We start from the raw sequence: 288,358 nt of genomic DNA on the forward strand, positions 1-288,358 counted from the left end.
CCAACATCAGCGATTTAAAATTGTGTAGTACCTATGAGCATGAATCATTTTCATAAAGAAAAACTGAACTTTGAGCTTTGCGTAAATGTAATTCAGTATACAACATAATCACATACTGTATGCAGCATAGACATTAGTGTTTAATTACTGTTCGGCTTCAAATTAAATTACAAGTTATATATATAGATATATATATCTATATATTATCTATAATATATATATATATATATATATATATATATATATTATAAATTTCACGGGTGTAATGTCCACATGATAGATGCTTTAAAAATCACAGTTCTTGTGTTGTGTATTGTATTTTATTTCATATGGCTTCAGTTCATTTTAATCAAACAGCGCTTGTTGTTTAATTTTCCAATAAGCTTACACATCATTTAGCTCACTATCAGAAGTAATTACCAAGGCCAATCTAAAGAACTTTGTATAAGGCTTTTGTACATAGTGCTTAACAAGCCACCTTGACATAATATATTTATGATATAGGGAAGACCGGGGATGCCTGTAACACTGAATTTCTCCAATCAGAAGCAAGCTAGAGTGCCATCACTCGGCACATGCCCAGTTCTGCCTGTGGAAGAGGAGCTGTCTGTGCCAAAGCCCTGAGATTTTATCTACAAAAATTGATTTTTGACCTAGCAGAGTAAATCTTTTCCCCAATTTTCTTTTTGTGATATATACCTGTGTTATCCAGTTTATGGATCCAGGCTTTCAGCATTCACATCCCTGATCTCTGTACTTATAATTGACGCAATTGATTGCTCTTAGTTTTGTTGTTTCTTGGTGGAACACAAGGTTTAGTAACGGCTCCCTGGGTTGGCCAGCTACTATATTTAGGCACATGAATCTTACAATGAAGGAACCAAAATGTTCATATATCACAATTGTGACTCAGAGTGACATATTCTTGCTTGATAAGGCCTATAATTTTAGGGATATTACAAAAATGTAAAAGTAGGACAACAACAAAAATTGCCTTATGTAAACATTTTTATTTTTGGATAAAAATATTCATTCTTTGGGTTAAATAAAAACAAACATATTTGCTTCATGTGAAAATTGTTCTTATTCAATAAAACTTTCAGCTCTTGAGCTAAATGAAACACGTTGTTATGTATTTAATTATTCTTCACAGAATGTTACATTTGACCCCCCCCATTACAACTGACCCTGGCCATGGACACCTTACATCAGACAACTTACATTTCAAGCGCTCTTGCTGTATATCAGCTCTTAAAACAGGATAACTATGCATTGGTAGAGGATAGGTGTAAGTTGTTTCTATCAAAGTCTGGTCAAACTAGCTCAAATCATCTGTGCATAATGGAGAGCAAGGTAAAAAATGTTACAGCTGTCCCCGGTCTCCCCTAATCTAAGTGTGTTCTTCCTTTCAGTAACTGTTATGCCAAGGCCACGCCATTTTAATTAAAAGACAGACCATCCATTTCATTAAGTATGTGTAATTTAATTAAGCATTTCAATATCCTCAAACAGCTCTAATGAGTATACATAGATGTATGTTTGTCCTAAGAATCTGGTTTATTTAGCAAACAATACTGCACTAATATTTCTATTGTAATAATCTGCAGTATTTGGATCAACAAACCTACACTAACGTGTATATGAAGTGTTTTTTTTTTTCAGATTGAGATTTTTTTCAGTAGAACTTTAATAGTTGAGTATTACATTGAAATACCTGGGTAATAATTACACATGATTTGTAGTATGTCATTATTTTATTCATGGCTATACCTTTACATTGTGTTGTGAACCAGGGCCTGCATAGGCCTATGGTATAGAAATACTAAAATAAACTTTTCTATAAGTCTTTCTCATGTCTTCCGTGTTAATTATTTCAGTATTTCTAAATTTACCACAATTGAGTGTCTTATAGTTTAGCTGCTTGAAGTAACCTAACCAAGTTTTTCACTGTCCACAAAAAAATAATTCTCCCCACTGTGTCAGCACATTGTAAGCAAAGCCCTGTTACAGAGAGATATGTTACCGAAGCTTCAGGGATTTTTTTTTTTTATAGAATTGGAGGAATTTAGATTTAAGGTAAAAGCTAATTTTAAGGTCATCTCTGTAAGCGTTGTCTAAATGATACAAATAAATCCAGCACCGCAATTGATTTTCATTATAAGTGTTTATAGTTAAAATGACTATTTGTTTTTGCGGGGCTACGCAAGAACACATTATTTAGTAGATCTGTTTTGAGGTCTGATAGGAATGGAATCATTGGTTTCAATTCACTTTTGAAGGTTGTGAATTCTGTTATGAGTAAACTGTCAACAAGGATGTGTACTGCTAATGTAGTTACATTCCTCTCACCTGAGATGCAGTTATCTAGCATTCCTGCGTGTTTCCAAGCATGTCAGGCATGACTGTAATGTGGGATATGACTTGTTTGATTTGGGCCTCAGCCTGCACATCGCCAAAGGCACACCTGAAACTTAGACGATAGTAAAATGATTGCATATTTCTAGACGCTGGCGTGTTTACTTTTAAGACTGGTACAATGGTCATTATACTTCTGTACCGATCAATCTCACCAGAACTAATAATGTTCATCTAAACGTTTCTAATGTTCTAATAAAAGTAACTTGTAATTAAAATTGTATATAGTATATTCGTTGTTTTAATGTTTGTAATATAATATTTTGTCATTGTTGTTTTCAGCTAGCCCCTTGCAAAACGCTTCGTTGAACTTGCTGTACCGGTATCTTAAGAATTCATACTGCGTGTCCCTAAAAAATAAAATAAAAACAATAATCTGATACGGTTGTTTTACATTGCTGAAAAAAGTATGCCCGTTTCAACAAGTTGCTTGAAAAGGTGCCAGTTAATTCTTGCCTTCTATCTCATGGACTCAACTCTCATAATTGGAGGTCTTTTAACATCTTTACAGTAATGCAGATCAGGGTAACCTGCCTTTCAAACTGGCGGTCTTCTCAATAGGTGCACACGTTTATGATCTGCTTTGGAAATATCTCAATATTCAGATCCAGTTACTTTGCAGTATGGTACTATAGTAGTTCAAATTGTACAGTTTAAATGATCCCAATGTATATCAATAATGAAACATGCATTATTATTATTATTATTATTATTATTATTATTATTATTATTATTATTATTATTGATATGTTCTGAGATTTATAAGCTAAATTTGCGGAAATTATCTTTGAGATAATAAACAGGTAATCTATGTAGGGTAGTAAAATGTCAGTGAAGACAGTTGCAAGACCGCAGGGAATTTTTCTCTCGGTCTAAAAGAAAACCAAAACTACTTTATCGCATTTACCAGCTATTCTTCGTCTTATGGTCAGCGGTATCTGTGACGACACGAGTGACGGTGCAACAGTTTTAAGGCGCAGCCGCAGTAGTTGGAGAGAGGATGGTGATTTCGCTGAGTTGCAGTTCCAGTGACGCTTCTAGGGAACAGCGCTAAGGAAATATACACACATTAACACGGAAGGTATAGACTACTGTACTTCTCTCCATTGATTTTAAATATACACAACACGTTATAACAAACGGAGCTCTGCTGGCTTTCAAGGAACTGGTTTCACGTTGTTGTAGGGGGTTCAGTGTTCGAGATGCTGGGATTAGGGGTAAGTTATCTGACCGCTATTTTGTGTTTGTCTACTATGCATTTGCATTTACATTTAAATTGCACGGCTCGTCTTCAGCCTTTTGTCAGACTGCTTGGTGTGTTGCTAACCGAGACCAGCTCCTCGCTGCTCACAGCTGAGACGGTAAAGTCAAACCCTGGGCCTCGGATTGTCATTTCCCATGCTAATGGACCTGATCGCAACCTAAAAACCTCGCTCTTTACATCAAGACTGACGGGATACCGGTGAGAGAAATAAATAAATAAATAATAACACAAAACATGTTGTATTTGACTTAGAAGGTATTGTAGGGTCTTAGTCTCACAGACACAAAGTTCTCAAGGCCAGTGAGCCAACGGGGGGATTAGACTGGTACAGAAACACAGGGTTGTTCGGAATATATTTATAACTGCTGTATTTTTCAAATAATGTTTTCAGCGTGGTTAAACTAGAGCCCCTTATCATCACAGGTACTCAATAAAGTACTGTTTCTTGAGCTGCAGTTGTTTTACTTGGTACTCGATCTTGCTCATTTTAATCGTCCTTCTTTTATTTTGTTGAAGCAACACAGATTGGTACGGAAACCCAGGGTTGTTCGGAATACATTTATGAACTGCTAATATATTTTCAACCAATGTTTTTTATATGGTAAGGTTAGAGATTCTAAATATTTCAGAATATGTAATTATACGAGTAGTATTATGATATACCGGTATACCACGTTGGACTGTTTAAATTGCCAGGACATGTGTATCAACATTTAGTTACAAATTATAGTTGGTTTATATTTATTTTTAGTTAATACTTGGAATACCAAGCAGCGGTTTGAATACGTACCCTTTTTCATAATGAAGCATGTTCTCTTGTATGTTCTGTTAGAGAGAGCCCTAACTAACCTGTAATGACATGTGTACAGCAGCAGTATATACAGTAGTATCTAAGGATCCGATACAGTGGATGAATTATTCTTTAAAGTTAGTGTTGACGGTTATCGGTAGGGTAGATTATCTGATCTGATGTCGTGGGCATGCATGCATTGACTGCTCGCCTATATTATGGTAAGTAATAATAAAGAGACATGGCAAACACTCTGCAACAGTTTCGCATGTCCGAAAGGTAGCGCACTTCTCGGAAGCCTACATTAATCGATAGGACAAGATAAAGGGTGATACTGAAATATCTGTAAACGTAACACTATCGATTTGTTAACGTACCTCTTGAATTACATCAATGAGTTATTACCGGCGTTATTGCTCGCTGTGATGTCTTTAGTTAACTGATTTGTACAACCCACCACATCTATTTGATAAGCTTTTTTTTTTTTTTTTTTTTTTAACCAGACATTAGATTTATTTTCAGCACAATATACTAAGGCTGATCACTGACATCAGGATTACAAGTGAATTAAGCACAACCTAATTATAGCCGATCATTTTATATAAACGTTTGCTGTAAAAATAAATAAAATAGTGTAGTGTCCCATATATATTGGTCAAGGATAGTTCCTTTTTTTCTCATCAAAATAACGCGATGTTTTATGCAATACATGCTATTGTGCTGTTTATGGTTTTTATGTAACAAAGGTGCAATTTTTTGTGCAGCTGTGAAAATTACTGTTCGAAAATCTAGGATTCAAGGCTTAGGGATTTTGGTGGTACTTGTTGAGGTCCCAACGAATGCATGTTTTATTTAGAGATATAGAGGAAACAGCGTTCAGTGTAGTTGGTGGGCTGCTGCCCCTCCAGCAGAAACTATGATTGGCAATGAAAGCAAACTGGGAATTGCCTTTTTCGTAAATCAACAATAAAACAGACAATGCAAAATATGTAAGTGCAATTGGACACGGCTGTTGGGCACTGTAGAGTTGATTACAGAAGATTTGACTTCTTTTATGGCTGAAATTGCCAAGATGTATGTATTTTTTCTGTACTTCCTGAAAGTATCATGAATTGCCTAAACCTAAAGAAGGCATCTTACTGTATGTTAATTGCTTTATCGGTTAGCAGTGTGTGTGTGTGTGTATATATATATATATATATATATATATATATATATATATATATATATATATATATATATATATATATATATAATATATATATATATATATAAATAATAAATAAATAAGTCTGTTCCAACAGAACTTCCTAATAAATTTGATCAAACTGGGCAAGGTCCACAGTCTGCAATAGTGTTGTAAAGGCTACGGAAAAATGTTACTGAATGACAACTTACAATTCAAGTCATTCATCTGTGTGTTGTCCTGTTTGTGCAATTGTTTAAGAGCGTTCCTTTCTTCTTACTGATAGATAGACGGATATGCCATCAGTGTTATGAATGCCATTTGAGTGGCTAGGTCAGTGGATGTCTTATTGAAGGAAATGGACTTGGAGCGGAGGTATTTTTTTACAAGATTGCTGAAGATTTTAGAACACAATGAGCCCTTGCTGTTGGATTGAAGGGGAACATGATTGATCAGGGATAAACTGTATGTGGAGATGATTTATTTACTGATATTGTTTTTGCATCATTTCAAGTAGTACATTATTACATTTGAGTTGCCATACAGTGTCAGTAATCTACCACTGAATGTTCTTCAGTAAGCCAGGTATGTTTCTTGCTGTTGTTTTTTTTTTGTTGTTTGTTTGTTTTGTTACACTTTGTTGGTTAAAGAAACTTCTCAGGTGTTGGACCCACTCGGCCTGCAGCCTCATGCCCAACCACCTGAGGCGTGATGTTATCCCAGCACAAAACACGCCCTGTCATGCATTACTCCATTAATATACAATACACAACAAATGACGAACAAGAAAAATACAATTATAAATAAAACCTGATCTGTTTGTTGCCACAACATTTTTTTTTTTTTTGGGGGGGGGTGGGGGGAAGAGAATCTGAAGGCTTTGCACTCTGCAATCAAGTTGTGAACATCAAAAAAGGGCTGGTTGTTGAATATATTTAAATTTTAGTTTTTGAAGTTTTGTGGGCTTGTGTTTTTTAAGATTAATTCTCGCAGTGGAATGTCCCAAAGGCAACATTAAGCTAAATTCCAATAATCGGGCCTATTCAGCGGCAGAAACAATGCAGTTGTTTTAACTGTAGTAGCGTTGTTAAAGAACAGTGTGGTATTGAGCTTCAGCAGCTGGTCGAGAGAATTAACGCCACAGACTAGGTGAACTCCAACAATACCTTTGCCCCAGCCCATGTCTGGGTCTTCAAAATGCTTCAGCAGTCAGGCATAAAGAATACTTGCTGTATTCGGAGGGGAGTTAGGATTTGATCAGGCTTACTGGTTGTACTGAATGTCTCTAGTGGGGTTGTTTCTTTACCTTCACATTTTATATCACTATATATAAATTGGTACAAATTTAAAAAGGGGAAAAAAACCCCGCTATCTTGCATTGTCAATCCTGAAATGGTATCTTGAATGATGAACTGTAATTGGAAAGCCCAATTGTAGTTAGTTTGATGGAACATCATTTGGACAAAGACATTTTGAACCACTCTCTCAGTATATGATATTGAATACATTTGTGCTAACATGAACAACTGATATCCATCTCGGAATGATGTCCTAGTTTATGACCCCAGGCAACACAGAGATTTGTTTCTACTGTACATTAATAAGGATAATGATTAAGGATATGATTATATCACAGTGGTCATGACTTTCACGGAACCCATGAATTTTGCCATTTATTTCCACTTGGCATGAAAATAGGAAATAAGCATTACCTGTCTTTTGAATTGCGACAGTGCAAACTTAAAGTGGTTAGCAAACGTCAAAAAGGTGAGTACTTGCATAGAACTACAAGTGTCAAAATGAAGTTCTAAGCAACTAGCAGAGCAATATCTCAAACCGTGTGTTAAAAGAAAACATTAAATACATTGAATAGATGTTTGTTTAGCATGCATTTTAAACATTACAATATATTACATTAATAAATATCTTTAAGTTGAAATTGTCTATTTTAGCCATGACTATGTCGTGATTTTTTACATATTTTTTTACTATGACAAAAGCATAACCTTAATAATGATCCAACAATGCAGACCACTCATGTCCTGCATTATCTATGTGTTATGACAACATTTAAAAACTTTAAAGATTGAATGGAAAGGGAATGTACATCACTTCATATTAGGGCTGTGTTTAGTCGTTTGAAGGTTTGTTTGCTAGCCAGGAATTCGAAGGTAGTTCTAAACCTTTGAGTTTGTCAGGCGGCATTCACACACTGTGTTTTGTTTTTTTTTTCTTTGAAAACTACAAAGTATATGCTAATATTAATAATTTTAATTTAAAAAACTGAGCATCGTCTGCCCCTCCACCTTTTAGTTTCTTCATTTGTCATCTCGACAGCAAAGCGTTGTACAGCGTAAACTGCATTGAAAGAAATGTCTCAGCCCCTCTGCTGTTTGGGATTTTTTTGTTAAATGCCCAAATGACCGAAAAAAAAAGTTGAATGCAAACTGTATCATGGTGGCACTAAAACAGTCTCTAGGATCATTTGACAAGCGTAAGTTCATATTATTGTTTTTAGTAGTAGTAAAATGTGACTGTGACCGGTAACCTGCTTGGAACGGTGACTTAAAGTTTTGTTTTGCCTAAGTCAGCTGCAGTTCTTTTAACTGGCTGCAATAAGGTGCTGCTGCAATGCAAGCTTACTGTATATATTGAAAGCAGCATCAATTACATGTACATAAACAATGTGTGTTTTTATTTTTATTTAAATTATAAAAAACATTGTTTACTGTTTTATATTTTATTTTTAAACTACATGTGAATATTCCATTTATATGGATTACCTGTAATATAATATAAACTAGTAGCTATGGTGACATCACCAATAAATTATGCAAATTAGCACCATCAATGGTTCAAACCTTCCTTCCGTAATGTGTTATGAACCATCAAAGATCAAAATGCTTTCTGATAAGTGAACTGGGCTACAATATTAGAAGACATTTTGCACTAAACATTGCAGTTCTGGATGCCATGGTGAAATCTGGCTTCACTTCTATTTAGCACAGCAGCCATTTCCTTTTAATTTCAAAGCTTGTTTGCCATCATTGCTTCTGTTAGCTGTCATATTTGCATAGCAATTTTTCACCTTTCATGGGACATTTCTGTGATGCTACTGAAGAAAAACTCAAGAGTAGGTCAGCTATCAGGTACTGACAGCCAGCTTCAAATGGCTACCAGGAAATGGATATGTTACTGCATAATTACAGCAAAAAATGTCTATCACAGTGTGCCTGTCTGTGTGACAATAAATATAAATGTATTTTCTATTGTACAAACCTATAATTGATCCCATAGCTACTGTAGGTATTTACAGCTGAAACGAATGTAAACTGAAAGACTAGAATGTAGTAAACAATTAAGCTGCTTTCACACTGGCATGCTGTACCTGGTCGGAACCTAGCCGGGTCAAGACCTGGTGTCTTGTGGGTCGGCTACACGATTTCACACTGCTTTTACTAAAGCAGGGTTGACCAGGGTGACAGACGCAAGTAAACAATACGCATATCAATGCCCTGGAAGCAGCTTGTTACTGATGCTTCCATCTATGCTTCTCTGGATTGAACTGTCGGCCCAAGTGTTGATTAGGGCACATGTTTCTTCATCCCTGCTGCAATCTGGCTCATTATGTGTCTCAAGCAACAACAAGATGGCTGAACAGAATAAACAAAAATGTTCCTTGCGGAAGAGAAACCTTCACGCAGGTGTAGCAGTTAGTTATTTCGTCAGCTCTTATGCACATCCTGAGGTAGGTCACTGGGACCTGGGTTAACCCGGATATGACCCAGGTACGTGGTTTCACACTACGTAGGACTGAACCTTGGTCTGGAACCCGGGTCTGGATCTGGGTAGAAGTACCAGTGTGAAAGGGGCTTTAGTCATCTTAATTGTCTTTTAGGATGCGATTGAAATGTAGTTGAGGGGCGCATCAGCTTTAAATTAGAATAATTCAATCCCAACAAATATGACCGCAAACGCATACATTTCTACAACAAATGTTAAGATATTTAGCATCAAATACTGTAATTTTTTTTCATAGTCGGTGGTCCTCTTGTGTTCATTCAAATCAATAACTGGGTGATTTTGGCTTGTTGTAAATTATGTTGATGTAAGGAAAATAATTCTTTATCGGTTACATGGGTGTGCAATTTGCATCACCCGACGCCCAGGACAACAAGATTTCTGCGAGGGACAACAATTTTTTCTGTTATACTTTGCCCGTCAGACAAGTAGTTTTTATTTATTTTTCCTTATGTTCGTTCTGTTGCTAGAAAAACACTCAGGGTATATTTATAGAGAGCCACTAAAGTTTCTGAAAACTGAATTGCTGAAGTGTTTACGTCCCTCTCCTATCACTTCTGATTGGCTAGCTGTTGAAGAAGCTGATCTTCTATTGGTTACAGAGAAACCCAGAAATGACAGCCTGAGTAATATTTAAATTTAAGGTATTCCTGGAATTTTACGTTTTTTTGTAAATTATCAAATAAGTGATACTGCTTTTAATATATGAATCTGACATTTAAATGCAGCTATCTAGTTACAAAAAAAAATTAAAACACCAGTCACCAAGGTATAAACAGATTAGAAAATAAACAGTTGTGTAATTTTATAACACTTCGTGGTCAGGCGTGTACTTCATCGTTGGGATTTTTATTTATTTATTTTTTTAACAAAATGTAAGTTTAGTGGTTAGAAGCATTTCAAGACAAACTTTCCCTGACAAAAAATGTAATGATTCTTTTTTTTTTTTTTGATTTGTGTTGCTACTCTAGTTTGCCATTTACCATATTTGCAATGTATTTGTTTTAAAATAAAATACAGACTGTAAATCTCATAGCAATGTGTTTATGTATTCATTTATGTATTTATTTTTCAGTGCGTGTAGTGCATTGAAAGAATGTTGGCCTCAGGGTATGAAATCAGGATCACCCTGCTGCCAGAGTATTCTAGGCAGCTATCATGGGACAAGATGTTAGATGTGGAAAAATAGCTGTAAAATATAAATTAAAATGCAGAGAAATCTGACACGGTTATACACGTCTTTTAAAATCTGGGGTTCAGCAGTTACAAAAATGAAAGAACAGCAAGAAAAATCAGAATTCCACAAAGCAGCAGTAATAGTTGGCAATTATTTTGTATCTGTGATGCAGCAAACCCTATACATCAGGAGTTGGATTCAGCTTGTAGAGAAAGAATGAAAAAAAAACAAACAGAAGCTATTTTTATATTTTAGTAACTCCCAAATATTGCTTATTATAATTGTACTTTTAGTATGGTACTTAAATTTACTAGCAAATGTGTCTGAAACTGCACTGAAAGGAACATTTCCTTAAAGTATGTTATACACTTGTTGAGGTGAGGTGGGGTCACAGGGAACCTTGAAGAATTTAGAGAACCAGTCAAGCTACAAGGCTCGATCTGCCTCTGTTAATCACCAATTGACTGATTGCATTCACTGTTAAATAAAACCAAAATCCTACAAGTTATATTCTACTTTTTTGTGTGTGTTTTGTGTGACGGGAGGGGGGAGGGGGAGGGGGACCCCCGTTGATAACAACTATTTAAGCATTTTTGTATCATTTTTCCATTGCACACTCCATGCAGCTACTAAATATACTGTAGGTTTAAACATACTTTATTTCCAAACATTGTAACTGTTAAAAAAAAAAAAAAAAAAAAAGTCCTTTGGTACATCACTCATGAGTATAGCTGTAAACAACCTGCTTTTGACCTCTTTGGGGCCCATGGGTTATTCAGCTTCATTTATCCAATAACTACAGTACTCTTAAGAACATTCATGGTGTATCCTCTGAATTCTCAAGCTTTCATAGAAAAATCGCAGTATATAAAACACAACTTCTGTGCTCTTGCAATGCTGCGTGTCTTGTGAACAGGGAGTGGTTCTCAAGACAGCCACAGGGGGTACAGTAGTACTAGAAATTCTTATTCCACTGTCAAGTAACAGTTTTTTTCATTACCACCACACCACTTGATTTGACAAAATAAAACAATTTTTTTTTTCCTGCAGTGTTTTGCTGAAATGGTGTTTTAAAAAAACAAACAAAACAAAAAAAACAACTTTTTTGTATTTGTGACTAGACTTTATAAAACTGTCACATATTTAGCCTACCGTATTTCTTTGAATTTAAGATGCCCTCATTTAAAATAAATATGGATTTCCAAGGATACAAGCTCAATTAAGTGTATGGAGGCAGTTTGCGGCCGTCTGCTATCACAAAGAGCATTAGTTATGTGCTGCTTCTCATTTCCAGTCATGGTTACTCGCACCTGTTTTTCTCCCTTTTTTGTGAACTGTGGTATTGCTTGGCATATCGAGAAACACTGCGGTCTGATGTTCTGTCCAAGCTGGTACTGTTTGTTAGAATTCCTCAGGAAGCTAATGACACATTTTTTGAAAATGGCTGCCTGTATGTCATGGATGATTCGAGATCGGGCAGGTTTTGGTTTGACTTTTCTTGGCAGTCAGTCACTTGCTGTTTGTGTATTTGGGCAGATGTCTTTGTCTTTTCTCGGCAATCAGTCATGTTGCTATTTGTCATGTCTTTTGTTGCCGATTTTAATACACACATCGCTATATTGTACTCTAATTAAAGATGCAGGCTATTTGAGAATCAAAAAATGATTACATTCGAAGGAGTACGATATTTAAAAGAAGGGACAACAAGACAAATGTTTAATGACTTCAGGCAAATGTCACTTAAATCTGTACACTTTAATCCCAGTAACACATACAGAACACTTTAATGTAATAATTACATTTGTAGAAGTACTACCGGTTACAGTAAAACAAACTTGCATACTGAACCTCGGTCAGTAACTAACAATCGATGATAAAGCAAATAGGAAACAACAACGTTAATGTTATACACCAGCATTTAAAAGAAATGTGCAGTATTTCAATATTTATATACCCTCAATTTGCAGTTATAGCAAGCCATTGACAATGCAAGATTATTAGGAAACTAATAACAAACCTCTAACTGTATTTTCACATGCCAGAACAATAAGTTCCTCAGATCTATCCTGTGAACTGTTCCTATAGAAAGCAGCCTATTCTCAGTTCACTTTGTAGCTTCCTGCCATGAGAGAGTACGCTAACAGTAATTGTGAAGCAGTTAGAATTGGAGACAGGCTGGTTGGGCTTAGTTTTCATGAATTTAAACTATGGTACACATTGTTTCTGATAATCTGCAGTACTACTGTATGTACCCAAGATCCAACTGAACATATTTCAAAAACAGTAAAAATGCATTAAGTGTTTTTTAAAACAAATAAATATAATTTGATGTGGCAGGCCAGAAGCTGAGGCCGGCATGATGTTTAAAAAATAAAACCTGATTGTGGCAGTTTCCTTTCATTGAGAAACTTTATAATATGTAAGCTGGATACTATAACATTAAAACAGCAAATCTAGTCTTGATTTACTGCCACAGCATAGGGATTCATGTTGGTTTAAACAACTGATGCAATTTAACATACTCTACCGTACAACCACACCTTTTCCAGTTCAGGGCACTCATTCGGTTGTGTAAGGATGCAAGGTGTGTTTCAAATAACCTTGTAGCCAAGATTATTGTACTTTATCACAGGGTGTGTAATTACGTTCAGTGTACTGGACAGAGAATTCTGTCAAAGTAATTTATTCCCTAGTAAATTGACAAGGACACCTCAAGCACTGTGAGTTTGCTATGTACAAAATAAACAAGCCTGCACTTGTGTGATTCGTTGTGTGTGAAGAGACTCTGAGGTGGAGAAACATTTTCCCCTGGCATAGAACTTTGACTGGTATTGATCTAAAGCTTGATTTGCCCGGGACTATAAATCCCCACATAAACAGGTGGTTTGGGAATTTTTACTGACATCAGTGAAATATAATCTTGTCCAAACCGTCCATTTGTTTTTATCCCAGGTAATTATCAGAGGTCCTTCTGACATTTATATATATTGAATTTTTATATATATATATTATATATATATATATATATATATATATATATATATATATATATATATATATATATATATATATATATACACACACACACACACACACACACACACACACACACAAACAGTACCAGTCAAAAGTGTGAGTACACTTGCTGGAAATTAGGTTTTCTTGATAATTGACAATGTTTTACGTCGTATACATTTCTGTAAATAGTTGAAAACAAAACATTAGGAGTATCAAAGCAATGTTCAAGAAAACTGAAAATTTTCTCTAAATCTAAATTCCTCATAACAGCCTCACAAACACAAGGCATTCGGTAACAATTTCAGCATGAAATCACCTGACATGTCTTCCCAGCTCTTCTGCAGCAATTCCCAGAGGTGTAGGGCACTTGTGGGTAGCTTTGCTTTGACTCTCCTGTCCACTTCATCCCATACAAGTTCTGTGGGATTGAGGTCTGGAGACTGGGCAGGCCAGGTCATTAGACTGAGTTGTCCTTTGCTTTCCTTCTTCGCCAGATAGTTCTTGCACAACTTTGAGGTGTGTTTTGGGTCATTATCTTGCTGAAGAATGAAGTACTACCCAACTAGCCATAATCCTGGTGGAATGGCATGCCTCTGAAGTATGCTATGATGGCCATGCTGGTTGAGCTTGCCATGGACTTGGCAAAGATCACCAACTCTGTCACCAGCAAAGCAACCCCAGACCATGGACCATGACACTGCCTCCTCCACACTTGACAGTGGGAACCACACATGCAGAACTCATGCGCTCACCCTTTCTGCATCTTACAAATACTCAGTGGTTGGACCCAAATATTTCAAATTTTGACTCGTCGGTCCATAAGACAGACTTCCACTCCTCAAATGTCCAGTTTCTGTGTTTTTTGGCCCAGGCAAGTCTTTTCCTCTTATTCTGCACTCTTAACAATGGTTTCTTTGCAGCAATTCTTCCAGTTAGGCCAGCTTCCCGCAATCTCCTCTGAACAGTTGATGTTGAAACATCTGTACTTCTAGTAGCATTTAGCTGAGCTTGTATTTGAGGGGCAGTTAATCACCGGTTTCGCAGACTTGTGACTCGAATGCACATGTTCTCCAATTCTGAGGTCACCCTTGGCCTGCATGACCTTGGCTGGTCCTCATGAGTGCCAGTTTCTTCAAATCGTTTGGTCTTGGCCACAGCAGTTACAGACACTTGCAAAGTTCTTGCGATTTGTCTTAAAGATTGACCTTCATTTCTTAAAGTAATTACAGACTGTCTTTTTTCTTTGCTTAACTGAGCGTATTTTGCCATTTTCTGCTCCCTTACATTTAGCAATGACAAACTTGTGCCTATGCTACCTATATTTATAGTAATCATGGACCCTCACCTGTTAACAATAATTGGTGACAAAAGGTTAATTAGGTAACATGCTAGTTAAGTCAGAGAACATCTAACAAAGACACTTTTATACTTAGGCCAATGTACTAACACCGTGTTATACACATTTCAGACTTTTAACTGACTTGGGCTTCAGACTGAAATCCCCTTGCTTTGGGTGACCATTTCATTGAAATTGACAAGATTTACATTTTCATTTAAAAAATAATTTTTTTAATGCAATTCACTTATCAGCTTATATAAGTACACATCTCATATAATGAAATATTTAGTGTTTATAGACAAGTTTATACAGTTAAAGGCGTAGATAATCATGAAAAACCTGGTTTCAAGCAGGTGTACTCCCCAAACTTTTGACTGGTACTGTGTGTATCTATGTCTGTAGACAGTTTTAGGCAGGTGTGAAAAAATGCTGTAAAGTAAGAATGCTTTCAAAAATAGACATGTTAATAGTTTTATATTTATCAATTAACAAAATGCAAAGTGAGTGAACAGAAAAATCTACATCAAATCAATATTTGGTGTGACCACCCTTTGCCTTCAAAACAGCATCAATTCTTCTAGGTACACTTGCACACAGTTTTTGAAGGAACTCGGCAGGTAGGTTGGCCCAAACATCTTGTAGAACTAACCACAGTTCTTCTGTGGATTTAGGCAGCCTCAGTTGCTTGTCTCTCTTCATGTAATCCCAGACAGACTCGATGTTGAGATCAGGGCTCTGTGGGGGCCATACCATCACTTCCAGGACTCCTTGTTCTTCTTTACGCTGAAGATAGTTCTTAATGACTTTCACTGTATGTTTGGGGTCGTTGTCATGCTGCAGAATAAATTTAAGCCCAATCAGATGCCTCCCTGATGGTATTACATGATGGATAAGTATCTGCCTGTACTTCTCAGCATTGAGGAGACCATTAATTCTGACCAAATTCCCAACTCCATTTGCAGAAATGCAGCCCCAAACTTGCAAGGAACCTCCACAATGCTTCACTGTTGCCTGCAGACACTCATTTGTGTACCGCAGTTCAGCCCTTCGGCAAACAAACTGCCTTCTGCTACAGCCAAATATTTCAAATTTTGACTCATCAGTCCAGAGCACCTGCTGCCATTTTTCTGCACCCCAGTTCCTGTGTTTTCGTGCATAGTTGAGTCGCTTGACCTTGCTTCCACATCGGAGGTATGGCTTTTTGGCCTCAAGTCTTCCATGAAGGCCACTTCTGACCAGACTTCTCCTAACAGTAGATGGGTATTCCAGGGTCCCACTGTTTTCTGCCAATTCTGAGCTGATGGCATTGCTGGACATCTTCTGATTGCGAAGGGAAGTAAGCATGATGTGTCTTACATCTGCTGCAGTAATTTTCCTTGGCCACTGTGTCTACGGTCCTCAGTGTTGCCTGTTTCTTTGTGCTTCTTCAAAAGAGCTTGGACAGCATATCTGGAAACCCCTGTCTGCCTTGAGATTTCTGCCTGGGAGAGACCTTATGTCTTGTTGCTGTGCTCAGTCTTGCCATGGTGTATGACTTTTGACAGTAAACTGTCTTCAGCAACCTCACCTTATTAGCTGAGTTTGGCTGTTCCTCACCCAGTTTTATTCCTCCTACACAGCTGTTTCTGTTTCAGTTAATGATTGTGTTTGAACCTACATATTGAATTGATGATCATTAGCACCTGTTTGGTATAATTGTTTAATCATACACCTGACTATATGCCTACAAAATCCCTGACTTTGTGAAAGTGTACCTAGAAGAATTGATGCTGTTTTGAAGGCAAAGGGTGGTCACACCAAATATGGATTTGATTTAGATTTTTCTTCTGTTCACTCACTTTGCTTTTTGTTAATTGATAAATATAATCTATTAAAAATATTATCTATTTTTGAAAGTATTCTTACTTTACAGCATTTTTGCACACCTGCCTAAAACTTTTTCACAGTACTATATATATATATATATATATATATATATATATATATATATATATATATATATATTAGATACTCCAGTTGACTGCACCTGTTAAGCAATTGATACCCATGCGTTCTCCATTTTTATCTGGTCTTTATAATTCAGCTCTATTGACTGCATATAATCAGGGATAAACACCGAGCACCTTCTCGACAAACAACTGGTCATCCATTTTGGCGTTGTAATAACCATAGCAACGAGGTCAGTGTTCAGACGATTTGAACTGTCAGCGACTGCAGTTTGACGACAGCGATGATCGTGCAGTCGAGCGATGTTAAGTGTATAAAAACGTACTCGCCACTGTGGCGTATAACTATGTGAAATTTACCGACGCTTGGTGGGTTGGCTGGTGTTAATTTCGAACCCTGAAAGTCCCTTTGCAAGTTCGCAGACCTCAACGTAGCATTTCATTTTTAATTTACCGACTTGTAGTACCGTAATGTCTGATGTGTGCACAGCAGGAGGAGTCAGACCCTCTGGTTTGGATAAGTCTTTATTTGAATGCAGGCTTGTTTCACTGTAGCCTGTAGTGGTTATTAGCAAACACTCTGTCATCTTTAATAATGGACTATTTTCTCATAAAATAAAGCTACATGATTAAATTAAGTACATGTGGTGTTAAAAGGTATGACTAAGAGTTTTAATTTACATTCATCATCAAACTATCATTTAGAATATCATTTTGGTTAATGTAAAATACAGATGATGAGGAAAACACTGCTAAAGTATATACGTGCCATGGAATTTGCAGAAGTCACGTCTTCCTGGAATCTTTGTGCATTCTTTTTTTTTTTTTTTCCTGAACTAAGGTACATTTCTAAGCATCTTTTGAGTGATGTGATGACAATTGGCACTAGCTTTGAAACACTTTGCCTGTTTTGGACTGGGGATGGTTTGAAATCATTGCCTATGTCATGCTGACAGAATTACAGGCTTGTTATCAATAAAACTTTTTTTATCATTTCCTGTTGCAGGTCTGTTTGAAACCTAGCAACATGGTCTCCTCACTTGCAGATGTGTTGAAGTAAGTCGGTGACTCCCAACACTAGAAAAGCTTCCTCGGACCCTTCGCCTGACACTTCATCGCGGGGAACCGGCATGGCAGGATTCAAACGGGGGTACGATGGGAAGATCGCCGGACTGTATGACCTGGATAAAACCTTGGGCCGGGGCCACTTTGCAGTTGTCAAGCTGGCCCGGCATGTGTTCACAGGGGAGAAGGTGGCAGTGAAGGTCATCGATAAGACCAAACTGGACTCTGTGGCGACCGGTCACCTGTTCCAGGAGGTGCGCTGCATGAAGCTGGTACAGCATCCCAACATCGTGAGGCTGTACGAGGTCATTGACACTCAGACCAAGCTCTATCTAATCCTGGAGCTGGGTGATGGTGGAGACATGTTCGACTACATCATGAAGCATGAGGAGGGACTCAGCGAGCAACTGGCCAAGAAATACTTTGCGCAGATTGTCCACGCCATCTCCTACTGTCACCGGCTCCATGTGGTACACAGAGATCTCAAGCCTGAGAACGTGGTCTTCTTTGAGAAACAGGGGCTGGTCAAGCTCACAGACTTTGGCTTCAGTAACAAGTTCCAGCCTGGCAAGAAGCTGACCACAAGCTGCGGCTCACTGGCTTATTCAGCACCTGAAATCCTGCTGGGGGACGAGTATGATGCTCCTGCAGTTGGTAAGTGTCACCCATGAGGTTTATTTTAAAGAAAACTGGATAGCCGCTTTACAATTTGAACCAACCGTCATTGTCATTTATTCCTTAACAACTGTTGATTTAACAGTTGTTCCCATTTATTATGCTATTATGTATTAAATAGGCTTACTTGGATATAAAACCACAAAGCTTGAAATCAGCTGCTGTAAACCCTGAAGTGAGCAATTAGTTAATAAGTGCAGTATAGCCCCAGCTTGTAAAATGCATTCCTTGGTTGGCTGAACAATGTAAATTGCAAATATAATTTCTCAAATAATTGATTGCAGCAGCAGATTACTGGTGTTGGCAACAGTAAGCAAAGAATATGAGCTGTTTACAAGATCTGTAGGACAGCCTCTTAGGGTTATAAAAGTATTGCCATGTGCATTCTGTCACAACCTGTGCAAGACCAATAGTAGGCTATTAAGACAATAACAGCATATATAAAGATCAGTCACAATATTTGAATACTTCGTATTTGAAAAAAAAGTGTTTGATCTTGTATTTATTGCATTTTTATACATAAACATCCCTTCGAAAGATTGCGTGGTTACTACAATATAATTATTCTTCTAGAATGAATGTGAAGGACTACTGTGCAATGTGAGTCTCCTGATTTCAATGTATTGTGGCTAATAATACAGTTGTCCATTCTTGAATGTTAATATGTGCCTGCTTGCATTTTGTCAGTACCTTGACACTCCTACACTCCTGTTTCTCTTAAGAATTAATATGTGGCAAAATTACAACCCTTTCACTTTTAAAACTGCTGAGTGTTACACACTGTATCACAAACTGTCTTTGCCAGCTGATCTGCAGAAGCTTGGTTCGTTGTTAAAAGGGCTGACTTATGACGAGGGTCACTTAAAGGACAAAAATCATTAAAACAGTGAAAATTGAAAGGGGAATATTCATGGCTTGCCCAGTGTGCCCTACAATATAGCAAACACACTTTTCCTATAATTGCAAAAATAATTTAGCCTAACAGAATTGTTTGGAATGGTAACCACATTTGCAGTAGTGTAGTGCTTCCTTTTATTTGAAGTGTAGAAGCTCCTGTTGTGTGACTGTGTATTGCAGACTGGGTTTGTTTTTGCACAGATGGAAAATTTGCCTTCCTATACTCAGTAGTCATGGTAACCATCCATGGCATCACCAAGGTTTCTTTAGTGTAGAAATTGTCTTGGAAAGTAAGGAAAATATCTGCAAGACTCCAGACTGCTACTAAAAGGATTTTCAATACGACTAAACATTTTGGCAGCTGTTTTTTTTTGTATTTATGAATGCACTATGACGTGGATATGTAAAGGGGAAAAAGCAATCCTGATAGAATACAAATGCCTGGAAGTACAGAGGTGCTGTATTGACACCAGCAGAATATGTTAACCCGAGTTTCATGCAGTAGTTGTGATGGTGATCAAATGTGTGTGAGTACTGTTGTCTAAAAGTGTAGCTTAAAATGAACACTTGCATTCAAGAAATTTTGATAAAATACCCTTGAGGATTGCGTGTTACAGGATCCCTAAATAACACGCATTTGTATAGTTTTTTGCATCTTCTTAAGCAGCCACATCTATCCCAGATGTAATCGATTTAGTTACATTGTTTACCGTCAGGAGTTTGAGGTTGATTTAATTGCGTAATGTCTTCTAGTTGGGGAATTTTCAAATAACTTGGACTGATAAAAATCTGATATCAAATTATTGATGTTCTATGTTTGTTTTTGTTTTTTGTTTTTTTAAACCTATACTCAATCAGTAGCATTTGGAAGTTTTGTTTCCTACTATTGGCACGGTTTAATATTTCAAATTGTTCTTAATTTTCTGTCATTAACTTTTAATTACAATGTTTGTTATGAGTGTGGGGTGTCGGTTATGAAAGCTGTGTGTTTTGTTATGAGTTTTCTTTCTCAGCACTTCATCTTGTAACTAAATCCTTTGGTGCAATTCATTAAAACATCAGAAAATCAGGTTACAGACTACAGACCATCCTATGTCATATTCTAGTTGACATGATACCGTTTGAGCCCTTTATTAAAATACATTTTAAAAATGTATACACGCACACACTCACTCGCTGCAGAAATAAAATAGCTCAATCAGACAATCCCCTCCCTCTCTGGAATTGTGGCCTTGAGAGTTAAGTTAGATCCCAAACATCACCTACTTTACATTAATTCTGGGCCAGGCAATAGGTTTTATGTATATAAACTTTACATACTGAGCTTAACTAGCTGCCATGTAATGGGTGTAGAATACAATGTTATCTATTTACACATTCAAACAATATACATTGGAATTGTAGAATAGGTTTTGTATACATCCTTCCTTCAAAATTGGAACATTTCTGCAGTTAAAAAAAATAAATAAAAAAGGCGCAAAACCGACTATAGAAAGTCAGCTAACCACAGTGAAAATACAGTTTTGCCATTATGCTCGTATTGCAAACATGGGGAACAAAACTTCTATTAATACTTTTTATGATTTTTCTACATTATCTGAATGTAAAAGAGGTGAAACTGATCAGAGTGGAAGGGAACTTTGTTTTGCAAGCTAATATCCTAACTTTAAATGCTCTGTCTGAGAAGCTTGACTGTCAAAGTGGTGAACAGTTTAAAAACTGTTGAAGTGAGTCTAATTTTCCCCAACGTTTGTTCGATCGTGTTTTAGTTTTTCATCATGTTTTGAATGACAGGAACGGTTTTGCGTAGGTACCACGAAATGCGGTTTGATGAATCCAAGAACATCTTCAAGGACATAACTCTTATACTGGCCAGTAATATCGGTCTTGACCTATTTTATTCATGCATTTAACTCTTTCAGTGGTTGCCATGTCTGTGATGGTTCCTGGATAAACATCTTTGTCATAATGCACAATACACCAGTGATTTAATAAGGTAATATGCTAAGTCTTGTATTGATGTAATAATTTTGCCTTGATCTTCATCATCCATCTGGCACTGTTGAGTCATTAACACTCTCACATGAATAACATGAGCAGAACAGAAAGGCCTACAGTAGCAGGATAAAACCCTATGGTTTATAAATCCTGCATCACTTGGGATATTTGGTGAATTTTCATTGTACCCTTTGCAGGTGTCAGAGGATACTTGAGCATCTATTCTTCTGTTTTGCTGATGTCAGATGCATGGTGATATTAATGCATTGCTGGACCTTCAGGTAAAGCTGCTCAGCGTCCTCAATATCATCTGATTCTGCTACAATTCAGTCAGCTGTGGATTTGATTGTTCCTCCGACACCATCATGAGGCTACTTTTACATAGGCGGCCTCCATGAAATTCCAGTACGCTAAGAAAGCCATGGATGAAAGGCAAGGTAGAAAGCAAGTCAAAATGCCATTTTTCTTTACTGGGTAGTGGGTCCATCACTCCAGAAATGTAAAGTTTTCACCGTCTGGAATTATTTTTATAGCCATTTCAGGATTGGTGTCATGTGTGCCCATATGGTTACTTCACAGTGACGAAGATCTGCCGACACTAAACAAAAACATTTTTTAGTCGGCTTCTCATCTCCTACATAGACCACCATAATGATACCCGATTGTGAACTGCAAGAACAACTTCTGCAGCGGAGCAATAAGGAGCCTCTTCCTTTGTTAGATTTTGGACAGTGTGATGGTATCTGTCGTGCCAGGCTTCACTCGACTTGTGTTGTCATGAGAAATAAACTTCTTGCCAATCTTCTGTTTCTCCCAAGCAGATTTTCTTCTCTTTTTGTTTAGTTTTAAAGCTGGTAATAGTCATGTGGTCTTTCTACGGTTGATGGGCTGTGTATTTCCCTAATTTGTATTTCTTGAGAGTACTATGCTTAAATTTCAGGTATTTGTTAGGCATGTTCTTAACCTGAACTTTCATCACATTATGAAAAAGAAACGTCACCTTTACATTTTTACTCACTTGGCATTCTTTCAGTTTGTCTTTCCAGCTTTATCTTTTTTCCCTCAATGCACTTTGCTTTTTCAGTGACCTTTATGGTCTTTCTTCTTTGGAAGTTTTCTCTTCTATCTGTCTTTCAAAGACTTTTTCGAGAGGTGGTGATTCATGCGTTTGGACCTGACCTGCTCCAGATACAGAGGAGGTTCCAGCACACTTATTAGCTTGATTTACAGGATGTGGTTGTGTAGATGGTGGAGTGACAGTGATTAGTTCTTTTAGTTGTTGGTCTGTTTTGTATAAAAAGCCTTTTTCCAGTTCTTTCTTCTACCTCTCTGTATCCTATCTGACACTTCACGTACTGGTATGTATTTCTTTTTACTTCTTTCCCCTTCCTTTGCTAAGAACTTTGTCACACGATCATTTTTTCTCCTTTCCCTGTATCTTTTACACTTCTCTGCATTGCTCATCTTAGCTTTCCCTTTACCTTGCATCATGTCTGTTAAAATTATTATGACAGCTTTTATATACACACAGCTCAGCCTTGCTATATACAAAGACATTGCAGTGATATCTTAACTATCAGCTCTGAGAGAAAATCTGAATCCGGAAGAGAATGTAAAACTGATTGTAACCATATGTGTGTCAATATAATGGGCTGTTAGTGTTATTAATTATTCAAAGTATACAAGTAATAAATAAATAAAAATCATTACCAACACTTGTTTTTGAAGTGTTGGTTATGAGATATTTCACTTTTGTCCATTTTCAACCAACAGGGCAGCCATTGTTTTTCAGAGGACAATGTAATAACGAGGAAAAAGTAAATTTACATTAAATACGTGTATATTTTATAAATATTTTTATTTCCATGTTTTGCTGGAGATGTTATTTATGAGCTACACAACTGTGCACGGCTGCACTAGTAAGTTAAACAGTAATATTTAAAAAATAATGAAGAGCATATTTACCTCTTGTCTACACTTCCCTCCAGAAACTCTTGACATTTCACCTTGTTTGAAAAACTTTATTGATATGTTTCTACACAAAGTCAGTGGGTGTCGGTTTTGAGATTATGTGTAGAACACTCTGGGACATACATAAACTGGTGTATAAATACAAAATGACATAGCTTTTCCATTATTTAACGTATGTTTTAGAAACAACTTGTATTCTTTCAGATTTGTATATAAAAACATAAAATTATAATTAAATGTAACATAAAAATCTAACTCTGGGACAAGTTATTGCGCAGAGTAAATTCAAATGTTACCTTTCTAAAAAGAAAATGTTTCAATAAGAAATTAAGTGTAACAGGACACCAAGTTACATAGTTAATTGACAATTCCCCAGTTACAAGATCATGAGCTGACATTTCTTAAGCCATAGTTTTTTGTTTTTTTTGTTTTTTTTTTGTTTTTTTAATTATACGCCTTCTATCTGGAGTATTCCTTTTTTAAATTTTTATTCTGCTGAATTACTATTGTAGTAAAAGGCATAAGAATATGATTAACAAATTCTTTGAAACTGCTGGTTTAGGACAAAATACCAAACAGTAGGCTTACTTCTTAAACATTTAAAGTACACGTCTTTTGATGCACATGATCAAGATAAAGTATTTGGTAATCTCTTTGAAAACACACACATTGTCTTTTCTATTCAGCAAATTTATAAATAATCCATTATAGCCTGCACTGTAAATGTTTATTGCATTACCATTTACCATCTCAGCATAATCGTGTGCCATTTAAAATGTTTATAACCTCTAAAACACAAAAGATAAAACTATAAAAATATTATCGGAGAATTTATACTTACTGTAGCAGGGAGAGATCTGTGCTGACTCTGCTGGTGTGTTCACAGTACTGCAGGAAGAGGGCAGCAGTCTTCCAACAACCGCCTGTGAGTCATGGCAGTGACACGGGGAGGTGGGAAGGTAGGTTTGTGGACTTTCCTCCTCTCTGAATGGCTGAGAGGCGCGTCTTGGCAGATTGCTAGCCCTATAAAAAAATGCTCTGCTGTTTCCTCAGCTCTGCCCACTTAGACGCGCCGAGAGTGCGGAAGCTCTGATCCAGGACCGGGAATCAGCCGAAACAAAGAGAGTTTCACAGCGAGACAGAGAGAGCGGGGAACCCTTGGGCAGACCCCGGCGTATTGTAAAAGAGCAGGCTAGTTAGCCTACAGAGTAGGACGGTGATCCGGGTCGTGCGGGTAGCGGCGACCGGGATAACGCTGCCGAGTGTAGCACCTTTTATTTGTAGTTTTATTACCGTTTTATTTTCCCTTGTTCTTTTCGCCTTCTGTTTTCATTATTATTTCTTTGAGCACCTGCGAGTGCACTTGCTGTTCGCATACCAGCTGTGGTATTTCCGTGGTGCTGTCTATCATCGTTGATAGGCAGCCCACGGTCAACAGTGCCCTCTGCCGGAAAAAGCAAGAACTGTTCTCAAATAAAACTGGGCACCTGGGTGGTGTTTTCAATTACACCTGTCTGTCTCCTAGTCAGTGAATTACCCACACCCCTTCCACACTTACCTTGAAAACTAAAGTTTATGAGCAGCACAGAGAGCTCTACATAGGCAGAATCAAGACGTCATTTAGAAACTATACTAACCTTTGAGCTGCTAAACAGAAAGGAAATATTTATGCATAGTGGTCTAGCTGTAATATATAATACCGTAAAAATCTATTCAAGACCATTGTATTCTTTTACTTTCATTTTTATTTTTGCGTTTCTGAGTCGTCCTGCGTACCCCCTATGATCCATAGAGTACCCCCAGGGGTTCACGTACCCCCGGTTGAAAAGCCCCATCTTAAGACAAAGAAGCAGGCACATCAATTTAAGGCATTACCGTAATGAAAAACAGTAAATGATTGTTTAAGAACAGTAAATGCTGAAAAAAAAACAAACACACATTTAGGGCATTAAAAATGAAATGTACTGTAGCGGGCTTGATGCGGTGTATTTCATATCATAAATAACGGCATGAACTCGCTGAACTTTAAGCTTGTTTTTAATGAAAAAATAAACGGCAACATGTAAACGTACAATAAGGCCTGTCTGTGTTACAGTACATGCTCTCAGATCAGGACTTCACTGACTAACACGGAGCATAAGAACTGCAGCATGCTATTTCCCATATTGCAACTCTACACAGTTAAAGATATGGGCCTAGACACCAAAATATCTAATGCATTAAATACATTCATCCAAAATATCTTAAATGCATTCATCAGCAGGCATTGATTAACCATTCAGCAGAATGATGCAACAAACAGGTGAGCACAAATATTAATCTTCTGTTTTTGTATCACTTTAGTGTTTTAGCAAGTTGTTGTGTTTTTAAGCAGTTTAAATATTGTACAACCACCTTGCTCCTAAAGTGGGACCAAACAATTGGCTTTGGCTCCTAAAGGAAAATGTTTGTCTCGAGCCCTGTATCTGGGTGATTTTTTATGTGTTTAGTAGTGTTGTCTGCAAAAATAATTGTGAAGTAGCCTAGTTAAATACATACAAATACAATAAATACATACAAAAGTGAGTGTCTCTGCCCTACTAATTAGAGTTTTTGTACATTCATAAAGCTAATGCAGTGCTCCCCCTTTGTAATGCCGTAGTTGGGAGCCATAGTTAAGAGACCGTGCTATTTGTGTTCCGCCTTATAACAAGTCTGCTAGTGTTAGTGTAATGGCATTATGGGGCAAATGGGAGCCATGACCGTACCGTCCTATAACCTGTTCCGCAGTATAAAGGGCTGCCTTATAAAGGGGGAGCACTGTGACAGTACTGTTGCAGTTGGCAATATGTGTGCATGTTTGGCCACCTTTTTTATTTAATTTTTTTTTTTTTTTTTTTTAGTGAAATGTCACTAAAATTCCCCATGCACTTGCAGAGCTTGTACTAGGCAGGGAAAGAGGTGAGTTGAGCAATAGAAAATTAAGGCAGGTCGATGTTAAAACGCAGGAAATATATTGCACAAAAAGTGGCATCGTAAATTTTGAAGAAAAAAATGCGGACGTACGTCTTTATTTCACCCGCTGCACCCAATTCTTTCAGCATATAGCCTTCACATTTTATATTTTTACAACCACAACTGGTACAATTGCAATAGATAGGGGCCACCCCAAATACAGAACTTACTGTATTATAGAACACTGTTTAAAAATGTGTAGTTTTTAAAACAATACATCTCTACAATTGACTGCGTGTTCATCCACTGCATCAACCTTTGTAGAGTACATCATGCACATTGGGAAAAATATATTTGTGCAACTTCATAGTAATTAGAAACTACTTACTGCTGTCACTGTGCTCTAGGTCTGCTAAACAGCTGCCTTTTTCAATTACTCAGGGCTGAGTTCTGCAAGGGCATATCTAGTCTAATGTGGATCTGTTCTGTTAACCAAGTTGCCACTTGCAATCGGCTTGGCTGCTGCTGATTCATTCATTCAGTATTGGGTTTTACACACCTACTAAAATTACATTTAATCTGTTCAAGAATATTACTTTTGGTCCAAGTCTTTCTGTATATGATCAATAGTAGAAGGCAGGGGGGTATGGGGGTCCTCGCGGCCCCCACCGAAAACAAATTGTGTTGCAGGGGTCTAAATCCTGCATATCCTGGGCCTAAATATGTACCTTAATATGATCCTATAATTCAAAGTAAGTGTATAACTTTGTTCATTTTTTATGATTTTAGGCATTGAGATTTAAAGAACAAGTAAGTACAAAATAATGTATTTATACTTGTATTTTAAAACCACAAACTTGTCGTGGCACACAGTACATTTCAAAGTAAGTAAAGTTCACATATTTAAGTAATGTTTGGTTTTGAAAAAAATTATTACACACACACACACAAAAAAAAGTGTTGATAGACAGAACCAGACACCAATGAAACAGAAATGATATTTCAGTGACAAAAACAAACAATGTTATAGTTACCTGGTTCGGTTTTGTCTCCCATAATACCAAGTGAGCCAGAAGAGAAGAATGTGAAGACATTTTTAAATTAAATACATAAGATAAGAAGCAGTATTGATTCGAAGTAAATTTGAATAGAGAAAAGGTAAGCCATCAGCTGTGTTTTTTTTTCCCCCTATTTTTTCTGTATTCCGTTTTTTCTTTAGCTTTTTATACAACCCCCCCCAACTCCCCCCCCCCCCCCCCCCCCCCTCCCCCCCCCAAAAAAATAAATAAATAAATAAATAAATAAATAAAAAATAACATCAATTTTAAGTTTCTAAAAATATTCATGGAACCATCAGTCCTTACATTTATTTTTAGTCTTCCAAGATTCTGAGTATACATACTTTCCAATGACACCGTTTCTCATTAACTACCGATTCCGAGAATACGCTATTTCGATCACTGTTGATTTTATAGTTTTCAAAAGTTTGTTTCTGTTGCATTTTCTGTACACATTAATGAGATTTCTACAGTAATTTGTATTACTAGTGGGGTTTTGGGGGTTTTTTTTGTGTCTTTTCAATTCTGTTAACTCTTGCTTGGTTAAAATAAATACAAATAACAATAAATAATGTTTTTCAACATTTACTTGAACAACGTAGCTTGGAAGTAAAATATACATAATACAGTACATAAATATCAAACTGTAGGTATATGAAATGAAAAAACATGGAAATGACTTCTCAAATGATAGAGTAATGTTGAAACGGAAAATCACTTCTGGTCTACAAATTCCATTTCTATACATAATTGGTTTTGGATGTTATTCTGGGTCAAACTCGTTCATAACTAACGTGTGATGGCTGGTTTACTGTACTTTGGATCCCCACCCCATAGTATGTGTAGAGCAAGCCACATTCTTGTGCAGCAAGTCATTTTGTAAATAACACCTGGATTACCACAGTAATTACAGGAATGACTGTTACTGAGCTAAGCTGTCAGTGTGCAGAAGGTTAGTCTAATTGTAAACTACTACATTATTTGCTAAAGGACATTCCTTTCAATTCATAAAGGTGTGTTGGCGTCAACACTTTGCATGTGTGTTCCTGATTCAGTGGGTGGGATCTGTTGGAAGGGCCTGCCACAAACATGCTTTTGTGGAATGCAAGTGTGTGGGTTGTTGCCGCCTTGTCCTGGAAGTTGCCTTCCATTGAAATACTGGTTATGGAATTTTAATAAGCACGCACAAATAATGCCTGAGGGGAAAAATCGTGGCTCTCGTGAATAGAAAGAAACTGCCTAGAAGTAGTTGCCCTGTGCATTAGTGATTCAGACAATTGATTGCATCAACGATGATGAAGGTTCAGATGACGAAGACGTGGAGTTTGGCAGTTTCAGATCAGATGATACAGACGCCACTGTCTGATTCATTATGCGTTCCTGTTGTCATGCTATAATCCATATTTTTTATTTTATTTATTTTTTATACCCTGCAGAGCTTGTAACACGGGCACCATTTCTTTATATTGAATATTTTAATGCTGTAGTGCTACTTGGGATGCTACGTTAATTTATTATTTCATGTTGTTTTCACACTGGACACTCCAATTTCTTACTTGGAGATTACGTAAAGCCCTTTATTTTGATGAGCTGAAAATCTCACGTTTTCTATATATTTTTTACATTTAGCAACATTATTCTAGCGTTTGGTGTGGTTTTTCATGATGTGCTTTTGTACCAGAGAGACTGCAGCTTTAAAGTTTTAATGTTTGCTTTGTAAAAAAGTTTGACAAAAACAGTGGACCTACTGCAGCAACTTTGAATTGTATTTCACCAGTAAATAAATATGTTAACTGCACTTCTTGATTCTGTAGCGTGACTGTGCTTTGCTTTACACCTTTTGAACTTTTAAGTATGCCTAATTTTAAACATAATTTATCTACAGTACCTAATGTTAATGATGCCTGTAATTTCCCCCTTGCCAGAGTTAAACACCCCCCCCAATTACACACACACACTTTTTGGTCAAATAATGCAACTGCAGCAGTACACTACTTTTATGACAGCAACTGTCAACTGTAAAGATATTTCATTATGCTGGGCTTTTTTTTTTTTTTTTTTTTTGTGGATAAACAATATTCTGCTGGTGTACTGCACAGTAAATGCCTACTGTATACGTTCAACTGTATTGGAGGAATATGTTGCTATGTAAGGTGGTGTGGCAATGTTCCCCCACCCCTGTGTGTATTTCTGTGTTGTATGTTGCATGTAGTGTGTTAATGTTGGTGTATAGTCATTGGTACACGGGATGTAATATGGGTTACGAGCACGATGTATATTTGTATTTAGGCATGCGGAATGCACAGCACTTCACGTGCAGGTAAAATGTAATATGTGAGCACAGGGAATTGCACTTTTATTAATTCACGTGCAGTTATATCGAGATTCAAATTGAATGATTGATTAGCAATCGAGTCTCGGTACAGCTGCATAAAAACAGCATGTTTTCACTCACTCAGGGTTGTGTGTTCGGTGAGTGGATAACGGGTGTGGAGAGGAGAGAATTAAAAACAAAGAGAAGGAAAATTAAACAATTGATTTCACTTACCGGGTTTATCTGTTAGTCCGCTGTTTCTGAGCGCAACCAAGCACTCAGCTTCACAAAACTCCATGCCTGTCTGTCCTGTGTTATTGTTCTGGGGCTGACATCACCACTCAGCCCCATTTGTAACAGGTGATTTTGATGTTTCAATGCATGTTTCTTTTGAAAATGTTTTTCCTTTCAGAATTGTGCAATGTATTTAATTAAAATTAAGTTCCTCAAATGATAATGTTTTATTCAAGCTGATGCCTCTCAGACCAGTTTCTTTATCCTGCTGGATGATTCTGGCTTCGTTTATCTTTCTTGATTTTCATGGTGTGTGTACTGTGGTTACAATATCGATACCAGTATAGAGTACGATTGTGGTATAATGCCTACAGATTTTATAACAATGTAGTCATCAATATGACTTTGAAGGGATCCAGCAGCAGTAGTCAAATATTGTTTTGAAGGCTAGTCATTTACATTTTGCAAACCTATTTTAATTTTTAAAGATTGAAACTATTTCAGTGTATTTTATTTATTTATCTTATTTACAGGTAAGTTCTCATTTCCCAAAATACCCGCGCAACACCTGAAGTATAAACTTTGTGGTTTAGTCTACTGTAGATCTTCAATTCTGACCAATTTGCTTTTTGTTGCCCAAGTGCCTCCTTGTAGCCTGTGTTGATATGGTGCATGCTATTAACCATTAGCTATTTACAGTACGCCGACTGTAAATTAAGTGTTTTGAAATGAAGGGGAAGCAGAGCCTGGAGAAAAGAATCGGGGGTAGAAAGAGACATACAGTATAATGCAGCAAATTGTGTTACCTTGGCGTGCCGGACTGCAAGAAAATGTCAAAACAGTCAGCCCTATGGTACATTACTATTTTACAGTATGTACTATACTGTATCTTATTTATTACGAGTTACAGTTACATATAAGCATACAACAAACACATAGCTTCACAATCCATATATTCACTTCACATAGCATCACAAGGCTGGTTCAAATGAGATAGTGACCTTGTGGATCTGAGTTCTATCAGTAATTTATTCCAGTCTGAGGGAGCAGCATTCCTTCCTGTCGTACTTCTCCATGTTGGTATTTTGAAATATTTAGTTATGCCAACATTTCTTAAGGAATAAACAAATTAATATAAATAAACTCCTGCAACAGACTAGTTAAATAGACCGGCAATTTATTATTCACCCCTTTTAATCTGGTTCCAGTAAAAATTCTCTATTCTCTGGTATACAAAGCGCAGTGATGTTCTAATTGAGCACACTGAAGTGTACATCTACAAATCCTGTTAAAAATGGTATCTGTTTTTGTAAGATCCCTTTACTTGCGGTCATAAGTCCCCATAATCCAGTGTTGCACTGTTCCAGGCTGTTCCCCAATGTAAAGTTCAAAAGGGCTTTGTATTAATAAACCAGTAATGCAAGGCTCATGGGATACAGTGGTTGAATGGTACAGTATGAAATCAAAATACTGTAACAATACCCCGTTGCCTTCAAGACAGTGTGACTTGTTGCTTCCTGTAAGATACAGTATTATGGAACCCCCAGAATGATGATAAAACATAACTACAGTACAAGGCCTTCTTTACAGAATGATTGCGGTATAGTATTATTAGTGCTGGGACAAATATTAGCATATTCAAATGAATATTTTTTGACATGTATTCGGTTACAAAAATCAGATGTTTGTATTCGCTATAAATGACAAAAATGCCTTGCACTTATTTACCGTCTCGCCAGAATTTGTGCGACAGTTTAAAAAAAATGGCAAGTGAAAGAGCTCTGATGTATATATATCTATATATGTATATATATATATATATATATATATATATATATATATATATTATATATTATAATATATATATATATATATATATTATATAACCAGATTATTTGTGTCATTGGGTTGGTCTATTTGTGAGTCGTGTCGTCGAGCAAATCTCATCTCGAGCAAATTTGTGTCTGTCAACACAGCAGCCTCTATTTAAAACTTTCAGAAAGCAAAAAGTAAACAAACCAGATTATGCATGTGCACCCATAGTGATCTCTATGGAAAGCCATCTGGGAAATGTGTTGTGCTGCTTTAGAGCGAGTCAGAATCTCAATGGACAGAAATGCCTCGCTTAAACAATACCCAACTTCCTGAAAATGTTGTGTAGTGATTTTTATATAGACTGTGGGTGTGTATATATATATATATATATATATAATGTTAGTTAGTTGTGACTTTATGTGGAATGTAATAAACAAGAGCCAAAAATGTGTTTTTCCCCCTTCACTTTACAATGCCATTTCCATGTTAGTTTTATATGAAGTGTTTTAAGTTAAATTTCGGTTTTTGTTTGCTTGTTCAGCTACAAACGCACAAGTAAACCTCATGTTATTACTTTATGAAAAACGTGTCCATGGCCACTGTTTACTGTGAAGAAACAGCAATGGCAAAGAATTAAAATTAAAGTGAGGTGTCAACTATGTACCATTTATTTCGGGAATAAACAAAACTGCGTTTAACTTGAACTGCTATTTGGCATCCTTTTTGTTTTGTACTTAATTCACTGGGGTAAAGTAAGTCCTACGCAACTTTACTGCTGGGATATTTTTTCTATTTTAATGTGTTACATATTGTGAGGTCTTGCTGTAAAATAAACGCGTGCACACACAGGGCCCACAGCCATGCCCCCTGCCCCTGCTGCTATGCTGTCTCTGCCTGTGTTTAATGGCTTTTATTACTTTTTGACAAACAAACGAATATCCGAACGAATATTTAAATTATGAGCGAATATCCGTACATGAAAAACATAACCATCAGTTAAGTAATTGAAATGAATTGAGCTATATACTGGAGTATCTTGTTTCTTGGGCTTGCTTGCCTGCCTCTTTATTTATGGAATCCAGTTTTATGAGTGACAAAATAACAGCTGTTTCTGTTTCCTCTAAAAACTGCATGAGAAATGTTCCATTCAATGTGCAAAATGAATCATTCTTGCAAATACTGAGTGCTGTAAATATTCCATAATTTCATCGAAAATGGGCTGCTGATAGCAAGTGACAATTTTTTTATGGCGAGTGACATAGTTTAGTTGCTACAGCAACTAAAACTATATGTAAGAAAGTTGTATGCACTGGTTAACCGGCCTTTGTGGTTAAGCGAGGGATTTGCTATGTACTGAATTTTTATCTTGCATGGTGCTCTTGTCTGGAATGGAAAATACGGATTTGTTAAACTATGCCAGTTGCAATGCAAATAGTATGCATCAACCATGATGTTTGTCAGACATTCACTGCAGATCAATGTTGTGTGTGTGTTTTTTGTGCTTCTAAAGCTAGAACTACCTTTGGGCATGACATGCAGTCAAACAGAACTGTCAATGTTTTAGTGCACAAATAATTAAACTAAGGTAGAAGATAGTAAACCGACACCAGTGTATTACTGTAGATTTTGTTGTAAAAAAAAAAAAAAAAAAAAAAAAAAAAAAAAAAAAAAAAAACAATAAACATGATTGTGGGGCATTGTAAAGCCAATTATAATCTGGTACTGTACATCTACAGTACTATAAGTTGCATTACCGTGTGTTTACCAAGAGCAGTGGGGTACTTTAGCCACTCTGCAGAATGGATTGCTTCTGTACACACAGTACAGCAGTTATAGGTGGAAAGTGGCATCTATGTTATTTGCAAGGATACATTATTCTTGTATAGTTATTGCTGCTTGCATTTCTGGCCTAGTTGTTGTTTTAGAATGGTGCTTTGCAAATGTATAAATAAACCAAGACAGGCTGATCATTACCAGATAACAGATATGAGGTGCACTACATACAGTAACCATGGTAGCTGCTCAACCACAAAGACGAAACATTTGAAAGGAGCTACAGTAGTTGCAAGTGAGCAGTAACATAGAAGTAAGCAACCCTGTGCCCAGGTAGGTTGTAAGGCACAAGGCAAAGGAAAGTATTTTCTGCCATGTCAGAAATAAGCTGTGTTTGAACAGTACAGCCACATGTCTGAGACCCAGATCGTTGGAATCCGTTTGACATTGGAGTGTTTTGTCCTATTTTTTTCACACTAGTAGTTTGGAGGTATAATCTGACTGTTCTGTGTAAGCCATGACATGATGCCCTCTCCAGCACTTGATTATGTTGACAGTTAAATCCACTGTAATAATACATTATAAACATTGGACATTTCGGAATGCACCATCCCTTTTTTTGTTCTTCTAGTTTGTTGTATCCTTCTCCTAAACAGGACCACAGTGCTGCAGAAGGAGGAATTGTAATTTTAATTCAGAAAAATATCCAATATATGTCACTGGCTGTGGCTGTCCTGCTGCTGTACAGTACCAATGGGTTGAAGTTTACCCTTGTTCTTTTACTCCTATTTGAATTACAGGCCTGCACAGTACGTGGTCCAATATTGACGTGGGCTTTAATGATTCCTGAACAGATTACGATTATAATTTGTTCTGGAGAGTTATGTACACTTGAGCAAATAATAATAATTAGCTCTTCACCTATGTGCTTTTATATAGAATTAACTGATCCAGGTCCTGTGGACTGTACTGTCGCAATATTAAGGGAGCTCTAGCATTGTGTGCAATGATGGAAGGGCTGTGTCTACTGTTGCTAAGCTACAGTAGAGCTATTAATAGTAGCTGTCCAAATGCTTGAGTCTGGTTAGAGTCAAATAATCAAAAAAGGAAGATGTTGAAAAGGCCAGGACACCAATATTATTATCTCTATTTAGATGCTACTGAAGGAAAGGTTGGTAATCATGCAGACTTGAACAGCAGTAAGTGGATCAGAACTGATCCTGTATGTATGTTACGTTACACAACTCTAAAATGAAAGAGCCATTCATTCAGGCTACAGTGAAGCATTTCTAATATTGCTAATATAAAAACAGTAAGTCCAATCTAACCTTTAGAGAATGTGAATTTAAACTCATCTATCAACAGGCTTAGTTAAAACTTCCACTTTTGCGTTGTTTTGTGTTTTAAGGCACAGTGAAAGACGGTTCTGTAAATGCGTTTGTGTCTGTGATCGCTTTTTGTATAAACCATTTAATGCCTTAGCCAGTACAGCATTCTATGTTGATTGAGTCATTCCACAGCATTTTTCTAGCTGGAATTTGCACTGTTGTATCATCTAAAATGTTGTGGATTAAACATTTTGAATTGCCTTTTAATCTTTTAATCCCAAGATTACATGTACTTGCAGTACATTTTAAATTGGAGCAACCCACTGTTTACATAATTCAGTGAAATGACCCAATTACAACATTAGGGTTTATTTTGTGCTGTACATCAGCATCTTATCTTTAGATTTGAGTCAACACAGATAACTGGGTCTGGTTGAAATATTTGTTGTTACTTTCCCTAGAAAATGCAATAAAGTCAACTAATACTGTGTCTTCCATTGTTTTTTGGTTTGCAAGACACCTTTTTTTTCTTTTCTGCATTTGCTTCTGTGTGCCATTGTATTGTTGAACCATTTAGAAACAAACGGGACTAATTAATTATTGTGGGCAAGCCATGAAATGACCCATCTGGACTCCCCCCACAAACAAATTATCCAGGCAGTAAAATGTGACACATTGGGGACGAATGGGCCATGGGAAATGCTGTTTGATCAAGGCAAATATCTTGATCATGGGTCTGTAATGATAGTAGATCAAACAAACGTTAAACTACATGTACAGTAGCTTGTGCAGCTTGAGTCGTACGATCTGGAAACTGCTGGTTCCAGCGCTAGGGACCCACAGGGAGCGCTGGATTGGCTTTTGCACCCCCGTGGAGTGGTCAGGTGCCATGTACATTTCAAATCGGTTAGAAAAACTTAGGGGTAAATTGATAAATAAATACAAATAGCATGTCTCAAGTCCTCTTTAGTCTAATTTTTTAGGATGAGGAAGGGGAGTTTGATAATGTGTTGTACAAGTAACTTTGTTCATAAATCCTTTCTTGCCTTTGTGCTGTAAAATATGCAGACGGCAGGAGAGCCGGCAAGGCTAACTGAGGACAGATGGTTCGCCAAGTGGAAAATGCATTAGGCCTGAGGTGCTGTCAGATTTCATACCTCTGTGATTATTGTTCATATGTTTTCAAATGAATATCCATGGGTTTGGTAAATTTTTTAGATTTTGTTATTTTTTTTGATTTATGGAGGAATTTTTATATAAAATTTGGTCCTTGGAATTCCAGGAATCCCAAAGAGACCAAATGATTCTGCGCAAATATCATACCAAGTAAAATTAGTAAACAAAATCTAAAAAACAGTGAATGCAATTATTGAATGTGTTAAATGCTATAGAGTGGATTTTATTATTTTTTATAACCAGATCTCATTTTGAAATCCTAGTGTCTTGCATTTAAGTCCAGTGACAGATTGACTAGGAGAATGAGTCGCACTGTTCCAAATTGCATTGCATTACTAAGGAGGTACAGGGCTTTATGTAAGGATTAAACAACACTGTGTGTTGAATCAGTAAAAATAATTAACTATTTCGAGTACCGATTTTTTAACACTAAGTTATTTGGCACTTAAAACATTTCTTCCAAATTTTGATGCTTGTTCGATTTAATCCTATTCAATTGATTGATTGTTAATTTGGTAACTGGATTTGGTTTTTACTGTTGCGCTTTGCTCAGACAGTTAAAATGTTTGTCTCTCGTGATGGGAATGTTGTGTGTTCCTCAGAGTTTGAGTTTGAAATCCCACTAATGCAGACAAAACTGTTTTGTTGCAAGTGAAGATAATGGTGAAATACTATGTTTTAGTCGGGAACGGAGAGGAAAGTTATTGATCATTTTGCTAATGACCTAGATATCGAGAAGTACTTCTGCAAAGTTTTAGTGGGCCGTAAGCTTCTTTGAATAATGGTTAGACAAAAGAAATGCAAAATCGTTTACATCTAACATCCTTTTGATGGAGTTGTACGAAGTGATGATGAAAGTGCTGTTGTTCCTGAGCCTGTCCAGAAGAAATGTGAAATACAAATTAGAAGGGAATGAATTTGTAATTATTATTTTTTTTTTTTTTTACATTTTTAATGCATATTTGTATTGCAGTCTGCACTGCCTAATTGGGATTCTGATAATCGGGATTACTGCTTAAATGGGACAGAACTCTGGGAGACGGTTCTTCCCAATACTGTTTGTCATTTAATTGGAACGTTACTTTGTTTTAATTGGGTTACAGTATTTTCAAATGAATGGAAATCACTTTTCAAAGCGAGACAGGTTCACGTAACACAGTGCCATGAGTAAGTGATTTAGCTGTGACTTGCCTAAATTGCATAAACCACATTGAACTCTTGAAGGATTTGTAGTCTCCTGCGGTTTCACAGATTGCTGTTGCAAAGAAAGTTGGCATGTCAATGCTACATTATCAATATCATAAGTGTGACTATGGTCCTTTCAAATGCCTCTCGTTTAATTTATCTCTCCCTAGGTGTCCCGATAAAGCGGAGCCGACTGTACCTTTCTAAGCATTACGTTTTAAATGTGTAATACTATAGTGAACTAATTGTTGAAATGATAGTTGCGTAATTAAATGGCATTTGCTTTTCTGTGGCATTGTTCTGACTGGTTTTGTTGATGAATCAACAGTTTTGTGTGGATTTGTAGCGCAAACTGTGAATTCCTTAATCAACAATATATCTGCCCGCACGCCCCTTCTCTTCAAAGCTACACAGCCACTTTATTTAGAAGATTAGTAGAATTAATTAATCTCAAGATAAAAGGGTGACATCACAGAAATCTTTTAAAGGAATTATCCGAATTCAGCTGTTGTATGTTTTAAAAGCAAATTAATGTATTGTTCATGGAGTATTGAGTTTCTTACATGTAAGTTTGATCATACTCACTACCTTGGAAGGTGGGGTGGGGGGGCTTTATTCAGCCATCCTCAGTCATGTATTAAATACAGTACCCCTTAAAATTTAATGGGTTATCCTCTCTTACTGTTGCAGTAATGTGGGCTGGGTTGGTTTGTATTGTAACTTTTACATAAGAATGATATGATGTATCACAGCACAGATAGCTTGCCATGTCTGTGCCTTTACTTTCAAAACGTCTGGTAATTAAGTTTCTGGAATTACGGTTGCTTTTAATACCTTCCATGTAAGAATAGAATACTGTCATTGTAAAACCATATATTCATCTGAGACCAATGTACTACACTTTTTTGTGCATTTCCTACATTGTATAATGGCATTCCTGAAAGTGCTTGGCTATTTAGCAAGGTTGTTTTAAATTACCTTTATACTTAGTTATCACTGTTTTTCCAGGCAGCTAATTCCAGGGTCTGGTGTTGTGGAAATATGCAGGCTTACTCATTATCTCCAGAAATTAAGCTGATTTATGGATTAGAATATGATTCTTCGACATTGGCCCATTTTTTGCATGAAATCTGAAATGGTAAGAAGAATTAGAGTGACAGTACAGTACATTTGTCTTGGATGCTGGAGCTTATTATTTCAAATATTTAGACAGATGCAAAGCTTTTTCCTTTTGGCTATTCATCAGATGGATGACTAGAAGTGCATGATGATTAACTACAGTTCTAAGATGAGCCTTTTTTTTTTTTTTCAGGAAGGCAGAGTTACTGCTTCAGGCTAGCTGACTTAATTCCCTTCAACTATTGGGAGTAGTGACAGGATTATCATTACATTTAGTATTGTGTTTTACCGTTGAGCTTTTGTGGAGATTCAAAATGCAAAAACAAGAATAATAATTCATTCTTTGTCAAATAGTGTTTTATTTTTCTGCTTTAAGATATGGTACCAGGAGAAATGGGGAAAGTGGCTTATGTACTCTCAGACATCCCCAGCACATTCCCAGACACACTTGCCTAACAACAATATCCACTAAAATGGCAGCTCTCTGTCTCGCTCTGCACAATCAGCACCTTCATGCCAGCTTCTCATTTACTGCAAGTCTGTTAAGGGTGTCCCAGGTTGGTTCACATGTGCTATTATAAGCAGTCAAGGAGAAAAGCAACATCATGTTCTAGACTGCATTAGAAGTGTCAAAGCTGCTCAGTGTTCTGCTTTGCTAACTAAAATTAAATTCTGTGGCATGCTGCATATTATTCTGTCAAATAAACATACATAACAACATCCATGAATATGATGTTTTTTAAATCTTAACATTTTTTTCCTGTCAAAATAAAGCGTGAAACAAAGTAAGAAGCATTGAGTATCTTAAACCTGAACCAGCCTATAAACGTTTTATATTCTTACTTAAATTAAGTACCAAAATGGGGTGGGGTCTTCAGCCCAAGTGACAATTTATTATCGATGCATTATGCTCCGTTTCATACAGTATGCAGTGTTACACATTATCTTGACTTGGTTATAGGGCTTGAAGTTATCGATTTTAAACGTGGGTTTGGTAACATTTTAAACTAATGTCAATAATGTCTCTTACATTTAAGAAAAGGGCTTTCAGAAGGCTGGCAGTGTGCAAAAATATTACAACTGACCAAACAGTTTTGTGCACCATGTAATATTATATATTATTATTCTAGACATAAATATCCAACATTAATCTGAGTACCGTGATGAATGTTTAATCGTAGGAAAATGTGTAAATAGCTTCTTTATGCTGAGATGAATTACTACAGTATGCTATAGTTATGTGATGGGCTGGGGAGAAAGAAAAAAAACATGAACTATGTCTGTACTGTGATAGATACGCAGACTGTAATGGGAATTACCGGAATCTTAATGTGGACATCCTCACTTCAACACAGTAAGTTAACATTTATGTATTCGTGAAACATACATTAAATGTATTATATAGACTGAAAATTGATCAGCTTAAGTGGTGTTCATTTTTAATAAGCGAAAGTAACCGGTTTTGCTAAATTTAATAAACGATACCCCCCCACACATAAACTGAGCCAAAAATAAAACCAGAAAAATCTGAATTTTCTGAAAATACTCTTGTTGCTTTTTTTTTTTAATAATGTTATGACATTTTTTTACTGTGCGTGGTTCACATAGCTAACAAAAATGTGGTGCTATGGGAAAAGGAAACTTGTATTAAACTACCAAGCCATCTACTGTACTTTTAAATGACTTCTCTGCAAAAATGGGTGTAGTGTTAGCTAGCGTTTCCTTGTTCTCTTGTCATTCATATGCTATAATCAGCTTTGAATCTGCCCGTATATGTCCAGAGGTGTTAGATGATTAATCAGACGTCTCTCCTTGTAAGGGTCATGGGAATGTCGTTACAAATCCCCTGGCATGAATCATTTTGGATTTGCATGCATTTTGGATCCCAGCTTCAAGGGGCAGGTGGCGATTCTTTACACACTTCACACGCAGAAGCTGTGGGAAACCTTGTGGAGGTCCGTGTCACCTACTGCAGATTCAGAGTGTCTAATGCACCAACATGTTTTATATGGAAAACAATGTTAGAAGAAAATTATTGTTTTTATTTGTTTATGTATTTATTTTTTTAGTGTAGGAAGAAACTAATATTTTAGATTACTTTTTTGGTGTAAAAAATTGACCCGTAATGTCCTTTTATTGTGTATGGATTGCTAAGAATGATATTATGGGACAAAATTGAAAAAAACAGTTCCCTTTTGACTCTGATTGTACAGCATGTTAATTTTTTGTTGGCTGTTAATAATAAATGTACAGTAATAATATTGGCTAGGTTTTAACCCACATAAAGAAAAAATAAAATGTACATTTATACCAGTTCAGGCCCTTCCTCACCACATGGGACACCTGGGTTGCACAGCCCTTCTTTTGCATGTACAGGACAGGTCTCTGTGGTGTCATCAACCACAAACTGAGGAAGCACGTCCCTAGAATTGTGTCCACTTGAGCTGAATGACTCTGCAAGAATGACTTGTTTCTACAACTTCCCTCAGAATCTAGAAAGCTACAAACTTGTTTTAAAATGAGCATTCAGTTGATATCAATATATAGCAAGAGAGGAAAGTCATTTAAACAGACAAGCATTATTGGTGCTTGCCCATTCGGAACGGTGTGGGGCAAATGGAGGTTAATGGTAGGCTGTGTAATGTTTAAATGTGCTGGCAATCCTTTTGGGACCATTTTATTTAAAGTTAAGATTTATACAATAAAATAGGTCCTTTTTAAGAATTTTCTCAACTTTTACATTTAGTTAATTTTTTTTTTTCTGGATTAGTTTGTTTGCACAATTACAACGATGGACAATATTCTGGTAAAACTGGTATGAAATTGGTATCTTAGAATTGGTGAAATGTCCACTTGGGCAGGGTTTGGCAGTACAGTATAACACTGCTGTTGGGTACTTTGTTTAACATTTTGGTGTAGGATTCATGGATTGGTGGGTGGACTGCAAATTGTATACAACATACATACATACTTTTTCTGCGACTCTGTATTTAGGCAGTTAAAAAAAAAAAAAAGAGAAACCACAAAATGATTTCTGTAATTTCTAATGGTTCTATTAAGATATAAATAAAAATAGAGATTTGGCTTAATAAAATAACAAATTATTACATAACATGCATAAAATGAAAAATAACATGCAAAAACAAATGTCTTACTTTGACAGAAGTATTTGGGCGCCCTTACATTAGTATTTTGTGTGTCCACCCTTTACTTCCTTTACAGCTTGCAGTCATTTTTTTTTTTTGTATTTTGAAACCAGTTCCTGGCATCTTTCCATTTATATTTTCGCCCATTCTTCAACACATACAGCTTTGAGTTCTGCAATCGATGTTTTTATTTCCTTTTTGCAACAGCAGCCTTCAAGTCAATCCACAACATCTCTATTGGATTCATGTCTGGGGACTGCGATGGCCAATCTATAACTGTTATCTTCCTTTTTTCAGAAATTGCTTTGTAGACTTCGCAGAATGCTTAAGGTCATTATCCTGCTGGAATACAGAAGTCCATCCAGTAAGCCTTCTAGCACTGGGTAACAAATGAGAGTACAAACTGTCTTGATATTTTGGAGCATTCATTGATCCTTCTACAAACAAAGGTTGCCAGTGCCTGTGGAAGAACAACAAACCCATACCGCCACACAGTGCGTTTCGGTAAACCTTTTTCTGGTAGTTTCTCCTTTTTCGTTTAGTTTTGCTGCTGCCATTTTGAGGTTGTTGCTGTACTCTTTAGTTTTAACCATTTTTGTTGCTTTTTTTAATCTCAGATTTCCAATTTATTTTTCAGCACTTGATGATTATGTATTTTTTTATTCTTTAATTATCATCAGGTGTTGGTTTTCAATCATGATAATTGTCAATAATGAGCAACGAATGGGTTTCATATGAAATTTGGCAGCAATTACAGCCATGAGTCTGTTTGGATTGCATAAGTATTCACCCCCTTTGCTATGACACACCTAAATAAGCTCTGGTGCAACCAATTGCCTTTAGAAGGCACATAATTAGTTGAATGGAGTCCACCTGTGTGTAATTAAGGTGTTTCAGATTATTTCAGGTTGAATACACCTGTCTCTGGGAGGTCCCAGAGTTGGTTAGTACATTTCCTAACAAAAACTACATCATGAAGATGAAGGAACATTCAAAGCAAATCCAGAATAAGGTTCTTCAAAAGCACCAATCAGGGGTAGGATAAAAGAACATTGTCAAGGCATTGAATATCCCCCGGAGCACAGTAAAGTCCATTATTAAGAAATGGAGAGAATATGGCACAACTGTGAATCTGTCTAGAACAGGCTGTCCTCAAAAACTGAGTGAGAAGGGCACTAGTTTGGGAGGCCACCAAGAGGCCTATGACAACTCTAAAGGGGAGATGGTGTGCATACGGCAACAATAGCCTGGGTGCTTCACAAAACTGGCTTTTATGGGAGAGTGGCAAAAAGAAAGCCATTGTTGAAAAAACTTGCATCAGATCTTGGCTAGAGTTTGCCATGTGGGAGGTTCTGAGACCAAGTGGAAGAAGATTCTATGGTCTGATGAGACCAAAATAGAGCTTTTTGGCCTCAATGCTAATAGCTATGTTTGGCGCAAGCCTAACACTGCACATCATCCTGAGAACACCATCCCTACCATGAAGCATGGTGGTGGCAGCATCATGCTATGGGGATGCTTCTCTGCGTCAGGGCTTGTGAAGATAGAGGGCAAAATGGATGCAGCAAAGTACAGAGAAATCCTGGAGGAAAACCTGCTGAAGTCTGCAAGAGACCTGGGACTTGGGAGAAGATTCATCTTCCAGCAGGGCAATGACCCCAAACATACAGCCAAAGCCACACTGGAGTGAGTGGCTTAAAAACAAAAAGGTCAATGTCCTGGAGTGGCCCAGTCAAAGCCTGGACCTCAATCCAATTGAGAATATGTGGAAAGAGTTGAAAATTGCTGTTCACCAAAGGTCCCCATCCAACTTGACAGAGATTGAGCAATTTTGCAAAGAAGAGTGGGCAAAAATTGCAGTGTCCAGATGTGCAAAGCTGGTAGAGACTTATCCAAATAGACTCATGGCTGTAATTGCTTCCAAAGGTGCCTCTACCAAATATTGACTCAAGGGGTTGAATACGTATGCAATCAATTATTTTCTGTAATTAATTTAGAACAATTTGTAGATTTTATTTTTCACTTTGACATTATGGACTTTTTTGTGTTGATCAGTGGCAAAAACTCCTAATTAAATCCATTTTGATTCCATGTTGTAACACAATAAAATGTGGAAAAGTCCAAGGGGGGTGAATACTTTTGAGAGCCACCATACAGAGACAGACACAGTATTTTACAAATATTTTTTTAAACAACACATCAGAATTGTTCTGTCTGACCCGCTGCACTGAGAGTGCCAAAAAAATAACAAAACCACAGGGATGGTACTAATCAGGTTTCTAACAGTAAATTGGTTTCGGGACTCAAACAGCACAGTGGGAGTATCTGTTTGGCACCAAGCCCATCTTAACATGGAAATGTTGTTTGTTATGCTAGGAATAATTGGGAAGAAGCTGCAGGTTCATCTTCTGCAAGCCTTGGAGGTGCTACAGGACACTCTGCTGCAGTATCTCTGTAGGTGGAGAGGGGAGCAGGGAGGCATTTTCAGTTATGGCAGCCCAGTCATTTTTAGGGCAACAACACAAGTAACTGGCTCATTTGTGAGAAGTCATGCATCCTGTGATGCTGTAAATTGTGACTTGTAACCTAGGTGTTGTATCATTTAGATGAAGAGGCCCGTTTTATTTGGACCTAATACTTTGTACAGTGTGTCCAACATGTTGGTGTGCAATGTAGCACATAACTTTTTTTTAGGTAGATCATTTGGCTTTCATGTACTATATCATTGGTGGTGTTTTTTATATTTAAAAAAAAAAAAAAAAGTAAATAAATAAAAGGGGAAAATTTAAAATAAAAATGCATGACAAGCTGCAGGTTCCTGCTGTATGCTCTTCTATCGATTGTTCAAGCAAACTGATGATACATTCACTCAAATTTTAATTTGTCCCATTTGCACCACTTGCCTGTTGCAGTTCTACTGTAAATTGATACTAGGAAGTTACAAAGCTGTCTGTGCTCTAATCTTCTTTTTTTTCAGATTTTAAAAGGAAAATGTCTTTTGGGTTTGATTTGTTGAAGTAATTAGTTTGCTGATTAATTGTCACAAGTGTAGCAGGGTGTAGTCCAGGGGAAACAAAGACAAATTTGCCTCCAGCAAGATTTGCATTTGCAGGTGCCATGGTTGAAGAGAGCAAACTATCTGCCGCTGTCTCTCCTGCTGTCCAGCTTTGATTTCTCAGAGTTCACAGAACCCCACCATCTCCTCTCAGTAGATGCTCCAGCTGTTCCCAGCAGGCTGTCTGATGCACTGCTGCTGCAGAGCTGAGATTGAAACTGTCCTTCTGACAGGTTCCGCGTCCTGGCGGTGTGAGATAGCAGCAAGGAATTAACTGCAGCCTGCATGAGCATTCACCAATCAGCGTGTGTGGGTGGTGGTGGTGGGTGGTGGGGGGGGTGGGGGACTGTACCTCTCCCATTCCTGTTGATCTGCAATGAAAACAGTTTCAAATAGAATTGTCTAGTAAGTAATTGTTTAACAAAAACAAATTTACTGCCTTTATCAGAACACATTGCTTAGTGTTTAACACTTGCTTGCATGTTTAGAATGGCTTCATTGTCTGTTAGTATGTTTGTAGCTGCAATTCTATTGTACAGTGAAACTGATATAACATACTGCCTTGGGACTGTAAAAACAGTATGTTATAACTCAGGTATGTAATAACCAGATACATGCACATACCCGCCAAATCAGCACAAAAATCAAAACCTAGTACAGTACTAATTGATTACCTATACAATGTTTAGTATAAAGATTTATTACAGAAGAAACAATATAAAACAATGTAACATGTAACTAGTACTGTACATTACTACACAGTAGGTAACATTCTGTATTTTAATTATTTAATACAGTAATTCTGTGTTGCCTTGGATAAAGATTGTCAGCTAAATGATTTATAAAAAAATAACAAACATGTAATTAATGTACTGAATAATACTGTAATAACAAACAAATTAAATACAGTACAGTAATAATACATTGTAGAAATAACTGATAATAAATATACAAGTCAAACTTTAACATACAATTCAGTTACAGTACAGTAATCATTGCCTGTACGCTATTTTAAGAAGTCTTTTAGGCCTGTCCACATTAGCGTTTTAGAACCGAGTTAAGGGTTCATACCCTGTTCAAAAGTGCTTAAATCGATTTGCATTGACACTAAACACGGTTCATAACCGAGTTCAACAACAGAGTTTGAAACCTACTCAGGAGGTAGTTTCAAACTCGTTTGTCGGCATAACTGGGTTAGATAAACTGGTTTAACTGTAATCTGGACGTACTGTAGTACACAAAACTTAATGTGTCCAAAACACTTTTTAAATTATCTTAGATCACCACATATTAGCAAGTTAAAGGTCCTTATTTCGACTTTTAATTAAATTAAAGAACGTCTTACCCGCCCCAGATTTTCCCTTTGTCCAAATGCCTATCTAATTTGTTTACTGTGGCGTGGGCATTTATTTTCCTCCATACGAATTATTCCTCTTTTGATAACTTAGGCACTTTCTCGTATCTACTCCGTTCTGCTCCCGTGTTCAATGAAAGTAAACAACATTTACCGGGGGGGGGGGGGGGTTGATTTGAGCTCTTTGACAACATAATTCTGACTGCTTTCGTCCCTTTAAGATTTATCCAATAATGTACAGTTTGTCCTTAAGTGAAATTGACGACCATTTAGTCCTGGCTGTGATAATCCTTTTTAGATTCAGTTTACTGGTCAGTTGTATTGGGTGGAATTGCAGTGTCATTTCTGTTGTGCAGTGTGGAGTGGAGTTGTCCTTCCTAGACCTACAGTATACAAGTCTGCAGTCACAGAATATGTCCCACAAGGGTTACAGTATCTGATTCTGCTTTATTCAAGCTGTTAGACAGAACACATTTAATATTCAATTGTAAACAGGGGCATTGGGGTACTCCAAAAAATCTACAATTACACTGCAAAATCTTCTTTTTTTTTTTTTCAAAAGACATTTCAAAGGCTACTGAGGCTAAAGGTAAAATGCATTTAAAAGCTATTCCAGTTAGTGTGGAGCACTATGAAGTACATTACTGTACTCCATGTTTAATCTCCAGCATCAATCCTTGGAAACAGATGAGCTGAGGTGTACAGCAGGAGTTAACATAATGTAGAATGGAGTAGACTTTGCCGCAGTACCGAAGGCAGAGCGAAATGTCTGAAGAAAACAGCAGTCGGAAGTAATTGGTAGGTTTATTTTTGCTCTTAGACTGAAACCCAGCATGAGCTATTTTATGTGCTGAAATAGCTGTTTGATTTAAACTTCTGTACACAGGCGGATGTGGGGACAGCTTGTAAACCTGCTGTTAACATCAGCAGGAGGGGCAATGACATGACGACAGTCGATGATATGAACCTTGATGTCAAACAGAGTTTACAAAAGTGTTCATAAGCTTTGTGAAGACACCACTGTGTTTTTTTGTGTAAAGACCTACGATTGGGACATGTCAGGCTGATACAGTAGTATAACATTGCTCCTCCTGTTGTCTCTAAAACAATTTCACAGTACATTAGCCCAAAAGCCAGACCCTTTGCAAAGTTTTTTTTGTTTGTTTGTTTATTTAAACTGAGCTCTCTAACAGAAGCTAAATTAATTTGGTGAGCTGTACATTCCCTTAAAGTTTACCACAGTAAAAGTATAGCGTAATAAAGCGTAAAGTGTAATAAAGCATACTGTATTGTAGGTGAGCATTGTAAAACCCCAAAATATGATAATAGCAACATGTATAGCGATGGCAAAAGAATAGGAAAATTGTAACATTACGGTGCAAATTTACTGGTCAAGGGTTGTTACTTTGTTTTTGTACATTATGTATTGCAGTGCAATTTCAGAATGTTAGTTGATTTTTTTTCATTGCATGATTTGGGCTCTTGATTATGTGTTTGTTTGTGTGTGTGTTCTGTAAATGTAAACTTTAGTTTACTACAGTTAATATTCATGTGTACAAGTATTTGCAACTGTGGAAGTATGTGTGTGTATGTACAGTATCCAGAGCAAGAAGAGGGGTAATTTAAATAAACTGACTGGAAATTCTCTGGGGGAAGTGTAGCTAAATACTACAAAGTAATTCTTCCCAGAAGCTATTGTGCTACAGCAGATCACCTTTCAGTAGACATTTAACATTTTTGTACATAAATGGAAGCAAAATTTATGTAACAGATTGCTTGGTGTCAAAACTGATCTGTACAATTTTCTGCACTGTTCCAGTGTAGACAAACAAGGCTGACATCTCCTTTTGGCATAAGGATGAGTTAGCTTCTTTAGTGCGTCTCTCCAAGCTATTTGCCTGTAGCTTGACAATTCTTATCCAATTTCTGTTGGAGTATGTGTCTGGATATAATTGCAATTTTAAGTGCAAAATTTGTTTTGGTATTACAGTAATTAACCTTACCATAGTTCTATCTACAGTAAGCCTGATCTGATCACTCTTTCTAACATGCTGTAGAGTATCTTTGTTTTCACTTTTTTTGACATAAATGCATGTAAACTTGGGGGAAGAGTGACTTGTTCAGAGTTTTATTTACATTTAGTATGCAGCCCTTTAAAGAAGGTCTTGTGAACCTTGTTGCATGCTTGCTCTTGCACTGCTTGAGGCAGCCATTATGAGAAAGACTTGTCTGTGTTGAACTTCAGAGCTTTGCGTCATTAACTTCCAGTTGTATAGGTAAACTACAAAGACAGTGTTGTAGAAAGTACAGTTTTTTCTTCTATATTTTGTAGTTAGTTAAATGGGAATGGTTAGGTTGGTTCTACACAAAGGTGGTACAGTACAGGTGCTTATGTTTGTACTTTTTCTTTTTTGCAGATATTTGGAGCTTGGGAGTAATTCTTTTCATGTTGGTTTGCGGACAGCCACCTTTTCAGGAAGCCAACGACAGCGAGACTCTCACCATGATTATGGACTGCAAATACACCGTGCCAACGCACGTCTCACAAGACTGCAAAGAGTAAGTGCCATGGATCTCTCTTTTGGACAGATATTGATTAAAATTAGAGAAAAAAATAACATTTCTTTTTCATAACCATTCCAGCTGCTCAAGAAGTAAATATAACACTAGACAAGATGCATAGTATGATTCATATTAAAGCAACCAAAACAAAATTTTAGCGCAAAGACTACTTTTAATACAGACTACATACAATACTAATATGCTTCCCCCATCTCACTTTCTCCAAATCAGAGTTTATATGGTGCAATGAAGCAGCTTTTTCTGTAAACTTGTTTCATGAGTGCAAACTTCAACGAAGCTCAACAAAAATACTATACACACAGGAAGATATTGTAATACAGTTAAAATGTAAACATGTATGGTGTAATTGCCACATTTGTAATCCTAGAAATGCTGAATTTTTGTAATTTTTCAGCCTACGATTAATATTGTGCAATTTTATAGTACCTTCTACAAATGTCTGTCTTTGCTTCCAGATGGAAAATTGTGCATCCAACAATCAATACTGAGGAAATTAAGTCATACAATCCATAGCTGCCACTGCTGTAAATCCTAATCATTCATCAGGATATTTATTTGCAGTTGGTTGTCATATTTTATACTGAGCAGACACAGCTTTTAAAAAGGAGCCAACGCTAATAGTCAACCAAGAAGTGCATCACAAATATTCACCACAAAGGATCTCCTTCCATATAATAGGAACTGCCTCTAAGCCCAAGGAGTCACCCAGATGGGTTAAATAACAGAACATTAGAGACTTGGAGATAAGAACAGACCCAAGAGGAGGAAAGGAAACATTCTTTCACTGTGTAGAAGTCTATTTTTAGATCAACAGAGAAGAGCTGGAAGTCATCAGTCAAAAATATAAATATTTATATCCAGTTAGTCTGTGTTACCCTTTGAAATTGGAAAAGCTTGGATGTAGTGTCACATTTACATTTTATTATTTTTTTTTTTTTTTTAGAATATTACATTTAACAAAATACAAATAAAATAAAGGAGTACACCAGACTTTTAACACATGAATGAATGACAGATGCACAGCAAGCATACGCCTTGAGCTATTTGTATTGATTCAGCATAAAAAAAAGAATTCAAGCTTTTAGCATGAGATCTGATGGCATGCTTCTACAGGCTGTCACTATGCAGGTACGGGGCTTAGTATCCTCATTATGCAGGATCTCTTAAGTAAACTGCGTATACCCTGCCAAAGTCCTGTTATTTAAATGTCCAGAATTACATTTTCAGGTTTTATTAAACGGTCATTGACTAGCCAGGTTTTCTTGTGAATGTTCCCCTTCCCACTAACAAAATGTAAAGTAAGAGTTAATATGTATTTTTTTTGGGGGGGGGGGGGCTCTAAATGGGAAGCTGGATGACAAAACCTTTTCTTGACAAGCGTTCTCTGCACTATGTGAGCTCATACAGGGTACAACATAAGTAGTACATGTTGACAGCAAGATGAACACATTTTAGCCCCCTGTTGTGGTAAACATTTTGTTTCACAAAGACTGACTCATAAATATCAACGTGGTTCAGTTAAATTTCAAATCTTTAAGTCTGCATCCAAACAGAGGTGTGTAATGTGCAGTATGTGATAATGGGAATGCTGTGTAGCATCTACCCTTTGATTTTGGGGTTCTCTTAAATGGCTTCTTTTGTAGACAATGCAAAGCAGTGTAATGTGACATTCTGTTGGCAAGATTGAAATGTGTCCAATTTCACTTAAAATAGTTTCATTGTTTTGATATTTTCCTTTTATAAAATGCTAAAAAAATATTTTTTTAAAATATATATTTTTGTGTGTGTGTGTGTATATATATATATATATATATATATATATATATATATATATATATATATATATATATATATATATATATTATATATATATATTTTTTTTTAATTAAAATTGATTTAGCCATCAGAATATGCTTTTTATGAGAATTAAGTGAATATTTTAATTTCATGCTGTGGAAATTTAGGGCCTATCAGATCCTATAGTTTTCCCATTATATTACGGTTATTACTAAATTACCATTCCAGCTTAACAGTTTATCATATGTTATGAATGGTACTAGAAGAAACAGTAGAACCTTTCAAATGATTTGGCATTTTGGTAGATAAAAACAAAACTGTGACGACTTCTTTATTTGATTTATTTTTCACTTTAGTTTTGAGTGGTGTCTTATGCTAGTGTTTAATTACTGTACATGCAAATTAAATTGACCTTAACCTGCACATTACGTTTAGGGATTTGGTGGAATCATTCATTATGCATGTACATGTTTGAGAGGACTTTGAATGTAAAGCCTGTCCAGTGAGATGAACTGTTACTAAAAGGAATATATTTTACAGATCTGTGTTTTCTTTTTTACTGAATGCTACTGTAAATACCCCACTGATCAAAGGTCACAACTGAGTCCGGCAACCTACTGCACACATTATGATTGCACTTGAGGATGGCGTCTTGCAGCCTTTTCATATAGCAAAGGAACAAACGCAATTTGTATGCCCATGCAACTAGAGACCACTTTAATTAAAACAAGCTGTTAAAACTATGCTGATGGCTGCCTTGCTTGCTGTCCTGACTGTAGTGAGGTATGGATACAAAACCCTTTTGAGGCTAACATGTACAGTATGCAGTAGTTGTCACAAGCTTGAGAATGCAGTGTTTTAGAGAAATTCAGAATTTCAAATGTGACTAGAACTGTAATTGCCAGGAGCAAAGCTGTCGTATTCATTCAAATTTAAGACGCAGCCCAGATTTACCACCCTCAATTTGAGGAAAAAATAAATCTTCAAATAAATATGCATTTACAACGATACAACCTCAGTTACACTGTTATATTGTACAAAACTTACACGAAACAGTGTTGTAGATTAACCACTGAGTTAGTTTATTGTGCTGTGTACTGTATAATACTTCAGATGGTGACTCTGTTGTATGCATACCACTTACAGCATCATGCATCCCGGCAACAGCAAGCACGATATCACGCAACGTATAACCCAGCAACGACAACAGCATTGACAGCTTTGCATACACAAGAGTCAGAACCTTGGCATGTCGAAAAATACAGGGGTCTGATCAGCATTTCCGATCTGTCCAAGCTGGTGCTGTTTGTTAGAAATGATGACATTTGTAAAAGTTTCTCTTGGTATTCCTCAGGAAGCTAATACGCTGCTTTGAAAATGGCTGACTGTATAACATGGATGATTTGAGATCAGGTAGTAATGTTTTGGTTAGCCTGTCTCAGCAGTAAGTCACGTTGCTGCTTGTGTATTCGGGCAGGCATCCGTTGTCTATTCTCGGCAGTCAGTCATGTTGCTATTTGTGTGCTTATGTAGTCCCGTCTTTTGTTGGGGATTTTTAGTACATGCATCACTATACTGTACTCGAATTTAAGTGAGTCTTAAATTCAAAGGAATATGGTAGTTGCACTGTGGACCATTTTCCTGGAAAAGGACTGGCCTACTAATGTAAAAGCATGAAGTTGGAAAAATAATTAACTAATGGAAAATCCTTTTGGTGATATTTTTCTTGAAAATCTAGGCACTTTGTAAGAGGTACAAGCTTAGTCAGATCCTTTTTTATATATTAAAAAAGAAAAAATGGTGAAAGTACCATAAACGAGTTATTTTTTTTACTTTGTGATGAAAGTTAGCATACAATACACCAATATTGTGTTTAATACAAGTAAACTGATTTACAGAATATTTGGTTGTTTTGTGTTTTTAGGTTTTTTGTTTTTTTTTAATTCAAAAAAAAAAAAGTGACCAATTATAATTTCTTTATTTTCCCCCCAACTTGGAATGTCCAATTATGTTTTTTCTCCTCACTGCAGCAAGTCCCCACACAGCATAGACGTTATGAGGGCGTGTGAGCATCCTCCGATCTCACAAGCCTAAAGCCAGAATAGCTTTTATGCCAAACAATTCAGAGCAGAGGTGGACGGGGCTACTCATCCCAGAGAATAGAGGCAAGCACTGCCTCTTATCTGCTCTGAATGTGTCTGTGTGTCTGGCCAGTCGGGTTCGCTGTTGCGTGATGAGGAGAACCATTTCTGGCAGGTTTCCCTTCCCCCACCCTGGGAGCGTCGGAGCCAACGTTACGCCACTCTCAGGGTCCCCAGCAAAGTTCGGTCTCTTTGCGTAGCCTGTATACGAGCTGGCACCGTCTAAGCTGTGTGACTGCATGAGCCACTCAGGGCCCCAGTTGTGTTGTGTTTTGTCAAACAAAGAAGTGTTGACAGTATAAATTGGATATAAACATTGAATGAATACCTGTATCTATTGTAAACAGCATGTGTTTGTTGTAAAAATGCATCAAATTCTCATCTGACTTTGCTATGCAACTCCATTATGGTAATGCAATTTCCAGCTGTGGAACGCTCGCAGGAGGTTTAAAATGGGTTTACTGTCATCACTGTGCTTCATAATAAAACTAAACAGACAGGTTTAATCTTGCACTTTTGTTCTTGGATTCAGTTCAGGCTAACTTGCCTTTTTAAGATGCTCCTAAGAAGCTCATAATATTATGGTAGGCAGAAAATTTGATGTAGTAAAAACAAACAGTGGTCCCCAAGAGAGTTGGGTTGGGGGAGGTATTGTACTCCTTCCGAAACAGAAATCTGGGAAGGAATTTAATCTTTAAATAGTTTAGCTTGCAGCATCATAATCTGTCGCAGGATTTATGTGGGAATTCTGAAGTTTAAATGTTTGACTGGGCAGTGAAGGACTTGGGTTTTAGTAAATTACTGGGGATGTTGTCAAAGAACAGAGGTTATTTAAAGTGTTACCGTATTAACACCTTATTCTCTCCTGGCACTGATTTTAATGAGGTAGGATGTAGTCATAAAAGCTACTCCAGCAGTGCATGCTTCAATGCTGCAGGAACACACTCTGGCCTGGCTGATGCAAGAAACTTGGTTAGCTTTATTCTTTTCAGTGAAAGTGCAGGGTACTCAAACTTGTATCGATGCCATCTGACTTTATCAGCAATCATGCGAGAGATACAGCTGCTGAAAGTATAGGTCATGGTTTTTTATTTATTTTGTTTTTGTTAGGTACCTATTATGACATCACCGACTTCATAGACAGGTCTGAGAGCTCCCGCTCTGTTGAGTAGATTTCGTTGGTTACCTATATGTTTCGGAGGATAAAACAGATGAGTCAACAGGAGTGGGAAGAACTCTTAAAGCCTGTAGTTTATAAGAATTGATGTTGAGTCAGGTGGAGTTGTTAGGGTGGATAAAGCTGGCAGTACTTTGTGAATTTGAACAAGGAGGAAGACGATACTAAAAAGCAGACTCAAGCTAAAAATGGCTTACTGAAGTTATAGTACATATCTTTAACAGAATATATCCTACATATTTATGTCAATGGGGGACTTGAACCGCTAACCTGTGAAACACTTGAAGTCCATTTCCTTTATTTCTGATAATATGGGTAATTTCCAGCTCTACAAAATTTCATTGTGCAACACAGTATTGGGTTAAATTGGAGTTTGGTCTTCTTAGTTGTAAGTATTTTTGAAGGTTCTGTTTAAACACTGAAGGGATTGAAACAAAATAAAATACAAAAGTATTGACTGGCATTTTTCAACGTGTTGTTCACTGGGATTTGTTACAGTAATAATAGAGATCTAGCAAATTGCATACATTTTAAATGCAACAAGTTTGTTCATTTATAAGCTGTGTTCCTCACAGTACATCTACAGCTTGTTCACAGAAGCTAAGGGTTTTGTTAATTTTAGTCTTTGTATTGCTGACAGTGGCTAGTAAGCATGACAAGATTCAGCTTTGTTTATAATAATTCACTTGGTAAATCAGCACCTACATCATTAAACAAAGCAAGTCACATTCTGTTAATGTGAGGCTTTTTTTAATGATGCACGCTGGCACTTGGATTGATGGAGCTACTCAGCCAAATATATAAAGGAGGTATGTCCCAGTGTACACTAACTGCTCGTACCAGCAGGGAAACGTGTTGGTTCATTAACTTTACCCAGCAGTGTTTGAATCCAATATGACTGTGGGGTAGGGGATCTTTGCTAATTTTCATAGTGTTCTTTTCATCTCTTGGCAGTTTAATTAACCGGATGTTGCAGAGAGACCCAAAAAGGAGAGCCTCCTTAGAAGAAATAGAGAACCATGCTTGGCTCCAGGGAGTGGACCCCTCTCCAGCAACCAAATACAACATCCCCCTTGTCTCCTACAAGAACCTCTCTGAGGAGGAGCACAATGGGATTATCCAGCGCATGGTGCTGGGAGACATCGCTGATCGTGACACCATTGTTGAGTAAGTCATGGTTTGGGAGAAATATTTATTAACGGAAGTTATTCGGAAATTGTGCTATTTCACTATATTAACCTGTCAGTCACACTTAGTATGGCAATGTTGGAAATACACTTGGAATGCAAAACTGTAAAATTAAACATAGGAAATTACAATCATAACACCTCTTTGCATGCCCCCTTCATTTAGATAATAGAAAATAAACACCCAGGCCCTGTTGCATAGTTGTATACATACAAAATGTTTACATTATTTTTGTTAAAGGCAAATGCATAACCCCCATTTACAGCTAATTCCTGTTTGGCATATGCTGCCACTGTTAAAACTTCTCATATTGGCAGGCACAAGCACAGAACCTACATATTAAGGTTGTGATAAGTCATGTATCCCCTGTCATCACCTAAGAGGTATAATTGAGTGGAAAATGATGTCTGCATGGAAAATACATTGCCCTTCTTTCTTATAGCCACAAGCCATTTGTCAGGAGCACGTTTCAGATAATGTGGAGGGGTGGAGAACGTGCAGAAACCTTGTTGTTCCGACGTCAATTTTGCCTAGAAAAGTCTGATTGGTTTCACTTGTTTTCTTCCTTAGGGCTTTGGAAACTAACAAGTACAATCACATCACCGCCACTTACTTTCTACTTGCCGAGAGGATTCTGAGAGAGAAGCAAGAGAAAGAAATCCAAACCCGCTCTGCCAGCCCCAGTAGTATCAAAGCGCAGTTCAGGTAAAAGTCAGTATTATTTTTGAACATTCTGCATCTGAAATGCAGGAGCGTCCCGATTTCTGTGGTTGGAATAAAATATTGGTAAATATTAAAGGCATCACTGGGTTAATGTATTTATTTAATTTGAAAACAAAACAAAAAAATACATGTTGTTTACTTGGAAATTCCACATTCTGTTGTGGGCAGTCGACTCGAAAAACGACAAAGCATCAGGCGGCCTAATGTAACACAAACTTAACAAAATAAAGGGGGGCAATCACCACAACGGATGGTTCAAGCTAAGAGGTGTCCCATAGATAAATTCCCCGTAGTCTTTTTAAAAAATAAAAATTCAAAAGGGAAGCTTGGTGTGAACAGCAGGGTGAAAACTGTAGTTTTTCAGCATTCCATTCCACATTGTAGTGGTTTCATAGCTGCCTCGGCAGGAGAGAATTCTAGAAAAGTTCACAGCAGGTTTTGTACAGAAGAGCCTGGAGGGTCAATTGCTGATTTTTAGTCTTGTCTGTCTCTTGTTTCTGAAATTCACAGACATGCAGTCCCTCTGAAATAAGTTTTGTTATTCTTGAAACATATGATTTTAATAGTAAGTGATGTGCAGTGTTACAGTATTTCACTTTGTACAGACATGTTTAACCCTTCCCTGCTGAAATGAATGCAGACTCTTCAACTCTTCAAAATGAAATTCACCCAATCCAGCATTGCATTGGTTTAATTCTTACTCTATTAGGACCCATTCTCAATTAAGACCATTGTACTCTGTCCCATTGGTCATTTTAATAGAGGAATTCCTTTGTACCTGTAAAAACAGATTTAAATGAGGCCAGACTGTATGATGGCAACTGTAGCTGCTTTATTTGAATTTATCGTGGTTTAATTGGTGTTAAAAATTATTTAATCGTTGACCAGGACATCATCAGGATGGTAGTTTTAGTACTGTCCTTACAACTAAATAAATACATGTTGATTTCTCGTATTTAAAAATGATTTAAAATGGAGAATATTTGCTAGGAGCTTTGCATTGCTCCCCATAGTTAATGTACAAATGGGGCATAGCGTTTCAGCCCATCTTTTAAAACAATCTTTATCCTCCCCTTTCTCATTTTACTGCGTTACATAATTGGTAGCACATAATTATTCTTTTTCTCTACTTCAGCAAGATTCTAACATGGATGGTGTCGTTTGTTGTAAATAGTAATCTCTATATAGTACATACCCTTCCATCATTTTAGTTGACACATTTAATCTTAAGAACTCATATAGTACTTTTATGGGAGACTTCCTTGTGTAACACCAAACTCAAGTAAATGGTGGTCTTTCAGTTGCAGTTTTTGTTTTCCTTTTTTCAACTTAAATATTTGAATTAAAAATTTAATTATTAGGGATGCACGGAATCCAAGTTTTGGGGATTTGGCCGAATACAGAATCCATCTCAAAAGATTCGGCCAAATACCGAATCTACATAAACTATCAAGAAAACTGAAGGAAACTGTTGAATGAAAATCAGACTGACAGCTACTAACAAGGGATGCGCACAATCTATAGTTTTGAGCCTTTTAGTTTATAGTATTTTTATTACCGAATGGAAGTGTAGTCCCTGAATAAGATTTCAGTTTGAAACTTACACAATTTACCGCTAGCCCTCTGCTTCCCCCACAATAAAAATGTCAAAATACAAAACTGTTTACTTTACCGTTACAAGAGAGGAGAGCACCATCGTTGCCATAGTCAGTGGTGTACTCGAGCCTGAACGCTCCGGAAAAACGTTCCTGTACTTTTTTTTTCCTATAGGCAGAATGTTGACTTAAGAATTAACTAAGAACATTTACCATTTTTTTTTATGAAAATGCTTATATAGAGCCAGTCTGCTGTAATTTCTTTGGCTAGGCATCAATGAAGCGATATATACTTTGTCTTTCCATTGAATAAGCACTAGGAACAAATAAATTGGTGTCCGGTTTCCTACATACCAGTTTTGATGGTACGTTCAGTCTCCTGAAAAGCGTGTATTTTAAATCTCCCGCACAGTTATGATTCAGTCGTCCTTGTGATGCACTGAAGGGAACACTAGTACTTCTACTACAAACTACAGTACTATAAGAAGGGTAACACTTTTTTTTTTTTTTTTTAACGCTGACGACGACAGCTGACAGCAGAAATGCATGCTATGATTGTGGCCATAAACACGAGTTTAAAGCTGTTTTGTACATCTGTCATAGACCCGGGGATTGGCGTGAACGACTGCCCTTGCCCTTGGTATATATTACAAAACCATTTATAATTGCTACACATTTATTTAAAATAAAAAACACTGGTAGGTAAAGTTAATCACAACTTGTAATAGAACCGATGTTTATTTTAAATTTTTCAGCTAATATTCAGCATGTAGTGTACAATTAAATTGTTCAAAACTGTCGGCAAATAGTCTTTAAAAATACATTTAAAAAAAAAAATGTACTGATACAGTTCTTAAATTGGTAACGAATAAAAATACGGAGCATCAGTATGATTCGTAATTGTATTGGATGCAGGGCTCCAGAAAAAAAAGGGGGGGAGACGTGATGTACTACAGCCTGATTGAAGTTATGCACGGAGATGACATAATAGAAAAGAATAGAAAACAAAACATACGTGATAAAAATAGCTAAAACAAATTTAACCAAACCAGCAAAGACAACATTAACCCACTAGATGCTTTCAAAACAAGCCAAATTTGGCTGGAATAACGGCACACTCAGCGCTGGGGGAGTAATCTCAATATACAAATAAAATTGAATTCCAATCATTTCTGTTAGAAAAATCTATATTTTAATTGGCATGCCAGTACTTTAAGATTTAGGACTAAACCACTGACCATAACCCACTATTTTCTTTAATGACGTTTCAGCCTGTGTCACCTGATCTGAAACTGAGAGCTATGAGGAAAACATTACCGTGATGAGTGACCGGAATAAAACCCACGTTGATTTAAGTGCACAGTGTGTGTAACACATATCAAATAAGCTATGTAATAGTTTAAAAAATATTTTAATAAAATACAGAAGTTTCCATACGGTTCAACTTGGAGTTGAGAGCTGCAACAGAGTTCATCAAACGTGTTCTTGTTGTTAAATTCTGTAAAACAGTTACGTTCAATACCGGATTCGGATGTCTTTTATTTATTTCGAGAACTGCACACATTGGAGGGACATATTAAAATGGATGTACGGATGTAGTATTCGGCCAAATCCGAACCCTGCTCAAAAAGTAGGTATTCGGGCCGAATCCGAAACAGAATCCTGGATTTGGTGCTTCGCTAATATTATTTATAGGTTCTAGAAATAGATCATATTGGGATTCAAAAGGGTGTGTAAATAAAAGGTATTCTTTCAAGCTTTCTTTTGTTTTTTGGCTCAAATACACAAGCAATTAAGCTGTAGAGTCTGACTAAATTGATTTGGATAAAAGCAGCACAAACAGACTAAAGAGACGGCTATTGTACCAGAAAATGTTCCGCTCTAATGGAAGCTGAAGGTGAATTCAGTCAGAAGTGCCATTAGGATTGTCTGTTTGTACAGAGCTGATGGAATGGGACTCAGCTGTTGACTTCTCAACAGAGAAGCCCAGTCTGAAATTATTTAGAAGGATAGCATTATTGCCTCAATTTAAACAAACAAAGAAAATCATTTTTTCTGTTGGTGAGCTGACAGATGACAGATTTTCACAGCTGCTTTTAATTGGGCCTACCTGCAGTAACTAACTGTAAACTAATCCAATATGTCATTAATCTGTACTAAACAGCAACATTTTACTATTGTAGCTTCTGTTCTGTAAAAGCAAATATGTAACAAAAACATTAAATGATTGAGTTGATCATCTTCTATTTTTTTTTTTTTTTTAATTCTCGCACACAGGCAATCCTGGCCAACAAAGATCGATATCCACCAAGATCTTGAGGACAGCCTGGCAGCTTCTTCCATCTCTCACTCAAGTATCCCACAGTCGCCAGCCCGTAGTGCTGAGAATCTGCTCAACGGACACCGTAGCAAAACACTGCTGGAACTGGGGAGACGGGAAGAGGTGGCACAGTCCTCGCTGTTGTCCTTGGTCTCCGCAGGCACCTCCTCCGTGCTGTCCTCCCTAACCACCACCACCTCCTTGAAACCCGCTGCGGCCGCTGCAGCCACCAACAAGGGTCGCACATGTCTTTTCCGGGTGGAGGAGGATGAGGAAGAGGAGGAGGAAGAGCAGCAACTGGCCCAGCTCCCCACCCAGGTGGTCCTACGGCGCAAGCCCTCCATCACCAACCGGCTGACATCCCGCAAGAGCGCTCCAGTCCTCAACCAGATCTTCGAGGAGGAGGGCGAGTCTGATGACGACTTCGAAATGGACGAAAGCCTGCCGCCCAAGTTGAGCCGCCTCAAGATGAACGTTGCCTCACCTGGCACCGTCCACAAGCGCTACCATCGCCGGAAAAGCCAGGGCCGCGGTTCGAGCTGCAGCAGCTCCGAGACCAGTGATGATGACTCGGAGAACCACCGCCGCCGACTGGACAAAGAAACCGGCTTTGCTTATTCTTGGAACCGGCGGGATAGCAGCGAGGGACCGCCTGGCAACCCGGGAGGGAACGGTGGTGGGGGAGGAGGAGGAAGTGGACAGAGCAAACCCCCTGGGGAGGGCAACCCAGGGCCAGATAGGGGCAGCCCACCTGGAGGAGGTGGTGGAGGTGGGGGCAGCAAAGGTGGGGATGGCAGCCCTTCTAGCAGCCCCAGTGGCGGCAGTACAAACAACACTTCAGGTTCCACCCGCAGCTGCTCACATTCCTCCCCTTCGCACAAGACTGCTGGTGAGCTAGTGGAGAGCCTGAAGCTCATGAGTCTCTGTCTGAGCTCCCAGTTTCATGTTGGTGGTAATAGTGGCCTTGCGGGCAGCAAGTACATCATAGACCCTCAGAACAACCTGACCTTCCCCAGCGTAAAGGTGCAGGAGAAGTCCACCTGGAAGATGTGCATCGGCTCCAACGGCAGCCTGGACAAGACCTTGTCACCTACTAGCACAGCCATACGTGTCGGCCTGGGTGGCCCTAAGTCTTATCCCGGCCAAACGACTGCCATCATCAATGAACTGGAACTGGCTAAGAAGAACAACATGAACTTGAAGAACAATGTCCTGCAGCTACCTCTCTGTGAAAAGACCATCTCTGTGAACATTCAGCGGAACCCTAAGGACGGCCTGCTTTGTACCTCAAGTCAAACCAGCTGCTGTCAAGTGATATGATGATGGATGTCTTACCACCTACAACCATCTCTGTAGCATACTCTTACTTGACAGTACCACTCTTTCAGTTCAGAACTGTGAATAACCTCTCTGTAAACATCCCTTTTTATTTTTGTCTTAAGCTTTTATACAGGCTTCAAGAGTTATTTATTGTGTATCGAGTAGATCGACAATGCATGAAGAGGTGCATGCTGCTAGTGTTTTTTTTTTTGTTTTGTTTTCTCACCTCTAAGGACCTCCCCGCCCCTCCCCATTTTTTTTTTAAGCTTATAGTTTAGTTGTAGGGTTCCCCAAACAAAGGGATAGAATTAAAACATTTTATTAAAAATTAAAGTTTTGTAGTTGAAATAAAAAGGAAAAAAAAAAAAATTGGCACTTGACAGCTTTATGAACAAGCTTAGCACGTGTTAATTGGGAACTGATCAGCCCCTGCTTTGTGGAATGTATGTGATAAGCGCTATTAGGATGGAGAACCAAAGCAATAAAGTGAGACCTTGACAAGCCTTTGAGAGGGCTTCTGATATTCCAAGGCTTTCGCAAGTCAGAGATGCAATGAAAGTTAATATAGTAATCTTAATATTGATTTGATCTCCACACAGTCTTAAATTTGCCATTTGTGCAATTCACCAATAGAATTAAAGGAAAAAAAATAATGCCTATGTGGTAAGAGCTGAAATATTGCATTTTACCATGACAGACGAGACTAATCGTGCTGTTACTTGAAATTGCACACAGACAATCTTTGTAAAAAACATGATCTAAATTAGTTAGATTTTTAGTTGCTGATGAAATAAGGATATATTAATTACATTTTCTTACTAGTAGTCCTTGTTCTTGTACCGAATTCCTCTATAACCCAATTCGCACATACTTGACAGTTTCAGTAAGCGCATTTTTCGTCCATATCAGTGGTTAAAATTATTTTTTTTTTTATCTGCAGTGGATCTTTGCTACATAACTAGAGCTCTATGTGTGGTGAAATAATAATATATTATAACAACATTTAAACAAACTGGCTAGGCTATAGCTTGACCTGTAATGTAAATCATTACACAATAAGATATTGCATACAGTGATCAATCTGTACACCAAAAAATGAGAAAATAAAAAGCATAGCTCAGTACTGTAATTGTTTTTAATGGTGATGCAATATTGTAGAAGCACTTCTACTGTGGTTGTGCAGACATGCTAAGCAATCCCCTTATATATTAATCATGTCTATTTTTATTTATTTTTTCAATTCTATTTTAATTTAATTTTAATTCTGTGGGAAACCAGTTGCAGTATTAGAGAATTGTCTCAGATGCACTGTTTTGAATGAGAGGGCAGTAGCAGGAGTCAGTGTTACAGATTTAAAGTGAAGTAAAGGTGAGAAAGACAGCAGAGGTTACCAACAGCCACTGCCAATCACTGACTACTCCTGTTTGGATATCTAAAGTTTTAGTTTCCTTGATATCAGCCCAAGCCAGTGCTGTAAAAATATATAGGCTCAGTACACTGTCACAGTCCTCTTTGTCAAATGAGTATTGAGTCGATAAGCTGCAATGAACAGACTTGGTAGAAAGACACTGATGACAGAACCATCCTTCCGATAAAATGTTTGCATTTCAGTGCCTACATCGGAAACCTACACTACAGGAAGGGTTGATAAGCTATGAGTAGGAGGGTGTTCCCACTTGTTCTGTTTTTCCATTTTCACACTCTCCAGCTGTAAAACTCCATCTTCTGTCAGTCGAGGCCTGCATACGTTTATTTTAACTGGATCTGTATAATCTGTATAATGTATCTTGCAGCACTTTGTGTAGGAAAAAGATTCAAATGTGGATTTGTGAGGTATAGTTTCAGCAACAGCTGAATATTGCCTTCTGCAACTGTCTACTAGTGTGTACTGTGCCAGAATGTTACTTTGAAAGTGTGCCAATGGGACATGGACATGGTTTCAGGGAGCCTTCAGCTACTGTAAACCTACTTCACCCAGCTGGAGTGCTTCCAATGTGAGAAATGGTTTGGTTTCAACAAATCCAAGACAATTTGGGAAGGACACAGCAAAAATATTTTTAAATGTTATTCTCAGTATGCAGTTCTTGAGACTTGGTATAATCAATGATAACTCAAGATCCCATTTAGTACGAAATGCTGTGATTTAAACCCATTACCTGGGGTTTTCATTTTTCAAAATTAATTTTTGTCTCTTTCCAGTATTGGTTTCTAAAGTAAATTGCACCTCAGTTATTTTTTTAACACACTATTTCTTAGACTCGTTTTAAAATAAGAGTTTTAATATGTAGATTATAGTCTTTTTATTTTAATAACAAAGTTAATTAATTTGTTTTCAGAGGTCTGCTGAAATAATGGTTTTATCGTGGATTGGAGGGAGTGAGTTTGTTTGTTTGTTTAAGAGCCAAAAAGTAGCATGTTTCTCAAGGCAACAATATGGCTATAGTGGTGCTATCATTTTGATTTAATCCAGAGCTCAGTTCAGTGCACAAGTTCAAGCTTCGAGTTAACTTGAATAGCGTGCTGTGGACGGTGCAGACCATTCTGTGATGGCTAGTGTTTGGCAGTGTTCAATAGCCGTATAAAAGATAATTAAAATAATGGGCTGCTCGCAATTCTTGACCGTTACTTAATATTAATACTTAAGAAAAATAAGGATATTGTTATATTAAAAGGGCATTGGCAATAATCTATATGTTGCAGCTATCTGTAAATATATATTTTTGTTGGTTTATATTTTTAAAATGTACAGCCTTGGAATGGCACCTTTTTGGGGAGGGGAGGGATCATCCTTTTTGTGTGTGTGTGTGTGTGTTATATATATATATATATATATATATATATATATATATATATATATATATATATATATATATATATATTATATATATATATACCAAGGTCTGTATGTACATATATATATATGGTTAATTATCTTGTGTCGTCACAACTGGTATACCATATGGTCGCATTAGCTCGTAATAAGCCTTATTCACTTAAGTGAGTGTTACAACAATGTTGGACTGACACAGAATGGGTGTCTTATCCATTTGTACACAAAATACACATGTTTTATGTTAATATTTTATTATTTAGGTACAAGAAAGGGAGAGGATAACCACTATAATATATATATAATATATATATATATATATATAGATATATATATATATATATATATATATATAATTAATTATTGGACCAAATAATGTACTGGCTTAAATACAATGCCAATGTGTTATTCTGTACCTAAAATCTGTCTTCAAAGTTACATATAGCTATGGTCGAAATTAAATGTTGTGGAAAAATGTTTTTAAAACTGCGCTTATTTTGTCCATATTATGTTGCCATCAGAGTGACTGTCTCAGTATTTACATCTTTGCTGTTGTGGATTGCTCAGAAGTCAAGGCAATGTCAAGCTGCATTTTAAGGATGCAAGTTGGCTTTTGCCTGCAGCATTCTATATTAACTGAGAGACCATTGTATTTCTGCAGGTGACACATTTATTTTCAACAGTATGAGAAAATGTGTATGACATCGAAATGGATTGGAATCTGTGGTGGCTCATTGAGGCCATAAAGGGGAAAAAAAAAAACATTTAGTTGTTGGGGGTTTTTTGGGGGGGGTTTCTGTCCTCAACGAGCTGTAGTAGGAATCGGCATATATCTTAACTGTAAAAAAAATCATGCATGTTGCATAAATAGATGATGCTCCGTACTGTATTTTTTCCACGAAATGAGGATGGCCAAATAACCAACCTCTAATGAAGTGTTTATAGTTTAAAAGTTTGCATGATGACTTGCTGATCAAAAAATCTTGATCAGCATACCTTTTATTTTTATTTTTTTACAGTTCTTTTCACATACCGCATAAGCACTAGTCTTTGACCATCTAATGTTAGTTCAGGTAAGAAAGTCAAGGCTATTGCTAATCAGGGACTGTGAAAGCAGCTACTCTATTTTCAATGTGGCATTTTAACTAAGTAATAACGACTTTCAAATGGTTACTTCTATTGTTTTTTTTTTTATATGCTACAAATACATGTTTTAATTAGGAAGAATGTGTTTCATTTTATTTTAGGAAATTCTATCCTGCTTCCATCAGGTTTTTTAGATTTTCCTTTATCATTATTCAGGAAATAACAGTAATTGCACTTGCTTGCCTAGCATCATTTACACCTGTGAGTTTTATGAAAATCTTCTGGCTGTTGCTACTGTAGACGTGTTCATCTCTGCTCTGCTCTCCACATCAAGTGTTGAAAGCATCGTCCACCCTCACATTGTGGATATCTTCAAAAAACATTGCCTGGTTGCACACAAATACTGTATGCATACCCAATGACATGGCTGTGAGTTATGGAGTATAGCTGTGGCCCAAGGTACGATCAGACATGGAAAGATGCAGCATTCTAGTCCAAGCGGATGGGGTTTGCATAGCTGCCAGACGCAGCTGATAAAACATCATCTCATCCTGGACAACACTTAGCTTTTCTATGCAAGTAGAGATGGTATTAAACGCAGAAGTGTGTGGTCTGGAAATATAAAATTTCAAAAGGTTACACTGTTGGTCACAGCATATAAGTGTTAACAATAAATAATGATAATGTCAATGTAATAAAATGCTATAAATTTCAAGCATGTTGTCCAGTCCAAACACCATGTTTCCCCTTGGCTAGGTTCCTTTGGTTTGAGCTACGCTCGTGGTGATTAAACACATTGTAGCTTTTGAAGTAATAGTCAATTCATACTGTGGGATATCTGGTAGATATTTGTGCTGTAAATCTTTTTTTTTTTTTTTCTTCAGTTGATTGCTTTAGAGTTTTGCAGGGATGTTGACAAAAACGAAACTACGTCCAACTTGATTTACACTGCTTATCATCCTAATTTTAGCTTTGAATTTAAGATGAGTATTCTTTCCAAACACCAAATGAGCATGGTGACACTGGTCATGCACCCCCATACAGGGTTGTCCCTCCAGGGCGGGTTTGAGACTTGCTTATGGTGCTGCATATGAGAAAAAAGCTTCCTCAGTCTTGAAACACTCTTACTTTAAATTACCAGCCATCTATAGTAAGGAAAACTAATAGATTTTGTAAATTTAAGTAAATTATTTCCCTCTCTGTACTTTGTTTGTATGTGCAGACAAATCCATTTTGGGGGTTAATTTAAAAAATAAAAAATTAATATATTTTTTAAAATCTTAATTACATTCAGCAAAGTACACTTAATACCAAAAAATGCAGCACTTTAAAGTTTTTACAATATAAATGCATTTACAGAAACAAATGTCTTTGTCCTGGTCTTTTTAAAACAGTTTTTGCCTACTGTCACAGACGGCTGGAGTGAGCGACGCCAGACCAGAAACAGGAACCGGGAAATAAACAGAGAGGTGGAGTTGGTACCGATTGGTACCGCTAAGCATTTAATAATTTAAACAAGCAGAAAATAAAAGGTTGCAAAGACAAATAAAACACAGGACATGGCACTCGTAGCCAAAACAAAAAGACAAACAAAACGGACTACACAGACAAAACACGGTGAACTGATATTTTAACTATTACTTTGATTATTACCTCCATCTCCAATCCCGTTCTCCACTCACCGAACACACAACCCCGGGTGAGTGAAAACATGCAGCTTTTATGCAGCTGTACCGAGTCTCGATTGCTAATCAATCATTCAATTGGAGTCTCGATACAACTGCACGTGAATTTATAAAAGTACATTTCCCCATGCCTACATATTTTACTTGCACGTGAAGTGCTGTGCAATCCTCGTGCCTAAATACAAAACATACATTTTAAACACTTGTGCTCGCAACCCATATTTATATCGTGTGGATTTTATACATAAACGCCGACATTTGACACACTTATAAACATAAAGGGGCGGGACACTCTGCCACAGTACATACTGTATGCAGTCTGTCATTTACAGATTTCAGAATCTGAACAGACTTTTCCACAAGAAGCATTCCTGCTTCTTGCAGTGCCCTGGGGCATGACCACTAAAAGCCCTATCCATGGCAATGTAAAGCCTTATAGCAAAATCTGAAAATCAATTTGACAACCAATGCAGATTTTTTGAATGCAGCAGTTGCCAGAACATTGTGAAGATTGTGGAGTTAAAAAGGACGAGGGAAGACCTACAAAGAGATTTGAACTGACAGCTTTTGTCTTGGGGGGGGGGGGGGGGGAAACTTGACAAATGTTGGATATTTCTACATATCTGACAGTTTTGTGGTTATAGATTGGGTGGATCACATTTTTTGTTGATTTTTAATCCTTAAATGCATTCTTCACACTTCATTTTCAGTCCCTTTTGGCCTGCACAGGGCAAGCATCTCTTTTTTAGAGGGAAAACGTCATTATACTTATCAGTAGGAAACATTGCATACTACACAGTCGATGAAAATAAAGAGCAATCCATGTGAGCATGTTCCATCCAGCTGTCTCTTTCTGTAGCCAGGGTATGAATTGAAGGCTCCAGCTGCATGGAAACCCACTAATCTAGTTCAAGTTTAATAAGGATTCTCTATGACAGGGGAAGAAAGAACTAAATGGCTAGTGCCAGTGAATTTGTTGGAAGAGCAACCCTCTACGAGAATATATTGTTTACCACACAGTTGCAGAAGACGCAGCTGTCACAGATGGGTCAGCTAATCGGGGATTGTTTTAAGTGTTTTAAAATCTGCTTTGTCTGGTGTCATTAGCTAACGGAAGGGGGTGTATTTGCTGTGACATTCAGTTGAAAGTGAGACTAATTGGGAAGCTATCTTTGGTGTCCAAATGTGCTGAAGGATCATCTGGTCTTTTTTGGGTGATTTTTACTTTTATTTAAAAAAAAAACAAAAAAACAGGAGTTAAGTTTGTAGCTGAATAAATGGACAAACTCTGTTATGGTAATTGCATAATTTACCTGCTTTCATAACATCTTTAAACTATGTTATCACACAGATTAAGTGTAGGTTATTCTTTATACCTGTACGCTATAAGTTATTGAAAATAAAGGATACTCTTTGAGGATAGACTTAGCTACAATGGATTGGTGACAATAAGCTCTGAATGTTGCCTTTGTTCTGCCTCTCCACTCAAAATGTTTGATCCTCTCGGTGGGATCTCGGCATCTATTCAGCAACCTCAGGTATGTGAATCTGAATGAGTGGAGCTGGTGGCTATATGCAAGTAATGGAGCTCTGGGAGAACTAGCCCTGCGTCCAATTTATACAGGTCTTTGAAGATAAATACCATGTGCTCTTTAAATCCAACCTGCATGCGCTAAATGGCATCAGGATGCTTTCCCGCAAATTTAATAAGGAGTTGTCTAGAGAGACTTCAAGGAGTTCCTTCTAGGTCTCGGTACAGACTGAACCTGTAGTAAATCCTTGATATACTTAAAATCTTTACCAGACATATGGTCTCTTTAGTTGCATATATTCCGTGTGCAATGTCTCCCTACCCCATATCCAGTATATTCTTACACTTTTAGCAATACAATAATACAATGCTATAGTACACATCTGTTTTCCCACTTCAGTAATGGGCCTAGTAAGTTAACGCTATAATTCTTCTAGTTACGTGGCACATACTACTGAACATATTATTATTATTAATTTTATTTATTTTTTTTTTTTTTGTCAACAGCATTGAAATTGATGTATCATACTAGGTTAGTTATTTTAGCACTGCTTGGTTGGTATTTGGAAGTGCAGACACCCATGCATTGTCATGTATCCTTAGGAATAACATTGTTGCTATATGCAGAAGAAATAGGACTGGTTTCTACTTTTGAGATTGTTGCACGGCAGCTTTGGTCATTGGTCAGTACTCATCAGTCGCCACTATTGTGAAAGGTACTGTCGTAGTGAAATTATCATTTTATCACAGGACAAATTGCATCACACCCGGTTTAAATCGGCCTTTAATTGTTAAAAGTTTTTAAAAAGTCTTTGGAATCTCTTCAGAAACACATGTATTTGCGATCTATTAATCTGCACTGTAAATGCTTACCATACTATTTACTAACCATCTCTGCATAATTGTCCAGCACCCGCGTAATAAAAAAAAGGATTGCGCTCACAGATCTGTGTCATTTTTTCTTCAAGCCTGCTGCAATCATGGATGCAGTGACCTTGAAGGTTAACCTTTTGTGGTCTTATGTGGGACCAGGTCCACAAAAGCCTAAGCAAAAGGCTGCCCTGTGCGTTACCATTCGGAACCCAGTAACGATTAGCTAGTGTGAAAAAAATGGAAGGAAATGTTCACTTCTATGCCTGTGTTGTAAGGGTCAATGAGAAGCCACCCTTAGCACTAGTTCCAAAACCAGGGTTTTGGGGATCCACAGCCTAAGTATGTAGAACATAGTGAAGATGTGGGGAGTAGCCCACACCACTGCATGGCATATGTCCTTGACAGATGCGCCCTGGAATAAAGCCCACAAAGTTGACATGCCCTCTGTGGAATGGGCAGTGAGCTTTTGAAGTTGCTCATAGGCAGCCCTGACTGTCTGCTGTCCACTTGGACAGCCACTGCTTAGACAGGACTTGACCGGGGGACTTCATCCCATAGCAGACAAAAAATTGTTGAGACTGCCTCCAAATTTTCACCCTGCCAACATAGTACGCCAGGGCCCAAACTGGGCAGAGCATATTGAGCTGTCGCTCTCTGTCAGCCTGTAAAGGTGGATAGAAAGCCTCCAGTTCCACAGACTGGTTGACATGGAACGCCAAGATAGTCTTTGGCAAAAAGGCAGGATTGGTACAGAGTGTTACCTTTGTCCTGGCCTCTGTAAAAAAAAAAAAAAAAAAAAAAAAAAATGAAGCAGGCTGTCGCTATAGAGAATGCCTACATCTCAGTCACCCGCTGTGCAGAGGTAATAGCAAGCAAGAAAGACGCATTTAAATGATACACATTTTAGCTCGGCTGAATGCAGGGGCTCAAATGGTGGCTTCATGAGTGCATTAAGCACAACATTTAGCCTCCAGTGAGGAACAAAGTCCTTCATAAGCAGTCAAAGCCATCAAGGCCCTTTCAAAAACTGCCCTGCAAGTGTACTGCTGGGGAGACACAGTTAATCTTAACTTAGAAAGCTGAAATAGCTGCCAGATAGATCTTTTAATGTAGAGGTTGATTTCCCCTCGTCAAACAGGTCCTGCAAAAATTGCAGTATTACTTCCATGGGACAAGTTGTGGGGTTGAACCCATGAGGCAGACACCACGTCTGAAAGACCCACCACTTGTACCCGTACTGGGAACTTGTAGACGCTGCTCTAGCATGTAGGTTGTGTGACATTAATACGATAATTCTTGGTTGTAAATCTCCCTCCTGACCTTTTGAGGGTGCTAAGCCGTGAGAACAGAGTTCCTTGGACAGGCTGGCCTGACAGTTCTTTCCCAGGGTTCAAGGGAAGTCGGCCAGCTAGGAAGAGGGTGAGACTCTTGCAATAACGAATTCACCCAGAAGGGAAACGACGTGGCAGCCGCAGAATGGAGAGGCTGTTGCACTCGTTAGTAAAGGGGTAAAGAATCGTAATCTGTTCCTTCGCTTTGGTTTGTGTAAATAAACTGAGAAGGACTGTGTGAGACCTTGCTCCATAGTAAAAAAAAAAAAAAAAAAAAAAAAAAAAAAAAAAAGTACCATGAGTGTTTTGTCTTGTAATGGTCTTGTCTTGCACATTACCAGACAGCTAACACAGTTCCGGAGCTGATGCCAAGGACCAGCACTAAGCCGGAATGGCACTTCACCAATAGTCACTAAATAAACTGTATCGCCCACCACGGGCACTACTGGACACACCCAGGACTGGTGACCGTGTATGTATTATTGCGGGTCAGATACGTGTTTATTAGTTGGGACTGCAATCCTGTTATTGTTTATCCCGTGCAATACACATTGTTGTGTATTGCCGGGGGATTATTGTTTAGGTCACCAGACCTGGAATATAAAATAAAGATTCATTGTTCCAAACTGGATTACAAGGCTCTGTCTGTTTAAGGCTCTGTCTGCATCACTCCTGCATTTGTTTCCAATCAGCTGCTTTGCCACAGGTGTCAATAACCCTACCCTATTGGACAGACACAGGAGGCTTAAATGTAGCCATTCAGGGGCCAGCTCCAGAGGTGCCGTAAGTCCCCCATGCCTGACTGAGCAAGTCGCAGCGTGTACACTGTCTCCATGGCTGGCCAATCAAGCTCTGCATCAGGATTGAAAACCAGTCTACTGGGCCAATATAGGGCTACTAGGAGCACCTTGGCCCGGTCCTGCCTGATTTTCGCAACACAGCGGGAGCAAGGCAAGCAGTGGGAAGGTGTAGAACAGATGTCTCTGCCACTGGTGTACTAAGGCATCTATTCCCAGCGTTTCCCCGTCTCCTATTATGTACAACCAAAGGGGATGTTGGTTTTATTCCTGGTAGGCAAAGAGGTGTCTGGTTTCCTGAAACTCTCTCAGATGAGGCTGACCACCTTGAGGTGAAGCCTCCACTGAGCTGCTCCCCAGTTCGTCACCCCGGACAGATGCACTGCCCGCAGTGAAAGGAGGTTCTCGTGTGCCCAGAACAAAAGCTTGCGTGCCACACGATGGAGATCGGGTGACCTGAGGCTGCCCTGGTGGTTGATGTAAGCCACCAAGCCACCACTCCCTTGAATCTCCTGCAAAAAATTTTCCAAGGCTAGACTGAGGAGACCTTGCCATGGGAGGTTCCCAGACACCTTGTGCACCCCTGCCATTTGACACCACGCCCCAGCTCAGGCTGGACGCGTCTGTGATGATGACCTCCCTTCTGGTGACACTTCCCAGCGCTATGGCTAGGCATAGGTGGGCCAGCTGTTTCCACCAAGAGTGCCTTCAGACAGTGGTGGGCAATTGTCAATAGGCGGTTGTGGTTCAATATGGACTGAAAAACCCTGCTGTAGAACCAGGCCGGCAGAAGGGTCTGGGAAGCTGTTGCCATCATGTCCAGAAGTTTTTGGGACATTATTACTGTGAGCACTCTGTTGTGCTGAAAAAGCTTCAAACAGTCGGGTATTCTGTACACATGGAGCTAGGGAGATCTGTGAGCGCAGACCTTTTTATTCCTTGGGAGTGGGGACACGACTCCGTCACAGGCTCAAAGGGCAGCTTTGGTATACAATATTCAGGATTTGGGTCTTTAGGAGGTAAATACCCATTCGGCAATGGCTACGTTTCGTTCTTGAAAGGGAACATTAATATCAAGATTATGATAACTAACATGATTGATCATTTTTATGTTGACTTTAATAAAAAGTTAAAGGGACTCATAACTCTGTGTTTTTGTCCTTTTTGTTTTTCTTTTGCAAGTAAGAAATGTATCAATTTTTGACTTGAATATACTGGTTATCTGGATGTACGCTTAGCAAAGATTGTAAACAAATTCAACCAGTTGCTATTGCTGTTACTAAAATGCAACCGTGCCTAAATAAAACAAACTTCAAAGTAGCACAATTACTAAACTGCAAAGCAACAGAGTGCTCTCCATCGGCAGATTCACCAGACACCTGCTTCACCAACTCTAATATCTGAGTGGAAATCTGCTCAATTAAAATCACTCAGATGGATGTTAATTTTGAAAATATACTATACTAACCTTGGGAGCTGCTAAACTTTTTTTTAATATTTATGAAGTGGTTTAGAGATTAATATATAATAGTTAATAATATAATAGTTTAGTGATTTAATATATAATAGTTGACAACCTTAGATAATATATTTTAAAAAAAAGCAATTCAAGATCACAAAATAAAAATTCTTGCAGTGTAAACATTTTTAACCAGCGCGCAATTTTATGTCTTATTTTGCGTTCATGGAAACAGCTTCCGATTTAAAAAAAAAATTAAATTGCATAGTCTCCTGTGCTGTGTATATTTCTGCAATCTCTTTTTCAACAGAGTAATCTTTATATTTTTATTTTAGTCATTAATCAACTACTAGGGCATGCATCCAAATAAAAGATCCTCTTATGACCAACCTGTCCTGGTTTTTCTGATTTTCCTTTCTAGATGTTCAAAGTAGTAGTGATGCTGTGTCCTGGGAATTCATTGTGTCGATGCTGTGTTAAAATATTCACTACCTCCAGTAGATCAGGTAAACCACAGTACAGTTCAGTAGTTTATACAATAAACTGGGGAAGTGCCTTGGCCTGTGTTACAGCAGGCTTAGTGAACGGTAACAAATGCAATTGATAATGATAGGTTTCAAGGGGGTGGGGGGTGCTTTTTAAATATACTGCTGCAGGAGTCTAGGCTTAAGGTACAAGTGTTAAAAAAAAAAAAATATATATATATATATATATATATATATATATATATATATATATATATATATATATATATATATATATATATATATATATACTGATTCATGCGTCCTTCACAAAGACAAATCTGCCCGATTCCAGCCTTGCTGAAGCACCCCCAGATGAGTCCAATTTTCAGCTTTGCCCAACACCTGGTCGTCTAATGGTTAGACAGAGACCTGGAGAGGCCTACAAGCCACAGTGTCTCACACCCACTGTGAAATGTGGTGGAGGATCGTGATGATCTGGGGGTGCTTCAGCAAGGCTGGAATCGGGCAGCTTTGGCATGAATCAAGCCAAATACAAGGTTGTCCTGGAAGAAAACTTGCTTCCTTCTGCTCTGACAATGTTCCCCAACTCTGAGGATTGGTTTTTCCAGCAGGACAATGCTCCATGCCACACAGCCAGGTCAATCAAGGTGTGGATGGAGGACCACCAGATCAAGACCCTGTCATGGCCAGCCCAATCTCCAGACCTGAACCCCATTGAAAACCTCTGGAATGTGATCAAGAGGAAGATGGATGGTCACTAGCCATCAAACAAAGCCGAGCTGCTTGAATTTTTGCGCCAGGAGTGGCATAAAGTCACCCAACATCAATGTGAAAGACTGGTGGAGAGCATGCCAAGACGCATGAAAGCTGTGCTTGAAAATCAGGGTTATTCCACCAAATATTGATTTCTGAACTCTTCCTAAGTTAAAACATTAGTATTGTGTTGTTTAAAAATGAATCTGAACTTATTTTCTTTGCATTATTTGAGGTCTGACAACACTACATCTTTTTTGTTATTTTGACCAGTTGTCATTTTCTGCAAATAAATGCTCTAAATGACAATATTTTTATTTGGAATTTGGGAGAAATGTTGTCAGTAGTTTATAGAATAAAACAAAAATGTTCATTTTACCCAAACACATACCTATAAATAGTAAAACCAGAGAAACTGATAATTTTGCAGTGGTCTCAAATTTTTCCAGAGAGTGTGTGTGTGTGTGTGTATGTGTATATATATATATATATATATATATATATATATATATATATATATATATATATATATATTATATATATATATATATTAATATATATATATGTAACTGTAACTGACAGGATATAGTTTAGGGATATAGATAGTCACCTATAAATCCTAGAAACCCAATAACATCTACATCAAGTACAATGAAAGAAGTTAGAGGGCACTAAAGGATTTCGAATTATGCAGGCCTCCCACTGACTAACTGATTTTGTAAACAAAGTGCCATTCCTCCTGACTGTCGCCACTATATCTAGGGATGTGTGTCTGAGTTACAGACACGTTGTTCTTCCAACTAAACTTCGGGCAATGGGGAATTTAAAATGACAAACAGATGTGAGGGTAAAGTTTGGGGTAATGTTAGGGTTTAGGGTTAAGGTACTATTTTACTGTCTTCAAGTCTGCCACTTTGCCTGGCTGCTGGCCACACAGCTACAGTTTTTATAAATGTCAAGAATAACAATATTTAATAACAGATGTAAAGATGAAATATTATATTTGAATCAACATTACTGTTATACATTGTGGACTTTTTAAATGTGTTATCCAAAACCACAATAGAATAAGCCATTACAAACTGCAGAGAACAGGCCTGCTACATCTGACCATTGTTAACAATGATCAGATTTCTCATTATTAATGCATCATAATACATTACATTATGAAAAAGAGTGTATCAATTTACATATCCTTGACAGAATTCTTTACAGCGACATGGAAGCGTCACAAAGCACTGAAACACATGTCACATGATCTGCACATTGTTCCAACTGCAATTCAATACAGGGCACTGTTTTTAATTCATACACGGTTCATTATGATTTTCATTTCCTTACAACATCAATTCTTGTTAGAATGTAGTAAACAGCTGACAGGGCCATCAGCCCAGCAAGGGCACAGTGGGATTCCATGAAGACCATGTTAATAATTATTGTTCCTTTGGTGTATTGTTACACCTTTTAACAAGGACCATAGTAGAGAAACTGCAGAGATTCCATCACTTCTGTGTCTTGTGTCATCCCCCCCCCCCAGGAGTTTTGTGGTGTGATAATGAAAGTCATTGTGTAAAGTGCAATTGACATTTTGCTGAAGTAAAACAAATGATCTAGGGTACTGCTCTAACAAAGCTATACAAACATAAACCACCATTCTCAAAGGCTAATTGGCACAAAAACGAAGCAGTTTCCTTGGCCATGACAGTCTAGTTTAACTAATTGCCTTAATAAAAATACAGGACACTCATCCATCATGCACAGAGGAGGCTGCCCTGCATTAAAACACTACCAAGACCTAACAGCCATTTCCACCATTAGCAGAAAGGCTGCTCTAAAAACAAGCACAAGCGCATTTGTTACAGGGCCATTTTTTGTCAGGTAAATGGTAAGCATGATTTTATTTTTGCCGCATAATTAACTACTATTTTCTGCTGCCTGTGCTAGGCCTTGACTAATTCCGCTGTAGATATTGTTGAAAAATTTGGAAAGCATTTACCCCAGGGTTAAGTTTGCACTATTGCTAACCAAATAAATTGCTAATATTACAGAAAGGTGCATGACAGTACAAGCTCCTAAATTAACACCACACCCAGGCTTATTTATTTGAAGCTTCTTAACATGAATGTAGCTTTTATTTTTTTTTATTATTATTTTTTTTTAAACTAAATTTAAAATTGGGGTAAATGCATTTGTGTATATGGCCCTTCATCTTTGACCTCACAACAGTTGTGAAAGTGATTCTCTCCAATTGACTTGCTTTCTAATATCCTGTCATTCACTGATAACAGGTTAATATCGAGTTATTATTAACACAATAAGATTGCATAGGGGTATCCAGTATCGTGAATAACAGATGGGTTGAAGTATATGCCACATTTTTTTAAAAAGTTATCCAATTGCTCCTTATTTAAGAAATATAACTCTAATTAGAGGTTAGGCAAGATCCCTAGCCATAGGCAAGCACAGGCGCTGCTGCAGGTCAACTGCCAAGGTAATGCCTGATTAATCAGGGTTTTATTACAATTCAGAACTGGTAAATAAAGTCTTTTTAATATTATTTTAAACATTTAAGAGTTCTAGTTTACATTTTTTTGTACCTTTTTTCATTGTTAGGCTTTTCTTCTGTTTCTAGTTGAATGTTCCGCAGTCAACGTGCAGCAGTGTCCTACATCGGAGCTTCCTGACTGGTCATTGAAAGTTCTGAGATTTTGAATCAGGTTCAGCATATACACATTCAACTCCAGAATCCCTTTTGACTTATGGAGGTTTGGCGACATGTCTTGGTCTTGTTGTAGGTCTTACCCTGACTCTGTTCTTAACAGGAGACATTGTATGTTACAGTATGTCACAAATGGCAGACTTCATAACAACACAATAATTCAGAGTGGGAAACCATGTATCTTGAGAACCACTTATTTCATTGTGATGGAACTTGTCGAAGACATTATCACTATCTGGGAAGGTGTCTGTAGGTCGTCTTTATTTACATACATATTTATGTCACCAGGTACTGTATTTCTTGGATTGTGTGAGATTCAATATGCAGTCTAACATACCAGCAAGTGATTTTTCAAAGGTATATTGCTATATTATCTGAGCAGTCAGTTACCGTTATGTACATTCTTACGTTTAACAAATTACAAATTAATAAAATTAAAAGATGTGGGGAAAAACTCTGAAAGAAACAGTGGGAATGGAAATACACTGTATTCCTTCAGCAACTCTTAGACTTCAGAAATAGCTTTTTTGAAATGATCAAGTAAACACATTCTCACAATAACATTTTATGAAATCAGCCTGCCAAGGTGGGTTTCTGGAAAACCACTTTTAAAAACATGTTGTCCGAGCATGCAGTTATTCTGAAACCAAAAACATTCCCAGCTGCAGCCAATAGCTGCAATGTCTCTTTACAATCAATGAACTGGCATGAAAGCAATACTGATACTCATTTCAGCTGTGAACAGGTGACTCCAAAGCACAACACCGTTAACCCGTTGAGAACACAAGGTCAGCAGTGTTTACGGATACTTTTAGCCGGTTACATTTTAATTGCAAACAAGGCTTCCTGTGATCAGGCTTACATAGGCCTGGCACGTCGACAGGCCAAACCGCAATATGTCCTGATCCATTTCCTGTTAATTTACTTTATAATGGTGAACTTTATAATTATTTACTTTATAGTGGTGAATGAGACCAGTATTTACAAAACGATTACAAAAAAACCCCAAACACATCTATTGTAGTACTAGCAAGAAACAGCTAGGTAGGAGAAGTTCAAATATTGCTTAAATGGGGGTCACTGTTGCCTATACAGTAAGTGCTATTGCCTTAACTACTCAAAATTAAAACCATTAGACTTGTGGCGCTTTCATCCTTGGGATAAAAAAAAAAAGCAGAACTTTTCCACTTTTTTTCTCCCACAGCATGTGTAACTGTGCAGGAATGCTAAAGAAAAAAAGACAAACAAAATTATTGTTAACATAATTTAGCATTAAAACAAAAACTTTGTAGAATTATCTTTCCACCCCCCCGTCCCTATCACCACTGTTTAAACCTTTGCTTTCTCACAGGACGGTTATACAGTATGAGACTATGTTAGCTATTGTGACCTACAGTCAGGCGCTGTGACTATGATTATAGTAGAGAGACACCATGACCATATTTTTGGGAATCGTTTAGGGCAGATAAAATCAGCAACTAAGACTATGATAATGGCTATGCGACCAATAGTTGGCAACCATGCAAGACATTGTTTTATTCCACTTGTCTTTATCATGATTCGTAACTTATGATAAGTAAGATTTTGTATATATGACTATATATATAATATATGATATAATAATATATAGATATATATATATAGATATATATATATAGATATAATATAATATATATATATATTTAATTTTAATCTATCTGGTGTGTGGCTTCTTGTTTAATACGTTCATTTGTTGTGTGTCTCTTATTGTTATAAGAGATGCCAGTTTAGACAAGAGGACAGTGAAGCTGTACAAAATGACTTCTGTTCTAGAAAAAAGACTCTAAACAAAGTGTTGCTGTGTTAACTTTAGAACTACACAGTATGTTATATGCCCAGGATGACATCAATACACAGGACTAAGACATACTGACATTTTGACAAATCCTTAACAGTAATTCTCATAGGTAAATTAAAGTAGGTTTAAAGGGAAGCTCTAAATCCATCCACAGGAGTTACATGATACCTACATAACATAAACCAGCATGTAACATTTCAGTTAAGCCAGGTTAACCTCTCTTTGTATATTTTTTGTATTCCAAACCAAACTCATCCAGCCTGGGACAATATCCAAAACATCAGGCATTCTCCTCCAGTATTTTCGCTAGGGAGAGATTTTATGCCTAATCTAACACTGACAATTGTTTTTAATTCTCCCTTGGTATATGCAATTCCCCTACAATTTACAAAGTACTGCTGCATTTTTAGGCTTAACATTGAAAGGCTTTCATACATTGTTTTTACATTCCATTGAAAGATTGAACATTTGGAATGAAGGCAAAAATTTAATATTCAGCCGCCATGGGCACTCTTAAAAATCATTTCTAATTAAGACAATTTTTGCTCTGTCCTTAGTAAAATGTTTGTCATTTACTGTTATTTACATTAGGCTCTTGAATGTCATATCTGAATCCTGGGTTTAACTCAACTCTTAAGGGTATATGGAAGGAATGGTCACAAGTTAAGCTATGCAACGTCTGAGTGGGTACAGTTCTAATTGTCTCAGTCCAGTAGACCTAGTATAGATCTTGAAAAAACGATGAACCTAATTCATCAGTTGAACCATAAGCAATGCAAGAATGGCATGTGCAGTGTACCTCTCCTCGAGTGATCTAAAGCTCTTCTGTCCTGGAATCCAGGTGCGATTTTATATATATATATATATATATATATATATATATATATATATATATATATATATATATATATATATATATACACACACACACACACACACATACAGTGCCTATAGAAATTCTACACCCCCTTTCAAAATTGTCTGCTTGTGTTGCTTTAGAGCCTGGAATTAAAATGCATTAAATTTTTTTTTTTTTTTTTTTTTCATTTATCAAACATCCTACCCCACAACATCCAAGTGAAAAAAAATATATTCTAGAAATTTGTAGAAAATTAATTAAAAATAAAAACTGAAATAGTTTGGTTGGATAAGAGTTCACCCCCCTTGTAATAGCAATCCTAAATTAGCTCAAGTGTAAACAAATCGCCTGCAAAATCACACACTAAGTTAAGTGGCATCCACCTGTGTTAAATTGTAGTGATTCAAATGATTTCAGGATAAATTCAGCAGTTACTGTAGGTTCCCTCTGCTGGGTAGTGCATTTCAAAGCAAAGACTCAACCATGAGCATCAAGAATCTTTCAAAAGAACTCCAGGACAAAGTTGTTGAAAATCACAGATCAGGGGATGGGTATAAAAAAAAAATATCAGTCCTTGAATATCCCTTGGAGCAGGGTCAAGACGATTATTAAGAAGTGGAAGGTGTGTGGCACCACCAAGACCCTACCTAAATCAGGGCGTCCCTCTAAACTGGATGACCGAGCAATGAGGCTGATCAGAGATGCTACCAAGAGCCCAATGGCAACTTTGTAAGAGCTATAAGCTTTCATGACCAAGACTGATCAAAGTGTGCATGTGACAAGAATATCCCAAGCACTCCACAAATCTGGTCTGTATGGTAGGGTTGCAAGAAGGAAACCATTATTCAAGAAAGCCAACCTTGAATCTTTTTTTGAAGTATGCAAAAAAAACACTGGGGAGATTCTATAGCCATGTGACAAAAAGTTTTGTGGTCTGATGAAACTGAAATTGAACTTTTTGGCCTAAATGCAAAGCATTATGTTTGGCTCAAACCCAACACAGCGCATCGCCCAAAGAACACCATCCCTAGTGTGAAACAAGGTGGTGGCAGCATCATGTTATGGGGATGTTTCTCATCAGCAGGGACTGGGACACTTGTCAGGATATAAGGGAAAATGAATGGAGCAAAGTACGGAGAAGTCCTTGAGGAAGACCTGCTGCCCTCTACAAGAAAGCTGAAACTTGGCCGGAAGTTCACCTTTCAGCATGACAACAACCTAAAGCACACAGCCAAAGCTAAACTGGAGTGGCTAAGGAACAAAAAAGGTAAATGTCCTAGTTTGGCCCAGTCAGAGCCATGACCTAAATTCAATTGAAAATTTGTGGCATGACTTGAAGATTGCTGTCCATCAACGCTCCCAAAGAAAAGAGCTTGAACAGTTTTGTAAAAAGAATGGTCAAATATTGCCAAATCTAGGTGTGCAAAGTTGGTAGAGACCTATCCCAACAGACTCACAGCTGTAATTGCTGCCAAAGGTGCTTCCACCAAATATTAACTCAGGGGGTGGAGACTTATCCAATCATGATCTTTCAGTTTTGTATTTTTAATCTGTAATTTTTCTCAATAAAAACTTTTGTGGTGTGATGATAACAAAAAAAACCCAATTAACACTATGTAACACAATTTTTGTTCCTGGGCAGTAAGTGTTATTTCCTAATTGCTTATGCCTCAAAAGTATAGAAAATGGCTATTATTCCCCACAAACTTTGCTTTTGTGACCAGGACAGTGATATTTCAAAATATCACTATTTCCAATGGGAAAACGGGCAAATGTGTGTCTTTTCGTTCACATGAAGTCAGAAAAAAACGACATATAAATCCAAATTAACATGTATTTATACTAAAGTAATACAAAAATGACTACAAAAGATTTAGAAGTGAGCAGTTTTTCGAGATTTACGATTATACTGTATTTACAGTATAATCGTAAATCTCGGAAAACTACTCAACGCAAGACGTTACAATCAGAGCTGTCAAGTCCGCTTATAATAAGCGGAATTGAGCTTGTTTTTGAGTCGAGGTCGTAATTTGAGAGTCATGGGTTGGAATTTGCATAATACTCTAACATGGGTTATGCTTGTTTGGGCTTGTTTTGAAGAAGAGATTGCTATTTTTCTGTCAATTCTGGCAACCCTGGTTACAAAATGTAACACGTTAAAGTAGGAAAATATCCTAGGGGTAAAGAATAAGTTGTGTAGGCCTTACTTTACCACAGTGAATTAACTACAAAGGATGTCGAACAGCAGTTCAAGTTAAACATTGTTTTGTTTATTCCCGAAATAAAAGGTACATACAATTGACACCGCATTTAATTTATTTTGTGCTTTTTTTTTCATTCCTTGCCATTGCTGTTTCTTCACAGTAAACAGTGGCTATAGACACGTTTTCATAAAGTAATAACATGAGGTTTACTTGTGTCTTTTTGTAGCTGAACAAGCAAACAAAAATTGAAATGTAACTTTAAACACTTCAAATAAAACAAACATGGAAATAGCATGGTAAATAAAAAAAAAAAAAGCATTGTGAACTCAACATTTTGGTTGTCGTTTATTATATTTCACATAACAGAAAGTCGCAACAAAAAATATGTAAAATATAAAATCTATATTGAAATCACTACACAACATTCCCAGCAAGTTTGGGCACTGTTTAAGCTAGGCATTTCAGAATTAATTGCTTGCCTTTTTTCTGTCCCATGAAATTCTGATTCAACACATTTTTGACCCAGGTGGCCTTCCATAGAGATCACTATGCGTGCACATGCTTAATCTGGTTTGTTTACTTTTTGCTGTTTAAAACTTTTTTTCAAATAGTGGCTCAAGAGCTGCTGTGTTTGTTTTATATCTATTAATCTCACATATCACATGGAGCTCTTTTTCATTTGCCATTTTTTAAACTGTTGCTCAGCTTTTGGTGAGGTGGTAAATAAGTGCAAGGTATTTTTGTCATTTCTAGCAACTACGAACATTGATTTTTGTATCCAAATACATGTCAAGAAATATTCGTTTGGATGTTTGTCCCTGAACTAATATTAGTTGCTAACCTTTTCATGGTGAACTGAATACAGTAGCAATAAAAAAATAAACAAATCAGAAGTGCATGTCACAGTATATCACAAAGAACATGACCTTTTGTAACAGTCAGAATTAATTTTCTGGTTTAAGGCGACAGAATTAATGTTTACATCCTTCTAACGGAAAATGACCTTTCTCCACAACAACCACTTTTTACATTCGAAGAACTGGTGTGAGAAGATATATAAGTGCACTCCCTTTAAATATGTGATTAGCATCCCGCTGTGCCATTGGCATAAAAATCAGATGAGCAGCTGCACCTGCTGCACTGAGTTACAGCATATGGTCCCAGTGAAGCAATTCAACACCCACAGCGTCACTGTGTAGTCATGTACAACAAACACTTAGTTAAGTAAAGAGATCTGTAACACACCCTTTCCATCTACTTTCTTAACTGAACAGGCGATACCTAAAGGTATTGTGTCATGTCTTGAAGAAGATCTCGGTTTAAAAATAAAGAAAAACAATTTTGAAAACATACAAAACAAAGAAAACTGCAATACAGGGCTGGAGTGCAAGAGATCTATTTAATTTAAACAGCCTTAAGGATGAGCGAGAGGGTTCAACAGCTCATCAATATAACAAATGCAGTGAGATTAGCCTGCCAATTGCAGATATGATTGATAAAATAGCAAGCTTACCTTAGCTTGCAAATTGATGAACCAGGAGGATTTTTGTAGCTCTCGCGAAGCTTAGGGGAACGGCTACTGTGATACCTGCCTTCGTAACCAGCCAGCACTACTTCCTCCCAGCTTGTGAATTAGAATTTCCAATGAGTCCCGTTTGATACACAGTTCCACAGAAACAAGGCTCATGAGACCCATTATTGTCTTTCACAAATTGCTTCCATTGTGAAGCAGGACATGTAAAGCAGAATGCACACTATGTTTATTCAGCCGGTTTTCCCTGAGAATTCTATATGGAACTAATTTAAACATCATGGTGCATTACCCGAGTTTTTTTCCAGTGTTTAATTTATTAAATGCTATCATGCATAGGCTTGTTTAATAATTATTTGTGTAATATTCAGTGCCTAAATGTCTTGTGAGATGCAAATGCACCAGTTTTCTGTGCTAAAGAGCAAAAACGCTCCAGAGGTGTTCCTAATTAAACAGGTATTATATGCAGCTATTCTCTCCGGTTAACATTTGCCTAACAAGGCCCAAACATGATTCATTTTTTTGAAGACTGCAAAACTTTTTATTAGTCAGTCTTTACAGTAAAATGTGTCCAGAGCAACTGAATGTATCCTGGGAGAAAAAACTACAATACCATTTCACAACTATAGGCAAACTTCAATAATGAAATTGCTGTCTGTGGATCATTTTGTTGTGTGTGGGTTCACTGCATAAACAGTTGCTGTCTACGCCTATATCCTATTCTGTATTGGTCAGGGATCTCATACTTCCCCCTCCATTTAAATAATGAGTTTTTTAAAAAAGCTTTATATTTAAGACATTTCTCTCCAACAAAGGCACCCTGACTCATAATAATGTCATTATACAGTACTTATAAGTCTTACTAATTATTGGGGAGCACATATAAGACCACTGCTTGCTAGTACATGTAATGGTCAAATATAGAGATGGTCTTGAATTCTGTGTTCTTCATTGAACTGGCTCCCTACTGTGCTCTCAACAGGAACTTCCAATGGTAGTGACAGGGTGACATTATTTACCATATGGCAGGTTGGCGTGAACCTGCCACTTTACACTGCAGTGTCACAGAGAAGCTTTTCCCTGCTGACCCATACTAACAGTCTTGTATGCAAAAACTCTGTAGCATTTAACAGCTTGACATTAGTCTCAAACATTGTCACTTAAATATCAGCCAGAGGTGATGGCGGGGGATTCAGGAAACCTACTGTAGCTAGATAGTTTTACTTAGGAGAACCTTTTCTTTTTTTATTTTGGTGAGTGTTGAACACATGGGAAAAAAAATACATTCTTGAACTTGCCAGTCCCAGTGATTGACAGGGTCAGATGCTGATGTTGCAGAATGGCAAAAGTTGGCCACAAGTCCTTTTTGAAACACTGATGAAATGATGAAAAACACTGTGCTGATGTAATATTCAGCTCTAATATTTCAACTGGTGAGATGCAACACATTATTTGTATTTATTTTTTTTCCAAAGCTACACCTCATTGGACAGTATTAGATTAAAACAAGGTTTTAAATGTGAAAAATCAAAAGGTAACATTACTGTGGTATAATGTGGTAAAAAGCATAGCAAGCTCTAACCATTGTTTAAACATTGCCATTCAGTTTCGTTCAGGTGGTTTACAATTTAAAAAATAAAAATACAAACCTGGCCAACATGGCAAATCTCTTCCCTTTTCCTCTCTCTCCTCTCTCCTCTCTCATAGATCTATGATATATATATATAATATATATATTATTAATATTTATAATATTTGACATCAGGTATACTGCACTGTGTTTACTTTTCTTTCTACACAGCTGAAGAAGGCTTTTGTCCTGATATAATAAATGTATATATATATAGATATATAGGATATATAATATATATAATATAGATATATATATATATATATATTATGTTACTGGTCAATGGATATAATAATATATTAATTTGGACCTTTGGTGTACAGTTGGATATATAGTGTATCATATATATATATATATATATATATATATATATATATATATATATATATATATATATATATATATATATATATATATATATATATATGTATATAGTGTGTGTGTGTGGCTCACATTTTATTTTCAAATGAGAAAAGTGAATAGGGGCATGTCATGTCAACAAATGAAGATGTTTTGATGATTTTTTGAAAATGATTTATTTATTTATTTATTTATTTATTTTAATGGATTACAATTGTAGAATAAAAAAGTAGCACAAAAAAATTAAGTGATTTTAGTTCCAGTGATTGAGATAGAGGGCCCTATTCACAACAACGTGTTTGTTGGTATGTTTTTTCATGTGAGTGTTTATAAATATTTACAGGTTATTTCCTAGATTAAACAGTACTTTAACAAACAGTTACTAAAGACTTCAAATGTGGTTCAGTTAGTCAAAATGCAAAACAATTCTTAAAACACTCCTTAAAATTGAGTTTATGGCCCATAGTGACCTATTCACAGGGCTTTATCTAATGTACCATTTAAATTGTATTTTCTTCCTGTCTGTCTTAATTGGTTAAATTAAATTTTGTAGGACAAACTGTTAGCCAGACATTAAAGAAACTGGCAACAGTGTAGAACACTTTCATAAGGCATGCGTTTGAAGCCTTGTGCAGACTTAAAGCTGCCACGTGCACCTCCATTTTTCAACGTAAAGCCCCTGTACAGTTTGCCTTGTTGTCAATGTTATGTTTAAGTCATTGTAACTAACACAATTATTAGCAAACATGTATTATTGTACTTTAAAACATGACACCTGACATGACACAAAGTTAAAGGAAAAGCCATGCTTTAAACTGGAGGATAGAATTGTCCCCACCCCTTCACAGATCAGTTTATCTGCTTCCCCTATTGACTGACATACTTTCAGCCAGTAACAAAGAAAAAACCACTAACAGACTTTCTGGAAGGCAAGGCAAGCAAACTGAAAATTTTGTGTAGTGCCAGATGCTTGTTTTAAAGACAAAGTACACTCTTGCTAGAACATGCGCTTCTTTAAAAACTGCAGTAGCGAATGGAAGTGCAAAATGAGTACAGTACAGTATATGGAAATATTTTGTTAGTTACAATAACTTTAACTGTTATAAAAGTGATTCTTAACATGTTTGCGCTTTTTCCTTTGCAAAATGCATCCAATCAAGACAAATAAGTAGCCTTTTCAGTTTATTTGGTCTGTAGAAATATAAAAAGCTCAGAAAGTTTAATGATTTAAATGACAGCAGTATTTAGACCCACATCTGTTTTGGGGTGTACAATCACTGGCCATTCCACTCCAGGTTTAACTGGTAAAATGAAATAATGTACTACTACAGGGTCTGAACACAGGATTCATTAAATTAATTACATAATTTAATTAAATTAATTAAATAACTGGTTTAGATTAATTGATTTGGCCTCTTAGTGTTTAAATTTATAGCTACATTGGAATGCATCTTTGCAAGCTTTAATAGCAGCACAGGGAAAACCTGTCAACATTCATTCTGCAAAGCAGTGAAGTAAAGTCTGTTCCTGCTGTCCGCGTAATCCTTTGGATTGAAATGCATCTACCATCTTTTACACAAAGATTTGACATTTTCTTATTCTTTTTTTTTTTTTTTTTTTGGGGGGGGGGGGGGGGGGGGGGGAACAGTAATTTTTGCAAGCCTTTTTTGCAAGACTTTGCAAGCCAGCCATTCTCTCAACGAACCCACTTTTGGTTTTGTAGAATCTATAATGACACCCCTCTTTGGTAGTAACAATAATTGTCAATCTGAGCTACTTCTACTTCACCTAAAGAGAGACTGAATTCAAGACACATATAATTGCCTGATTACAATTACAGGCTTCATCACTACAGCTCTGAGATCTCACACAGTGAATCTGAAAGAAGACTGTAATGCGTAATGTTCACTGATCAGATTTTTTTATTGACATTTTAATCTCCCAAAAAGCTAAAACAACCTAAGACAATGATGTATGTCAGTCACAATGGAAAATAAAAAAAAAACATAATAATAATAATAATAAATAATAATAATAATAATAATAATAATAATAATAATAATAATAATAATATAATAATAATAATACAATTATTTTGTGTTCTAGTTTTTTTGTATTTGTAATCTTGATATTATTCATGGTACCATGGTTGAAAGTGTAGGTTTGGCAGATGCTACAGTATAGTAGGCCACTGACAGTTATAAGATGCACTCAGTTAATGGACACAAGTTCCCCTATCTGTTGTTTAAAAGCCTCCAAGGATTCAACTCCAGTTGAGTGTGGATATCCTTCAGCACATTGGGAATAATAAACACCAAGATGAATTTGAAAGCCAGAATATGCTGCCAAAGACAAAAAGCAGAAATGCAAATCAAAATTCAGCTTGCTGCTTTATATAGATGATGAGTTATTACAGTAACACAAAGGACAACAGTACTGGTCAGATAAAAAAAAGCATAATATAATCAGATATTAAGACTTTTCAGATTGAAGATCTTGTATGGTTGGTTTGAATTAGAAACATAGGGTCATTATCCACATTTCATTTATACACAGTTTGCTTTATGTAATTAAAGTCACAAAACTATTTTTAAACTTTCTGCTAGTTCCATCTATTCCATGCTTTCCTTTTACTCCTCAATTGCATTAATTTGCACATTACATGACCTTTGGACTAGGATATGTAACTTAAATCAAGGGGCATTTTCAACTGAACTCAAAGAAAACTGAGAAATCCAGGATAAGTTCACAGTACTCTTACCACTGCAGCTGAAGTTTTCATTTCAACTCATTATTACCTTGCCCAACTTTCCAGTAATAAAAAAATCTGTTCCTCATGGGTTTCATGAGTGAAGCCACAAATAAGGGTGCCACAAATTAGATTCCCTACCCTAATTTGTGGCCATTCTGCCCCATCCAGTATAATTCAGATCTGGCTCCAAGCCAAGGCAAACTCATCAAGGACTGGACCATTGTTATCATTTTTTGAAGGCAACCTCACTTTTTTTGTTGGTTGTTGGAATTTGTAATTCGCACAAACAGGCATGCACATATTACAGTTATCAGCTATTAGACCTGACCTAAATTATAAGCACCTATTACAATTCTGTTAACACACAAACAAAGGAAGTCCAGTGGATGCAAGGGAAATTATATCCTAAGGGGAGTTTTCACTGCACTTTTAACGAGAGAGAAAAAAAAATGTCTACTTAGAAAAACTTGCAGCCGATATTTCTATAAAGCACAAATTCAGCTCATAGAAACATTTAATTATTGTAGCAAATACAGCTTTAAAGGGCAAGTAGTTTCAAATGTCCTGGATTTAAAAGTACATAGTCATCAAAATAGTATTTAACAAAAGTCAAGACAATTGGGTCTAGAGGCATTTGGCAGTATGTCAGGTAGCAACAAACTGGATATCTTCCAAGCCAAGTATATTATTCAAAGCAAAAGAAAAGGTCAATTGTTTGTGCGTAGATTAAATGTGAAGTAAAATCTAATTCAGACTAGACAAACTTGGCTCTTTCTCAATCAATTCCATTTCAGGACTTTGTTCCAATCAGTTCCATGGTTATTTAATTGAACCTGTTTGGAAATCAATTAAAATATCTTGCAATGTGTCAAGGTTGCCTACCCTGATCTAGTATATAGTCCTTAACCACTATAATAATCTAGGCAAGTCATTGGTCTCTCCTACTGGGGGAATTTGGTAAAGATGCTAGACCATATTGTAAGACTTATCAACTGCAGGTGTTGGTGGCATTTAGATCCTAAAACAGTTAACCTCTTTTAAACTTCATATGTTATGAGTATTCTCTTTCCACTGTGATCTGCCGAGTAGTAAGGAGAGATATGCCATTAGCTCTTTCCTCAATTGACTGAAACACTTCCCACAGTCAGAGCAGCAATACGGTTTCTTTCCTGTGTGAATTTTCTGCCATGTTTATGATGGTATTTGCAAAATGATTTCCTTTTATTTGTTCCACATCAGGGTCAGTGAGAGTGCTTTGTATACAGTATGTCAGTAAAACAGCTGCATCCCTATTTAGAATACAACAAAAAACTATAAAAGCAGCAACTGAGGAATGTAACCCAGTTTACTCCGGCCATAATTACTGTCTTGCTCCTGATGAGATAGTTATTTATTAGAGTCTTTGAAGGAAAGCCAGGTTCAGAATTAACTAATGCTTTGGCTAATGAAGAGTCAAGCTGCTGCTGTGTTGAGAAACAGACTCTGAATTAAAGGCTGGAGAGGGGGAACATTGGCCATGGAGTTGAGATTGACACTGTGATTAATATCAGGCATTACAAAGTGCCTCTTAGCTGATTACTAACAGGATTCAGTATCCAAGCACATACAGCTATGGGCAAAAGTTTTGCATCGTCTATAGTTTTAAGATTGAGACATCATAATAATTTAAAAAAAGCGTGATCATAATTTTGATCTTTTATTTAACATCATGCAATCAAAGACACTACAACATGATATCGCAAAAGTCTACCGGAAGCCATAGTAGTAGCACAGTATTTCATGCTCATTTTCAAAATGTCACATTTTTCAATTTGTTAGTTTTTTGTTAAGTATATGGAAAAATACAAAGCAGTGTGTAATTCAATGTGTTAGCATAACATTATTCAGACCATTTAAACTACATATTTAAATAACAGTAAACACATAATACAAAAGCAGCAATTTTGAAAAGTTACGTTAAAACCCACTAAGATAAGAGAGCCATTTTATAAAAATGCATTTTTTGTCTTGATTTAAAAACTGTAATGGTCCCAGCTTCCCAGACAAATGAAGGCAGAGCATTCCATAATTTAGGAGCTCTACATGAAAAAGTCTGACCTTCCATGTTGCTTTTGTTGACCTTAGGAATAACCAGCAGCCCCACATCCTGTGATCTCAGAGTGCGGTTTGGAAAATAGGGGGTCAGTAACTCCTGCAAATAATTAGGAGCTAATCCATTCAGGGCCTTGTAAGTTAACAAAAATCTTAAAATCAATTCTATACTATACAGGGATCCAGTGTAAAGAGTCCAAAACAGAGGTACTTTTCCTGGTTCCTGGTTTTAGTCAGAATTCTAGCAGTGGTATTCTGAACAAGCTGCAAGCAGGATACCACACATTTTGAGACACCAGAAAAAAGTGCACTACAATAATCAATTCCAGATGAACAAAGTCTCTCGATATCAGATACGGAAATAAGTTTAGCTATATTTCTCAAATGGTAAAAAGATACTTTTAAATATCAATGCAATTTCAATATATAACAATGTATGATATTTAAAATGTTTAATCTGTAGCATGAAGTAAGTGGTTGTCTGTGGAATGTTTACAATTTGTATCATATTTATGTGCTTTTCTGTTAAGAACCACTAGTTCAATTTCTAAAACAAAATAAATACTAGAAATAGTTACATTATTGATCGCTTTTTATAATCAAAGGTGCAATGTTGCATGGCAAGGATCTTAACACAATACAGTAGATTAGAACAATTATTCTTGAAAAAGAAAACGTGTATGTGTGTATTATATATAATATCACAGCTTGTACACAAAGTTTAAGTGGTCCCTCCAACACAGTCCCAATTCAGCCCCTGTAATAAATAGAACGCTTCATTATCTTGATTGTACTAACTGCAGATGGTGTACAAACCTGCCTTAATATGAAACAAGAATAACTCTGGCAGCCCAAGGGTCAGAGCCTTCTCTTTAACCAATTTCATTCTCTTCTAGGAATGAATAAAATAAATCAATGCATTATTACCAAAGCGTTAACAATAAATATGTATGTGCTTCACAGCCAATGTTTCTTTTCCCTTGTTTTTCTCCCAGTTTGGAATGCCCAGTTGTTATTCGTATCAGGGTTCACCGCTGCAACCCCCTGTGGGCTTGGGAAAAGGAGACTGGAACACATGTCCTTCCAATCTGTCTATTTTCACATTGCAGCTCCAAAGCGAGGCCACCAGACCTATAGTGCCGGAGAACAACACAGATCTGTTGGCTCCGCTGCAGAACCCCAGGCGCCCTATCGGCCTCAGGGGTCGCTGGTGCACAGTGAACCATGGATTCCCCTGCTGACCTAAACCCTCCCTACCCGGGCGACACTTTTTCAGCCAATTGTGCACTGCCCCCTAAGAACCCCCAGTCATGGTCGGCAGTGACATAGCCTGGATTCAAACATGCGACCTCCAGGCTATAGGGCGCATGCGGAGTGCCTTTACTGGATGCAGCACTCATTGTGTTATTTTTTTTTTTTGAAGTAGTAGTAGACTACATTATTTATTTATTTATTTTATTTCAGTAAGCACCTCTTTTATTTTAGTTTCTAAAAGCTTTTGATGAAATGCTTCTAAAAGAACTAATTATTTAAAATATTTACAAATTACCCCTATGCCAATATTCATTTCTTATCACCAAGGCTGGAATGTATATGCAAATTACGCTACAGCGTAGGACCCCCAGCAGAATTGAGAGACTCGGAGACAAGGTATGCTGTATTCAAAAAAGAGATGCCTAGCCGTGAAAAAGGAACAAAATTAATCGAAGCAAGCTTCTGTGCACCTCTCTTCCTCTGTATGGGCCTGTCTACCCGCATGCAGTTTTTGTTAAATGTCCCAAACAAACGTCGATTAGTGGGAGCCCCAGAACTGGGGCTCATACGCTATAGTGTAATTTGCATATAGGTTAATCCAGCCCTGTTCCTGCTATACCAAATTCCGCACGCCCTCTACCTCTGGGAGAGATCCGTCCCTAGTCCTACTATGGCAGAGGCATCAGTCTGCAGGATAAAATGTATGAACCAGGCTCAATTTACATATTAATTTATTTCAGTTTCAGGGCCAATTTAAAAACCTGTCCTGTCTCAAATGTGCACAGAAACTTTCCTTTTTCATTTGGGGGTTGGAAGTTTAGAAAAAAAGGCTGGTAAAGGTAAACATGTACAATGTGGGAGGCTGAGGAAATTCAAATGCAGATGTCTGAAGCCGGCAAGAATGGTTTAAGTCCATAATGTTTGTTTCTCTCGCTACAAAAAAAAAGTAGTAGTAAAGGACAGAACAGTTATTCCCTTTTTTTTGTGAAACAACATTGTTTTTTCTATCGAATGCAACGCTACTACTGGTCCGTTCCGTAGAAGGAATCTATGGTACAAACAGGTTTGGAAAGAAAACATTGTTTTTGTTGATTTTATATATATGTTGATTATATATATATATATGTTGGTTTTGTATATATTAAATGCTAGACTTTCTGGTAAACTAACAAAACCACTGACCCATTAACCTCAGTGGGTGCTATATTATGCACTTCCTAATGATTCTGTATTTTACTCCCTGAGACTGAAGGTTTTTTTTTTTTATGTCTGTGATCCATATTGCATAATTTTGTCTTCTCTATTCCCACGGATATTTGAATGTTAATTTAAATGATCATTAACAACAATGAGATTCATTGCCTCATACAATATAACACGTGAGATCTGTGTCATACTGTATGAGGCAATAAAGGCATACAGAGTTTGACAAGTCTCATGCTCAGCTATGATCAGCAAAGCAAAAAGCCTACATAAAGTGCTCAGATAAGTTATCTAATTTAATTTGAAGATGCTTTCTCATTATTATTGATTGGTACTGAAATATCATCTTGCAATGAACAGATTTTTAACAGATTCCAACAATGTTGTGTACAGTGCCCTCACATATTTCAAACTTTGCATATGATTCATATCAAATTAGCTTTATATTGGGCTTGTTTGTATCCGAATATCTCACGGGGAGCTCAAAGCAACCCACAAACACATATTAGTGGGTCTCAACAGGGCTTACGGACCACCCTGCAGTGTATGAACTATCCTTAAGAGTGCAGAAAATATAAACCTTGTTCACAGCACTGTATTGGGTCATAACTGTATAAGAACAATATAGGCTATATAATAACCGTAGACAGATGGACACACTGATGATCTTCTCACATTTTTATGTGGAAGCTCCACAATCGGGAAAATATATATTTTTCCATCCATATTTAATTATAAAGTGCAAAGCCAATTGAATAGAAACATTTTTTTTTATATGTAATTCTCAAGTCTGCAAAAAAATCAAGTGCCTACCTTTGGTTTGAAACTGGAAAATTAATGCTTACCATGCAAAGGCATGATGGAAAATACTTTACACTGACTTATGTCGCCTTCTTTTCTAAAATTTTCTGTGCAAACTCCATGGCTGAACATGTATTTAAGAAAAATAAAACCATGCTCAGTTCTTCTCAATGATGTGAAAGAGTGGGCTGCAAATGTCCGCTCCACGCTCTGCTCCAGCAAATACCTTGCTCCCCTCGCCCACTCCATATACAATTGGCTCACTCCGCTCACACTCTCTGTCTCCAACGCAGGGCCGGAGTAACCAATATGCCAATAACACCATTTGCCATAGTATGCATAGGACCCCCAAAATATGGGTTAGTGTAGGGCCCCCACATCTTTTAATCCAGCCCTGCTTGTCACCTGTTCCATGCTTATTATGGTTCATAGTGTAGAGAACAGAGTCCACAATAAACAGGTTCCCATCTTCTTTCTGTGTATGAATTTTTTCAGGAAAATAATTGGGGGCTTAAACGCTTGTTGCAAGAGTAACATGTAAAATGTTTTTAGGTGGTTAAAGCATCCGTTCCCCAAATTGTTTCACTCATTTTATAGCTCCAATATCACCCCCCAAAAATACCAACATTCAAAGGCATCTTGAAATTTAGATTGTATTTAATTGCTGCGATACAGACTACAAGGGATGCAGCAAAGGTAAACCATACTTTAAATATCTGAAAAACATTTTGGGGCACTACACCTTTAAGTTCTGGAAATTTAATATTTCATTGATGTGAGCAGAACATTGCACTGTATTTTGTCTGGTTGTAACCATGACGAGCAACAGTTCATGTTCAATATTAGCCCCAGCGCTTGTGGCTTTCTCTTTTAAGTAATGATTAAAAGAAAAGGACAAAGGATCACAATAGTTTCATTTTTTCAGTCAGGTTTCTTCATTCTCATTAACTCAGGTAGAAAAACGAACACTTTCATCTTTATTCATTACAGAGGAATGCTTAAAACCAGAAGCTTGGCCCGTCTGGTATCTATGAGCTCTCTTTTCATGTATTATTATTATTTTTAAATTTATAACAAACCATCAGGCTGTAGATCAGTGATCGGAGAGTAGGCCAACAAATGCCTAAAAACAAAGTCACTGTAAATGTAATCATCAGTAAATACCTGTTAGATGATATTTTACATATGTCTTCTAATGATAAATCAATACCACATTAAACTACAATGAGTGGCCCCACACCCAATTCTGTATTTTAATGCTATAAACTGCAGGTATGTAGTAACAGTTGTTTCCTCAGCCCAGTAATCTCCACAATCTGGACTGTGTGTAGGACAAAACACAAAAATGTTGCTTGAAAATACTTTTCCTAGCAAAGCAAAGAACTACCATATTGTAGTTACAGCTGGACAGCCATTTAAAGTCCACATGAGACAACCTGACATTATTAAAAATGTTTAATGGCTCAGTTCTATCAAAATGTTTATAGCTGGGGTCTATCCTGCACTTCTGAGCTCCATGCCTCAAAGACAATCACAGGGATGCTCTTCAATCATAAACTATTTTAACAGTAGCCCTAAAATTATTAAACCTACACTATTATTGAAACAGACCTTTTTCAACTGTATTTAGGGTCAATAGATTAGCTCCAGGGGGTAAAAACTCCAACACAGAATTAATTATAGGGTTTTAAAATGTTTAGACTTTTAAAATAACTGCAGTGTGTTTAGTTGCAGGTAAAATAAAAAATAATAATACAAAAAAAACTTTAGTGAGATCTTTTGTTATTACAATCCAGGGTCTGTGATATGAGGGGATAACCTCTGCCTTACACTAAAAACCAAAAGTGAAGGAGGTATATCTGGCAGAGGTGAAAGTAAGCCAGTACGGTCCGATACTACGTACCGGTAAAACATACCAACAAAACATTTTGTCAAGGTCATTTTGTATTTCGACTTATCAAAACAATTGTTTAGACAACACATTTTTTTTCTTTATATTTGAAGTCCTTTCCCGCCTCCCAGCTTCTTCTTGGTTGTCCGGTTACTAATTGTTATTAATGTTTAAGCAAGCAAACTTTCAGTCACTCAGGTCACATTCACTTGACTCAGGATGACAGAGTGGGTGATCACCATGGTAACCATCACAGGGTAGATCGTGACATTCAGCTACATTCGGTGCAGGAAGAAGCATTCCTGAAAAACTAAAAAAACAATAAGACAGTACCGCTAAGAAATGAAAGATAACTGGCTAACAGATAAGTGTAAACAGGAATAACTAAATGCAACCCGAATGCTGCATAAGGTCACAAGCGAATCAATATCCTCTATATAATTTCTTACCAGCACATATCCACATGCAGGATAGCTCTTACCAGTACATAACCACATGCAGAAAAGCTCTTATTTATGTGGGGGTGGGGGGTAGGGAAAGATTTGTACTCATCTGAAAAAAAATGAACTTGACTGAAAACCACAACAGTCAAGTCTACAGTTAGCCTTAGAGAAGTCTTCAGTAGTACTATATCCTGATTAAAGATATCAGGGGAGTGATGGATCTGAAAATGTGCATCAATACCATTGTAAAAAAGAAAGCCTTGAAACATTAAGTTTCCTGTTTAAAATGTAGTGCTGGGACTGATGTGTGTGTTTCATGTTTGAACATTCCATCAATGTTTAAATGGATAATTGACTATTGTTTAATTGCAAATTAACTGGAAAACAAAGGTACAACAATTGAAACTACTGAATACTGTCATTCATTTTTCAAAGGTATAAGTATTTCCCTAATGTCTGCAGAAGGCATTATTAAACGTATGTATAGTAAAAAAAAAAAAAAAAAAGATACTATGTAAATAAAAAAACAAAAAAACAGGGGGGTTAATATACTGTTGAAGATAATAATAATATCACAATAAATAACAAGTGGAAATATATATTATGCTCCTTTAAAAAAAATTTGTCAAAAACTGTATGCTGAAGCAAAATGATCCTTTTTTTTAACATAGCTTGTCACTCTAATCCTGTCTTGCAGGATTAATTATGCATATATAGTTGAAAAGCTGTGCCCGCCAATCAGTAGATTACCATTTCCATGACAACCATGACTGCAAATTACTGAAACTACCAGAGGAATTTTATAAAAATATATTAAACTAAACTGAAAACGAAGGCAGACAAATGTAAAACTGACTACATGGAAAATGGGTTAATGTGGTCATTTTAAAAGTAAAAGGCACATTGTTTAAGACTAATACACATATAATGAATGAAATATATGTACCAATAGATTTGAACTCACTTTTAGTTTTTGAGTTGTTACAGTGATGGATTTGAATTGTGGGACCTTTTCACAAATATTTAACGTAATTAGTTATTTAACCTTATTGGTGATATTGCTATCTTTTCTAATGTGCCAATGATGAGAGGTCTTAACATCAAAATATTATTAAACATAAAGGTTATAATAGTATGCAATCTACAAATAATACATTTTATCTCTTTACAAAACACACTGCCTCTATTTCTGGCTGACAGATTCTGTCGTGGGCGTACATGTGGAGTGGTAAAAACTCTAAGAATTGGTAACATGCTGGCTCATTAGTTTCGAGGTAGCACAGGTGTAAAGGTTTTAGAAAATCCTGTATCCATTAACGAAGATATCAAGACCCAGTAAACTCCTGTTAAAGGCTAATTGATAGTAAGCACAGGGGTTCCCTATTTAAGAGGTAAATGCTGGGAGCTCGGAGCTGATCAGGAGGCGTGTCATTTCAAGACTAATCAGGGTGTAGTTACTTGAACACTCTAAAAGGAAGGTATCATAGTGCAGTACTTTGCATGGTAGCAGATAGTGCATAAGGTCAGAGTTTGGCTGACTTTTGTCTGAATTTTATTGAATTGTATTTTCTTTTTCTGCATCATTATCCAGTACTGTTGGACTGTAAATCCCTGCTGGAATGAGAGTGCTACAACTTTAAATGATTAAAACCTGTGCTGATTATAAGTGGAGCCCCTCCCTCATTAAAAAGACAGTAAGTGTGCTAAAAGCATTTCATTGCATATCATTGTCCATTGTTATGTTGCTTCCCACACCCCACAAAGGTTATTCCTATTACATTGACGAAAACACATCATGAATTGTAACCCTGACAAATGTACAAAACACATTTAAATAATGTTTTACAATTTAATTTGCAATGTACGTATTTGTAAGAAATCGAGATTCGGAACAGATTTATGATTTCCCGTCCGAATCTGTATGTTTTTACACTGTGCTTTCTCTTAGATGATATTAATAGTTTAATGTTTTAACAAACATGTTATTACAACAATGTAATTTATTTGTTTAGTTTTTACTGTGGTACAGCAGGAACACACTTGGGTTGCAGTCAAAAGTAAAACACATAAAAAGTCTGTTTTTATTAATAGAAAAGGCTGTTGCTGGCTTATTTATGCCCAGAAAAGATTGGGTTTATGCTTTGAATTGTTACAGCCTTTCTGCTCCTCCTCAAAGCACAAAAATAAGTCCACAAACATTGACACCTGCGATGCTGTTACCTAATGAGGGCTCCCAGGCTAGTTTATGTGCTTTCCACTTCACTGGATAATAAAACATGATTTTTTTAAAGGTTACATTGTCAGGACAGATGAAAAGAAATTCACTGACTATGATATCAGAAAGACAGTCAAAATTCTGCTCTGAGAACATCTTTATGAACTCAGATTATGGAAACATGCACGGGCAAAGTAACGCACGGGCCACATTTACTTCTGAAACCTGACCTTCTTTTATGGAGAAGTTAATGAAACCTATCAATGGTGTTATCTTTGCTGCAACAAACAGATTCACTAATTAAACATAACAAGTCTTATTCATAATGTGGACTACTGCAATGCTGATTTACTGGTAAGGGAACTCAAATCATTACAATCTACTACTATTATGTGGTAAACCTGTGCTTTTGTGCCATCTGTATTTTAATTGAGTTCACATTTTGCAATAAGCAGTTAGTTAAATGTCGAAAGAGAGAAATGTTACCATGCACTCGAGCTTATGACAAAAACTTTGATGACCACAGTTCTACACACTGTATTACTTGTTTGCCCAACCTTGTAACAGGCAGGCTCATTCCCAGGCACAAGACCCGCTATGTACTCACATCAGCCCTGCTGAAGACATGCAGCTTACTCAAAGTTACTGAACCAGGGAAACAGGGTCGATACTCCTCTCTACTTTTCTTCAATAACTACCAAGAAATGTTGAATTGTATTTCTTACCCTAAACAATGGGACCACTGGCAGTACATTTCCACTGCTTACCGCCACACTGGTGTGTGCATGTGTCTGGTATAAATCAGACAGAAAGTGACATGTCAGCCCCTAACTCCCCATTTGAATTATGAACATACTGCCTTTGTGCAAGGGGAGTTTTTACTAGGTCTGTCTGTAGGCTCCTTTTTCCTGTCACTGTTCAGAATAACACTGCGAAATGTACAAACAGCAGACATGATCATCTTGACAGAACATGTTTCTACTACCACATTACAGTATATTTTTGTACAACTGAATCAGTTTTTGTGGTAGAGAACAACTATGTTCCTAACACAACACACATAATATTGCGTTTTTATCTGTTTTGTATTAAACCATACTATGTCAAGTACTGCATATAACTAGTAAGGTCCATAAGACCCGAAACCCATAGTGTTAAACCAAACAACTTGATCCTGTTTGAATTTTACAACAGATGTTGCAGGGTTAAGCTGAATTAGAGCTGCTACAATGTGCTGTAAACACTGCTCTTCTGTGCCTCGTGAAAGTGTTTTTTTTTTTAAGGCTAAGAAAGGTACATTTCAAAACCACCCAGTCCTCTCAATTTTAATACACTACAGGAGGTGCTTATCTGCTTCCCTTTGTGCCATTTTAAGTGGGCACTTTGAACATTATTAGTATACTGCCGTGTTGCAAGTGAGAGCATATGAGTCAGGAAAATAACTCGCAAACAATTGTCTCTGCATTCATTATGGATATAAAAAAAAAAGCAATGGCGTCTGAGGCATTTGGAGGTGAAGACTTGTAGGTTGCACAAAATTATCGAATGGACTCTAATGCAGAATCAACTGATCTCTCAGCTTTGTGCACTATGGCAAATTCCTGTACATCTACAAGAACATGTGGGCACTGCGGTTAATAAACCACAATAAATGGGGCCTGAATAACAGTGACCAAACTAATTCACAGGGGTGATAGATGTTAAATGAGATTAGAAGGGTACTTAATATCAATATGTATTTAACCTAAGGCAACTTTGATGTTTACATACCATGCGTGTTTGCAAACAAAAGCAAAACATGCTCTTGGGTAGTAGGTACATTAAGGCCAATGGCGTCTCTGAGCAAATAGTTTGTAAATATGAAGTAAAATGGATACGTGGAAATGCTGATCATCATAGAATACAGATCTGTATATTAAAGTAACTCAGTGTACTGTATTTATACCCTAGAAAGTTAAAGTCAAATGACCTCAAAAAAGAAGCCATATTAGGTTTGAGGTCAAAGCCAATAACATATTTAGTAAGAACCTACACTTCTTGATCAGAAGGAGCTTTGTTTAGCCTCAGTATGTCGTTCTCTGTGTGCTAGTGCAAAGCTTTGGGAGTTTTTTTTAAACAGTAGTACATTCAAATCCTATTTATCAGAGTTGCACTGTAAGCCTACACTATTGCACCACGCGTACACCACATAGTGTTTTTAAAGGTAGAATGAACAGCCATTATCCTACACCAGTGCTTTCTCCAAAGCAAATGCATTTTCTACATTAAATCGATGATATGATGGCATTGCAAATAAAAACACTACATCAAGAAATAATCAAGTTTCTTAGGTGTATCCCCCACATTTACACAGAAAGGATCTGTTTTAAAATGAGTTTGTGAATTTTGTATTCGTGATTAATGTCTACTATCAATTACATTTGACATAGAGAAGATGTATAACTTTAATTACTTTGTTACTGATTCAATGTGGAATAAAGCGTTACCAAATTTTCCCACATATATTCTTCTACAAGGCTAGTGCACTATACTGAAAAAATCAACCTAAGCAGCCAGGCTCGCAAAATTTTTAACCACTAAGCTCAGGAGGCATTGAAAACACTTGCACCTGACTATGACCTTCAGGGCTAATTCAGGACATAAGCCAAATATGTCAATCGGTATCTCTTCATATGGATTGATTTATAAAGCAAACATATAATAGCTATGGTATTAGAGTAGCTACACAGTGCTACAAACATCATCCATTAGCTTCCTACCTTATCAGTACTACAGCATAATGCATTTACAAAGACCCTGCTCTATACTGTGGAGGAGAGGCATATCTGCTTCCATATGTCATTTGTGGCGGACACTTTGAACATTATTCGAACATGTATTAAAGTCAAAACATGTAGCGTAAAACAAAATATTGTACATAGGATTATCTGATGATTGTTAAAAAAAACAAGCATTCTGCAGCTACAATAACAAATTAATCGCCCAAAAAAACATTTTTGAAAAGCTGTCACTTGGATTCCTTAACATCACTTTTCACCGTTGATATTCCCTAGCACAGGATGTTTCTTCCTTCTAGGGCGAATGGTTCAAATATCTTTTTCAGATAAATTACCTGCCCGATATACAATACACTAGAAGGCACACGCAAAATTCAGGTTCAACATGCACTGCCTCTGACCTCTTACACACAAACAAGTAAGTTCTCTCCCAATGCCGTGGCAATGTGAAAGAGGAGACTGCTTTCTGACTGTTGGATCAAATTGACTACCACAATATGTAAGATCAGTTGAAGTGTCTATGTGTAAGTAAGAGCCTTCACCGTGTAGTGATCAGATATTTGGAATTTCTATTGTTTTGTAGGCAATGCACAGTTGAACACTAGATGATCCTTGCACTTGCTTACGGAGCACCTGAAATAAAAATCAACCCAAAATTAGAATAATTGGAAAAAGAACAGCTCACAATGCATTCTCACAGCCCATTGTGGTCACATCGACAGTATTTTGGCAGAAAATTTTAAATCCAGCAATCTGTTTTCATTTCCGTGCCATGTGACTGCAGCGGAATCCCTAAAGAGGAAACCTGGGCAACATGAAGAGTAATTGTTAAATGTTTCTACCACATCAAATCCTGTCATTCTTTATGGGTAAAATAAATGATTAAACCTGGACTCCCAGGAGGACATTTTAAATCAACAATACAGTCCTTGTTGCCTGACCTCAATTTCACAGAACATTTACATGACTGTAGACAAGCTACAAAAGAGATGTCTTTAATCCACAAGACAGGAGGATTTAGCAGCCGTTTAACAATGAACTCAAATACACAAGTAGGTTACTGCACCAATTATTAAAATCAAACAGATTTTTATTACACTATAAAATTCAATAAAGCTCTTTGTTTTTCCTTTTGCCATTCTTATATTACAGGTAAAATGACCAGGGTGTGCAAGTAAAAGCTCACCTAGTATCCAGCTAACTGTAACACTCAGAAAGTAATTTTACGGTTTTGTGGCAGAAACAAATGTAAAAACTTGAAAGTCAAGGTTATTACAAGTTCAAGTCTCTAGAAACAAAAACCAACCAACTCCGTTACTGTTAATAAAAGTACCTCCCCTTATTTTACAGCAATACATCTTTATTTATTCTTGAACACTGATTAAATTTAGATTTAGAACAGGCTCATAGTCCAAATACAATGTAACTTTAATTGGATTATGTTACAAACTAGAGAAACTATTATTAAATGATAATGGTATTTAAACTTGACATTTAAGAGAAAACTTAAATAGGTATCAGCTGAAGAATGGAATGTATTCATTACTTGTTATGCCCTCTTGTGGTAACAGCCAGGTAATGTAAGACATTCTTTGCTGAATATAGTAATAATCATTATTTATTATTCATTACTAAATTCATAATATGTATTTTTCCAAACAGAACAAGGTTGCAAGTTATCTAAATATGACAGATTTTAATTCAGTCCCTATAAATAAGCAGTATACACAATAATCAGAAATCCCCATAATAGTAGTATCTGTCTTATTTATCTAGCTAAACTCCAAACTACCCTCTGGCACTAATGATTTCACAAGCCACATGTGCCAGCCAGTATCTCTTCATATGGTTTGATTCATGTATCAAACATATGAACATATCCCCTGCAAGGATATACATGTATGTAACATGGAATGACAAGTGTCATAAATTTAGTGACTATGACATACATCCATGTCATGTAAAAAATTCTGAATGCAAGGCGAGACAAAGAATTTCATACATCCTTGTCTCAAATGCAAAGTTTAATTAAATGATTCTTGTGCTAAGGAATTCCCATACCTAGTTACAATACAGTTGGTTAAGTGGGTCTCACAATATAATGTAGGTTAGATTGTGACATACATACAGGGCACTCTTTATATCCTTAACACTTCACTTATGTTGCCAGGAATCAGAAAAAAAAATTAATAAACATAATAAGAGGCAAACTGGTGCAGTATATGAATAAAAACATCTGGATTAATAGCAGCCTCTCAACATTCAGAATGCACTTATCAGTAAGAAAATGTAATCCTTTGCCCTCAGCCACAGTAAAAGAAGACCCAAGGTGAAGCAAGCCTATGAAGCCATCTTGAATGGAGGATTATTGACGCACTATGCTGACAGAGCAACAACTGAAAACACTGAAAAGAACCGGTTTCAGGGCAGCAGATACAGGAAGTAACTTCTCAATGTGTAAAGAAACTACCACAGTACCTTTCTAAAGACGCCTGTATACGACATGCAGAAATAATAGTGATTTAAGATGGTGAATGTCTTCTGTAAAAGGGAATATTGGCATTGGCAGATAATACTCGACCAAGACTGCTTTAGATTAACCCTGTGCATATGTGGCTAATTGTTGCCAATCATCAACAGAAAGTGTGCCTGAAAGTCCAGGATACATTTGTTCATGTTGTGTAAAAAAAACATATCTAAAAATAAATAAATAAATACATACATACATAAAAATGAGGCTAGCAGTCCAAGGCTGAACGCCATCAAGTGGCAATATAACCTAGAAACTTTCTTCAGTCTTAGTTACTGCCTTGTTGCTTGGAAACCAATCTCTGCAGCTCTGCGTAATGCAATTTCCAATCTAATCATGTCATGATGTATCACATAATCCAATGAGAAAAGATAACAACTCAGTCAAGCATGATCTAAAATACGTTTACCCACATTAATTAAAACAAAAATGAAAGCTCTTCAGTGGTGCTGGCCAAAGCTCTTGGCCTCCTGTTTCATCCATATGTACAGACTAAAGTAGATGCCTGTTACAAATGGAGAGCAGGCAGTTTTCATTATGCCGAGTCATCCATAACACCATCAATAAGCACTGAGAGACAGTCCCCAGTGGGAGCTGCAAGTAAAGGCACAGCCAATTATGAAATTAAATACAAAAGAGAAACATTGCTTAAAGCATGCTCATAAAAGATTGACTATCGATTTATTTTATTTATTATTATGAACGATATCTATTAAAAAAAAAAAAAAATGCCAGTATCAATTTACCTCCCATAGGCACTAATTACATTTCTTCAAGATATTAATTTAAGCTACTCTAATTCACGTACTACAAACTTTGGCAGTCTCCAGTTTAATTATTCTCCTCTCAAACGATTAAGGTGCCCTATTGGGAGTCCTGTATCTGGTGCAAAACATTATCTGACAGAGGTAGCAAAGTCTGTGGATTTAAACTAAATTAACCCACAGAAAAAAAAAAGGTGCACCTTAGTTGTTGTTTTTGAAAATAGCACATGCCCAAGAATTGCTTACGAAACATAAAGATAACATGGTGTCCTTAAATTAAAGTGAGTTAGCTAGCCATAACTGTCACTTGTCACTAGATGTGGTAATTAATATGTTACACTGGTCAGGTAGTAGGGGAAGACTTGCATTACTGCAGTCTACACTAGTTCAGTAGTACCCTATGCGTGTGGATAAATAGAAGGGCCATGTAATAGTGTAGAAGTGCTATTAGAAACTTAATAAAGCCAATGACAAACATTTCTGAAAAAAATACTTTTAACCTAAATGTTTATCATTTAATTAATTAAAAAAAAAAATCGTACATTTAGTAGAGCTGTCATGTATTACCCTCCTAAATGAAATTGTCCATTGCACAGCTTAGAATTGGCTTGAAGCATGCACTCTTGTGATGACTTCATTTAAAAAAGGGTACAGACTAGTTTAGTAACATGTTCTCACGTTGGTTTGAGGTAAAGAGACATCCACAAAGCATTAATTAGATAGTTATTATAATCACTTTCACACAGATAAGGACTTTCAGCGACTGTCTTGTGACAGCAATTAAACCAAATGGCAGGTTTTATTTATAGTGTATTTGGACAGTTGCATCAAACTACAAAGCCAGTTACAATGTATCTGTTTATCAATTGATTAGATCACAAGCGTAATATACAAGGAAATTGTATGATTATGTTTAATAATTGTGTCAGCTGGCATTGACAACATAGGATGCTGTGTGGTCCAGTGGTAAAAGAAACACCTCTTGTAACAAGAGGTCCCTGGGTTCAAATCCCAGCTCAGCCACTGACTCATTGTGTGACCCTGAGCAAATCACATAACCTCCTTGTGCTCTGTCTTTTGGGTAAGATGTTGTTGTAAATCACTCTGCAACAGATGCATAATTCACACACCCCAGTCTCGTATCTTGTAAAGCACTTTGTGATGGTGGTCCACTATAAAAGGTGCTATATAAAGATTATTATTATTATTATAGCTCATTTGAGAAGTAACTCCCTCTACAGCAAGAGGTGATCTCCACCTTTTGTTGAACATGACTGGGGTTCTGCGTAGGTTGTAGACAATTTAAGTTGTGGCAGTAATAAGAGTCCCTACTTGAAGATTTTCCATAGAGCTGTGGAGCTTACACTAGAGATTCTTTTAATAGACACATTTTGCATAAATGTGATTGTAGCTAATAACATATGTAAATAATTTTCCCTGCCATGCACATCTGTTCACTATATACATAGTGAATGAAAGTGCATGACAAATAAGACTTAGGAAATTATTTTGTTACCTGCAACCACTTTAAGGTGTCTTATGCCCATTTTCCACTTGTGCAATGGTTTTCTACTAGCTATTTGTCGAGCCGAGTGAGGACCAAACCGTAAAACTCTGGCCTCACATCTGAATCTGGCTTGGAGCCAGGCAGGGCCAAGGGCAGGGTTAATGATTTTTGACACTGCGTCAAATCAGTCCGAGAAGCATTCTCCTCTTTGCGTAATCCACCCGTTTTTGCATTTCAATTGTATTCAATAATATATGAAGAATGAAAATGAAGAAAAACACAACCATATTCTCTGGATCCGTTTTTCTCAGCTCAAATGCAGAGACTTTTAATACCTTGACAGGTTAATTGTGCGTGAAGTCAGTTGTACAGCTGGGGCTCTGCAATGGAGAAACAACCAGGCTCCACCTATGCTGCTCTGGGCTGGCCCACCGTGGCCCTGGCACAGCCCGGTTGTACAATGCAAAAGAGGTATTAGGGAAGTTGGTCAAGGGAGGGAGTGATTGACGTGCTGGGCTGTTTATACATAACTTCTTGTCCTCACATGAACACCTGTATAACCTTTAAAGGACAATCTAGTATTATCCTTGTCAAGTGGATAAATATTCCAGTACTATATGGCCAATTCAGCATCGTTCATTTTCATCAAAACTAAATTTACTAAGTGACTGGGCATCGTTTTGGTTGGATTTCCCAATGCACTATAGCTCTCAAATAAAAGCAAAACTAATTATTGTGGTGATAGTTTAGGGTCAATATGGCTCATGTCTACAGTGGAAGTCTTCTCATTTTGAAATGCAGGGACTTATGCATAGCAACCTACAGATTAACTGAGGAAACACTTAGGCCTACAAAAAAGAGTACCCTTGACTCCATAATGAGCTGGGGAATAAAAGATGAACACATGCCATCATATTATGTGCTTTCTCAGAAAAAAATATTCATGTGTGGAGGAGTATTCATTACAGTTAATGTATTACAGCTTATGGAGAAAAAAAAGAAAAACAAAACTACAGACCCACAGCAAACACACAAATAGATGCAGCAGCCTGGTTCTGGTGGTGCAGTATGACATTTTGACACATCTGTTCCACCTTTTTCCCACAGCAATAATATATAACAAGGGCCTCAGCTACCAGACCTCATTCTGTCTCCATTCTGTAGTGTAACACAGTGATAATGAACAATAGGAGCTTGCAGCAGGGGACTGTCATGTAAAGAAACCAAATGATATATTTATGTATCTCTGTGTGAAGGCGCGCACACAACACAGATTTAAGCACAATTTAACAAGTTTCCTTTTATTGATCCCAATAATCAAAAGTTACACTTTTACAGCATAATCACTATCATTAGACACAATAATGAGGCTACTAGTTATTAACAGAAATTAAGCAATGATATCAGTTACCAATCTCTGGAAGAGGCAACGGACACGGAGCTGGTGTGTGTTCATGGAGGATATTGCTGCTTCTCTACTGTACCTCTGAGTGCCTTCTGTCTTATTCAGTTTTTACACCCCTTTGTGTGCAAATCTTAGTTGCTGGCTTATCTCTGTGTGTGTCAGCAACATTTTGACCAGACAACTCCTGCTTGCACTAGGTCAGGTGAGGTCAATTTTATTGACACTTTCTCAGGCAATGCAACATAATTTCATTGATAGCAGCCAGATAACATCATGCTTAGCACAGCTGCATTCAGAATCGTAGTTTTGTACTCATAATCTTTTCATTAACTCTTTACAGTCAGGGCATGTCTCCAGAGTTGCTGGACCTGAATGTACATTGGTGTAGAATAACACATGTAAAAGATGTTTTCCACATGTTTTCATTTTTTCTTGACACTGTGCCTTGTTCTTTTTTAAAGCCTGTTATGCGACCAGCAAATGTATACTGTTTCTCAACTATCTTCTTTGAGGTCTTGCGATTTAAAAAAAAAAAAAAAAAAAAAAAAAAAAAAACAGCTGGCATAAGCATATATCACAGCATTATTAACTGCTGAGTTTTGGCACTCAGCCTCACCAAATTTTCATTGACATCTCTCAATACTGAGAGATAGACAGTGAGACAGTTTGATTATTAGAAAATTAGAAATTTCTGTCAATCAAATAATCGTTTTTGCAGGTATTTCCTGTATGCAACTTTGCATAGATGTATATTCTCTAAGAGAAAAGGTATAATTGTCCTTGTTTCTGGACCAAAGATAAGTAATGGAGATGAAATTTATTAGGCAGTTTTTCTTCATAGAAGAAAAAAACAGTGCAGAAAATTGTGCTGTAGAGTTACATATTTGTCTGTGTCACTGTGTTCCTATGATATCTTGGAGATTAATCATCAATCATTGTTGGTGTTTTTCTTTTCTTTTCCACTTAACAAGACAACCCATTAAAGCTAAGATTAGTGTTAGTCATTATGAAGTACAGCTTATTTCTGGGAACATCAATGTTATTCCTTTATCATCCTTCTGCGTGGCAAGTCAAAGTGTTTCCTTTTATCTACATCAGTGGCCAATATTCATGCATCTTTAGCTACTGCAATAGTGAAATGATGATCCCTATGAACTTGTATAGTATCTACACAGTATTCATAACCCTAGTGACATTTTATTCATTAATGTGTGTAAACTTAAAAAGTAACTGAACACCCTGTAGTGTGCACAATAAAAACCTTACTTTTGCTGTGTCCTGTGTTGTGCAGTATGTATTTTTTAAACATAATCACTGTTTTGGCATTTTTCTTCAACAAATACTGGTAAGTAAATAAAAAAAGGGTTGCAGAATCTGGAACACACTTATATTCAGTGTGTTCTGGTTTTCTGCAGCTTTAAAACTTCTAAATTAATTCTAAAACATTTCCGGATTGAAACAGAAAAATTATATTTAAAGTAACTACAATAAGAAGAATACTTTAGTTAAGAGATCTCTGATATTACAGAACTTCACCAAGTAGCTCTTTAATGGGCTACTTAATAGCATCAACATTTTTGGAATATTGTATTTTCTGCCTGTGTGATATAATTTTATCTGTTTTGTGCATATTTCTCTATTGTCATTTAGATTCTTTTTTTATATGCTTACTAACTATTTCAGCAAACCTGTCCATTTTCAATCACTTTTAAAAGCTGAATTCTGAGGTGAGGTGGTTTGATAAATAACCACTAGGGAAATTCAACTCTAATTGCTGCTCCCAGCTTTGTAATCAAAACTGACATTCCACCAAGGTGAAACTCCAGTTTCAAGCTATGGCTGGCAGTATTTATATGACTGCTTGGTATTTACGATTCAACCTCCAAATCTATGTTGCACGGCAAACCAACAGAGAAGTCTTTTGTACTTTACCAGAATATTTACATGAGCATCAGCATTGCTGATGCAAAAAACAACCAAGGATACGATCTCGGTGTCCTCATAGCTCGTTACGACCATGGTGGCAAACTAAGTTGGTAAATGGAAAATCTCAATACAAAATCAGGGGACCAAAATAACAAACACAAATCTCTAGTGGCAATTTTTCAAAACACATCCATTCAGAAATTCAGTTTCAGAAGTGAAGTTGAAAAACACCTTAAACTAACACCGTCTTCAATTCAACAAATATAGGTTTCCCTTGCCTGTCCTCTTTTTAGTTTTCTATCCAGAAAAGGTATTTAAAACATCAGGTACAGAACTGTGCAAATCCTCTTATGGTAAATATTTAGGACAGTATCACTGGCAGGCTAGAGCTCTTTTTCCAGCAGAAGAGTGGATTACCACCAGTTTTCAAAAACAAGTCATTTGATCTGGGTAAGTCACAGCACTCTCAACAATCCAAGGGTGCCATCTCCTGGGGAAAAATAAATTTTGACCATCGCAGAAGTAGCAGGGGGATTGGTTATATTAGAGAAACAAGCTTCCCCAAAACAAAATGTCTCAATAAAACTATGCAATTGATGCTACAGAAATACAAAGATGTTTCTTGTCTATAAGCTAATGATTAAGATAAATATAATAACTTGGGCTTATAAAGGTAACAAGCTTCTGACAGAACTATTTAAGGATATTTTTGTCCTTTAGGATGTGCCTCCAAGATGTGAGGTCTCTTGAAGGATGTTATTGTCCATATCCCAGGTGGGTGTCCACCAATTCGGAACTATTTTGGTGGTATGTTTAGTGGCACGTTGAATTTGAAATATTTTATAAACCAAATATATTTAACCACTTGTATGCCAAAAAAAGGGTTGTCTGCTATGAATAACGCACTGATTTATAAAATATTCTAAGTAATATTGATAATAATTGGCTCAAATCAATATTAAGTTCTTAGATTCAATCAAATTATATAATGAGTATCAGCAAATTGAAGAAATGGATTTAACGTAGTAATTAATTTGTTAACTAGGATCTAAAATTAACTCATACTAATATTCAATGGTTTAACATGCATAGATATTTACGTCTAAAATCTAGTTATGTTCAATATAACACAATTTTGACACATCTTAAGACAACAATGTCTTTTGAGGGTCAAGCTCAGTATAGTGGCATTAACAGAATACTATTGCAACTTTGTCTTACTGTTCTTAATATTCGGCAGAGTTCTGAGGTTCCAATTTGCTTGTTGAAGAGAAGTCTTTTGGTTGCAGCATATACAGTAGCTGCTGTTGTTACATGGTTATCCTGGTCTTGCTTTGTCCTAAGGAAAGTCAAAATGAAGCAAATGCAGGACTAAAGGCTGGCGCTGATCCACAGGGCCTCACAAAGGTGAAGACTAAGAAGAGAAAGAGACCTTTGCAGAGATGTGTCGTTGTTGGAATCATCCAATTCAAATGTATCCGCTCAGATTCTGTGTCTCATGGTCTGACGTCTTTTTAAATTGAATTGATCAAATTTTCCAGTCTTTTATATGTTTTTAGTTCACTTTATCATGTTCACCCCCATTAAGAAAATACAATATCATATGCAATACATTGGGTTTTGTACATTTTCTATTATTATTTATTGTTTTTATTTTTGTATTTATTTGTGCAACTTGCAGTGGACTTCTCATTTAGTCTTGTTCATTTTTTTTTCTTTTTAAATAATTTGATTATCTGTTTCCAGTTCATTACCCACATAATACTAATTTTAAAACCCATACCCTCTGGTTACACTGTATTATTGAAGAGTTTACTTCTCCATGTACCGTACTTGTATCATGCACATACCCAGCTGCATAATAACAGCGTTCTACACGGGCAGGCACCCAAGATGGCGTTCTCCATCTCGTAGAGATGTAGACATTGCGCAATTCCAGTGCTACGTACCAGTACATTGTAAGTGATATTTTAACAATCCCCTCTACATAAACATCAGCATCATTTGCAATAACAATGCAACTGTCGTGATGTAACATTTAAGTACATCTTTAGTTTCTTTTTTTTTCCACTTTCAGGTTTTTCCTCCGTTTCTCACCAACCCATCGGTAAGTACAGAATTATTTATTTGTCTTTTCTCTGTGCACAGTAGTTTACACTGCTAATATTTACTTAATGCTTTATTTGTACAGTTAACACACATTTATAAAACCAGCTCAACCAGCACAAAGAAAAGCATTGGTCCAAAGTGTCAATTTTGTTTATTTTACCCGGTGTGGGGACGGTTTTATTCTGTGATGCAGTCTTTGCTTTGCACTTTTTATTTTAGACCAGCTGAAAACAAGTAAAAAGATCTAATTATGCAAATTGTTAGTTCAATTAAGGGTCTAGTTAACCTGTTAAACCCCCAGCCTCCCACAGGCAATTTCCGCCTGGAGGGCTATGGCCTTAAATAAGTCACATTATCTTCCAAAGTATAGACAGCACAGGCATGGTTCAGGGCTTGAATTCAAGGTAACCCCCTGGCCATTAGGACTAAAACTGAGTAAGACTTTGATAAGTCTTACTCAGTACCACACAGGAAGGAGATATCCAGAAAAAAGACATAAAAAACAAGAAACACTTTTCATTTGTTTATATTCTATCGTCATTTTTTCATCTTGTAGCACATGGAGAGACAGATTTTTTTTCCAGTGCTTCCCCAACACGTCTACTACACTGGATAACAATTAAACTGATTGAATAAAGGGATAAAATTCTACATGAAGTTTTTACAAAGCAAGGCCCAAGGGTCCCCAAACCTCTCCAAAAATAAATAGTGTACATTTTTATGGCCAGTCATGCACTAGTTTCTTGAGCAAGTTCTAAAAGGGAGGTTACCTTCTGGCACCTCACATGTTATACATTGCCACATGAATTAGATTTTGTAATCCTCTTTACTTATTTGTCCAATATTTCATTCAAAAGGTGGCCTTTTTGGAGAGCTTTGGGGTGCCCTAAATGTATCCATGACGAGTATGCATGACAAATACTCAGTTCATATGCCACAACTGTCAGGCACATTGCTGTCACATAACTGTGTGTTTGTGCAGGAGAATGTTGCTACTGAGATTTTTTTGTAGCTCTGAATTTTCAGTACCTGACTATTTTTGTTACTCACTTGCTTGAAAGTATGTAAATGTCAAGAAGCAAAATAATGAGGAGATTTTTTTTTTTTTTCAAAATAAAGTGGTTACACTCATTCAAGCACTGCTGATAGGTGAACATATGTTAATTATTGGATAAAGGTGTCTGCTAAATGTCTAGAAGAAGAAGAAGATTGCAGACACCTTTGCTGCTCTAAATCAGGCTGCCAGACTGAAAACACCTTAGTTCGTTTCATCTGTACTTTGATTGACATGTGGTAAACAAATGATCTGAGTGAGTGATTATTGGAGCAGGCAGACAGCTATCTTGAAAGGCTAAGAAACCTACACTGTCTCTAGGTGAGTAACATCACTCCTTGTAATCACAGAAAAATAAAAGTTTGCTAAACACTCCCATGCAGTAATCTAAATCAATGAACATCAATGAGAAAATAATAAAGACGGCCGGGAAGCAACAATTACTTCTTGCAACTTGTATTGCATCTTAAAGATCCAGGACCGTATACAGCAGCACAGCACAGATGAGACATGGTGTTGCTCTTTACTATGCAATAAAAATTGTTAAAAAATGTTATTTCCATGTGCCCCTTGAGAGTCAAATGGTTGCATTTTCTAATAACATTTACAGTAAAAATGCATATTGAAAATTCTGAATAATAATAATAATAATAATAATAATAATAATAATAATAATAATAATAATAATAAATGTAGTCTGGATCCATTATACTTACAAATCCTGAAGAGGCTCCAATCCATCTTCAAATGCCGCTTCACAGATGCTGAATCAGCGCTCTCCAACCCAGAAAGTTGATCATTTTCGCCACCACTTTCACTATTATCCAAAACTTCAAAAAGACTGAATTGACTTCTTTTGGGATGCTTTGGAACACTGCTTGCCATTTCGTTCGATTTTAGAAATTTTACAAATTGAAACATCAGAAAACGGTAAGAAACCTTGATCCTATCTGCATAACACTGAGCTCTCGCTTGCAAATATGTGTCTTGTTTACATACGCACATCGATTACTCTTCAATGGATTAGGCTACAAACAAATTCAGGGTATGATTGGACAGCTTGTGACCTCTACAACGTGATCAGGGAGATTTCACCATGAACAGATACATGTAAGGCCAGACAGCGAAACTCGCAGCTAGTCGATCGGAGTTGTTTTTGAACCATGAGGTACTAGACACATTGTGAAGGGAATATCTCAGCCGTGAAATGGCGAATTCGAAAAATTCCTTCGCTGTTTGACAGTAGGAAAACGTTTTTGATATTGAGTCAGTTTTTTTTTGCTGTTTTGCTTTTGTAATAATATTACAGATGATTTTTAAATCTGATGTGTAATTACAGTACCATGTTCCGCCCGCGGAACAGGTGGGCATAAGAGGTTAAGTAATTGAGAGCTTGGTTGGAATGACAAACAGCAGCTCTTGGTCCCCAAGATCGAATTTGAGAAGCCCTGTTCTATTGCAACTGCTGTTACGTAATTTGAATAAAAAAAAAAGACATATAGCACACACTTAGAGAGAAAAAATGACTAAAATAAACATTTGAGTCCAAAGGAGTGGGCTTAATCATGTGGTAATGCCCGCCTCGTGCAGTTAACATAACAAGAAACTATTAGAATATGGAAACGTTAAACAACATAAATAGGTTTATCCCGATTTCACTTCAACATTCCAGCGGGGGAAGTTGATTGGTACTCAATTGTTTTCTGAATTATAATATAACCCTATAATTTTACATGCCAATATTAAGCTTTGTTGAATTCCACTTCAGAATCGTTGTCCTCAACAGCTTGTGAATGTCCTGATGCAGATGTTGAAGGCGTGGTGGTATCTTGTTTTTTGTCTGTATAAATTTGAGGAAGTAATGGAGCTCAACATGTTGTCAGTTGGCTTGAATCCAACAGAAAGGTTAACACACTGGGAAGTGAGCAACAGACCGTTGATGGTGTCTGATGCACCTGTTGTGTGGCTCCGTTTTTGTTAGATTAACTTAAATACCAGAGAATGTCAAGGGCAAATGTTGCCAGTTCCATCAGCATTCTCCTGCCTCCGAGATCCTCCAAAACCAGTGAATTGTACCAGAACTTGTCCACATCCATTCCTTTAAAGTTCTCTGGCAGTTTTATCAAGGGAATTTGCCTCCACTGGTCATCGATGAGCTGGAGAAAGTCAGTGTTCTCAGGATCCATGATTCATGGAACTTCTAGTAGAAGTGGCAACAAGGAGGGGTACCACGATCTTGAGCCCTGATCTGTGGCCATCAAGGGGTCAGGCATTCAATGTGAGTGAGAACTGGGTCATCAAAGTTGAAGCGTTTCTTTATTTCAAGGCAAGCAGTCACGAGGAAGCGCTGACATGAACTCGAAAGTCCATTAAGATGTCCTCCTGGTTGCGATTTGAATTTCCTTGTGTAAGGAGCTTCACATTCTGCATCACTTTAACACCCAGGTACATGTTTGTAAGAGGTACAAATTTGGATGCATCTGCAGGATCCATTTTGCTGAGTGGTGTCATTAGGACATAATTTCTTTCCATGTAGGACTGGAGAATGGCCATGTAAGTCTCAACCATTTTGCTGTGCAGAGTGGTAATCGCAGCTTTTTCACTTTTGAAAATTCTCATTTAAGTTGTAAACTTTGGAAGACTCCATTCCAGGAAGTAGTAGTAAAGGCGAAGTGATGCATCGTTTAAACAGTTGTAAATATGTTCTGCTGCGTTCCATCAATCTTCGAGCCACTGTGAAGTGAAGAACAGGTGGAGGGCATCCCACTGGCTATGTAGCCATTTTACAACTTGCTGTAGTGATAGCCACTGTGTTTGTGGGGGCTTTAGCAGTTTGTGGGGTTCCACACTGCAAAACTCTTGAAATTCTTGGAACTGGGCTACACATTTTGCGCTGTTCTTAAAATAATTATAAACATCTCTTGCTAAATTCTCACATCTGCGAGGAAGCTGCTTGCACGCCTCAACGTGCAAAGCTGCAACGTTGCACTAAGATGCTGGGAAAATCATTCTGCATGCGACTGGCGACTGAATTATTTTTACCCATCATTGTGTTGCATCCGTCAGAACTGAAACCAATAATGTTTGCAAGAGGTACGCCTGCATTACTGAATGTTTTAATTGTTTCCACATATAGACATTCTGCTGTGGCTTCTCTGTGTGCAGCATCCTGAAAAAATCTGAACGAGCTTCCAGAAGCGGCTTTGAACTGGCTTTGTAGAATCATCGAAAAAATGCACGACAATGCAGAGGATTTTCACATTGCCGATGTCACTCCACTCGTCAATTAGGTGGCTGAATTTCTTGACTTTGTTATTTTGAGGACCTTACAGTAATCCTCAATCACCAATGACATGCTTTGTGATCGCAGTAGCCTTTGTGCGGCCAAAACTAATAATTTGTGCTACTTTTGAGTCCTTAAAAGTGTCTTTCAGCACATCAGTCAAATGATCAGCGGCTCGCATAGCTATGTTATGCTCAGACAAAAATCCTGAAAGCTTCAGCTCTGCAGTTTTAACAGCAGTTTCTAAATTTACTTTTTCAGTACTCGCATGCATGCACTTTGTGATTGACATCTGATTTGGAGTCAAACATTTTACTTTTTCTTGGTGCTTCTTTGATTGTAAATGGTTTTTCAGAACACTATGTTCTGTAGTTATTTGTATTTTACAACAACGGCATATTGCTCTTGTTGTGTTGCCAACCACAGGCTGTAACCACCCAGCGAATAAAAAGTCAGACTCCCATTCTTTTCGATAGAATTGTTGCCGGTGTTTTCCTTTCTCATACTACTTTTTTTTTTAGGGGGTGGGGGGTAATCCGCTTTGCTGTCAGTATTGATGTTGCTAACGACGTCTAGGCTAGCTTTCAAATATACTGGTTAACTTAAAAAATATTTTACTGTGCTAAGCTTAGTCGTCGCACGTCTCTACCACACCCACGGAAGCCATGTTCTCTTTTGCCTCTCACCTACGGTAAGGTAAGACTCCTTTGTTACTAACTGAGTGTGTTTTGAAAGAGCTTTTCCAATTCGGCTGCAGTTCCCCTGCATTCATGCTATAAGCTGGCTTTCGTGGAATCAGCGGCTCTAAAATTTAGCTTCTTTCTGCACCTTTCCTTACAGCCTGCCTCGCTTGCATTGCAGGCTGTGCGTATTTACTGTCTGTCGTACGTGTGTGACTGCTTGTGCAGTACTGATTTGACGGAATGTGTATTGCCTTTTCAGCCTACAGTCTTGGGGAGAATGCAGTTCCTCCACCGGGGCTAGGTTTTGCTGTACCCCCGAGTGATGCCGCCAGTAGCCATGCACACAGTTGAGCGAAATATAAATAAATACATATTATTGTGTACTGTTGCGTGTTCAGCAGTGTTTGACCCTGTCATAGTGCTCTGTGTGTACAGTACTGCGCATAGCGCCCTCGGTGCACACGGTGCTCGGTGCGCATTGTGTCTAGTACCACGGTGCGTATAGCGTCCTCAGTGCTCAGTACACTCGGTGCATACAGAGCCTTAAGATTGATGCGCATAGCGCCCTCAGTGCTCAGTACACTCAGTACTCAGTACTCACAGTATCTAGTAACCAGGTGTGCAAAGCACCCTCAGTGTTTGATACACTAGGTGCACGCGGTACTTGGTGCATGCAGTATCTTGATGCACTCTGCTTGTACACTATGCTCCATTCCACTGTAGGCTACGCACTGCCAGAAAGTGGTAGAGGAATTGCTGCAGTGCTCTCACCGAGAACACAAGGTGTCTCGGCAGGTAGCCTCAATGCTCCCTTCCTGTACTCAAGTAAGGGAGAGAACGAAATGTTGGCATCCACCGTACTCGCTAGTCTGTCTGGCCGGACAAATGGTTTATAACAGAGGACTGAACGAATCCTTATTCCATGTCCCTATTCGTCCAGGGCAAAGGACATATCTCCGCTTTGCCTTTCATTGGAGTGTCATTGATTTTTTTGTGCTGACATTCGGCCTCTCCTTAGCCCCGTCCCGCACATTTTCGAAGTGCATGGATGCCGTCCTAGCTGCCTTTCGTCCTAACTACCTGGACGACTTGTCAATCTGTTCTAGTTGCAGGAAGGAGCCGTGGTCCCTACAGCGATTGTGACGAAGCATTTGTTGAGGCAGAGTCTCACTCTTGATGCCAGAGCCAATTAATACAGGAGCAAAGTACGGTCTACTTGGGTCTCCGGCTGGATTCCCTTACGATATCGACAGAGTAGCTGCGATTAACTGCCTGGCCCTATTCAACAAGGGTTCACAGTATAATTGGTGTTTTGTTCAAAATGACTGGGTCTGATGGACGTAGCTTCATCAGACACCTGACTGGTGTTACTCCACATTCGCCTGATCCAAGTGTGGTTCAGTGTTTTTCGGCTACACCCCAAGCGTGATACACAGTCGTCTGACCGTGTCTCACCTATGCTGGGAAGCCCTACGCTGCTGAAGGCAAGCCTCTCATCTGAGCGAAGACTTAAGAATGGGAGTAGTTGGGTACTTTGGATACGACAAAAAGTTATTAAGTATAGGATAGGTAATTTGTTAGTTTCAGTTTGTTTTATTCTCTATTAAATTCAGTAGGGCTGGGATGGTAGTGTTTTGTTTACTATCATTTTCATGAAGACCCGATACATCGTTTTTTCATAATGCAAGAAACATGTAAATAATAAGTACATATATTTTCATCAAATCTAATCACGAAAAGTAAACATTTCTCCAATTGAACTTAAAACTACACATTTCTAATTATTTGTCTAATCACACTGTCGACGAGGTTCCCCACAAAGTTAATACAACTTAAAAAATATTAGTCGTACCTTGACAGCAAATGGATTAGAGAAAAAACAAAAACAAATAAAAACTCCAAACTCAAGAATAACTCTTTACAAGTGCAACGTAACAAAGTCTGTGCTCTCTCCAGAGCTTCTCTTCTGTTTTTATTCAGAAATATTATGGCATCCACATTCTCCGGTTTCAAAGAAGAATGCTGTTTGTTTACAAGCATCCCTGCTTTGCTGAACACACGCTCGCTCTGGACTGATGTTGCTGGGATACTTAACATGCTCTTTGCCAAAGCTGCTAGTTTGGTAAAGCTGTCTGGTTGTTTTTCTACCAAATCATGGGATCTTCACTGATGTTTAATGTTTCAGAAACATAAATCGCTCTTGTTGGATTAAGGTTTCCTTGGATGTAGTGTGTGTTTGTTGCAGTCCGTGAGGTAACAATTCCTTTGCTTGTTCTGTCTTCATTTTCTTTTTAACAGGCAAGTCCTCTATGCTGCACTCACTTGTACCGGCACAATTTCCATCATTTTCGAGGTTGTCCTCCACCAGCCTCACTAGTTTGGAAGACATTGCTTCAGCGCAGGCTTTGGCCTCTTCAGATAGGAAATCCAGATGGCGAAATCGTGGGGTCAAGAACTGACACAAAAAGCAGTGGCATAACCTCATTACTTGGGTCATTCAGCTGATGTAAACAAAATCGCTGAGACAGATTTACGCACTAGCGTATCTCTCAAACTCTGTGTAACTGGAATTAGCAAATCATTTGAATTTGAAGAAGACGGTGTCTCCCCTTCATCAGGAACTTCAGTCATTCTGTTTTATCCCTGTTGCAAGTGGGTACAAAGAACTAGCTGTAATGTTTTTTTTTTATCTGCACTCAAAAGTACTGTAACCAGTTTGAATGGCTGTAGTAGAGGTAGTATCTCAGCCATTAGCTTCCTTTGCTCAGTTGCAAAGTAGCTTGCGTCAGACTTTCTGGTCAAATTCCTTCCGGTTTGCCCAAACGGCAATAACGTATGGACTTGTCGTATGTCCTCTGTATATTGTGCCCTGCACAGCTCACACTTGCCTCGCTACCAAAAAGTAACACGGCACGTTTGCTTGCGGAAAGCAATGACATTGCTCTGTACACATTGGCTGCGTTGTCATGAACAAAAGCTATTACTTTTGTAGCCACTTCAAACTTTGTGTTTATGTGATTAATCGCTTCTGCTAAATTCACAGCTGTGTGTCTCGTGTAATTTACGCTAATGCTTTTGACTCGAGTTCCCAGTTTTGCTTAATGTAATGGCAGGTGACTGTTAAAAACACTTCTTGTGTCATGCTTGTCCATACCTTGGTAGTGATGGACATTGAATTACACGCCTGGCTTAAATCCTGTCAAAAGCTTTTTCTTTGCATGTTCGTGGTCCAGAGTAATGAATTTGGAGACTGTTTTTTGACAGGACATTTCATAGCCTGGAGCACGATTCACAGTCAGATTTTTAAAGGCATCTCCCTCTATTTTATGAACAGGTCTGATATCTTGTGTGACAACATCCACTATCAGGCTTGTTATTTCTTTTGCTCTCACACTTTTTAATCAACTTGCTTTTCAAAATAAGATGTCACTGAAGGTGTTGCTTCCATTTGTTTTTTTACATGTGTTGCCGCTGTCATGTTTTGTCGGGCGCTGTCTTATTAAATGATCCCGCAGGTTGCCGGTATTGCCACAGAAGCTCATTAAAACTCTACAAACACCGCATTTGCCCTTTCCATTTTGTTCTTTTGTAAAAAAAAAAAAAAAAAACTTCCAAATGCCTGACAGCATTATTTAAAATGTAATTAAATTGAATTAATTTAATTAAATTAACTAGCAAAGTCTGATCCTGAAATGCAGCCTACCTCTAGTCTCTTCTATAGTTTCTTTTTTGTTTTGTTGTCACTCTTACTCTGAAAACCTAAGTGCTGCATTGTGTGGGTGGGGAGGTTGTTGTTGTTATTTAAAGGAACCAATGGGAATGCAAGGAATAAGAGTGTAGATTTACATTTTGCCGGTCCTATTAATGAACTGATAGATGCAGTTTTTTTTTTTTAAACATCGATGGTTATTACAACGAATCTATGCACTGCCCCAGCCCTAATATTCAGATTTTTTTTTTTATTTATTTATTTTTTTAAACGAGGACGTTATAGGTTCATGTTGCTGCTGGGCCATGAACGGATTTAAGTTCAACAACTCCTCTAAATAACATGTTACTGCTATTAAGCACTGGTAATAATCTGAAGCCATGGTATTGCAAAATGACAGAATCCCGTTTTTACTTTAGAAATGTTTTTTTTTTTTTCATTAGAAACTTGTCATTCTTTTGTTTAAGTGAATTTTCTGCTTTGATGTTGAAGCTTTCTGTGCACTACCCATTCAAGCAAACCAAGTAGGAATTTACTTAAGAAGCTTTTCAAGTCAAGTAAGCTTTTGTGTATAAATAATTATAAATAGTTTAATCTTACTTTAAAAGGCACGTACCTGAATCGTAAGGTAATTAAACTGTTTGCTTCATGCTGTTCTGTCATCATGTGTGGTCCTTCCTGCAACTAAGTCATACTGTTGAAATTGTTTTATTCAAGAAAAAAAAAAAAAAAAATAATAATTCTCTTTTCTACTCTCAGCAGTTAGTACTTCAGTTTGCCCCCGTGCTGTTTAACAAAGTTAGGCGACTATGATTGACAGAAAATTATTTGACAACTGCTTCTCACATTGATTAAAACACTGAATTGTTGTACTGCTTTTAGAGTGAAACACTCACCTACAGATACCAAAACTCGGGAATAAGAAAGGCTACTGGTCCAGAGCTTATCTATAAAAGTGATTTATACTTAATTTTTTGTTATTATACAGTTAAATAAACTCTTAGTGCAAAAACTATTTTTTTTACAGTTGGTTGTTAGTTATCAACATAAAAAATGATGTCAGACTCAAACTGTATGAACCTTGTACTTATGATATCTGATTGAGTTAAGCAGAGATTGTATATGGGGGTGGGAGTTTCAGTCAAAGTGATCATTGGTCACTTTCACCCATGAACATTTTTTATATATTTTTTAAAAATATTACACAGACAGGGTTTATTGCATAAACACTCTTTAGTATCAAAAAATACTTTTTTTTTGCATTTACTATTTTTTTTTTATGTTTTTTATTTACAGTAGTTATTTTTGGTCCCCAAAGTTTTTTGTCACTTACAGGCTTACCGGGTGCCAATTACCACACAGTTGATGTATAAGGAATAAAGCACAACTTGAAATACTACAAAGGGGAAATTGACTTGTTGAACTCTCCCTTTTAATCCCATCGATCTTTTAATCCCATGTCCATGCATCATAATTAACAAACAAAACATACAGAACAAAGAAACAATGGCACAGGGGCCAAAATAAAAGCAAACAAAAGAATAACCACTCGTAAGCTGGGGATTTGACTTCACAGCTCGAGGCTACTGCAATCTCCTAGCCATACAGATGGCTGTGTTTACATCGAGGAGGAGAGTGTCCACTCCATCTATAGAACTACAGATAACCTCTTGTATGTCGTGCTACTAAACTTAATTCTTCTTCAGCATCTGTATCGGGTTTGAATCATTGTCATTATGTCCATGCATCACTAGTCCTTGCTTAGCCAGGTACTGAATGCGAGTACAAAAATCATTAGATCAGCACATTTGGCTCTACAATGGATGGGCAAACCCAGTCTGGATAGTTCCACCCCAGTTGAGAACTGAATTGATCTATTCTGTACCTGACACTCCTTTAGGTGGACACCAGGGTTTTGAGAAAACTCAGAGACAAAGATATGAGCTGGTGGTGAGAAATGAAAAAGGGCCCACAAGTACTGTGACAATTGTATAACATGCACCCAAAATAGCCCGACAACAAGCACACATAATGTACCCCTTAGGCCCTAGAGAAGGAGTGGCTCATAGACAGAATTACAGACAGAATTCATAGGACCTTTGCCTCATGCTAGCAAAGGGAATTTTGTTTTCTAAATTGGTAGAGGCTCCCCCACAAAAAAAGCTAGATGGGTACTCCCCACGTCAGAAATCTGATCAAGGGACACATTTTACAGGGCGAGTGATGCAATTCATGCAATTCAGTTGTGTGTGTACAAGTACTGTTCGAAATTCTTACATTAAACACAGGAAAATCACACTATGGTCAGAGACAGTTTCAATAATTTCTCGCTTTGAAACTCTGTCTCTGAACATTGTGTGATTTTCCTGTGTTTAATGTAAGGCTTTTTGAACTCCTGCCTAACGTAGCCCAAACGTGTTAACCATGCAACTCTGCACGTATACACTTACACCCACGCTGTTTCAACGAGACGAAGTTGAACTTGTATAACCTTGAGTCTCGTCTTTGTTTCCATGTTACTACTTCAACAGCTGTTTCCTCATTTCTGTTGTAAAACTACAAGCCTGAAATCCAGCAATAAAATTGTTTACTTCTGCTTAAATGACGCAATAGAGCTCCACCTCCTATCAGGACAGGAACTTTCAAATTATGGCTATATGACATGTATTTTCTAAGTTTAATAAATATGACTCAATTTTATTGAAAATATGACCCATGTACGCCATATATTAAAACATATTGTAGCAGCTGGATATCCAGCAGGAGGAATGGAAGAAGCAGACAGGAAGGAGTCAGGTTTGCTGAAGAAAACTGTTAGATGCTCTTTATTGAAATGGCCACATCAATACAAGCCAGATTAGAATATCTAGATAGATTTTCAAGTTATTAAACACACACGTGTGTGTATATATAATTGCAATATGGTTTGTTTTTCTTTTCAATTTACCATCCTAATGAGGGTTTCTCATATTCAGTGAAGCACCATTAATATGAGCTTAGTGTAAGCTAATTAATCTAGGTCTTAATGTGTTAAGCACAGAATTATGTTCTTGACAGCTTTATGGGCTTTAAGTATATGTAAAAGAAAGAAGCCACTTTGTAGGTTCAACACTTCACTGGTTCAGTATGTGCCAATTCATCTTACCGTCACCAGGTGGTGCTGTGTTGCTTTTTTATGGCAGAATGAAAGTGTTGCACCTTGCTATTATATATGTTTGGCAAGAGAGTTAGGGCATCACAACTCTGCCATGGCCTGGCCAATCACTGGATATGAACCTCATTGAGCATACATTGATACAGATTCTTTACCAGGAGTGGACTGCAGTCCTGCAGGCCAGGATTGCTGTTCTCGTCCAAACAAGGTGTCAGTGTGTTGCTACCTTGCATAAGGCAAAGGGCTGCTCCACAAAGTATTAACCCCACTCATATGTTGCCAATGCTGTGTGTGGTTCCAGAACAAACAGGTGTTATTTCAAACTTGGGTGGCCACTTATGTCAAGTTTCTGTGTATCTTGAGAGTCGCTAATCCAATATTTTATTGACACTATCAGTATATAGGTACGCTCTTGTTAACGATAGAAATCTTATATTCAGGTGAGACTCTTGTAAATATTTTATACTAAATATATGAAACATTAGGAAATTATTCAGTGTAGCATAAGCCAACATAATCGCAACTCACCACATATCACAGTTATCATATATATGCGGTGCAATACTCATGTCAGTAATACTGTTTTTTTAATACTTCTGCAACATTGATTGGACTAAAGGATATTTTTTTTATAATTGTAATTCACAATTGTATTAATATCCAAATGTTGAATAAAATAATCACCAAAAATCCTGTCTCTGTGTTGTCATGTTTGCCATAAAATTGCAGCTTTTGGAGAAAGCTGATTTGTAGCATTGTTAAATACTGCATAGGTAACTTATCTTTGAACTTCACACTAAAACGTGGAACCGGGAAACTACAGATGAGCATCAGTATCACCTTCATAACACTTAAAATCATGGAATCAGTTGTAAGAGGGAAGTTAGAGGAGTATCTATGTAGCAACGGCATCATAGGAGACAGCCAAATCAGATTGAGGAAGACAATTCTAAGCAGTCACTGAAACGATGGACACAAAAAGAGCCTATGACATCATATAATTGGACTTCCAAATATCCTTTGACAAAGTGCTACATGAAAGGCTAATCCTCAGTATGCAATCAATGGGCATCACATGCATGTGGATACAAAACTGGTTGAAACACAGGAAGTAGAGTATTGTAGATGGAAAATACCTAACTCGGGCCGCAGGGCTTCAAAGTTGGACCACTCATGTTTCTTGTCAACATCAACGACTTAGATTGGCCTCCTCTCATTCATAAACTTTCAATTGTATTATGTTCTTAAACAGCAACTTTGAAAGGAACCTGTGTGACCTCAAGGCAGATGTATAACAATAGGAAGTAAACAAAATATATGGTGATTGTAATGCAGCTGTTCTTGCAGTGTTGCAGATTTTGGAGTGCTAACTAACAATTTTAAATTCTGTTTTCATTAGAAATCACTGCCCTCATTTGTTGTGTTCACATTATTTGTTGCTTGCTTCTATATGTCGATTTTTCAAATACAGTAATTAGGCACCACAAAGCTACGTAAACCTTTAACCAATCTATTTTATTAAACATCTGATTATATGCATATAAATGTAACACATACTGTAGGTATAGCAAACATTTTTAAACATGATGACTACATTTACCTCCCCTCTCCTCTTCATTTTGTAATGTGCATATATAAATAAATAAATCAAACAAGGTAAGCATACATTATAGAAAGGATTATAGTAATCTTATCAGGGCTTATCTGTATTCAGATCAAGAGCATTTTCTCATTTCTTATTTTCCAAGGATTTTAGGTTTTACCCATCCAGCACCGCTATCTACAGAATGGCTTAGTTGATCTGTTGCCTCGATTAGAATCCACATAGTCACGCATGAATCTCCTGTGGGTTGCATGTCATCTACCTCGTAGTCACGTTCTAGTAAGAATTGTATTGACTGCAGCTTTCCTTTTAAATTTATTTAATCAAGCTGTATAAGTCAAGAGACTGAGATTTAGATTCTCATGAATGAAGAATTGAAAGAAAATCTGTGAAGACGGAACAGCAGATGCTCATATATAAAAGTAGTCAATTTATCAGTTAATGTACAGTAGCAGATTATGATTAAGTACAGATTTATTAGTAATACATTAATTCAAATATATAAATAAATGAGTGGCGGCTCGTCATAAGAGGCTACAGAAGCTAAGCCTATGTGTAATTCTGTAAAAGTATAAAAAAACATTTCACTTTAAAAACTATCGCTGTGCAATAACCATACTGATCTGTGATAGCTGAGTATTGCAGATGGTTTTAGTTTAGCCTCTAGTGCGTGTTCCATATGTTTCAAACCTTACGTCATGCTTTGCAAGGTGTACTGTACTGCTGTTGGCTAACATGACAGAATCCCACCCTTTGAGTTTTGTGTAACCTCAAAATGAATGAATTCTGTGAGTATTCCACCTTCAGCCATTTCCTGTAGCGCCACACACTTCAAATACACTTGTCAAAATAACATAAACCACTTCCTATATTAATTAATTTATGGCACCTGCAGTGAAAAACAAAAAAGGTACACTAATAGGGCAATCAAGAACGTTCTTTTTATACAGTTATTAACACAGACATACATGCATGCTTATTTCACAGTGCACGATGCATTTTCATTTAGTTTATAGTCAATATGAAGCTACAATTATGTGCAGTACGGTCATTTCGTAGTTTTGTGTACATATATTTCTTTAGGTCTTATTTACTTGTTATGGTCCTACATAGACACATTTGCAGACTGGATCATTAGCTTCATTGGTCTGAAGCTGGTGCTGTTTTTAAAACAACAGTTTTGATGGTCATAATTCCATTCAGAATATCTGTAGGCAATTGATTTCTTATGTCTATTTTTAGAAGGTTCATCTGAGAAAAAACTTGTTCTAATTCTGCAGTACTGTGGGAAAGGCAACATATTAATGGCAAACTTGGCAAGTGTAGGAAAACATGGTTCTCAGTTAGCTGTAGACAAAAGCACAATTTTGTGCCAGTTTTCATCAGCTGCCAGATCCCGTCTAAGGTCCATCAAGTCAGTCAGTCACTTGTTACTGCATAAATTCCATATAGGCTATCCACCGTATTTCTAATAACAATCTGGTAAAAGCACTGCAAGCCAGACGATGTCTCCTGAGCTTACAATGCTTTGGCTACTTGGTTGAAGAAGGTACTAATTTCAGCAAAGTATTGTTAATTAAAATTCTTGTTTTGATACTTTTCACTGCCATCACATAAGGTGTAGGTATATGGCACACGTATTAGTGTTAATGTGACTTTTTTTTTTTTTTTTTTTTTTTTACTGACTTGCATTACATGTATGGATAAGTAACCTTAAGTCTTACTTATTTATCAACCACCAATGCAGCAAAGGCAGTTTTCCTTGCTTTTACTGTTGACACACTTCTTGAAGAAGATGCTCTTTCTCCAGGGTCAAGGATAAGGTTTTTGGCAGTTCTGGGCTTTCAGCACCATATACTGGAATGTGTCCTCTTGTCCTTTCAGTCCAGAATACAAACTCAACTTTTGTGAGGATAAGAGGAAGGATTCCGGAACACGTTCGCTAGCGTTTACACTACTAAACTATTCCAGAATACGTCCTCTTGTCTGCTCGTTCCAGAATATTTGTGCTAGTGTAAACACACCTATTGTTTGCTGTATTCAAGCAAAATCAAACCAATTCACTTGTGTTGCCATGCGAAAGTGGCTGAGAGTAAACTCTGGGTCAGCCAGTTGGATTTTGTATGAACACAAGGAGATACACTCAGTGTTGTCAGATTGGGCAGGTTCACATCCAATTGGGCTTGTATTTTTTTATTGTGCATGAAAAAATGGTTTTGGACATATACCTAATTTTTTGGTTAGTTTTGGGCATTTGTGCAGTTATTACATTTGGATATATTTTTGAATAGCTATATTTTTATGCAAACTACTAAACTATATCATACACAACCGTTAGTGTTTATATCACTGTTGATAAACATTGTAACAATTACAAGCATCAATATCTGTGGATATGACGAACATGCCATTATGGGTAGCTTATGATACATGCGCGCCTGTTAATGAGATATATACTACTGATAAAAGATACAGTATACAGGAAGGAGTGGGATTCTGATCATGAACTAAATGTAGACAGTTCTCTGATATGATTTCTTAAAAATGACAGTTGAAATAGAATGGGACTAAAACTGTTGTCAAACACTTACGCCACATTCGATTTGGACTGCAAAGAAATGGCCTAACTTCCGTCTCATTTACAACAGGCCTCCTCAGAGCTGCTGGAAAAGTTTGACAGCAGCATGTATAATGGCTAATGCAAACCATTTCAAGGTGACTGCACGTGTACATAGTTTAATGAAAGCTTAAATACTTCTACATTTCAGTTCATACATAACATACAGGACATTTTCTTCACATTTTTTGTACATACATTCTTGGAAGTATATGTGGCTCACACAGACCTGTAATCAAAATTCAGGAAGGTTAGGAATTGTTTACATTGTTTCAAATGCAAAGCTTTATCGACGTATAATATAAATTATAAGAGGGAAAGCAATTTGTATTTTTTCATTAAAATAGATGACTAGCTTTACTTGTCACTTAACTCTGGCTACAAAAGTTGTTTTATCTTTTGAAGTCCTTTGCTTTTGCAGTTCCAAATGCACTAACCACTCTGCTACCCATAGTTACACCATGTGTGTGTGTGTTTACGCACTGCTGAGTTTTAATTATTCTAATACCTTAAGATAAAAATGTAGCAAGAAACTGGAAAGCACCATGTTTGATGGTTTAGGCAACCTAATATTGGGCTACTTTTGGACTGGTGTTTTAATTTCACGCAACCCTGGATACACTGCCTATGTTGAAATGTCAGTGAGTTAAGTTCTTCCAGTTTGCGGACAATTCCTTGTCTGTTTTGGCCCCTCTTATGGCTTTGGGCCCTAGGCAGCAGCCTATGCGTTAATCTAGTCCTGACCCTGACAACAATCTGAGTTTGTCACAGAATTTTATATTGCTTTTTGACTTTGAAAAGATGACATGCCTTATGTGCTTATCCAATTTATTTTTTAACTCAATACCTGTAGAATGGAATTCATTTTACCCTCAATCAATCCTGAAATTATTGTAAACATACAGAACAAGTAGTATGAGTAGTATAATATGAAATTATTGTAAACATACAGAACAAGTAGTATACCTTGCAAGGCATGGTATAGGGCAACTCAAGTTTTTAGTTTTTTATATATATATATATATATATATATATATATATATATATATATATATATATATATATATATAATATATAAAAAATCTCTAGAGTTTGCTAGCAACTATAAAGGCTTCCAAGAAAACATGGTTGAATCACCACAAATATTCACTAATACAGCTAGCTACATTTCCTATAATTAGTTAATGTGCTACTAAAGTTGTATCATGTACAGAGCATAATCTTACGCTGAAGTTTAAGTGCACTGTTAGATACAGCTGAGGAGCTATAGGCCAATTTGTGGGTTTTGAACCTTAGCAGAGGTCAAAGGTCGTGGGTAATGACATTTTTTTTATAGAGCACGTATGATCCCTGAAGCGCAAGGAGACAGTTTTTAGCTTAACCTTTTGGAGAGGTCAGAGGTTGCGGGTGATGACATTTTTCATAGAGCACATATGTCTTCCTATACGTGTTCCATTATAACTATGACCCCATCGGCACCCCCTAGGAGATGAAATTTAAACGTTAATTCCAAAATGGCTGCCAAACCATGTGACCAATCTGCTTTAGATTTTAGCGGTTATTTCTTTATTATGGGGTGCACAACTGTTTACATTGAAGAGCATACGTGCAACATTTGTCTTGTTATGGGTCATAAGTCATTTTTTAATTATCAGTATAGCCGCCAAACCATGTTACCAAAACACACCATATTAAAAATCGACAGTTTTAATTTTATCTTTTAGAGAGGTCAAAGGTCGCGGGTGATGATATTTTTTCGTAGAGCACATGAGTTCCTATACATGTTCCATTATAAATTTGAGCATATCGGCAGGCCCTAGGAGATAAAATTTAAACAAATTCCAATATGGCTGCCAAACTGTGACTAATCTGCTTTTGGTTTTAGTGGTTATTACTTTATTATGGGCCGTACAGCTACCAACATTGAAGAGCATACGTGCACCACCTTTTTGTTATGGGTCATAAAAAAAAGTTTTTCAATTATGGATATTGCCGCCAAACCATGTGACCAAAACACGCCATTTTGAAATCGACAGTACGTCACATTACCCTCTACTACCATACTCAGTTTCATGTGTCTAGTTAATTGCAGTATGGATTTTTACTTTAATATCTGTAAATATAGCACTCGTGAAATCTTTATATTGCTCACTGCATCCATGTTTTTTAACAAAAAAGCACGGATTTTACAAAACTTAGAAAGGACTTTGTCTTGAGCAAACATGACAGTTTTGGTGCCGATCAACATTGCTGTTTCAGACAAGAAGATCTTTGAATATTTTGCACAAATCCAACACGATGAGCAAACCAACCATCAAATTGATTTTGTTTCAACGTTTTCTTTTTATAGCCCATTCCTGCTCTATATGCTGACATTGTCAGATCTCCACCTAAAGTCATTTTTGTTCAGTTTGTCCAATATTTTCACAAGATGTAACCTAGTGGCCAAACTGTGAACTTTTTCTACTCAGGGACACCAGTCTGGTTGTCCACAGATAGGCATCTACTTATGTATATGTTTTCATGACTCTGCGACAAACTTTTGGTGGAATAATAATAATAATAATAATAATAATAATAATAATAATAATAATAAACACAGCAATAACAAAATAAACAAAAAATAAATATATAAAATAAAATAAACTGGTGGGGGATATGTATGTTAATGTGTATGTATGTTAACATACCTGTACTTTTTGTTTTTATGGACAATTGAGTTGATGACTAGTTTAACCGGTTAAATACCTGTACCTAAAAATAGCAACAAAAATAAGGCCCCTAATTTTAACCTGCCAACAAACAGTTAAATCACCTGTAAGAAGTAGGAAGTGTTATGTCTATGCTTCCTGTTTAAATCTCTAACCAGCCTATGTGTTTCATTTGACAAGCTGTGACACGCCCTTGATAATATGACAGCATGCTTTTAACAGCAGGGAGGGATTATTTATCCAATTGGGTGCCAAAGGGGTGGAGACAGGAACTTGCACCAAGCCTTACTAGCTAGCAATACTACTGTACTGGCGTCACAGCTGACTCAGTTTATATATCAGCAATGACTGAATCACACTGCTTCAGTCTAAAGGAAGCCACAGAGAAAGCTTAACAGCTGTGACAAAGAGGAAAAAGCAAGTGGAACACTGGTTTTCATTTAAGGTAATACCCATACCTGTTTTTTCAGTGTAGTGCTTTTAAATGTATATGGTGAGAAGGCCGTGTTATGTTCCAAAAACTATAGCATGCAGTTTATGAACAGAATCTGTTAAACTAAATCTTATCAACAGGAAAGAGCAAAACAGGAACTGAATTTGATATTGTATAAAAAAGGACATTTTAGATACATGACAGAATATTTAATAGAATCCCAATATGTATATTTGGGTGCTTTATTGTTACATTTTTAATGAGAGAAAATGTGTCCCTTATGAAGCTGGTGAACACAGAACAAGGGTTTACCTATATTTTTTGTCTTTTTATTTTTTCAATGCTATGACTTCCCATACAGCTACATGAACTGTCACTATTTCGCTGTAACCAAATGAGAAAACCTTTACCACCTGCCAGTGCACGCATGTTTCTTTTTCCTTTAATTCTTAATTAGGATTTGGCGGTATAATAATCTGTATGGAATAGAGTGTTATTGCACAATGCCATGGTTCGGCTCTATGGTATTTGCAATTTTCTGCAATTGTAAACTATAAAAAAAAAAAGACCAAAAGAATCTCGACACATGGCGAATTCACTGAACGGGAACATAGTGTGCATGTTTAGCTATTAAAGAAGTGGTGGATTGTTTACTTCACTGCATCAGACTGCCACAGCAAATGGTGGTTATCAAAACAAACAACAGTGCTGCGTCATGAAACAGGCAACAGGTAAGAATGTATTTATCCTTTTTGGAGGCAAAATCATCTAATTTACCATGTAGCCAAAGCTGTCAGATATAGTGCTTAGCCTATATTTTTGAAAAACCAAGATTGTACATTGCAGCACTTTCATATGCGATGATCTGGGAGGTTTACCTTATAGGGTAAAAGGGATACAAGACACTGTTAATGACCTTGCCTACCAATTACACACCTGGCTGCTTACCAACAGTTTGTAATGATACATACATCACTGGCAATGCAAAGCTAGCAGCTGTTTCATCTCATCAGCAAAAGGGGCATCCTAGCAAAAAGCTAGAATACACTACCAAGTTGTAGTAAGAAGGATTTTCCTTTACAATTGCCTTATTTTTTTGCGCAAAGTTCAGCTGGAATTTAAACTGGATTTAGAAATACTAAAAGTAAAATCAAAATGAAACTGGGACTGATGGGAACTGGTTTTGCGGTAGTCAACTGTGAGTTGAGGGAAATGTTCAAGATATGATGGTTAATATACAGATTTGTGCCATGTATTCAGTGTGGGAATAGGCTATTGCTGTAATCTTGCCCTGGGGTGAACCTTATTGCATGCAATGCTGTTGTTCCCTCTGATTTGTTTCAGTATTATTAGACCCTGCACTTGCAAGTACCGGTTCTTCAAATTTAATGTTGAGTAATGGTTTCATGTGCAGTTAAAAAACTGAAAGCATTGTAAATGCCTCAAACACCCACTCTTGGTGCATGCAAAACCCAAATGGATTGTTCATTCAGTTAGAGATACTTCTGTGTCTCTAAAGCTTAATTACTTTAACAAATTGTGGGATTCCACTTATTATACAAATGTATTGGTTGTTGAGTGTTCAGATTGAATGTCTTAAAAGAAGAAAACCCAAATATTTCACAGTATTCCACTGACCATATTTGGATTTTGAGTTAAAAGGGAAGCCTAATTAAGGCTGTATTTAACTTACATGAAGATAAGCGCATGGAATTGGGCAGGGATCTGGAATACTCAGCGGGCGCAAACATTATAATAAGATGTAAGGATTTTGCCTTGCACTGGAACAATTGCTGACCCACCAAAAACGTTATACCTTTGACAAGGTGCAAACCATTGTAGAAGTGAGTAATTAAGAGCTGTATGAAACCACACACCTTCAGAGACCTGTCATTGACCTCAGGGTGGCTGCTATGGCTCTTGTTGTGGACAGGCTGGAAAACCTTCAGAGAAGTGCAAAATGTAAAACCTTGCATATTAAAACCCAGGGTCACTTTGTTTGGGGTGGATTGTCCTCTACTTGCCTCTCCGGCAGTGTCAGCTGTGGTGTGGATAGCATTTCTCCTCCTGTGCTACATGAGGCTAGCATTAATGTGGGTTTAAAAATGAACCTGAGGACTCAAGTTATGTTCAATAAATATACCACTACACAGGCAATTTAAGTCAATGGGATCAAGCTTGAAGAAGTCAATAACTACGTATACTTAGGGCAGTTTCGGCAACGGAGAACCAAATGTGCAAAATAAACAGAAGAGCAAAAATGGGCTGGGCTGCATTTGGAAGATTAAGCATGGTTCTGAAGGGAAACTACCCTTATGCCTCAAGAGGAAAGTCTTTGACAAATGCATGCTGCCAGTGCTAACTTAAGGATGTGAAACCTGGACCCTCAATGCAAAAATGACTCAAAAGTTACAAATGACTCAGCGGAGTATGGAAAGGTGCATGCTGGGAATCAAGAGACAGGAAAAGGAAGGAATGGATAGGAGTGCAAACAAAAGTATGAGATGTTGTTATGTGAGTAAGGCCAACCTTGCTTTTCTGTTATAGTAATTGTCAGGACTGTATGCCATTTTATAGCTTGTGTAACCCTTTGTAATATAAACTCTTCTCAATTGATCCACCCGTTTGCATATTTGAAATAACCATGTTAACCCTTTAGAGCAATAGTTTGACATAAAAGATGGCCGTGTTAGTTAGATATTTAGATATGCCACTTTTTTTGATAGAGTAGATTTTTTTTTTTTTTGTTGGTATAGATTAATATAAAATGTATTTACTGGTTGTAATAGTTTTTTATTTTTTATAGAGTGAACAGCACTGCTGGACACGTGCTGTGACACTGCTATTAATTGAACAGGTCCATTTTAATAAGTAGCAGTTTCACAAACCTGTCCAGAAGCAGAAATGTGTCTTGCAACATTCAGGCGGTTGGATACAGTTTCGTAACTCCAGATGCATGCGACAAGATATTTAAAAAGAACTTACAAAACTGTATTGGATAACAATAATAGAAGTGGTAGAGGAACAAAAGTGTGGGAGTATTTTGATGTAATGAAGGATATACTTGGTAGGGATCCTGCGATAACACCACTTGCTGTGTTTGAGACGATGCTATTGCAGAAAAAACACATCCTTCAGCAGCAACATCTCCTGAACCGCAGGCAGGATCTCCAGAACCATCTACATTTGCATTATAACTAAATGCCCTGGCTCCGACCGAGTCCAAAGTTTTAGGGACTGTCAGAAGATTAGCATTTTCCGATCTCAGGGAATGACCAGTGGTCAGCAGATCTTGAAGATAAGGTCCAAGACCATGTAAGGCCTTATAGGTAATAAGAAGTACTTTAAAATAATAATAAAAAATAATAGCATCAGTAATAAAACAAACGAGGTGGATGTGGTTATTATATCAATTAAATATGCGATTAAAACCAAGTTTAACTGAGATTAATTTTTCTAATTGTGAGATTAATCTTTAATCGCTTGACAGCCCTAATAAAATAACTAAGGAGATGGTAGTAAACAATCTGTACAATACTTACATCCATGATCACTGTCTGGCAACAATTCACAATACAAAATTATGTTTTGCTGGCAAAATGATGGAGCACACTGTATGATTATTATTTTTATTTTTAAAAGGTATTAAAAGGTATTTTTATTTTATTACCTTGCAACCTACAGGCCTTTAAAAAAAAAAAAAGTAGAGAATAGAATTCCATTGGATTCTATGGGATTTTGTCAGGGCAGCTGTTTGTGTAGTATGGCTTGCTCATTAAGTATCTCACATGGGTCTTATTGACAAAGCAATTGTGTTTTTCATTTAATGTGAAGTAACGTGGTTATTTGAACTATAAATGAATACTTCACATTAAACAACAACTATGTAAGTCGCCCTAGGTAAGGGCGTCAGCTAAGAAATAAAAATAGGTATAGCTACGTAGCTAGCTAATGGTATAATAACAATTCATTAAAAGTATAAAAACTAGTGACCGCGATTGCAAGAATATTCTCATTTAACATAGCCTAATCACTATAAATAATTATAATACAAAAAATCCCATATCGAAATAGAATGTATAAAAACTACTGTGAATAGAATTTCTCAATGTTTTTCAACTTTAAGCCTCACAGAGTCTGTTGGAAAGATGAAAGTGAGAACGTCAGAAGGGTGTGCTTAACCAATTGGAGGCTGCCGTTCGGTCACATGGTAGCAACAAGCTTCAAGTTGCCTTCCCAACAAGCTATTAAATGTCATCTGGTCGGCGGGTAATGTGAAATCTGATCTGCTGATGGCGTTGTGTTGAAAGAGCAGACTTACAGCTTTCAGGGGATGTAGAACGTGGCTTTGAATGAACGCCTGCTTCACTTTAAATTAGGCATAATTAAGAGTTCTCACACGAACAGCACTCGACTGAAATGTGTATGTGTTTAAAAAACATGAAATAGCTCTTACCAAGTTATAGTTTAGACTTCAAATTATCAAAATAACACGAAAACCAAAAATTGTTCAGGGACACCATTTTTTCTGTTTTCGCAATGTTGGTGACATGCGACTGATTTTCATATAGCATTTCATTTCTATATTTAAACTACATTTAATCTTTTTTTTTTTTTTGGATATCAAAGATTTGGCAATAATGTTAGTTGAAGAAGCTGGTGTCTCACAGTGTGTACAAATGTACACACAATCTACACGATCTTGAAAAATGAAATCTGTGCTTTCAAAACAAAATGACTAAAATCAAAGTACAGTTGTTACCATGGAAACATCCTGGAGAAAACTAAAGATTCATAGGGGCCTGGTGAGGTATAATGAGAGCTTTTTCCTAACTCACTTTCAGTCATCTCTTACCTCAGACCCAGTCAATTTCTGGGTTTCCGTCTAAGTTCCACACAGGAGTGGGGGAAACTATGGGACACACATGCATTTAAGACTATCTTCTGGAGCCTTGGTTTGTGTCTGCTGCAACTAATAATCTTTCCCCTGCTATTCTTTGTGATATATTTTGTCATTGCGCTGATTTTGTATGGATAGATGTTACTAACATATAGTACTTCTCAGCATTGGCAAAAATGACCCTCATTTGCTTGTATTTTAGTTTTTTGCTATGTTTGGTAGGCATATCCATAGGCACATACAAGTATTCAAATGCAAGGCTATAGATTGCTAAGCCACTGAAATAAGTTTGGACTACAACACAGGGAGAGAACAGAAAGCAGGAGTCAGCAAGGTGTAGTCATGGTAGGAGTCACCTATTGGGCAGCTAAAAAACAGACTTGGCAAGGGGCATGGTTTTTCATTCCTGTTTTCTAATGTTGCATATTTTACTGGATTTTTTTTTTTTTTTTTTTTTTAATTAAATGATAATAAATTTAGTTCAAACAACACTGCATGCAGCTGTATTTTTCAATGTAACCAAAACATTATCTCTGAATTTAAGAAAAGGGATTTTTTGAATTTACTTTTTTTTCTTCACCCCTTCAAACAGTTAACTACAGAGCTGGCAGGCATGACTGATAAGTAACAAAACAGACAAAACAACAGAACTGACACAACCAGTTATTAATTAATGGGTGGATTTTTGGAATTCATGTACAAATGTTCAAGTCAGTTGAACAAGCCTAACAGGCTTTCATAGATACAAGCTGCCAAACACGAAAATGTATAAAAAGAGTATGAACATGTAGCTAGCACACATACATACTGGAAATATTTTCAGTGTTTTATATAGAAAGAAATTGCCATTTTAATTTCATTCTTTAACGGTTTTTTTGGCGATCATATATCTATATATATATATATATATATATATATATATATACACACACACACACACACACACACTAACATACTGTAAGTGGTCTCCAGTTTTGAGCAGCCGTCCTTTTTAATCATGTTGAGTTCATAACACTGTAAAACAGTGTATATGAAAATGTAATTATTATATACAGTACACCTTCGCTATAACAAACCTGTTGGGGGTCCAAGCCTTTTGTTCATTTTATTGAGGTGTATGTTATAGCAAAAGGACTATCAAAATGAACGACAAACTGTTGTAGTAAGTTAATGAGATGAGATTGTGAATAAAAAGTAGAATTGCATGCACCTGTTCAAAAACAATCTGACATGAATCCTTTCAAAGTGCACAATTTTAATGTAACATGCAAGCATTCTAAACTAAGCTTTTATTCCAAACTAACTTGATATGAAAGAAATGTTAATCAGATCCTCAAGTTTTTTTCGTAGTTTTTTTTTTCTTTAATCAATTCTACTTGCTGCATGGTTGCTGAACAAACCAAAAACAAGAGTGCTTTTTAACAACCTATATTCACGACAACCTGCATTACTCCTTTTTATAAATGATCAATATAGTTTCAGATTTGTTGTAACATAAAATGATTTTCGTTTCAGAGAAGCGTGCTTCTTATTAAGATAAAAGTGGACTTCACTGCGAGGTGGCATCCCATGCGTACAGACTGGGATGTTGACAGTGTGTGTATATTGTAACAAAAATCCTTAACACTTTAAGAATGAGCCTTCAGTCGATTCAGTGCCAAACTCAATATTTATTACACTAATACATGATCAAAGACAATCTGCCAATTGTTAACTAACAATTAACAAGTCACTGTGGGCCACGACCATGTTACAATATTATTTTTTTATTAGAGGTCCAACAGCCAGGTTCATTATATTTGTTCGTTATAATGAAGAATGTGTAACGAGGGTGTACTGTAATTAAAATACATATCTGTAACAAGGTTTCCTTCATTTATACAGGTTATTGGAAATGGAAGACTGAATCTGCATGATTGGGTTAGAGCTAAATATGCTAATAAGGAATACATGCAATACATACATGGAATACAAAAAAAAACAAACTTGGCAAACCACAGTTAAATATTGTAAATGCATGAGAAAAAAAAACTACGAAATGTGCAAATTTAGTGTGGTAAACTTTTGTATAGGATAATATATGTCAAATTCCTTTCCCTGTTTTTTGTCCATGGAAGTGAAGTGGGGTAACTGCTCTGTTCTTGCAATGGTGCTCAGGCGAAGTGGTCATCTATGTTTACACATGTTTTTTGGTAACATGTGCCGAGTACTCGCTGTACAGATTTGTTCATACCTTTTATACAGCTAGAAACAAAAGACACTAAATAGAAGCCTTGTATTTGAATGTGGTATGTACCAACAATGTTGTGTAAGTGAAATCCTTTCTAGAAATGTCAGAATTTGTGATACCATGAGAGATTCCACAGCCCTAGGGGTATACTAAGTTTAAAATCTGGGGATATGTGGAAGAGCCTTGTGAGAGTACAACAGTACTAGTTTTGTACCTTATGCAGTAGAACAACGGCTACTGAGGGAAAGGGTTTTTATTCCAAACACTGCTGAGGTGAAATGGCCCATTGTTTTAAAGGCAGAGCTTTAGTGTGGTATCTAATCAACAACAGCAAATGGAAGTTCATGACAGGTATGACAGGTTTCCAAACGTCATGTAATGTAGCAGTATATTTTATACATTACTATAAGTTGTGTGTAGCTAGCTACAGGATCCAATTAGGTCCATACGGGTCCATGTGAAACAATTACAGTACATATTTTCTGACTAAAACGTTGTAAAAAATCCTATTTTATATAATAGTCATTTATAAATTCTTATACTTTTTGTTGATTCAGCTATATAGTTTTTATATTTTCCAAAATCTGCACTCAGCCTAATTATTGGTTTTATCGTAGATATAGATTACATATCTACCTTTTGTAGATGTAGTTGTGTTGAAAAAATAAACCAAAACCTTTTTTTCTTGATTTGAATAGAGTAGTTTTTATTCAGTAGAAATCTTCATAGCTTATAATGCCATTGCATTTCAACAGATTGAGTAATCTTCTGCAGTACTGAGAATTGCAAAGTATTTCCCAATTGCTGTTCTGTTACAAACTAACATTAGTCAATACCCAGCCAATAACCAGCTGCCAATATCCTAGATTAACCCAATATCAAGTGCCCAAGCATCTTAACACAAGATATATATTAACAACCAGAGCGCAGAGTGGGACAATTGCAATATCCCTTTTTATTTATTTATGTCGCACGAACAATCACTTATTCAGCCGGTGCCCCCCACATTTGTCAGGTGGTGCGACATATTGTGCGATTTGGTATTTTAACAAAATAATGCAGTGCGAGTTCATGTTTTATTTGAACTTTGATGTTATTTCAATATAAACTTAAAAAATATATAACCATTGAAACTCAAAAGTTTGCTCAGCATACAGTGATCGTGATTATTGTCATGTGCTTGCTTTTTATTAGCTAATTGCGTGTGACATAATGTCTCTCTCAACCCTTAAATGGAAAGTCGATAAAGAAAACCTCAGCTTTAAGGACGATTAAAAGGACAAACATCTGTGTATCATACCATCATTTGCTAAAGCTAAACCTATGTGCTGTTGTGCAGTGAGAGTATCATGTTATTAAGGAGTACAACTTGAAACGTCACTTTGAGTCCATACACAAAAAGTTCAATGAATCATTTCCCCTACAATCATATGGTCTGCGAAAGAAAACTGACACGCTAGTCTCAACCATGGATCTTGACATGAAAAAACCATTTACTGATGCAGAAACCTTCAAAGAATGTATGGTGGCAGCTCTCTAAGGGGCGATTTCAGACAGCAAACTAAAAGCTAGCATTCTGACCACTGTGAAGCAAATATCTCTGTCAGCAAGAACAGCAACACGTCATGTACGAGTTTTAGCAGAAGTCCAGCACCTTGTCTTGGGTGGGTTGAAGCATGCTGAGTATATACGGTCCCGATAAAGTTTGTGAACCCTTAGGATTTTCACATATTTCAAACCTAAAATGTCATTAGATCTTAATCTAAGTCCTAATAATAGATAAAGACAACCTGATTAAACAATTGACACAAAAACAAGAACTTTTTCAACATTTATGTATCCACAGATGATTCAACATTCAATATCAATGTGTGAAAAAGTATGTGAACCTTTAGATTCAGTAACTGGTGGGACCCCCTTGAACAGCAATGACTTCAACAAAGCGTTTCCTGTAACTGTTGGTCAGTCTCTCACATCGGTTTTGAGGAATCTTGACCCATTCCTCCTTACAGAACTGCTTCAACTCGGTGACATTTGACTTCCTTGCATGGACAGCTCGCTTCAGGTCCTGCCACAACATTTCGATGGGGTTTCAGTCCAGGCTTTGACTAGGCCATTCTAGAACGTGAAATTTCTTCTTCTGTAGCCATTCTTTTGTAGAACTGCTTGTATATTTAGGATCATTTTCTTGCCCCTTTCGGTTCAGCTTCAGCACAAGGACGGATGGCCTGACATTCTCCTCTAGAATCTTCTGATACAATGCAGAATTCATAGTTGTGTCAATGATGGCAAGCTGTCCAGGTCCTGAGGCAGCAAAGCAGCCCCAAACCATCACACTCCCACCACCGTGCATGACGGTTGGGATGAGGTTCTTCTGTTCGAACGCAGGGTTTGGTTTTCGCCAAACATAACATTTCTCATTGAGGCCAAAAAGTTCTACCTTTGACTAGTCTGTCCAGAGAACATTGTTCCAGAAGTCTTGTGGATCATCTATGTTCTCTTTGGCGAACTTCAGACGGGCAGCAATGTTCTTTTTAGAGAGCAGTGGTTTCCTCCTGACTATCCTTCCATGAACATGATTATTGTTCAGTCTTTTTCTGATAGTTGAGTCTTGAACACTCACATTAGCCAAGACGAGAGTGACCTGCAGATCATTAGATGTTCTCTGGGGTTCTTTGTGACTTCCTTAATGATTTTCCAGTTTGTTCTTGGAGAGATTTTGGTAGGACGACAACTCCTGGGTAGAGTGACTGTGGTTTTGAACTTTCTCCACTTGTAGACTCTGTCTGACAGTGGATTGGTAGAGCCTCAAATCTTTAAAAATGGTTTTGTAACCCTTTCTAGACTGATGAGCATCAATAACTGTTTTTCTGAGGTCTTCAGAGATTTCTTTTGATCGTGGCATGACGTGTTTCCACACACCTGTATGGTGAAGACTAAACTCAAAGTTTCTGATCTTTATATAGGGTTGGGCCTCCCAAACTCACCCCTGAAGATTTACGTAATTATTTAAACACCTGATTCTAATTATCCCCTTAATTGAAATGATAAAACCAGGGGTTCACTTACTTTTTCAAGTACCCTGAATCTTAATTACACATTGTTTGTCTAATTCATACATCATTTTGTTTCAAAAGAAATGGAATTGGTTAATATAAACCCTGTGAACCCTATAATACCCGGATATTGAAGAAAAGACTGTTTTGATGGTTTTGATTCAAGAAGGCTATCATTGTAAAACTATGGAATTTCCATAATTATCATTGGGGTTCACAAACTTTCTCGGCACTATTTCTGTATTATATCAGCTGAATGCATTAAAGCAAATCTGGAATCATTCTGGTCCCCCTATATATGTCCAGAGAAATGTGACCATGAAGAAACTGGCTCTGTTGGTGTCCTCCATGCGTGGATCTACTTCCACATGCAAAGCTGCTGATTCCACAATGAATGCAATAAAACAAGTGCATGAAACAGGCTGAGAGAAGAATCTTTGGAGGACTGCCTACGTATCGCTGTCACATCTATCACACCTGATGTTCTAAAGCGGATCACAGAATGAAAGTGCCATTTTTATAACTTAATTTGTCATAACTCAATGAAGTATTTAAAATAAAAATGTGTCCCTATCTATCATATGAGGATTCCAGTACCATAGCGAGGGATAAATGTATCATCACAATCCGCAAATACTTCGGAATCGATATTGCAAAACATTTAATTTTCTGCTTACTCACAAGAAATCTATGAAGGTCATGCAGGGAATCCTCCATGACAGCCCCCTTATGGTAATATTAAAATGAAGTTCTGCTCTCGCTCAGCTCTGCCAAGGAAGCTTCCGCAGGCCAGCCATTTGCCAACCACTGCTTTTATATCAACAGTAACTTTGCAGACCAATTATCTCAAGGTTATAAAAAAATCACTTAATCATATTGAAAGAAAATTCATGATATATTTTGCAACAACTCAACTGGCTTGGAGCCAACAAAAGAGTTCCTGTTTCCTTGCAAAGGACTTCCTCTTTCCTGTGGACAAGCAAGCATGTATCAAAATGGTACAAAGCCTCCTGTCAGCAGAACCCCTTCATGGGAATTAATATATATCATTATTGCCTATGTATAGTATGGAATGTTTCAGAACCTTGAAGTAGCCCCCCACGCCTCACTCTGAAGCCCGTCTGCAAACTAGCACACAGACACTTTATTGGTCAGTGTAAAAGCTACCAGACCATTTTTGACCTACACTTTTGCTTTAGGTGAATTCAGTGTTATATCCATTTAAATAAGATCCAGTAGCTGTGTCGACATTTCCACTACAGATATTTGCAGTGATAAGAACAAAAATGTTGATCTGGTTAAACGAGTACACTTGCGCAGTCCCCCACTATTGTATTTAGGAGCCATTTTTCTTTTTAAGGGTCTGAAACAAGAACTTTATTCAACATTCATGCCAGTCTGTATACTTTCCACTAAGGACAACATATTCACTGTTGTAGTAATGTCACCGCATCAACCACATTGCCACTCCATTTACTCTTATAAAGTCGATAATAGTAGTCCTTTTCTTTCTGTAACGTATTATAACGATCTGTGCATTTGTGTTTCCTGCCCTGTATTCCCACTGTTTCTACTGTAATACCCGTGCCATATTACCCAGTTTATTTTTTATTTCTGTGAAACAACTATTTTGTAGGAGACTTTGTATTACTTTAAAAATGAATGCACATAAACGTTTACTTGGTGCAGAGATGTTAATAGAGGGCACTTGTTGAATCTGGACTGTTGCATCAAATTGGCTATATAGTGAGGGAGAGTTGCCCGATTTGCCTGGTTTCTTTCACAAATCCAGAGTGTTATTCCTTGGTGAATGTTTCCTACAATCTATGCAGTCTATGTCATTAGTGGCTTAAAGGTTTGGTTACTAAGGTAGTTTTACCTGTAAAGGTTTGAGTGCTATATTTTATGTAGTGTAACTCTTTTTAGCAAAACAATAATGTAAGCAAACAAAGCAAAGTCTATCTGTAATAGCATTTTATAAGAACCACCTTATGCCCCTGTGACTGTGACTCGTGTCATGTGTGGGTAACCGCTGATATGCAAGACATTGATACATGGGAATTGGAGTTGAAACGCCACTCAGGCACGTAGGATTTATTAACACAAAACAGAAAGTAAACAAATGGGTCATGTGACGCTAACCGCGATGTTAACGCACAGAGGGCACATACAGAAGACCTGTACAAAAGGCAAAATAAAACACAGTACAACAACTACAAATAAAAGGTGCCACACAGGGTGAGCGCTAGCCTTACTAAACGAGGTGTCCTGCTCCAGGAACTTTCTACACTGTGCAGCCCTCGCTATACATTACTTGGGATCAGTATCCCCTAAGCACTAGATTTTGACGGACCTTGCCATTGACCTTGCTTTCCTTCTTTGAACCAAACCTAACAGGAACAAGCAGCCCCCCCCCCCCAAAGATTATCTACTCCCCCTCCCCCTTTTTTTTTTTTTTTTTTTACTTTTTTTTTTTATACATACAATTCTAACACACATATGGGTGGGTAGGAGGGAACACTGGAGCACAGCCATCCTCAACCAAGCACCAGACAGCCAACTGGCTCCAACGTTATCACCACATTATTGTTAATTTCAAAATCTTCGTAATTATTATCATTAAATTACTATTATCATTTATCATCATTAGCATTTTTTACTACAATTACCATTACTATCATTAACTACAATAATCAACTAACAACAATTATGACCCCTGGGCTTCTATGAGGGTGCGTCCATTCAACCCCCAGCTTACCCCCTAAACGCAGTGTCACTTCACGGGGCTCCTCTCCAGAGAATGGCCCTGCCTCCTTCCGACACGATCTTTCAATAACGGCAGGTCCTCCTTCGCTGGTGCTCGGCAGGCAGTCGTCATGCAGAGGAATCCACTTCCGACACCATATGTGACAGGGTACTCGTGCCACGTGTGTGGGTAACTGCTGATATGCAAGACAGAGAGACATGAGAGTTGGAGTTGAAACTCCGCTCAGGCAAGCAGGATTTATTAACGCAAAACAAACAATCTGGTCATGTGACGCTACCAGCGATGGTAACGTACACAGGACACATATAGAAGACTGTACAAAAGGCAAAATAAAACACAGTACAACAACTACAAATAAAAGGTGCCCCACAGGGTGAGCGCTAACCTTACTAAATGAGGAGTCCCGCTCCAGGAACTTTTCTAGACTACGTAACCCTTGCTATACATTATTGGGATCCATATACTCAAAAATAACCTACTTATGAGCCAGTATTCTTACGACGACTCTTGCTTAATACGGCCTTGGCTGGGCACTGCCTTCACAAGCACCATGTTGCAGTTTAAGGGTTGCGTAGCTGTAGTTCCTGCAGAGCGGACGCTCTCCTGAGTGTACGCAGCGCGCCTCTGTGTAGCATGGTTGTGCAGTCACCCAGAACGATCCCCACCGGATGTTTTTATGTTGACAGCCGCTCAGTCGAGACCCGCCCACCTGCTGGTCAAGGACCAGCACAGCCAATCACCCGCTGCCCTTTCTCTCAACCAAACCTAACAGGCAGCAAGTCTCAGTTGAGTTCCCCTCTGTAAACAATAATTTAATCAAACATAACAACTCCAAAAAGGCACGCACATTTTCACATATCAATTACACACCATTTCCCCATGTGCAGGGCAGTCACCCTGCTACAGCCCCAATTAGTTTTTAAAAACCTTAAAGCTTAATGGTTTGCATGTTTCTATATCCAAAAGTTCAAAAGTACATTTCTGAGAAAGCTTGCACAGTTCCTGTCTACACTATTTACCATTATAAGCAAATTACTTTGGTAAAAAAAATTGAAAATAATGATTATTTTATTTAGTACAGTCTAGTCCTTCCCTGTGTTTGAATGTAATTTCCTGTTGGCACACATTTAAACAAGCACAATATGTTTTTGTTTTTCATAATACTTTTGTAGTTTGATAATATTTTCATTGTGTTCACTGAAAAACATTCATATTGATATTACCATTTTTAATGTTAGACGAAGAAGAGTATCTTCAAATTACATTTTAAATTAATGTATACCTTTTCTCTAATAGAAAGGTAGGCTTATTTATGTGGATCATTGCATTTACTGCCTTGGATGTTGTAATAACATTGGCATTGCCTAATAATTAGTGTGGACCAGAATAGCCATGGTGGTCATAGTCGTAGTCATATTACTTGGTGTTCTGTCTAGGATGTGATGCCAGACATAGCTCGGGTCACATGTTATATGAAAGTCAGTCTACCAGAAGGAAATTGATTACAGACAGAAAAGATGTTACTGGAGGCATGAAAAAAGATCCTGTTTGCTACAAAGTAAACTGTAACATGAAAATGTACATTGTTTGATAATAATGACTTGCAGTACCACACATAATTTTATACTTGCTATCCAGAGGCTCACGTTGTACAGAAGTAGTGGCTTTAAACACATTATTGTGTGCTTTGTGTTAAAATTAGGTGAGGGCATAAACATATGTCCTTTAATATTGTAAGTGAATGATTATGTATATCTTTTTTTTCCTTTCATCTTAGAAAAACACATTTGTATCCTGTTCCCTGTGTCTTGTACTCACAGAAGTGTGTTAAGTGTGTTTGTTTTGAGGCACTGATACATGATTGAGAGCATCTGTGTATTTTTTATTTTTGCATTTTTTTTTTGAAGAGAAGTTCTTACTGGCTGCTTGCCTGTGCTTTGTTTCCTGCAGAAGGCTGCTGGAGACACTGGTGACATTTTAATGCGCTGATGGGTTCGACTGGAAGGAGCTGCCGACAGCACACAATGACGATGACAAGCCTGTCAGTGTCCGGGGAGCTGGCACTAGATCCTCTGGTCAGTTGTAAACTGTGCCTGTGTGAGTGGCCTGCTGACAGGATGAGCACCCTCCAAGCATGTAACTGTGTCTTCTGTACCTCGGTAAGCTCTCACAACAAATTGTTTTGAAGGAGGGTTCTGTGAAAAGGTCACAGGGTTGTCTAAGGTGTCTTCTTGGAAGTTGTCTTTTGAAGACCACAACACCGTAGGGGTCTATTCAGTTGATCTAAAAGTTGATGAATGTAAACACTGCTATTACTTAAGTCATTATTAGAAGGGACAGAGTGAAGCAATGTGAGTGATTCCAAATGCCACTCAAAGCTTAGAACTTGCTAGAACTTGCTCTACAAAAAAGGGAGAACTTGGTTTGCAAGGGCATGAAGATTTGTTTAGTCATTAAAATGGACCCCATGGTCTGTTTTCTGATTAAGATGACTGCACCTACAGCTAAATATGAGTTTGGTATTCCAATAAATAGTATTTTAGTATATGATTGAAAGGGATACTGCAGCTTTAAAAAAGGCTGATTACTTTAAATGGATAAGCAGTGGCTTGAATTTGATTAGATAATACCAATTTAAAGGTAGAGATTTACTGTATTCTTCTGAGATTGCATGCAATTTCTTATGAGGAAGTTCCCAGAACTGCGTCAGTGTTTGTTGCTGTTCTATGTGTTTACACAGCAGTTCAGAGTGCACCGTGCACATACATTCACTGGAGATGGGAGAGAACTCAGTTGCTGACTGTTCCTGTGAGTGACTGCCTTTATTCAGCTTATGCCCACAAGCTGGAATTTAAAGATCGTGCCTAGCCTTTAGCCAGCAAGAACATTGTTTACTGCTATGTTTATAAATGGAAACTTAACTCCTATATTCAGTTGCATGTTTTCTGAATGATTCTAATTGCTGTAGTTTGGCTATGTGTGATAACTGTTTTTTTTTCCTTATATGAGTTCATGCTGTGCAAAATTCAATCAGCAATTTAAGTTTAGAGCTGTTTATTAAAGCCCTACCAGCACTGTTTTGAGAACAATCTCTACTGTCTCTTAAGTTACACATGTCCCTGCTATACAGTATAATCAACATGTTATATTTATTATTAAATCATACAAATACTGTACTCCTGCATAGTTCATAAAAGGTATTCTGTTAACAGAGAACCACTCTACTAAATATGATATGCTTGTGACATATTCAGCACATTCCTTTTGCAGCCATTATGAGCATCTAGCCAACAAAACAAGCAGTTGTTGCTGTAAGGGGGAGCTTTTATTTCAATATGTAATAAACACATGATGCTATATATATATATAGTAATTAAACATCAATACAGCATTAATCTAATATGGGGCTTCATTGTCGTAATGGTTAAGGTAAAATCTGTAATTACAGAAACTAATCGGTACTCTGATCAAGGCACAGCTGAAACAATGGTCTGCTTAGCTTCGTTTCTTATCAGTTCTATTGTTGACTCATTGAGCATTTTGAAGAATGGGTTCACTAAGTTAACCTTTAATAAAGTGCAATATGCAGTCCAGGCATCAAATGTAATTTGTTTCTCTGTCTCTGTAATCACTGACTAAGGCCGCCTGCTTTATTACTTTTATTTCAGCACTGCATGAACATTTATTCTAGCAGTTTTGGTTTATTACACAATGCCAGTCAATTTCCTTCAATAAATCAGTCAAAGCATGCCATATGTAGTGCAATTCATTTACCTTTTTGAAACATGGAAGTGCATTCTATTATTCATTGTTAATGATGCTTTATAAGCTCAAGGATTTTTGTCAAACAGAATATGGACAGCCATTCATTTTAAATGCAGCAACATCACAAAACCAGCCCCACCGTACCCTAAACCCTCTTCTTTTATTATTATTTTTTTACAGCTAAAGTGCAATTACCTTATACACATTTAGAAAATAAGTTATTTCTTATTTGCAGAAAAAAATGCAGATGATTTAATGGCAAAGGACAGTATTTTACACTTATTTCAAAATGTTGCATAATGGAAGAATTCAGTAGCAGTTCCTGGTAACCATGGGAACAGTTCTACTTGCATTTGTATATTGTGATTACCAATACTGTCCAAGTGTTTATATTTCCTCGGAAACCAAGTGCAGCTACTGAATTGTTCCATATATATTATCTATTGTATATTGTTCCTCAGCAATTACACATTTACAGTAGGTGCATTGAACAATAAGTATATTCTGTTTGGCGTCTTGGGCTGTAACACAGCTTGGAGCACCAATTGCTCAATCACATGTTTAAGTAAACAGTTTTAGAGAAAAACACATTTAATAAATAAGGGGACTGCTGCCATTGTTTCATATTTGTTAATATGTAACACAGTTTGAGAGGCAATTGTATTAGTACATTATTTTATCTTGTTATATTTTAGGTGATTTCTATTGAGTATAGTATTTGTGCATATAGCGCATGAGAAGGAACGTTAACATTTTAATATATAGTTATTTTGTAGAAGACTTGTTTCCTAAATTTGGGGAATGTCTACCCTAGTATTGGGGGGGGGGGGGTTGGGGGAGTCTGATCTGCTGTCTTGTCCATTGTGACTAAAACAGACTTGCACAGTGAGATAGAATGGGATTCATTTGCATAACAAATTAGACCATTACAGCCAAGTAAAATGTTTTACATATTTTAGATGCTGATCCAGTATGGAACACTGTACGTACATGTATCTGTACATTATTTGGTTATTGCTTATCAGATTTAACTGAATTGATAAAACAAGATCGCTTAATTAGCATATTGATGTTGATTTGGCTCCTTTTGGGGGAGAGGATAAGGTCTTTTGGCTTTTGTCTGTTAAATTCCATCCTAATGTATTTCTGTAGACTAGGGCATATGCTTTAACTCATTATGCTTTAACTCCTTAGTGTCTGTCTTTCTTAATTCATAATCAAACACATTAGCAGTGATGCAAGGTCGAATTTCTACATTAAATTAGCAAGTGCCAGTACATAATGTCCATCCTTCTCAAAATACTCTAAAGTGCGTCATGCTTCAGATTTTATTTATTTCCTGTCTACTGTACCCTATCTGTCCTATAATGGAATATGATAAGTGATCTGTGTTTTCTGTACAAATGGAGGTTCAAGATGTTTATTATATTAAATGTAATACATGATGCACTGAAAATGTTTTACAATGGTACAAATCTTGAGTAAGTCTTTACAAGATGCGACAGAGAATAGAAATGTCTACTTATAAGAGTCATGACACATACTCTTTGTTCATCATCTAGCAATGCTGGGTTCTGTAGAGGTTCATATGAGATTGCATTTATTAGAAACTCAAAGCAATTTAGTATTTTTTTATAAACATGTAGAAGCACAATTTCATTCAAGCCAGGTGCAGAGTATGGCTTGTTAAAAAATAAAAACATAAATAAAGGCTGGTGCAATTTATCTAAAGATATCATTCAACCGTCCTCAGAAATAATAATTAATATCAGTTTATTTTGTATGTACCAGTAGGTACTATTGTATAGTAACTGCACAGATATATCAAAATGTTTTATACGAACCTGTACGTGAACAACATAACCCTGGTTAGAGGGCATTGCAGTTTAGCAATGGACCACACTGGGTTAACCATATAGACATACAGAGAGCAAAGAATGTCTTGTAATAAAGTTTTTGTTGCAATTAAAAACCGGTAAACCTTTTAATTACAGACTTGTTAACCTTTCCACTGTCGTGGTTGTTGTTTTGAACAGCAAGCCATTCAGTAAGATGTTTGAACATGTTGTATACAGCCTCCAAGGCATTGCATTGATAAACAAGCAGTAAAACTGAAATCCCCAGACATTGGGTCATGACACTGACGAGGTCATAGTAAAGTGTTCTAAGGTGGTGCAAATAGTTTAATGGATCCAACAGAGTGTGCTAATGATAATGCCTGCTATGGAGGATGTGTTATTGCTGTAAACGGTGTATAATGTGTGTGGAAATATATATTGTAATAGGTATTCTATTGATTCCACTGGTGCTCATTAAAAAGAAAACCAATCAGTACAGTCAAATAAACTATACATGTACAACATAGTGTAATAATAAAACCAGAAGGAAACTGTAACCATACCTACAGAATTGTGTGTGCTAGATAATGACTATGTGCTAGATACAGAATTGTGTGTGCTAGATACTGAATATGTCTGAACATTTCAATATCGTCTAATTTAACTACATATACACTTTCTAGTCTTGTGCTTTTATTTCCCAAAGTGAAACATGTTATGGCTGATAAATGTGACTGATATAACCAGAGTGTGATAATAATAGTGCTATTATCAGGACTGTGTCTCTCTTGACTGGCCTATATTCTGGGTATAGGAGTAGAGTAACATTTACAGGAGTGATATCAAGTGGTTTTGACTATAAAAAGGTTTTAAACAATCTGCTTTTAGATTCTTTAGATTTGAATACTTAGAAATGCAAATCCTTTGTATTGGTTAATTTTGTTTAAAGTGCCATTATTGCTGTTTTTCGTTTGCAGTGCCTAAAGCAGTATATACAGCTTGCGGTCAGAGAAGGATGTGGCGCACCCATCTCATGCCCTGACATGGCCTGTTTGAAGAATGGGACTTTCATCGATTCTGAGGTTGAGTTTTTTTTTTTTTTGTGCTATCCAAATATTTTAAACCGGGTTTCAGTAGAACAATGGGGTACTAAAGTCCCGACAGGAATAAAATAAGCTGTTTCTGTTTGTTGTTGTTTTTTGTTTTTTTTCACTTGTGTTTATAGTAACTAAAAAGGAGGGCACTCACAATCTTCACATTTTGGAGTTTCTATTTTACAAAGTGGTGGCTGTGTCACTTGCCTGTATCGCAACTACACCACAAGTGGAGGTCATTAGCATATGAGTCATGAAAAAAAAAGAGCAGGACATGTTTTAGCAGATCTGAGGCACTACTATGGAGAAAAAAGTATCAACAGGTTCCCTAGTGATTACAAACAATTACTGAAATGTTGCTAGAATGGCTTCTGTGTGGAGGTTAGGTGATGTAGCTGATAAGAGCTTTACATCTGTAGTAACCACCCCCCCCCCCATTCATATTGTTCACAGTTTCATAAACACAAGTTGATAGCACTTGACTGCATTTTGTAATCTCTGTATTCAGAAATATGAAAAGGTGTTTATCCAAGCCCCTATACTGAAGACATTTATCTACAGTATGTACATTCCTTTCTCATAGACTTGATCAGTTTGTTGTCTCTTTTTGAATTGTGGGAATACCAGTATTTATGCAGCAGTAAAGGGAGTCGGACACAAGAATCTGATTCATTTTTTGTTTGTTGTTCTCAAATACTAGTTCTCAAAAAATCTCTTGTTCCTTTTGTTTCAGATTGCTGAATTCATCCCTTCAGATCAGGTTCAGTTGTATCAGCGATTAAAATTTGAGAGAGGTATGGAAACATTTTTTAAGAAAAAATAATTGAAAAGAGTCAGCTCTGAAATTAGCAAAAAAAAAAATTTACCCATGTCTGGATTAAATCAAAAACATGGGTCTGCCATACATTTTAATTCAGGCCCCTTTTTATTTGAGGATAACAGTCAGCAACTTCTTTCCCTCAGTACTTGATGGATGGGTAGCTCATTAAAATCTTTTGCATGTAAATATCTATTTGAAGATACCAAAGGGAGCAAAGGGTCTTAATGAAGTAAAACCAACAAGAAAACCGATTAACAGTTTGAACAACCAGCTGACTTCTTCTGAAAGAGCTGTTATATAGTAAATAGAAAGGCAAACTCTTGATACTAAGGAGTGTTTGATAACTCCACAGGAATGGCAAAACTAATAGAGAGCATTGTGTTTTAAACATAATATTGGTCACTTATTTAGTCCAGTACAGTCTCAGTTTTCATTGGAAATGAATATGGCATACCCCATTATACAATATCTACAGGTTATTGGATTATGTGCCTAAACCCATACACTTTGTTTTTTATAAAATTATTTGTATGTGTGTTGATTTTGTAACTATGCTATTGAACAATATAGATACAATCGAATAGTTTCTGCATGGTAACAGGTTTCACCAGTGAGAAAACAGATGTCTAATGTAGATTTGCATAAAAAATATTTCATTCTTTAGTGTTTGATGCGAAATCTGTGGCCATAGCTGTAATGCTCCCCCCCCCCCCCCCCCGTCATTGCTTGGCGGAGTTACTTGTAACTCGAGAGCTTTGAGTAACATTTGTTGCTTACAGCATGCAGATTGGGTTTGTTTTTAGATTTTACTTTTTGTGAATGTGTATTGTATTGTATTCCATATTGAACAGGGAAAATCTGTCCATCACAATACAATCATTGTAAAATATCTACTGTATGTACTGTATAACAAGAATGTTCAAATCCAATTCATTGTTATTTAATTCTCATTCTGTAGACCCCTGTCCAAGGAGTCACAAAAATAGCTGTATCTTAGTCCTCTGTGGTCTATTTTTGTAGCGATCAGGTGGTTCTGTATTAATAGGGCACTGCTTCTTTTTAAGTATATAGGCAGTGCTGAAATAGCCCTGGTGGGTCTAAGCATCCAGCCAACTTAGGAGAAAAGGATCAGTGTTGCCAATAAACAGCAGCTACTTCACAGGAAACGCTTCTCCAGGCTAATTCAGTATCTTTATTCATTTTATTTTTTTCTAGAAGTGCATCTGAATCCATATAAAACCTGGTGTCCTGTTGCAGAATGCCAGGCTGTGTGCGACATTGATTCAAATAATGTTGGACATCTAGTGCAAGTCAAGTGTCCCACTTGCCAAACTGTGTTTTGTTCTGTCTGTAAGGCAGACTGGCACCTGGGACATTCTTGTTCAGAAAGCCAATCTCTCAATCTACCAGCTGCTTTTGATAACGGGTAAGTGGGTTCCCTAGTAAAAGGTAGAATCAATTAACTTGTTTAAGAAAAGTTTTTTTTTATTTCAAGACTTTGTTTCCTTGTAATAAGGAAATATTTAAAAGTAAATTTGTAATAAGATTTTTTTTTTTTTTTTTTTTTTTTTTTTTGTGGCCAATCCAAGGTATAGTGCACTATGCATTATAAACCACAAGCAACCTAACTGTAGCAGGGTAAGGTTTCCTCCATTTCATAGTTAGTTTTATATTTTGCAGTTCAGCAGGGATATTGGTCAGAATTGCCGTCAGGAAAATGGTCTTCGGGATCTTTACTGGCCAATCAGTCACAGTCCCATGTTCCTCTATTCTCTAATGGCTGGAATGGTGGGAGCCAGGACCAATTTGTCCTTATAATTAGGACACCTTACCCCTGTATACAGAAATTTAAGGTCCACTTGTGAATAAAATGCAGCACTGATTTACTATTAAAATAATTTTACAGCAGTGACCAGCTTTTTTCACTTAACCTTTTAGCCATTTGAACAAAATTAGTTCTGACATGATGCCTTGCAGCCTTTGTAATGCTTCCTCAGCTATTTGATGTCACTTTATCTTTTTCCTACCCAGTGTTCCTATCAGCAATGACACAGAAGCTCCAATCAAGCAGTGCCCTATGTGCAGTATCTATATTGAACGAAACGAAGGCTGCGCTCAAATGATGTGCAAGAACTGCAAACACACATTCTGCTGGTACTGTCTTCAAAATCTAAATGTAAGCCTCTGTTTTACACATTTTAAAATGCAGAGCTTTTTTTTTTTTTTTTTTTTTTACATTGCAAACATTCCTGATTCTGAATAGAGCTTTCATTAACCCACAGATAGAAGCTCTTTAAAAACTAAGAGTGAAGCATTTAATTTGTTCATTTAAATTAGCCATATCCATGTATTTTGTGCACCATTTGCTAAAGGCAACATATTGTTACTGCCTTTACAGTAACAAAATAAATTCAACGTGGGTCGTAAGTATTCTGATTAGTAAAAGAGCAAACATAAAATCTATGTAGGATCTTTCCTAGTTGGGTTGTTTTACAATCTGATTGCAGCAGCGGGAATTCCTTTTTACTTAACAAGATGCAGCACAGAATGAAGTTCAAAGCTTGAAGAACCTTATCAAAAACGAAGAAATGAACCATCCGTTGTCAGGCTTATTCTCATGTGTTCCATTTTGTACAATTAAAGTGCCAATCAAAGCTCTTCTATAAGTTGTCTGTATGGTATAAGAGGGTCTTCTCGTGAACAGTTTGGTTGGATAGCATAGTTTTATCACCCAAGCTTAAAAGCTTTTTGTGTGTGAAAAAGGTATAAAGTATGGTGACATAAAGTACCCCTTTTAATGTGTTTTCATGTAACCTGCTACTCTTTAAGTCCAGTACTTATTTTCTTGTGTTTTCTTTTGAAGATGTTAATTAAGTGTAATGATCCTGCAAATGTATGTATGCAGTGATGTTTACTGTACAAATAATTCTGTGCAAACTCACTTTCAAAATACACCATGCTTTGAGCAGTACATGTTTTGGTGGGATTTAGCTGCACATTTAATATACATTTTAAATGGAAAATACAGTATTTATTGCAGCCTTTTTGCAACTTTGGTATCTATTAATCACACTTCTCCTTCTCATTTAGAATGACATATTCCTGAGACATTATGATAAAGGGCCATGCAGAAATAAACTGGGACACTCTCGGGCTTCTGTGATGTGGAATCGGACTCAGGTAAGGAAGTCAGCTTCAAAACTGGGTCCTAGTACTACTAAGGCATATTCAACAATTTACTAAATCAGGTTTGCAACTTACTAAAGCCAACTTACATTGCAAACATCTAAGTAATCGAAATATATTAGTGATAAGACTTACACAGCAAAGGTGGAACATTTCAGACTTGAATTTAACCATGAGTTTAAAAGGTACATCTCAACTTGTGAACTTAACTCCACTGTGGGTCAACTGGGCGTCTTGTCTAGCTCCTGTATTTATTGTGTTCAAATATATATATATATCTGCTTCCATGGAAACCTTGGTCTAGTGGAGCTATTGAAATTGACATTGCATGGAAGTATCTAAAATGTGTAAGGTGCTAAACAGTTGTGTTTTCTTTGTGGCCAGGTTGTGGGTATCCTGGTTGGTGTGGGTATACTTGCACTGGTGACCTCACCACTCTTACTCTTGGCATCGCCTTGCATTATCTGCTGCATCTGCAAGTCCTGTCGGGGAAAGAAGAAGAAGATGAAACAGCAAGACCAGCCAACTACATGAAAGAAAAAAAGAGGGAACCTATAACCTATTGGTGCCAAGCATGCCAATACAGGTCTCCACCATTCAGGTCTTGGTGGAACAAGTGCCTAATATTTGTGTGCCTGCATTCAGGTGGAGGGCTTTGTTAAATTTAGTTTGAATGCCGCAGCAGTCATCCTGACTTTATGAAGATGCCGAGTATTTGCAGTTATAGTATAAAACACAAGGAAAACAAAAGGAACACGTTTTATAAATTCTGTGAACTTTGAGGGCAAAAAAAAAAACAAACGCATTTTCTCTTCAAGAATTCACACTTTTTTTATTGAATTGTGTATGCCATTCTTAAGGATTAAAACCAGTTATTGAGTCTCTTAACAACCGCACAGTTTGCACCTCCAGAGAAAAAAAACTATAATTATTCTATTTGAATTATAAAAAATGAAGAATGGGCAGCATAATCCATTGATGCTATTTCTGTCATAAACTGGCTTATTTGCAATTTTCATAGGGATTGAGGAAACATACTGCAGGTTCAAGATGTATATATGGTATGGGTAAAAAAAAAAAAAATTGCTAATTTGCACCATTTTTTTTTTTTTAACAAAACATTAGTTATTTGTTATATAATACATGCACTTTTGTTGTTTTTGTTCTATAGCATTTACAAAACGTTTACAAAATGCACTAGGGTAAATGCTTTGTGAATAAATAGTTCAATACGGAATGTGGTAGCCAGAAAGCAAAATCAGTCATATGTATGTCGGGCGATTTACTTTTAAATAATTATTTTGGTATGTATCTAGATGTTCTGTTGAATGAAAGGGTGCATTCAACATATGGTATAAAGTTGTATAAAGAGAGAAAAAATTATGCCAATTGCATTGTTTGTGACAACCTTAGTTGTCTGTTTGCATTGAGATATTTTATGAGCACCAAATGCTCTTATACCTTTGCTGGTTACAATCTTAGATTTGAAGGTCGAATTTAGGAATACATTTTCTAAACTTTTTTGGTGGCTATCCACCATTGGTACCTTAGCATCAAACTTTAAGCAGGTAAAGTACAGCTATATTCATTCTGTTTCATTTCTATGTGTGTTAAATTCAGTGCACCATGTGTTCCTGTTCTTGAGCATATTGGCGAATGAAAAGATTATGTTAATTCCCTCTGAAAATAATTCACATCAGAACAACAACAGAGACCAAGTGGGGAAGGGTTCTCTTATTCACAATTTATTGTAAACTTTTATAGTACACTATAATCTGTGGGGTTTCTACAAGCATTCACAAGGAATCTGTTAAATTTAGTTATTGTGAAAAGAGTGACTCATGTGAATAATACTATTTGCCTTTGATTTGGATGTCCTTGTCTCAGATGTTATCAATGTTTGCCCTTTTGTAGGTTGATAACTTTAACTTAAGCAAGCTAATGTATTCACTTGGTAAAACCCTGTCATTGTTGCTGAAAATAAGTGTCTTAAACCTAAAACATCTTAAACTGGACTTCATTGGACTACAAACTGGGTATCAAAGGAAGTTTGTATAAAAACTAAGTGAGTTTTGTTATTATTTCTTTATATCTACTTGCTTTTAAGCACATTGCAATATGTATTTTGTGCAACGTAAGTTCTTAAGTTTGTAATGTATACAACAAAAGCATTTTCAGAATTTATTTGTAACATTGTGTTAATTTATTAGGCTTTATTTTTCTTTGTCTCTTATCCAAATCATGTATAGCAGTAAACATTCAGTGAATATGAAGATGGTTGAAAACAAAAATATATCCCTTTCTGAATTGACCAGGTAACTTCTGTCTGATTCTCATTGTGATTGGCTGCTGAATAAATCCTGCTTACTTTTCCAACAGATCTTTGTTTCTCTCTAATAACTCCTCTGTGTTAAATGTTTTTTTTGTCATGTGACTTCTAGCTTCTTCTGTCAACTCTTAGTTAAAGCAAGCAGACAGAACTATGTGTAACCCACATCACTTCACAGTCATGACTGGTCTTTTTCTCTTTCATTGCTGGGCAATATTTCATTTTTACAATAAAATTGAAGAGTTTACTCGTTTGCTCTAATTTGTGCAACACTACATTTTCAGTTTAAATGGTAAATTTATGGAATAAAGTACCAAATAAAGGTCTTTGGCAAACAGCTGAGAATTTAAGCCAGACTTTACACTAGCAATTTCCAAATGGGAAAGATAAGCATAGTCTTGTCTTAAAATGGAGTGAATGCAAAACGTGTACCAGTAACATGTCTTTGTAATACTTAAAAGTAAAAAAATAAAAAAAGGTTATTTTTTTTTTAATTTTAATGCTTTATATTTATATCGTAATATGCATCTCTTCACTTTTTAGCTTAGTAAAGGGCAAGTTTTGTGATCTTTGTAAGAATATGCTATTGTATATAGTAAATGCTGTTTTTAATTATTTAAATTATATCAATTAAAGTGTAAAACTGCACACTTGTCATGCACATCTTTGTCATATTACATCTTTGTGCCATGATGGTTAAAACTGTATAAAATCTAATTCACCTTTACCATAATGTGTGTTAATGTGACCTACACAATTCTCATATATATATATATAAAGGTAAGATGTACTGGCATTCTTTTCTAGCACCATGTAGTTTTAATCATAAATTCTAAGTTGATTTGATTCACTTACTGTATACCCTGCTGGGATTTTATTAGAGAATTAGACAGCACTGAGGAATCACCCTTGATGGCATAAACCATTCGCGGTTATCTCTGGAATGCCATACAAGGTGAATCCCCAGTGCTGTGAAATAAAATAAAATCCAGCTGTGGCTTATCCCAGCATGGTATAGGTTGATCGACCTTAAGTCAAGAAGACAAACATTTTGGCTAAAACCTTTATCCTCCAGAGTTTAATTTAATTTTTTATTAAACACATTATTTTAACACTTGCAGAAATGCATACCTTCATATGCATATACAGTGCATGCATTCATGCATTCATAAAATAATGTGGACATGTGAAGGTGTCTACATCACAGCAGCCTTAGAGCTCCAGGGTAAACAATAAATGTTAAAAAAATTGATAAGATAACATGCTTCTGAATAATAGGTGAACTATATTTCATTGCACTCCCCTGCCTTATGATTGTTTTTGTGACCTTTATTCCAAAACTTTCATAATGGGACAGTGGGAATGCCTTACGTGATTTTAGTTGTAAAAGCAAAGTGCTTAATAAAAATAATGCACCTAGAGAACAATGTGTATCTTGAGCTAGAGTGGTAATGTATAGTTACAGAAGTTGCTGTGTTTATTTTAGTGTAGTATAGGCTTAGAGAGAATATAAATGTGCTATTGCACTGTACATATTTGTCCGCTATTGTTATTCAAACTCATTAGTTGTGGCTAGGAGGCTGTGTGGTCCAGTGGTTAAAGAAACAGGCTTGTAACCAGGAGGTCCCCTCTTCAGCCAGCTTGGCCATTGACTCACTGTGTGACCCCGAGCAAATAATTTAACCTCCTTGTGCTTTAGAAGTGAGTAGTTTTTTGAGATTTATGATTATACTGTAAATACAGTATAATCGTAACTCTCGAAAAACTACTCACTTCTAAATTTTTGTAGTTGTTTTTGTATTGCTTTAGTATAAATACATGTTAATTTGGATTCATATGTTGTTTTTTTCTCACTTTATGTGAACGAAAAGACACACATTTGCCCGTTTTCCCATTGGAAATACTGATATTTTGAAATATCACTGTCCTGGTCACAAAAGCAAAGTTTGTGGGGAATAATAGCCATTTTCTATACTTTTGAGGCATAAGCAATTAGGAAATAACACTTACTACCCAGGAACAAAAATAAATAAAAAATTGTTACACGGTGTAATGTATATTTTTTTTATATACAGCACCTTTCATAGTGGATCGCTGTCACAAAGCGCTTTACAGAGGCAGGTTGTGAACTGCATTATATGCAGAGTCACTTAGACTAGGACACTGATTTAACATCTCATCTGCAGGATGGAGCACAAAGAGGTAAACTGACTTGCTCAGGGTCACACAGTGAGTCAGTGGCAGAGGTGGGATTTGGACTAGTGACTTTCTGGTTAGAAGCCCTGGACTTTAACCACGACCACGATGCCTCCTCCAATCAGATGAGTGGAATTTCATGCCAGCTGTGAAGCTCAACATAGAAAATTGGGCTGCTTAAATTGCCTGATGAATTCCACACAATGTGAACTTCCCGGGCTCCATGTCATTTGGGTCAAGAGAAAGAACCAGATCTCTTTCTCAGAGATCCTTTTTATAATCCTCATTGGTGCTAATTACATGCTCCTCCTCCATAAACCCCCCACCTCATATCCATGTCAGGTTGTCCAAATTTCTCCTGCGTTTCTTGGGAGCGAGTGGACTGATGCGCGAGCGCGGCATATAGTGCGGAGGGGCCCCAAGTTGCTTGTTAATTTAATTTTTTTTTAATTTTTCAAGTGTTGTTACAGGAGGAGCCGGCAAAGCGAGGCCGTCTTCCACCATCAAATGCAGAAACATGGTTTGTCTGAGGTACACTGGGGATGTGGATTATATCCCATCCCGTGAATTTGTAGGCAAGAGATTGCTGAAGGAGTCTCTGGGGATGTCACCCAGAGAAGTATTTGCCCTCATCCATCTGTCTAGTACCAGAGAATGTGATGTCAGTCTGAAAACCTTGCAGTATCTGGACTGATTCTGGAAGAGATATCAAGAGGTGAAAACAGCCCAAGAATGGAATAACTTCCAGGTTATCCCAGTATCCCAGCCTGAGGTAAGAACAGTGTTTGTATTCTTCCGTAATGTTGACATCAATGACATCGTCTTTTGGTTGAGCAGACACTGAAATTATGAACGAACCACACCCAAAAAAATAGCAACTGAATTTTATATTAATTTATTTAAAAGTAAAAAAATAGAAAATGAAAAAATGTTTGCTTTCTTAAATAAACTAAAATAAAATAGAAGGAAAGTTGAAAATATTGAGTGAGCCCATTGCAGTAAAGGAGCTGGAAGAGGCAATAAAACAAGCAAGGAAAAATATATCCACTGGATCTGATGGTTTAAATTATGAATTTTTAAACATTTTAGTAGTATTTTAAGTCTAGTTTTAGCAGACTTTTTTAATGATTTTTTTAGACAAGGGCTGTCTACCTGCTTCTTTTTATGAGGCATTAGTAATTATTTTATTTAAGGAGACAATGGCAATATTGCAAATTGGAGGCCAATAAGTTTATTAGGAAATGATTTAAAAAATTTAGCTAGAATTTTAGGAAATTGACTTTGAGGTGATGGATAATTTAGTATCACAAAGTCAATATTTTGGGGTACCTGGGTGGAAGATATCTTCCAATTTGATTTTAATAAGAAACATTGTTGATTTTAGCAGAGTATGGAAGTGTCCCATGTACATTTTAAGCTTGGACCAAGAGAAAGCTTTTGATAGGGTGAACCATGATTACCTTTTCACAGTTTTAAAGTTTTATGGTTTACCGCAGGTTTTTATTCATTGGATTAAGATTTTATACAAGCTCTGTTTTAGTACATTATTTATTAATGGCTTTGTGAGTAACCATTTTCATGTTCCAGCTGGAGTGAGAGAGGGGTATCCTTTAAGTCCTCTCTGATATGTTTTTGCTGTTGACCCTCTTTTAAGAACAGTCCAAAACTCCCGCAATAGTAATGGTTTAACTGTTGGCCCAGGGGTGGAGTATAAGATTACTGCATATGCGGATGATATTGTTTTATATATTGAAGAACAAAATTCTGGAAAAAATGCACTTAATGTTTTTAATAATTTCCAAGATGTATCAAATTCTAAAATAAACTGGAAGAAATGGGCTGCGTTGTGGACAGGGAAAACCAATCCAGTTTATAAAATACCAATGGATGTGGAAATAAAAAATGACAGCATCAAATTTTTAGGAGTACATTTTAATAAAGATGGGGCAGGTAAACAAAACTGGGAGGAGAGGCTTAAAATAGCAGAAGAAAGAGTGGAGTCATGGAAAGGGGTAAGGGTGCCATTTTTAGACTTGTTTCAATCAAAAATCTTTTATTATTTTTGTTTTTATATTGGGCTGTGGTGTTCCCTGTTCCAAATGACATTGCTATTAAAATTAATAGATTGGTTTTTAATTTCTTTTGGGGTGTGAAGGTGGAGTATATTTAAAGAAACATTGTGTGTTTACCCCAGAAGATGGGTGGAATGGGGCTTGTAAACTTTGAAGTGTTTTTAAGCGCTGTTTTTACCCTTTCTAATGTAAAAACGTGTTTTAGCAAAGCTTTTATTGATGGTAGTGAAATTATGGATGGGTGGTCAAATTAATTATTTTAACATTTTAAAATATCCTATGAAAAGGAAAATTGCCTTTCCATACAGGATACCTCAAATGGTCAAAATTATGATTAGGAACATCTGTAATTGGGAGTTAAGTGGAGAAAATGTAATAAAATGTAATGTAAGACAACTTACTCATTGATAATGGAAAAATAGCCTGTAATTTTAATATATCTGACTGTGAGAAATATTTGTAAAGACTTAAATGATACAAGAATTCCCCAAAAAACGCTGGATGTAGCCTGACTGTGTGCTCATAATAAATGTACCCTAACAGCACTGTAGAAATGGCAAGATCCCAGCTATTCCCCAGAGCATCGTGTAATGGTATTATTGACCACATATATATTGAATGCCCTTTTGCACAAGAAGTCTGGTCCAAAATTGCAATGATTTTAGGTGTCCCTGAGCCAGTAGGCTACAATGAAAAAATGTACGGAATTTTCCCAAGCACAATGTCCAAGTCCCAAAAAAGAAGAATGTGGTAATATGTATCAGTAATGAAACAGTGGATCTGGAATAATTGCTTAATTTATCACCATAGTCATGATTCTAATGTTTTTAAATTGTCCAAAAATGTTGTTAGGGTTTATATTTTAGAGAAGCAGATACTATGTATTTTAATGACTGGAACTGTCTGTGGGATTTTATTAAATGGCCAGTACTGTAATTTTATTATTTATGAAATAATGTCCTGAAATTGTAAAATGTACTTTATGATTGATTAATTGTTTTATATGGTTTTAAGATGAGTAGGTGTTTCAGGATGGTTTTTATTGGTAAATCTGTACTGAGAGGGTATTGTTATGTTGAATTTTTTTAATAAAAAGATTCCAAATTTCTCTTGCTCTGCTTGGGTAAGGACTACGTGAATTGCGCTTTGTTATTTTTGTTCAAAAAAAAAAGTAAAGGGTTAGTTCGTTTCTTCTCTCTTCCCCTTTTTTCTTCACTTTATGCTTCTATGCTTTCCATCTGTTCTAAGTGTGGTTCACTTTCTCCTTCGCCGAACACAAATATATGTTTAATGTGTGTAGACATGTCAGGTACTCCTACTCTCAAGGAAGTTCCTTCCCCTTTGGTGGTTCACTGTTCTGATAAACATTACGGAAGCTGCAGCAGCAAAGGCTCAACCATCCCCTTCGCAGCTTCCTATGCCTAAAGATCTTTTCTTTCAATGGTTAAAGGAATATAAACAGTCAAAGCAGGCACCAGCCACCTCAACCCCGGTTCAACAGGCAGGGCTGCTTTCAATATGGCCAGGAGTTTAGACCACATATAATTGGATGTGGCTATTATAAAGAGGGAGGTAGACCCTCCACCTCCTCCTGACATTTTTCTCAGCCTTCCATCTTATCACCACATCAAGGTCTCCCCAGGGGCAGTCACAGAAGCCAGATGGTGGCAGCTTTCAACTCGGTATGTATGGGGATGTGATGTATGGGGATTTCATTAGGCAAACGACCTGATGTACGCCTTCCCACACTTAACTCTAATCCCAGAGGTACTCAGGAAGGTGAGAAGAGACAGAGACAGTCTCATACTAGTAGCCCCCTACTGTTCCAAGAGGTATTGGTTCTCAGAGATTCTGCAGCTAACCCCGACAAGACTTTCCACAAAACCCTGATCTGTTATCTCAGAACAGGGGGAAACTACTATACCACAATCCAGCACTTTATCAACTTGCTGCTTGGAGATTGAATGGCAACATTTGAGGGATAGGGGGCTATCTGAACAAGTGGTAAACATCTTACTCACTTCAAGAAAACCATCCACCTTTCAAACCTACACAGGTAAATGGAGGGAGTTTGTCTCCTGGTGCAAATCACAATCCTTGCACCATTCAAACATTCCTCTCTTGGAATTTCGATCTTACCTCATCCACTTATTCCATAAGGATCTTTGCCTGTCCTCTATTAAAGTACATGTTGCTGCAATCTCTAGCATTTTACCTGGCTGGGATAATCACCAAGTGAACTATCTAACCCCCACCCCAAGTAAACATCTTTTTCCACAACGGAGCCTCTGTTTGGTATTAACCCTTAGCGGTCCATTTAGTCAGCGCTTGTCAGGCATGTCCAATTTATTTTCACACACGCTGTTTATTTTACACATGCTGTTTAACGTTTTTTCAGAGTAAAACAGGTTTAAAAGGCACTGAATCACAATAGTACACTCAGTACTGCATCTCCATCCCCATCCCTTGTTTACTGTATTTTTCACATACCTCTTTATAGACGTGCATACTGACTCCTCAATAATGCAATCCAAGTCATTATTTTATTACTATAACATCTGCAAAAACTCTGCAAATGTCTGTGATATTCTTTGAGCGCTGTATGCAGAAGCAGCTATCTCCTTTGTTTATGTCCGTGTTATCTCTGTTGTGCATGGGGCTATCAGATAGGCCCTTTTTTTCACCTTCATTTGGCTCCTATCAGTCTAACTCGGCCATTGAAAGGTTTTCTCTGCTTTTTCCAGAGAAAAAACTACTAGAGACCTGTGCCTTATGTCTTTTCGATGTTGTCGGACCGGAAAGGGAAAATTGTAATGTTGGACCGTGGTCCAACATAGGCCCGCAAGGAGTTAATAAGCTCTTGGGACCACCCTTTAAGCCCATGGCAACTTATGACATGATATACCTGACATGGAAAACGACATTCTTGACAGCAGTGACATCTGCAAGAAGGGTAACCGAGCTCCAATCACTGGTTATTGACGGTCCATATTTTCAGTCTTTTAAGGACAGGATTGTGTGCAGAACTAATCTCCAATTCTTACCAAAAGTAGTAACTGAATTCCATATAAATCAAACCATAACATTTCCAGATTTCTATCCAAAACCTCACAAGTCAAAGGAAGAAGCAAGACTTAATCTTGTAGATGTCAGAAGAGCCCTAACCTTCTACATCCACAGTACCATCGGTAGCAGACCATCAGGGCAACTTTGTATCTCCTTCAACTCACCTGACAAGGGGAAACCTGTCTCTAAACAAACAATTTCATGCTGGATAAAATCATGCATTGAGTTCTGTTACAGGTTTGACAGTAAAACAGTTCCAAAACCCATCAAAGCATACTCTGTAAGGGCTACTACTTGGGCAAAATTAAAATCTGTTTCGATTCAGGATATCTGAATGGGCATCTTTTGACACTTTTATCAAACACTATACCTGCAATGTATCTTGCTCTCAGACTAACTTTGCTCAATCAGTTTTATCTGTGGTTTCTTCTACCAACATCTAACCTTCCACCCTTCAGTCTACATACTTTGGTGTAGTTCACACTGTGTGGAGTTCATCAGACAAGGTAAGAATAAAAAGATTACCTGTAATATGGTTTCTTTATTGGATGATGAACTCCACACACCTATATCCCACCCTCCTGCCCCCCTTCTCTTTCCATTACTATTTTATCTTCTTGTTTTGTTTACTTTGTTGAAATTTAGATAACCTGATGTGGATTAGAAAAAGGATCTCTGGGAAAGAGATCTGGTTCTTTCTCCTGACCTAAGCAACATGGAGACCGGGAAGTTCACATTGTGTGGCGTTCATCATCCAATAAAGAAACCGTATTACAGATAATCTTTGTATTTCTCATCACTGGGTAGAAAAATACCAAGAAATGTATCCTTTTTAGGCTTCAGTTTTATATTTATATTGAGGCATCATAAAAGCATCTGAAGGGCTATATTTCAGAATGAACAGTTACATTTAAATTAGAGTAGGTTATCATAACAATATAGTCAAAGAAAATATTTAAATAACAGGTAAGTGGCAGTTAAAAATGCTCCACAAAATGCAATATTGACTACCATATTGAATATCATAAAAATGTCATTGACACAATACATTCTGCATTTTTCACATTTGTAGTTCTTGTAGGATAATGGACATACAGTATACAGAACATAGTTTTGTCTATATGAAGAACGTTTAAAAAAAGAGAAGCTCAAACTTTGTGAAATACACATCCAAAGCTGTTATGTTTGAAATCATGTCTTATCTTGAGTGTTGAGTTTTTCAAATAATGAGTGAAATATAAAAAAAAAAAACACACTTAAAATGTTTTAATAAAAATAGTTGAACAGTCTCTGCAATGACTCATCATGAGAATCAAACTGAATGTCAGAATAATTAAGAAAGTAAATAAATAAATAAATAAATATTTTCTAGACACACTACACCATCTAGTGACCAAACAGAGAAAACAATCCATAAATAAACAGCTGTTTAACATGCATTAAATATGGGGTGGGTATCAAGGGTAAAAGATAATTGAGATTCAAAATGAGACTCCTGCAGCACTGCACAAAGGCATCTTCTGGTTGTGTTGTAAGGTATCCAAGTGTTTGGATATACCACAAGGAATATCGCCTATACTGTATCTAAGTTATTTATTAAAAATACAAAAAAATATATAATGTGTAATTTACATCTGTGCATTGTAAACAACTTTAAAAAAATGTATCTTTTTATTCCTAGTTTTGTTTCATGATTAAAATGCTTTCTAATACTGGAAATTCCCACTAATAGGAAAAAGGGTTGCACAATGATTAAAATGTAAACTCCAGGACACACAAAATAAAGTTTGTTATTGTACTAATGTTTAGTGCATGATTTACTTCAGTTAACAGTAAACCATATGCCCTGTGTCTTAAATTCCGCAAGACTTGCCTGTGACCACTGTGATATAAAAATCCCCAGCAGTCCAGGCATATCTTTTGGTCCATGGCTTATTATGAAAGGTGGAGGTGGCTTAGATTGACCGAAAATGAGCAGACGCAGCACTCCCTGGGGGACAGGCAGAGGAGTTAGAAATTCTAGTGGAGAGGGTTGCTTTAAATTGTAATACCTGGTTTGGTTAATCACTCTATTGACAGACAATGTTCAGAGGGCGTGTACTAGAACAGAGATCTTTCACCAAGCAGAAAAAATGTAAAAGACATAAATGAATACTGCATTTACATATTTTTTGGTGGATTGATTTGGAACAGAGATTAAACATAGTGTAGCATTCCGGGGTAAACAAAAGGGAGCCAGGTGACTGCAACAAGATCTCAATTTTATTATTATAAATAAGATTTTATTATTTTTTTTGTAAGGAATAATTGCACATAATTTTACCTACTAACTAAATACTTGTCCCTGTCTACACCTACTACAAATGATATATATATATAGTCAGACATCATAATAATCTTTATATAGCACCTTTCATAGTGGACCACCATCACAAAGTGCTTTACAAGAGATGAGACTAGGGTGTATGCATCAGCTGCAGAGTCACTTACAACAACATCTCACTCCAAAGAGAGTACAAGGAGGTTAACTGACTTGTTCAGGGTCACACAATGAGTAAGTGGCTAAGCTGGGATTTGAACTAGGTAACTGCTGGCTACAAGTCAATGTCTTTAACCACTGAACCACAAAGCCTCATATAATGCATAAGACCTGAACCCAAGCCTCTGTAGCATCATTAGTCCTGTCTTGAAAAGTGTTTATTTTATTGTTCATTATATATGTTGCTATTTACAAAAATGCTGGGTGGTTTGTGGAGTTGGGGGTTACAGCCTGTGAGTGATTAAATAAATATGAATTAACCTACAATAATTCACAGGGCGAGAGCTTGGGGTGTAAGGATAGGGCAGAAGAAGCAAAAGGGAGCAATTAGTAGGACCGGACCTAGGACAGAAGAGCAGGCAAGGCCCACTCTAGTAGCAGACCAGTGGAGATGGACATGGAAACTAGGATAGAAGGTGGTCACTGACTGAGGGCAGCGATGCCGACACATCCCAAGGGCGGAGGACCCAGCAACTGAAAGAGGATAGAAAGATAGTCACTGACTGAGGGCGGCAATGCCGACACATCTCAGGGGCAGAGGACTCAGCACCCGAAACAGGATAGAAAGATGGTCACTGACTGAGAGCGGCGATGCCGACATATCTCAGGGGCAAAGGACCCAGCAACCGAAGACAGGATACAGAAAGTGGTCACTGACTGAGGGTGGCAATGCCGACACAACCCAGGAGCAAAGGGCCCAGCAACCAAAAACACATAAAAGCTTATGACTCTGGGAGCCGCCCCTCGGAAGGAAGACGGTCCCGGTAGACCGGGACACGAAAGGAGATAGAGAGAGAGAGAGGTACCCAGCGTCTGAGACTTCAGTAAAGGGGTGCTCGTTAGAACACCAATTGGCAGAGACTACACGCTGACTGGGACCTGAAATAAGAACAAGACATAGAGGTTAGTATGGGACTCGAGCACAGAGTAGCCACATCCCGAATTGAGGCAGAGTATAGAACAGAGCCTTGAGTGAGATAAGATAAGGGCAGTAGCTGCGAAAGGACAGAGTGTGGCTGGGGGTCCGCTCTGACTCACACGGTGAGAACCCCCCTGAAGGTAAGGGATGCAGATGCCTAGCCCTGAGGTCAGAGAAGTGAGACTCACTTGGTGGAGGTGGAGAAGGAAACACTAGACAGCGAAGGTGTAAGTGATCAGAGGAGGAAAACATAAACACTAGACAGCGAAGGTGTAAGTGATCAGAGCTTAAATAGAGAATAGGTACTAATTGACAGGAAACTGGAAGCCCTCAGCTGCACGCCCCCCGAACTACGATAGCTAACATTTAATGTACTCAAATACACACACAGTTTAAAGTCCCAATTTAAAGAGAGTACGTTTCACTGTAGCCTTCGGGATGAAATTGTTCCTACATTTTCTTCTTTTTTAAATTAGCAGTGTGAGAAAACCGCTTCAGCAAGTACAATAGAATCTGCCAGAACTGACGGACGCTGTATCTACTAGGTTGGATACTAATGAATGACTCCTCACTGTAGTTTTGGTTCCGGTTTTATAGCAGTTTGTCAGTTGATGCAAAATGGCATGCACTTGTGGCAATTTACGCCTGGATCCTTGAAAAGATACGTGACTGATTGTGCTCAGTTATTAATTAGGGAAACAAACAAAAAATAAATAGACAATATGCGCACACATTCAAAACAATACATTAATTGCACAGCAAAATTCCACCAGTATCTCAAACGATTTACACAAAAGAACACACATCTGCACACAATAATTATAAATTATATACCACCCCACACCATAAATTAGTCACTTGTGACACAGTTTTGACAGTATTGGCAAGAGAACTGTAGGCATCACTGCAACATCAATTTACTGTTACTCTGAATAAGCAAGACTATCCTTGCTCAAGTAACCGTTAATAGTAAAATACACATTTCCAGGGAACTGTTCTTAAATGAAATGCACTCATTATCTGGTGGCATATAAAATTAGTAACTCACAGCACAAAAAAATAACCTTTTTTGTCTAGACAACTATTGCTGTCTACTTTGTATCAGCTGTTTTTCAAATGTTAAAACTGGTATTGCCTTGTCATTAGTTTTGAAACAAGTACCTTATAGATGTGGCCATTTGAAACAATAACAATGCCATGGCTGGACAAAAAAATAGCCAACCTACCATAAATATGTCATTTAGCTGTGGGGCCACCATGGCATCTAAGTTAGCACTGCTTTTAAATATATATATATATTTTTTTAATTTTCTGAAGGTATATGAGACCATTCCCATCACATTGGTTCTGCCTCTCCCACAGGTTAAGGAGACAAAACCAACAGGGACTGTTTCTCCTCATCACACAGGGGACCCTACGGGCCAGGCGGACACGCAGGGCTTTCTAGACAGCAGTTCTAGGGCCGTCGCCCTGGGCAGCCTACTCAGTGTACCCAGCTGAAGCATCAGCAGGGCCCCTGAGGGCTTCCTGCTTCAGACCCCCTTTTCCACACACCAGTTGCAATGGACACCTGGGTGCTCGCTACCATGCACAACGGTTACGCAGTAGTTTCGCATGGGGCCTCCTCCCTTCCGAGGGGTCATCATTACTTTGGTTCTTCATAAGGATGTGGCTGTCTAGCTGTGCAAGCGAGCCTTTGTCATCCAGAGGCTGTTAGCTCACTGACATCGGAGGAGGCTAACTGAACCTTCACTTCTGCAGAGCTGTGTGGGCAATTGCTAAAGTGAATGAAATTGATTACAAGGGGTTAGCTACACTCTTGTTAATCTATGTGAGGGGGATCTTATTTTGTTTCAAATTCTTTAGAAAATAATACTGTAGGATCATAGATCCTAATTAGAAACCCACTAAAACACAAGTTTATCTTCAAACAAACAAACCGAAAAAACGTTATTAACTTTCCTATTAATTCCTGCCAGCAGAGGGAGACAAATCATTTATTTTGAATTTCTGAGCTGATATTACAGTACCAGTAATACTTCAATATGTTGAAGGCATTCTCTTGTGGTGATTTGTGAAAGCATATACATCCAACTGTCAGATAAAATCCTAACATATCCCATTTGTATAGAACTGTTTTGTTATGCATGCAGTAGAAATATATTCTTATTATGTAATCTGCACATTGGGGTATTTTTCTTTGTTTTGAGTGAAAGGCAACACCTTTATGTACCAAACACCTTTACAGCACAGTAAAATTTTCACTGGTTTCATTTGTACTATATATATTTATTTTGAAAAGTCTCAAGTTTCCATTGCTAAATACCAGTCCTTTCCACAAATTAGAGCCCTTCATCTTTTCCTTCATAATTAGAATCCCCTTTTACACAAGCTGTGTCACCCTGCAATAAACTGCGGGACAGTTGAATGACGGAAAGAGAGCCAAGGACGAGTACATGTTTAATGGCTTATTCATCCTTCGTTACTTGTAACCTAGGACCCTATTTTCCAGTGTGCTGTACAATATGCTATGAAGGCTTTTATTTTAACATCTAAAATGATTCAAACGTTCTGCTAGCATGGCTGTTTCATGTTTTGCTTGTGCTCCTAAATGTCATACAGCTTAATTTTGCAAGTACCTAAACTTTTTTTTATGTAAATAAATCACAATCGTAAACACAGCTTCATATAATTGATTCTAATGTACACTAGCACCTAAAAGATTTTAAAATGAGATTGGTATAGTTTAACTTTTTTTTTTTTTAATGTCATGTACCCTACTGTTATACATGTGAAGAAAGTATAACAACCTAGTGGAACCTGCCCTAGCATTCTGCAACGTGCCCACTACCGCGTCAGATAGCCCTAAGGCTGACCAGCGATCCTGTTCAGGGGCCAGACCCATAATTGGATCCTGCCCGGTTCTGGATGCCAGAGAGTGCTTTTCGTCTGACTGAGGAAATCCGGGCGAAGCAGGATCTCCCAGGGCTGGCCTTGTAAGAGCTGGCACAAGGTCGAGAATCAGATTCTCCTGGGCCACCGGGGGGCTACTAGGAGAACTGTCGCCTTCTCGAACCGGACCTTCTCTAGGAAGGCCGGGAGCAATGGTATCGTCCTGGGCCACTCGTGTCAATGCCAAGTGGACTAAGCGGTGGAGGGAGTACCACAGGGGGCAGTATGTCATCTCTGCCAAGGCAAATAGATCGACCTGCATCTTTCCGAACTGTTCCCAAATGCGCTCCAACACGTGAGGGTGGAGCTGCCACTCCGACAGATGCTCACCCTCCCTCGAAAGGAGATCCAGCGCCCAGTTTGCCACTCCAGGAAGATGCATCGCCCGTAGGGACAGCAGGTTCCTTTTAGCCCAAATCAAGCGATATGCGATGTAACTCCAGGGATCAAAGGCCACCCTAGTTGTTGACATACGCTATCACTGATGTGTTGTCCATCCAGACCAACACATGTGTTTCTTGTAGCACTAGGAGAAAGTGCTGGAGGTCAAGGGAAACAGCCTGCAACTCCCACATATTAATGTGCAGGGATGTCCAACGGTTCGACCAGTAGCCGCAGACTCCTCTGCCTTCCCAAACTGCGCCCCAACCCAAGTTGGTGGCATCCATCTTCACCACCTGGCGGTTCGCCACTGTTCCCATCTGCACGCCTTTGCGCTGGTGAAAGGCGCACCTCCACCAGCACAGCACTGTCGAACACCAGCCTGACACTGTCAGCCGATTGTGCCTATCGTGCTTTGGATGCAAGTGGAATGCACTGAGTCATGCTTGAAGAGGGAGAATGCGAAGTAAGCCCAGCTCGATGGCTGATACGGCTGCGGCCATCAGACCCAATAATTTTTGACACAACACCAAGGTGACCTCCAATCCCTGTCGAAACCAGGAGAGGCAATCTGGAATAGCTGCTACCCTGTTGTCTGATACATATGTGCACATCATACTGGAGTCCACCTGAAACCCAAAGTACATTGTGCACTGCACTGGTGTAAGCCGACTCTTTGCATCTTTGATGGTGAGGCCCAGATGCTCCGTTACAATCGCCGTGCAGGCCACTGATCCTTCACGTGACTGAGATCAAATTAACCAGTTGTAGAGGTAGTTTAGTACTCTGATCCCCTGCAACTGCAAATTGGCCAGGATAGCGTCCACTCACTTTGAAAACATACGAGGAGCTAAGGAGAGGCAGAACAATACCAAGGAAAACTAATAAACACTTCCCTGAAAGGTGAAGCAATGTACTTCCTGTGCATGGGACGAATGGGAACGTGAAAGTATGCATCCCGTAAGTAAGTCCATGGTGGTAAACCAGTCACCAGGCTGGACTGACTGGAGAATGTGACGGTGAGTCAGCATTTGGAACCTCCGCTCCTTGAGGAGTCTCAGGTCTAGGATGGGGTACCCTTCTTGGGTACCAGAAAGTATCTTGAGTAGAACCCCTTTCCACAGGAGATGGGGTCAACAAGACAGCCACTTCCTATTGAAGTTCCAAGACCTAAAGAGGGTCTGGTCATGGATGTAATCGTGACCCCTCAGAAGGGAGAATGCCCATGCAAAACTGTAGTGCGTAACCGTTGTCAATGGTAGCGAGCACCCAGGTGTCCGAGGTGCAAGCGCACCAGTATTGCAGCTGGTGTGTGGAAAAGGGGGTCGGAGACCGCAAGAGCTCAGGGGCCCTGCTGGGGCTGCTGATCCTTGGGCGGGGCATGCTGAGGAGGCTGCCTAGGGCGACTGCCCTGGAACTGCCACCTAGAACGCTTCGTATGCGTCTGGGATCCTTATCTGTGACAGGCATAGCTGTCTATGAGCTAACACCAGACTTGTCTGGAGCAGTGTGCCAGTGATGAGACACAACTTGGAAGGGGCCTATCGGCAGCTCTGATATAAAGAGCTCAGTAATACCTACCAATAGACAGGCATATCCCATAAGTATGTTGTTGGTCGGCTTCGAATTGAAAGGGCACATTCACTGCACCCCCCTAGAAAGTTTGACAGGCCCCCCAGGGGCTGTGCCCCACCGCATGAGAACCGCTAATTAAATGGAATTGGGAGCAGAAAAAACCCCAGCTGCAAGTCATTATAGAGGCTGACATGAGACATTGCAGAGTTCTATCCAAAAAAACAAGCTGCTTTGGAATATAACAAAAATAAGTCTAGGGGACCACAGGGCACTAGCAATGCCTGTGCAATCCACTACACATGGCACAGGGTGTGCCTTGAACAGTATCAGTACTACAGTATATTACCACATTACCACCAACAATAAGACAATTAGACAACCAATGCTTAAATTGTGCAAATGTTCTTACTGCAGTAAGCAACTTTTTATTTAACTTTTCAAAGATATAATTAGTTTTCCATACAAAAAAAACCCCCAAAAAAACCAAAAAAACATTTTACAGTGAATTTACAGTGATTGGTTATTGTATTTAAATGAACTACAACATTACAGCCCTTACAGATATTCTGAAATACAATACAATACAAGTCATACAATAGCACTATAGGTATTTTCTTTTCTTTTATGAAAACTAGTCTGAAACTACTTAGGGTGTACCTGGCTTTACCAGGTGAGCTGTAACTCAGAGAACCACAAAACGGTTCACAATGCACACCAGAAAGTAAAAAGTTTGAAATAATAGATGCCGACATTTTTCAGACTGACGTTCTTTTTGAGGGTATTACTGAATTGACCTAATGGGGTTATTTTCAATGTTTTCTTTCTCTGATTGCAGAGCGATGGTATTGTCTACCAGTTGTGCACAGTTAAAGCTACGTTGTCCCACAGTACTATAGTAAATAACAGGTAAACACTGATCCCTAAGTTTACCCATCTGTGTACTCTTCTTCACTGGCAACCAATTTGTTTACATTTCCTACATGTAGTTTCAACTGCAGGTACACTACCCATTCTGCCAGCTCCACTGTATCAGAAATGTCATCAAAGAAAAAAATTGAATATGCAAGGGTGTTTTTTTTATACTGATCAAATTTCACAGGAACTACAGGGAACTGGTATGTTTTGGAAGAAAACATTATTATTTTTTTTAAATAGCATGGGGAACTACAACTTTAAACTGGCTTTAAATAGAAAAGGCTTTCACTATAGGATGAGGGTCTCCACCTGCCATCTTAAGCTATACGAATGAGACTGACATTTAACACTGTAGTGTATAAAGGGTTAAAAATGAATGCTATTTCTTGAAAAATACCTTGTTAAGAGTTAAGTCTACTATTGGGTGATACGTATATTGATTATATTGGCTCTTTATGTAATAGCATGATACATTTTATAACAGGTATGTTAATTAAGCTGTGGAAGTTTCTGGAAAGAGCAGTGTAGTAAAATGGAAGCTGTGTACAAGACATGCTACACTCCTGCCTTTGCCTGAAGTCCTCAAAATAAAAAAGACGTTTGTTCTTTTGAAATTCCAAGCAGTCTCCTTTTTTTCTTTTCTTTTAATCTGTTCAATACAAAACAAACACAAAGGCCACATCTGAACAGTGTTAAATCCTGCTCACCATCCTAATCCCACAGCAGCTCATTGCCAACAGTCAACAATTGTAGTAATATTCAGGGGGGTTGGTATAAAATGTGAAACGTTTGCTTGAATACACAGCAATTATTTTCATTGGCCGGTCAGCTTCATGTCTATTTGTTTTTAGCAAAAGGTATTAAATTCGTTTTGATTCATGAGATTCTCATAGGGGTACAATGTTTTGTATGCTAATTATGTAGTATCATCATACCTTCACAATGTATTTACCATGATTTCCCTATATACTGCATTTTATAATGGTATACCTTAGTAAACATTTAAAAGGGTTAGAAATGTTTTCAGCGGATACAGTATTCCTTAATGAACTCAGTCACACATTGGTCACCTAATCAAGCCAGTGCAAGCAAGAAATAATAAGCATCTGTGTTGACAAAATATAGTCATTTTTAGCAATAAGGTTAGCTATCAAATAATTGCTAGATGGAGAGTATCTGGAAAATGTCTGGCTTGTGGGTAAGTAATAGTTTAAATAGTTAATAATGGTGAATTACTTATTAGGGTTATGCAGTTAGATTTTCTGAGTAATTCCCTTTAAAATGTTTTAGCCTTTTAGGTATCAATTAAATGGAATTAAACGTGGTAATTATTTAACACAAACTGCAGCGTTTCCTCAGTTGCCCTTGGTTATGCAATTATTGTGTACCAATCAATAACATTCCCACAGTTTGAGTTAATATAGAAACTGATGCGATCTAACTAAAACCACCCTGTTTTATCTGCGATTATTAATCCCCTTTCTTGTATCCTTTTGATATAAAATGAATCATTTTACTTTGCTTGTTTTCTAAGAAATGCTTCATCTATGCAGTGAATCATGGGATTGTTCACATGGGCAAGCAGTAGCTCTTAAGGTAGGTCTAAGGAAAGGTCACCACTTGCAAGTTTCGAAAGTTATTGTCAGTTTACAGCCTTGGTTTTGCAGTGAAATGTCAGCGCCCCAGGTGAATGGAGAATTTGCTTCCAACGGCTTTTAAATCCCTCAGTGTGAAAGTTAATTGCTATTGGTTGGTTTCCATCTGTAAAAGTAACAGAAAGGCAGCTTTTTCTTGTGAAATAAATACATTTATAAATACATTTATTAATAGGCTTGTTTCGTTTCATTAACCTAAAATAAAAAATAATTTCAAGTGAATAACTCAGAAAATCTGGTTTTCTGCACACCCCTATTACATATTATTGTCCCATTATTGTATATAAACAGATTTAAAATACATCTTTGGAAACTATGTGATGTTTCATGTTTTGGAGAAGTAGAAATGTTTTAGGCACTTCACCTTAATGTATACAGGAAACATTTTTTCACATAGCAGTAAAAATAATTACCTGCTTTACTTACTTTTCGCATGTTCTCATCACAGAGGAAAAAAACAAAAACAAAATACAAACCTTTATTTAATAAAGATTAACTACATTATGCAAACTGACCTTTACTCTATCTCCTGGAATTTCCCAAACTGAGGTTTTAGTTTTACTCATTGTTCAAAAGTTTTGCTGTCTAGTAAAGAGCATGACACTACATATGACAAGTCCAGATGCCCATCTGTATGAAAAAAAAGAGATGTTAACAGGATTATTAAATGGATGAGTCACAGTGCTGTACAAAAGAGAGACTTTTCAGACCTTGTCCCAAGATGAAGAAGGCGCATGCCATTGCTCTCTGTCTTGTCATACCAATCTTTCTGTGCGTACATGGAGAATGCTTGTGGTGCACAGGGGTTTCATTGTTTGAACCAGACTTATAACCAAGCCTCCCCCACAAAGTGGAGTCACCAGGAGCCCAGCTGGCCTTAAACATTTTCTGTCTTCCCATAACTGCTGTTAGAGAGATAGCAAGCCTACACATACAGCTGCGCACCCACACACACTGTACACTGTACACTGTGTCCCTGTTTCTGTATATGTCACCCAAGTGCCCTTTGTTACAATGTTTTTTTGTTGAGTTTTGAAAAAAACTGGAAAAGAGCTAATCTTAATGGTTTACTTTTAAAAGCATGAAGCATGAACAATCAATTTTTATATATTTGTAGGTGCCCTTAGTCCTGTGACATTTGGTGCAGTTTTCCCATTCAAAATACAGTAATAACGGCAACCCAAAGCTTAAGGGTATGAATTCTTACTCCTAGTGAACAATCACATGAGGTATCATCATGCCTAAGAGAAAGGAAATAAGGCAGGGTTGCTTTGGCATTTTAGATTTTTTGAATCCCCCTTATGCTGTCATGTTATGTGTTGCGTGTGGTGTGTTTAAATGTTGGTGTATAGACATTGGTACACGGGATATAAATGGGTCTGTGTAACACGAGTGTTTAAAATGTATATGTGTATTTAGGCACGAGGATTGCACAGCACTTCACGTGCAAGTAAAATGTAATAATATATGAGTACGGGGAATTGCACTTTATTAATTCACGTGCTGGGATTCAAGTGAATAATTAAAGGTAATTGAATACAAGCACAACAGTATATATAGATGCACGTTGTCGCATATTCGGGGTTGTGTGTTCGGGAGAGCGAGAGCGCGCGCATAATTGTAAGTCTCAATTGTTTTGGTGTAGCGTTCGTCCACTCTGTGTTTTGTCAGTGTATTCGTTTTGTTTGTCTATTTATTTTGGCCTCATGTGCCATGTCCTGTTTTTGTATTGTTACAAACCTTTTATTTTCTGCCTGTTCATTATTAAACTGTACATCAGCGCCTTCACCATTTCAACAGCTGTGTGCAGAGTCAGTTCCTGTTTCTAAGGTCTGTCGTCACCCACTTCGGCTGTCCTTGTGACAGCATGTTATTAACACTGAGACTTAATATCGTTTTAATACTGATTTAATACTTCCATCTTTATCCTCTATTCAATTGTTTAAGTCAATAAAGCCAGCGCTATACAACCTAATATACCTTATTCAGTTCTTTCAGTGATGTTAATAACACTACCATTAAGGCATATCTTTATATCTCACCGTAATTGTTTTTAGCACGTTTTTAAATTAATTAATTGACAATAAATAGTTGTTTGGATAGTTAATGTAAGATATCAGATTAACATTTCCATTAAGAAAACAACATGGTTGTTATATTCATATATACCATGAATATATATATATACTCCACCAGCATGACCCCAGACAATATGCTGACGTTATCCAAACGACTGATGTAGTGTAGTTGAAAATGTAGGTTTGTGCTCAACCCTTTCGTGTTGTAACTGACAACACTGTTATGAAGAGATATGAAAGATTGTTGTATTATATAAAGCTATTTAAAGCTTGAACTTCCCATTCATAAAAATAAACTACAGAGTTTGAAATTATATTACCAATTGCCACCAATTAACATAATAAATGCATAAAGATTATATACTATAGTATTTGTAATGAAGTGTTGTTAAGCAGATTTTATGTTGTGTGTGTTGCTCACTGTGTATTTGGAATATTGTCACTATTTCTGTTCCAATTGTGGCCTTGGCACTGCACTGCAGGAAAATACAATATGTGTCAGTCTCAGTTATTTAATTTGTGCACATTCCAGATTTAACCTTAAGAATACAATATACCAATTCTACTTTTTTTTATTTTTTAATTGTTATTAGTAGTAGTATTTACTTAGGAAGGTTTGGTGTTCAAGAAACCTCAATCATGTGTTTCTCAGGAAAGCTTATTCTTGTGTTTCAGAACATACTGTAAATTAAAATTAATGGACAATTTCATACGGTCTTTTCGAATTACCTAAAATCTGAAACTAAAATTGACAATTCACATGTGCAGTAAAAGATAATGAATTTGAGCTACACATGTGAAACAAACAACAGCTGAAAGACAAAAACATGAGTGTATAACCTGCTTCACGAAATCTTGAGTGTAAAAATGATCAAATTATGAATGTATCTATCCACCGCCCAAAAACACAAATAATAATATTAATAATAATCTTTAAAGTGTTCTAACAAATACGTGAAAACAAAATTCAATATAAGAACTCAATTTCACAGACTGGGGCACAGAGAAAAACTGTAAGCATTAATAGGTCTTTCCCAGTTCGGACCATGTTTTTCTACAGTGGTATGTAGATATATAACTTGGATAGTAATTTTGCTTTTATTATTATACTTAACGTTGCATGTTGTTACAGATAATTTATTTCCCCTACATTTATTTATCTTTATTAACCCTTCTCCTTCTCCTAAACAAAACGTATTATTTCTAAGAACACCCGGCCTGAGTGCCACCTTCAGGCAGAGGATACATTTAAATATTGCACCTGTCCCACTCAGTAAAGCTGATTGGACCAGTATATGTTCAGTGCTTTTCTTACTGGAATAGGACTTCTGTCTGGGCAGCAAATGGACACATGGACAGCAAGTCTGCTTTACAATGTTCAATCATAACGAAGGGGGAATGTATTCAGCACTCAAGTGGAGTAAATTATAATAGTTGAAAGAATGTAGGAAAGGTTGCGGATTTGGAACATTGTTTTTTACTGTAATATAATGCTTTATTCATGACTTAAATCTTGTAAGACATATGGATGTCGTGCCTAGGTACTAAAACAAAACTTCAAAATGTTAGACAAACATTTCAAAGTCAAGGAACTTCTTGATAAAATGTTTGTCTAATATATCTTGGTGTTACATTTTTAAACCCTTTCTCCAGCACTAGATGGGGAACAGCTATAGTGCATCAGATATGCTCTCTGATTCAGAAAAAGCCTCTAAGGCACGCTCTTTATTCTCCACTCACTTCCATTTTTTTTAAATAATCAATGAAGATATAGAATAATGATTTTAAATGAGTGCCCCTAGCATATAGGCAAGGAAGATATGTTATGTTTATTGATGCATAGAAATAAGCATCAACCTAAAAAAAATGGACCAAATATCAACCAATGACACAGACAACCTTCTGTAAAGGAACACAGCCCAAAATGTTTCTGTCAGATTTAATTTAATCTGTCACGTAATCAAGTTACAGTATATGTTTATTAGATATATATATAATATATATATATATATATATATATATATATATCCCTATATATATATATCATAATTCCCTATGTTGTAAAATAATAACAAACAGCCTGCAGTACCAGCGGGATGATCACTAGAGGCCGCTGGTCTATAACAATTTAGACTTTCAGCCAACACCTGGAGGTGATAAAATAGTTAATGGGGATAATTGGCAATCAAATTATGTGGGAACTGGGTAACAGGAGTGAGTATAAAAAAGCTAGTCTGAGGACAATGGAAGAGGGAGAGCTGGAGGAGAGCTGGTGTGCTAACAGTGAATAAGGAAATGAAAAGAATCTGTGTAAATAAGTCATTAAAGATTGCTACAGGTAAACAGTTTAGCTGTCCTTGATAGCAAGGGTAACTATTAACAAGAAGTTTAGCTAGATTATCAAAGGGGACATAATATTTTCTTTGTTCGATTGTGAAAACTGTAAATAAACTTTGAAAACTTGAATTACGGCTTGGCTGATATTCTTTAACCATTCCGACAAGGTCAACCCACCACTATATATATATATATATATATATATATATATATATATATATATATATATATGGGCTTCAGTGAGTTACAGGAAAGTAATTCCAGCTAGGGTTTGTGATGTCATAAACACTGTTAGGTCGAGTAGTTTATAAACTGCCACAGAAACTCAAGATGCAATTATCTTCCTTTCTCACTGAAGCCCATCTATTATTTTTTATAATACATGGATATTAGTATCTGTAATAAAATAAAAATACAATAATTATGGTTCAAATTGTAAGTGAATTTAATGAATAATAATAACGTGCATTAGTCAATATTAAAGAATCTTAAATATAATTTTCTTTTTGTCAATTTAGGAACAGTGAATTAAACTGCAAAAAATAACGTATTTTTTAAAGAAAATGTGTTTCAATGGAGTATGCTTTTTATTTATTTATTTATTTATTATTAGTCGCTGCCAGAGTCAAAGATTTGTGTCACTTGCTTGGTTGGACCTGATGTAAGAAACAAGCCTGCAACATGAACTGAACTGACGAATGTAAAAATTGAGATGGAACAAAATGTACATCTTAAACGTTTTTTTGTATTATTAGAATGATCCTTTCAAGTGCTACCAGTATTTAAAAACAAAGACAAAATGTACTGATATTCGTTTTTAGCTATTTGCTAACAAATCCCGGAGGCTGTAATAATGTCTGCGTTTGTTGTAATAAGATCAGAGCTGCTGATTTTATGGCCAAGGGGTCTCGTAACAGGATTTCACTGTCAGAGGTGAAGCTCAATGTCCAAGTCTGACAAGGTGACAAAGTAAACAATGCCCTGAAAGAAAACAAAAAAAGAAAACATAGATTCAAAGCTTGAGGCCCAGCATTGATGGATTTAATTCATTCATGCAATATAGAATGTTAAGACAGTTTGATCTTACTTTCTGGTCAGACAGGAGCTGTGCTCAATTCAGGTGCTAGCTCCTTGAATAGGACAGAGCATTGATTTTGATGAGGTGAATAACCACAGCACTACAGTGACTCCCACAACACACCAAGTCATTGATAAAAAATGTAATATTTAGTAAGGTTTATAAAGCTTAAAGTCCTCTAAGCAAATACTTTTTAAACTATGTGGTGAAGCAGACCTGTAAATGAACTCAGTAGCTGCTATTCACAAAAGGAAAGAAATGGATTTTAGTGTAGACAATCAGGATTAAATGATTCACTCACTTACCCGGAAGCAAGCAAATTAAAATGTGTAGCCTTTATACAGACAGCTGATTAAGGACCAGGCAGGTGTGGACGATTCAGTTCATCAAGTAAGGAGGCTCCGGTAATGAGCTGAATTAGTGCTAGAGAGCTGGCAGGTGGAGTATGGTATCACGCATACGGTGGTGATCATACTGCTTGTGGAATAAATGACTGTCTGTCACTCCATATATTTAAGGGTCTAGTCTTTGGTGTATTGTTCTGGCCAAAAGCAAGAATGAATTATTTAAATACTTTAATGAAAAGAATACTTTTTAAAAAAAAATAGTGTAAAGACCTTTACATTAATGTCAAGCAACAACAAATATTTTCAATGCCTTGTATCCTAACTCCACATTTAAAAACATGTAAGAAAAACCTCCTGCAAAATTAAACTAATTAAGATTGATCCAACACAAAATGAGTCTCAATTAAACTATGCAGAAGAATAGGAAAAGTATGGTAAATATACTGTGTCAATTTACCATGGTAAAAGAATATCTTGTTTTTGAGATACCTGCATATTATAAAATAACCTAAAAGAACCAAAAGATCTTAACCAAAATTAAAGGTGGACTGGTGATAAAATCGCTAATGCTAATACGGTAGGAAAATGGATCAAATCTGTGTTGAGTATGGTACTTGTTATTTGAGTACTTTGGTAAATAATGAATGCAAATCTCTTTAATACATGGCGTAGCAACAATTGATTAAATCATCTGTAAGCAATTGACAAAATGTGCTGGCTTCAACCAGGAAACTCAATGTGCTGGCTTCAACCAGGAAACTCAATGTGCTGGCTTCAACCAGGAAACTCAATGTGCTGGCTTCAACCAGGAAACTCAATGTGCTGGCTTCAACCAGGAAACTCAGTGTGCTGGCTTCAACCAGGAAACTCAATGTGCTGGCTTCAACCAGGAAACTCAATGTGCTGGCTTCAACCAGGAAACTCAGTGTGCTGGCTTCAAAGGAAACTCAGTGTGCTGGCTTCAACCAGGAAACTCAGTGTGCTGGCTTCAACCAGGAAACTCAATGTGCTGGCTTCAACCATGGTGTACTTTATATAGAAAAGAAACTTAAATTCAATGACAAATGAGTAGGGGTACAGAAGGCCCAGTGGCTTTGACTTACAGTACTTTGTTACTGGCTTTCCCTTGGTGAAGTTTTCCATGCCAGTGTGAAATGGGAATCTTGCTTCTAGTGGATGACCATAGTTGTAATTTACAGGGGAGACGCAAGGGACATGCCCCGTCACCTTTTAAAAGATGGGGAAATGACCCACTCACAATGCAGAAGTACTAAAACTTTTATTCCACAGTAATGTATTGGTATAATCACTAGTCAGTATAGAAGTCAATGAAAGCTAGGATTGGATCCAGGATCACTGGAACCGGATCATGGGATGGTGTTTTAATACGAGGATCTGGATCAGGCTCCCCGGAGCTGCATACATCTTAACTAGGGATACTGACCAATGAGAAGTGAACATACATGTCGCATAGTTTAAAGACCCTGGCTGACAAATGTGTGTACAGCCTGAGATCACAGTAATGCTGGGGGAAAATAGCAAACGGATGGACAAAGATACGGGAGGAAGCATTATGTTGCTGTATCCAAAACACAGGAAAATGGTAATTCACCATAGCTTGTGTTATTTACTAATGTCATCACACTGAGGATTCTGTTTACTTAGTTTAACTTTTCATTTTAAATTGAAACAGTAAGTTTAAAACAGCTAAATTACCTCTGTAGCTTGTACAAATGAATATAGTAAATGCATTACCAATAACTTTTTACACAATTATTACACCAAATTAATCATGCTATATTCTACATTTTTTTGCGTGTTTAAATACATTGCACAGACTCTCACATTTCTGTTTATCAATGTTCCAAAAACTCACTCTTGGTCACATTTTACTAAACATTTTTAAACTAATAAATAAACCATTGCCACAATGAACATTATAGTGTTCATTATAGTAAAGTTGAGTTCTTACCTGTAAACAGGAACACATTTAAAATTTGCAACTCATTGTCTGGAGCTTCGTTTTATTTACATTATCATCGATACACTGCGGTTTGAGGTTCAAGCTACATCTGCATATTTTAAGCAAATGAAAATATTTTTTAAAAACACACTTTTCTTATACAAATACAGTACTAGCATCATTTTAATAGCAAAACACTATTTATCTTAAATATTTCAAATGTGGGGAAAACTCAGTTTCTAGAATATATATTACAAGGTGAATTCTCATCCCTCTCATTAAATCTGCATTATGCCACACTGCTCTAGCACTCAAAGCTGCCTCAGGGGCAGTTGTACTAAAGTAGGAGTGGCCAATCATGGTCCAGGCCAACTGCTCCTGGTTTAACAGGTAAAATGAGATAGATAACTACTTTAGGGTGTGAATGGAGGTATAATTGGTTCAATTAAACAATCTAGAACTGGGTTGGAACAAAAACCTGGTGTGGAAGAAACTGGCCACCACTGTAAGGCTCAGATCTGAGTGGAGCTTCAGTGCTCTTCGAAGACTAAAGCCCTGGCTTCGTAATTCCATGACAGAAGCGACTGAATAATCTAGCTATTTGTCACACTCATCACCCATGACAACGTTGTGCCAACAATGTATTGTTTTGAATGATTGCCGCAGGAATGTTTTTGGATCTTTTAATTAGACATACACGGGATGCAATGTTTTGTTATACTTGTTTGTAACTTGTTTGAATAATCTTCATGCATGCCCCAGCTCTAGAAACTGCCCCCCCCAGCCCCCCACTTTTGAAACCAAACTTACACCAGTGAGTGGTTGCTTACTCTTAAATATAACTCCTGAGGAGTATAAAAGAGTCATACACAGGTGTTCATTTATTGAGACTGAGGGACTTGATGACAAGCGATTGTCATCCAAGTACAGAAAACCAAGCAATAACAATGGCGACTTCCCTTTCTCAAACCGGAAGTTTTGCCTTTAATTAGTTATCCAATCACATTCATCTGAGTGTCTCTTACTAATGACTACTTATGATTACGCTACTAGAGTAAAATTATAAGTGCTATTAACTCATGAAAATATAAATTCCTATCAATAACCCATAGGTTTTACTTAGCCGGCCACTGGACTAGGAATCAAGTACTCAAAACTGCTTGAGTAGTCAAATATGTTTTTTATTCCCCCCCCCCCCCCCCCCCCCCCCTACTTAACATTATTTCTAGTTCATAAGACTGGGTATCTTTTGCCCTGTCATATTTTTCCTCATACAGTACAGTGTTTTAGTACTGACTGTTGCAAGCTCCAGTGTCCCTCACCCTAACCAAAAAATCGAACCTCTTATTAGCACTAGTATTGTTATAACTGACTAAACTTTTTTCGGTAGATGTTTACAGTAGTTTCTTTGCTAGAATTTTATACTTCAATTTAGACATCACTATTGAAGTAAATGTTGCTCTGGCTTCCTGGCAAAACAACACTTCCAGCCCTGTAGTTCATTTCACTCCAATACTGCTACTAATGCTGATTATAAAATAAAAGCATTGCTTTACCTTTCTATTCAAATGTAAATGTTTTTCAACAATAGAAGATACAATCAAAAAACATCTACACCCGAAGTATCCATCTTCCTTGTAATATTACCACTTGACTTAAAAGTACTCTAAAGAGAAAAATGAGCAAGTCTGGAAGCTATCAAATAAGTGCCTGGTTTCACAGAGGCCAGATTTGCAGTGTTACTTTAGTGTTAATCACAAGCGCTTCACAAAAAAGAACAAATAAACCATTAATTTAAAACCAGTCTTACACAACATGTTATAAAATTTAAATTAAGGAAAGAGACAACCATATGGTTTTATTTGTAAAATTTTGATTGATACCAAATTCAATTTGGATTGATGTTTTGATAACGCTGTGATACCATTGGTACTGTATGTCATTCTACCATTGCCAGCTGTCAGTTTAAATACCTCATTTAAACCTGCAAACTGTACCAAGCAATCCCTTAGCAGGCACTGCAGCTACAACTACTGTGATAAGCTCTCTTAGATTCTGATGATTTAGACTCACTTAGGGTTTTTTTTTTTAAAACACCTATATGTTGGTGATAAAGTATTCAGATTTGTTCAACAGTGAATGTCAATTAGCGATGCAAGACGCAGTGACAAGAAACTTTTAAATAATGGTTAAAAAAAACAAAAAAACTTCTTAATTTTTTAAAATGTTCTGTTTCTATATTCCAAAAAAAAAAAAAAAAATGTCTTTCACTTTTTATTGAAATGTTACTGAACTGGATGCATAGTTTACAAGACATATTATGTCCACATTGCTGCCTGCTGTGTTTTACATTTTCCTACAAAATCCTTTTCAACATCTCATTTGTTCAGGCATTTTATTCACATATCCTTGGTCAAAACTTAGTGTTGACTAGTGGTTTTAATATTATATAAGCCTATGTATCATGCTTGTGAAAACTTCCAGTCAGTGAAACACATTCATAGTATCATCTAAATTTCATTGGTTACCATTTCGTGGAGTCAAGCGGCAAGCAAGTTCAACCTTTGTATTTGTTCGTTTGACTGTCGCTCATGCTGGTACCCTCCAGGGCATACATTGATTAACAGGGGAACGAACTGGTTTATGAATATGCATGAAAAACCTCATGTGGTTGTGTTGTTTTGTTCACCATTTGTTTCCCAAAGATGACAATTCCAAACATTCTGAATTGCAATTGGTGTCACCAGGGAAACATCCAATGCATAAAACAACATGCCATATCCTAGATAAGGCACCTTTCAAATCAATTATGATTCTTCACACTACAGGATGCACACTATGCCAAAGTGAGATTTCTTATTTTAAATCAAATACCATTCCAAATGAATAAATACAGCTTGCAGCAAACTTTGTCTATTAAAAATTCTAAAATATTTAATGAAACCCTGACTCAAGCACACAATTTGTAAGCTAACCAGCAGAGGTTTGTTGGGAATGACGTATTGCTGTGACAAGCAGTGCTCATGTGAGGACCTGATGACCTCCCAATCTCATTTAAAAAAGAAAATAAATTACTGTAACATTTCCAAACAACATTTGGCATTACAGACTGCATCACCATAAAACAATATAAAAATGTCCAATCTACTGAACCTAAGCTCTACAGACTGCAGGACAATTATTGTAGTCCACAGCACACCCACTCCCAACTCTAAACTGTTGTATCTCTGATTCACTTAAAGCGGTTTCAGACCTTAAATAAAGTTTAGTTTGCTTTTTTGAAAAAAAATGTTGAACATTTGTGTAGTTACTGGCTGTTGCAGTAGGCACGGAAGAGACAACATTTAATTTTATAGGTTGCCGAGGGCTATACAATTGCAGGGAGAAAAAATAAAAGACAAGTCAACGCAACGAAGATTAGGCAAGTGGTTGTCCTTTGAAGCATCTCAAATCTTCGAGGGTGTATGGGCTAGGTATATATATATATCTATATATATATATATATATATATATATATATATATATATATATGTACACTATATGTACACTCTCCACTGTATCTTTTCTTAGATGCTCCATCTAATTTCTGCAAATCGTGAGAAAATGTTGCCATTTCCGACATTGTTCAATGATGTGTATCGAGCCCACCAACATGGCCGCGTCTGTGTTAAGAACGGTTGCTAGGTGATTTATGACATCATCGAAAACGATCTATACTTTCCATGCTATTAACATGTAAATACTGTCTTAAGTAAGGACATCTGACTTTACAATCTAATTTCCCACAATATCGCTCTCAGGTATTTTTTAAAGGTGCAAATTAGTCCCCATTGCAATGATGGGTCTGTATACCAGATCCTCCTTACTAAACTGAAACAATTATTATTGATTCCATCTTCAACCCCAGAATAGCTATACTGTTCACCTTTAGCAATATCGCTGAGGGATGTTTCAACATGGGGCCTAAAAAGCCTGTGTTTATGCATTTATTTTTCTTTAGGAGAAAGCCCCACAGCTTCATCTCACTCTTTGGTCTCCTAGTTTGTTACAGTTGCTATGGATATTCCATATCTAAAGAGTTAACCATTTAGCTGGCGCACGTATTTGTAGTGTCCAACAATTAGTTCTATCGTTCGAATCTAGCAGATTAATTACAGCTATTGATTAATATGTGTTCCTCTCTTCACACTTGCAGTCTGGGTAATTAGCCACTGGTCTCTTGTAGAAATCAGGAGCAGCTTCTCTCTGGCCCTTTGCCATTTTTAAAACCGTTTGTCTCCTATGGAGTGGAAGAACATTAGCGTAACAGGACCTTTCAGCAAATATACATACTGCATTATGGGTAATGAGATCCATGGGATGTGTAATGGCCTGCTGTTAGAATGGCAAAGCAGAGGGACATCTATATATAATCCATGTTTGGGTTGTTTGATTAATACAGCCATCTAAAGTGGTCAACCTATTTTGGTTGTATCGGTAAGTAATGGTAAGATTTTTGTGTAAGAAATATTTCAAAATGTTGTCATGTGTTATAAACACCAGTTGGCTTGTTTAGGGTTTGGATTTGTAGAGATGTGTTTTTTGCCTTATGGTGGATGTACCACATTTAAAAAAAGAAAAATGGATGATTCATTTGGCTTTGGTTTCAGACTTTTAAAAGTGTTGTTCTTGATAAAACTATATATTTATTCTGTTGAATAATGTTGATTTGCTACTCATTTACACTTCATTTCTGAGAGCGGTCACATAAAGGAATGCAGAGACAGGAAAAGCAACAAGAAGCACTGAGAAAGCATGGAAGAGCTGCTTTGAAGAGTCCTTGTAAAATGAAAAACAATTCAGAATGTTCATTTAAAAAATATATTTGCGTTAACAGGCAATTTTATTTATTTTGTTTTATTGGTTATTTTCTTTTTTTTCCTATTTAAAAAAACATGTTTTTAGTTTATTTTTTTGTATGCCCTATAAAACCATTTATCAATATACTAAGCTAATAACCAATGAGACCAGAGGATGCAACAGGGTTAATGTATCAAATACCAATCTGGTAAATATACAGTATTCTGCCGAGTCAACTCCCTGGTTTGAACGATTGCCTACCCCAACGTTTAGCTGAAAGTCAAATTATTTCTACCCATTTCCGTTTTTTAATAATCTTACGCAAATAATGCCTGAGGGGACATATTGCAGCTCACGTGAATATAAAAAAAACTGCCTAGAGGTAGTTGCTCTGTGCATTGAATGATTCAGGGTTAGTGTTGTCTTCGGATCAGATAACAAAGCCATGGAGTTCGGTGGTTTCGAATCAGATGCACATTCTGCTGTCTGACTTACTATACTTTCTTGTTAGGCAAATTCATATATATATATATATATATATATATATATATATATATATATATATATATATATATATATATATAGATATATATATAGACACTGCAAGAGCTTGTAACTTGAGCACTTTAATGCATTAGTTCTACTTTGGATGCAAATTTATTATTTTGTGTTGTATTTTCACACTAGACCCACCAGTCTTAAGTACAACTTTACGCCCTCTGGGTGCTGACTTGGCAGAATCCGGTAGTTTTCTGACAGGATGTACCAATATGTAATCTCAAAAAATGTAACAGATCCACTGTTCTTTTATTGAAAATACTATTGCTATAATTCCTAGGAAATTTCAGGAATGTTCAAGGAAATGCTAGTATAAAAAAGTGCTTAAATCACATACAGTACAGGGATTATTATTATTATTATTATTATTATTATCATTATTATTATTATTATTATGAGATGAAGTGGCAATAAAATAGCCCTTTATTGCACAAATGCCTGCTTACAAACCCTTGTTTGGGGATATGATATGCTAGAAGATAATTTTGATCAAGGTTCTACTTTGAAACCCTAATGAGCTCACACTATACCAGTAGGATAAATGGACTTAAAACACAATCTGATGAGCGTGCCAGGACATCCAATTAATTCAGTTTTGCTGAAAGCTAATTTATGATTACATATTTATTCAAAAGTTCTTGAATACACAGATCAGTGGAAGACAGACTAATGAATAATTCTACCTTCCTTAGCGCTTGTGTCTCCACACACATCATTATAACTGAAAATAACTGAAACAAAATTAAAGAGGCCTTTGAAGTCTGGATTCCAGGTATTGTTAACCTCATATGAAACAGCATCACACAGGTGTAAGTAGCTAATCAGTCCTCAGGGATAAGTGTGAGAAGCAGAAAATAGTAAAGAAATCCATTTTTTTGTCACTGTTTTGTGGTGGCTCTGGTGTACAGGTATTAGTTTATAAGTGTTTCAGCACAAAGTAAAGCAACCAATAAAAGGAGGCAGTGTGATCCAGTAGTTAAAGTCTAGGGCTTGTAACCAGGTGGTCACTGGTTCAAATCCTACCTCTGCCACTGACTGACTCACTGTGTGACCCTGAGCAAGTCACTTAACCTCCTTGTGCTCTATCCCATGGATGAGATGTTAAATCAATGTCCTATTGTAAGTTTTCACTCTGCAGTTAGATTTTTTTAAAGCAATGATTTCAAATGAAAGGATTATGTGCCCAGGTCTAAAGTTATCCTTGAGAAATTGTAGTAGTATGACAAAGCACCATTTGAAACATTTCAGAGATTGCCAATGACATTAATAACCTCCTTAAGAGGGAGGAAGCCTGTGTGCCTTTAATATTTATGGTATGCAAAAAAAACTGGAATACCAACCTGGTCTGGGCTCTGGTGACTGCACTAAAGGATAAATTATGGAAGGGTTCTTGGAATAATTTCACAGTAAACAGTCTGTTGTCAAGCTCTGGATTGTTACTTCTTAGTTTTGTTTTGCTCTACCTTTTGCTTAAACATATTTCAATCTTACAAACTGTTTTGGTTTCCACTACCATTACCACAAACAGTCCTTGGTCTCTGTGACTTTTCCTGGTAACACAAAAAGCAACTCATTTTAATATCAATCCCAATTGTGGCTTAGCAATTAAGCAATTTTGTTTCTGGGAATAAATAAATAAATAATAATAATAATAATAATAATGTTGCAAAACTATAATAAACATTTAAGAATTGTAATCTATGTTTTTACTAGTTTGTTTCCTTTTTTAAACTAAAGACGTAAGCTTGTATACAGATAATATGAATTGAAAATGTATTCATATAAAAATGTGTATGCAACATGTATAAAAGTCACATCTTTTCCGCTCTCCACACAACTGAACTTTTGTAATGGAAATGCTGGCCTGAGATTTGTTAAAACCTCACCATAGGAGTAAAAATAGATTGAACTATTGCCTAATCATCCTTAAACCACGGGGCAATAATCTCCCTCTGACATGTGATTGGTTCACATCACTGTCAGTCCCGTCCCTTTTCAAAGGAACGCCGTCCACCTCCACTCCTAACAAGAGAAAATGGCTGAATTAAAAAAAAACTGCTGAATGGCAAAAAAGCAGAAAATGATGACAAAATATACTACAAGGAAAATAACGTGCAGTATGAACTTCAAAAACATTTTCTGTTATTTATTTGTTATTTAATTATTTACTTATGCTGTATCAGCTATATTTAAACAAAATACTGTAAAGCCATAAATATTTGAGGCCAAAATATTTGGTGAATCACACCCATAAAACCTACTTTGCTCTAACAATGTTGGCGACCTGTTGCACTGATAGTAGTATATTACTTCATTATATGTCTGGCACTAAGATATTTTGCCAACATTCTTTTTTTTATATGTGAAAAACGCATAATAAAAGGCTCGAAAATATTTATGGCTTCATAGTATATAAAGTCATATTTACTGGCCTCTCTTATTCTTTTGACTGCAGACTCAAAATTAAATGCCCCTCAGGAAGACTATTGTTACCTCCTGTGGCTTCGGGCATTATAGCCCCCTGTCAGTAACAATAGCCTTCCCTTGGGTCAATATATGTGTGTGTGTGTGTGTGTTTAATTATACTTATACAGGTTATGTAAGGCCATTCACTTAACAAATAAATTCAAACTCCACTGGAGTTTAATCAAATACAAACCTAGTTTCCATTCTCATTGACAAGACAGGTTCACAGCTGAGGTGTCACCTGATGGCTTCCATGGAGGTTATCTTTTTAATTGGATAGTACCAACAACAATTAAAACACAAACCGGGGTGCTGGAACAGCAGGAAGGGAGCTGCAATAAAGCCGGCACAGAGTTTAAGAAGAAGCCAGCTTCAAAAACTGGAAACCCTTACTTAGGTCAATCATTCACAGTATGTCTTCTCATGTTAAACCGACCTCACAAAACTGGTAAGAACTGAAACAGAAATTAACTTGTGCATGACAGTGCAATAAATCCATGCAGAAATAAACTGAGTTTAACTGAATTTTTATTGGCAACAAATCTGTAATCTACCAATTGATTTGTATGTGAGTGTTATATATCATAAGTCTTACTAAGACATATGAATACCGTGAATCTTGACAATATACAATATATAAGCTGCAACTGTATATAAATGTTTACAAGAAAAATACACATTGAGATTAAATCAACAAAAAAAGTACTTCATTTTGCAACCCCTATTGTACTAATAGGTTTAAGATTTCCATTTCCATTCAAAAAACATTTTAGATGAATATGCATGTTTACAATTAAAATACAAAGATTCAAATAATTACATACCTAATAAAACCTGCACCTGCAGTACAATTGCATCCCTTTGTTTAGAGATACAGTTCTGATATAGTTCAGTAATTCCTGATAATGGTGGGAAATGGTCTGATGAGCATTTTGTCAAGAGCATTTGTGTTTTTTTATTAAACAAAATAAATGAACTGCACAGGAAAGAAAGCTAAACATGTTATAGTGTCATGGAAACTATTTCTTCTACACTGCATATATCTCATCTTGGATAAAGATGTCTGCCAAAAAATGTAATAATAATAATAATAATAATAATAATAATCTTATCCATTTTGTCTTTTCGATGTGGAGCTGTGGTTGTGGAACTATATTTGCAGTTATAATTAGCTGCCTTTATAGCTAGCTAGCAATGAAATGCAGTTTTTTAAATGGTAAATTCATAAACCTGTAGTATACAGAAATGTGTTGTTTTTTTTTTTAAATACCTCATAATCAGGTACAACTTTCATTGATTTAAAATGAAACACTCGTTGGCTGGGAGAATGCTGGGTACTGGAAGAAAGCATTACATTGCCCCAGGCCTAATGGGTAATAAAGTAATTAATTCAGCTGATTAAGTTGGCCTTTGGGTTGAAGAAAAATCATATCCGCCTCCCTGAGAGATGTAACCGGGGAACTTAGGAAGAGGAAAATACCAGCTAATTAGTGAAGAAAACAGCTAAAAAGAGTGAGGCGGAAAATAAAGGCAGTTTGACTGTGCCATTAATGAGGCATGTTTAGGATGAGAATGTGACAAGCTCTTCAAAAAGCTTTCTTGCCAGGCAAGCCACACTTTCAAAGACAAGTCGTGCTACCTTTGTGCTTCATGCTGATACTTAATGATTGGAAACCACAAAAAGATAGAAAAGGTAAGGGCAAAATGTCAGACTCGTCTAGTTTAATGAGCTTGTTGATCATGAAAAAAAAAACAGAGAGAAACAGGAGGAAGAAAACAAGCGTCATGCTCACAGTCAGGATTTAGCTAGAGAACAGCACGTCCTGAAAAGAATCAGGGTTTTTAATATTTTGAAGAGAGAAAAAAATAATCTCCCTTTATATAACTCCATTGAAATTTATAAGTACAGACTGCTCATTAACACTAATCTTGGAAAGCCTTACCTAAGGTAATATTATGTGAAATGAAATGGTATTCAGTGGGCTTAGCCAACAACCAGTACGCTGAACTAGAAGGGTGTTTGCCTAGCAGTGCTGCGCGTATCAATTATTCAGATCGGGTTATCTGCAAAAATCAGGTGCTGAAAAGATAAAACACAGATACGTTATTTAAACAGTATAGCAACATGTGGGGACGTATATTTTTCAGAATTCCGCTCTTTACTCTTTAAGGGGATGCTTTGTGATACAAATCTGTACCTGCCTGTTTCATTCTTGCTATACAATTTTTAACGCTTTATTTTGAGTGGCATAATTAAGTATTTGATTACTATGCAATTAGCCATTTGCTGAAGCTTAGTTACATGTTAATAAAAAACAGTCAGTAAGTATGCCAAGCATGTTGATTATGTTTTATGAGATTTGGTAGTCTTCTAGGTTTTAAAATAGGAATCTAAAAAGTCAAATAAATTACAAAAGAATTACAAAAGAATCTAAGTGAACTGCTACAGTGTGTATTACTAATGCATTTCTTTGGGAGCAGGTGTTAATGTTTCACAGTGTTTCACAGTAAAGATGTGTTGCAAATGGGATGGTCTTAATGAATAAGCGGACACAATTTACTTACTGTAGCATATAAAATAATTTAAATAACCAAATTATAATATTACAGTAGAAGCAGGTGCAAACTGTAACCCAGTGACTGAGATAAGCTGTTAGTAAATTCAGTGGTTGTCATTCTCAAGAGTAAAAAGCATTAGTCATTCATACTGTACCTCAATTAAAGTAAAGGCACAAAAAGAACACGTTGCATTTATTAGTGGCAGTAATAAAGAAGAGTAAGACAAGTGAACATCACTTTTTACAATATTTTGAATTATTTTTTTTTGTTTATTATTGCCACAAGAATTGATGTCTGAAACATCAAAATGTTAATTAGTGAAAACTGCTTGGACCCATAAAACAAGGTGCTTTACATTTTTTTTTTTGGTTCAGAAAGCAACACAAATCCCTTTTCTGGCAGGAGTAAAAGACTTGCTTTCCACTCTTTGATTCAGGTATAGCAGTTTCAGTTTCTACCACAACACTACACAGCCCTACACTACACAGAAACTACCTAAGGTAACATTAGGTAATATAGTCCAAGATTACTGCTCCATATATATACACTTGACTGGGAAGGATGACATGGTTAATTCCTTAAAATATTTAAACATTGACTAATATTACCAAAAAGGAAGAACATACATACATATTTAAGTAGTGAACGGAACGAGACTCAAACGATGTATACTTGATATGAACAATGGAATAATGCATGGCAAGCTGTGAGACAGTCTAGATGAAAAAAAAGAAGATAAATGCAATAATCATACAGAATCCTATTCTGTAGAACCATCTGGGAGACTGTAGTCTTGTGTAATCTGAATGAGATGCCATTGAAAACATATCCCTTGACTGGCTGATGGAAACCAGTTATATTAAAAAAACAAATCGGATGTGTTGCCTTTAACTCACTCCAGTGGGGATGCAATCGTCAAAGCCATTGGGGAAAATGTGGTAATAAGAAAAGCTACACAAGGATAGCTAAAGCAATTAGAAGTACTGTATAACATGGAACTGTATACATATAACAACGTGAACAACGTGGAAATCACTGCAGTAGTTATGTGTCTTCAATTAACTACTTCAATTTAAGAATGATACGATCGTCCCTTATCTGCTTATTGGCCAAAACTGCAAAAATGCTACTTTTGAAAAAACTAAAATTTTTACTTTTTTAAAGTTACATTTTTATACATTTTACAGGGTATTGTGGTGCAATACCAGAGAGAATACTTGTTCTTTTGTTGTACAATCCATGCTGTTTTTATTTTAATTTCAGTTTCACCCTGCTTGTATTTCTGGTCAGTTTTATTTTGTCTTACTTTGTGCTACCAAAAGGATGAAGCTGCATTGTTATAATTTTTTTATATAAAAGAGAGTTTTGCTTGAGGTTCATGATTACAATGCTGTTTCCTGGTCTGTAAAGGATTGTTTCTATGTAACTGAAAACAACATTGCTGCAGCATTGCTCTGCTTCTGATATCTTTGCAATGTTAATTTTAAGGGTGGGCACGTTAATTCATGGGATGAAAAAAAAAATCATGTAAGCTCGAAGAGACATACTTTTCTATTGTTAATACTGCTAAAAATACAAACTCAGTATATAAGTTTATTTTATATTAATATACAACAAACCCTATACATACCAATCATGGTCTGTCTCATAGGCAAACACCACACACTAAAGGATTATTTAACCATTGTATATGCTACTTGCACCAGGTGACATCACATTTCAGGATACCGGAATCTCAATTTCCAGCGAATAAGCAGTTTATTTGAACGATGTGTAAATAACCACATCGTCAATATACGCTGCTGCATATTCCCAATGTGGTCGTAAGACCTGGTCCACCAGTCTCTGAAAGGCAGCGGGCGCACCAAGTAGCCAAAATGGCATGGTTTTAAAGTGAAACAACCCTTCTGGTGTTGAAAATGTGGTTTTCTCTCTCAAGAGAAAATTATCTCAAGGGGATCTGCCAGTATCCCTTTGTCAGGTCCAGAGTAGAGATACACTTCTAGATAAACCCCAATCTATCTAGAAGCTCATCGACCTGAGGCATGGGGTAGGCATCTAACTTGGCAACAGTGTTTACCTTACAGAAATCAACGCAGAAGCATTTGGTGTCGTCCTTTTTGGCCACTATAACAATTGGACTGCACCACTTGCTCCTGGAAGGCTCCATCACCCCAAGTTCGAGCATCGCCAAAACCTCTTTGCGAACACCACTTTGTTTCTGAGATCTGGTAAGGTCTCTCTCCTACTGTGACACCTGAGGGAGAGATAATGTCATATTCAGCAAGGTTAGTTCTACCGGGCACATTAGAAAAAACACCACTGAACTCTCAATAAGCTTCCGCAGCTGCTGATCTGAACTTAATTGTTTGAAATGACTTTTATGCTAGGGGTCTCTGGACAGGGGCCTAAATCAACCTCTATATTGCCTGGGTCTATAAATAAGGCCACCCTTGCTTGCCAGGGCTTTATTAAATTTATGTGATAAATTTCTCTTTCATTTCAGCGATCGGGCTGTCTAATTTCATAATTCACCTTTCCTGTTATAGCCTGAATCGCTTCATATGGCCCCTCCTATTTAGCACATAATTTTGATTCTGTCTCCTGGTCAAAAGGTACGAATTAGTGCATTTTTATTGTAATATTGCAGTTGCTGGTGCTGAGCCAGTTTGAGGTTGTCCTGGACCAAAGGATCGACTAAATCGAAGAACCTTTGTTCTTCCCCCACACCTTTCTCAACAGATTGAGGATGCCGTGAGGCTATCAGCTGTACAAGAATTCAAAGGGGGAGAACCCTGTCGAACTCTGTGCCACCTACCACTGCAAAAAGAAGGTAGGGAAGAAGCGATGCCCAATGTTTTTGCTCTTGATAAACAAAACATCTCAGCATCTGCTTTAAGGTCTGATTAAAGCATTCCACCAAACCATCCATCTGTGGATGATAAACAGATGTCCTGATGGGACGTATTTTTAGAATTTTGTACACTTGCTGTAACATGTTAGACAGAAAGTTAGTTCCATGATCAGGCAGGAATTCCTCGGGGATCCCTTCTCTCGCCATAATATGCAATAATTCTTTGGCTATTGCAGCTGCACTAGTGGACCTCAATGGAACTGCCTCCGGGTATCGCGATGCATAATCTACCAACACTAATATATGCATATACACGGAATAAGAAGGTGGCAAAGGGCCCACTATGTCCATTGCAACACGTTCAAAAGGAGTGGAAATGATTGGCAGTAATGACCCATTAACCTCGCCCTCTTGGTTACACGGTGTGCCGACTCCCTTTGATTGCCGTTTGTTACCATCATTGCATTCTCCCACCAGACCCCAGCCTCGTCTCATCAATGCTCATTCCCACTTTCCAATCCGTCTCTCTTTGTTTTTCTAGGATGAAAGAGGGGAGAAAACATTTCACTGTGAAAAGGAAAATCACCAATGATTTCCTTTTCCATTTTTCTGCCACATTAAAGGGAACAGATTACCTTGGATTAGTTGGCGTGACAATTTATTCTTCCAATCCTCAGATGCCACTGCATTAACCTTCCAAGTCAATGGTTTAGTGCACTGTAGCTCCGCCCCCTTTCTAGGTGGCTGAACCCTAGGTATAAATTGTCAGGCCAACTAGTCCAAGGTACTCTGTTCCCTTTACACAGCGCCCTCACAGGTCGGGGGGAGATCTAAGACCAAGAATCATTTGGTCTCTGCTACACCCGTGCATGAAGAAACAAGAAAAAAATGTCTGAAAAACATTCAAAGAGATAAATTCACAGTAACGAAACACACCAAAGTATACACACACACACAATTTCAGACTAATATGATTTATTAGGAAACAATTGTCAAACATAAATAATTCAATTGTGTATATACATTAGTGCTTAAACAGTTTTGTGATAAGTAAAACAACATTGTTTATTATTGTGTATTATTAGAAGTATTAGTAGAAGCGTTAGACATAATACTTCTGGTAATGCAACAAGCAAAAACAACTTTACACCCTACTCTTAACTTTGCACTTCTCATTCTTCAAGGATCTTAAACAGCAGGCCCTTATGCTGATTTTTGCTGTCACCTTGTCTTTATTTGACACTACAAACACCTAGCAGAAAAAATAATTGGATTAGTTTGGAGAGTACTTTTATAAACTGACTATGCTCTAATTTAATTATAATGACACATGAAGAATATATGCTAACTGAAACAGTTTAACAGAGCAATACTGAAACTAATTACACGTTTTTAAAAAGATAGGTAAAATTTAAATAAATAAATCGATTTAAACGTAATAACTCCCCTTCATAGTCACAGAGGTAGCTATGTTATTTGCATGCTGCATAAGCGCCATTGGCCATCTGTTTTGCATTATGCTATTATTAATGTGAAAAAAAGACCTTTCGGTATTATAAATGAGATGTACTTTCATAACATCAAAATATCTCAAAATAATGCAAAATTCGGCATTACATCATACTTAATACTAGGTTTGGTGAGTCAGCATTTATATGCAGAGCAGCTGATGATTCCATTACTTCCAGATTGGCTAAAGTCTAAGCGCGGTGAAGTATAGAAATATTTTGGTTTTGAGGTGGCTGATGACGGAATAGTAAAACAATATAACAAGACCTTGTTTTTCTCCATGGATATTGTGAAGCAAAACACCACCAAGTTAAAGTAAGTTATGGCTATGTAAATATCAGTTAACAACTACATATGTTTGATACTGCAATTGTGTTTTTATATTTCTGTGTTTTGGAAGACTTCGATATTATCAATATTGAAACAGGTGCACGATGTCGGTATACAATTTCCATATCATTATCCTCTCTTAGTTAATACTTAAAGTTTTAAAAATATATGCAACACAACTAAACAGTCCTTTCTTGCAAAGTATGTATAACAAGTAACAGAATGCTTGTGATAGAGGCTGCCACGCTGGTCTAAAGATTTTGTAAACACAAGCCTTTTGTTGCTTCGCAAGTGTTACTGCTTCAAACACTGTTTCATAAACATGTTAATGTAAGAAAGGCTAAAGTGCCTAATAGCCTCTTCATATCTCCCTGATTATCAGAGATTCAGGTTCATCCTTTTAACATGTTATGTATTTTCCTTTGGACATTCATTTTTTTCACTTAATTAGAAAATATGCAAAAATACAGTTTTGCCCTATTTACAGGTAAGGGGCATAATTAATCTGAAACCAATGGCCCTGTCCTATGCAGTCTTACAATATTATATCCTACTGTATATTACTATTATCAGACACCCACTATCTCCCATGCTTTAACAAGTCTTGTAAAGTTGACTTTAATCCAAACCAGTGGCAACTGGAACAATTCAGATCAATGCTGACCATCACCTGTACCATACTTAATGATAACATTGAAGTTTGTTTTTTACACGGGGGATCAGCATGTATTTCACTGTGATAGCATGGTTGAGATTACACCAAGAATGTCATTTGCAAGTTTGCCACAAACATAGCCAGCAAAGCAGAACTCCAATACAAAGAGAGAGAGAGAGAGGAGACAAGTATCAGTTATTAAAACAGAAGTTAAGGTGATACATTATACTTTTTATTATTATTGTTCTCTTCAGTGTTCAAAGGCAATAACTTTTGTTTAGCTCTAACTATTTTGCTGTTACAGTACTTGGTAAACAATTTATATCATGATATATTTCATTCTCCAGTCAGCCACCAAACAAGTTGCTAAAAATATGAACATTTTCCAGAGGAAGAAAAACAATTATAAAAGGAATGATTATTCCATACGGCTTTCATTCCCCCCAGACTTTCCACACAATATTTGCATACATCCCCTCTTCCTAAAAGAGTAGTTAGCTTGAAGGAAGATTTAAACAGAAACTTTCTCCAGCCCTCAAAGAGGTGCAATTGTCTAGAGGAGCTCTCTCTTGACAATATTAATATTCCAGTAGCCACCAGGGTGCCAAATACAAATAAACCAAAAAGAAAAAAGAAAACATGTGTGCTGAATACAACAGTTAATTCGTAGTCAGCCTGGCACTCAGTATTGTGAAATCTTCAGCACAACAGACAGGAATTCATTGTTGCTTTAAAGCTACTTTAAAGTGAATTTAAAGCCTTGACAATCACTCCTTCTGTATCCACTGCTGATTCATGGCATTATATATGGTTCAGCAGGAAAAATACCCAGTTTGGTTAAAAAACAGAACAAACAACTGAGCAATGTATGAGTGTGCTCAAAAAGTCGTCGTAGCTTCCTCCACATGTGTCATTTTTGCAGAGATGCACATTCCAGAAGCATCTGAGCTAAAGTTACTTCCCACACCAATCTATGACTTCCACTGCTACCAACTCCCATCAATATCCCTGCCTTGGCCGATGGCACCCGTTTGTAGTTCAATGGGAAAACAAGTTTTATTTTTCAGTCGGTCTAACCTTTGGCTGCCACAGCAGTCCAAATATTTTCAACACTCTGTCTGAAGAGTTGTGCTGGATCCTTCTGAATATGCATAAACTAACTTTCGTACTTCATCTCCTGGATGATTTTCTCCTATAGACTTCCCCGATGCAGCCCCAGCCTAAGCCATATCAACACTCAAAGCAACCTTCTCTTCATTAGGGGTTCCGATACCAGATGAGAAAACCTTAGGCCCCTCAACCTGCCTGGAATTCTTGGGAATCACTCTTGATACAAACTTACCCCAACAGAAACCATCAGAATAATTCCCCCAGGTCGAGGATTCATTTCTCGAATGCTAGATATTGCTAAATCTGTTAGTGAACTTTACCATCATGTTAACCTATCCAGCGCTAGCCATGCAGACTTGAAGATTACAACAAAATAATCTCATCGTTGAGCTCCATATGTACACAGGCACATCATCATTAGGCTTTGGGGGCGTGTTCAACTTTTCCTGGTTTTCAGCAGCCTGGCCACCTCCAATCCGGGATCTCCCTCCTCAACAACATTTCTCTGCTCTACATGAGCTCTATCCTATAGTTCCAGTTGCTTTCACCTGAGGCTGACAGACAAGAAAATCCATCATCTTCCATTGTGACAACCAATCTACTGTAGCCATTTTCAAAAGGACGATCCAAAACATCACTCATAAATAGCTTGCTCCACTGCATCACTTGGTTATCTATTAACAGTAACTTTCTCTTTAAAGCAGCTTATAGGCCTGGTCTCATTCCCGTAGAGGACGCTCTCTCTCGGTTTCAGTTTCAGAAATTCCATCAACTGGTCCCATCAGCAGATCCCCGTTCCCCAATTTTAGGACCTTATTCTGAATTGAATTCCCAGCTTCTTACTCAGCAAGATCTTACATGACCAATTCTATAGCTCCACCTACTAAAGCCTCCTCTAAATCAGGCTCGGCAGCCTATGTGTCTTTCTGTGCCATGTCTTCAGTTTCACCGACAGAATTCAAAGTTATTCACATGCTTGCCTTTATAACCTACTGCTTCGTCTACTGGATCTTCATGCCTACCTCTCCAGTCTGAACCATCTATAAAACTTCTTCTCTGACGTATCCAAAAATCAGACCCTCCACCAACCTTGAATGTCTGCCCATTATATCAGACAGTCTCCTTAAATTAATATTGATTCTAAGGAAGGATTGCTTCACACCCTATGAGGACATTTTAATGAAGTGCTTGCTATCATGTTCTATTTTTTGGATTCATGTGATGTGGAGAATTCACCTGTAACTCCATCAGTCATCTTCCCAATTCCAGATTATGACTTCAAGATTACATCACAACAGGGAACAGCTTTACCTTTCACCTACGATCTTCAGAAAGACTTCAAGTGAGAGGGTAACCATATTCAGTTCCACCAAACAAACTCTCCCTTATGTCCACATTCTGCTATCACTAAATACTTAGTAACACGACATCCATTTCTTTCTTCAGCACCTCTATTCATCTTGTATAAACAAGCACCAGTCACTCATCAATGTTTTTTCTGGCCACCTGTCGAACCTATTTCAAGAGCTCACTCACCAGCTTCTCAATATTCTGCCCACTCCATCAGAATCGGAGCAGCTACAACCGATGCAAAAGTTAACATTAACCAACATCTGATCAAAAAGCTTACAGATGGACATTGTCTGCAGTAGAGTTGTTCATCAGGACTTCAGTTTCAGATCCTAAAAATCCTCAAATCCAGATGTCCACTATATAAAGCTTTTTTTTTTTTTTTTTTTTTTTTTTTTTTTATCAGGATACACTTTTGGGGGGGGGGGGGGATGGGGTGATGGTCCTCCGTCACCCGGACGGCTCCAACCAGACCATAAAGTGAGATCCTGGACAAAGTTTAACAATATCTTCTCTATTAATTTAGTTATTTTCTTAGATATTTTAATTGCACTGGAGGCATATTTTCCTTGAGGTGGAAGTGTTTTGCCCAGGATCCACTTTTGGGAGTTGGTGGTCCTCCATCACCTGGCCTTGGTGACCTCTGACTGACGTTGGAGGTTGCACCTTAAACGAGGGCAGCTCCTATCGGTCCAGAAGGCGAGAACCTGGGCTAAACAGTAAATAATCTCACGTTATGTTTTGCATCTTACAATACTGAGGTTCAATCTTTGCATTGACAGATAAAACTGTGATGGGGCTGAATAAGTAAAAAAAAAAAAAAAATCAATACTATTATCATTTTTTATTTATCTAAACAATAGCAGTATCAACCAGAAATCAGAAAGGGAGAAGGCACACACATAATTTTGTACAGCCACAAAGATTAAGTAAATTTTGAAAAAGATCTATAAAAATTATTTTGTATTATGTGTCACAACATTTTAAATGAAACAGATATGTTGAATTGATAGCATATCAGTGAGGTGAGGTGTTGAATTGATAGCATCGCAGTGAGGTGTAAACTGGAATACAGATTTTTTTTTTTTTTTTTTTTTTCATATGCCTGCTGAGATTTTTGTCTAAGATTGTAGACCAAATCATGTCTCCTCTTTGTTGACAAGGCAAGATTTTGGGTTTGCCCAGATGGAGTTAATAATAAACCTAGTGATCAATTTTGAAAGAAAAAATTATGAAAGAGTTGTTTGGACTAGTTAAAATTCAGTCATGCTTGCTCTTCTGATTAAATAAAGTACAGAACAAAAGCTATACAACATACTCTTGAAAGAGATTTAGCATGGTGAAAGAGCTTTGAACGAAGTTTGGGGCTGACCGCATTTTTATGGCAAAACAGTTACCATAAACTAAAACATTTATATGTTTTTAGTTTCTTTATTAATTGTTCTTGATGGTAAATGTGTTACACCTGTAGTTCTTGTTACAATCTTGTAGTGACTGTGCAGTGTTCTCAAGCATTCATCACTTTAAAGTGGGCACAGAAAGCCTCAATATGTGCATGAAAAAAAGAAATGCACCAGTTACTTTAAGTAACTGTCTGTTGCAAAGTGGTTTATTTCATTTATTTTCTAAAACCAGCTGTTTCACAAAAGCCCCTGATGTATAATGGCCATTGGAGCAACTTGTTTTCAGTTAGCCCATGTGGAAGATTGTCACACACACCCACACACTGTGCAACAAGAACATGAATATGGCTGAGGCCAGCTGTATCTTTTAAACAACAAGGAGTTGAAAACCTGCAGAGAGGCAGTAAAAAAAATTGAGAAAAAGATGAAGAGCTCATGTGTTCTGCTTTAGGAACCCGTACATCTGGTCCTCTGGAATAAAAAAAGAAGCTTTGTCCATTTATGGGGACTGAGTAAGATATAAAAGAGAAAAAAAAACTGTGTCCTAATAAGAGAACAGTCCTTGGCTATGGCAGAGTTGCTGAATATCTTAGGAAACATGGACCAAACAAATGTATTCTGCAGGGGAAGCCAAAAACACTGTGAGCAGTACTAAACAGGGGGTTATTGAGGAAGTACCAGATTGAGCCTGCCATTGTGCAGCCATGCTCTGTGCAGGTGCAGGCTCTGGTTACAGGCCAGAGTTATTTCAGAGCTTTTGGCAGTGACCACTTTTCTAAATGGTAACACAATTGGAGTTTCCATGTTTCCTTTTTTCATGCTGTTAGAGGCCTCATCCAGTCGGAGCCAAGGCTTCTGGAGATACCTAAAGCCTGCTGAGCTGCCTCGAATAAGGGTTTCAGGCTATTACAAGCAGTAAACACATGGGATAAAACCACTGTGGTGGGTGAGATACAAGTGAGAATTGTTCAATACGCAATGCAACTCCCTGCCCCCAACATCTTGCAACAAAGAAAGAAAGGCATTCATTTAAACATTAAAACAAAAACAGCTTGGCATATTGAAGAGACCTGGTGTGTATTAGACAAGTTACTTGTTTCAGTTTCATATAGAAACGTGCACGAATTTAGCATTCTAAACTGACTTCATGTTCTGAGGACAGTTTAACTTTATTTTACTACACGTTGTCAGTTCTACAGTGGTTCCCGTATTTACACGTTGTAGTTACCTACATTAAATCAAGCAGTTATGCGTTTGAATGTACAGTGCTGTTTCTAGTTTATTAAATTAAAATATTGTAACTTTAAATAATTATCTTAATAATTTTCAGTGATAATACAGTACATATTTTTTACCTTCAGTCCAAAATAAAAAAGCTTATTTCATGTAGCATTTTTGGTAAACATGGTATTGTTATCTACTGGCCAACTGGTCATGCCTTACCTTCACTCTCCAACCTCCCGTGCCCACTCTTTCTCTTCTCTAGTATATCTAGCACACACTACTGGAGAACTTCATTCATATGCCCTTGAATTAATTTTGCATCATTATGGGTAAGCAATGGCTCTCTATTTCAATTCCATAAGCATTTAGGATCATGACAATGATAGTCTTGAACAGGATCATGAATTTCAACTTTATTTTATTCATAAAAATATTCTTTAAATAACTAATGAGGCTTTGTGACAAAGAGCCCTATGTGTCACTGTTACCAGAAAAAAAAATCCTCCAGTGAGACTACAAATGTGACAGAACCAATTTTACTTATAAAATGTACAAATACCAATTGACAGCCAAAGAATACAGTCATGCATTAACTCCTGTATCTTGGTTCAAATCAGATCCCAAGCTACTTGTTCAAATCATAAAATACCCAGCAAATAAACCAACCACATGTATCTCTAAAAAGGAGAGCATCCTATTGATAAGAAATCATTCTGATAATCCCTGAATAATTCTATTACAGGCAAACTCAGACTTAGCTTGGATTTAACATCTCTAACAAAACGTCCAAGCAGTATCTGATTTTAAGGTTGCTTGATGGTGGAGACATTTCTGTAATGCAAACTCTGGACTGAAAAACCTCAGTGTGGTTTACAATTGCAAAATATGTCCAAATAGAGGCTGCGCAAACAGAACTGATGTTTTTGCACCTTAATAATGAAAATATCAATGGAGACCCCCAGGGTTTTACTGACCTTTAAGAAAGCACCACATTTTAACTCACATGCTTGCTCTTTTGTAAAGGGCATGGCCTTACTCCTTGGGGATACATGGAGGAATGACCTTTATATATTAAGTGCTTGTAGATCTATTCTGTGTAAATAATGTATTATAGTACAAATGAAAACTGCAGCATTTGGTAAGAAACACATACTGAAAACTGGAGCTTCCAGTTATATATATGTGAGTGCTAACACACACACACTATATTTTGATATATATATGATATATATATTTTGATTTTGCAGTGGTCTCTTAATTTTTTCCAGAGCTGTGTGTATATATATATATATATATATATATATATATATATATATATATATATATATATATATATATATATATATATATACACACAGCTCTGGAAAAAATTAAGAGACCACTGCAAAATCATCAGTTTCTCTGGTTTTACTATTTATAGGTATGTGTTTGGGTAAAATGAACATTTTTGTTTTATTCTATAAAGTACTGACAACATTTCTCCCAAATTCCAAATAAAATTATTGTCATTTAGAGCATTTATTTGCAGAAAATGACAACTGCTCAAAATAACAAAAAAGATGCAGTGTTGTCAGACCTCGAATAATGCAAAGAAAATAAGTTCAGATTCATTTTTAAACAACACAATACTAATGTTTTAACTTAGGAAGAGTTCAGAAATCAATATTTGGTGGAATAACCCTCATTTTCAAGCACAGCTTTCATGTGTCTTGGCATGCTCTCCACCAGTCTTTCACATTGATGTTGGGTGACTTTATGCCACTCCTGGCGCAAAAATTCAAGCAGCTCGGCTTTGTTTGATGGCTTGTGACCATCCATCTTCCTCTTGATCACATTCCAGAGGTTTTCAATGGGGTTCAGGTCTGAAGATTGGGCTGGCCATGACAGGGTCTTGATCTGGTGGTCCTCCATCCACACCTTGATTGACCTGGCTGTGTGGCATGGAGCATTGTCCTGTTGGAAAAACCAATCCTCAGAGTTGGGGAACATTGTCAGAGCAGAAGGAAGCAAGTTTTCTTCCAGGACAACCTTGTACTTGCTGCTCAAAAAACTGCTCAAAATAAAAGTTGGTCAAACAATGGCTCAGTCCTGCTCCCACTAAAAGGGAGGTGCCACTCCAGGAACTTTCTCCCTAACACAACTAAAACTCTGGTGGGATTAAAATCATTGAAACTAAACTAATCTCTGTTCTCAGCATTCATATCCCGGTTAACACACACAGTGATCACGAGTGGTTGCTTTGTTTGCTCACTCTAGTTTGTACATGCCGTTCTGAGGATTCCCAGCCAATTCACTTTCAGTTTGCTGACAAAGAACAAAGAAATGGAAAACCAAGAACAAAATATAGCAGGTGGGGCTGTGTGGCTCTATTGCTGCAGCCAATTGCCCTTAATTAATCGCAGAGCCATTTGCAGATAAAAGCCGATCTGCCCAGATAAATAAGAAGCACCTGATTCTGGTGAGCAGAACTGTGGAGAGCTGCACAGTCCAACTGAACTTTTAGGTAAGCTGGCTACATAACAGCATTTCCCCTTTCTATATTTTTCCTTTTTATTTGTGAAAGAAAATATTTTTAATTGAATTTATTTAGATTGTAGGACAAGGCTTTGTGGGCACTTCCAACACGACTTGGTCTAAGGTATTTGGTTTAAACGTATTTATTTATTTTTTTTAATGAACATGGTTTTATCTAGGTTGACTGTTTTGTAGAGGTTGATATTCATGTTTTCTTTGCTTTGTAGGAGTGGATGCTAACCACTGTTTGTCTCCTTATGTTTTATTTTTGTAATCAAGGCTGCATTGTTATGAAAAATAACTGTTTCCCAAAGGGTTGCCCAAACAATTACTTTAAGTGCATAAACGTAAAACTAATTTACTAATTTTGGTATGACCAAAGCTGTTTGTGGCTATGTGTAGTCTGATTTGCAAATTAAACATTGTATATTATGGAATTACCTCAGTCTAAAGGCTGGTTCACACTGGCCATATGATTGCGTTCAAATCATAGATGCTGCCGACGAGTTGGTAGATTTTAACTTCTCAGCGTCAAGTTGGTGACGTTCAACCAATCGCACACCTTTTTCTTTCCTTTAGAATTTTACAAGTAAAATACAATTTACCGTTTTATTATTTTAAATAAATTATACTTGTATAGATGTAGCAGAAAATGTCTAAAGAACTAATAATTAAGCATGTACGGTACCATAAATAACCAGATAATCAGAATGAAAATTAACAACTCGGGAATTTAAATCGTGTTTGATGCGTGTCTCTCAGCGGCCTACGTGTGTTTTATTTAAAGAGGGATGGTTAAATTGAGCGGGTCAGCTCAACAAAGTCTGATTGAATGTCAGTGATTTTACCATGAAACTGAATGATTGCATTTGCAGTCAATCACACAATTAGGTTTTTTTTTTTTTTTGGATCAGCTGTTTTATAAAAACAGGCTCTGTGGTACAATGTATAAGTTAAATGCGGCTGTGTGCACGGCTCCCCGAACCTCCAGAAGAGTTTTTTTTATTTATTTTTTAGACCAATTAGAATGAACTGATGCAGGGATAAGATCGCTCAATGTGAACTACATCCTGCCTCTGTTCATAGCGTCCGTCTGAGTCATATGCCCAGTGTGAACCAGCCTCTACCTCCTGTACCAGGCAGTTATACTGCTGGGATACATATTAATATATTTTTTTGTGTTTAGTTACACTATTTTGATATTGTTTATTTATGCACTTTAAGAGTGTGTGTATATATGTGTGTGTGTGTGTGTATGTATGTATGTATGTGTGTATATATAGATATTATATATATATATATATATATAATATATATATTGTATAGATATATTATATGGTATATATATATATATATGTGTGTGTGTATACAATAATATATAATAATAGATATATATATATATATATATATATATATATATATAGTATATATTATGTAACATATATATATATTAGTTTTTATTATTCCACTCAGTCTCCCTGCCTGGAACATTAGGTTGCAGATTGGCCTTTAATTTATGACAATTGCATTCAACTGCAGTTTGTTCCCTTTCTGCTGGAAATATTTAGCATTCAAGTTGTTAGTCAACCTTATTTGTAATGATCTTATTGCAACTATTGCCAGCGGTTCTTTCTAACCTGTGACATTTAATAAATCTTTTTATTGTAATTTGTTTACTTGGTGTTTTATTGTTTATTTGATAAGAGCTTGAGTGGTGAACCAAATGTCTGTTTACAAACTAAAATTGGGTATTCGAAGCTCCTTTTACACCTGGTTAAACTAAGGGTGGCATAGTCTAGATTTTAGCTCATATGGGGCACTACAACATTTTTTTTTTTTTAATCCCTTTTTAAAGACATGAGGCCAGTGCTATTTGATAATTAGTCAATCAACACCTGGCCACATGTTGCACATGGATTTGAATTAGAGAGGGAATTGGATATGCCAAAAGCAAATCCAGCTAGGGTTTTGAGGCTCTGCTACAGTGCTACAGGCCAAAATAAAGTACCCAAGCTTCCGTCTAAAGCGATGGGGCAAGGTTTCCTACATTAAAAATCGGTCTAGGCCAGTGGTTTTCAACCCTAGTCCTGGGGTTGTTCCAAGCACTCGATTACATAATTGAACTCTTAATTTGCCTAATCTGAGTTTTTAAATTAAACAGATGGAGATTTCACTTTAGGTTTAAAATTGTATAATGAACATATTTAACTTTAAGCTACTGTATTTAAAAAGCTCAGATTAGGTAAATTATTCATTCAATTAAGGGTTCAGTTATTTAAACGATTGCTTGGTTAGAACAAAAACCACCAGGGCAGTGTTCCCCCAGGACCAGGGTTGAGAACCACTGGCCTAGGCAACTGTATTGATAGATTGTAGCAGCAGTGGCCTGTACTAGTGGGATTTTGCAAAGTAAACAAAGGTATATACGATGCTGTCACTATATTGTAACAATCTCAGTTCCCGCAGGCTGGGTTTCTCACAGGTGGAGGTGGGACGCGAACCAGTGACCTCCCGCACTGAATGATCGCCTCAATACCGCTTATGTCTTCATATGATTGTGTCATCTACCAACCCTGACCCCTACCCCCGTGCACACTACACTCTTCCCTGCCAGACTCAAGTCTGCCCTTGGACTTGCTCACCAGGCTACAGGCTTCCAAGTGCACTCAGGGGTACCTGCATCCCACTTTTAAAACCAATGTAGCTACCTGGACTTCGTTCTGTGTCTGCTGGACTTGTGGTGTTTTAAAGCACCTGCGAGTGCGCCTGAACTGTTTACCCTTGCTTGGTATTCCCGTGGTTCTGTTTACCATAGTTGGTAAGCAGACCACGGACCAACAGCGCCCTCTGTAGGCTAAAGAAACCCAACGCGCCCCTGAAATAAAACTGGGCACCTGTGTGGTGTTTTCAATTACACCTGTCTGTCTCCTGGTCAGTGAATTACCCACACCCCTTCCACAGGGGGAAAAATAAAGTGAACTTGTTTCACAATCAACACTTTTCCAACAGTTTAATTGAACAGAGTTGGCTCAAAAAAGGACTTAATGTGATCAAAAATTAAAACCAAAAAACAAGGAGCCTTATATAAGCCCCCCAATTTGAGAACTAGTGCATTATTTAAACAGTTGTAGCAACGTGAGGGGACGTATAGCTCTTTTTTGGAACACTGCTACTTGCTCTTTAAATACAAAATACCCCTCACTATTTACACCAGCAGGGCTTCCACCCTGCCACAGAGCCCTTTCATTTTCTTGTCTTTTTTTTTTTTTAAATACACTGCATACCTTGTACCTGCTTGATATCCACAGGCCCTGCAAACAAGATGCTCATAAACAAATGTATAGAAGACCAGGTGTGTTTTAATTTCTTAGATTTTATTTTATAGTTCATTACATTGGTACAAATAAGAGTGGTTAAATAAAACACTTATTTAAATCAGATTACAGTTTTACCTTAAGATGTTGTCTTCTGATCTTTAAAAGCAGGTTAAAAAAAGTTTCTTTTCGATTGGGCTTAGGCTTGATTGTACAGCGCTTTGTGATAACTCTGTTATGAAATACACTTTATAAAAGCAATTATGTGGTTTGCGTTCGTTTGGTTGGTCATCTTTAAGTCTCGTGGGGTCAATGATGCCCTGCACACCTAGCTGTTCTGGGGAGAAGATGTTTTGAAATTTTATTTTCCAGCTGGTCAGTTCCACCTGTCCGAATGGTCCTCCTCCTGTGCATGTTGCCGCAGACTGGTTCTGAGCAATCTTCTCTTTTAGTGTTTTTTTTTTTTTTTTTTTTTTTTTTTTAACATGTGTATGGCTCTTTGGCTGTGACCCATATTGCCTGCTTTCTGGAAGCAGGAGTTTTGGAAGCAGCTGGACCAAACAAGGTATTATAATTTAAACAGCCTCCTCGACTAGGCTTTCTAACTCCTCTGTGAGCAGTTTATTTGCGTTGCCTTTGCCTGTCCCCTGGGGAGGGCTGTGTCTGCTCATTTTCGGTCAATCTAAGCCACATCCCTCTTTCACAATAAGCCACTGACCAAAAGATACTCCTGGACTGGTGGGAATTTTTATATCGCGGTGTTCACGGGTAAGTCTTGGACATTTCCGTGCACAGTAAATTATCACTCACAATACCTGTACTGTACATGCTATGGTATATAAATTAGCCAGCTAGTTTGCATGTAAATTAATGCATTCTGTTTATAAATGAGTAAGTACATTTAGATTTATGGTGCATTTGTGTATTTACGGTACTTAATGTGCATGTTACAGCTACTTTTTAGTGTCCTTTTGTAAATGAGGCCCAAAGTCTGGATGTTCGTGAATTATTTAGCAACTTATAAACCGTATTATAAGACTGTATGATAAGTAACAAGACAGGGCATGTTAAAACAAACATATGTCACTTTTTCCAATGTTGATGGGGAAAAAAATTACACTACGCAACACAACATTGGTATCTGTTAGGCCACATCTAAGTAAATTGTCCACACTAATCAGCTAAAGAACAATGTAAAATGTAAAAGATGATACTTTTAATTTTGTACATAAAACGGTAAAGACCTCATGTCCACATTAACCATCCACATTACGGTGGGGTGCACTGCATAAAGTAATTTAGAAGACAATTTGAATAACTAATATCCATTTTTGACATCATCCATGATAACCTTGCTTTGCATTTATGAAGGTACTAGAATAATCTGAGACAGATACAGCAACCCCACTGGAGAAGGCATTATGTTTTACTTATTGATCCATGAGATTAAGACACTGGTTTGACAGTGTTTCAGTTTCTCAGAAGGGTTAAATTATTTTTTAAGTAAATTTCTAGCACAGGGACTGTGCCTAAAAATTTTAATCTTCTAGTTTCATGCAGATCACCTATGACAACATTTCTTAAATGCGGCCACATCTATCACACATGAATTACTATGTCTTTTCACATTATAGAACAAATATCAGTCTGTTTGCATTTTGGAATCATCTGCCTCTGTCTCTCTGAGCGTTCTGTTAAATATATTTTTTTGTTGTTGTCCGAGGTAACAATCCCAACTTACTGTTGTTGTTGCCTGTGCCTGCTTGACAATGGGGCATTGCTTATGAGTGTATGTGGCAAACGCGAGCCATCTCAGGGACCGCTGCGTTCACAGTAGACCAAAAAACTGAGCAAAGCCATTGACAAGCCCCCTCTGGAGCAGACCACTTTTAGGACAGCTGGATCTGGGACTTCTGCATTTAAACTACAAAAAAAAAAGACCTAAGCTGTCTCAGAGTCGGCTTAAAAGTGGCTTGTGTTAACAGGGAATGTGTGCCATCGTCTGCTTTATAGTTAATTCAGTGGGGCAAAGTGAAAGCTGCTACCCACCAAACGCAGTGCGCGGCAAGTGGAACTGTGCAGCAATGCATCAAAATAAATAGAACCTAGACTTTTGATAAGTACCTTTCCCGACAGAGGTGACGTAACACCGAGAGTGGCACCAGCGACGCAAAATAAATAGGATTGAATCCTATTTTTTGCAATCTGATGCGTGTCAGCTAGGGCATTGAGCAATCAGAGAACAGTTTCAATGAACGTGGTCCAGCAGGGTGAAGCAGCATGCAAAATCGTGGAGGAAACAATAGTACTTGCCGTTGAAAAAATACCCAGCGCTTTATGACAAAGAACATCACAATTCTAAAGATACGGATTTGAAAGATAACGTATGGGAGTCCAATTCGAAGGAACTGGATAAGTCTGGTGTGTATGACTTATTGCCACCTTAAGGCTTTCACAACCTATTTTTCTGGAACATAACAGTATGACATATCATTTTATGATTTAAAAGCATTGCAAATCATTATACTTTTGTTAGATTTTGCTGGGAATTGTGCAGCATGTGATTGGGACAGAAAAGTGAAAATAGTTTTGTATTTATTCAACTTCAAATCATTAGTAATATACTTTAGGTTAGGTATTAGTTTATGTAAATTTATATAATTGATTACTGGTAATAAAAATAAATAAATAACAATAATCCAGTAAAACAACACCTGATTTTCATCTCCAGTTTATTATTAGAAGGGTCTGAGAATTAAAATCCAGTAAAGAGTTGCGAGGGGCTGCTGTATTATTTAAATAAAAGAAAAATTTAAGTGTATGTGTCTATATTTTCTTAAATTTTCATATGATATAGTATGTGTAGGAAAATGTAGCAGCGCAGCCACCACCAAAAAAAACTTGTCTCAGAACCACTAGTCTATAATTCCATTCACAGCCCTTGACTGGACCAACATAAAGTACAGGGAACCAGCTATTACCAACTACATTCTTCATAGATACCATTTTCATTATCAGCTGTGCAAATAGTGAGACAGGTAAAAGGCACACCTATTGTATAAACATGTGACTGCCAGCATTTAGATAACTTTGTTTTCATTATTACATTTTAAACCAAGTTCCAGTATGCTTTATTCTGCACAGAAGACTGTCATGTTTGCAGTTTTTCTTCATTGGGACATCACAAGCTAAATCAAGAAGGTGGCAATAACATGACAACAGGCAATCTTGTCCTGGTGAGCATTCAGTTGAATTTTATTTAATTTTTTTCAAATAAAATGGACTTAACACTGTAATAAATGCAACCAAACTGCAATTAGGTTTAAGCATATCAATGCTGTCATAAAAAAAAAAAAATAAATTACTGAGAAGTAATTACTGTAACATCTTTCTGAAAACTGTAAAACTGTCATTCATTGGAGACTGTTATTTTTCTTCTGAAATGTTCATTCATTAAATATAATTGCACAGATATTGCCTGTCAATAAAATAAAACGTGAACCAACAGTTTCTACATTATACCACTGGAACAGAGGCTATGTACTGAATTTTTATTTAAAACCTGTACTTTGTTCTTTCTGCAGTTTGTCAACTGTCTTAGCCTGTTATATAAATAAAAGTGGCCTGTTGGTTTTCACTTGACTTCGGCGTTGGAGCGCTTTCTTTTCTTCAGTGTGAGGATCTGTGTGGGGCTTATGTTTTGAGAACTAAGAGAACAAATGAGCTGGAAGACTAATATCCATCTGAAACCAATCGCGTTGAGGGGTTATTTAATTCTATAATTATAGAATTCTCCCACATATAAACATATACTGTACACTAGGTTGATCTTATTATGTTATCTCTTTGTTGATCCTTATTTATTATAAATGTAAATGACTGCCCATATATACTGCCTGGTTCCTGCTAAATACACTGAATTGTAATATTAATATTCTTACATATGTTTAAACATGGCAAATCACAAATTTACCATTAGTTTACCAATTTAACCTGTGCCTTTAATAATGCATGTGTTGGTTTTATTACATTATTGCAATATACAGAGAGTGTGTTAGTCAGTATGGCACTTACCTGTTTTGTGATAAACTTATCTGATTGAGTACGAAAGGGACTTTATTCATTACTGCATAATGAGCTACTGTACTGTGTGTTGTTTGTATTGAAGATGCTAGCCTTTTTGGGTCTGTACTCTGTGTGTGAAATAAAACATTGTCCATGGTATCTGTGCTCATCATCCCTTCTTTTTAAAATAATCCACACAGGATAAGCTAAATAAAAAGCCTAACAATATATATATATTTAATTCTATATATATAGTACAGATGCTGACATGCTTATGGTGACCCCCAAATATCTTATTTACACACAAACCACAAAAAATAAAGACTCAAACCCTTCATATATGTCTGCATCATACAATACATGTAATAATACTGTAGCGATCTCAGTTCCCGCAGGCAGGTGCATCAAACAGGGTGAGACAATCCATACACAGGTGGAGGGCAAGCGCGAACCTGTGATCTCTCGCCTTAAAGCATAGCATCAATACCACTGTACAAATAAGCCGGGTACTTTGCATGGGGCATATATTGGGCATATGTGTTTGTGTGTGATTACATCACCTACCAGCCCTGCTGCGGCCTTCCCCTGCGTATGCTACAATACTATAAATATAGGTTTACAGGATGGTTTTAAGTGCTGTATGAGTAACACACATTTCCTAAGCAAACTCAGCATTCTCAAAGTTCTATATTTAGAATCAATGTGTGTGTCTTTGTGTTTCTACATTATCAGAGAATGAATGCGTAAGGAGCCTGATGCTGAATTCCTTACACTGCTGAGAGTGGTTTAATATTCCTCCTCAGAATGGACGCTTCATTTTGCCTGCCTTAAAATAATCATCTGCAGACCAAATGAGCTCCTTTAGTCTGTTCAGCTTACATGAAAATCAGATTCACGGGGCACCTAATTAGTTGTGTTTTATAACAGACAAAGGGGGAAGGCTGTGAATAAATTGAGATAGAAAAACAACAGTGATTAATACGGCTAAAAAGCTGCGATGCGCATCGGATGATGTGAAGATAACCACCTCGGGAACATTCACTCCTCTGCGGTATCCAGGAAGCTGCATTTCATGAAAGGCATCATTCGGCTGCCTCTAACAACCCTGTCTAAAGCTACTACAATAGTTCTAGAAGGTGGTCAGTAAATGACACCTTTACAAACACCCACATAGCTTTAGAATTGTAAGGTCCTTGATTTATGATGCATAATTAAAAATAATACTTTAATGTTGCTACTCCTATAAAAAGGAGAAGTGTACTACAGTAATTAAGTATACTACCAGCTTGTAAAATGTATGCTTGGTATACTACATTTTGTTTTAATCTTTTTATCCATCTGCCATGAGTCTGTAATTAATTGATCTTTAATTTTATTTGTCTGCATATAAACCTGAATTATGAGCAACTATGGTATAATTCTATCTTATTATAATAATTTTCCAATGAAAAACATACTATGCATATTATTTAGCTGGAAAGATATCATCTATGAGAAACGTGGCTACTTATTACTTGTACACTTGTTTCTAACATTGAAATCATAACATTTCTGAATTTCCTTTGTTTTTTTCTTCCTACTGCCATTAATAAAGCTTCTCTAACAATCCAGGGACCTCAGCTAATTAAAATGCAGCAGGGTGTAGAAGTAAAGGTAGCAGCAGCTCGCTACGTCTCATGTAATCAGCAGTCCCCCGATTTGGCTGTGCTAATTGACAGGTAGGCGCAGTGGCACTGGCTGTACACACTGCTAACGCTAATGGAGTCTGCATGCAGCCCTGCCTGCCTGACTCGTCTCATTATCAACCTTGAACTGAAGAAGGTCAGAGGATGGGGTTCGCTTTTATCAGGGTGTCAGGTGTCGGCTGCATCTCTTTCCTTTGTGGCATGATCATTCGGCAGTTCTCCTCTCCATAAATAAGTGGTCCGAGAATCCAGGCATGATTGATGGCAATAGATGTAGATTCTATGCTCAAGAGGTACCTCTCTCTTGAGGAGGGGGATGTATTTACTTATCCCCTTCGGTCACTATATGACATTTACAATTCCACATGCATGTTACTGTATGGATCATTTACATATTGATGCATACTGATATGTGAGTTGCACTGTTAGACTTGCTGCGCATAAATTAAAGCGCAGTTACAATATTGAATCACCAGATGTTATAATGTGCATAAGGTCAACAATATTACCTTAACCCTTTAGATCCCAGTCCCTGTGGGCACCTGTCTTATAGGTTCCTGGAATGCTAATCGGCAGCTGTATCCTTTGCTACATGATAGCAGAGCTTTTCCACATCCTTCTTAAAGAATGATTCAAGCAACGGCAGGCATTTTAATTTCGACTCTATTAGACTGAAGGTCATTTTAAAGTGTTACATTATAAATATTGTGAACGCATGATTTTATATTAATGATATTCATAGTTAACATTTCAACATTGTAATAAAAAAAATACAAATACAATTTTTATTTTTATTTCTTTTTTTTTGGGGGGGGGGGGGGGGGGGTGGAATAAACATGCTATGAAAGGTATCCTGATCCATTTAAATTGGTTGGTTACTGTATTGATTTGAATTTCAGCAGTTATGTGTTTCCCAATCGACTCTTCTCGTATGTCCCCTTAGTTCTGAGGTCCCCTCACTGCACATTCCTCCAATGTGCCTCAGTGAGCAACCATTTGTATCCCAGTCAAGACTAAATCAGAGCAAAGGAGTCCCGGGTATCGGCAATCTTTCTAGGTAACTCTGCTGCAAACACTTAGAATACTACTATGTTATTTGTCTGTTTTATAAGGTGGAGAGCCCATGTACTGTTTAATTTGTATTATTATTTTACTTACCATTTCACTCTTTTTATGTGCTGTTCAAAACCCCTGTATGCACTACAGTATACATTGAAAAATATATATTTTGAAGAGAAGCAAAACTGTTTGCCAGCTCAGTGTACAGTAGAATCTATCAAATACTCTTTTCAAGCTTCTTTGTAAAATCCACCAGCACTGTATGTTTATAAGATTGCATTCAGGTAATATATTTTGCTCAGCTAATCTAATTGCAGTTATGTCCCAGTAGAAGGTGTGAATGCATCATTCGAGATTTGAGATTTGAAAATATCAAAGTAGGATAAATAAGGGTTAGTTGCTGGTGTTTCTGTGAAACAGTGGTACAGTTTAAATCAGGGGTTTTCTTTCCCTGGTAGATTTGAATGACTAAATAGTATACTCGGTGTGATGTTGTGACAGCAAACAGCTGCCACCAGAAATCAGCACAAGAATCTGACTCCTGAAGCCGACAATACTCTGCTTCACGATCACTAACAAAATGTATTAGTTGACAAAAAATAAATTTAAAAAATTGTTCCAACATGTCCAAGAACTGACACAGAAATTTATTAACTTGGACATTATAGCTTGAAGAAAGATAAAGAGAACATATCATGGGTTTGATTTTTAAAATATAGGTACAATTGTCCACCAGCTTGCTCTCTGCCAAGGATATCACTGGACAAGTTGTGGTTAGAAAATGTTGCTGAGAAAAGAAAATACAACAAGAACATATAATTTAAGTTGCTCCTAGGATCTAAATATGGTCACTGTATAGATTAGTAAAATAGGACTTGTGTATAAAGGTTATGAAAATCAAACATTAACAGTGCCAATGTTGTTAGTGTATATCCTTGTTTACAAACACTTAAAAAAAAAGATATTTAGGTCAGCTCGGTCAATTGAATAAACTGCACAATATTTCCATTGTAGTGATTTAGCAGTATATACTGAATAAAAGTAGCTGTTGCAGCATGTTGTGCTATCAAATCAAGAATCTTTTTTTCATGACATGTGTGGTAATGAAAAGAATTAGCTCACTGTTGGAAACAGAATGTTCTAACAACAGTATTTACATCCAAACTCATTAAGCCAGACTCCTCACACTGCATGCTACAGTGAATCCTCTCACTGTACTGTAGGTTATTTTTTACAAGGGTAGGGGTGTTTTCTAGTTGGCTTATTTGTTTTATTTTGTGTATGTTAGGGTTATATAATACATAAGATGGTCAGAGGATTTAAACAACAAATATCAATCTGACCCTTGATGTACCGGTCAATTGTGGAGTCTGGTAATTTAGTAAGAAAGACAGTAAGACAAGTACATAGTCTTGGTAATAAGGCAACAGTATTAATAAAATATTACTAAAATATTACTATCCTGTAAAAGCTGTTACTGTTATCTAAAACAAGCAAAAAAACAAAACAAAAAAATGTATCTGACAGTATCTAAGTCAATCATGATAGCTATCATTTTTTTTTTTTTTTTTTTTTTTACTTTGGGCAGTCTGTGTGCATGTTTCCATACTGTAGAGTATCGAGATAGTTATCATCGAGAGCTGTTAAAGAGATGCTTATGATTGTTTTCAGATAATTATATCTAATTATCTATAATTATATCATTTTATAAAATCTGTATTTTCTAAAGAAATGGCTAAATTAGTTTTGAAATAAACAATCAATAATAAAAAAAAATTAACTGAAGGTATTGTTGCCACCTAAATTGTTCATTTCTATTTTGTGATTTTATATAGAAAAATATGTGCAAGTAGTACGCTATGAAGCATTGTTTAAAGTTTTAATAGGAGTGATGACATTTCTGTTTTTTCCCTTTTCTGCAAGGGGAAAAACTATTCATGTTATAAAACTAACAAGAAGCATCAACAGAAAACATTTTTTATCCAGGATTCAAAGAGTTGTATGCTCTTGTGCCTAAAACAAAATTGGTTCTGATGTACTTGGGGCTAGGTTTCATTGGTTTTGGACAGGTTCAAGGCCTGCGTTTGGTTTTCGAATGTAAACCAATTTGATGGTTTTAGAAAATAGGTTTTATTTCTGGTAAAATGTAATTCATTCTTGCAAAGAGACATATTCAGTAAATGAATTGCGCTCTTAAAATGAGACGGAAACCAGTCTGATAAATTAAGAATATAAATTATGCAAATAACTGTAAATAATTGTAGTAATTTGCCACATTTCTAATTAAATTAACATGAACTAGTCTTGATAATAAACATTGTGTATTGTTTTCATTCAAATGCTATGGACTTTAAAAAAAAAAAAAAAAAGGTCACGACACCATCAAGCTAGGGTGTAGAAAATTGTTGCATTAGCTGAACCCTTATTTGTGATAGTATAAAGAGGGTTAATTAATAAGCAGGTTGTTAACTTCTTTTAATTTAAAACATTTAGTTTAACATAAAAATCAACATTTGATTCTTAAAAGAATATAAAAGACGTGTCACTATTCAAAAGGAACCAGAGAACAAAGCTGACAAATTCTAATTCTTAACAATCCATTTCTGCTCATTCGTTGGGTCCGATTGTCCGTGCTTGTTTAGAGCTGTTGATAATTCCTCATTTGCTAGCTGGAAATAGCTAATTAAAACCCACTTCAGCTAACAAGCTGTCAGGGACTATGTTAATGTCATTCTCTGTTGCCTGCTATTTCCGTTTCTACTTTATATTATCAGTTGTTTTTTTCCTATTTTTACAGTAATGGATGGGGATATTGGTTGTGTCTTCTTTGCAGGTGTGTGCACTTGCTGAAGCCTATTATCATGAGAAAAATGCTGCTGTTTGCAGAGCACTTCAGTACTTTCAGTGTTATTAGCCTTGACAGCTAATGGTTCTAGGTTGCTTGTTAGTACTAGCTCAGTGTTCTGGAGAGCTTTCACCTGTTTTATTATTATTATTATTATTATTATTATTATATTATTATTATTATAATAATAATCGTACCTATGAAGTATAGCTTTTAGTAAGATGCACTATTCTTGAAACTCAGTTGTTGTTTTTTTTTTTTTTTTTAAACTGATGCAGCTAATGGAAAACAGGCAGCAGAATCATTTATCTTCAAAAGATAAGATACAAAAAATAGTGGTATATTTATCACTGGAACTGTCACTTGTTTGAAAGTCTGCTTGCTCCATTTTGCAGCACTGAACCACTTGCATTGATCTTGTATAAGTAGTCACTATTATAATGGAAATAATATGTCTGAAAACTATAGCTGTCAAGGCAAAATCAACACCTAAACTGACCAGTTCCCTATCAAAACCACACACAGGGGACACAACATTGAAACCCCTTTTTTTTAATGGGCTGTTTTTCACCAACTGCAGCACTTTGTTACCATTTGGTAAAAAAACACAACATCAAGTGGATATTATTTATTTATTATATGAATAATAGCACCACTACCATATAAAGATTCTAACATTTAGTGTTATCTTCATTATATATTCTTTAAAAAAAAAAAAAAAAAAAAAAAAGAAATTTGATATGGTGAGTTTTAAGATTAACACACACACACACACACACACACACACACACACATATATAAATATATCTATATATATATATATAGATTTATATGATATTATATATAAGTCATATATATATATAATATATGCACAAGACTTCTGAATGCGCTTTTTGCTTGTTTGTTTCATTGTTTAACAATTAATTATTACACTAGTACATGTCATATTAAATCAGACACCTGATCTCAGATTTTAATATTACTAACAAAATAAAAGCAACTCTCTAAAGAGTTAAAGAAATTGCAAATAAAAATTTTAACAACACAAGAAATCTTAATTTTTTAAGATAATTTAAAATAATTTAAAAAAAAAAAAACTGTCTTCATACAATATTATATGTGAATGCTTTGCATTTCAAGATATATAGTGAAAAAGTGTGTAAAAAAATATAGCAGGCTAAAGCTTTTCTATAGACACACAAAATGCATGTTCTAACAAGACAACGATCCCAAAAAACATTCAAACAATTACTGAAATACAATACAAAAAACATATTTTAAAAAATGATACACCAGTGGTTTCTTTTTTCTTTAAAAAATAAAATTACAATTGGTTGCATGGCCATGCAACCATGGGCAAGCACAAACTGAGGGACTAGCCTTGAAAAAGCTTTAAATAAATCCCCATGTTACCCAATATCAACCCAAGAAAACCTTTTTATACTTTAATAAATTCTCTATTTTTTTTTTTGATAAGTTGTTAGGAAATCCCTTTTTCAAAGTGAAAGTAATATATCTCTATATAGTCTATAATCTGTCCTCTCTCTCTCTCTCTCTCTCTCTCTCTCTCTCTCTCTCTCTCTCTCTCTCTCTCTCTCTGTGTGTGTGTGTGTGTGTGTGTGTGTGTGTGTGTGTGTATATATATATATATATTTATATATAGATATATTATATATAGATATATATATAATATATATATATAGTTAATTTAGTTAATTTCATTACAGCAGGTTCTATATTAAGTAACACTGTCAGATTGAATTGAATTGAATTGAATTGAATTGAATTAAATAAGGTATTGACCTTTTCTGCATCTGTGCACTGTTTAAGTTGTAATGCATTTATAAAATTGATTGTTCCAAACATGTTTTTATCCAGCCCATGTAGTTTTAAAGGCTCAAGAGCAACCTTCTACTTACATGCCATACATATCTATTTTGAACTATTATAAGCACAGTTCAATGATTTCTGTGTACTTTTTTATACTATTACTAACACTGTTTTATTATATTTTATGTATGAAGTTATTGTGCCTTATGCTGGTGTATTATCATGATTTACTGTGCATGTTAATAATGCCAAAAAAAGAAAGAACTGTTTAGAGAAGCTTGTAATTGATGTATTTGTGAAATTGTCTACTGTGACGATTTTGGTTTCATTAAGCGAAACATTCTGACAGAACGTCCTTGTGCTGTGTTCCAGGGATGGGTTCAGCAAGCATCAGTACAACTGGGAAAATGAGTCAACAACCTTATAAAATGAATGCTGAACCCATCTTTAAATGATTACAGGGTTGCCAATCATCACCTACTTTTAATTTTTTATTCTTTTTTTCTTTCACGTCATGTGGCTCAAAAACAACATTAACAGAAAAATCAGACTGATCAAACTTGCAGCTACCCTTCATTTTGGCATGCATAATTTACATTGACTTTGTTCTCCGTAAAATATTTTCTTTTTAAGATTTTTTGAGCTTCCAACTCATTATATCATTGTGTAGGCAACAATTAATTGCTTCCTAGTTTTTGTTCCTTTTTTCCCAGTAAGATTACATTAAGGGTATTGACCCTTAGAGGTATATATTGACGGAAGCATTGATCATTCTTGTGCCACATTTCTTCTATAATGAAGCGTAAGCCTGTGTAATATTATACACAACAAGCATTCAGCTACATGTAGATTTAAATACAGGAATTTTAGTAGAAAGTCATGTGTAGACCTAATATATTTTTTGATCAACCCGATTTTGGTGTCAGGGTGTGATAGTGCCCCTAGAGACTCAGAGCAGGACTGCAGTTTGAAAAAAAACAAAAAAACAAAAAAACAGCACAAGGGCCAAAATAAAGATTCAAACAAAAGATTAAACAGGCTGGGCATCAAATTGTCTCCACCTGAAACTTTATTTGTATCTTACCCATTGGCTTGGGGATACTGTAAACTGTATGTGGAGCACTATAACTCTCTTTCCTCAGAGTCTGTGAAAGGTCCTGTTGAAGACAACACCTTTCATGGGCATGCAATCTGCAATCCATATAAACATGTTTGCTGATTCCACTGCATTGAGTCTATGCACTGACCTTGTCTTTATCTTGAGATGAGCAGTAGTACCATGGAGACCTACAAATCACTTTATAACTAATCTACTTGAACCTTGTGCCTTGAACCTATGAAACTAAACCAAAAAGAGGGCAAATGAACACATACATAAACCTGACACCTGCTTTTCATATTTGAATCTTCTAAGGGTGTGTTAGCTAAATTAACAGAGACTGCCTTAGATGTGATAATTAACCTGAACACCTATTACATAAAAAATAACTAATTAAATATGTAATCCTTTTGTCTTACTATTTAACTTATTACAAAAATAGTTCAAATTATACTCTTGTTAAAACTTCTTTACTGTTCGCCACTATTTATCATAACGGTACACTTTTGTAAGGCAAATAATTCCATATATTCCATACATATATTTCCACGGTAAATCGCATGACACTTTGTATTAATTATGAATACAGTTAAGGTTACTTGTTAATTGTCGTGTAACTCTCCAGGTATTTATTAGATCTGCATTTGTAATAAAATTATATTTAATATACAATATACATGTCTGAACATATATTGTGTTTACGAGGTAAATGACATATCTAATTACTTAGAATATTATAGCTGCTGGAAAGGCTTGTGCATTTTCTCTGCAAGGAAAATGCTTTGAGCTTGTTGTGTGGTTAATGTCTGTGTTACTCTTGGCATAGTCTATTGGCATGGTGAAAAGGAAAATTAAATACTAAGGGATTCAAGCTAATGTTCATTTAAGTGATTTTGCAGACTGCAGATTGGAATAAATAGTTTAAGGCTTGTATGCTAAACTTAGGAAAATATATTTGCATTGTAATGGTTAATAAATATTTAGCAGTGAATAACACTGATGATTTTTAGAATTAACTCTGTTCAGTAAAGAAAGCTTACTTAACCCTTTGTGGTCCTATTTCGGACCAGGTCGGACATTACAATTTTCCCTTTCCAGTCCGAGCACAGGTCTCTAGCTGTTTTTTTCTCCGGAAAAAGCCAAGAAAACCTTTCAATGGCCGAGTGAGACCGATAGGAACCGAATGAGGCCAGAAAAAAAGTGTATCTGATAGCCCCAGGCACCACAGAGATAACACGGTCATAAACAAAGGAGATAGCAGCTTCTGCATCCAGCGCTCAAAGAATACCACAGACATTTGCAGAGTTTTTTGAGATGTTATAGTAATAAAATAATGACTTGGATCGCATTATTGAGGAGTTTGGTGATAAAACGAGTGATCAGGAGAGGATTTATCAGTATGCACGTCTATAAAGAGGTATGTGAAAAATACAGCGAAAAAGGGGTGGTGCTTGACTGGAGATACAGTACTGAGTGCCCTCTTGTGATTCAGTGCAGTTTAAATCTGTTTTACTCTAAATATATCTATATATATATATTTTAAACAGTGCATGTAAAAAAAAAAACCAGCAAGTGTGAAAATAAATTGGACCTAACGCGCCTGACAAGCGCTGAATAAATTATCCGCAAAGGGTTAAGCACCAGGAGTGTGCCTGAGTCAGAGCATAAACTAGTTCTTGTAACGAGTATGGACATTATTTCTGAGTATGACTAATACAGGAGTCATTGTGTTATTACTCATTATTCAGAAAGATACAATATATGTAAAAAAATATATATATTGAATCACATCCATACTCTGATAAGTCAGTGATGACTGTCAATCTCAAGTCTAGAGATAGAGTTCCAGTGTGAAACAGTCTCTGACACATTGAGTGAGGAGGTCATGCAGATAGAACATTCTGTTCAGAATTAAACTATTTTCAAATCTATATTAATTAAACTTTGAAAGAGGGATTTCCTAAAAAAAAATTAAAATAATGTAATTTATCAAAATATACAGTGCACTCCATTTATAAGAATCACATCCGCCCAGATACGATCGCGCCACTACGCAATCTCCCTCCCTCTACATGCATATCACACAATAACAGCACTGTACTCAGTATGTATTCAATGAATGTGTATTCACTTTATTAAAACACATTTTCACCAACAGAGACCAGTTCAAAAAAATACCTGCACAATGCAGTGGTGACTCACATCTGCCATGTTGACTCACAAGTAAACTGCACGACTTGCTTTTTTTCTACCAGGAGTCGCTGTGGACCAGGGATTATACTGTATACACACTGCATATGTGCCTAATCATGTGAAATGAGATCAAATTCAAATACAGCTTTATTGGCTGTACACGTCATTGCACTTGATACAGTATTGTATTACAGGTAGTCCGTTTGGCCCATAATGTTTCATATAAGCCTATTGCTTCATTCTTACAAGTGGATTATTTTAGTATGGCTAGTACAGGAATGATTTTGTCTATATGCGGTTTATTCTTATATCAGTAATTCTTATAAATGGCGTGTGCTGTACTTTTAAAAAAAGAACAATAATTTGGGTTGATGGTGGGTAACTCAGCCTTTTTTAAGACTAGTCCTTCAGTTTGTGTGTGTGCTGACTCACAAAAATAATTGTATTTTCATTTTTCAAAGAAAATAAATCAGCTAGTGTTTATTTTACCCTGTAGGCCCCATGTGACAGGCTGGTGTTACGGTGACGTCAGGCCAGATGCAGGAACAGAAAACACACAGGCAATACTGCAGTTTAAAAAGACGCATGGTGCGCTGTTTTTATTAGAAAAAAATAAATAAAATATTTGAACAAAAATAAACGCTCACAGAGCACAAAAATTAAAAGGCAAACAAAAACAAATCACGAACAAAAAACATAGATCCAGCTGGGCAGTAGCCTTCACAGTACCTATAAATTATTTTAAATTTCACGCCTCTCGCTCTCGTACTCTCCTTCGTACATCGACTCGGACTGTAGTGAACTGCAGGTTTAAGTGCAGGTGACCATCTCCCGATTAGTAACAAATTCATCATTTCATTAATTCGGGAGATGGCCGCCTTCTGCACAAGGGTTTTAATTGGATGGGTCTTCCCATCCATGCTGCAACACAAATGCAACACATACGGCTACGTTGTCATATATAAATGCACTAAATCATAATACAAACAAATACAAAATAACACAGGGGCGGAAGGGGGAGACCCCGTTCTAAAAATAAATGAATACTGTACAGGGCTCGTCGCCCTGTTACACCCAAGAATACCTGTGAGCACCCGTCCTGCAAATTACATCCTGCGCCCATGGCTTTTTTCAGGTGCTGCAGTAATCAGTATCGCATCTTCAAATCACTCTTCTGGATACACAGAAGGGATTCACTTATGACCTGGAAGTGGATACGACATTTGTTCACATTTTAACTATTATCCACAAAAGAATATGGCTTCTCCTAAGAGAATAAACTTTTTTTTTTTTTTGAGACTGTTGCTCAGTTGGTTTCAGAAATTGATTCTGATAAAGAATCAAATATATATATATATATATATTGCAAAAAACAAACAAATATATTGCTTATATCCCGAAAGAAAACAGTTTATAAATAACTGAACCATATGCTAAAAACAACATAATAAATCACAAGGTAATTAGAATTGGGTTCTGAAAAATTGCAGGTTATTTTGGTTGTAAATAACCTTGTTACATGTAAGCTTTCACACTATTGTAAGCTTTTATTATTATTGTATATGCAGTTTTTATTATAGTGACATGTGGGAGCCTTAATATGTTTGTATATGCTGTTATAATTAAAATAAGCAGTTTTTGTTGTATATTGTTGTTTTGTTGTTGTATAGAAAGAAATGTTTTTATGCATGAGCCTTGTGTTTTGTATGTATATTTTGGTTTATTGTTTGGTGTAAATTCAATTTCAATAATCAAAATACACATAATGAGCTGCTTGTTTTACAAAATAAGGACTAGTACTTATGTTATGTCGGAGGCTTGACATTTTTTGTATAATCAGTAGTGCTTATATTGTTGTTGATTACAGAGTTGTGCAAGATTTTTGTGTGGTCTGTGTTTTTCACAGGATTGTGTCAGATTCTGATGCATCATATCATCCCAGTCAGTCAGAAAGTGAGAGATGGGTGAGAGGGAGAGTGAAAGTTCAGTAAAGGGGCTCACATCATCACTGGGTCCTGAGGTCTGAGGTACAGGAAGAGCAAGCCAAGTTTGAATAGTATCTACATTTTTTTAAGACAAACTGAAGTATATACTTTTTGGGGTGGGGGGGGGTTGAAAAGGGGAAGAACGGAGGGTAAGTAAACAGATGATCCCTTGTCCTAGGTGATTAAATACAATTCTTTGGAATAGTTCAATGTTTTTTGTGCAGTGGATTGTGGGATACAGGAAGTCTACCGATTGTTATTTATTTTTGGGATTTGTTTAGTGAAAAGCTTGCTAGGACCAAAATAAATCTGGATGTATGTGGCAAGGTGTCCGCCCTTTTATTATTATTATTATTATTATTATTATTATTATTATTATTATTATTATTATATGAAATTGTATTTGTTTATGGAAGGACGAAAGCCATCCCACATTATTATTTATTATTTGAGACCGGCAAAAAGCCAGTCTCATACACATGGATGGGGTTGAATTCCCATGAAGTCCCCATCCCTAAGTAGCTCGTGGGAATGTGGCTAATATATATATATATATATATATATATATATATATATATATATATATATATATATTGTATGACTGTTCCGTGTATTAAATACTCTTGAGAGCTTTGTGGATGACAAATGCACTCAAAGGCACTGGAACTAGGGGTGCTGGGGGTGCAGCAGCACCCCTTGGCTTTGCATGGCTTCCATCAAATAAACTGGTTACAGTTTTGTTCAATGGCTTTCAGCACCCCCACTTTAAAAGTGTATTTATTTACAGATTACAGTACCTGCTCATGACAAGATGTAAGATATGTAAATATAATATTCATTTTACTCCTGGAATATAACATTTAAACATGCGTTCTCTAGTCTAGCACCAACACTCCAATTGTATCCTTTAGTCAATACTATACAATTTTATAAAAAGATTAATTCATCAGCTTCTTTACCCGAAGGGAGCATCTGCTAACTGCTGAGGCATGCTTTTAAATAGGTTAGCTTATTTCTTCTCAAGTCTGATCCAGGACAATATTCAAATGAAAATGAACACCTATAATGAATTGGAGCACCTATAATATCAGTGCGTTCTGCCTTGGTTGTTAAAATATATATGTTCTGGTACCATAAGAATCCTGGTACTCCCACAAGATAAGAGTATAAAAGTGAGAAGTTCTAGGTTGCAGCTGCAGATAAAAAACTTAGCTATATGCATGTTCCAAGGAGCATTTCACTGAGTCTCTCATTTAGGCTAACACAGTTTATGCAATAATATTTCTGCTTATAGCTGTATCAGTATAATCTAAAGTAATACAGAGTTTTTACAACAATATTCTTGCCTTTAATCAGTTGCTTTTCTACTTATGGTCTTCTGAACACAGTACCCAGTTTGCGTCCAGGGAAATCTTTGTCCAGCTCTCAAAAGTTCCTTAAAAGTCTCCACAAGGTCCCAGATCCATCGCTGTGTGACAGTTTCAAGTACTTGATATCTGCATGAGACCTGAATTCTGGTAGCAAGTTTCCCATCTTTGCATTCTAGTTTTCCCAGATGAGCCCACGTTATCTGCTGAGCTGCATTACATCCCATGCATTCAACACTCCCCACATTATCCGATTTAACATTCAAATAAGAAAATAATAATCCTGCTGGATCATTGCATTCAAATATTATTCTACAATGCTTTACTATATGGGCACATGCAGTACATGGTTTTGGTTCTGCTTGTGACAGCCCAGTTCTACATATTTGACATCCACATATTTGTCAGAGACATGCCTGTCTATCCCTTTTTTCAGAGAGAGTTTCCCACAGGGAGTAATGGTCCTGGACTGATAACTATTTTGTTCATACATTTCAATTTGATCACAGAGAGATATTTTGTTAGGTATTCCTTCCATCCAAAATATCAGAGTTGGCCAGAATTCAATATTTTTCATATCAGAGCATTCCCAAGCCTCATTATCATTTCCATCATCAGTGGGGAACCCCCCCCCCCCCCCCCCCCCAAAGAAATAAAGTTGGTTCTATGGAAGGGTGTGAACATTGGTTATTAATCTCCCTCCCGACCTGTAAGGGCACTGTGTAAAGGCAACAGAGTGCCCCGGACTTGATGGTCTGACAATTCATTCCAAGGTGAAAGTCGGGCATCTAGAAAGGGGGCAGAGCTAAGGTACACCAAGTCATCGCCCCAGAAGGAAAGCGATGTGGCAACCATGGATTAGAGGAGAAATGGTTGCACTCGCTAACCAAGGGAGCGTGACTGATGGTACAAAACAGGACGTGGCTAGGCGATCTGTTCCTTTGTTATGGTTAAGCGCGAACCGCTAAAAGAGAACTGTAAACGTACCGTGAGTGTTTTGTTTGTTTGTCGTGTCTAATTATACTTGTTTGTTCTTGTTAGACGGCTAACACGATCCTGAGCTGTCGCTTAAGGCCAGCACCAAACTCGGGCAACACTTCACCACATGGATAAATTGTATTTCACTACTTGCACAATTGCACTTGGACTTGTGATCTTGTGTGTGTCTTGTATGTGTTTAATACTGTGTTCATTATTCTGGGACTGTAACCTGTGTTTAACAGTGCAATTCACATTGTACTGCCTGGGATTGTCATTTATGGTTATAACGACCTGGATTATAAACGAGATCAAAATAAACATTGTTTGGCCTGTGAACTTACGTGTTTGTCATTCCTTGAGCACTGCATCACCTCAACACCTGCGCACTGCAACCCACTTGGCCACAAGTGGCCATGTACTTTAGCAGCATAAGCCTTTCATTCAAAAAGAACTTATACAAGAGGGAAGGGGTTTGAGGGTTACTTGTGACAGTTATGTTTTTCTTTTCTCATTCACTGCACATTTTTTTTTATTAATTACCTAATTAAACACATTATTTGTAATGCAATCATTCATTTGAGAACTGGAACTGACCTCATTAATATTTTAAGCCCTCCAAGGGAGATGCTAATTGTCTTGTGTCAGCTGTTACGGCACGTAAAAGATTACTGTAATAGCATTCTACTGTTGTTGAAAAGGACTGAGGATCTTCCAAGCGAAAAAAAAAAAAAAAGCATATTTCTAATGCAAAATATCTACACTGCCTTGATTTGTGGTGCGTCCTATCGAGCAACCATACTGTCACTGTGACAGAGTTGTTTGGTTCATAATTGTAAACATTTTGAAATAAAACAAAATAGTACAGATTTTAAAAAAGAACTTAGAAGGTTGTGTGTGTTGCAGTTGCAAGTGAATGTATTTTTCCCAGCAGATATTACCCTACATCTCATTGTGGGGCAAAGTGCTAATTCTTCAAATTTATAAAAGTAACATGGATTTCTGTACCAAATGTCAAGGCTGTGGTACTACAACAGCAATACAATGGTTCTGTAAAGAGCAATAGAAGGACAAGGGTAGCTACAACAATATGGCAGAATATTACCTTACTGGTAACATATTGACAGCATGGTATCACAATGGCATAAACCATAAACACTGCTAGTTCCAAGATGTATCAGGGCCACTGTGAAGTATTTGTGTTGCCATGACTGGCAGACTTGTGTCATGCAAGGGATTTTTTAGGGTGATGCCCTGGTGGTATACTAGTTTCTCAATATTTGATGCACATTTTTAAACTTCAGCAAGATAAGGAGTGAAATAGACGTACATATGAAAGTAGGAGAAAATTCCAGAACTGCAGGCTCAGGTGCTTTCACTATTATACGTTTCATTGTTCAGTTAAATTCCCTTTCTATTAGTCAAATCTTTACAAGTTGAATGAATGAAAATTATTAGCAGACTCTAAAGGGAATTTAAAAATGTTTCCCAACAATAGTTTTGCAGTACATCATTCAGTGGAAGGCATGTGCTTTCAGAAGTTAATTGGATTTTAAAAAGCAATCTAAAATCCCAACAGTATGATATGTCCTGAAAGATTTTCTTACAGATGGAACCACTAATTGTTTAACACCAAATGAAAGAGTACATGGCACTGCTTTGAATGTCTGTGGCAACAATGTCTACAAATATTGAACAGTCTAATGAATTGTAGTAATTCAGTTTTGTAAGGACCAATTATCCTTTTGCTATCAGTGAAATCTCACAGTAATAAAAAAAAAATACATTTTTCAAGGTTTATTTTATCAAGCTTTTTTTTTAATTTTTTTTTTATTGAACTATATTTTTTCCCATCTAGGAAAAAAATAAAAAATAAATTCTGGGCAGTATTTTACATGTGATTCATGAAAATTTTGGCAGTTTATTTTTTCTGTCCAGTAATAGTTTTAGATGTTATCGTTTTGTTTTTTTTTTGTTGTTTTTGTTTTTTCCTGAGATATTTTATCTACCAAATCTTACCTATCTATCTGCTGGTTAAATGTTACAAAAGGATACATGTGCTGAAATTATTAAAATATGAGGCAATAGTCAATGTGTTCAACTGTTTGGGATGAAAATGGGGTCATTTGAAATATGAAGAAAACTGTCAGTTATTTTACTTATAGTAAAATAGTGGCAGGAGAAATGCTGGTGTAGCATAAGAAAATGTATCAAATATTACAGTGTACCAGCTATTGACTCTCTCCAACATTAGCAGCATACTGCTAGTTATTTTTGTCTCTCAGACAGCTTAAAGCACTATCCACTCCTCGAATGAAAGTCAAACAATCACTTCAGTGACTTAATTGTAACAAATATTTCCATGCAATCAAAAAAACTCTGAACTCCAGAGTGGTTTTGTTGCTTCTCTTTTTGTGTACTTGTTCACAACACATAAACAGATACCTTCTAAAACAATTATATCTTGTATCAAACACTAACACTTTAAGTGATTCTTTATGAATTTGGCCATTAGAACTACATACACAATCCTGTTGCTACTTAGTGTGGAATTATTGTGTACATTTTATTGCTTATGTATACAAGGTCAACGTGAAAACAGTCAGTGGGAAAATAAAGATGACCTCACTGAGATACTGTTTCAGAGGATTGGTGTTTTGTTAATGTTAAAAGTTCAGAGCATTGTCTGGAGAATATGGACATCTTTAAGAAATATAGATATGAATATCTTCAAGAAATATACTTGCCTCAATGGTGTGCTATTGTTTCCTATACAGATTGCTATATAGACAAGATGTTAAGTACAGTATATACTGTTTAGTGAGGTTGCATTATAACAACAGTGTGTTCACTTACTGGAGTCCTTACGTTTGTATTAAAACAGGAAATGTCTCTGTCATTGTTCATATGGCACAGAACTGACTTGAACAACCCCTGCTACTTCTTAGAAAGAGAACTCTTAAGGGCCGTTCACACTGGACGCGGCGCTGCATTAGCAATTGTTTTCAACGAAGACGGTCACGCCCAGCGGCAGAGGGAAGCGGCACTCAAGAGGCACCACAGAGCGGTACGCAGGAGATTAAATATTTTCAACTTTCAATATAATTCTAATTGGATTGTCTTTGTTTCTTAAACAGGCAGGGCTAAAAAAACTTAAAAAAAAACAACCTTTAAGACATGTTATTTCTCCAGTTTTCAATGCATACACTACAATGCAATATGGTGAAATAACTTTATGTAGTCATATTTGTACTGATACAGATGCTACTTTTATGTTTTCACTATATTCTTTTAGAATATGGTAGAAGAGAAAGCTAAAAATGAAAATCTATCAAAACTCAAATTAGAATGCTTTAATACAATTAAAATGTACACATTTATAAACATATCTCCCCCTACACTGCCATTTACACGTATTTTTCAACCATGTACCCAAGTATAAGGCAATGTGCCTACAGCACTTGCACAATAATATAGCCTAATGAAAGAAAATAGGTCTAATGAAAGAAAATTGCAACTTGGAGGAAACAGCAGAAAAAAAAAAAAACATTCAATGATCACTACCTCTGAAGATTCTGCAAACACATCACACAATCAAACCTCTTACCTAGAAGCTCAAGCTCAGTGACTCCTGTAGATGTAAGGTCACTTGTTCATCATGGCAATAAATGTCTTCCTTTCCAAAAAAAAAAAAAACTATTTGATCACATTGACCGCAGTAACACTATAACTTTCACATTTTCTTGTTGTCCCCATAAAAACTTGCTTTAATGCTTACTGTTGAAAACCATTATGACGAAGGAAAGGGTAACCATATTTTTAGTTTAACATAAGACTAAGTTTGTACATCTGTTATCGTTTTGCACTGCCAAATTAATTGAAGGGACATTTTATATTTTTAAATAAATTGTTAAACATTTCTTATCCGGTATTGAGTTCAACACAAAAATCTGAAAGCCTAGGCTTCACCTAGAGGAAGCAATAATGAATGATATAAGTGTGCAATTAGGGTTTTACTAAAGCACCCCAATCCTACACACATACCCTATTAAATGGGTGGATTGGATAAGATAAATTGGAGAGATAATCAGGGATAGCACACTTGCTCACTCCCTTTTCTAACACCCACATTAAGAATGCTTTACTTGTAATAGTTGGAAAATGCACACATTTGTTACAAAGTTGAGTAAGAATTTGTGTTGACTCTTAGTCTTATTATATCTTCATCATTATCCTTGACCTTCAGGGTTTTGCAATCTGTATTGCTGTCAACTATAGATTTACATAGAAATTATCCTTTGGTAACGGAAAGTCATTCTTGCAGGTGGTCTATATCCAATGGAATTTAAACATACCTATACTAGTAAAAACATAAATTAACCAATTTGTGAGTTCATGTGCTCAGTGTGTTACATGGCCAATGTACTGTTTTGTATCTTTGTGCACAAGTGTAACCTATACAGTACATTGTTAATGATGCATTGTTTTTCAAATGCTTGTTGTTCATCAACAAACAACGAAATCAGGTCTTACTTAACTCATGGTAAGAGCTACCAATAACATTCATCCCCACCATTCCCGGTGCTATCTCCCTGTGACTCTTTGTAGGGACAACCATTATCTGTAATTAACTAGGAAATTATCAGTGATACTGTAAATAATAATTAAGTTCATGTTAAAACTGGTAATTGTAGCTTGGTTAGTATTAAAAGTTTCCAGAAATGCTACTATTCTCCTTCAAAAAGATAAAAAAAAATGTTGGTACATATACAGATTTACACATTAGAAAGAATACAACAGGTTGTTCTCTAACCAAAATGAAGGAACAGATTACATTGCTTCGTCCCCTATTTATACCATCACACATGACCCCTTGGTAAATGATTGCAGCCACTCATCCAGTCCGCGACTGCCACATCATTTCCTTTCCGGGTCAATGAGTTAATGCACCAAAGCTCCGCCCCCTTTCTAAATGACCAAATTCCTTTTAATCCTAGGAAGTTTCAGGCCAAACAGTCCAGGGTACTCTGTTCCCGTTACTTAGCAACCTCGTAGGTCGGGAGGGAGGTTTAACACCAAGAATTGTCTTTCTGTCATATATATCTTGCAGGTTTTTTTTTTTTTTTATTGCTGAAATGGTGGCAGCAATGTTTATTAAGAATATTAGCATTGTTATTGTTTAAAAAAAAAAAACATTTTAAAGGCAACTAAAATGTGATTAATGTGGATCACGGATCACTCTTACCAAAAACACAACCTTTTTGTACCACGTCAGGTGTGACGTTTCAAAAGGGAAACAGTTCTCAGCCTGTATGTCTGGCCTACAGGTTTGTGAGATAAAAAAAAAAAAAAAATGAATAGTAATAATCATAAGTGAATACAGGCGTGTGCGGGGGTTGTACAAACTCCAACCTGTCAGGGCATTGGATGAATGCCTTTCCAGGGAAAATAAGTGCTGCATTTCGCTCCTGGGTGCAGTTTGTACAAGTCAAAAGAGAGGAAAGTCCAGTCACCAAAATAATTCTGTTGTTTGTGGCACGCACTTTCTTAACAATGATTATCAAAAGGATGAGTTACTTGAATATAGCTTGGGATTTAATAGCAAGCAAGGAGTCAGGTTGAAGTCAGATGAACTTCATTGCACATCAAATGTTTTTTTTTTTTTTTTTAAATAAATATATCATTGAGGTTTTATTGGAAACCACCACGAACACACACACACACACACACACACACACACACACACACACACACACCAGTATATATATATATATATATATATATATATATATATATATATATATATATATATATATATATATATATTAGCACAAATATAAGGCAACTCTCCTTGTCAAGTTAAGGATGTTGTGAAAGTAGGTATTGAGTAGAGTATACAGTAATGAAAATGAATAAAACTAGCTGCAGTGATCATGTGGAAAAGAGTGGATTGAAAAGGGGTCAAGTATCAAAAGGATTACGAAGAAGTTATGATGTAATTTTTAGATCATGGTTATCAGAAAACCTGAGTCATCCAGCAATTATCGTGCTGCTGAAAAACCTGTCACCTAAAACAACACAGGCGGTGACAACGCAACTGCTATTGAACACCAGCTCAGAAGAAATCATTTTGTGCACTGTGGGTTGTCTGTGTTTCTTAATTTCCTTGCTTACCTAACAAGTAAGTAAGTTACAGTATTTCAGTTACATCACTATTTTTGACAGAAACTTATGGTCATAATATCGGCACTCACTTTTAAAATTATATAGAGACTTTATTGTGTGTATCATCAGGACACAAAACATGTAAATACTCTGAAAAGATTTTACAGTGTCACTGTCTGTGGTCTGATGTTCCCTTTCAATTCGAAGACGACCACCAAAACATACTTATGGGATATGCCTGTCTTAGGTAGGTATCACTGAGCTCTTTATATCAGAGCTGCCGATAGGCCCCTTCCTCGGGTGATGTCCTCTGTCTTGCCTACAGAGGGATTAAACAGCCAACCCATGGAAGCCATGTTCTATTTTTGCATCTCACCGATTGTAAGGTAAGACCTCTGTGTTAGACAACTGAACGTAGTTTGAAAAGCTTTTCTGAGTCGATGGCAGTTCCCCTGCATTCGTGCTGAAAGCTGGCTTGCCGATTTCGTGGAATCAGAGGCTCTAAAATGTAGCCTCTTCAGCAGCCTGCCTCGCTTGCATTGCAGGCTGTCTTTTTTACTGTCTGTCATGTATGCGACTGCTTGTGCAGTATTGATTTAAAGGAGTGCGTGTGTGTGTCTTTTTAGCCTACGCTCTTGGGGAGAACGCAGTTCCTCCACCGGGGCTAGGCTTTGCTGTCCCCCCGCCGTTGAGTGATTCCGACCGTTGCTGTGCGCGCAGTTGGTTGAAATATCAATACATTTTTAAAAATGTGTACTGTTGTTGCGTGTCCACCTGTGTGTTGACCTGATCGCACAACCCTGCTTTGCCTGCGTTGTGCTGTGGATTTTGCTGCAGTGCAGTACAAAAAAAAAAAAAAAAAAAAAGAAAAAAAAACAACAGCAGCCAGTCAGCCATGTAATTCATCCACCAGAGCAGCGTATTTACCTGCCCCGCTATAGAGTAGACCGCGCTGGCTGCCTTGGCCCGCTGTTAAATGCTCTGATATCTCCAGGGCGTACCTTTGGGCCAGCTGTGGAGGAGATCCTGCAGCACTCCCACTGAGAACGCAAGGTGTCTCGGCAAGTGGCCGCCCTACTCCCTCCCCATGCTCCGGCACAGGGCAGGTCAAGCCATTGGCAATCTCCCCAGGCACACATTATTATTAGGACGGTTCCGGTTCAGCGGGCAACTGGGCCCCCCCACAAAGTAGGGGAACACAGGGCATGGTGAGTCCACGCAGCAGCGTTCTAGGAGGCAGTTCCAGGGCCGTCGCCCTAGGCAGCCGTCTCAGCATGCTCCACCCCAAACTCAACAGCCTCAACAGGAGCCCTGAAGGCTTGAAGCCTCAGACCCATCCATTTAAAATACACCAGCTGCAATACTGGCATGCTTGCACCTCAGACACCTGGGTGCTCGTCACTATGCACAAATGTTACACGCTTCAGTTCCATATGGGGCCTCCTCCCTTTCGAGAGGTCACAGATACATTCATGACAGAACCCACAACGTACTCAGGGCTCAGGCTGGACTCCAGTGTGATGCGCGCATACCTGTCGGACAACAGGGTAGCAGCTATTTGAGGTTGCCACTGCTTGTCACAGCCATATAAGCCATCGAGCAGGGAACCAAGGTTACGATAAGTAACCTATCATTCTGTGACAGTCAGTGGCCTGTGATCACAGACAAAATATGACAAAAATGGCTATTATAGGCCATAAAAGACAATCGCTAAACTAATTAGAGTATAGATACTGAAGCGTATATTATTGGCAATCAATTCCAACATTACAATTTTGGAAATTACACTCATCATGCAGTGTTGCCAATCCGCTACAGGTTTTGTAGGGTCCATGACTATTTCTTGTCGATCCCCATTTAGTTGCTGCCTCTGTTGATCAGTGGGATCCCACTGCCTCGCCGGCAGTTAAAAAACGTAGAGTTGTGGCCACTGTTCCCCAAAATTAATTATGTCTTTGACTTCATCTTCTATGTTTTCAGCGGCAGTCGTCATGTGTGTTTACCTTTTCGTATGTAACTTGGTAAGTGGTTGTGGCCATACACCACACAAAATCCATCATATCTTTGTTGTTTACTAATATTTTTTAACCGCATTAAAACTATTTTATTTCTATTGATGAAATCTATACAGAAATGTATTGGTGTGTTTAACCTGCAAATACACTTTAATCTTTAAATACAGTATGTACAGTATCAGGGTTTATAGTGACTTTTCCACACCAGGCATATCATTGTTATAACCTTTCATTGCAGGTACAGTAGAGTACAGAGGCTTTGTACAAGAATAATTACACTATGTGTAACCATTAACCCCCATTTTAATTATCTTGACTAAGAAGTTATCCAGTATGCAACTACACATTTGAACAATCTTTATGAGAGAAAAATCACAGATTTGCCAATTACACTGGTCCAGATGCTGCACAGAAAAAAGCAGGGGATTTTGGCTATCCTAGAACTGATAACTGAAACAAAAAGTTCTGGTGCTCAGGTTTAATGCAGGAAAACTGCCAAGTGATTGCAGTATACAGGGGTCTGCTTGTAAATAATTAATCTTTGCTCTTTATGTCTACTTGTCTGAACAGATTTGGGGCTTGTATCCTGGCAACAAGCCACAATTTCCTTGCACTGCTGGGATTCTGTTGCCCTTAGGGGGAGCCAATCAGCTGCCAGCCTTTAGCAGAGCCTCTACTAACTATTTCCTTGTGGAACAGGCGACTGACTTAATTTAGGCTTCTGCCAAGAGAAGCTGCATGACTATAGGGCAGGTAAATTTTGGTTGATTTGAAGCTGCTGCCTCCTTCCTCTATTCGCTAAGAACTGCTGGTGATCTGCATTCCATCCACTGTGTTAACATTCCTGTAAAGGGAGTAAAGAACTGTGGGAAAAACAAAGGGCTACAATAGTGTGACGTCACCACAACACTAACTATAATGAAAGTATTACCCTTTCAGCTGGTTCCACAGACACTGATCAGAATGAACTTTGCAGTCTTAATTTATTATAATAATTATTATTATTATTATTATTATTATAGATTATATTAATAATAACTCATAATACTTCTAAATTAATATATCGTCTACGAAAATGTTTTTATCCAAAGCGAGTTACTGATTCCTAAACTTTGTACGTAGTTATTGACGACGACGACTTTGTCGTTAGCAATTTTCAGTTGAAATCGACTGTAAAACACATTATGAGTTAAATTTGTTCAATATATTATATATATATATATATATATATATATATTATATATATATATATATATATATATATATATATATATATATAAGCCCTCTTGTTGTTAATTTATGATATAATTATACTCAGAGTGCTTAGTTGTTTATGTCAACTATCTTATGATACAGGAAGCAGTATGCGGATAAAAGTGCTGTTTTATTTAGCAATAATTACTTTTTTAGAGAAATATATTTATAGTTGATTGACTAAGTTGTAACGGCCTAAGAGTGGAGGACTAGTTAAACTGGAATACTGTTGTGGCCATATACTGTTTATTGACAAGCAACACTTCATTAGGACAACATTTACATTTTACATTGGGCTTCTGATTTTCAGTTTTAACTGATTAAACCCAATAAACCTCCCCCGATACAAAAAAAATGAAATCAGTGGATAGCCAATAAACACTGGAAAACACCAGAAACTGTGAAAATGGTCAATCTATTCACGTTGACTTTACTCTTTTCCAATTAATAAAACCTACTACAAAAATAAAAAGTACATTCCCAGTGCTGCTGGGCAATGTATCGCCTTCCTGACTTGCACCATTGATTCGTTCTGAATACTTTAAACCCTCCCCAACTACCGAGTGACAGCACATTCCTACATTTCTATTGGAGACTCCGCTTGCAAGATTTAAAACAAGATTACAATCAGGAATGGAGGCTTGTTAGCTGGATTTAAAACAGTTAATATAAAGAGGATTTAAAACAGTTAATATAAAGAGGATTTAAAACAGAATTGTGGTGAAATGTACAATAATGCCTGCACACAAAAACCCCAGAAGAATGTGCCCATGACCATAGGGATTTCGTTGTGGAAGACAGCAAAGGAAAGAAGGAACAATTTAAGTGTGCAAGTACTGTTGAGTTACTACTATACATATTTTGACAGAACAAAATGCTCAAGCATTTTGGAAAGTAACCAAAAACACCAATTTCACACAGTATATCAAAAACGAAAGCCCCGAAAAAACATTTTACATAAAAAAATAGATAAAAAGATAAAACCCAAAAAACAGAAGCCCTTTATACAATAAGGTATAAAACAAATGCAAAAAACTAAAAAAAACCAATGTATTTCAAAATAAACAAAATAATTACATATTAGCAGAATATAATTAAGTTATGACACAATCTCTGTCACACACAGATACTGTATATGTCATATTGGTAAGGAGCAGATCCAAAGACACAACAGTATGCTAATTTAACCATCACTTATACCCCAACAGTACACTAGATGATTGATACCTAACTAATAAGTTTTGTGTTTGAATTATGTAACTGTATGCATACATGTGTTTAGATTCACAGGGTATACCACCCACTTGATATATCCTAGGTGTGGGGGTCCAATATAGATGCGCTCTATATCGAGGGACGCGATATACCGAGCAACCCATAGAAAAATAAATAAGATAACAAATACTGTACAAACACACCTTCGTTTCATCAGGGGCGTCAGGGTCCTATACAAGTCCTTTATGCAACCCGCTTTTTCTCATTTTTCGAATAGAAAGCAGCACACCGTTTTAATTCGTACTGTGGATGATAATTGCTTTTCATCAACTTGAGTCTACAATTAATTTCATGAGTTTTCCTCTCCTTTCTCAAATGCATAAACCCGCTGCACTGAAAAAATCAGTTCCCAGCATAGGAGGCTTGTTGCTAGGGAGCTGTCGTCACTACCCTATGACTTTTGCTAGTGCATTGCTGCCACAAATGAACACCTTGCTGGCTAAAATAAAAACTGGGTCAGCAAGTAGATTTTTAATTTGCTTTGTATTATTGTGCAAAGTGTGTGCATATGACAACAGTACGATATTAATGCTTTATTTTTAATTGTTTTGTATATTTTTGTTTGTGATGTGATAAAACGAACAGTAATTCTAAGTGAAATTGCCTATGTTTATGCAGCTAAGGCATGCACAGTTATACTATAAAAATGGGGAGCCAACTCCAGGACCGCGATACATCTGAATCTGCACTATACTGAAGGTCAAAACAATTGATTTTTGCTATATACAGTGGCATTTCCTCAAATTGCATAAGGATTATGGGTAACACACCATTGACATGAAAGGCCATGTTACCCATTTCTAAAATCCTCATTTTGTGTAGTTTCAAAAAATGTATACTTGTGCCAGTGGTATCTCATTCTTTATCGCGTACTGGGCACATGAAATTGGGGTAGGTGCTATAGATCGTGGGCTGCATATTTTTTTCGAAGTGGAAAAGCCAAAGTTGCCTGGTGTCTGTCTAGAGCAAGTAAAGCACCCAAAACCAACGAAAAGATGTACACACAGACACAGGCACATCCAGCAGCTTAAAAGTTTCTACATTCTTACACCAAACATTAGCATTTTAGGGACTAAATGTGATGCAGGTATAATACATTTTATGAAAAAGTAGCATTTTGTTTACAATAATAGCTATATTTTGTGGTCACATGACCAAGTAAACCACAAAAACTTGGCACCAATAGAAACTTCAGAGTCTGGGAATATATATATATATATATATATATATATATATATATATATATATATATATATATATATATATAGTTTGCCAGGGGTATCTAAAAAGAAAAATATAGTAATTTTGATCATTAGGGCCTCAGCAGAGAAACGGTTAATATATGAGTAAAAAGTATATTGCTCGTTCTCAAAACACATTTTAAATCATGTTACAGCAGAAGAGACTGTCATCAAATTATTTTAAGAAATATACATTCACTTTGAAAAAGCAATTTCCCAAGAAGTTTTTTTTTTTTTTCTTTTTTAGTTCATATTAGGTTATTTGAGACTTTTAGCCTTTTTCAAGGTTATTCCTTGAGTTCTTGTTCAAGATTATGAAACTACTTTTATTTAATAAATAGCATACATTTTTTAAAGGGGTATTTCAGTCTGTTTTTGAGATCTGTGTGGGATATTGTATTACTGTTTTTTATTTGTCTAGACTAGGGGTATTCATCAGCCATTTTGTGTGCATGATAAAATCTGCTAGATTCATGCAAACTGTTTTTTGATTTTTGCTATGCATTTTGTTGAAAAGCAAAGCAATGCCGTGCTGTGTATTGTATTGTTCAAAATAGAGTATTCTTTTCAGCTGCTTCGTTAAATACAAGACCTTCATGCTTTGTTTTAAATAAACAAAAATAATCTTGAATTAGAAAACCCCTTTTCAAGGAGGTGTTGATTGCGAAGGTTATTTGAGATGTGATGTCTCTGGTTTATGCTGTACGGCAGCCATTTTACAGTTTAAGTACAATTGCATGGACATGTATCACATCTCTGGGTATGAGTATGAATATGAGAAAGAAAATAAATAGTGAGTCACCTGCACACCCCTAATCATGTGTATGTATACATGGTGTACAAGCACTATATACAGATTAACTAACTGAGTAAAAGCTATAACAAGCATGATCTTGTCTCTATTATCTATTCATCTATGTTTCCAACTGTGAAAGGACTGCTGCAGGTTTTTGTATTTACAAACTGCTGAGCAACGATGACGTTTCTCTGACTTTCTGCTAAATTAGACTTACAGTATTTGTCATCAAATAAGCAAATTAATAATTCAATAACAGGGGTTGCAGAAGTTTATGAATATGATGGTGAGTTTTAAAGTGACATGTCTTAAGATCCCTTCAGGGACCAGGCAACAGAACAACATCTCCATTACTACAAATGAAGGACAAAAGTGGGAAGATGTGAGTGAAGCACATTGGGATCTACCATTATTGATCAAAAATGATTTGGAGTTCAGGTCAGTGACTGCGCCTTTTTTTAAAAAATCAATCTGGAACCCGTCTCTGTGCTTTTTTGTTATATCAATCTGGTACTCGACAGTATACATGAGTAAATGCATTAGCCAAGGCATCTCGCTAAAGGTCAGCAAACATAATTCTTTCAGGATCAGAAAGGCTGACATTTAAAATAGCTGACATGTCCCCCCATTTACAGGGTTACTGACATTGTGGGCCTGCAGTGTGATGTTCAAGCACACCAAATGGCAGAGTGGTTAGAAGGATTGCCTTTGTTTTGGCAGGTAGTGGGGTTTGATTCCTGGACAGAGCTGACTGCTTTGGCATAATTGTCAAATTATTATTCCAGAGCAGTTTCACTGCCTGTCTAGCAGGTAGGTAAATCCGACAAAGTGGGAAAAAAATGTATATAGAATCTCCTGGCAAGAGATGAGCAGCGCAAGCAGTAGATGTCCATAGGAACCGTACTTTTACAAAAAAGTTACAAAAAGAAAAAAAACAGAAATTTTAAAATGTAAGTCCCGCTGCTGATGCACCAGAAAGCAAGCAGATTATTTATTTTCTTGTGAATTTAAATGTAAAATAGAAAGGCTCAACAGTTAATAATGTTGTACACCCTTTCCATTTTCCTTGTTATTGTTTTACATTAAATAAACACTGATTACAATATTCCTCAGTTTTGTTGAGATGTATTTTTTATTTCCAAGCTTAATGGAAATTTCTGTATAATTACGATACTTTCCTAAGAGCAGGTTGTACCACATAGAACAGCACTAAAGACATTAACAGGCATGTAACATGCATAGTGATGTATCGTGTGGTAACAGGGCCCCACAACTGAAAAGAACCCCTACATTTAAGTGCAACTACAATTCGTGAGCCTCATGAAGGTAAATGTATTCTTATCAGCCAAAACAGTGCATAGGTAACACAAAAACTAAAGTCCTTATAACATGAGCTTGTGATTCATAAAACCTTTTAATATAATATATTTTGATGTGCTAATTGATTAGGACAGCGGATTTAATAGAATTACACATCAGCATTGCCCATACTCCCCCTTCACAAGAGCTATTTCTCTTTTAGCAGCAGGTTTGTTCAGGATCGAAACAGACTGCACTTGGAGGTCAGCCTAATTAGAAGCATAATGGGTTCTCAGTCAGATGCAAATGGATTTAATGGTAGTGCTAGCACTCTGAGGGGACGGGTCCACAGAAGTACTTTTGCACAAAATCGTCACTAAAGCTCTGCTGCTGTTGTTGAATATTTCAGACTAAAAAAAATATATGTTATTTTATCTTCAGAAAAAAATTAATAAAAGCTAATTCAGACCCAGTTAGTTTTTTTTTATTATGATAGAAAGTCTGCTTTGACAGTTTTGAAAAACATTTTCAAATACTTTATTATTACAGTTACGTTGCTAGAATATAATTTCCATTCACTTAATTGAACTGTATGGAATTAATACAATATGGAATTGTACTGGAATAAAATTGTGTGACAAGTTTTTAATGCACACCTTAATAACCCATGTAGAAGTTTAATGATTTTTCCAAATAGTATATTCTAAAAGTTGTTCTAAAAGAGTACCGGAATTCTCTAACAATTATATTGACAGTTTATTTACGATAGCTATATTTACATAGAGGTTCACACTGTGATGGGGTGCCCCCGCCCCTGTGAGTATTGTAGTATTTTGTTGCATGTGGTGTGTTAATATTGGTGTGTACAGTAGGTATTGGTGCACGGGATATAATGGGGCTATGTAGGTGATTTAAATTATGTCTGTTAGCAGAAGGAAGCAGAATTTGTTTCTGAATATACTCCTTTACACTGGGTTATCCAGTTTCTCCAATGGCATGTTTGCACTTAAGGATGCTTTGACAAGTTTAAAATATGCACATTTCAAGTGTCACAACTCTCAGTGCTTTGATTAAACATGGATACAAGAGTTGACTGCCTTTTTGCTTTTGATAAAAGATCAGTCTCTGCTTACCGTTTGGCATTTTTATGTCAATCTGTATTTAAATGCACATTGCAGGTTATGTAGAACAATTTTCTACCGTCAGCATGTAATTCTTTGGGATACTGCTCAGCACAATCTAAAGCATTGACATGTTCAGCCGTTTTTGACTAGCGTTCGCCAGTATATATATATATATAGTATATATATATATAGGGTTGATTTGTTTATTAATACAAGCACAGTGAAAATGGGACTGACATGCATCTGAGTGTTGATTGTAGTCAATATCAAATTGCTTGAAAATACATATGTGCTAGATGTGAGCTCCGAATAGACAAACAAACCAAGAGAGGACTGACTTAAACTGACTCGCTGGAAATAATCACTGCTCTGGAAAAAAAATAATATTGCAAATTAACTTGCTGACGCTATAAACAACTTGGCAAAGTGAAGATGATAAAATGTACCTCCCTTCATGTGAAATAGGCTTGAGATAATATGCATTGGAACAACATGTGTATTTGTCCTTATTATTTATTTTTCCTCACAGGGTTTTTTTTTTTTTTTTTTTTTAATGAAGAAGAGATGCTTGAGTTACCAGGTCAATCTTTTGTCACATTCAATTCTCTTAGATCCCGGTAGGAATTACTTTTTTTATTCCTAACTCACCCAGGCCTGTCCTTCAGGGTCCTTCTGTGAGAATTCTTCTTGAGTGCTTTTACTTAAGTCAAACCTACATCAACACACACTGACCCAAATGATGCATCGTTGAATTCTGTGGCCTTCTCAAATCAGCTGCTATTTTTAGTGAGAAAGAAAAAGTTAAAGTGGATGCTTATGTATTCCCCCTAAGCTAGCTCTTATGAGATGACATCCTTAGCTCAACAAAGGGTATCAAGAAAGGTCAGAGCAAACTCTGAAGCTGTAGACATTTAACAGGGTGAAAGTTCAGAAAAAGAAGGAACCACTGCCAAGCGAAATGGAATGTTGGCACAGCACTGGAAGGAACCATATGACTCAAACTCCAAGTAACCATGGCAAACCAATAGCTCAGAGTTAGAATTTGGTTAGGAAATAATATCAGGAGTCTTTCACACAGAGCTGTAATTGTTTTTATTCAAGGTTGGCCCAGGAGTGAGAACAGTTGTCCTCTCCCCAACTTGGATCCCACATTTTAAGCACTTTTTTCTTTTTACCAGCACTTCACTATGGAACATTAAATGTGACACACAAAGCACAAGGAACCCAATGTGTATTCTCTATGTAAATTATGGGTATAGGGGAGCACTTCACATACAGAAAGGCAAACCTTGTCAGCTGATATGCCTGTGTCATAATATCCTGTTGCTGTTGCCATTAGAAATCACTTGCTCCCTTTATCCCTACCTGCTTCTCTTATTGTTGGTTTTCTGCTGGGAAAAATTTGGCCTAGAAGATAGTTTTCTGCTAACAAATTGAGAGAAGCTATAAGAATCCTGGATCCTTCTCTTTGTACAGGACATTTTCTCCATGGAATTATTTTCTCTATATGTACATGTACACTGTGAAGCCAAAAAGTACCTGATCAAGCTAAAAGAAAACTAGTCCATGAAGGTGCAGTTAAATTCATAACCTATACTTTTTGTGGTGGTTTTTAGCCCATTGGCTATTTACATTTGCAGTCAACATAAGTTAAAGTTATCACTCTTTTTTGTTTTATGTCAAACAGTTTATTCATTAAGGTTGAAAATGTGTAGTTGAGGACGTAGATGATTTCTTAATGCACCAGATGTAAAGTGGCCTTTTTAAATGTGTTATATCATTAAATTTGAATCCAGTTGCCCCATAGAAACAGTTAAGATCATAAATAGGTGATCTGCTGATGTAACAATCTATACTTAAGACAGGGAATGTGCAATTAACCCAAGAGCTTCTGATTCTCAGCAAAAGATGTACTCAAGAGGCATTCTATTAACCCAAGTTGATCATCACATTCTCACCCACATTAGATCATGCCTCATTCTGGGATATGACTACAATTTAAAAGATATCAGCAGACTGTCTTGTACTTTTAACATGATATCACAAATATATGTTGCAAGGAAAGATATTTGTGAACCTACACCTTGACTAAATGTATTATCAATTATAACTTTAAACAGAAACTTGAAGTGAATCTCAAAGGACCAAAGCATTGGATGCATTGCATATCTTATCACCAGTAAACAACACTTAAGAGTTTTTGTTCACAGAATCTTACATCTCTCATATCTAGTCTTTCTCACTGAGGCCCAACAATTACTTCTTATTAATTTCACATATTTGGCCCTTGTGTAATATTTCATTTCCATACTATTAAAGTGGGGTAATGTATGTATAACACTGTGCAATGTAAGACATTAGCAAGCATCGAACAGAACAACCAATTTATTAGCCTAATTTAAATTGGCCTCCAGCAAAATAGTACAGTGCAACTGAATTAATTTTGAATGTAGGCCTAATGAATAGCAAATTTGTTATAAATTGTAAAAGGGTTGTCATCCGTGCACTTAGGTTTTGTTTTCCAATAAATTTTGTATTTAACATTCAAATCAATGTTTGTGAGAGTAAAGATAATAATATCCAAGTAGGGTTCTGCAAAATTTATCTTGTGCTTTGAAAAAAATAATCCTGTCTTGAAACCTCAGCCTAATGAATAACTAAAATACTAGTATTAAATAGAAATTACTTGTGTGTACTTAACTATGGTTAATATAAAGATGTTGTCAGCTGTAGATATGCTATTTTAATTAAGTCCATCTTTCTTTGGGACCATGACGACTGATGGCTCAATGAGGTCTGCATCGTGCATCTCTTCCAGTACCTTTTCCGTCGCTTCTTGCCAGGCCAGGAGAAGGCAGTTGGGGTGCAGCTTGACTGGGGTCGGATTCCCAGTGTTGATGTCATGCTGGACCAAGTGCGTTCTTTCTGTCTTCTTGGGTTGGGTGGTGAACCTGCAGCGGTACCTAAGCAGCAGCTCCCCGCATACTTTTTTTTCCAGTGGCAGCATTATATAAATATAAATAACACATTTTTGGTTTTACAATTGCAGCATTATAATAGTGCAACAAAAAGTCATATCACTTTTTAGAAATAATTTTTTGTGCTATAGATTTTAAAGCAGACACCCTTCAAACTCTCATCAACTCTCATGAACTTCTAGTATATATACATCACAAATGCTGTGTCGCAAATTGTCAGTCAGGTCACTCATATACAGGGTGACTGATGTGGTAAACTTACGTTCTGTCTTCCACAGAAACATCATCAAAGACTTAAATACCCTCATCTCATTCACGGTAGTAATGCGGCTGTCCATTTTAACTACTCATCTATGGCTGGGCAAATAACCCCCTGCAAGCTATTCTCACTGCAGTGACAAATTTGGACTTGCTTGCGCTGCACGTGGAAATCGCAGGATAAGCAGCTGGATGGTTAAACATATCCCACCCAATCATAACCAGTTCCCCGTATTGCAGCTGCACTCTGTTGCTACAAATGAAGTGCATACTGCACGTGAACTAAGGGAGCCTGGTGCGTGACTTTAGCACCAGCAGTCCAGCCGTACTCCTGGCCACAAATAATAATGCTGCCCACACGCACTGTTACAGTATTATTAGTATTGCTAGTATTAGAAAACTTGTAAGTTAAAGAATGTTTTAAGATGGGAGGGATCTACGTTTAATGGAAAAGCATTCTGAATTAATTGCAATTAAAAACACTCAGATATTTGACTACTAGACTCCTAATTTGTTTCAAACGCATTACTATGGAAAGGTTATATGACATAACAGCGAATCCATAACAGCGCTATGACATCACCACGATGGACATTACAGCGCCGAACATTACAGCTACTGCCATAACAGCGCTACGACATCACCGTGCCGAACTACAATTCCCATAATACTGCAGATTTCACAAAAGGGTCATTTACCAGAAACTCGGACACATGGTGCAGTCAGAGCAGGGTTCACTACAGATTTTTTGATTGCAGAAGACTATAGTTTCTTTTTTTTTTTTTCACTGTTCCTATAGCGCTCCACCATAACTAGTCTGGTAAATATGTTAAGTAAAACCTCAGTGCAATAAAAGTGTGTTTCCACAAGCATTTTTTATGTAATTGGGCTGCATATTAATTTTTTATTTTTGTTTTTCACTTGTTGTAGAATGATATTCAGAAGGAGACTGATCAGAGAGGCTACCAAGAGGCCAATAGCAACTTTGCAAGAGCTGCAGGCTTTTATCGCCAAGACAGGTCAAAGTGTGCATTTGACAACAATATCATAAGCACTCCACAAATCTGATGTCATGATACACTATGGAAGTATAAGTACACAGTAAATGCAATACAGGTCCTTTACAAATTCTGCAGTTGTAAGTCTGTGTACACAACTTGACAGATAACTACCATTCTTCCTATACTGCAACTCTGTTTGTAGGATGTACTTCTTTTAGGAGATTGGATATTGGAAGTTTCAGTGGAAATACAAGTGTGTAAATCATGAAGAAACAATACAAAGGACATGACTGAATTGACTGCTGGTCATGTTTATAAGCCTGAGGTATACCACAGCAGCCCCTTAAGTCTAGTTACAAGAGCAATTTCATAGCGTGATAGCTTTAAACTATTGTATAAAGTACTTAATTGTAACTTTAAAAACTAAACAACAGAAAGGCAATACAACCCCACATGGTAATACAAGAACGCAGTATCAGAAACACACAGATTGCTTTGGACTCCTCGTTTACAGTATAAACTGCTTGTTCCACAGTCATTTGCCACTCTCCCCAAGTGTCCATGCCTGGAATAGTTGTAATGAAGAAAACGATGAGGCAGCACCTAAGTAAAGAGAAAATAAAGGCTGCAGTTGATCTGATGATGGGTCGAAGCCCAGCCCAAAGAGCCAGCAAGTCTAGACTCCAGATGTAAATGCACAGCCTCAGTGTGTTCAGAATTCAGCCTCAATAAATATCCCATCCAGATGTCACCCACTACAGACTACATAGGGCGACAGAGCTGCTGCTGTTTCTGATTTTCAGAAAAGAAAAAGCTTTCTCAAGTAAGAGACAAGATTTCTTGGACAGGGCTCTTTGTCTTAATTTCCCAAACTAACACATTCATATGGTTGTGCTTGGCCAGTAGTAGACAGGATGCAAAAAATAAACATCTGCTAAAACAACATTGCTACCAACAACTTTTTTTTTTTCGATTTTAATGGACAGCTTTTGAAAATACAAAAATAAATGGTGCCTTAATGTCCCTTGAATAGTGGTTACTCATTGACATATCCCCCTGAAATTGGCTTCAATGTTGTGGCATTGAGTGAGTAAAAGTTAGCATAGCAGTAGTTTCCTATATACTGCATTGGCATTTCTGGAAGACAACTACACATGTTACATACTCATTTGTTTTCAACCACCACCTTCACTTTCTCCACCTCTCAGCTGGTTCTGTCATTTTTATATCTTATGTGACAGGGGAGAATTGTGCTGGCTATTGGGAGCACGCATGATCGGAAACCCTGTAGGACCCGCCTGCCAATCATAGCGGTGACACAAAGAGGTTGAGCGAAGGCGTGTCGCTTGGTCTCCTTTGCTTGGTTAGGGGGCGGGTCTTGGTGGGGACGATCAATCCCATAAGAATGACTCTCTCCTATTCCTTGGGTTAGCCCTTGCAAGTGACAACACAGCAGAAGCTCTGGCCGGAGAGCTGGAATACCCCAAGAGAATGATGGAGAATGAGCCAGATAAAGCAGCAGGCGGCAGTAGAGAATAAGAAAAGGAAGCGGAGACAGCTCGATTTGGTTTTGTTCACGTACCCATACTGGTGATTACAGTCCCTGGAACGTTCGTTCTTTAACTTTTTGTATTTCTCGTTTTGATTATGAACTATTATTTCTACACCTACAGGTGTATAAACCATAGAAGGCAATACCACTGTTGGTAGTAACCTGAAGTGATGACAGAGTATCCCTGACACTTGTTTAAATAAAGCTTGTGTTTCAAGTCATTAAACTAACTAATCTAACTTCTGTGTGTTCGGAGAATCGCCCACACCCCCTTTCACACCCTGTTTTTGACTGAATTAAAGGTATACCAGTTAATTCCGATAACTGATGAGTATCATACCTGTTAGGTTAATTTAATCAGTAAATGCAAGTTTGTGGGTGAGTATGAGGACTATTGACACAAAATATTGTGTATCATAAGGAGGGCTGTTTTTTATTCAAGGTAAAAAAAATGGTTTATTTCACAGCATTTCACAGTCATAAAATAGGTATTTCAAGATATTTCACAATTAAACATAATATTTAATAAAAGCAGAAAAAATAGTGGTCAGATTCAAAATGTGTCATTTTCTCTAGAGTTATTATACAACAAATGTTCTGAAATATTTAATCCTGAAAAGCAGTAAATGCAAAATTCTACAATATTTCATTTTCTGAGTCCACCGTTTAAAGAGATTCTGTTTCTAGCATCAGTGAATTATCACACAAATAAAAAACATAAAATGTAAATCTAAAAATAACGACAGTCACATAAAATGACCCCTTCTGTACTGGACAGGTGTTCTTTATCAGAAATGTTTTCAATCTTTGATGCAGCTGGTGTCTATTTCATTAAAGACATTTTAAAGAAATCATGCAGCTCAATGTAGTGTCTTCAATCATTTACCAGAAGCAAGCTAAAATGGCTGCTAGGCATACATATATTTAAACATTTGCTGTAATTCAATTTAAGTGATACAAATATGTATATTTACACTATTCTTTTAGAAATGGGAGTTTTCACGGGCAACTACATATAATAAGGCAATGGATACATTTCAAGGAAAATCACAAAATCCATAACTGTGAAATACAGTCTAATCATAAGTTGTTGCACATTTCACAATACCACCTACAATTTTGATATTGTAATTTTTAGATACAAATACATATATAGATACAAATATAGGCCACTAATTATATAGGTAGTGATCCCAATTGGACCCTCCACTGGTACAAACACAAATTGGGAACACAAGTGGCAGAATTTGAAATCCTTTAAGTAGAGATGCCAGTGGGACTATATTGGTACACGATTAAATCCTGGTTAGAATGATATCGACTGCCAGAGTTCTCAATCATACTAGTGCAGATACCAACTCGAGAAGGAGCAGGTGGTTGAAAAATGCTAGAATGGTTATAAGCATGGTAAATGGTCTAAACAGAATCAGCTATAGAGAATGAAAAATATCACACATAATACAATAAAACTGAGTTTTATTTTATTGAATTATTTTCTCAAACTGAGCACTGGACCAAATTAATGTCACTGTAATACTGTATTGTTTTAGATAAATGCTGAAGAGCAACATTGAATTATGGTTATCAAGTATTTAATATATATTCTACTCCGGGTGCTCTTGATAATATTAAACACTTGAATGAATTGTTGACTGGCTGTTAAATCGTTTTAAACTTATTTTAATTTATGAAATGTTTATACGATCACCTGGACTATTTATACAGACCTCTAGGTGATCCTGGTAAGCTTTTCTGGCAATAAAAACACAAACATAGGATTGTTGTGTTTGTGTGTGAGTTGCTTTTTTTTTATATAGCGCCTTTCATAGTGGACCACCATCAAAAGCGCTTTACAAGATATGAGACTAGGGTATGTGAACTATGCATCAGTTGCAGAGTCACTTACAACAACTGGGTGTGGGAAAGTATTTTGACAGGGCACTAAATTGATATGATGCACCTGTTAATTGGTGTTCCACTCATTTATCAGATAAGCGGCAGCAATAATAGCAACATTTGTTCAATTCTTTTCTTTCATGTTTTCCAGCATTTTCCCACTCTTCTGAATGAACATTCAACAGCAATAATAGGTAGAACAAGCTGGAGTCACCTTGCAGTTCTTGAAAACTGGCTCCAGAGAGGCTGGCAAAGGTCTGGAGTTGATAACAAGTGATCTGGACAGGCCACAGCATCTGTTTAACTTTAGCTTTCCACCCACTTCTATAGTTTAGAAGCCAGTCAGGCACTTCTGCAGTGGCAAGAAAATATGTTTCAACTTCCCCTGTCAGTCACATAAGTGAAAGTCTTACATTGAGTACCCAGGGGTTTTACGATGTGTTGAATTTCAGTAGTTCAGAGGATTAAACTGACAGAAGTTTAATCCTCTGAACTACTTTGTTTTCTTAAACCACCTGAGCAATCTTATTTGGTCGTGTTTCTTTGCACACAATATAAAATAATATCAAATAATTTTCTACAGGGTGCTCTCTCCAGTCCTATTTATATTCAGATCCTTTATAACAAGCTGTTCTGCATATGAATGGCGTGTAATTGAACTGTCACATCCGTGAAGGTCAATAACCTTTGATTTGTCTGTCTAGGCAAATCTAAAGGTCTCAGAAGATTAGAAAATACCTGGGGATTTAGCAATAGAGCTTTCTTTTATAACAATCAAATTAATATCCACAAAAACTCAGAGAATGTAGTTAGAGACTGACTATTCATTAATATCTGAACTAAAAGGACTTAATATTATTTTTTGTTTCCTTGTACTCTTTCAAGTCTGATGCTTTTATAGCAGAAGTGAATCTGAGACATGGGTTCTGTGTCTACAGTGAAAAAACAAACAATGTTAATTTGTGCAGGATGGCATCAGTTCCCAGATCTGGTACCTTTTTGTCTAACAAACGAGAATTATAGTTTTCAGATGATGAACCGTGTTAAAATTAAAAAGGAAATCTGTGTACATAAAATGTACAATAAAAAAAAAATAGCTTCCTGTTCCATGAATTGAATGACAAAAGTGTTCTGTATTTGAGAGGAATGGTAGTACCTCGCAATAAGTTATCAGCAAGACCTGCCAGAGGCAGTTTTAGGATGTTTTCAGGGTATTGGCACAGCAAAAGTAAACCAGCCAAAAACACAATTTCACTTGTAATTTGTAGTACCCAACACTCTTAAATGAAGTGCAGAAAAAAAGTCAATACCTGTCATACAGTAAGAGAAATAAGTCGCCAAAGTAAGGTAAACGTGTCTTTCTCCTCTGTTTGCTTTTTCTCCCATTTTTTTGCAGATTTCTGCAGAACCACAGAACTGAGGCACTTTTTTCCACGTATATATATATATATATATATATATATATATATATATATATATATATATATATATATCAGAACATCCGAGTTTAATGACAATTAACTTGTTTTGTCAACATGGAAATATACGAGGGAACATATTTATTTTGCTGTTTATATTAAATTGTTTATTTATGTTTTAAAATGGAATATTTGCATGCAAAAAATATCTAAATATATAAATGGTTGGACATGTGTGGGATTTGATGATGAACCTATAACTTTCGGTTTGCAAGCGTATTGTGTTATACTGTCAGTGCTACACAATTAGAGAAAACAAGCAGTATTTTAAAAGATGAAGTCAGCCAGCTGTTAATTCTTTGGACTTTGTTATATTTTGGAGATTTTTCATGTCATCATTCATTTTCATCATCATCATCATCATCATCATCATCATCATCATCATCAAACGCTCATTGTTGTCCCTATTGGTGCAAGGAAGTATGGTTCCTCTTGCTACTGGTTGATGAGAGTAACGTTACTTGTGGTCCCCACTGGACAAAAAGGAACGTAAATTTTTCTGAAAATTATCTACGCTGAAGGATAGCCCATATATAAATATGAATAAATAAATACATTAATACATTTCGAAATAAATGATCCATACATCAATACATAGACATTGTTTATCTATCTTGATATATATTTATTTATTTTTCACTATCAGATGTAAACATTGCCATTTAATACTGTATGAAACGAAAATAAATACTTAACAGATCTTGTTCAATTGTTTATTAGTGAAGATTTTTGTACACAAAGGTTGACATGCTTTCATATATTTTTACTTTCAAATTAAAAAATATATTGTAACGACCCAGACAATTGCTTTGTTGCGGGACTTGATGTCTGTTCAGTTTGTCTCGTCTGTCTTTTATGATACATAAGAATATAAGAACATAAGAAAGTTTACAAACGAGAGGAAGCCATTCGGCCCATCTTGCTCGTTTGGTTATGTAAGGTCGCAAAATGAAGTGCAGAGATGATCAGAGACAATCGATCACACCGATCGTTGCATCAAAGGTTTATTGCAGTGGTCATCAAAATACAGAGCGCTCCGGAGAATAACAGTCACTTCATCAGTAACTAGTGTATTCTGCCGGGATAAAGCACATACATGGGTTATATAGTTTCTACATAAAATTCCCTGCTCCTATCAGGATTTGGCACTCAGCAGACAATTCATCCATCCCTACCCCCTAAACTCATATACTCACCAATAGAGGATAGCTGTGGGGCATGATTGCCCCCTCTGTTGCGGTTGTTATGTTCACTTCAACCTGGAATTTATGACCTAGCAAGCAAGCAGGCATTGCCCTTCTTCTGCCATCCCCCCACTGCCCCTGGACATGACCTGACCTGACCCTGACCCAACCTAATGGTGTACTGAAACATTCTACCCTTCCCCCCCCTCCTTTCACAAATTCCTCACTAAACATTGTAAAACCGCACCCAAATGATCGTTGGTTGATCAAGTTATAATATTTGGTTCCCTCAGTTGTTAGTAGCTTATTGATCCCAGAATCTCATCAAGCAGTTTCTTGAAGAATCCCAGGGTGTCAGCTTCAACATTACTGGGGAGTTGATTCCAGACCCTTACAATTTTCTGTGTAAAAAAGTGCCTCCTATTTTCTGTTCTGAATGCCCCTTTGTCTAATCTCCATTTGTGACCCCTGGTCCTTGTTTCTTTTTTCAGGTCAAAAAAGTCCCTTGGGTCGACATTGTCAATACCTTTTAGAATTTTGAATGCTTGAATTAGGTTGCCGCATAGTCTTCTTTGTTCAAGACTGAACAGATTGAATTCTTTTAGCCTGTCTGCATATGACATGCCTTTTAAGCCCAGAATAATTCTGGTCGCTCTTCTTTGCACTCTTTCTAGAGCAGCAATATCTTTTTTATAGCGAGGTGACCAGAACTGCACACAATATTCAAGATGAGGTCTTACTAGTGCATTGTACAGTTTTAACATTACTTCCCTTGATTTAAATTCAACACTTTTCACAATGTATCCGAGCATCTTGTTAGCCTTTTTTATAGCTTCCCCACATTGTCTAGATGAAGACATTTCTGAGTCAACAAAAACTCCTAGGTCTTTTTCATAGATTCCTTCTCCAATTTCAGTATCTCCCATATGATATTTATAATGTACATTTTTATTTCCTGCGTGCAGTACCTTACACTTTTCTCTATTAAATGTCATTTGCCATGTGTCTGCCCAGTTCTGAATCTTGTCTAGATCATTTTGAATGACCTTTGCTGCTGCAACAGTGTTTGCCACTCCTCCTATTTTTGTGTCGTCTGCAAATTTAACAAGTTTGCTTACTATACCAGAATCTAAATCATTAATGTAGATTAGGAATAGCAGAGGACCTAATACTGATCCCTGTGGTACTCCACTGGTTACCTCACTCCATTCTGAGGTTTCTCCTCTAATCTGTACTTTCTGATTTCTACATGTTAACCACTCCCTAATCCATGTACATGCATTTCCTTGAATCCCAACTGCGTTCAGTTTGAGAAATCTTTTGTGCGGGACTTTGTCAAAAGCTTTCTGGAAATCTAAATAAACCATGCCATATGCTTTGCAATTATCCATTATCGATGTTGCATCCTCAAAAAAATCAAGCAAGTTAGTTAGACATGATCTCCCTTTCCTAAAACCATGTTGACTGTCTCCCAGGACCCTGTTACCATATAGGTAATTTTCCATTTTGGATCTTATTATAGTTTCCATAAGTTTGCATACAAGTCAGGCTTATTGGTCTGTAGTTACCTGGTTCAGTTTTGTTTCCCTTTTTTCGGTACTACGTTTGCAATTTTCCAGTCTGTCGGTACCACCCCTGTGTCAAGAGACTGCTGCATGATCTTGGTTAACAGTTTGTAAATAACTTCTTCCATTTCTTTGAGTACTGTTGGGAGGATCTCATCCAGCCCAGGGGATATGTTTATTTTAAGAGCTCCTGTATTGTAAGGGGAACGGTCATGCCATTACTTAGCATGGGAAGGGGTTGTTAGTGAATGAATGGGGAGAACGTGTGTTGCTGTTTTCGGGGGTTGCAGAACATGGATGTGACTGGTTGATGAGACATACAATGACGGGAGGTTATGTAATAAGGGGGTGCATGAGTCCAACCGTTTAAAGTGGAGATATCAAAAACACAATCTAAGTTAAAAGAAACAATTGGGGCAACCTTAGCCAGCCACAAGCAAAAAGGCACAACTGTAAAAGCGGTGGGGGTCAAGGTTGCCCTAATGGTTTCTACTAACTTGGCTTTTGTTTTTCAGGCACAACAAAAACGGATCGAACTTGCATCAAAAACAGAAGCAAAGTTAGTAGAAACAATTGGGGCAACCTTGTGTTTTTGATATTTCCACTTTACATAGCTGGGCACTTTTGATAACTTGTCTTTTTTGTACATTTCCTTTTTTTTTTTCCTTACTTATGATATATTTTAGGATGTGACATGTATGGGTAAGAATTTTTTTTTTTTTTTCACAAACAAAACAGCAAAAAACTAGAACTTATCGCTCATGAGTCATCAGATTAACTGACCTGCCACTGGTATTGTTCAAATCTGAAGATTGTGTTAAAACATGGCAAGGAAAAGGTTGGCATGCAGCTACCAACACCAACTATAAGGCACAAAACCAACAAGCAGATGAGAAATCAAATCATATATGGAAGCTTCTACAAAATCAAGGTAAAACAAAATTCCTTAATTCTAAGAGCTGGGATATTGAATGATCATTCGTGGTATGTGATTTTTATTCACAGCAGGAGCCCTGACAGGGGCGAGTGGTTTACGTATGGCCACCCTCCTAGGGCGAATACAAACGATCATTCTATAGTCTGTGTAATACACAAGTATAGATATATATTTTTTTTTTAAATAGCAATAATATTGTTTGTTATATTAAATCAGTTAATTCAGGGATCATTTAACATGGTGGATCATTCGTTTTCAACAGTCAATGCTTCAACACAGATTCATTTCGAACCCTGTTTATGGCCTCTTTGCAACCATCTTTTCACATAGAACCTTGAGCTTAGTCTATCAATTCTCAGTCTCTGTTTTTCCCTGCTGTTACTGGTGTCAGTGAAGGGGCTACAGGCTGTCAGACCCAGACTGATCGGTAACAGTGCCAGGGCCATTTTAAGGCATAGGCAAACTAAGCAGCTGCCTAAGGATCAAAATCATATTTACTTCACCCTGTTGTAGAGTATATCTCACCAGCCATGAGGCCCGCCCACCTTGGTGAGTTGGGCCTTCAAAACAAACAACAGTTTGGCTTTGTGTGTTCAGTCCCTGGTCGAAAAGATATATGTCTTGTACAAACTTGCAGGAAAAAAAATTATATATATATATATATATATATATATATATATATATATATATATATATATATATATATACTTGGAATATTTTCCAGCTCCTTTGGCATTTATCAGTGGGTGCAATCTTCCAAATTAACCTTTATTGTGTTTTATTGTATGTTGTTGTCATTTAATTGACAGTGTAAACAATCGTATCACTGTTAACATACTCTTGGATAAGCTATAACTCACTGGGTGCCCAAACGTGTTTTAGTTATCATTTCTGTTAGAAGATGTATGGCTCTATATGTTTGTTTATATTCAGTTATACATTCACTATTTTCAATAGCCTTTTAAAAGTGAACATTCAAAAAGCAATCACTAGGGTTACGTTAAGCGAATTAGATTCCAAATGGATGCAAGAAAGGATTTCATGCTAGAGAAGCTAATTAAATGCATTGATAACATAAAATAACTCCCCTCAGAAAAAGCTACACTTTGAATCAGCCTTTTTTGTTGAAGTACCAATGTTGCTGCAGTTGTTGATGCTTTATAAAATAATCAATTTAAATTAAATTAAATGACAAACTTTGAAAATGAAAAAAAGTGGCCCTTAATTTTAATATAAATGACTTATTCTCAAATATAAATACATTTATATTTCTGTTTAAATTTCTCATCATGGTATCCAAAGATTTTATTTTATTTTTTAAATACTGTGAGTGATTTTATATAATCATTGTACTATATTTCCTGCTTCACAGTTGAGGGAAAGGAAAACACAGTCTCCAGCAAATGCCATTTTCAACTTTAGTCTCAAGTGACACTTTTTCTCAAGGCAGAACTGATGTGAAAAAATATCTGTAAATCCCCTAACGAGACTCCCAAACCCTTTTAATATCTAACCTTTTTTAGAAAAAAAAGAGTATTGAAGGAGCCCACTGCAATACTATATTTTCTGTTTCACAGGACATGTTTAAACTAAATCTTTGAAAACGTTTCAAGAAAAATAAAACCTGTGTATTTTATTTGATAGTTATGACTGATCTCTTGAAAGGAATAAAAAGAGTTCCCATATGGTGTTGGTGTTCAGAACAGACATGCCACCTCTCAGAGCACAGCTTCCCTAACCTTCTAACAGAATAGACAGTGACATTTTCACCATCTCACACTTTCTCCTTTTTCATTAACTTTGGACCAGATGGCTGGTCCCTTCTCTCAATGTGAGTGTGACTGACAGGAGCCTGTGATGAACCTTAGAAGAATGAAGTCATCTGCAGGTCAGCTCCTCTTCCTGGCCTCCCCATCCCACACATAGAGTTATTATCAGCTGAAAGGGAGACAAAGGAAATTAACTCACTCTCGCTATCAACTCTATTATTTCCTTGCTGACCTCCAGGACCCAGAAAAGGAAATGCCTTTTCGCCCACCCACCGCCCCAAGCACATATCTGTGTCAGCTACACAAAGCAAGCAGGTTGTTTTCAGTGACTGTATAGTCTGATGTAATGCAGCCTGTTGAACAGTTGAAGGGAATTGCATCTTTCTATTCCACGTGTAAAATCCTGATACAGACTAATTAAAAAGATAAAATAATAAACGCTTAGATTTCTGAATCATAAAATCTGAATCGTAAATCAATTTGGTAAGGTCTTTAGAAATTATTTAAAAATTTTTAAAATACATAAATATAAAATATCCTGTTTTTAGATGTATGATGCTATATGATGATGATGATGTATGAAAAAAAAAGCTTAGCTCTTTGCTTTGTCATCATTTTTGAACATTGGAATTAGGTGTGCTTTTTATGCTCGGGATGACATCTGTACACAGAATAAGAGATACTCGAAATTTGGTAAATACTGCACTATGCTTGGTTGATTTCTAATAATGGTACGAATGTGTTTCCATTTGCACCCCTGTGGCAAAGTGGTTAACAGTGTGCAGGTGAAGGTGATCAATAATCAGACAGACAATGATAATGATATTCATTGATCCTGTTGGTGCCTTGGGGGGTATTGCCAGCCCGACCCTCTCGATCAGCGCTGTGTATTGCCCCTCTCTTCGTCTTTCCTCGGCCTCCCATCTGCTGTCCAGTTGCTCCAGCAGCACTGACAATGATGCGTAATCCATCCCTGTTCTGACACCACATGTGGCAAAGTGGTTAACAGTGTGCAGGTGCAGCTGATCAATAATCAGACAGACAATGATAATCCAGGTATAATGGTCTTTTATTTTTATAATCCAATTACCTGATGGCGAAACAGCAGTAAACAATAACAGTGTTAACAGGCAATACAGTGGCGTGTATTACTCTTATTCACCCAAAAGTAAAGCAGACACAAACACAAACACAAGTCCACAGTGCATGCTCTAGTGCGCATAGTGAAAATACAGTTCTGGTAATACCAAGTGCAGTAGTGTTGAATGCTGGCCTTTGGCGACAGCTCCGGATCATGTTAGTCGTCTAAATAACAAGAAACAGTATTATAAACGACAAACAAAACAAACACTCACAATATCACAGCATGGTTCTCCTTTTAGTTAACAAGCTTTTAACCATTCACAAAGGAACAGATCATTCCATCACTATGTCCCCTTAAATACCGTCAACCATGACCCCTTGGTTAACGAGTGCATCTGCTCCTCCAATCCACGGATGCCACATCATTTCTCTTCCGGGTAGATGATTTAGTGTACTGTAGCTCAATTTGTTTCACTGCATTTTCCTGACTCTTCCCTCTGCGGCTATCCTGTCATAGGCCCACTCTCAAATTTTCATTACAGAAAATATGTGGGACAACAATGTGGGTCAAAGTAATATATGTAATGAATTATGAATACATAAACCTTCCAATTTTCAAGGGAAAGAAAAACTGACACTTTTCAAATTAAAGAAAGCCAATCAATCAGCGCCCTTATCTTCTGTACAGATGCTGCAACTTTAGAAATTAGCTAATTTAGTCAAAACAATTAGGCTCATTGAAGTGTGACAGGAAAAATGCTGTATGCATTCAGGGGTAAGCCCAGCAACAATGGAGGCAAGCATTTGACTAAATGACACCTTCAGTCCCGTAATATTTATCATTATAGCTATTGCTTTGTATTTATCTTATTACACAATTTACCAGTTTATTATATAACTAACGTCCAGGGGGAACATGCTCATATTATTAACTTGATTTAATGTGATTACAGGTTTATGAATTTAAAAAATACACTGTATTGTTTTTTTGTTTTTTTTTAAAAGTTGTTTAAGTCAAGACAAAGGCTATAAGCATTTCTTAAAGTCACAGGAAAGATACAGGCAAATAGTGGTAAAATAACAATAAAATATAAATTGTAGACTATTATAGGGACATTTTTATTGTAACCATTGGGTGTTTCGGGAGCAGGTGCAGGGGCTTCTCCCAAGTTAATTAAGCCAATCTATCAATTAACGTTATTTAAGCCCTAGGTCAAACACTCATTCTCGATTTTTTTGTTTGCATATGCCACACAGCTCTGCAGACTCATTCAAAATTGTTAAATATAAATAGTTAAATGTAAGGTCAAAATGGATACTCACCCATCACAGTTTTTTTCTCTCTTCGGATTCCAGCGGTTACTGCATTTCTTCTACCACTGGTCATTCCTCACATAAAAATCCAAGAAAAAATATTTAAAGAAATCCGTCCGTCCTTTTGTTTCTACTCTATCTGACACCATCGCTGACCTTCCCCCTCTTGCCTCAGATGAACCTGCAGCCTCAGCTTCCGCTGATCCTGCCATGCATATACCTGCCGCCTCAGCCATTCAGGCTGTCATCCCTTACAATCCGTCCCATTGCTCCAAAAGTTGTATGCCCAGGTAAGCTTTACCAGCTTGGCTTTTCTATAAAGACTGGTCCATCGACAAGCTTTTGAAACTTCTTTTTAAAAAAATAATCCCAATTTCAACAGGGAGCGACCAAATTTCTTTATTTTCTTTATGCTGTAAATTCATCTCAGCTGAGCCTGTCTTTGCCCCACTGGCTTCAGTTCAGTGATCCAGACTTGTCAGCGGACACCCTTCCCCCTCAGTGTCAGCTTTAGATTCTGCTGCCTCACATTCATTTCCTACAGCCAGCTGTACTTTCTGACCCTGCCAACTTGCGTCTACAAAATTTTATGACATTAAACATTTAATTTAACCTCTCAATGCTTCTGTTTACTCAGTCACTGACCGCCTGGAAGCGCTGGAGAACAGGACTACAAGTCTGGAGCCTGCAGCCCATCACTCCCCTACATCAGCCACTGCAGTGTCTGATACATCAGCAACGCCCACCCCCACTGTACAGCTGCCAATATTCACTCTTGTGACTGCTTCTACATCTGGATTGTCCACCGACACAGTCTTTTTCCACAAATCAAACTTAATATTATTGAAGGTAAAGACATTAACCTGGTCTCAATTCTCATTTTTACCTCTGAATTTCTGGACCATACAATAGTTGACTGCAGAGATGTATCTGTTACCCTTAAATCCTGGGATCCCAGACTGCTTTAAAATCATATACTTGCTGAATTAGTTCTTGTATTTTCTGTTTTTTTTCCGTGATGTTCTTTGCAAAGTTTTACCCCCACTGCAGGCAGATGGATTCTTATATATTTAATATCATTGAGCCCTCTGCCAGATATGGCGGCACTATATTTATTTATAACACAAAGTTTTTGCCAAAGCAGCATCCTGGCTTGCTTTAGATAATACCCTCATACACTGGTCCCAACCTGATCCTGACTTCAATAGGCTACCATGCAAACGCTTGTGGTCTATGTGCTTCCACCGTCCACTCCACTCCTCTCTGACCCAAAGCCGCCTTCTCATTGGCTTCCTCACCCCTGCTCTCAACTCTCCTTCCTTCAAAAACCATCTCCCACTAGTTACACCTCTCCATTCCTCAGCCCTACCTAATTCCACAGCTCTCAAAGATTCACATGGCAGACGTATCAAATTCTCTATGGGCACAGTTGTGCAACAATTTCAACTCTTTATTTTACTCATCCAAACAATGTCGTTTTCTCCATATGTGTAGTCTCTGTGGCAATGCCTATTCTCTTTCCATCTGCCCACCTCACTGTAAATGAAAACCAATTCTCTTGATCACATCTACCCCCATCAACATCCTTGTTTGGTCTGAGGCTCTCCAAAACCATCCTGACTGCAAGCTTGTTTCCTGTCTTATTTCTGGGCTTTCCAATGGATTCTCCTCTGGATTAAAAATGATTCCTTTTTCATCCCTATGTTGTAAAAAAATTTAAATCCGCACTAAAAAGAGTCGTCGACTCTCCCATCGCTTCCGAGACATCAAAAGGATTCATTAAGGGCTTCTTTTCCGCCACCCCCCCCCCCCCTTTCAATTCCAAATCAGCCCCATTGTGGTCACCACTAGAAAAATCTCAGGCAAAACTGCCTCACCAGTTTTCTCTTCACTACATTACCATCTCTGATGCCATCCATTCTATTAAAAATATCCAGATGGGGGTTAGCCAAAGCAGACATTTATGATGCTTTCAAATTTATGTCTATACTTCCTTCCCTCCATTATCTCTTTAGTGTCTGTTGGCGGGGTTAGTTCTAATTCGCAACTCAATTAACTTTTGGATGCCGCAGCAGCCCCAAGATCTCCGATTCTCCCTCTGAAGCCCTCTGCTGGCTTCTTTTCAATTTCAGAGGAGAAAACCATTGGTTCAGTCCACTTCCTTGAATTTCTTGGAATAACATTGAACTCTCCCCACCCACCCCCCGACAAACTGGAATGTATTCCCTCACTCATTCAGTCCTTCCAAATCAACCACACTATTTCAAAATGGGACTTTCACTATTGGGTTATTTTAATTTCTCCACGCCAGCCCAGGACCTCCACATCCGGCTTCTTCACCTCCGGAATTGTCTGAGACCAGCCACTTGGACAGCTGATGAAACTGTGGGTTTGCACAACGAAGAATTTCTCCACAAACTGTCAGAAACCGTCTCAGGGAAGCTCATCTGCGTGCTCATCATCCTCACCAGGGTTTTGATCTGACTGAAGTTCGGCGTCGTAACCAACTTCAGTGGGCAAATGCTCACTTTCGATGGCCGCTGGCACGCTGGAGAAGTGTGCTCTTCATGGATGAATCCTGGTTTCAACTGTACCGGGCAGATGGCAGACAGTGTGTATGGTTTGCTGATGTCAACGTTGTGAAAAGCGTGCCCCATGGTGGCGGGGGGTTATGGTATGGGCAGGCATAAACTACGGACAACAAACACGGTTGCATTTTATCGATGGCTATTTGAATGCACAGAGATACCGTGACGATATCCTGAGGTCCATTGTCGTGCCATTCATCCACCGCCATCACCTCATGTTTCAACATGATAATGCACGGCCCCATGTCGCAAGGATCTGTACACAATTCCTGGAAGCTGAAAATGTCCCAGTTCTTCCATGACCTGCATACTCACCAGACATGTCACCCATTAAGCATGTTTGGGATGCTCTGGATCGACGTGTACGACAGCATGTTCCAGTTCCCGCCAACATCCAGCAACTTCGCACAGCCATTGAAGAGGAGTTGGACAACATTTTACAGGCCACAATCAACTGCCTGATCAACTCTATGCGAAGGAGATGTGTCGTGCTGCATGAGACAAATGGTGGTCACACCAGATACTGATTGGTTTTCTGATCCATGTCCCTACCTTTTTTTAAGGTATCTGTGACCAACAGATGCATAACTATATTCCCAGTCATGTGAAATCCATAGATTAGGACCTAACGAATTTATTTCAATTGACTGATTTCCTTTTATGAACTGTAACTCAGTAAAATCTTTGAAATTGTTGCATGTTGCATTTATATTTTTGTTCAGTATATATTATAATGCTACAATTGTAAATAGATTGTTATTTTCCTATTTAAGTTTTATTGAAATACTGTATTTCCATTTATCATAATCAAAGTGTGTATAAAAAATTAGCAAAAATTGTTTTGAAAACTGTCCAAATTGCTTATTTGAGGGCTGAATGAAAAAACTGCAAACAAACAAAAAAAAGAGCATTCTTAACATGGAAATTGCCAAAATAAATGGGCAGCTAGGTGGTTAAAAAGAACAATGTAAGAAATTAGTGGGGACTATTTCAAACACTAAGAATGATTGGTCATGTTTACAGATGTGTGTTTTGTCATTACCAATAGGCTTTAATGTAAATTAAATTCCTTATGGTTTTCATAATGCAATTATCTCATGCCAGGAATGGCTGTCTAACTGTATGATTTCTTGGCATGAAAAATTTGAAAAGCTATGAACATACAACTATGATAAAGTCCCATGAATGTGTCCTTCATGTTACTTAAGCATACCGTCTCAATTACCAGGTTGTCATACCTGAAAGCAGCGCAAGGTAATATATAATATGAGGGGGAGGAGGGGGTGGGGGCATTAATGTAGTTCTTTTAAAATCCCCTCCAAATCAAATGTTACTTCAGAATCTATCCATTTCAGCATATTTCAGCATGTGTGTGTGTGTGTGTGTGTGTGTGTGTGTGTGTATATATATATATATATATATATATATATATATATATGTGTGTGTGTGTGTGTGTGTGTGTGTGTGTGTGTGTGTGTGTGTGTGTGTGTGAACATAGCATCATAAATTTTCAGTGTTCATTCACCTTTTTTTACACTTCACCACTGCTCATTTTTTGCAAGCCACAAGATGTGACAGACAATTGAAACACCTTGCAGACTCACAACTTTGCATCAGTGTCTTCTTGGTTGCCCATGATGGTTTTACAATGTACTTGCAGTGTTTCAAATGTATTGTTCAGCATCTGTAACTCACTGTAACTCACTGTAATGCTTGCTGATTCCTGATTCCTGATTCATAAATTAGTGGTAACTAATTTATGAATCAGACTATGAAGGATTAACCACTATATCATTGAAAAGCCTCTTAAAATATAACATGCAATTTCAAGGAGCATTATTTGTGGCTCAGCAAATTGTTAGTGAGGAATTGTTAAAGGTCTGCTGAATTTTTTTAGTGTGCATACTGTACTCTTGAACTACGTACTCAAGTTCAAGTAGACAAAAGGTGCACTCCTTTCTGTCTACTTGAACATTTATCCTACCACTGGTATTAAAATAGAAATGACCAGTATCAATTTAAATTCTGTGTCTGCTATTCTAAATAATTCATTGTATGCTATAGTTCATACAGTTTTTTATTTCATTTATATTGAAAGGAATATTCTCCTTTTATGAAGTTTAAATAAATGTGCCCATTTTCCACTGGGACAGAAACATGAAACAAGAAGAGGCACTCATTATAAATGCATACACATTTTTCCTTTTATGCCATCAGCATGTCTTCAATATTAATGATCTTTCAGACAAATAACTGACTGCTTAACTGTAGTATGTAAGTTCATTGCTTCTACATTATTATTATTATTATTATTATTATTATTATTATTATTATTATTATTATTATTAGTCGTAGTAGTCCCCTTGTTATAATTATAAATATTGATGTTTTTAGTATGTGTGTTTGTGTCTGTGATACATTATAGTTAATATATACCAACATAAAATAGAATCCTTAATGAATTCTTAGTAGTTTTGTTCACCATATGTAGCGAGGGCTAGGGTTAAAATATCATTTATGGTAGCCGTCTACGCCACAGAAAGCACTACCTTCAGATTAACACAAGCACACAATAAAAATCCCAGGGAAATAAAATAATCACATTTATTTAAAACACAATTTAGTTTCAATTCTCAGATTGCACAAACTAGTGCTGTCTGTTGGTTAGAGTTTCAGCCACATACTTTAATTCGATACATTGTTTCAATGGTTCAGTCCTTCTTTCTCAGGCATTACACTGAGACATAGTTTAATATAGCAACAACTCATTTAGAGCAAGAATACTTTGTTTCATTTCTCTCATATTCAGACACATTCACACAGCACTAGACAAGACAGGAGGTTCCCAAATTAAACTCAGAAAGAACGACTGAACCCTTGAAACAACGTATCGAATTGAAGTATTTGGCTGAAACACTAACCAACAGACAGCACTACTTTGTGCAATATGAGAATTGAAACAAAATGGTGTTTTAAATAAATGTGATTATTTTATTTCCCTGGGATTTTTACTGTGTGTTTGTGTTGTACTTGGTCAAGACCTTATCCTCTGCCCAAATAAAAGGACCTGGTGCTAACAACCTAAAATCTTTAACTTAGCCTAAAAGTAGTGCCTTCAGTGGTGTAGACAGCTACCATAAATTATATTTTAAGACTAGCCCTTGCTATACATAGTTCAACTGTTTATGTTTACCCTTACAGTATTTTTTCTGGGTTTGCTGTTGCTATTTTAAAAAAACAGGACTTCTGAAACAAGACATGCTTTTTTAAAATAAATAAATAAATAAATAAATAAATTCAATATGTCTGTTTGAAGTTACAGTACTTGAAAAAAAAAGTATCATTAATATCTGTCCTTAGAAAAAAAAGAAGGTTGAGGGTTGTGTAAGCAACCAAATTTGGGCTATAGGAGGAATGCCCCTGCAAGCTCAAGGATGAGGCACTGCAGCTATGTTGCACAACAGAAGAGGGATGCCAGCCAGGAAGCCTGGCAGTCTTCCTAATAATGCTCAGCGTGTGGGAATTCTGAAAAGTGGATTGTTAACTCCTGCCAACTTTTAGTTAGGTGTAAATGTCTCTATTAACAACAAACACTGTTTGTGGCAGCAATCAGGGAAAATAATATGAACTGTTGATTACTCAATATGCCTTTTATAAATCTCTTGTTACTTGATAAAATCCTCTCACATGTTGCTTTCAGCTAGTCTGCGATAATTCTGTTTCACATTTGATATCAGTCAAACAGTATTTTGTTTGAGGTCTGTAGTTCCAGTTTTTTGTAATGCAAGGTTAATTCTCATCTCCCATAGCACTGTTTAACCAAAGAGAATATTTATAAAGATCTTCTAGAAATGGTGGGTTAAAAAAAAAAACATTTCTTAATTGTGCCCTTTAACATTATTATGTTTCAAAGAGAAAAGTTAAATTTTAAGTACACCCAATATTCTTTATATTGTCAAGACAGTGGCAGTGCATTTAGTTTAAATGGAAGCAAGCAACTGATAAAGTTGAATGAAAATTGTAAAACGGTCACATGTCAATCACAAAATACAAATGAAGAGTAATGTGTAAAAAAGACAACTGTATTAATGTGCCACATGTGACATATCTAAATTAATAGTGGTGGTTGTGACCTATAACAATTGGTGTTATACCACAGGTAAGCCTCTTTATATGTGGAACAACCTGCAGACAGTAGCTGCATGAAACTGGATAGTGTTCCCTCTCTCTGCACTGCAACTTGCGAACACCACAGCAAAGTAAAGTCATAAATCAGCAAAGAGGAAAGAATACTCATGTCTAAAAATCCATGGCTGCTAATTGAAACAATTTGCTTTTCATTTACCTCCCCCAATGGATGTTTAAATAAAAAAAAAAAAACTAACCACAGATTTAGATTCCAAGTACTGGGAAAACAGTGAGGACAAATGCAATGTAAATGTTTAGCACTTGTGAATTCAGTGCTCATGAACAATGAAGAAGGACAATGGCACTGGCTTCAGGCAGGCTCTGTTCAGGCAGATGATTTTGGACATTACAGTTTTATAAGTGCACCCTAACCTAATCCATTCAGTCTCTGGCCTCCCTTCCACAGACTGCCAGTTGTTACTTTGGTGGTTTTGTGATGTGCATATTTCACTTGTGACTGGAGCCTGTATGAAAGACAAGGGAATTAGGCTGCTGTGCAGAGGACACATTCATTGCTACTCATTCCCTGTAAACCAATCTCTCCAACTATGCACTTTCTCAATTTTAAGAAACAAAAATGAAAAAAGGTACTTCACTAATGTTTGTCTTTGTTGCCATGCCAACGATGCAGTGTAGTGGCTCATCAGTGCTGCAGGTTGTTTTAACAGGCTGGTCTGATTTGATGACACTTTAGCACCTAATGTTTTACCTTACAGAATATGTTTTAAAAAATACCTCAAATTAACCAAAGACATTAAGATTTAATTAATCTACTGATTCAGTCTGGAATTAAACCAACTACAGTTTGTCCTTACCCAATGGAAAATGTGTCTACGATTTTTTCTGTCAACCATTAATGAGCCATGTGAATCTGGGACAAGCCAGCAACTGATTGGTCAGTTCTTTTAAAACAGGGAGCCTGAAAGAGGGTAGAGGAGGAGTGTATGGTAAGTGAGTTACCATGGCTCCAAGGAAGCAGATATGATAATCGTGTATCCATAATTACCCTTTACAAGGAACGGTATTCTGTGAGGGAAATTGCAAAAGAAGTCAATGTTTTGTGTAATGGAGTACAAACCACAATCAACAGATACAGAAAAAACGGGTATCTAGGCAAACAAAAGTGGACGATGCAGAAAAAGGAAATCAACTAAAAGAGAAGACAGACTGATTGTTCGAAAGTCAAAGGCTAATAGTTTCCTAACCAGCACTCGACTTTCTGCTGATTTCAATTCCACATCAGATGTCACCATATCAAATGAAATAGCAAGGAGACATCTTTGAGAAGCTGATATGATGGGGAGAGTTGCAGCTCGAAAAACTTTGTTGAGGAAACCATCAAAAATGCCTAGAATGGCCACTAAAACCATAAAGATTGGTTAAAAGAATGATGGAGAAGAGTGTTATGGACAGATGAATCAATGTTTGAACTTTTCAGCTCCAAGAGGAAACAGAATGTGAGAAGAAAAACAAGTGAGAGATTGTCAAAATGTTGTGTAGTGCCGATGGTAAAACATGGAGTTGGTAATGTAAAGGTTTGGGGTTGGTTTGTAGTAAAACTAAAAGGTACATTTATAAAGGAACAATATCATTCCATTCTTGAACATTATGCAATAACCTCAGGAAGGCGACATGTGGGTGAAGGGTTTGTTTTTTAACATGGTAATGACCATTAACACACTGCCAGACTAAACCTAAATCATTTCAATCAGAAAGAACAACAGGTTTTGAAACTGATGTGCTGGCCTCCCCAGTTGCCTGACCTTAACCCCACTGAAATGTTTTGGGTTGAGCTTGACAAGAGTGGGAGATGACTCGGACTGAATGGACAAAAATATACGGCGATACACTGCTAAAGTTGTGTGACAGAATGCCTATCACTGTATTTATCATACTGTCCCTTCCTATCTCCAATCCCTCGTCTTGTATATTCCCTCTCATCCTTTCCACTTATCCTCTACTGGCCGAATTGTTATGCATCCTCTTCTGTTGTCGCCTTCCGATGCTTGCTCTTTCTCTTCCCTTGATCCCCTGTGGTGGGACCAGCTACCGGTTACCCTCAGGACTGTTCAGTCTTTTACTGCTTTCAGCCATCATCTCTAAAGTCACTTAATCAACCTTTATTTGTAAATTCCTATTTACATATCTTTTTGTATTTTCCTTTATATTTATTTTGTATATATTGTATGTGGTTTTTTCTTGCATTTTTATTGCTTGTAATGAATATACTTTTATATTTTGTTTAATTTTCTGTAAGTCACTTTGGATAAAAGCTTCTGCTAAATAATTCAATAATTATTATTTTGACCACCAGTGTGTATATATAAACAACAAATGTTCAACATATTAATGTATTTTACTTACTGGGCTTTGTTTAAATTAACTTAAGTTCTAGTTGTTCAGAGCGGTGCACTTGTCACTACATATACAATTTAATTTTGTTATTTTCATTATTAAATTTGTATCTGTGATAGGATAGTGGTGAGACAGAGACTCAGAAGCCAGGCAGCTGCAGTTTGAGTGCAAAAGCACACATTCAATAAACAAAATAACACCAAATACAATCAAAACGGGCACAAGGGCCAAAATAAAGGTTTAAACAAAACATCAAAACTATTCAAGGTGAGCAGAGCCTTCACTGAGCTGATCTTTTTTTAAACAAAACACCATACAGAACAAAAACTCGCCAAACTCCCTCCTCCCCAAATGGAGCCCTGGACTCTCCTTTTATGTGATGTGGCTGCTCCCAATTGGCACCAATCATTCTATTTAGGAGCAGCCACATTCTCACATGTTTCCAACAGAGAGATGAATTAACCCCATCCCTGCCAACCACCACCAAAACACACACAAAACACCACAATACAATACAGTAATCCGTCACGTATCCGCCCGTCACATATCGGTCCTGGACGTTTATCTATCCTGACCAAGCTCTTCAGCAGTGTTAGTTTATTATTGAACAGTGAAGATTAGTTCAGAGATTGTAGATCCTACCAGTTTTTGTACACTGTGTTGTATGTGTTCCGTGCGCTGTCATTGCTGGTAGTGTCACCTGAGCTGTTTAGTGTGTTGATATGTATATAAATCCTGCAGGGCTTATCAATTTCGACCTCCATCTCAATCTCCGGCAGTGAATGCACGCATCTACATGGTAGACGGCTACCCTGTCACAAGCATTAATACCCTGCATCTTTCTAAACAAGGGATTTAGGGGAGCTCCCTAATAAAAGCTGAATCTCAAAACAATAATTGTGTGAATATAGTAATTGTTACAGCTGTGTATAATGGTATTTAAAGCAGATTACTGTACCTGTGTATCAAAACATTCCCTCAAAGATGTTGCAGCTCCAACAATGACAACAAAGGATGCTGATATCCCAGATAAGTTTACATCTCAATTTCAGATACGGGTGCAGTAAAAACAGATATTGGTGATGCTGATGGTTTAGCTGTGCCCAGAGCACTACCAACCTCTATGGGAATCTTTAACTCAAATTTCAAATCATAGTATATGTTTTATTATCATCTATATCCTGTGGAATAGTTAAAACAGGATTTATGTTATCTGGGGACTGGGGGGAAAGCCAGGTGAGGACAAAACTGCCTGGACGGGGCATTAAAAAAAGTGTGAAACGTCTTGAAAGCTGTAACACAAGATTACTCCGCCACTATAAATTACATGAGTTCATACTTCTTTAAAGGTGTAGTATAATTATATTGATTTACTGCCCCGTCCAAGAGGTTTTTCTTGGAGTGGAAGCATTTCAATATATAAAAAAAAAAAAAAAAAAAAAAAAAAAACTCACCTAATTATTTTGCATATGTAAACTATAGTGATGGGGTAATTGCATGGTATAGGGTTGAATATATTTTGCATTGTTTAATGCCAAATCTTTTTTTTTTTTCCTTTTTGTAAGCTATTATTATAACCTCCTTTTCAGTAAAGTTGCACTCGCTATGATTTTGAACACTTTGAGCCATTGTCTCACCTCATACGCAACTACATGTGTTTAGTCTGAGTTGTGATTAATTTCCTGTTTATATTCATTTAAATGTATTCATTTCCACAGCCTTGCATTATTAACAATTTCCCTGCAACTCTTTTGAATTTCACAGACTTGCTAATACATATGCAAGACATTTGCAATGCAAGCAGAGTTGCATAAAAGTTGCATAAATTCACAACATCTTTGAATCTTTGGCCCATAATCTCTTGAGCCATCAAGGGCTTTATTTTCAGTGTTTCTTCTATTTTTTAATGAACTTCTAGTTTTTCAAGGAGAAAAAATCAAGTTACTGATACAGAATGAGAAAGAAAACAGCTTGATATGTTTAATAGAACTTGAAACATATAACATGGATGTTTGCTTTTGGTTTTTGGTCAAAAAGATGTTTTTACCTCTTTCAAAAACAGCAGTTATTAAAGACTGCAGCAAATGCTTTGACAATACAGTCCCAGCTATTTAAATGTCTTTTGCTTCAATGCCAACAATAGGCCTTGAATGATTCATGATTTAGCCTTCTACGACTGATGCAAATTGTGGCAGGGGTCAAATAGGGACATTGTTTAATAAGTTGTTTTCTATTAAATCTTAGCACAGAAGGCTACATTGTTTAAGAAAGTAGTAAGAAAAAATCAAACGTGATTATTTGTCACAGTAACCTCAATATAATGCCATCCATATATGCTTCAAGTTCACATCTGCTCCTTGGTTTCGTGCCTTACTGTTGGTGCCAGTAGCTGCATGCCAACCTCTGCCTTGCCATGTTTTAAAATAATCTTTAGATTTGAATACCAGCGGAGGGCCAACTAATCTGATGAACAAGAGCGACAAGCACTAGTTTTTTGGTGTTTTGCTGTTTGTGTTGTAAAATAAAGAATATTTGCATGCTAAAATATATAATTAAAGTACCTTTTGTCTATCAGTTCATGAAAAAGCCTGTATTGTGCATCTTTAATAAATTACTTTATTAACAATCATGAAATCTTACAATACTTCACTTGATCTATATCCTTAATCTGGATAGTTTAAGTATTCTGAAAATTTGAGAAGGAAAGATTGCTTTCACCACCAGGCCACTAATACTAGAAAGATGCCCTTGGACAATTGAGGGTCTCGCCCAAGAGACAAAACTGTTTCTCTTTAAACCGGTGGTACTCAAATAGATAGAACATTTCAGGTATTACATAACTATATGGGATCCAGACATTTAAAAAAAAAACAGTGTATTATATAATACAGTAATAGCCTTATTATATAATATACTAATACAGTAATAGCCTTATTATATAATACACTCCATAACTACAACAAAGTAGGCAATATTTACTGTAATATGGCATGAAATGCAGTTTCATATTATTTATTAAATAATATGAAATATATATTTTTAAATAACTGTAGGGTACCTTTGGTGCTCAGTTGAGTACCAAAGTCACAGTTTTCCAGTAAATGAGTCAATGCCTCTTTTCAAATTAAATATTGTTTTACAGTTTTTCTTTGTCCGTGTGTCCGGTCACATATCTTGCAAAATTTATTCTTTGCATTATATTATGATGTTTGTCTTCAGAAGCCTCCCTGAGTAAGTTATCACAACAGTAGATGTTTTTAATTTAAGCTTTAGTGTTTAACATATGGGTGGCACAATGGCACGGCGGTTAGCGCTGCTGCTTCACAGTGCCAGGGTCCTGGGTTCGATTCCTGCCTAGGGGTCTGTCTGTGTGGAGTTTGCATGCTCTCCTCATGTCTGCATGGGTTTTCTCCAGGTACTCCAGTTTCCTCCCAGAGACATGCTGTTCAGGTTGAGTGGTCATTCTAAATTGCTCTCTGCCCTGCAATGGACAGGCATCCCACCCAGGCTGTAGTATTCCCTTGCACCCTGTGTCTGCCAGGTTAGGCTCTGGCACCCCACAACCTTGTAAAGGATTAAGCAGTTGATGATGGATGTTTAGCATTTTCAGTGCAAATGCTTAAAGCTGCAAACTTGTCAAGAAGACCTTTGGATTTCCCAAACCCATTCTCTGATGAATGCTTAAATGCATTGCAATTCTCATAGCTTCTAATTCTAGCTGAAAAAGTTACATTTTTTTTTCAAAATTACTTCAGCTGTAAGAAATAGTTTTAAGCCTCTTATTATTAAGCATCTTACTAGACCTAATTATCACTAACAGTATAACAACTCTTCAGTATTCCAAGACCATTTTTCACTTTTTTTTATTATGCTTAAAAGAAAAAAATAAGCTTTGGGTCACATATACTGTCATGTCTCTTCAAATGGAATGAATAGTTACCACCCTTCGATATAATAATGTCACAAATCATTTTTTAGACCGGTAAATTGCTATAAGCACAATTTGAACAGGTCCTCGTGAAGCTCCAATTCGGGAAACCTAAAGAGTATCCAGGATTGTAAATGTAAAATAGTTAATCATTAAACAGTTTTAGATAATGTGATGTATTTTTCTCTTTAAAATATGTGATCTGTAGTTGCTTTTGTACATTGTCATTTGCAAGTGAACTGTGACATTAAGGCCTTATCGAGCACTATATTCTGCAATTCTGAATACTGCCTTTGGATACTGTTTTAATTTTGGAAACTGTGTTGTTGTTTTTTTTTTATCTTTTAGCATTACTTTTAAGTAGTTTTGTGCATGGGTAACATTTTGATTTAATTTTGCTGTTGGGTCATTAATGGGGAATTTGACATACTGCTACAATACGTACCGGATTTAAAAGTATGTACTGTAGTCCACATGTCTACAGTCATCTCTTTTGGCAAGTGATATTTTCAGAATCATATCGTTCTGAATTTAAATATTTTCTATTGAAAATATAGTACTATACCAACAAAGCCAACTACAATTAAGTAATTTAGGGGACAGTGGAACAAAAACCAGGAGGACACCGGCCCTCCAGGACCAGGATTGGGCACCCCTGCTCTAAATGGAGGCCTACCTCTTTTAAAACACAGTCATTTCAGCTGTGTATTCTGACATTGCATCTTTTTTGTGTTCCCTGAAAAATGAACAAGGGGCCAAAAACAAAATAATCAGACATGCGTCACACTCTTTTAACCATCACTGAAGTCAATTTTATAGGGTTGGATATGTGAGTGCTGACTATATAGGCGTTTCGTTTTCTGAGGCATGTCAAATTAAAAACATTTAAAAGTAAAATATGAATTCTGGGAACCGCTCTACAGAGAAATAATATATAATTATTTTCTTAATGTGCACCATGAAACTAGTTAGTGAGTATTTTAATTATACTCCCATAAAGATACAAATTAAAGTCATGCTTGTGTTTTTTTCCTTCAGACGAGGCAAGTCTCTTTTATAAACTCCTATCTGCTATTAACCACAGTACTAGCAGTAGCAGATCACGTGATGTGAGCACAGGTTTTGCGCCAGGAGGAGCAGCTCAAACACTCCCGCCTCCTGCTGAAGCACTACAACTATGTGCTCTATTATGAGTAAATTGTTGAATAATGGAAATTCATTCAGTTTCGCATTCAATTTTCTGAACGAGATTTTAAAACGTGACCAGAAAAAAAAAATGGTAGGAACATTTTTAAAACATCATGACAGATAGTTAAATACAAAGCCATCAAGTTGACATGCATGGATGATGGGAGTTGTAGTTTTCCTCTGCATTTCTGTTGATTGGAAACACCTTTCAGTATGTACCACTATTCCCAGAAGAAGCGCCCACTGGAGTGTGACACATATTTTCAAAGTTTCATATTATAATACCACTTCCTTTCTCTGGGAACAAATCTAGTTGTTGGTGTTTCTCTGTTATTGTTTGTTGGAAGTTGTATTTTTATTGTTTAGCCCTTCTCCAGGAGTATTTGTTTATTTTTCCCAGCACAGATAAACTCTTTCACTTTCTTTTTGTCTGTACGGCATATCGTTATTTTGTTGGTCATTTATTTAAGTTTAGCAAATTAAGTCTATAAAGCCAGATTCCTACAGAAAACGTAGAATCAGTGCCTGCACTGATGCAGCAATTTGTTTTCTAAATTCACCATTTACACACAACAATATTGCTGGTTCAGTGTCTGCAATTTTGTGGTTTACCCCCATTTACACAGAAGGCAGATATTCTCGTGTTAATATAGTTTGCTAGTGTTTAGAACCGTGATCAAAACAATGATGCCTTAAATAAAACCATAATGAACCCATCCTTTGTGGGCTCGGCCACTTGTGCTGTTGTGTTGTGATCTTTTATTTTGCGGTACTTGCCTTTCAATGATTTTAATTTAGCCATCACATGCATTTTATTACGTACAACACTTTTCTACTACTGTGGAATACACATTAGCATCTCGCACAGTTCCATCAAGTTGTGTATTTATCTCCTCTGCTCTGATGGTCAAAAGCTCCCTTAATTCTTTTTCAGACCAATTACTGCTTGGGTCACTTGTTATTTTGTTGGATTATTTTCTTCAAACAACACATGTAAGAACAGGAAATTGCGTTTACTTGGGAAAAACAATCCAACTTGAACGTAAAATGTGGAGTCAGTGGCGGCATTGCAGTTTACTCTGAGAAAAAGCCGTTTCAGTACCGGCACAGAGCCGTCTGTGAACCTCCTCGAAAGGTGGAGTCAGTGGCATTGCAGTTTACTCTGAGAAAAAGCCGTTTCAGTACCGGCACAGAGCCGTCTGTGAACCTCCTCGAAAGGTGGAGTCAGTGGCATTGCAGTTTACTCTGAGAAAAAGCCGTTTCAGTACCGGCACAGAGCCGTCTGTGAACCTCCTCGAAAGGTGGAGTCAGTGGCATTGCAGTTTACTCTGAGAAAAAGCCGTTTCAGTACCGGCACAGAGCCATCTGTGAACCTCCTCGAAAGGTGGAGTCAGTGGCATTGCAGTTTACTCTGAGAAAAAGCCGTTTCAGTACCGGCACAGAGCCGTCTGTGAACCTCCTCGAAAGGTGGAGTCAGTGGCATTGCAGTTTACTCTGAGAAAAAGCCGTTTCAGTACCGGCACAGAGCCATCTGTGAACCTCCTCGAAAGGTGGAGTCAGTGGCATTGCAGTTAACACTGAGAAAAAGCCGTTTCAGTACCGGCACGGAGCCGTCTCTGAACCTTCTCGAAAGGTGGTTCAGTGGTGGCATAAAGTTTGACTGCTTTTTACCGCCATTTCCCATTTACACTGAAAGTGATACCGCATCAGTGCCAGCACAAACACAGCAATTTGCTTCTGTGTAAACATGCCTTAAGGTTTGCTTGTTTTTTGTTTGCCTGCCTTCTGCCGCAACAACTTTGTATAGAAATTATTTTATGCAAAGTATGTAAGTGACGTGGTCTTGAATTAGAAATGTAATATCAATGTTGTATTCAGTGCATTTTTAAAAATACACTGGCAGTGTGTAACAGTTAATTATATTATAATAAACCATGATGGGCTGCTGTCTTCTTTTCTCTGTTGGCTATTAGAGAAAATGTGTTTAACAGCTAAATTGGGATAAACCTGTTAAACTGCCCATGTAGATCAATGCAATGGGCTTCCCTGACCTAAGCACCATGTTACTGGACCCTCTAGCTAATGCTATAACATCATTTTTATTATCTGTATCTTAGTAAATGCCTCTCTTTGTATTTGTACTGCACTAATGACATGTACCTTTACTGGCACTGTGGGCATAAAGTGAATAAACTAAACTTATTTTTGTTTTGTTTTATATTCAAAGAGCAAAACAAAACCAGTAATAATAATTAAAAACAAAGCACAGCCTACATGTGTTACATAATCTATCAAATCTATCAAATGCACAATACATTGTTATATTAATTCTACTGTTCAGGGATCGGTGCCACAAACAGGAAATACATTTATTTATTTATTTATTTTAAATATCCCCTTCCTTTGACAAATTATTTAGAAATCAAGGATTTTTTTTTTAAACAAATGATTTGCATAACAGTGTACTGGTAAATTAAAGCCTATACATAATTTATTTACACTTATGCGTTCTCTGAATTAATTTTGAAATAAAAAACATCCTTTTAAAACCGTGTTATATGCATTCATAGAGCGTTCTGTTTATTATGGATGTTGGCTTTTTGCTGCATTCAGTAACTCCATCCACAGTAATTCTGAATGCTTTCATTTCAAACTGTGAAGCATTGAACTTCTGTTTTTGTGGTACGGCAATTTTGTTTGGCATAATTATTTATATACCACGTTTTTCTCATTCAGTTCCTCAAAATAATTCCAAATTTGGCTTTGCCTTGTTCCTTTGTTTAGAGATGCTATTTTATTAAAATATATAACAAATGTCAGAAAAAAAACACTTTTCTTACCCCATATGGACTGAACCATACCACATCCGCTACAACATGAACAGTGCACCAAGGAAGCTCCAGATCGATCGAGAATAATACCCGCCCCAGTGCCAGTCTTTCTGTTGCACCAATTAGAAAAGCTACTTGGAAACAATTATCAAACCCCTTCCTTTTTATAATATCTGCCCTCACTGTGGCACCACAGCTGTCGGGTACATGACGGACTGCTGTATATGATGATAAATGATTAAAATGAATACATTATAAAATATGAGTTTGGTGAAAGACTGGTTAGACGTCTAGCATATTATTTTATGTTTAACCACTTCTTTAGAGTTTATATGTTTAAAATTCCCATCCCTACACTGTTGCACTACTATTATGTCATTGTAGCTATAACCTGTCGTAATCCTAAATTGTTGCACCCTATTTCATTTTATTTAATATTATTTGTATTTACTCTAAACTATACTGTCTAATCTTGCATTGTAATTCTGTACTGCCATATAACACTGTAAGTCACCTTGGATAAAGCTGTCTCCCTAATTATTATTATTATTATTATTTATTATTATTATTATTATTATTAATATTATATTTATATTAATAATAATAATAATAATAATAATAATAAAATAAAGTTATAATATAATAATAATAATAATAATAGGAAAAATGTTGTCAGTCCAAATACAATAATAAGATTCTTCTGCTGCTGGGGGCTTAATGGACCCCCAAGCCCTCTGCCCTTTTTCTGCCTCCCCATTTTGTTTTGGCCACCACTCACCACTGCTGTAATAATATTTATCCATCTTTCCAAAACAGTGATTCAGATAATTAAATGAATCATTGCTGCACTAACAGGATGGCTTCTTGGCAGTGAAATATATTCCTAGTAAGCCACAGCGACTACCTTGGCCTTGAATTTACAGGTGCAGGTGTACTGCTGTATAAATACTGCACCTGTGGTCTGATTGCTGACCTTAAGATCCGAACAGATGTTGACAGCTGAGACTGAGCATTTCAACAATCAACAAACATCCCAGTTGCCACATACACTGCCAATTTGTTTGACAGGTCTGAGATAAAGGTGAACAGGAAGGAAGAAGGAATGAATGACTTTAAGGGGAAGGCTTTGTGCAGAGCAGGTGTGAGTGAAGACAAAACTCAGCATGCAGCCACTGCCCGACCTTGATCATCTTAGCATGCTTCTCAAGAAACACGCTCCCGGAAACGCTGGACCCCTTCCCTCCCACTGAGGAGGACGCCATGAGGGAAGCAACTTTACAGAGCATTGAAAAGCACTGCCTTTCATTAGCGGGTGGTGGGAGGAGCACTTGAGACACATACCGAGCTGGAGCTGTGAGAGCTGAGCTTCCTAATAATCCTCAAAGCAACACTGGAATTCTATATAGCTGGGTTTTTTTGCATACCATGTTCATCTTGCTTTGTTGTAAAAGCTGAGTGACATGTTTATAAGCAAAGCAAAACAAGAAATGACGTCTGTGTTGTAACACATAAGCAATAAAAATGGGTTCAAGAAACAACCATTTGACTATTCTATATGGTACCTTTTTGGAAAATAGGTCAAAATATAGTGGGTCCTGTCCAACTAATAATGTCTTAAATGATACAAACCCAGGGTAAAATGTACCTTAATGGGTTTTTTTGTTTGTTTGTTTTCTTTCTTCTGATATTCAAATCTATTTTTGTTTTGATAATGCAGTGTCACATAATGTTTAACAAATGTTTTACATATTTAAATGTAATGCTTTCTGAACTAATAATGAAATAATATTTACATTTTAAATAAATTATAGTTAGATTTGTAGTATTTGTTATTTTATTTATATTGTTTTGCACTTTTTTTTAATCACAGTTACTCTGATATAGAAATTATAAAATACATATTCAAATCTAGTTTCCAGTAATGAAAGATGAATTAAGTGGGTCAAAGCTTCTTTTTGCAGTGACCAGACCAACCATTGCCAGTAGCAGTATTACCCCAGAGACAAAGGCTCTGCTGATTTTAATAAGAGGGGACAAAACAAAAGTAACCCTGCTCCAGAAAACATCAATTCACTGTGAGAAGACCCACAATACCCTAGTGTTTCAAAACTGCAAGAGGCTTAACAGATTTTAGTATTAGGCTCCCTTAAATCAAAGCATCCTCGTATCACGGGACAAATCCAAAAGACCCTCGTAAGCATCTCCTTAATAGACTGCAATATGCATAGCATAAAAAGCAGTTCACACATACAATAAAGTACAGAAGCTATCATTGGGTAATTTCTTTGATTACATGTTAAATAAAATATTTTTGGCCATAGATGTGTGTCATTAGGTAACGCAGGTCCTTTTCAAAAGGTAGCTTCGATGTTGCTCTTATACAGCTCGCTTGAAGTTTCATGTTTTAAAGACAATAACACAACACATAAATGAAATATAAAATGGGCATTGTCTCATACCAAAGTACACCAAACACAGCTATAGACTATATAAGTGTAAATGACACAAAAAATGTTAAGAAAATACATACATTGTATTGTGTTTTTATTATTTAAAGAGGTAACCAAATACACAGCAAGACTTATTTATTCCTGCCCCTCTACATATCAGCATTTTGTATCATTATAATGTATCATTCTAAAGAATGGTGTGCTTACTCTCAGATATCCGAGACATGCTGATTATGGAATCTGACATGATATGTAAGTCTTGTCTCTCTAAAACCAATGTGATACCGGATTAGACATGTTTACTGTACACTATTGGGTGCTAATCTGTGTATATGCTGTCTGCTAATAAAGGAGCTGTCTGTTTTGGAAGATAAAACTTGGACTCTTACTGCTGCTACAATATTTAACAATTTGTAGGTATTGTATGAAAAATATTTCATACAAACATAATTAGTGGAGTTATTAATTGTTCATGTTTACAGATAGCTTTATATATTGAATTATCTTTCTTTATGTAGCACCTTTCATAGTGGACCACCATACTAAGTGCTTTACAGAGGTAGGCTGTGAACTGTGAATTATATGCAGAGTCACTTACAATAAGACATTGATTTCATCCACAGCACAGAGCACAAGGAGGGTCACACAGTGACTGAGTCAGTGGCAGAGGTGGGATTTGAACCAGTGACCTTCTGGTTACAAGTCCTGGACCACAATGTCTCCAATTGAATGTTCCAACTTGCTTAAGTGAAGTGCAGCAAAAAAGAGAAGCATTTGTTTTCGTAACTATATAGGAAAAAAAAAACATTAAAAATAAACACTGTTTTTTTTTTCTTTTTTTTTTTTTCTGTTGCCTCTTAATGCATTTAATACCTGGGTCAGCTTCACCAGCATCATGTAGCCTATCCTTTTTTTCTAAATAAGTATAACCTGCAGTAGGCCTATAAGTTTATTTCTTTGCAAATATGCATATTTTATTAATCACATATCACATTTCCGCAACTTCCAAAAAAATAAATAATTAAAAATATCTACCGCCATATGTTATTAATATTTTTATGTTCTTGAGACTGTTTTTACATTTTATAATAACAGGTAATCTAGCCAAAAGCTTAAATAACAACAATAATGGGGCGTGTAATACAGTACTGTATATGCTTCTAAATATGTAAATATCTGTGTAAGATGGTTCAATTAATACATGATACAATAAATGTTTTTTTTCCCTCCTGTTGTTTTTGTGCTCCTGACAAAGGTAAAACATCGCTGTGTTATATCTCTCCTCCCATTTTGCAGATTGTTTGATTTGATGATACAACAGATAAACTGACACTGGAAAGCTGCATGATTTTCCAGCTTCTTAGAACGCACATCCACCTTGGTTTTAATCTACCCTTAAGTCAGTTTCTTTTAGTATTCCTGTCTGACTTCTACAAAGACACTAGCCAGTGTTACAGATGAATATTGCATGCAATTAGAACAGACAAGCAGCTCCTGCACTCAGCATGTGCGAATTGCTAAAAGATTCAGAATAATTGCATGCATCATAAAAATGTTTTTTACAACAATACAGGATCATTAAACCTGTAAACGACTAATCTAATCAACATTTCATACAAGGCCAATTGTTACACGAGGAGCCATTTGATAAAATACAAAGAGTAAGGAACAGTTCCTTTTGAAAACATTACTTAGCCATATCACAGAATTATTGCAAACAACTTAAATTCAAAATGAACAGCACCCCTCTTCCACTGGTGTGCTTAATATGGGTTCAGCTGTGTTTGCTGACATCATGAAGTGCCTCTTCACAGAACAGTTTGCAAACAATAAATGTCTCTTGTGTTCAGCACTGTTACAGTTAATTGCAGTTTAGAGAATTTGGAGCTCTGCCATCGAGCCAGAATTTTTAACTGAAAAAGTTTTGCTACAGTTTCTGTTTTCTACAACAGAGTAAGGGAATGAAAGCTATGAATAAAACATTGTACTGAAACCCAGGCATAATTACAGAATGGCAGTACATTATGCTTCTCAAGACTTGATGTTATTTACTGTATTGCAAACATATTTGTCTGACACATAGAATCTGTATTACCTACTGGTAATTATTTTTCCATAGCAAGGTCAAATAATAACATGTTGTACCACTAATTTACCTAATTTGTTGTTTTCCAAAAGTTTTATACATTGGCTTATTTATTTGGGTTATTTTTGTTCAGAAGCAGTCCTTCTTAGGATTCAGTAAAGCTACAGTAGGCAGTAGAGTAAATATTGTTGGTGTTTTGCCATTGATGCAAAAACAGCCTAATAGCAGGATTAATTATCTAGGTTTTATAATCTGTACTATATTTTAGGAGATTAGTTATAGTACTACTTTCTCATACTTCAGCACAATATCAGACTGGTAATGTAACTGTGCAAGTTTTGAATGTATAGTAATCTCTTGTCTTAAACGAAGACACAGCAAGTCACTTGTACAGTTTGCAATCATAAGCATTATGGGTGTTGAACCCATCACATTCAACAGCACCCGAAGTACAATATGGACTAAATATACTTGGAGACTCCCCACCGCTGTGCGTATTTCAAGTTTTGTGCTATTTTGTATGTGTTGTGTTATTATTTGCGGGGTGGGAGCCAAGGCTATTAGAATAGCTTGTTAGATCATAGATTGGAATGGTAGAGGAGAGACCTTTAGAGAAAACATATAAAGGGGTTGTCTTGCTTGATGAGGAGTGGCATGGCCTCCAAGACTGTGCATAGCATCCAGGAGGATAGAACAGGTAGAGGATACAAACCTAAAAATGAAAGAACAGAAAAGTACTTTCCCTGGCTATTGGAGAGCTGCTCGCGGAGGGAGTGGAGAGACTCCCTCAGGAAATCTGAAAACAGGTGGAAAGTAGAAGGTTAGTTAGGACATTGAGCGCTAAACACATAGCAGGTTAAGACACAAGCAGAAATAGGAAGAGAGAGAACTGAGCCTTTGATTTTGAGGTAAGTAATAGCGCATGAGCTGCGAAAGGATAAATGTGGCCGGGGGTCCCCACTAACTCATACGATGAGAACCCCCCTTATCCGAAGGCAGAGGTGGCATAACCGACGTCCCGATGTCGGGGTAGTGAGATCACTTGCCCCCCAAAAGAAGAATACCAGGCTCCATAGAAGTTCCCCAAAACCGTGCAACAAACAAGAAAAAAGACATGTGCCAACACATAGGAAAAACATGCAAGACAACAACAAAAAGGCAGTTGGATAGATGTATGGATTATGTGTATGTATAACTATACCTATGACTCTCGCTCAGTGGAGAGGAAAAAAACCCTCCTGGGAGATAGCCCCAGTGAAGAGAGAGCCCCCACTCTGGGCAAGCTAGCGATACTTTGTTGAGCTGTGGAAATGTCAAAAATGGAAGCGCGAATGTACAAGTCAACTGCTGAAGAACACCAGCAGTCTAGACTCTTAATGAGATGCTGGTTGATTCTTGCCTTGGCTGCCGATGTTGCTGCCCCGATCCTGAAGGAGTGAGGGGTGTAGAACTGAGTCAGGAGGCCTGCCTTGGAGATCAGAGAGGCCAGGTGGGAAGAGAACCAATGCCTCGATACGACTTAATGGGAAGAATCCATGAACAGCAGGTCTGATGGGAAGAGGGTATTCCTACGCACGAGGTAATTAGATATGGTGTTATAAGGGCAGAGGAGAGTTGATCTTTGACAGCTGAATGAACTGGCTTTGACGGAGCTGATCTGTCTTGGACGTGAATAGTAGGAGAATGAAGTGGGATCCGGGAACCAGTGAGAGGTTGGAGAAACAGATGCCGATGGAGGGAAAACTGGCACTGATGGAACTGTGAACTCTGCTCATCTGAGGAATCTGAAGAAAGCGGTTAAACACATTGTCTCCATGCGTAGGTTGCTGAAAGGACTAAAGCAGCCATTTTTAAGGATTTGAAGTTAAAATGAAAACAATGTCCATAGATACAGGTAGCCGTGATGGTGAAGCTGGGGCTATGCTTTTGATGATTCCTCGAAGTGTCAGACGGACTGCTGGAATAGACAGTAAGACAGTGGAAGAAACTGCCAAGAAGCGACAGTAATACTGGATCCCACTGGTGTATGATTTAATTGTGCCTGGAGCCAGATGGAGAGAGTCCCTTGCATGTGCTATGAAAGCGAGGGTCCAGTCTTGATTGAATGGAATAGGAAGTATCAAATTTTAAGCAGAGAAGTCTGAATAGCAGTCCCAGCTTGTGGTGTAAGATGACCTTGTGGATGGAGCGAGAGCTAAAGTCATGTAGTTTCTGGTAGATTGAAGAAGCTTGGATATAGTTGAGTTTAACTGAACACCAGGTGCTGGAATAGCGGGACCTGCAATGGGACTGGAGCTGCTGCTTGGATCAGCTGGCGGAATCTGGTGATCTGGAGGTGAGATCAATTCAGTAGATATGTTTATCCAAGCCTCCAGGCTTGATGCTGTAGAAGAGAGAACAGGAGACGTGAAATGAAGGTTCTAGCCTGGGGGACAATGCGAATTGCATAATTGAAGTGGCCCAGCAAGGATAACAGGTCTAATTTTTTGGTAGAGTTTCCGATTTGAATTTGATTGATGAGGTATCGAATATGGTCCAGTTTAGCGGTAGGGAGGCGGGCTTCAAAGTTAATTGTGTCCAAGGTGATGCCTAAGAACAGTGCATGTACTGGACTGTTGGTTTTCTCTTCCAAGAGGGGGACACTGAGTGCAGAGAATAGTGTTCTGAGCTTTGTTTTTGCTTCTACGCAGGGGTCAGAATGAGAGTGCTGACTGATTTATGGTCTGAGGTTCCTGAGTGTAAGTTATTGCAAATATGCGATGATACTGGGATTCTTGACAGGCTGATAGAAATCCATGCTGCAGACCGTGGATGAGGTAGGTTGTGAAAAGCTGTTCTCGGTGACGTCTGAGAGCTTCAATCAGAACTGGGATGATTATTGGGGTGAAAACGGTGAGCAGATTTGAACATCATTTTTTGGGGGTGTCTAAGCAAATTGATTGAGAGTGGGTGTCACCACTGTAGTTGCATATATAGAGATTCCTGCAAAACTTGAATGAGCAAACCGGAGTTGAAATTGTTACAGATTTGCTTGGAATGGGCAAATCTGATTTAACAACTTATTTATCTGTGTTCCTGGAAGATGTGTGGCCTGCATTTGGAGCTGCAAATGGAGCCGCTATTATGTTCTGAAGCAGGGTGGAGTGGAAGGGGCTGCTCTGTGGGAGGTTGAAGGTGCAAGGAGGTAGAATTAAGGCACAAGGAAGTAGAATGTGCTGTAGCAGCACATACTGTGCATGCATTTGGAAGAGATAACGGCCTGGGGCAGAGACGAATGCTGGGCCTGGAGGAATGGCGATTCCTGCAGAATTGGCAGCAACCCATTTGTCGTTGAGCTGTGCATTTATTGCGGCAATTGAAGCAGCGATGGGGTAAATGAGGGATTTCATGTCTTCGAAAATGCTGTTGTGAAGCTGAAGAAATGGATCTGTTTCGATTGTGTCTCTGCATTGCTGAACTGCTGTGCTGAGGTGGGGAGGCAGTGACCATAACTGGAGAGGGAGGGTGGTAGAAGCTGCCTGTCCTGGGACTCTGAGCAGACTGAGCTGCAGGAACAATTTCTGAAGTGTGCCTGCAAGAAGGAGGGAACATGGGTGTAGCAGATATGGAGGTACAGTAAATGTTAAATAGCACCACACGATCACTTCCTGACGGAATATTAATGTTTTAGGTTTTTAGGAGTTTGGCAAGAGGGCAGTTCTTATAAAATAGCTGCTTTGGAGGTTGTGCCTGCTGGCGGGAGCGCTTTGATCTCCATAGTGCTGGTGCAGGTGTGGTTGCTGGGTAGGGATTGGCATGAGAAGTAGCAGGGTTTCCATCGTTGAATTTGTAAAAAGTTAAGAGCTTAAACATAACAATTGCTACGTGTGCTGGTTATACACCAGTACGATACTTGTTGGTGTGTTCTGTGTCTGTTTGTTGTGTTTGTTTGTTTTGACCATCGTGCCTTTTGTTTTTCATAAGTGTTTTGTTTCATGTTTTGTTTAAACCTTTTATTTTACAATAAATCTGCACATCGTCATATTCATTCATTACTCCAGTGCTGACTTTTTAGTCCCCACGGAAATCTGTGATAACATTTCCTAAAATCTGCAATCTGGATAATATCTAATATAGTTCGCCGCCCCCTTCCTTTTTGAGCATTCATGTTACTACACCATGTACAAAAAACATGTGTATTTCCATATATAATTAGAATGACATCTTTCAGGACCTGCAACACAGAGAGTACAAGCAAGTTCCTAATTGTTTTTCTCTGACAACAGAACAACGCTTCTCTTTGAACTTGCAACTAAACTATGAAATCCTTTTGTAAAATAATAATAATAATAATAATAATAATAAATCATATAATATATAATAATATTATATAATATAATAATAATAATTTTACCTTATTTCTTTTTTTATTAGCCACATTATTATTATTATTATTATTATTATTATTATTATTATTATTATTATTATTTTTACCACCACATTCTTCACACCTTGATAATTAGCATGTGATTCAGTACCAAACTAAAGTGTAAAGTAAGTCTCCACTATCACATAAGAAATCCTAATCCTGTAATAGTATTTCCTACCTTGGTTCACCATGTCACTTATCTGGCTTTCTTCCACACTGGATCACTGGTTACCCCATTGTTTAATCAGGTCCATTAGTTCTAATAGGAATTTAATATTATGTTGTAAACAATTGTCTTAATACCTATTACTTAATAATGTATGCAATCTACTGTTTATAAATTCAGTACACCTGAATAACCCAGTATTCAAAGGGATTGAACATTGATAGCACTCATGTTCTATTAAAATCTTTTAAAATCACTTCACAACTAAATAAAAGCCTTGATAAGATCTCTTAGCTAGTCATTGGCACAGACCAGGGAACACAATAACACAGGGCTTCTCAAACTTCATTCTGTGGACCCCCTGTGTCGGCTGGTTTTCATTCCAACCAAGCTCTCAATTACTTAACGAGACTCTTAATTGAACTGATAATTTGCTTAATAGACCTTTTTACTTGTTTTCAGGTTTTAAACAGTTGCAGATTTCAAGTTAGCTGTAACATTTTATAAGTATCTTGAACTGCAACTGTTTAAGAGCTGAAAAGAATAAAAAATATCTAATTAAGCAAATTATCAGTTCAATTAAGGGTCTAGTTAAGTAGAGAACTCGGTTGGAATGAAAACCAGCAGTCACAGTGGGTTCCCAGGACCGAGTTTGAGAAGCCCTGCAATAACCCAACAAGGTTCCTACCTAAATCAGACCATTTATAAATCAATTTCAGTTTCAGATTCCAATTCATACACTGGATTTAGTTTTTAAACCCGCATGAGCGGAAATGCATGTAAGTACAATTTCTGAGATTCTTCGTGGTTTTTGAGGAGAGACTATTTTATTTATTTTTATTATCATTTTACTCCTGTTTTTCTCTGATTATTATCCCACTGACAAGCCAGGGGACACTGGCCCCTGGAAAACCAAAGGCCACCCCTCCAGGTGTCCAATCAAGCTCAGGGCCACTGTAGTGTAGTAAAGTGAAGCAGCCCCTACAGATTTTATCTCCCAACCTGTGTAAAAGCCATGGCCAATGCACAGCTCCCCAAGGCATCCCCAGCCTTAATCAGCAACTTACCACAACCAAGATGCTAACCTGCTTCCCCTGACTGCATGACTCACAGAGAGACAAGGCATTATGGCTTGGTGATGATAATTTCATCACCATAGTACTGTAACAAAAAACAATAAAAAGAGGACCATAAAATTGCATGGTACAAATCTTTGCCTAGAGAACCACTTAAATCATCATGAAACTTATAAACATTATTTAGCACACAGTAAGTTATTCAGAGTATCACATTCTGGGGCTATATGAAGGTGTCAGTCTCTTCATTCATCCCTCCTTCTGTCTGTAACACTTACATGTTTGCATATGTATCAGGATCATTGTGATTATCTATTCATTGCTATGTCTTATTGTACATTATTCTGTACATTCTGTTGATATGTCAACGTTTTCATCACACTGAAACCTCTCATTTAGAATTTATAGCCGTGGGGTATGTTACTGACATACTTGTTTTAGCTTAATAGACTGAACTTTAAACTACCTAAAAAAAACCTAATGAATAATGAAACTATAAGTGTTAAAGAAACTTGACTGTAAATTGCACCATGAGACATGTATCTAATTCAAAGTTGTTGAGATTAGGAGCTCAAAACATATAATTAACAGCTCTCTGGCTTTTTCTATTGAGATGTTTGAGAATTATTAGTGTGGAGGCATTTAAACATCAACACATCTTACTAAAAGTTTGTTCCAGGGAAATAATAACTATTTGAAAGTATATTTTGTTATTTGTTTTTTGCCAGTAGGACCAGAACACATGATCTTTGTATGCAAAGGGTCAACACAGTGCTGTGCTGCTGGAACAGGCACATTGTCCCTTTATAATAAAACAGATCAGTTGGCGCCACATAGTTCTATATAGCTTTGTGTTGACTTGATACTTTGCCAGTGGATAACTAAAACAGTTATGCTTATACAGCCCAATTCTCAAAAGAGTCATGAGAATTCTGCTTGTCATTTCTCATACATTCTGATGTAACTGGGTGCCTTCTTGGTGTGAGGGCAAAAAACCTAAGTTTAAAGTGACAAAGTATATACAGTGGATAGTGATAAAAAAACAAACAAACAAACAGGAGGCCACTCTCCAATGCTGCTGTGAAAATTTTAAAGAATGCATTTAACACTAGAACCGCCTAGGATTAATGAGATTTAAAATGTAAACGAATTGCATTCAAAAATGCAGATTCGTTTACATTTGAAATCCAAACCTGTCAAAATGACTACCATGGCAGTTCTAGTGTTAAAATAAATTTTAAAAATTTAAAAAAAAATACAATCAATCAATATCAATCTTTTGTGCTTCTTTCAAAA

At 36.9% G+C, this 288,358-nt stretch overlaps 2 protein-coding genes and 2 long non-coding RNA genes across 6 annotated transcripts; 3 read left to right on the top strand and 1 right to left on the bottom strand.

The window, feature by feature from the left end:
* The first annotated feature begins 3,402 nt into the window (after window positions 1-3,402).
* On the top strand, window positions 3,403-63,654 carry LOC121314803 (SNF-related serine/threonine-protein kinase-like). 2 transcript variants are annotated; one of them, XM_041248491.1, is made up of 6 exons: window positions 3,403-3,632; window positions 17,943-18,655; window positions 48,451-48,592; window positions 54,686-54,898; window positions 55,490-55,624; window positions 59,515-63,654. In XM_041248491.1, exons 2-6 carry the CDS (start codon window positions 18,067-18,069, stop codon window positions 60,875-60,877), a joined length of 2,442 nt encoding a protein of 813 aa, XP_041104425.1. In that variant the 5' UTR covers window positions 3,403-3,632; window positions 17,943-18,066; the 3' UTR covers window positions 60,878-63,654. The 2 variants fall into 2 exon arrangements, with proteins under 2 accessions (XP_041104425.1, XP_041104426.1); XM_041248492.1 differs by having other exon boundaries at window positions 3,404-3,496.
* LOC121314805 lies at window positions 43,755-143,804 on the bottom strand. Its single transcript, XR_005950157.1, has 3 exons — window positions 143,198-143,804; window positions 142,710-142,893; window positions 43,755-45,050 (listed from the first exon to the last, which is right to left on the bottom strand). It is a non-coding gene; the product is annotated as an uncharacterized LOC121314805 (long non-coding RNA).
* On the top strand, window positions 129,647-156,398 carry LOC121314804 (E3 ubiquitin-protein ligase RNF144B-like). The gene is made up of 8 exons (XM_041248494.1): window positions 129,647-129,777; window positions 144,669-144,877; window positions 149,299-149,403; window positions 150,149-150,209; window positions 151,451-151,661; window positions 152,267-152,411; window positions 153,326-153,415; window positions 153,806-156,398. Exons 2-8 carry the CDS (start codon window positions 144,707-144,709, stop codon window positions 153,953-153,955), a joined length of 933 nt encoding a protein of 310 aa, XP_041104428.1. The 5' UTR covers window positions 129,647-129,777; window positions 144,669-144,706; the 3' UTR covers window positions 153,956-156,398.
* Window positions 156,399-204,845: 48,447 nt separating this feature from the next.
* On the top strand, window positions 204,846-208,018 carry LOC121314806. Of its 2 annotated transcripts, none has more exons than XR_005950158.1 (3): window positions 204,846-205,183; window positions 205,271-205,318; window positions 207,652-208,018. It is a non-coding gene; the product is annotated as an uncharacterized LOC121314806 (long non-coding RNA). The 2 variants fall into 2 exon arrangements; XR_005950159.1 differs by having other exon boundaries at window positions 204,876-205,183; window positions 207,661-208,018.
* Window positions 208,019-288,358: the final 80,340 nt, after the last annotated feature.

The sequence above is a fragment of the Polyodon spathula genome, chromosome 4, assembly GCF_017654505.1.
Source record: "Polyodon spathula isolate WHYD16114869_AA chromosome 4, ASM1765450v1, whole genome shotgun sequence".
In the NCBI taxonomy this organism is placed as follows: Eukaryota; Metazoa; Chordata; class Actinopteri; order Acipenseriformes; family Polyodontidae; genus Polyodon; species Polyodon spathula.

Coding starts and splice junctions, on each gene's coding strand:
- LOC121314803 (XM_041248491.1), top strand. CDS start 18,067: ATGGCAGGATTCAAACGGGGGTACGATGGGAAGATCGCCGGACTGTAT. Junction 18,656..48,450: donor GTATGATGCTCCTGCAGTTG/GTAAGTGTCACC, acceptor TCTTTTTTGCAG/ATATTTGGAGCTTGGGAGTA. Junction 55,625..59,514: donor AGTATCAAAGCGCAGTTCAG/GTAAAAGTCAGT, acceptor TCTCGCACACAG/GCAATCCTGGCCAACAAAGA.
- LOC121314804 (XM_041248494.1), top strand. CDS start 144,707: ATGGGTTCGACTGGAAGGAGCTGCCGACAGCACACAATGACGATGACA. Junction 144,878..149,298: donor ACTGTGTCTTCTGTACCTCG/GTAAGCTCTCAC, acceptor TTTCGTTTGCAG/TGCCTAAAGCAGTATATACA. Junction 150,210..151,450: donor GCGATTAAAATTTGAGAGAG/GTATGGAAACAT, acceptor ATTTTTTTCTAG/AAGTGCATCTGAATCCATAT.